General features: G+C 42.5%; 2 protein-coding genes and 2 long non-coding RNA genes across 11 annotated transcripts; 3 read left to right on the forward strand and 1 right to left on the reverse strand.

Annotated features, from left to right (window-relative positions):
- Positions 1 to 15342: 15342 nt before the first annotated feature.
- Positions 15343 to 21611, forward strand: dohh (deoxyhypusine hydroxylase/monooxygenase). 2 transcript variants are annotated; one of them, XM_014169580.3, is made up of 6 exons: positions 15355 to 15455; positions 18797 to 18956; positions 19736 to 20037; positions 20156 to 20232; positions 20379 to 20631; positions 20866 to 21611. In XM_014169580.3, exons 3-6 carry the CDS (start codon positions 19764 to 19766, stop codon positions 21180 to 21182), a joined length of 921 nt encoding a protein of 306 aa, XP_014025055.1. In that variant the 5' UTR covers positions 15355 to 15455; positions 18797 to 18956; positions 19736 to 19763; the 3' UTR covers positions 21183 to 21611. The 2 variants fall into 2 exon arrangements, with proteins under 2 accessions (XP_014025054.1, XP_014025055.1); XM_014169579.3 differs by lacking the exon at positions 18797 to 18956 and having other exon boundaries at positions 15343 to 15455.
- Positions 21612 to 24055: 2444 nt separating this feature from the next.
- On the forward strand, positions 24056 to 28230 carry LOC106584360 (uncharacterized). The gene is made up of 2 exons (XR_001323731.3): positions 24056 to 24269; positions 27676 to 28230. It is a non-coding gene; the product is annotated as an uncharacterized LOC106584360 (long non-coding RNA).
- A 33876-nt stretch (positions 28231 to 62106) lies between these two features.
- LOC106584361 (nuclear factor 1 C-type) lies at positions 62107 to 186695 on the reverse strand. 7 transcript variants are annotated; one of them, XM_014169587.3, is made up of 11 exons: positions 186201 to 186695; positions 143595 to 144126; positions 104373 to 104444; positions 104010 to 104084; positions 98879 to 99002; positions 91077 to 91201; positions 88001 to 88111; positions 86091 to 86335; positions 83462 to 83636; positions 80620 to 80705; positions 62107 to 72670 (listed from the first exon to the last, which is right to left on the reverse strand). In XM_014169587.3, the coding sequence occupies exons 1-11, from the start codon at positions 186201 to 186203 to the stop codon at positions 72650 to 72652; spliced, it is 1569 nt and encodes a 522-aa protein (XP_014025062.1). In that variant the 5' UTR covers positions 186204 to 186695; the 3' UTR covers positions 62107 to 72649. The 7 variants fall into 7 exon arrangements, with proteins under 7 accessions (XP_014025062.1, XP_014025060.1, XP_082824163.1 ...); XM_014169585.3 differs by lacking the exon at positions 186201 to 186695 and adding an exon at positions 183748 to 184130; XM_082968037.1 differs by lacking the exon at positions 186201 to 186695 and adding an exon at positions 183748 to 184095 and having other exon boundaries at positions 83477 to 83636.
- On the forward strand, positions 186600 to 192022 carry LOC106584363 (uncharacterized). The gene is made up of 2 exons (XR_001323732.3): positions 186600 to 186721; positions 191873 to 192022. It is a non-coding gene; the product is annotated as an uncharacterized LOC106584363 (long non-coding RNA).
- Positions 192023 to 227369: the final 35347 nt, after the last annotated feature.

The following is a 227369-nucleotide window of genomic DNA, read 5'->3' on the forward strand; positions in this document are numbered from 1 at the left end:
TTGATAGCCTGACAGACAAAAACAAAGATGAAACATCACCAACCCATTTTATTATGCCATCTTTTTATACTGCTGCTCTGATTTATGTATTTAAAAAACAATAACATGTTTAATTGATCATTCATGGCAAGAAGACAATTAGGTAAATTTTTCGAAAAACCTTGTTCAGAATGCACAACTGCTGCAGCGTTGAGTGAGCGTCTCTCATCCGTACACCCTGAAGGTCTAGCTGCTGAGCTCCGGATGAAGGATTTCCCTGGCACTTGCGCCCATGCATCGATCCGAACTCTTCGTCGGTTAGTGGTCGCAATGACCTGTGTTTTGACACCGTGGCTTTCCCTCTTAGGTCCCGTCGTTGTTGTTGCTGCAGCTCTTTGTCCAACGGGAGAGCGTGAATGTGGAATTGTGGAAGCATCCCCGCTTGGAGATGGAAGCTCTTCGGTCACTAGTATTGTTTCACGTTGTTCTGGGGCTTTGCTGAGGTCGTGGACTAACTCTCTTATCTCTTTGTAATTTGGTGTGATTAGTGTTACCTTGTTCTCAGTGCATGGATTACTGGCCGCCTGGACAGGTGCGTCTCCGACCGTCCCGTTTTCTGAACCTCCGCTTGATCGTGTATTGGCGGCCTTGTCGGGGCCTCCACCTTGTTTCACTTCAACTTCTTGGCCTCGTGCGTTCACCGACTGATGTTTTACACTGCTTGATTTAAGTCTCCAGTCAATTGTAACAGGCGAAATACCCGGTTGATTTACCACGAGGGCAGATTTGGGTCGTGCGTAATTATCTTGGCGACTGTTGATCTGTAAATTGCTTTCCGTTATATGTGTAGATAGGACTGCGTCCCCCTTCGCTGTGGACGGAATACTATTGACCCTATCTGGAATTGAACGTGATGGTGATGTCGTTTCCTCCCTGGTTAATCTCGAGAGCCCTGGCCGTATGCCTTCGAAACCAATCATTTTCAATTGTTCCTCAAAACCATCGTCGTGTAAACTCTCAGCTAAATAGAAAGAAAGAACCTATACACGTTAGAGAAGTCTACTCACAGAGATCCAATAAATCTATATGTAATTGTATGGAAGTACTTTTGTATTTGATGTTATAGGCTAGTGATTGTACTACACGTCAATTTAATCATGTGACAAAGGCATTCTTGGTATAATGAAATGTGATTCCTGCCTTGTTCCTTACCCCTATCTTTGTGGAAATCTACCACAAGCTTCTTTATCCCAAAGGACGGGTTCTCTAGATGCAAGAAAAAAATATCAATCATTGTCAATGCATAATCCATGCAATGCATAATGGTGGAGTCCATTTGTTCCTACCATTTTTGAATTTCTTCAGCTCTGTCAGATAGTAAAGGGCGAAGAGTTTAAGGTTGTCTGGTCTCTTTTTCAGTACAGCCCGGGACAAACCCTCCAGCATGGTAGTCAGACCATAAGGAAGGATGCCATCATATTCCCCCCTTGACATGCTTATGGGTCGCCAAAGCCTCAAAGATTCAGAATAAATATTGTTAGGGGTTGCTATTAGATACACACGAAGACATAGCCTATTTTCCACAGCCAAAATCACTGAACTAAAGTACCAAATTTGAGCTCACCTGAAAATAGTCCCGCCACAGATTAGTCAAGAATTACATGCAAATACCAGCTAGATGACGCATTCAATGTTATTTAGCTATGTTCTGCAGACATCAAACACACGTTACTTTTGAGACCGCCAGACTACATATCTATAGTTCGCCAGACTTCTACAGTTCGATCTGCAGTTATGTCATAATAACTTCATAATACGCTACCATTCTGAAATATAATTTTGAGGGCATGTCACAGTTCAATGTCGTCAACGCTACTACAAACAACATATGGCTGGATTGTGGTGAAATAATGATCTTTCATAGTTAAAGTTTTGAATTAAAAATAGAAAACAAGACCCGCCGCACAGGCGGACACATTTAACTTCAACACCAAGGACAGCATAATTGTGAAATCGACAGCGCTGTGGTTCTGTGGACGTAACCTAGGTACTCTTTATAGTTTATAATGGACACCAGTCAAAACTACATTATTTGTCAAGGAAAAGTTGATTAAATTCTAGAAAAAGGCGTCTTGAGGATGGGTAAAGCATTCCCTCTTCTCCTGAATGAGTGACATACTCAATTTAAACTGGTGTTAGATCTTCCATGGGTGCTACCCATTGCTACATGTTACAGATTAAAACAACAATATTCCATTCTAATAAAATATGTAAGGACTGCACCATGCTTAGTTGGGTTGAAATGTTAATGATAAGATAAACTATTTCTAAATCAATTTTACCTGGAACAAAGACATAGTTGGGTAACCTGCCCCATGAGCCTGCCCCATACCGGTCAATGGCCATTGGACATCATCTGTTGCCTGTTGGGACATGGTCTGGGGAAACATTGTGGCTCTTTGCACTGAGGCAACGGGGTAAACATCGGCCCGTGGCCATGTCTGGAGCTGGCATTTGCCTGTACTGGGTATGTGCTCTGGGGCCTGTAGAGCCTGCTATGACTCATCTAGGAGCTGTTCTGGAACACAGTCCCCTGGTAGGGTGGGTATTGCTGGGTTTACATTGCAGAGGGGTTTCCTGTGGCTTCCTGGGGTGCCCTAAGGACGCTATCCATGTTGATAGGTAGTCCTGCCAACTCTAGATTTTCAGCAGTGTTACATTTCAGAAGCAGTTTGGCCTTTTCAATGCCTTTGAAAATGGCAAGGTCACCTGTAGTCTGTATCTCAATCTTCTGGGTTTCATTGTCAGATTTTGTGTCAGTTGAGATGTCATTTTTATCCTCCTTAGTTTTTACTTTCTGTTTGGTGATTGGTGGTCGTGTGGCCTAAATCTCAGACTTCCCCTTTAGACACAGATGTTGCCCCCTTGATGAAAGACTGGGGCTACTATGGAATGAAACAGATTTAGCTTTACTGGTCCATCATTAAGCGGGTCCACCTCTTTGAAATGAAAGAAAAACTGGTGCTCTTTTTATGTAAATAAGAATACTGAGATTCATTTTGTTGAAGTATTTGTGTTAATAATTTGCTCTAACTAACATTTCCATCAGTTTAAACTAAGTTATTTTTCTCACACTGGCCCGTCAGTCACGTTTCTGTACAGCTGTCAGCTGGTTAGCTAGATAGCTAGCAATCGAAGTCAGCCAGTCAACTTCCAGTACCATGGACAGCACCAGAGATGTCAGTTCTATATCACAGTAGCTTCAGCCCCATGGACAGTGTAACTTCGCTATTTTACTAACGTTAATTAAATTGCCAGCTCTGGTAGTGAGCTAGCTAGCCATCTATGTTCTAGATGGGTTGCTGGCTAATGTTTAAGGTTAGCAAACTAACCAGGTGTGTCGTACTGTTCAGATGTTCCCATACAAGTTCCAGAGACAAACAAAATAATTATAGCTAACATAAAGCTAGAATTACTAGCAAGCTAGCTGGCTATAGGGATGAACGACTCCAGGATTTTTGGAGTCTACTCTTGCTCGACTTCCACAACACGCTGAAACAGCTGCGCACACACATACACACCACTTCATTATTGCAGAGTCAGACTAGGAAGACTAATTTTGCCTTCGAGAGAGGACTGGCATGAGCAAAGTGTTGCATATTTGTTCATCAAGTTATAAAAGGCCTATTGTTTGTATATAGAAGGTGGTGTAGGAACTAGAATATTTCAGTCATATTTCTGCTGTGCGTAGCCTTGACAGATTCCATGGGATGATGTGATGTACTCTCTAACCATATAAGCCTACACTGAGTGTACAAAACATTAAGAACACCTGCTCTTTCCATGGCATAGACTGACCAGGTGAATCCAGGTGAAAGCTATGACCCCTTATTGATGTCACTTCTTAAATCCACTTCATGTCAGTGTAGATGAAGGGGAGGAGACATGTTAATTGTGTATGTGTGCCATTCAGAGGGTGAATGGGCAAGACAAAATATTTAAGTGCCTTTGAACAGGGTGTGGTAGTAGGTATCAGGGCACTGGTTTGTGTCAAGAACTGCAACGCTGCTGGGTTTTTCATGCTCAACAGTTTCCCTTGTGTATCAAGAATGGTCCACCACCCAAAGGACATCCAGCCGACTTGACACAACTGTGGGAAGCATTGGCGTCAACATGGGCCAGCATCCCTGTGGAACGCGATCGACACCTTGTAGAGTCCATGCCCCGACTAAATGAGGCTGTTCTGATGGGGGTGGTGCAACTCAATATTAGGAAGGTGTTCTTACTGTTTTTTACACTCAGTGTATTCTTTGCCGAGTTATATTTCCCTATTCATAGATGTTTGTTATGTAATTACTATCTTAGCATGTGCCTTATTCCAGAGGATGATTCATACGGGATTCGCTTTTCCAAACTGCCCCATGTAACTCTTTATATTTTTTTCATTAAATTGACTTATGATAGAAGCCTGGTTTTTATTCTGGACGTGAAGATATTTCAAGTCAACGTCATGTCTAGTCATGTCTGCGCCTTCGTTGGGATTGCCTGTGTCTGCGACGCTGACTCCAGCAGCGGCTTTGTCATTAGTTTCGGCTCCTTTCCCTCTCTCTGGATCTGACGGGGTACTGCCTGCTGTGGGAGGTCTAGACCTATCACTGGGAGCAACGAAAGTACGCTATCCTGCTTCTTGTGGGCCCGTAAAGGGTTCAACAAATTGTGTGAGGGGTAGGAATGGGCGAATTTCTCCATTCCCTTCTCAGGCCATTGTATTGGGCAGTTCAATTGTGAGAAATGTCTCAGTCCCTGGAGCAAAAACGTTGTGCTATCAAGGAGCACGAGTACAGGACATAAATAAGCTGCTCCCAAACATTTTAAACCAGGATCAGAAAATTGAGTCTGTCATAGTTCATGTGGGATTCAATGACATTATGAAGGGCAGATCAGACCAGCTGAAGATGGATTTTAAATAACTTATTGGGTCACACCTTGACACCAACAAACGCCCCATAATATCTGGCCCTCTGCCCTCCCAAAATCGTGGCATTGAACGGTTCAGCAGACTTTTAGCCCTCCATAACTGTCTACAAGACAACTGCAGTTCTGTGGGTGTAAAGTTTTTTGACAATTTCGATACATTCTGGAAACAAAGCTCATTTTATAAGGAGGATGGGATCCATCCAATCATTTGGGTTCCTGGATCCTTTCACAGCATTATAAGGCTGCGTTGAGTCAATGACTTATCATTGACCCAAGCTCAGCTCAGTTAATCCCTACCATTGTATCTCTGAGTTGTCATAATGCTTCAGCAAATGTACATTATCCCAGGGGCGTTGGAAGACCTAATTTATGTCCCTCTTACTGCCCTGAATGCTGATCCCACAGTTATTGTATGCAGTAATCATGTGCCTATGAACCAGAGTTATATTGTTAGCACTGAGACAGTGTGCCCTAGTAGGAAGTCCAATGTGTGCAGTTCACCCTGTACTAACATAAATAACATGAGCATGTCTACCTCTGTTAAGCTTCCCAGTAAAGCAATGAAAAAACATGTAGCTTAAGAAACAAGGTTCATGAAATCAACAATTTGTTAGTAACAGATGACATTCACATTCTGACAATCTCTGAAACTCACTTAGATGATACAGTGGTAGCAATACATGGTTATAACATCTACAGAATATACAGAAATGCCAAAGTTGGAGGTGTTGCCGTTTATATTCAGAACCACATGCCTGTAAAGCTTAGAGAGGATCTCATGTTAAATACTGTTGTAGTGTTTTGTGTGGTCGGAGGTGTTTCTCCGCAATATGTATTTTCCTAGGAGAAGATTTATTGATTTTTCAAGTAAACACGTTTGTTTACATTGATCCCTGTGTCCTGCGCCTGACTCCTCTACTTCTCCTAAAGATAATCATTACAGAATCACCGACCAGCGATGGAGTCAGCAGGAGCAGCCAGCCCTCCTATTCATATAGAGGAGCGCGTTCAACAGCAAGCGAGCATGATCCAGATTCTCATGACTGCCATGGATTGCGTGCTGCAGACCATGGAGAGAGTGGAGAGAAAAGGATGTCCCGTCAACCCAGCCACACCACCACCAGTCGCACCACCACCAGTTGCACCTCCTGATAAACACATTTCTACCCATCCTCCGTCTGTATCCAGTGGGATTCGGCTCTCGCTCCCAGGAGCGTATGATGGAACAGCTGCCGGGTGCCAGGGGTTCCTACTCCAGCTGGAGCTCTACCTGGCGGCTGTCCAGCCGGCACCCTCGGGAGGCGAGAGAGTGAGCGCTCTCATCTCCTGTCTGACTGGTAAAGCCCTGGAGTGGGCCACCGCCATCTGGGAAGAGGAAGGCCCGACTCTGGAGGACTACGAGGACTTCTCCCGCCGCTTTCGGGCAGTGTTTGATCATCCACCAGAAGGGAGAGCGGCGGGAGAGCGCTTGTTACATTTAAGACAGGAGATGAGGAGCGCTCAGGAGTTTGCACTGGAATTTAGGTCTCTGGCGGCTGGTGCGAGATGGAATGAACGGGCCCTGATCGATCACTACAGGTGTAGTTTGCGAGAGGACGTTCGTAGGGAGCTAGCCTGCAGGGACACCACCATCCACCTGGACCAGCTGGTGGACTTATCGATCCAGCTGGATAATCTGCTGGCCTCCCGCGGACGTCCAGATCGGGGTCCGTTGGTTCCATCCCCCAATCCCTTAGATCCAACTCCTATGGAGTTGGGAGGGGCTGGTACTAGGGAGACCGGAGGGGAGACCATTCCAGGCACTAGAGGTGACCGCAGAGCGCACACTGCTAGTCGGTTTTCCAGGGAGTCGAGGTGGTAGGCGGAACACTGGTGGTGCATCTCAGGTGAGTAGGCACACGACTCACCCAGACCCCCCTGTTGCTCACATGTGGATATCTATAGGATTTCCGGGGTTTTCCCCACATTTCCAGCATAAGGCGCTAGTAGGCGCTAGTAGATTCAGGCGCAGCTGGGAACTTTATTGATCGGTCCTTAGCCCATAGATTAGGGATTCCTATTGTTCCTGTTGATGTTCCCTTCCCTATACATGCCCTAGATAGTCGTCCGTTGGGGTCGGGGCTTATTAGGGAGGTCACAGCTCCCATTGCTATGGTGGCGCAGGGGAGTCATGAGGAGAGAATTAGTCTCTTTCTGATTGACGCTCCTGCATTTCCCGTTGTGTTGGGTCTTCCCTGGTTGGCTTCTCATGATCCCATTATTTCGTGGCAACAGAGGGTTCTCAAGGGATGGTCCAGTCAGTGTTCGGGGAGGTGTTTAGGTGTTTCCTTAGGTGCCACTACGGTGGAAAGTCCAAACCAGGTTTCCACCATGCACATTCCTCCTGAATATGCCGATTTGGCAATCGCCTTCTGTAAAAGGAAGGCGACTCAATTACCACCCCATCGACCGGGGGATTGTGTGATAAATCTCCTGGAGGGCACTGCACTTCCCAGGAGTCACGTGTATCCTCTGTCACAGGAGGAGACGGCGGCTATGGAAACATATGTCGCTGAATCTCTGGGACAGGGTTACATTCGGCCCTCCATTTCACCTGTCTCCTCGAGTTTCATTTTTGTGAAGAAAAAGGATGGTGGTTTACGCCCGTGCATTGACTATCGAGGTTTGAACCAGATCACTGTTAAATACAGTTACCCGCTACCTCTGATCGCCAGTATGACAGAGTCATTGCTCGGGGCGCGCTTCTTCACAAAATTGGACCTCAGGAACGCGTACAACCTGGTGCGTATCAAGGGAGGGGATGAGTGGAAGACGGCATTTAGCACTACTTCTGGGCACTATGAGTACCTCGTCATGCCGTATGGGTTAATGAATGCTCCATCAGTCTTCAGAGACCTGCACGGGCGTGGTGTAGTGGTGTATATAGATGATATTCTAATATACTCCACTACCCGCGCTGAGCATGTGTCTCTTGTACGAATGGTGCTTGGTCGACTGTTGGAGCATGACCTTTACGTCAAGGCGGAGAAATGTCTGTTCTTCCGACAGTCCGTCTCCTTCATGGGGTACCGTTTGTCCGCGTCAGGGGTGGAGATGGAGACTGACCGCATTTCAGCCGTGCGTAATTGGCCGACTCCAACCACGGTAAAGGAGGTGCAGCGGTTTTTAGGGTTTGCCAACTACTACCGGAGGTTTATCCGGGGTTTTGGCCAGGTGGCGGCTCCCATTACCTCCTTACTGAAGGGGGGACCGGTGCGATTGCGGTGGTCGGCTGAGGCGGACAGAGCTTTTGGTAACCTGAAGGCTCTGTTTACCACGGCTCCAGTGCTAGCGCATCCTGATCCCTCCTTAGCGTTCATAGTTGAGGTGGACGCATCCGAAGCTGGAATAGGGGCTGTGCTATCTCAGCGCTCGGGTAAACCACCAAAACTCCGCCCCTGTGCTTTCTTTTCGAAGAAGCTCAGCCCGGCGGAGCGAAACTATGATGTGGGGGATAGGGAGTTGTTAGATGTTGTCGGGGCTCTGAAAGCGTGGAGACATTGGCTCGAGGGGGCTAGACACCCTTTCCTCATTTGGACTGACCACCGAAATCTGGAGTACATACGGGCAGCGAGGAGACTGAACCCTCGCCAGGCTAGGTGGGCCATGTTTTTCACACGCTTAATTTTCACTCTTTCTTACAAGCCAGGTTCCCAGAACGTCAAGGCAGACGCACTGTCCCGGCTCCTAAAGATAATCATTACAATATGGAGGGACATTCAATAAGCACAGCACTTACACAAATGACTGATGATTGGCTGAGATAAATTGATGATAAAAATATTGTAGGAGCTGTTTTGTTAGACTTCAGTGAGGCTTTTGACATTATCGTCATAGTCTGCTGCTGGAAAAACGTATGTGTTATGGTTTTACATCCCCGCTACATTGTGGATTAAGAGTTGCCTGTCTAACATAACACAGAGGGTGTTTTTTAATGGTAGCCTCTCAAACATAATCCAGGTAGAATCAGAAATTCCCCAGGGCAGCTGTCTAGGCCCCTTACTTTTTCAATCTTTACTAATGACATGCCACAGGCTTTAAGTACAGCCAGTGTGTCTATGTACGAGGATCACTCAACACTATACACGTCAGCTACTACAGCAACTGAAATGACTGCAACACTTAACAGAGCTGCAGGTGGTTTCAGAATGGGTGACAGGAATAAGTTCATCCTAAATATTTCAAAAACTAAAAGCATTGTATTTTGGACAAATCACTCACTAAACCCTAAACCTCAATTAAATCTTGTAATAAATAATGTGGAAATTGAGCAAGGTGAGCAAGGTGACTAAACTGCGTGGAGGAACCCTGGATTGTAAGCTGTCATGGTCAAAACATATTGATACAACAGTTGATATTGATACAACATGGGGAGAAGTCTATCCATAATAAAGCGCTGCTCTACCTTCTTAACAGCACTATCAACATGGCAGATCATACAGGCTCCAGTTTTTTGTCACACCTGGACTACTGTTCAGTCGTGTGGTCAGGTGCAACAAAGAGGGACTTTGGAAAATTGCAATTGGCTCAGAACAAGTCAGCACGGCTGGCACTTGGATGTACACAGGGAGCAAACATTAATAATATGCATGTCAATCTCTTCAAAGTGGAGATGAGATTGACTTCATCACTACTTGTATTCGTGAGAGGTATTGACATGTTGAAAGCACAGAGCTGTCTGTTTCAAGACTAGCACACAGCTCAGACACCCATGCATACCCGACAAGACATGCCACCAGAGGTCTCTTCACAGTCCCCAAGTCCAGAACAGACTATGGGAGGCGCACAGTACTACATAGAGCAATGACTACATGGAACTTTACTCCACATCAGTTAACTGATGCAAGCAGTAGAATCAGATTTAAAACACATATAAAAATACACCTTATGGAACAGCGGGGACTGTGAAGCAACACAAACATAGGCACAGACACATGCATACATACAAATGATAACATACACACTATATACACGTACACACGGATTTTGTGTGGTAGATATGTGGTAGTGGAGTAGGGGCCTGAGGGCACACACTTAGTGTGTTGTGTAATCTGTAATGAATGTATTTTATTGTATAACTGCCTTAATTTTGCCGGACCCCAGGAAGAGTAGCTGTAGCCTTGGCAGTAGCTAATGGGGATCCATAATAAATACAAACACAAATACCCAGATACACACACCTACACATGGATTTTTTGTTGTAGATATGTGGTAGTAGAGTAGTGGCCTGAGGGCACACACTTAATTTGTTGTAAAATCTGTTGTGAATGTTTTGTAATGTTTTTAAAATTGTATAATTGCCTTAATTTTTCTGGACCCCAGGAAGAGTAGCTGCTGCCTTAGCTAATGAGGATCCATCATAAATACAAAAATACAAATAGACTACAGATAACTTGTGGTTGGCTGCCAAATGTATAGGTGTCCCCATAATATTTAAATTGAGGAAGTGTGATCATAATTATGGTAGACCCCTCCTATTAACAAAAATGCCTGTTGATTTGAACTGCTGGACAGTACTTGCACTTGAGAAGCGTTCATGGAGGAGAAAGGGAATTTGCCATTTCCAAAACGTTTAGCTCAGTGGGGAATCGTGGGTGCCCTGCTTTGCGATCTATTGCCTAGGTAGGACATCAATTAAATAAGCTATATTTGGCGCAATTAAGCCTAATTAAAAGGACAGATTTGACGATGTTCAACTTCAATTCACTGGCACAATGTAAAATAGCTTTGTCATTGGCTTACTCATTAATAGCCTAATTGAAAAAACTGTTGGTCACTATATCCAGCAAAAACTAGGACCATGAAAAAAGGACTAGCTGGAGCTCACCTTAGAGGTCAGTTGTGAATGCCCTCATCCGCTAGTAAACTTCATCTGATTCACTAAGATCTGCCCACTACAGTGCTATCTGGTTAGAATTTGATGTTGAGGTCCATAGCTATACTCTTGATAGTCACCACCACACACACATGTGGACACAGCTGCTTCCATTTAAAGATGTTTATATGCACTTGTGTGTGGTTCTGAAACAATACAATCATTATCCATTTGAAGATACTAAGATAAATATACACGTGCAATATAAAAATAAGTAGATGAGCAAACTGTGGCATAATATTAACACATGTATGAATGCAACAGTACAGCATCTAGACATAATTAAAGAATACACATGGCTAGAGAGAGAGAAATAGAAGGCCTAAGGCCATGGATGTTTTATGGCTATCTCCCTGGCCTGGCTGATATCTTAATTTAGGGCTACCGCACATGTGCTGGAACATTCTCGAAACTTTTAGAATCTGTAGAAGGGCACCAGCTACTACACAAGTAACACAACAGGCTATACATATTGCAGATATAAACATATTGCAGCAGTAGCATGCATATAATATAAACATTGCTAGATTAGTCACACGCAATAAACACATGTGAATAATGAATAATAATGAATAGTGATACTCAATAAACATACTTGAATAATGAAGAATAATGAATAATGATACTAGACAAAGTAGCACGCATGGGGTACAAACAAACAGTAGAGATAGCATTACCCGAGAGCTAGCAAACATTGCAACTTCTTAATTGCAAACTTATCTACACAGTTACACTGCACAATAATGTAACCATAACTCACTACTATTGCACCCCCTATTGGCAGAATAACATTCCCAACACAAACTTAGTGGCTACTAGTGCAGGAGACTGTGGACCGAGAACGGCAGAGGACTGGGGGCCAAGCACAAAGGCTGAAGTCCGGGAACCTACAGTTAAAGTCGGAAGTTTACATACACTTAGGTTGGAGTCATTAAAACTCATTTTTCAACCACTCCACAAATTTCATGTTAACAAAGTATAGTTTTGGCAAGTCGGTTAGGACATCTACTGTGTGCATGACACAAGTAATTTTTCCAACAATTGTTTACAGACAGATTATTTCACTTATAATTCACTGTATCAAAATTCCAGTGGGTCAGAAGTTTACATACACTAAGTTGACTGTGCCTTTAAACAGCTTGGAAAATTCCAGAAAATTATGTCATGGCTTTAGAAGCTTCTGATAGGCTAATTGACATAATTGGAGTCAATTGGAGGTGTAGCTATGGATGTATTTCAAGGCCTACCTTCAAACTGAGTGCCTCTTTGCTTGACATCATGGAAAAATCTAAAGAAATCAGCCAAGACCTCAGAAAAAAGTCTGGTTCATGCTTGGGAGCAATTTCCAAACGCCTGAAGGTACCACGTTCATCTGTACAAACAATTGTACACAAGTATAAACACCATGGGACCACGCAGCCGTCATACCGCTCAGGAAGGAGACGCGTTCTGTCTCCTAGAGATGAACGCACTTTGGTGCGAAAAGTGCAAATCAATCCCAGAACAACAGCAAAGGACCTTGTGAAGATGCTGGAGGAAACAGGTACAAAAGTATCTATATCCACAGTAAAACGAGTGCCATATCGACATAACCTGAAAGGCCACTCAGCAAGGAAGAAGCCACTGCTCCAAAACCGCCATAAAAAAGATTGTACTTTTTGGAGAAATGTCCTCTGGTCTGATGAAACAAAAATAGAACTGTTTGGCCATAATGACCATCGTTATGCTTGGAGGAAAAAAGGGGGAGACTTGCAAGCCGAAGAACACCATCCCAACCGTGAAGCATGGGGGTGGCAGCATCATGTTGTGGGGGTGCTTTGCTGCAGGAGGGACTGGTGCACTTCACAAAATAGATGGCATCATAAAGCAGGAAAATGATGTGGATATATTGAAGCAACGTCTCAAGACATCAGTCAGGAATTTAAAGCTTGGTCGCAAATGGGTCTTCCAAATGGACAATGACCCCAAGCATACTTCCAAAATTGTGGCAAAATGGCTTAAGGACAACAAAGTCAAGGTATTGGAGTGGCCATCACAATGCCCTGACCTCAATCCTATAGAAAATGTGTGGGCAGAACTGAAAAAGCGTGTGCGAGCAAGGAGGCCTACAAACCTGACTCAGTTACACCAGCTCTGTCAGGAGGAATGGGCCAAAATTCACCCAACTTGTTGTGGGAAGCTTGTGGAAGGCTACCCAAAACTTTTGACCCAAGTTAAACAATTTAAAGGCAATGCTACCAAATACTAATTGAGTGTATGTAAACTTCTGACCCACTGGGAATGTGATGAAAGAAATACAAGCTGAAATAAATCATTCTCTCTACTATTATTGTGACATTTCACATTCTTAAAATAAAGTGGTGATCCTAACTGAACTAAGACAGGGAATTTTTACTAGGATTAAATGTCAGGAATTGTGAAAAACTGAGTTTAAATGTATTTGGCTAAGGTGTATGTAAACATCCGACTTCAACTGTAAGTCAGAAAAGTTTTAACTTGCAACTATTGCCAGAGACTGAGGGTTGGGTATGAATGGAAACTGTGAGCCTACCGGGTGGCCATGGTAGACTGGACCTACCAAGAAGACGGGGAACTCTAGACCTACCATTGGGCAGGATACACTGGACCAACTTGAGGGACAGGACACTTTACACATGCCAGGTACACAGGAAACTGAAACTCTGACCCTACCAGGGGGAAAGGGAACTCTGACCCTACCAGGAGGGAAAGGAACTCTGACCTTACTGGGAAGGAAGGGAACTCTGACTCTGACCCTACCGTGGGGGAAGGAAACTCTGACTCTGCCCATATCCGGGAGGAAGGGGACACTTACCCTATGGTGGGGGCAGGGAACTGACCCTACTGTGGTGGCAGGGAAATTGACATCTAGGTCACAGGGGGCATCAGGGGTGCCTTCTGGTGGGTCACCCGGGGTGATGTCTGGTGGGTCCCCTGAGTAGAGGTCTGAAAGGTCTGAAGGTAGAAGGACCTTCTGGGCTGGAACTAGTACGGTGCTGGCAGGCGTGGCTGGAGAGGCCCCAAAGTCCTGGCTGCACTTGGCATCTGTAGTAGCTGCAGGCTGTGGCTCCATCCTAGGAGCAGATGAAGAATCCACCGCTGGATTGGGCTCCGGACCTGGAGTGGGAGAGACAGATGTAGACTTTGTGGTTAAAGGCTCCAGACAGTCGAACCTCGAGCAGCCGTGCTTAGTCCCTTCCTGTACTCCATGTTCACCCATGACTGCGTGTCCGCTCACAACTCTAATACCATCATTAAGTTTTCAGACAACACAACGGCTGTGTAAAGGTTTTCCTGAGATAGATCTGATTAGCAGTGGTGTAAAGTACTTAAGTTGTTTTTTGGGGGTATCTGCACTTTACTATTTATATTTTTGACAACTCTAACTCTTACTCCACTACATTACTCCTTACATTTTCCCTGACACCCAAAAGTACTCGTTACATTTTGAATGGTTAGCAGGACAGGAAAATTGTCTAATTCACACACTTATCAAGAGAACATCCCTGGACATCCATACTGCCTCTGATCTGGCAGACTCACTATACACAAATGCTTTGTTTGTGAATTTTGTCTGTGTTGAACTGTGCCCCTGGCTATCCATAAATAAAAAAAACAAGAAAATCGTGTTGTCTGGTTTGCTTAATATAATACATTTTAAATGATTTATACTTTTACTTTTGATACTTAAGTACATTTTAAACCAAATACTTTTAGACTTTTTCTCAAGTGGGATTTTACTGGATGACTTTCACTTTTACTGGAGTCATTTTCTTTTAAGGTATCTTTACTTTCACTCAAGCATGAAAATGAGATACCTTTTCTTCCACTGCTGATTAGTGGCCTATGATACGTCAGTGTGTCAGGGTTCAATGGAATGGTTGTGCTCCAGCAATTTGATAAAATAACCTTTTATTCAGTTATTTCCTTAAATGTTTTCTCCTCTGCTCAATAATACATAAAAAACAAAGTACTGCATAGATTCCTAAGCTCTCCCAGTGTTGTGTCACACCGTCTTGAACTGACCAATAAAAACGTGTTAAGAAATGGAAAAACAACTCGCTTCAATCAAAAATGTCTAACCAATTACAGTGCTGGTGTAACGCATTTCGCGGTTGATCCTCCCACTTCTGTTGACACGTACACTTTCAGACACACACTTTACTTACATTTTTTAATAAACAACAAATCAATACAAAAAGTACCTGGGGGAACACAAATGTATATATAAAGAATATACCAAGGACTTTCAGACACACACACCTATGCAGTTACCCATACTTGATACAATGCATTATTCTTCTGAGATAGACCTAGTAGATAATTAACTCTTCAATATTTTCTAATAAAATGAAAATAAAAACAATTGATTACCGATGTGAGTGATTATTATACTTTTTTACTTTACATTATATAAATTCTTCCAGTATCCAGATGGTAAACTAAACTGTACCCCGGAAGTATAACGTTGTAGTGTTTCTCGGTCACGCACAGCGACTGAGGAACTTGTCCATGTGGAAAAGATGAAGTGATGATCGTAGCGAACTGTTACAGAAAAGTAGGCGAAGTGAGTATGATTTACTGTAATTGTCAGTCCATCTTTGAGCTGTTTATGAATTCTAAGTATTTTACTAAGCAAGGTTCAGCTTGGATATGATAGGTATTATATTAGCAAGCTAGCTAGCCAGCTATGTTATCACACATCTTTACTAGTTAACGAACGTTAGGTTGCTAGTTCAAGTATGGGTAGCAGCCAGGGTTGCCATGTCTAGGCCAAAAACTGGTTAGCGGACCAAACACTTAAAAGACACACCCTATCCCCTCAGCTCTCAAATTAAGTGGACACTTCTGATGACGTCTGACGAGTATACACTTGCAGGGCGAGGAAGGAATGATTTTTAAATAGACCACCCTTGGCCGGAAATTCGTCACGCGTTCATCCCGCGATGATTGTGTTTTAGCCACAGGTTGCTTGTGGGTGCTTTATATGCGCTACAGTCAAATAGGAGTGCATGTCTACTTATTTTAAATATATAATTATTAATATACGCTTACTGTATGATAGCTAGCAAATTAATTAGCTAACTAACGTTAGCCTGCCTAGCTGGAACTTCTGAAGAAGGAACAATGTTTAATTTCTAACATTTCCAAAACATATTTACTTTTTACGAGACGTTTGTGCTGTCATGTGCATTAGTAGCACAATTTCTAACTTATTTGCATTTGTTTTTACTTACACTTGTATGTTGACTTCTCTATTGATGTTGTTTTTAAGTTTTTTTCATAGCGGATGTACAATCATGCAAATTGAAATATGGGGAGTTTCAGACCCCTGAGTGAACATAATTGTACACTTGCAAAGCCGACTAAAAACGAGGGCTAAGGGACTGGGCGAGGTTGTCTTAAAACTTCCCTGGGCTAGGTGGGACGCTTACCTAGTCAACATCCAGTGGAATGCTATAACTTCAATTTCTCAAACATATGACTATTTTACACCATTTTAAAGACAAGACTCTCGTTAATCTAACCACATTGTCTGATTTCAAAAAGGCTTTACAGCGAAAGCAAAACATTCGATTATGTCAGGAGAGTACCCTGCCAAAAATAATCACACAGCCATTTTCACAGCAAGCATATATGTCACTAAAGCCAAAACCACAGCTAAATGCAGCACTAACCTTTGATGATCTTCATCAGATGACACTCCTAGGACATTATGTTATACAATACATGCATGTTTTGTTCAATCAAGTTCATATTTATATGAAAAACCAGCTTTTTACATTAGCATGTGATGTTCAGAACTAGCATACTTCCGGTGAATTTACTAAATTACTCATGATTAACGTTCACAAAATACATAACAATTATTTGAAGAATTATAGATACAGAACTCCTTTATGCAATCGCGGTGTCAGATTTTAAAATAGCTTTTCGGCGAAAGCACATTTTGCAATATTCTGAGTACATAGCCCGGCCATCACGGCTAGCTAATTTGACACCCACCAAGTTTGGCCCTCACCAAACTCAGATTTACTATAAGAAAAATTGGATTTCCTTTGCTGTTCTTCGTCAGAATGCAGTCCCAGGACTTCTACTTCAACAACAAATGTTGTTTTGGTTCCAAATAATCCATAGTTATATCCAAATAGCTCCGTTTTGTTCGTGCGTTCAAGTCACTATCCGAAGGGTGACACGCGAGCGCATTTCGTGACAAAATGTTTTCAAAATATTCCATTACCGTACTTCGAAGCATGTCAAACGCTGTTTAAAATCAATTTTTATGCTATTTTTCTCGTAAAATAGCGATAATATTCCAACCGGGCGACGTTGTATTCAGTCAAAGGCTGAAAGAAAAAAATGGAGAATTCTCATGAATGCGCATCTCCAGTGTCACTGTTCCCAGCCTGACCACTAACAAATTATCCTGCTGTTCTTCACCCAGGTACAGGAGACACGTCATTGCACTTTCTGGCGCCTCCTGAGAGCCAATGGAAGCCTTAGAAAATGTCACGTTACAGCAGAGATGCTGTATTTTCGATAGAGATGCAACAGAAGGATAACAAATTGTCAGACAGTGCACTTCCTGTATGGAATCTTCTCAGGTTTTGGCCTGCCATATGAGTTCTCTTATACTCACAGACACCATTCAAACAGTTTTAGAAACTTTAGAGTGTTTTCTATCCAAATCGATTAATTATATGCATATTCTCGTTTCTGGGCAAGAGTAGTAACCAGTTTAAATCGGGTACGTTTTTTTATCCGGCCGTGCAAATACTGCCCCCTAGCCCCAACAGGTTAAGTGTTTGGACCGAAGCCTAAGGGTGTACCGATATGGCCATAGTCATCGTATCCGTAAATTGACAGGTGATACTCGTGATTGGAAAAAACGGAAGTGTTTTAATATGCCTAAGTACATGTTGACAAAATACCACCCAGCACATTCTCTCTGCAAAAAAATTGGTTCTTTCATGAACGTCCCCCCTCGAGCACCCCATTGGTTACTGTATGAACGCTGCAATTTGGCGTGTTCCTGCATGTGGTCATTCCTGCATCTTTAGATACAATTGAACATAGAAAAATAAAATAGAAAGGATATTTTCTCCAAAACGATTTCTGAGGGAGTGCGCACATGCGTCTATTCTGTGTTAGTGCGGTTAAAGAAACAGGTCCTCCCATATGCTTAATTTAGAGTTATTTATGCAACTTTAGTTGTGATACAAACGTTGGGTTATATGTTTTGATTTTTAATACATTCTAAGGCTGCATAATGCAACTCTAATGATGATTTAAAAAAAGTACCATTGAAAGGCATGAGCTCTGCTTTGTTTTTTTGTGTGCAGGCTACACACTTCATCAGTCTCTCGTTCACAATTTGACAAGCACTTGATAATGCATCAAATTTCCCGGTGGCATCCCCCTTTTGTAGCTGTAATGCCCCCTAAGAAAATCCATGCCTTTTGCGGCCAGTGGCCATTGTGCCCTTGGGTTGAATATTATAATAATAATAATGTACTGAAAAAAAATATGAATGCCAAAATGTTGAAGATTTTAGAGTTACAGTTCATAGAAGGGAATCAGTCAATTTAAATAAATCCATTAGGCCCTAATCTATGGATTTCACATGACTGGTCAGGGGTGCAGACATGGGTTGGCCTGGGAGGACATTTCTGTCTGTAATAAAAAACCTTTTGTGGGTAAAAACTCATTCTGATTGGCTGTGCCTGGCTCCCCAGTGGGTAGACCTGGCTCCCAAGTGGGTGTGCCTATGCCCCCCCCAGGCCTACCCATGGCTGTGCCCCTGCCCAGTTTTGTGAAATCCATAGAAAGAAAAAAGTCAATTGAAATCTCTGAACTCAGTAAAGTCTTTGAAATTGTTGCATGTGGCATTTTTGTATTTTTATTCAGTATAGATGTCACCTTGATACATACAGTCTACTACTCAATGGCGAGGGCATGATAGGCAACAACACTGGGACACAGTGCCCTTCGCTCCCACTTGACAAGACTGTCCGGCAACGCCGTGGGAAATAGCTACCGAGTAGCCAATATCAGGGTGACAGTCACAGTAAGCACATGCATACATTTTTTTTACATTTTACATTTTAGTCATTTAGCAGACGCTCTTATCCAGAGCGACTTACAGTAGTGAATGCATACATTTCATACATTTTTTTTTTTTTGCTGGCCCCCCGTGGGAATCGAACCCACAACCCTGGCGTTGCAAACACCATGCTCTACCAACTGAGCTACAGGGAAGGCATCACATCACATGAAGCAACAGTATACCCATCATCAATACTTTGAATCAAAAACCAACAATCATCAGTTTTTTTCTAACTGAATATGTACAGTTATTTGTGTAAAACTAACAGTGAAAAATTACTCAGACTCATCCTCTAGCTGAAAAACAGAAGTCCAAACTCTTGTGGTATTGTAGCTCAATGTACGGCAGTGCCTGGTAAGAAACGGAAGAAAAACGCTCAACCTTTCCACATGCCCACTACTTTCCCTTCGACACACCCACTCCTTTCCACACGCCCACACTCCAGTCGCCATATTGGATTGCAGCTACCCCTTTCTCTGCTAGTTTTGTAACTGTGATGCTAACAAGGCTGCTAGCCTGAGACTAGCTCTCGAGAACCCAATGGTATGGAATTGGAGTCATGATAATGGTAAGCCTGAGACTCCTAGCTGATGTGAACCAACAACGCAGCTGTCTAGCCTTGTAAGGAAAATATTTTATGAATTGGATTCAGTGTTTATTACCAAATATGTCCATTAGCTAGCTAGCTACATATTCAGTTCATTCACATCCTCACTATCTGTTCTTCTCTCCCTTTTCAGATCTAGTAGCTACACCATTATACTCAGCATGGCAAGTGAGCAGGAGGTAGCAGCAGTCGGCAGGATTCTGGTCAACCCAAAGCAGGACCTGACAACACGGTTCAGAGCTCTCTTCACCCTGCGTAACCTGGGCGGACCAGAGGCCATCGAATGGATCAGTCAGGCTTTTGTTGATGACTCTGCTCTGTTGAAACATGAGCTGGCATACTGCCTGGGCCAAATGCAGGATGAGAGGGCCATACCCACGCTAGAGACTGTTCTAAAAGACACAACACAGGAGCCTATGGTCAGGCATGAAGCAGGTCAGTATGCCAGCTCATTAGAGTCCACTCTCGTTCATGCATACCTTATTGATAAACATGTTCACAGATAATGATGATAATGGTGCTTATCTAAACAGTTAACTATTTTTTTATTTAGGGGAAGCATTAGGAGCTATTGGGAACCTCAAGGTCCTTGACTTACTGAAAGAGTACTCAGAGGACCCAGTCATTGAGGTATGGTAAAACGAGACATATTGGAGGGAAATAGAAGTAGCGTAGAGAATATGTGGAAATGAAACATTACACAGCAGTTACAGTCATATTCACTATGACCAGTACAGTGCCTGTATAGTGGTTATGACATGACTGTCCTCCACCAGGTGGCAGAGACGTGCCAGTTGGCTGTTAGGCGGCTGGAGTGGCTGATATCTGGTGGGGACCAGAAAGGAGAGGAGGTCACCGATGGAAACCCCTACTGTTCTGTGGACCCTGCTCCCCCAGCCCAGAGGAAGACTGTCCCTGAGCTGAGGACACAGCTCCTGGATGAGAGCCTGCCGCTGTTTGAGCGCTACAGGGCCATGTTCGCCCTCCGCAACCTGGGCACCGAGGAGGCTGTCCTGGCTCTAGGAGATGGTGAGAGACTGGCAGTCATTCTTAAACTATGCGGTATATGGCAGTTGGCAATAAAGGATCAAATTAGTAACATGCAGAGGGGCTTATTTTCAGCCAAACGTGCAACCAGCCATGTAATTGTTATTTGCATAAGCAAATTTTCTTGTCCTGAATCATCGTCATTGCATAACCCTCCACTATCAGCGTCCTCCGAACACCAACACTCACTCAACCCTTCGTTGTCCTGCCACCCAGGTCTTCAGTGTAGCAGTGCCTTGTTCCGCCATGAGATTGGCTACGTCCTGGGTCAGATCCAGCACCCAGCCAGCATCCCCCAGCTGCAGGCAGCCCTGGAGCTGGACGGGGAGAACGCCATGGTGAGACACGAGTGTGCCGAGGCCCTCGGATCCATCGGCAAGGAGGAGTGTATGAAGATCCTGGAGCGCTACAGGAAAGACACAGAGCGCGTGGTGAAGGAGAGCTGTGAGGTAGCCCTGGACATGCTGGAGTATGAGAACGGCACACAGTTCCAGTACGCTGACGGACTACTACGACTGCAGGGGGAGCAGTAAGCATGGACACCAGGAGAACTGCTATACAGCACTAGAAGAGCTTTCTACAGAGGTCATAAATCATGATCACTGATACCCATTTTCACTTATTAAAACTATCTGACTCTCACCTGTCATTATTAGCCTTTATGAGACAAGGCAGTGTAATAATTGTATTACAGTACATCTGAAGCCATGTTGTGGTTCATTTATTTGTTTTCATGTAATCTATATGATTAAATGGTCAAGGGTTCAATACTCCCCCCCCCCCCCCCCCCCCCCCCCCAAGCTCAGTGAACCATTCACATGTATTTTGTATTCCGAGTGATCTGATCATAAGCGTCTGAAAACAGGAATCCTGATTGTCAAAGATTGTTAATCCACTTTTCTGCTGTGTCATATTCGCATAGATTTTTATCTTGTCGAAAATAAAGGTTTAAATAACAATGATTCTGTATTGTCTCAATGCTCACTTAGCGTTATCATGGTAGTAGTACGTAGGCTTTCTGTAAGCTTGCCTGTATTCTATTCCACTCAGATGTGGGCTCATGATGGCTCAGGGAGGTGTTTGATCAAGATGGCTAATCCACGCAGTCTCCGCCATCAGAGAAATGAGTAATAGGGTTATATCAAATTCTAAATACTCTACAAGGTCTTTTTAGCTTTCTCATCCCCACTGAAACACATTGCTAACCTCTGTCTTAACAAATTACAAAATCATTTTCACATATGCCATTTAGCAGATGCTTTTATCCAAGACAACTTAGTCATGCGTGAATACATTTTTATGTATGGGTGGCCCCAGCGGGAATTGAACTCACGGCCCTAGGCGTTGCAAGCACCATACTCTACCGCAGAGGTAGGCAACACTTTTCCTCGAGTTCCACAGATACTGCAGGAGTTTGATCCAACTAGGCACCATACCTGACCAACTGAGCTAATTGAGCAGTTCCGTGATAAATTCAACACACCTGGTCTTCTAGTTTTGTTAAATCAAAAACATGAAGTCTAGGGCAGGGTTGCCTAGCCATGCTCTACCCGCTAATGTATGGCGCTTGCAACGCCAAGGGTCCTGGGATACATTCCTGCTAGAGTCTACCGACTGAGCTAAAATAGGACCACATAACAGTACAAACAGACCCCTTTTTGTAACCCTGATCAGGGGAACACTTTGTAAGTGTGGTGTGATGTGTTTACATCTTCAGTTGTGAGCTCTGCAGAGAGTGGGGACAGAAAGGCACCTGTCAGCTCTGTGGAGGGATAGAGAATTAGCAGCATGCTGAGAGGGAGGGCGACAGCTATAGTAAATGGGGTTGAAGGACCCACTAAACTTATCTTAACACAGAGCCGTGGAGACAGTACCTAGCCTTCCCTCAACCTGCCAACAACTCCGTCACAATGATGCACCCCATCATGATCGGCATCGTTGTCGTCAACACCTCCATCACCGTCATCTACTGGATCTTCATCCTCACAGAGGCCTTCCATAGGAAGATAGATGAAGAGGACAAACCTAAGGATAACCCTGCCTAAATGACTAACCTTACAGAGTTGTCCTACTCAGAGTAGATAGCTTTTAGTGCTTCTGTGTGTCCTGTTTTGTCTGGTGGAACTGCTCAGTCCACAGCTTCAGCACAGTGCTCCTGCCATTGGAGCACAGTTTTACACACGGGTAGTGCATCTCTTTGAAACTGATCAATAAATATATTTCTGTATATGATTAGCTGTATTTATAACATAAGTTATTTTACAAAGGGTTTTCTGACTCACGTTCATACAGGAAATGCTATGACCTTGTCTTGACTCTGTGGCATTACAGTATTGAAGCTTATCTCCAGATTGGGAAGAGATTAAATCATACACACATTGCTGAGTTAAAAAAAATCAGATATCTTGTGTGCAGATTCCAGGTTTTAGCAGATTGAACTCTCTCCTGAACCCTCCCTTTGTTCTGCTTGATGTGTCATCTTATGGACACCAGCCGATTCCTTACTACTGCTCACATAAGGAGAGGAAAATACATCAAATGCAGCCTTAGATCAGGGAAATGAATGGACTGAAGGGCAAACTCAACCAAAGGATTCTTTGTTTGCAGCTCAACCCAGCAAGGTATTTTGCTATCTCTTTTCCTCATTCTAGTGTCAACATTTGTGATTTGTTTACTGGTTGCTACATTTGTGTACTCAACATAGCCTGTTGATTATATGTATGATGCAGGAAAGTACTTTTGTGTTCATTACACATCATTCAATATGTTTTAAATGATTTCTAATTGTACCCTTTATACTCTGGCAATTATATGATCTGGTAATCAGTAACTGAATGTGTGGCCTATATATATGGAGGAGGTCCTACCAAATTGATATCTATCTTTTTTGACACATCTAAAAGACTTTCCAATTTAATCATGATTTGGCAGAAACCAGGATTATTATCTATCATACTTCTATGGACAAAGAAGAGTTGTCACCATAAATGATCTGTCAGAGAGAAAGGATGTCATCGACTACTCATGCACAGGAGGCTGCTGAGGGGAGGACAACTCATAATAATGGCCGGTTCAGAGTGAATGGAATGGCATCAAACATATGGAAACCATGTGTTAGATGAATTCGATACCATTCCACCTATCCCGCTCCAGCCAATACCACAAGCCTGTCTTCCTCAATTAAGGTGCCAACAACCTCCTGTGTACTCATGGTCATACTCATTCACTCGTGCTGTCCTGCGTCATCCACAACCATCATCCTAGTCTGACAGGGAACACCCTTGAGGATTAATTAGATCTAGGTGTTGAAGGTTATGATGGACACAGAGACTTATATAGAGTTAGACACAGAGGAGGGACTCTTGAACCTTCAGTCCAGTTTCACTCAAAGCTCAGGAGCAGTAGAGCTACTTACCTGCTGCTGACTAGAGGGGCTCCAGTCCTCCCTGTCAGGCCAGCCTCATACTGCAGAGACAGACAGCATGGTTCACCCCATCATGGTTGGCATTGTCACTGCCAACACCTCCCTAGCTATCATCCTCTGGAACTTCCTATTGTCTCAAGTTTTCTGCAGGAAGATCAAGGATGCACCCAACCCTGAGGAGGTCGTCCCAGTCTGAGTGAGCAATCTCTTCCATGACTAGACTAGAGAAATAAGGCTTTGGGTTAATTTCTACGCTTTGCTTGTGCTTCTGTTGTGAGTGTTCTGCTTTTCCACTGGGAGAGTGGCTCATGTAGTACTCTAGGCAGTGCTGATACAGCTGCTCCATCTCATCTGTTTGAGATCATTCTTTCTGCACTTTGGTTGCATGAGCAAACTTCAAAGGGGTTTTTACATGTACTTAGACACCTCCACATTTCATCTTACAGTAACTGTCTCATTCCTGTGTCTGTTTCTTCATTCCTTCATTCCATCTCTCCCACCTCATTGAGACACATCTGGAGGGGAGTTGGTCTCTGGAAAGACAGGACAGTGTCACACAATGATATTTCTGGACAAAGGAGGAATGCACAACTGAATGGTGGGATGGGCTGGAGCAGGAATGAAAAAGTTGAGCTGATTAATAGCACTTTAAGCCTCTTTGTCCGTAACTGAAGTCAGAACAAATCCTTTCCTTCAAACTGAAAATCCAGTCTGATTGAAGTTCAACATCACAAATAGCAACATATTCTCTGAAAATCAGACAATTGTCAGATCACCCCCATGTCTGTTCCTTACCCCTTAAATCACAACAGACTTCAGGGAAGTTTATTAGGGGAATGAAGTTGTCCTTCACAACAGATGTACTGTATTTTGGGAGTTTTTGCCTTCAAAAGGATACTGCTAACTCCCTTATTCTATCTTGTCTTATCAGCCATAAGGCTCGCTTAATATGAAGAATATACCGGGCATGAGCCGCACAGACGGTTTGGTTCACTGTTCTTTTCTTTGTAAAAGAGTCTTTCCTCCAGAATCATTCCATCATGGTGTTTTTAACCAACAAGGTCAATTCGTTCTCATATACCCTTAATCAACTTTCCCTTTCTACTAATTCAATTTGTGGATGGATTCCCCACAGACCGGAACGCTATGGCTAACTGTACCATGGAGCCTCCAGGGGCCCAGATCCAGCCTACTGCTGAGTGGGGAGAGGTGTGGAACCGCCCCAGGACATATAACCCAAGGCAGCTTCTACAGGCCATGGAGAAGGAGGATGATCTCTACTTTGTTGACTATGTCCCCTCCTCCCGTGATGCCTTCCACATGCCTCCTCATGTGCTCTATGTCATAATGGGAGTGATAGTGGTAGTAGTGGCCTGCTACGGCATCCTAGGACACCTGATCAATGATCTGTACCATGACCTGGCAGGTAAAGTGGGGTGATCACATGTCAAAAGACGCATCCCTGGTCATCGAGAATGTCACCATAGATCTTAGGGTGGCAGGTAGCCTAGCGGTTAGAGCGTTGGGCCCGTAACGCAAAGGTCACTGTTTTAATTGCCTGAGCCGGTAAGGTGAAAAATCTGTCGATGTGCTCTTGAGCAAGGCACTTAACACTAATTTGCTCCAGGGGTGATGTACTACTATGGCTGACCCTGTGAATCAGCACATTTCACTGCACCTATCTGGTGTACGTGACAATAAAACATATTTATTTTTATTGTGGTGATTTCCATCATTTTGTGTGTTCTTGCTAATCATGTTCAAATGATCTTGACGGATGTCAGACCTCTGTGGTATTCTGCATGCTGTTAATCATGAGAGTACGTGAGGGTTGCCATCTATGAGTATGAGCCTTAGGTTGTAGAGCTTGATAGTCATTGTTAGAACCAAATGTTTTTAGAATCCCCTTTATTACATGACACTGCCACGTGCCCCCAAATCACAAACATCTGTTCGCTGACCCAGATAGTAGACAGACAGACATCTTTGGTAAGACTAATCAGATTAGTGTCCTTTCACTGTGGCACCCATTGATACTGATCAGCTTTGACCTTCACACCTCGTAGCCTCAATTAGAAGCCATGGAACATGCATGTCAGCTGGATCTGTGGATTAAGAGGGCTAGTTAAGGCTACTTCACAGTCAAAACAAACACATACAGTACATTTGGAAAGTATTCAGACCCATTGACGTTTCCACATTTTGTTACATTACTGCCTTATTCTAAAATGGATTAAATTGTTTTTTCCCCTCATCAATCTACACACAATACCACATTTACATAAGTATTCAGTCCTTTTACCCAGTACTTTGTTGAAGCGCCTTTGGCAGCGATTACAGCCTTGAGTCTTCTTTGGTATGACGCTGCAAGCTTGGCACACCTGTTTTTGGGGAGTTTCTCCCATTCTTCTCTGCAGATCCTCTCAAGCTCTGTCAGGTTGGATGGGGAGCATCGCTACACAGCTATTTTCAGGTCTCTCCAGAGATGTTCGATTGGGTTCAAGTCCGGGCTCTGGCTGGGCCACTCAAGGACATTCAGAGATTTGTCCAGAAGCCACTCCTGCATTGTCTTGGCTGTGTGCTTAGGGTCATTGTCCTGTTGGAAGGTGAACCTTCACCCCAGTCTGAGGTCCTGAGCGCTATGTACTTTGCTTCGTTCATCTTTCCCTCGATCCCGACTAGTCTCCCAGTCCCTGCCGCTGAAAAACATCCCCACAGGTTGATACTGCCTCCACCAAGCTACACTGTAGGGATGGTGCCAGGTTTCCTCCAGATGGGATGCTTGGCGTTCAGGCCAAAGAGTTCAATCTTGTTTCTCATGGTCTGAGAGTACTTTAGGTGCCTTTTGGCAGACTCCAAGCGGGCTGTCATGTACCTTTTACTGAGGAGTGGCTTTCGTCTGGCCATAAAGGCCTGATTGGTGGAGTGCTGCAGAGATGGTTGTCCTTCTGGAAGGTCCTCCCATCTTCACAGAGGTCCTCTGGAGCTCTGTCAAAGTGACCATTGGTTCTTCTCCCCAGAATGCTCAGTTTGACCAGGCGGTCAGCTATTAGGAAGAATCTTGGTGTTTCCAATCTTCTTCTATTGGGGACCTTCAATGCTGCAGAAATGTTTCGGTACTCTTCCCCAGATCTGTGCCTCGACACAATCCTGTCTCAGAGCTCTACGGATAATTACTTCGACCTCATGTCTTGGTTTTTGCTCTGAAATGCGCTGTCAACTGTGGGACCTTATATAGATAAGTGTGTGCCTTTCCAAATCATGTCCAGTCAATTGAATTTACCACAGGTGGACTTCAATCAAGGATGATCAATGGAAACAGGGTGCACCTGAGCTAAATTTCAAGTCTCATAGCAAAAGGTCTGAATACTTATGTAAATAAGGTATTTCAGTTTTTGCTTTGTCATTATAGGAAGATTGATGAGGGAAAACATTTATTGAATCCATTTTAGAATAAGGCTGTAATGTAACAAAATGTGGAAAAAGTCAAGGGGTCTGAATACTTTTCGTAGAGGTGTCGAAATGAGCTTGACCTTATATTTCTATACAGTATGAGGAATGTGTACATGCCAAACACTAAAGCTGTCATTTTGTGCACATAGACTGGATCCTAGGCCCAGACCCAGATGAAGAGGAAGGTGCGTGTGAGCCTACAGGAGTGGAGAAGGAGGAGAGGTGGAAGACTGCCGTCGAGGCGAAGAGGTGGATGACCATGAAAATAGAAGAGGAGAGGAAGGGGGTCCTTCCATTAGTCAAGTCTCCCAGCATGTAAAAAAACAAAGACTCAACTTTCCTCTCCAGAAAACAGACTCACATCTCTATTAGGCTAAATGTTATTCTGACCCCAATTGACTAAGTTCCCTTGATAGCAATACACCGTCCAGTCTATTCTGCTCTCCGCTCTGTCCTCAATTCCTCCCAGGTTGGCTCCCAAGCAACCAAATCCCATTTCTGTTACTTCTAAACCAATCCTGTTTTGATACAAATTAAGTGAAACTGCAACCCAATCTATTTACACAATGTAATTTTAGCATCAGAGGCATAGTATAAACTAAGTTACTGTATATACAAACAATGTTACTGTTTTATCATTTTCTGTACTGTATAAGATAACAAATGTAGACAATTTGAACAATTAAATGGTGCAGAAACATTCATTTGTGGCAGTGCTCCCTGAAAGGTTCCCTTTCCTTTTGACCCTGTAGAAATAACAGTTGGATCTTTACTATAAGATGTCAGCTCACATTAATATCATGGGACTGAGCAGTACCTGGACAACACACACACAACACTCATCACTTTTGCTAGTGTTGAGCTATATGTGCTGCTGTAACGCTGTAGACGTAAATACATCTGTTTGCTTGTGGCTAAGGTGGCCAAAGAGGATGACCCTTGTTCCAATAAAGGAAAGACTGGACCTGTCTGTCTGTCTGTCTGTCTGTCTGTCTGTCTGTCTGTCTGTCTGTCTGTCTGTCTGTCTGTCTGTCTGTCTGTCTGTCTGTCTGTCTGTCTGTCTGTCTGTCTGTCTGTCTGTCTGTCTGTCTGTCTGTCTGTCTGTCTGTCTGTCTGAATGTGTATATCTGTTTCTTTATCGCCTTATCCCGATCCTTCATTATCATGTGGGGTTAAGCTAAACCAGTCTTACTAAGAGACAGGGCAGGGGGGACTAAGGCCTCAGCAGTGGCGGCTCAGGGATTTAGCAATGACACACAAGGTCACACAAGACCTGAGCATATGGTAAGGTCACTCGCTATAAGGTCTCTAATCTCTACAGGCATCTGATACAAAGCGATATGGTTTGGCTTTAGGAAAGTTTTTTTAATTGTAATTCTTCCATTGCCCAATGAAAGACATGCCGATTAAAGCTCCCAGATTTAACAGTGGGTTGACAGAGGGGACTTGGTAAAGAGATTATTGTCGAACATGCTTAACCCTTAACACTCAAACATGAATATTTACTGACAAAACATACACAAATGGAACAAATAAAGGTACCGTAAAGCAAGATGCTACCCCTATCTCTCTTTTGGAGATATGGATAAAAAAGCATATCCAGTGACACTATCCCCTATCTCTCTTTTGGAGATATAGATAAAAAATATATCCAGTGACACTATTTCCTATCTCTCTTTTGGAGATATGGATTTAAAAAAACATATCCAGTGACACTATCCCCTATCTCTCTTTTGGAGATATGGATAAAAAAAACATATAGGGGATAGTGTCACTGGATCTCTCTTTTGGAGATATGGATAGAAAAACATATCCAGTGACACTATCCCCTATCTCTCTTTTGGAGATATAGATAAAAAAAACATATCCAGTGACACTATCCCCGATCTCTCTTTTGGAGATATAGATAAAAAAAATATATCCAGTGACACTATCTCCTATCTCTCTTTTGGAGATATGGATATTAAAAAACATATCCAGTGACACTATCGCTATCTCTCTTTTGGAGATATGGATAAAAAAAACGTATCCAGTGACACTATCCCCTATCTCTCTTTTGGAGATATGAATAAAAAACATATCCAGTGACACTATCCCCTATCTCTCTTTTGGAGATATGAATAAAAAACATATCCAGTGACTCTATCCCCTATCTCTCTTTTGGAGATATGAATAAAAAACATATCCAGTGACACTATCCCCTATCTCTCTTTTGGAGATATGAATACAAAACATATCCAGTGACACTATCCCCTATCTCTCTTTTGGAGATATGAATAAAAAACATATCCAGTGACTCTATCCCCTATCTCTCTTTTGGAGATATGAATAAAAAACATATCCAGTGACTCTATCCCCTATCTCTCTTTTGGAGATGTGGGTGGAATCTTCAAGCATAATGTACTTCTCTTTGTTTTCCAATACAATCCTAAATACAATCCAGGCACAGAGAACTGATCTTGACCTGGCCCTTATGTCACTAAGTACATTAGCTTGCGTGAGTCTCTTTTTCTCTTTGCAGTCAATGCAATCTAGGACTAGAGCACTCCTGCAGCCATGGCAACCTCACACTGCTGTGGGGTGGGACACAGCACAAGGGCTGCAGTGGCTTGTCATGTAATACATCTAAAACAACAGATTCTCAGTGGTGGAGAGAAGGTTGATGAACGCGATTGATTGATGCATAGTTGTTCCCGAAATTCCTCAAGATTGGAGATTACTGTTGGTAATTACTACAGCCTGTCAAATTAGGAAGCGGAGAAAGAAAACACTGGTACTGGTAGGTACACAAGTTATTCTTATTTGAAAAACACTTTGAAGCACGCTATGCTGCGCTGACCAAAAATATACGTTTTGTCACACAACACAATGCCACAGATGTCTCAAGTTTTAAAGGAGCATGCAATTGGCATGCTGACTGGAGGAATGTCCACCATAAGCTGTTGCCAGGTAATCGAATGTTAATTTTGCTACCATCAGCCGCCTCCAACGTTGTTTTAGAGAATTTAACAGTACGTCTAACCGGCCTCACAACTGCAGACCACCTGGAACCACGCCAGCCCAGGAACTCCACATCTGGCTATTCACCTTCAGGATCGTATGAGACCAGCCACCCGGACAGCTGATGAAACGGAGGAGTATTTCTGTCTGTAATAAAGCCCCTTTGTGGGGAAAAACTAATTCCTGATTGGCTGGGCCTGGCTCCCCAGTGGCTTATGCCCTCCTAGGCCCACCCATGGCTGCGCCTAATGAATTTATTTCAATTGACTGATTTCCTTATACGTTTGCCCACTGACAAAGAAATGATCAGTCTATAATTTTAATGGTAGGTTTATTTGAACAGTGAGAGAGAATAACAACAAAAAAATCCAGAAAAACGCATGTCAAAAATTTTATAAATTGATTTGCATTTTAATGAGGGAAATAAGTATTTGACCCCCACTCATTCAGAAAGATTTCTGGCTCCCAGGTGTCTTTTATACAGGTAACGAGCTGAGATTAGGAGTACACTCTTAAAGGGAGTGCTCCTAATCTCAGTTTGTTACCTGTATAAAAGACACCTGTCCACAGAAGCAATCAATCAGATTCCAAACTCTCCACCATGGCCAAGACCAAAGAGCTCTCCAAGGATGTCAGGTACAACATTGTAAACCTACACAAGGCTGGAATGGGCTACAAGACCATCGCCAAGCAGCTTGGTGAGAAGGTGACAACAGTTGGTGCGATTATTCGCAAAAGGAAGAAACACAAAAGAACTGTCAATCTCCCTCGGCCTGGGGCTCCATGCAAGATCTCACCTCGTGGAGTTGCAATGATCATTAGAACGGTGAGGAATCAGCCCAGAACTACACGGGAGGATCTTGTCAATGATCTCAAGGCAGCTGGGACCATAGTCACCAAGAAAACAATTGGTAACACACTACGCCGTGAAGGACTGAAATCCTGCAGCGCCCGCAAGGTCCCCCTGCTCAAGAAAACACATATACATGCCCATCTGAAGTTTGCCAATGAACATCTGAATGATTCAGAGGACAACTGGGTGAAAGTGTTGTGGTCAGATGAGACCAAAATGGAGCTCTTTGGCATCAACTCAACTCGCCGTGTTTGGAGGAGGAGGAATGCTGCCTATGACCCCAAGAACACCATCCCCACCGTCAAACATGGAGGAGGAAACATTATGCTTTGGGGGTGTTTTTCTGCTAAGGGGACAGGACAACTTCACCGCATCAAAGGGATGATGGACGGGGCCATGTACCGTCAAATCTTGGGTGAGAACCTCCTTCCCTCAGCCAGGGCATTGAAAATGGGTCGTGGATGGGTATTCCAGCCTGACAATGACCCAAAACACACGGCCAAGGCAACAAAGGAGTGGCTCAAGAAGAAGAACATTAAGGTCCTGGAGTGGCCTAGCCAGTCTCCAGACCTTAATCCCATAAAAAATCTGTGGAGTGAGCTGAGGGTTCGAGTTGCCAAACGTCAGCCTCGAAACCTTAATGACTTGGAGAAGATCTGCAAAGAGGAGTGGGACAAAATCCCTCCTGAGATGTGTGCAAACCTGGTGGCCAACTACAAGAAACGTCTGACCTCTGTGATTGCCAACAAGAGTTTTGCCACCAAGTACTAAGTCATGTTTTGCAGAGGGGTCAAATACTTATTTCCCTCATTAAAATGCAAATCATTTTATAACATTTTTGACATGCATTTTTCTGGATTTTTTTGTTGTTATTCTGTCTCTCACTGTTCAAATAAACCTACCATTACAATTATAGACTGATCATTTCTTTGTCAGTGGGCAAAAGTACAAAATCAGCAAGGGATCAAATACTTTTTTTCCTCACTGTACTGTGTTGTATTCATGTACTCATTACTGCATTTCACAATAATCTCCACATGATGTCAGAATGACAAAAGCTTCATAAGTGACCAGTCCTTGTTGTATTGTTACTATTTAGACTAGGCCTTTTGACCTTTTCTTGACCATATGAAGAGGAAATACTTTCAAAACGTTCAACTGTGAGCTATGTAGTTGAACACATGTATACATAACATAAAATATAATGGTTTCAGATTTTTTAACTGTGTTTTATTTATTGCACATTAATTTAACATTTATTACAGATTTTTTAACTGTGTTCTATTTATTGTACATTTATTTTACATTTATTACAGATTTTTTAACTGTGTTCTATTTATTGTACATTTCTTTTACATTTATTACAGATTTTTTAACTGTGTTCTATTTATTACACATTATTTTACATTTATTCAATCTTGGTTTCATCAGACCAGAGAATCTTGTTTCTCATGGTCTGAGAGTCCTTTAGAAGCCTTTTGGCATACTCCAAGTGGGCAGTCATGAGGCTTTTACTGGGAGTGGCTTCCATCTGGCCACTCTACCATAAAGGCCTGATTGGTGGAGTGCTGCAGAGATGGTTGTCCTTCTGGAAGTTTCTCCCATCTCCACAGAGGAACTCTGGAGCTCTGTCAGAGTGACCATCAGGTTCTTGGTCATCTCCCTGACCAAGGCCCTTCTCCCCCGATTGCTCAGTTTGGCCAGGCGGCCAGCCAGCTCTAGGAAGAGTCTTGGTGGTTCCAAACTTCTTCCGTTTAAGAATGATGGCCACTGTGTTCTTGGGGACCTTTTTTTTGTTGTTTTACCTTTATTTAACTAGGCAAGTCTGTTAAGAACAAATTCTTATTTACAACGATGGCCGGCTCCAACCAAACCGGACGACGCTGGGCCAATTGTGCGCCGCCCTATAGGACTTCTAATCATGGCCAGATGTGATACAGCATGGATTTGAACCAGGGACTGTAGTGACGCCTCTTGCACGCAGTGCCTTAGACCGCTGCGCCACTCGGGAGTTAAAACCTTCAATGTCTAAAAACCTGTTTTCGTTTTGTCATTATGTGTAGATTGCTGAGGAAAATGTTTTATTTATTCCCTTTTACAATAGCGTAACAAAATGTGGAAAAAGTCAAGGGATCTGAATACTTTCCGAAGGCACTTTATATACAGTGAGCTCCAAAAGTATTGGGACATTGACAAATGTTTTATTGTTTTGGCTTTGTGCTCCACCCCTTTGGATTTGAAATGATACAATGACTATGAGGTTAAAGAGCAGACTGTCATCTTTAATTTGAGGGTATTTCCATCCATATCGGGTAAACCCCTTAGACATGATAGCAGTTTTTGTATATAGTCCCCCCATTTTAGGGGACCAAACGTATTTGGACAGATTCACTAATATGTATTAAAGTAGAAAAAAGTTTTGTATTTCTTCCCATATTCATAGCACACAATGACTAGCACACAATGACATAGCACACAATGACAAATGCACAAGTTTAGCTTGTGCATTTGCTGTTTGCTTTGGTTGTGTTTCAGATTATTTAGTGCCCAATAGAAATTCATGGTAAATAATGTATTGTGTAATTTTGGAGTAACTTTTATTGTAAAGTAGAATATAATATGTTTCTAAACACTTGTACACTAATGTGGATGCTACCATGATTACGGATAGTCCTGAATGAATCGTGAATAATGATGAGTGAGAACGTTACATAGGCATAAATATCATACCTCGCCCCCCAAAAAAATACTAACCTCCCCTGTTATTGCAATGATGAGAGTTTAGCATGTCTTGGGGGTATGATATTTGAGCTTCTGTTACTTTTTCACTCATCATTACTTACAATTCATTCAGGACTATTCGTAATCATGGTAGCATCCACATGAATGTAGAAGTGTTTAAAAAATATATTAATTTAATAAAAAAAATGTGTCACTGTCCAAACCTTTCTTGCCAATAACAGCTAGTTTTCGATTTTCCCCTCCCCACCCATTCCCTCACCTCCCCTTCCCTCTTCACTTAGGCTCAGACTACTAGCAAAATACTTGCTTGAGAAATTACTCTTTGTTAAGAAGCTGTTTTTGTTTATTTTGACTATTTGAATTGAAAACAATCACAGCAAGGTACTTAATTGTTACCCAGAAATTATTTGATATTGAGATAAAAATGGCTGCATTGGACATTTAACAACAATTGTGTAATAATAACCACACCTTGCACCTTCCTTCTGAGGTGGCATTATGCTATAGTTGTAAACACTGTTAGTCAGAACTAATCAGTGATGTGTAACTCTTTATTCTCTTTATTTATATCATGATAATAAAGAGTCCACATAAAACAAAGCTGTTAATGTTGTGGTACTAATGATCAAATCAGAGTTTTCTGGTTAACCTGTCTGGGAACCTGGGACGTTTGCGTCCCACCCTAGTCAACAGCCAGTGGAATCGCGCCGCGCGAAATACAGATACCTCATAAATGCTAGAACTTCAATTTCTCAAACATATGACTATTTTACACCATTTTATAGATACACCTCTCCTGAATCGAACCACGTTGTCCGATTTCAAAAAGGCTTTACAGCGAAAGCAAAACATTAGATTATGTTAGGAGAGTACCCTGCCAAAAATAATCACACTGCCATTTTCAAAGCAACTAGCATGCATCACAAATACCCAAAACACAGCTAAATGCAGCACTAACCTTTGACAATCTTCATCAGATGACATCATGTTACACAATACATGCATTTTTTGTTCGATAAAGTTCATATTTATATATAAAAACAGCATTTTACATCGGTGCATGACGTTCAGAAAATATTTTCCCTCAAATGCTTCCGGTGAATCAACGCTACAATTTACAAAATTACTATTCGAAAACATTGTTAAAATGTAATATTGTCATTCAAAGAATTATAAATTAACATCTCGTGAATGCAACCGCATTGCCAGATTTAAAAATAACTTTACTGGGAAATCACACTTTGCAATAAACGAGGTGCTATGCTCAGAAAAATAGGCTAGGCGATACAGGTTAGCGCCATCTTGGAACCATCTAAAATCAAATATACTATTGTAAATATTCCCTTACCTTTGATTATCTTCATCAGAAGGCACTTCCAGGAATCCCAGGTCCACAACAAATGTAGTTTTGTTCGAAAAAGTTAATAATGTATTTCCCAATAGCTCCTTCTTGTTAGCGCGTTCCGAAGGCTACTCATAATGTACGAGGCGCGCGGGACTTGTCGTCATGAATGTGCAAAAAATACATATTTACGTTCGTTCAAACATGTCAAATGTTGTATAACATAAATCTTTAGGGCCTTTTTCAATCAGAGCTTCAATAATATTCAAGGCGGACGATTGCATTGTATTACTAAACGTTTCGGAACGAGAGGGTACCCACGGGCGCCCGCGTCATAGTAGTAATGGCCCTCCCCCTATGACCAACTTTCCAGGCCTCTCATTCAGTCAGTTTTTACCGGAGAAGACTCAAACCACTTTGTAAAGACTGCTGACATCTAGTGGAAGCCAAATGAATCCTAACTCACGGTGTGTTTCATAGGCAAAGTGTTGAAGGTGATTCCACAAATCAGATTTCCACTTCCTGCATGGAATCTTCTCAGGTTTTGGCCTGCCATATGAGTTCTGTTATACTCACAGACACCATTCAAACAGTTTTGGAAACTTTTGAGTGTTTTCTATCCAAATCTACTAATTATATGCATATTCTAGTTACTGGGCAGGAGTAGTAACCAGATTAAATCAGGTACGTTTGTTATCCGGCCGTGCAAATACTGTCCCCTAGCCCCAACAGGTTTTAATACCTCAATCTGTATTCCCTGTATAGGAGGCTTACGGATCACTACTGCACAGGGTGGGACTCTGCAGCCTTGGCTTGTTGGTCTAACTGCTGTAGTGGGATTTCTCTTCATCATCTTTGTTGCCCTCATTATACGAAGGCTTTTCTTCAAGAAGGAAAGTTAAGTACCCAAAATATGGTAACCCAAATGCACTGCACCTGCATATATTCTGTAACTACTATGTACTCACATGGTATTGGTTACACTTGTTGTAAAGTGAGACAAAAAGGGTAAATATCCAAGCAAAAATGATACATTCAATACATAAACCGCAAAATGGCCAAAACATGAGTCATTATCTAGCTAATTGTTGATGTGCATCATACATTTTATGGTTGTAGAGATATATTGTCTTATCAGTGCAGGCTGCTAGGCTGCTAATCTGCCAATGTAATGTTCAGTCATTGAGTACAGTGACAAGTCTACAGAGAGGACCACAAGTGTATTGTGTAACAGACAGCAGCAACGTGACTCTTCACTGACATAATATTTGTATACAGGGTCTTCAGAAAGTATTCATACTCTTTGACTTATTCCACATTTTGTTGTGTTACAGCCTGAATTCCCAATGGATGAACTATATTTTTTTTCTCGCCCATCTACACACAAAACCCCATAATGACAAAGTGAAAACATGTTTTAAAATCTTTGAATGTATTGAAAATTAAATACCGAAATCTCACACCCCTGAGTCAATACTTCGTAGAAGTACCATTGGCAGCGATTACAGCTGTGTGTCTTTCTAGGTAAGTCTCTAAGAGCTTTCCACACCTAGATTGTGCAACAGTTGCGCATTATTCTTTTCAAAATTCTTCAAGCTCTGTCAACTTGGTTGTTGATCATTGCTGGATAACCATTTTCTGGTCTTGCCATAGATTTTCAAGCAGATTTAAGTCAAAACTCATTGTCTTCTTGGTAAGCAACTCCAGTGTAGATTTGGCCTTGTGTTTTAGGCTATTGTCCTGCTGAAAGGTGAATTCATCTCCCAGTGTATGGTGGAAAGCAGACTGAACCAGGTTTTCTTCTAGGATTTTGCAGTTTCTTTATTTATCCTGAAAAACTCCCCAGTCCTTAGTGATTACAAACATACCCATAACATGATGCAAGCAATATTATGCTTGAAGATATGGAGAGTGGTACTCAGTAATGTGATGTATTGGGTTTGCCACGAACATAACACTTTGTATTGAGGACAAAAAGTGAATTGCTTTGTCACATTTTTTGCAGTATTACTTTAGTGCCTTGTTGCAAACAGGATGCATGTTTTTTACTATTTTTATTTTGTACAGGCTTCCTTCTTTTTTGTTACTCTTTCAATTATGTTAGTATTGTGGAGTAACTACAATGTTGTTGATCCATCCTCAGTTTTCTCCTATCACAGCCGTTAAACTTGGTAACTGTTTTAAAATCACCATTGGCCTCATGGTGAAATCCCTGAGTGATTTCCTTCCTCTCTTGCAACTGAGTTAGGAAGGACGCCTTTATCTTTGTAGTGACTGGGTGTATTGATACACCATTCAAAGTGTAATTAATAACTTCACTATGCTCAAAGGGATATTCAATGTCTGGTTTTACATTTTTTTACCCATTTACCAATAGGTGCCATTCTTTGCAAGGCATTCTAAAAATCTCCCTGGTCTTTGTGGCTGAATCTGTGTTGAAATGCACTGTTTGACTGAGGGAATAAATTGTATGTGTGGGGTACAGAGATGAGGTAGTAATTCAAAAATAATGTTCAACACTATTATTGCACACAGAGTGAGTCTATGCAACTTATTATATGACTTGTTATGCACATTTTTACTCCTGAACTTATTTAGACTTGCCATAACAAAGTGGCTGAATACTTATTGACTCAAGACATTTTAGGTTTTAATTTGTATTTAATTTGTCAAAATGTCCAAAAACATAATTTTACTTTGACATTGAGATATTGTGTGTAGGCCATTGACCAAAAAATATCTAATGTAATCAATTTAAAATTCAGGCTGTAACAAAAAAAATTGCGGAAAAGACAAGGGGTGTGAATACTTTCTGAAAACACTGTACTTTTAATATTGTGAGTTCCTCTTGTCCTCAACTGACTTACCAGGATATCACCAACTAGTGTTGTTTCCTATTAAAAAGTTAAACTGCTGCAGTCCGAGTCCTCGACCGTAGGCTATTCAACTACACACGCTCATTATACAGCCCATGTCCTTGTCTTGCAGAGAGGAAGATGGGGGTTGGTGTGGGAATAAAGCTGTAGAAATGGAAGACGGAAAGACTGGAGAGATTATACAGACCAACCTATAGAGAGACCACCAACCACAACATCCGAGGAGGGGACACACTCAGACATCCCTCTGACATCCCAACTGTAATGAATTACATGTTGATAATGGTAACAATAGTGATTTTGTTTAATTTAGTAACCAATGTTTTTAGTGTTTTTAGTGTTTTTAGTGTTACTGTAAAAGAAATGAGTGCTTTTCTTACTCTGCCACTAGATGGAACTGGATTCTTTTTTTCTATTTAGAGCTCACTACAAACACTTGTGCGGTGTTTGTAATCGACAATACAGAAAGTGTAAATCGTGGAGCTAAACCTGAATGGATGAATATAAATAAATGTATTACAACTAACGTTATGTTATTGATGGGTAATTTGCATGTATACTTTCTCTGTCAGTTGTTACAATTAAATTCCAAAACGCCTTGAAGAATAGGTAGTGTACATTCAACCGTCAGATTTTGAATGGTGGCGAAGAGTGGTCCGCTAACCCTAACCCTAACCCTAGATTGGTTGTACATTACACTTACAGCAGACACGCTAGCCATAACCCTAACCATAACACTAACCCTAACCCTGATTTGGTATAACCTTAACCCTAATCTTGACATAACCCTACCCCGAATATGGCATAATCCTAATGTTAATATTCGCATAACCCTGACCTCAATGAGGGAAAGAATACCCATCTTTCCCTCACTGCTAAGGCAGTACCCGAGTATAGGATGGCAATATTGGTGTCTTTGAAGGCAAATCATTGGAGGAAATGAAATGAGGTCAACTCAGCCATCCCCTCAAATTGCTGAACAGGGGAAAAAAGAGTTTCTTGCCTGGTAGCTTAAATGGTATTCAGCATATTTAGGCTTTCTGTTCCAGAGTGTCTCTTTTTGTCCCAAAGAACCTCCACAGTGCAGAGGGTATTTATAGTGGGTCACTGGCAGTCTTTCCCCTGGATCCTGTGTATTGTAGGAAATGGCTTGTTTAAATTAGTTGGTACATTTGCTGGGCTTGCGTCCAAGTCTGAACCATGCCAGAATGGATTGATTAACTGGGCTTTGCATTATATTACAACTTTGAAATCTGCATGTATATGTATAAATGCAAAACTGCCCTACAGTAAGAGGTAGATTACTCATTTTGAATGGCAGCACTGACAGCTTAAATGGTTCCAGCACAGTGATGTAATACATTATTTTTGAGTGATTTTTCTCATTTTATATTCGTTATCAGGTTTCCAACCATCCAAATACCCGGGCTGGGAATGCACAGATCTTTGGCACAATAAAACTGATTCACTTGATATCGACATAAATCTGCAACTTGGTAATTTTGTAAGATCAAAAAGACCTTTGAAAGTAGATGTTTGTCCTGGAAACCAATCCATAGGCTGTTTCTCTGTTTATTGAGCCTGTTGACTTTGAGGCACACAATCAATTCCCAGTCTCTGATTACTCATCCTGGGGTTAACTGCATGTGAAAACCCCCTAGATGCATGTATATGGTATGAGTATAGTTTGATGATGCCTTTCCCTTCAAATATAAGACATTTTAGGCAACATTAAGGGTTAAATCCATTTTATAATTGCATGATAATCATCGTAACAAGACCATCTACACCCTACAGTGAAAATGCGCGCCACAAACTCATTTCATGATGGCTTGTATATTGTTGGTGATTGCAGATAGCTTGATTGCAGAGTTACACATACTTTTTCATGTATATTTGTGCAAATAGTATTTATGTAACCTTCTGACCAAAAGTAACTTTAAAACTTGATTGCATGGTGAGATAACGACGTTATAGTGGTTACAATTTCTCATCATTAGGTGTGAGTCAATCACACTGCTCCAAATATTGTTTTGGCAGCAGTCTGTAAAGATCAACTTAAAAGTTAGACGATAGATACAAAATTATACTTCATTCACAAGGCCACTACAGTAGACACAACAGCTATAGGATGCTCAGCACAACATTTAAAGTAAAGAATTAAAAACATTTCTCAGAACACACCTTTTTTTTTAAGCATGTGATTGGCGGTAAGACTTGATACTCTCTTAAAGTTCATACTAAAGTCATCTAAGTCTTATTTTAGTCTTAGCCAAACCTTGGAATTTTCCAGTTTCTTTCATTCTTGTTTTTAATTCCTGGTTGACTTCAGTATTGAATTGATCCCACTGAGGAGGAAAAAGAGAAATCCTAGCTTTTCCAGACAGCTAGCAGCACTCCAGTGGCCAGAGAGAAGACAGGAGACAGCTTGAAATAGAAGCGTTCACGAATAGACCCATTTAGAGCAAAATCTGAGCCAGGAGTCCATGTCAAACTTTGACTTGTCACGCGTTGGGCTAGCCCTCAACCACAGAGCATGAGGATACAGTAAGGGAAGGCCTTGAGATCCAGAACTTGTGGCTGGGATGGGATGCATTATCAACATCAGTGAAGCAGAGGGGTTACTCGTCTGCTCTCATTTAGACCAGTACGTCCAACGGAAAGAAACAGGGCCTAAATCAAACGATTACAAAAATGGTCCAAGAGGATCAACTTTTAGTTGAATATTTCTTCTGCCTTTGACTTTAGTGCTGCTTTTTATGGCTCAGGCTAACAGAATCCTTGCTAAATGTTTTCCAGCCTTGACTGGTTTGAGTTGTGAATCTTGGCTGGGCCTCCTCGGGACATTAAACAGAGTGGCAGCATGACAGGTTTCTGCATTTGGCCATGGCAAAGTTTCCCTTTTATTCAGGCTCAACAGTGCCAATGTACGTATGTCAGGCTCAACAGTGCCAATGTACGTATGGGTGAATTTCAACATAGTAAACACTCTGCTTTCACCTCTGAAGCAATGAGATAATTACAACCATGAAGCATTTTAAAGTCCTGAAAAGCTCAATCTATTGCTTTACACTAGACATACATATTTTACAGTTTAGTAATTTAGCAGACACTCTTATCCAGAGCAATTTACAGGAGAAATTAGGGTTAAGTGCCTTGCTCAAGGACAGATGAACAGTTTTTGCACCTAGTCAGCTCAGGGAATTGAACCAGCAACCTTTTGGTTACAGCCCCAAAGCTCTTAACCGCTACGTTACTTGCCACCCTGTATACACTGACTATCAACCTTCTAATAACCTCTGGTACTTTTATAGCTCTCATTACAATACTGTCAGGCACCAGAAAGGACTCTGGTCAAGGGGACAAACCTCAAAGGAGTCCCCACCACCCTTTTGCACGTTCTACCAGAGGCTTGTTAACAAGCGAGGTTCGCTTTTTAATGCAACAACATGCTATTCCTCCAGAAGCCTCCATATAATTGAGTGACCTAATTGCTATCATATTGCAGAGAGTAGAGTCCCAGGGGAATACTGGCCTTTGTTTGGACATCTGGAAGCAGTTGGTGCAGTGTTTGTACAAGGCGTTCACATCACATACTGTAAATGGACTTATTAAATACATAAGCATAGACAAGCAAATTAGAGCAAGGGAAAATAAAATTACCTTTTACATTTTAGTTGACAGCCACACAAAACGCAAACCACCATAATTAAAGGAGCCACTGAATAACCTGGTCCAGCTCCTATAGACATTCTCAAATGTGTTTTTTCTGTACAGTATGCATATATCTTGGTGTCGCTTTAAATTACGTTCAGCTTATAAAGGCTTCATAAAGCCTTCATAATACTTTCATAAGGACTACATAAATGTGTTAGAAAGCATCTATAACCATATGTCATGCTTTATAAAGGGTTCATAAATGTGGCATAAGTGTGTGACATAATAACCTATGTCAAATGTGACATAACCCACCATGTTGAATATGATATAAACATGTGCTTTATAAAGGGTGAACTGTTATGCTGAAGGACGGCATACGCTCTAAAGTGAAGTCATGTTAGTCACATTACACCTAATCTCGTTCCCAGACACTTCTGCCCAACTTGGCCTTCATTAGTTAAGGTTAGGTTTAAAATACAATTTTAAGAAGATAAATTGTGGAAATGGGCAGGGTTTAACCATAATTATGACTTTTTGACTGTCTTAGCTAGTGATGATGACAAATACTTTAGTAAGGTCACTCATATAGAATTATATGGTCACTCCCACTAAGGCAAACTTTGAATGGTTGATATCCCAGGCTTATATGTGCAATAGCCTGGAGACGACATTACACCAAGAAACACTTACCTTCATGAAAGCCCACAACCTAAAGACATTGAAAGTGGCTTTCTTCTGGAACCAAGTTACATGTTCCTCAGTACACAAACAAGCACACAACAAAAAACAGCCATACCGTGCGGTGCTGGGCCCAGTCAGGTCTTTGACACATTCACCCACTCCCCCGCTGAAAGATCAGCCACAACATGTTGGCACCACTGTAACAGGTTGTAATCAAGCCCTGGTCTCCAGCATGAGAACGAAAGAGGAATACTTGGTGCGTTAGTCTCAGGCTGGACTACTCCAAATCATCTTGGTTCTGACACATACACACAAACGCAAGCTTTGCAGGTCCATCAACCTATTTAAATACCTCTCACACCCTACAGTAATTGTGGATCATGAGAGAACCTTCATAAATCAGCAGAACGTTAACCTATTTATTGACACTTTATGTAGTATCCTGTAATACTTAGTTTGAAGTGAGACACCTTCGGTCATTCATAACACATCAATAAAGACTCTATATCGCATACCACTGTACTTAATTTAAAGTCAGATCCCTTTGGTCATTTCTGACACATACATAACTGCATTGTATCGTATGACGCTGTTCTTACTGTAAAGTAAGACACCTTTGGTCATTCATAACGCATACAGTACATCAAATCAAATTGTATTAGTCACATGCGCCGAATACAACAGGTGTAGACCTTACAGTGAAATGCTTACTTACGAGCCCCTAACCAACAGTGCAGTTTCAAAAGATACGGATAAGAATAAGAGATAAATATAACAAGTAATTAAAGAGCAGCAGTAAAAAATAACAATATATACAGGGGGGTGCCGGTACAGTGTCAATGTTCGTGGGCACCGGTTAGTTGAGGTAGTATGTACATGTAGGTAGAGTTAATTAAAGTGACTATGCATAGATGACAACAGAGGGTGGCAGTGGTGTGGAGGGGGGGGGGATTGCAAATAGTCTAGGTAGCCATTTGACTAGACGTTCAGGAGTCTTATGGCTTGGGGGTAGAAGCTGTTTAGAAGCCTATCGGACCTAGATTTGGTGCTCTGGTACCGCTTGCGTGTGGTAGCAGAGAGAACAGTCTATGACTAGGGTGGCTAGAGTCTGACAAGTTTTAGGGCCATCCTCTGACACCGCCTGGTATAGAGGTCCTGGATGGCAGGAAGCTTGGCCCCAGTGATGTACTGGGCCGTTCGCACTACCCTCTGTAGTGCCTTGCGGTCAGAGGCCGAGCAGCTGTCATACCAGGCAGTGATGCAACCAGTCAGGATGCTCTCGATGGTTCAGCTGTAGAACCTTTTGAAGATGTGAGGACCTATGCCAAATCTTTTCAGTCTCCTGAGGGGGAATAGGTTTTGTCGTGCCTGCTTCATGACTGTCATGGTGGGCTTTGACCATGTTAGTTTGTTGGTGATGTGGACACCAAGGAACTTGAAGTTCTCAACCTGCTCCAATGCAGCCCCGTTGATGAGAATGGGGGCGTGCTCGGTCCTCTTTTTCCTGTAGTCCACAATCATCTCCTTTGTCTTGATCACGTTGAGGGAGAGGTTGTTGTCCTGGCACCACACGGCCAGATCTCTGACCTCCTCCCTATAGGCTGTCTTGTTGTTGTCGGTGATCAGGCCTACCACTGTTGTGTCATCGGCAAATTTAAGGATGGTGTTGGAGTCGTGCCTGGCCGTGCAGTCATGAGTGAACAGGGAGTACAGGAGGGGACTGAGCACGCACCCCTGAGGGGCCCATGTGTTGAGGATCAGCATGGCGGATGTGTTGTTACCTACCCTTACCACGTGGGGCGGCCCGTCAGGAAGTCCAGGATCCAGTTGCAGAGGGAGGTGTTTAGTCCCAGGATCCTTAGCTTATTGATGAGCTTTGAGGGCACTATGGTGTTGAACGCTGAGCTGTAGTCAATGAATAGCATTCTCACAAGGGTGTTCCTTTTGTCCAGGTGGGAAACGGCAGTGTGGAGTGCAATAGATACTGCATCATCTGTGGATCTGTTGGAGCGGTATGCAAATTGGAGTGGGACTAGAGTTTCTGGGATGATGGTGTTGATGTGAGCCATGACCAGTCTTTCAAAGCACTTCATGGCTACAGACGTGAGTGCTACGGGTAGGTAGTCATTTAGGCAGGTTACCTTAGTGTTCTTGGGCACAGGCACTATGGTGGTCTGCTTAAAACATGTTGGTATTACAGACACGGACAGGGAGAGGTTGAAAATGTCAGTGAAGACATTTGCTAGTTGGTCAGCCCATGCTCGCAGTACACGTCCTGGTAACCCGTCTGGCCCTGCAGCCTTGTGAATATTGACCTGTGTCGTGTCTTTGGGGCACCATTAAACTGAAGACATGTTTATCAAATAACTCCCTGTAATTATTATTACGCGATTAAACTGATTAATCGTTTAACTGTAATTAACTAGGAGATTGGGGCACCAAGGAAAATACTCAGATTACAAAGTTATAATTTTCCTAATATAACTTTCCTATATTATAACATTATATATTATATTATATTATAGTATCTGACCGATTATCTTCTGGTTTAAATGGTGTATTCTTTACCTCGTCCAATCTCATTCCAAACGTTGTAAATTGTTGTTATCTGCACGAACCCAGTCTTCACTAAGTCATCCATACATCAATTGTCTTAAAATCATTTATTTACTAAACTAAGTAATTCACAGAAAACATACAAACAGTAGTTATCGTCACAAAGAAATGGTAGAGTAATGTTCCCTAGTGGGCTAAACCGGCATGGCGGCTTGTTAAACAAACAAGGGGTTGGGGCAGCGGAGAAGGCACCACAGAGTTGATAAATATTAACAATTGATATGCTAAACCTTTGCACATGAACGCTCACTAATTCGGGAACAATTGCAATCAATATATATTTACGCTCAGTGTGTCGTCGGGATCCTTGTTGGAGAGTTTTTGTCCGCGTTCTCTCTCTCTCGGTTAGAATGGATCTTTCAAAGCGACATTCATTAAAGTCGTTATAGAATGGATGTTTTGTGAGTCTTCGCGTTCAATGATACCGAATTTCTAGCTGCAGACTAGCAATTAATATCAAAGACTTGTTATTATTCTGTCGGTATCGATAGTCTAAAAGTTTAACCACGTGGTATGGTCAAAGTTCAGTAGAGGAATGCATGGTCAAACCTTGGCTCTCTCTTCTGAGGTAAGCTGGTCTGGTGAAAGAAATTCTGGGTGGGGGTTTTATACTGAACATAGAAAAGCCTGTCACATGACGCCTTGTCCTGTCTGTGTCCCTGGGGGCGTGCCGATGACTTAGTTAACTTCTCTAGGGCCAGTGGGATGATTTCGTCCCACCTACGTAACAGCCAGTGGAATCCCGTGGCGCGTTATTCAAATACCTTAGAAATGCTATTACTTCAATTTCTCAAACATATGACTATTTTACACCATTTTAAAGACAAGACTCTCGTTAATCTAACCACACTGTCCGATTTCAAAAAGGCTTTACAACGAAAGCAACACATTAGATTATGTCAGCAGAGTACCCAGCCAGAAATAATCAGACACCCATTTTTCAAGCTAGCATAGAATGTCACATAAACCCAAATCACAGCTAAATTCAGCACTAACCTTTGATGATCTTCATCAGATGACAATCTTAGGACATTATGTTATACAATACATGCATGTTTTGTTCAATCAAGTTCATATTTATATCAAAAAACAGCTTTTTACATTAGCATGTGACATTCAGAACTAGCATACCCCCCGCAAACTTCCGCTGAATTTACTAAATTACTCACGATAAACGTTCACAAAAAACATAACAATTATTTTAAGAATTATAGATACAGAACTCCTCTATGCACTCGCTATGTCCGATTTTAAAATAGCTTTTCGGTGAAAGCACATTTTGCAATATTCTAAGTAGATAGCCCGGCATCACAGGGCTAGCTATTTAGACACCCAGCAAGTTTAGCCCTCACCAAAGTCAGATTTACTATAAGAAAAATGTTATTACCTTTGCTGTTCTTCTTCAGAATGCACTCCCAAGACTTCTACTTCAATAACAAATGTTGGTTTGGTTCAAAATAATCCATAGTTATGTTCAAATATCCTCTGTTTTGTTCGTGCGTTCAAGACACTATCCGAAGTGTAAAGAAGGGTGACGCGCACGACGCGTTTCGTGACAAAAAAATTCTAAATATTCCATTACCGTACTTCGAAGCATGTCAACCGCTGTTTAAAATCAATTTTTATGCCATTTTTCTCGTAAAAAAGCGATAATATTCCGACCGGGAAAGCGTGTTTATGTTCAAAGAGAGAGAAAATAAAAACATGGGATCCCCTCGTGCACGAGCCTCAGTCTGATGGTCCTCTGACAGACCACTTACCCAAGGCGCTAAAGTTTTTCAGCCAGCGGCTGGAATTACATCATTCAGCTTTTTCCCGGGTTCTGAGAGCCTATGGGAGCCGTAGGAAGTGTCACGTTACAGCAAAGATCCTACATTTTCAATAAACAGAGCCAAGAAGCCCAAGGAATGGTCAGAGAGGGTACTTCCTGTACAGAATCTTCTCAGGTTTTGGCCTGCCATATGAGTTCTGTTATACTCACAGACACCATTCAAACAGTTTTAGAAACTTTAGGGTGTTTTCTATCCAAAGCCAATAATTATATGCATATTCTAGTTTCTGGGCAGTAGTAATAACCAGATTAAATCGGGTACGTTTTTTATCCGGCCGTGTAAATACTGCCCCCTAGCCCTAACAGGTTAAGCTTTTGAACAGAAATACAATTCTCTCACATTAACATCAGTACATAGCATCTCAACATATTCCAAATAGCTTTATCCTTATTAATACATTTGATACAACCATTTAGATGTAAGTCCCATAGCTGAGGCTATTATATAAACATTATTATGGTAATATGGCAATATTGTCTCTCATGGGTTTCATAAAATTGTACCAAGCGGACCAGTTCGTAGCTGGATTCTTCACCGATCTTTTATACCTTCTCCAGAACATAAATGTCGTTCGGTTCTCCAATTCTGTGAGGTGGAAGAATCCTTTGTTCTCTCCATGAAAACACTCTGTCTCTTTACAGTGGCCTGTTAGGCAGGACATTCCGTTTGGAATTTACGACCGCCTTCACACAGCCTTGTGTCAGAAGTATAGAGGTCGGGGGATGGTGCATAGAAAACCCAGAGGGCAACGTCATGACACCTGTCTAAAGGCCTTACTCACATCGGCTGCGGAGAGCGTGATCACACAGTCCTCCGGTACAGCTGGTGCTCTCATGCATGTTTCAGTGTTATTAGAGCATAGATGTAGTTTAGCTCGTCCGGTAGGCTTGTTTCACTGGGCAGCTCTCGGCTGTGCTTCCCTTTGTAGTCTGTAACGGTTTTCAGGCCCTGCCACATCCGACGAGCATCAGAGCCGGTGTAGTATGACTCGATCTTAGTCCTGTATTGACTCTTTGCCTGTTTGACGGTTCATCGGAGGGCATAGCGGGATTTCTTATGCTGCCTATAATCCATGGCTTCTGGTTGGGGTATGTACGTACGGTTACTGTGGGGACGACGTCATCGATGCATTTATTGATGAAGCCAATGACAGATGTGGTGTACTCCTCAATGCCATTGGAGGAATCCAAGAACATATTCCAGTCTGTTCTAGCAAAACAGTCCTGTAGCTTAGTATCTGCTTCATCTGACCACTTCTTTATTGATCTAGTCACTGGTGCTTCCTGCTTTCATTTTTGCTTGTAAGCAGGAATCAGGAGGATGGAATTCTGGTCAGATTTGCCAAATGGAGGGCGAGGGAGAGCTTTGTATGCATCTCTGTGTGTGGAGTATAGGTGGTCCAGAGTTATTTTCCCTCTGGTTGCATCATTTAACATGCTGATAGAAATTTGGTAAAACTGATTTAAGTTTCCCCTGCATTAAAGCCCCCGGCTACTAGGAGCACCACCTCTGGGTGAGCATTTTCTTGTTTGCTTATGGTGGAATACAGCTCATTCAATGCTATCTTAGTGCCAGCCTGTGCCTGCTCCTCACACTTACCCTGAAGTGTGTGTCACCAGTCCGGTACCACCTGTGCCGGCTCCATGCATCAGGCCTCCAGTGTGCCTCCCCAGTCCGGTACGTCCTGTGCCTGCTCCTCGCACTCGCCCTGAAGTGCGTGTCACCAGTCCGGTGCCACCTGTACCGGCTCCACGCACTCGGCCTCCAGTGCGCATTCACAGTCCAGAGCTTCCGGCGACGGCCCCCAGTCCAGAGCTTCCGGCGACGGTCCCCAGTCCAGAGATTCCGGCGACGGTCCCCAGTCCAGAGCTTCCGGCGACGGTCCCCAGCCCAGAACCTCCTGCGACGGTCCACAGTCCGGAACCTCTTGCGACGGTCCACCGTCCGGAACCTCCTGCGACGGTCCACAGTCCGGGACCTCCTGCGACGGTCCACAGTCCGGAACCTCCTGCGACGGTCCACAGTCCAGGACCTCCTGCGACAGTCCATAGTCCGGGACCTCCTACGACGGTCCACAGTCCGGAACCCCCTGCAACGGTCCTCAGTGCGGAACCTCCTGCGACGGTCTACGGTCTGGAACCTCCAGCGACGGTCAACGGTCTGGAACCTCCAGCTCCATGGCCGGAGCCTTCCCCTGTGGGAAGGACTGTGGACCGTCGCAGGAGGTTCCGGACTGTGGACCGTCGCAGGAGGTTTCCAGACTGTGGAACTCTACACACGCTGCGCATTGGTCCCGTTCTTACGACAACCGTGACACAATTAACCCACTGTTCCCCAGTAGGCCGTCATTGTAAATAAGAATTTGTTCTTAACTGACTTGCCTAGTTAAATAAAGGTAAAAATAATAATACCTTTAATGGCCTGCCTCCAATTTCTAAATTGGAGTATCAGAGTATCCTGCCTTGGCAAATTGGGCTGTTAAGACACTGATGCCCTTTGCAACCATGTACCTATGTGAGAGTGGATTCTCAGCCCTCACTAGCATACAGGCACAGACTGTGTGTGGAAAATGAATACAAACCAACATTGCAAAGTTATGTGCATCCTTTTAAGCACACCCTTCTCATTCACCTGTGGTGAGTTATTCACAATTTTCGAAACAAATAAGGTTTTATATGTAAGACGGTAAAATAAAGAGCAACATTATTGATTATTATTATAATCTCAGCAAAAAAGAAACGCCCTCTCACTGTCAACTGCGTTTATTTTCAGCAAACTTAACGTGTAAATATTTGTATGAACATAAGATTCAACAACTGAAACATAAACTGAACAAGTTACACAGGCATGTGACTAACAGAAATGGAATAATGTGTCCCTGAACAAACGAGGGGTCGAAATCAAAAGTAACAGTCAGTATCTGGTGTGGTCACCAGCTGCATTAAGTACTGCAGTGCATCTCCTCCTCATGGACTGTATCAGATTTTCCAGTTCTTGCTGTGAGATGTTACCCCACTCTTCCACCAAGGCACCTGCAAGTTCCCGGACATTTCTGGGGGGAATGGCCCTAGCCCTCACCCTCCGATCCAACAGGTCCCAGACGTGCTCAATGGGATTGAGATCCGGGCTCTTCGCTGGCCATGGCAGAACACTGACATTCCTGTCTTGCAGGAAATCACGCACAGAACGAGCAGTATCGCTGGTGGCATTGTCATGCTGGAGGGTCATGTTAGGATGAGCCTGCAGGAAGGGTACCACATGAGGGAGGAGGATGTCTTCCCTGTAACGCACAGCGTTGAGATTGCCTGCAATGACAACAAGCTCAGTCCGATGATGCTGTGACACACCGCCCCAGACCTTGACGGACCCTCCACCTCCAAATCGATCCCTCTCCAGAGTACAGGCCTCGGTGTAACGCTCATTCCTTCGACGATAAACGTGAATCCGACCGTCACCCCTGGTGAGACAAAACCGCGACTCGTCAGTGAAGAGCACTTTTTGCCAGTCCTGTCTGGTCCAGCGACGGTGGGTTTGTGTCCATAGGCGACGTTGTTGCCGGTGATGTCTGGTGAGGACCTGCCTTACAACAGGCCTACAAGCCCTCAGTCCAGCCTCTCTCAGCCTATTGCGGACAGTCTGAGCACTGATGGAGGGATTGTGCGTTCCTGGTGTAACTCGGGCATTTGTTGTTGCCATCCTGTACCTGTTCCGTAGGTGTGATGTGCAGGTGTTGTTACACGTGGTCTGCCACAGCGAGGACAATCAGCTGTCCATCCTGTCTCCTTGTAGCGCTGTCTTAGGCGTTTCACAGTACTGACATTGCAATTTATTGCCCTGGCCACATCTGCAGTCATCATGCCTCCTTGTAGCATGCCTAAGGCACTTTAACGCAGATGAGCAGGGACCCTGGGCATCTTTCTTTTGGTGTTTTTCAGAGTCAGTAGAAAGGCCTCTTTAGTGTCCTAAGTTTTCATAACTGTGACCTTAATTGCCAACAGTCTGTAAACTGTTAGTGTCTTAACAACCGTTCCACAGATGCATGTTCATTAATTGTTTATGGTTCATTGAACAAGCATGGGAAACAGTGTTAAACCCTTTACAATGAAGATCTGTGAAGTTATTTGGATTTTTATGAATTATCTTTGAAAGTCAGGGTCCTGAAAGAGGGACGTTTCTTTTTTGCTGAGTTTATTATTATGTGTGCCCTGGTCCCATAAGAGCTCTTTGTCACTTCCCACGTGCCGGGTTGTGACAAAAACTCACACTCATACTTACATTTATTAAACATATCGTATAGTGTGTGTGTGGCAGGCTTACAATGATGGCAAAAAAACAACATTTGAGAGTGCGCTGATCCTGATGCTAGAGGGGGTTCGCAGCTGGAGGTTGAATATTTGAAGGGGTACCGGACTATGAAAAGTTTGGGAACCATTGGCTTAGAGTAATAATTATTCTGGGTGCCTCAGTAAAAGTATTGTAGGGAATACTCAGTAGGGTCAGTAGAATGTATATACTGTATGGTGCCATTTCATGGGGCTCTGAATAATACTTTATATGGAATACATAATCATCATATGTGCACTTACTGCAAACCTGCTAACCAAACAACAGTTCAGGGCATTCTCACTGAATTAAAGGGTAACTACACTCAAAAAAACTAAAGTTAAACCGAGAAAATTGAATTTTGGGGAAAAAAACAACATAAGTAGGCAAAAAATGTAAACGGATTTTAAAAGTCCCTACCAATGTTTTTTATTGTGTATGACTGCACTTTAGAGTGTGTGTCATCCTGCTGCACAGCATTTTGGGGAAGGTTGTGGTCAGGTCCAATATTGATTATGCACCCAAGAGAAAAAGAGGTTTGGCCATCCTAGAAATGTTTTGGAGTAATATAATATAATACATAACATTTGAAGACGCTTTTATCCAAAGTGACTTACAGTCATGCGTGAATAAATGTTTACGTATGGGTGGTCCTGGGAATCGAACCCACTATCCTGGAGTTGCAATGGGCTCCCAAGTGGCGCAACGGTCTAAGGTACTGCATCTCAATGCTAGAGGCATCACTACAGACCCTGGTTTGATTCCAAGCTGTATCACACCCGGCCGTGATTGGGAGTCCCATAGGATGGCGCACAATTGGCCCAGCGTTGTCTGGGGTAGGCAGTCATTGTAAAAAATATATATTCTACCATTATTTAACTAGGCAAGTCAGTTAACTTCTATGGGCCACGTGGGACGCTAGCGTCCCACCTGCGGGACACAGCCAGTGAAGTATCAGGGCGGCAAATTCAAAACAACAAAATCTCATAATTCAAATTTTTCAAACATACAACTATTTTACACCATTTTAAAGATACACTTGTCCTTAATCCAACCACATTGTCCAATTTCAAAAAGGCTTTATGGCGAAAGCATAACGTTAGATCATGTTAGGACAGTGCCAACACAAGAAAAACCACACAGCCATTTTCTAAGCAGGAGAGGGGTCACAAAAAACAGAAATACAGCTCAAATTAAGCACTAACCTTTGACGATCTTCATCAGATGGCACTCCTAGGACTCAATGTTGCACAATACATGTATGTTTTGTTCGATAAAGTTCATATTTATATCCAAAAACCCCATTTTACATTGGCGCGTGATGTTCAGAAAATATTTTGCCTCCAAAACTGCCGGTGAATCAGCACAACAATTTACAAAAATACTCATCATAAACGTTGATAAAATATTAAACTGTTATTCAAAGAATTATAGATAAACATCTTTTTAATGCAACCGCTGTGACAGATTTCAAAAAAGCTTCACGGGGAAAGCTCACTTTGAAATAATCTGAGTATGTGTCACGTCCTGGCCAGTATATAAGGTTAATTGTTTTGTAGTTTGGTCAGGGCGTGGCAGGGGGTATTTGTTTTATGTGGTTCGGGGTGTTGTGTTTGTGTAAAGGGTGTTTGATTTAGTATTTCCGGGTTTTGGTTTATGTTTAGTTAATTCTAGGGTTAGTCTAGTGTGTGTGTTTCTATGTTTGGTTGATTGGGGTTGGGACTCTCAGTTGAAGGCAGGTGTTGTCTATCTGCCTTTGATTGAGAGTCCCATATATTAGGGTGTGTTTGTATGTGTTATTTGTGGGTGATTGTTCTGTGTTTCGCCTTGTGCCTTACCAGACTGTTTTTGTTGATCGTTCGTGTTTTGTTATTTTGTACGTTCGTTTTGAAGATAATTAAAAATCAAGATGAGCATTCACGTACCTGCTGCGTTTTGGTCCACATTTTCTGATGACGATTTCGCATTATCGTCAGAAGACGAAGACAACTGTGACAGAATCACCCACCACCAAAGGACCAAGCAGCAGAGGAAGGAGCAGACGGAGTTCGAGTTGGACTGGCGGGAGAAGTGGACTTGGGAGGAAGTTCTGGACGGGGCCGGACCTTGGCACCAGGCTGGGGATTATCGACGCCCGCAGTGGGAAATTGAGGCAGCCAAGGCAGAGAGGCGGTGGTACGAGGCCAAGTACGCGCTGAAGGAGAAGCACGAGAGGCACCCCCAAGAACATTTTTTGGGGGGGCACACGGGTAGTTTGGCTAGGCGTAAGAAGAGCCGGAAGCCAGCTACTCGTGGTTATATGGAGGAGCGTATGGGGTGGAGAGCGCTATGTTTCGCTGAGGAGCGCACTATCTCACCCATACGCACGCACAGTCCGGTGCGCGTTATTCCAGCCCCTCGCAGGTGCCGTGCTAGAGCGGGCATCCAGCCTGGTAGGCGGATGCCTGCGCAGCGCATCTGGTCGCCGGTACGCCTCCGAGGACCAGGCTACCCAACTCCCGCTCTACGCACGGCTACCATCAGGCCCCTGCACAGCCCAGTCTGCCCTGTACGAGCACCCCGCTCGTACAGGGCTACTAGTTCCATCCAGCCAAGGCGGGTTGTGCAGGAGGTAAGATCTAGACCGGCTGTGCGCCTCCATAGCCCTGGGTTTCCAGCTCCTGTCTCTCGTGCGGACCCGGAAGTGCGTCAACCCAGTCCGACTCGTCCTGTTCCCGCTCCCCGCACTAGCCTGGAGGTGCGTGTACATAATCTGGTAAGCCCAGTACCAGCACCACGCACCAGGCTACAAGTGCGTCAACCCAGCCTCGCCAGTCAACAGTCTTCATCAGAGCTGCCCGCCAGTCAACAGTCATCATCAGAGCTGCCCGCCAGTCAACAGTCATCATCAGAGCTGCCCGCCAGTCAACAGTCATCATCAGAGCTGCCCGCCAGTCAACAGTCATCGTCAGAGCTGCCCGCCAGTCAACAGTCATCGTCAGAGCTGCCCGCAAGTCAACAGTCATCGTCAGAGCTGCCCGCCAGTCAACAGTCGTCAGAGCTGCCCGCCAGTCAACAGTCGTCAGAGCTGCCCGCCAGTCAACAGTCGTCAGAGAGGTCAGACTGCGCTGAACTGCCGGAGTGGTCAGACTGCGCTGAACTGCCGGAGTGGTCAGACTGCGCTGAACTGCCGGAGTGGCCAGACTGCGCTGAACTGCCGGAGTGGCCAGACTGCGCTGAACTGCCGGAGTGGCCAGACTGCGCTGAACTGCCGGAGTGGCCAGACTGCGCTGAACTGCCGGAGTGGCCAGACTGCGCTGAACTGCCGGAGTGGCCAGACTGCCCTGAACTGCCGGAGTGGCCAGACTGCCCTGAACTGCCGGAGTGGCCAGACTGCCCTGAACTGCCGGAGTGGCCAGACTGCCCAGACTGTCCCGAATTGCCAGACTGCCCAGACTGTCCCGAATTGCCAGACTGCCCAGACTGCCCCGAATTGCCAGACTGCCCAGACTGTCCCGAATTGCCAGACTGTCCCGAATTGCCAGACTGCCCAGACTGTCCCGAATTGCCAGACTGCCCAGACTCTCCCGAATTGCCAGACTGCCCCGACTGCCCCCCGGCGATGCCAGACTGGCCCGACTGCCCCTCGGCGATGCCAGAGTGGCCCGACAGCCTGGAACGGCCGGAACCAGAGCCACCTCCAGAAATAGGTGGGTTGGGGAGGGGGGGGTGTCGCACAGTGCCGTCGTTGACGGCAGCCACCCTCCCTTCCCTCCCTTTAGAAAAGGGGACTTTTTGTTGGTGTTGCTTGGGGTTATTTTTTGTTAAGGTGCTTCTGGGGTAGCACCTTTAAGGGGGGGGGTACTGTCACGTCCTGGCCAGTATATAAGGTTAATTGTTTTGTAGTTTGGTCAGGGCGTGGCAGGGGGTATTTGTTTTATGTGGTTCGGGGTGTTGTGTTTGTGTAAAGGGTGTTTGATTTAGTATTTCCGGGTTTTGGTTTATGTTTAGTTAATTCTAGGGTTAGTCTAGTGTGTGTGTTTCTATGTTTGGTTGATTGGGGTTGGGACTCTCAGTTGAAGGCAGGTGTTGTCTATCTGCCTTTGATTGAGAGTCCCATATATTAGGGTGTGTTTGTATGTGTTATTTGTGGGTGATTGTTCTGTGTTTCGCCTTGTGCCTTACCAGACTGTTTTTGTTGATCGTTCGTGTTTTGTTATTTTGTACGTTCGTTTTGAAGATAATTAAAAATCAAGATGAGCATTCACGTACCTGCTGCGTTTTGGTCCACATTTTCTGATGACGATTTCGCATTATCGTCAGAAGACGAAGACAACTGTGACAGTATGGCGCTCAGAAAAATACATCAGGCAATACAGATACCCGCCATTTTGGAGTCATCTAAAATCATAAATAGCATTATAAATATTCACTTACCTTTGATGATCTTCCTCAGAAGGCACTTCCAGGAATCCCAGGTCCACAATAAATGTTGTTTTGTTCGATAAAGTCCATAATTTATGTCCAAATACCTCCTTGTTGTTTGCACGTTCAGTAAGCTACTCCAAATGTAGGAAGCGCACCGAAAATTTCACGACGAAAAGTCAAAAAAAGTAATATTTACATTCGTAGAAACATGTCAAACATTGTATAGCATCAATCTTTAGGGCCTTTTTAACATAAAACTTCAATAATATTCCAACCGGATGATTCCAATGTCTTGAAAAACGTTATGGAACACAGCTACCTCATCACGTGAATGCGCGCCAATGAACTCATGTCATTTTCTGAGTCACCAACTTCCCGGCCTTCTTGTTCGCTCTCTGTTCACTGCAAAAGCCTGAAACAAGGTTCTAAAGACTGTTGACATCCAGTGGAAGCCTTAGGAAGTGCAAAATGAACCCTAAGTCACTGTGTGTTAGATAGGCAATGACTTGAAAAGACTACAAGCATCAGATTTCCAACTTCCTGGTTGGATTTTTCTCAGGTTTTTGCCTGCCATATGAGTTGTGTTATACTCACAGACATCATTCAAACAGTTTTAGAAACTTCAGAGTGTTTTCTATCCAAATCTACTAATAATATGCAAATATTTGACTCTGGGTCCGAGTATTAGGCAGTTTACTCTGGGCACGCTTTTCATCCGAAATCGAAAATACTGCCCCCTATACCTTAAAAAGTTAAGAACAAATTCTTATTTTCAATGACAGCCTAGGAACAGTGGGTTAACTGCCTTGTTCAGGGGCAGAATTACAGATTTGTACCTTGTCAGCTCAGCGATTTGAACTTGCAACCTTATGGTTCCTAGCCCAAACCTCATACCACTAGGCTACCCTGCCACCCCGATAATAAGAATTTGTTTTTAACTGACTTGCCTAGTTAAATAAAGGTTAAATATCAAGATACATGACAGGGTTATAAATGCTTTTTGAAGCCTCAATTTAATATGATGCATAAGCAAGCGGTGCTTATTCCACCCTTTGTAAAGCACAGGTTTGTGTTATATTTTAACTAGTGGGTTATGTCACATTTGACATTGGTGGTTATGTCACACTGTTATGCCACATTTATGAACCCTTTATAAAGCATATCTCCCTCACTAGTTTTAAGCACCAGCTGTCAGAGCAGCTCACAGATCACTGCACCTGTACTTAGCCTATCTGTAAATAGCCCATCTAACTACATCATCCCCATACTGTTATCTATTTTATTTATTTTTGCTCCTTTGCACCCCAGTATCTCTACTTGTACACTCATCTTCTTCACATCTATCACTCCAGTGTTTAATTGCTATATTGTAATTATTTCACCACTATGGCCTATTTATTGCCATACCTCCGGTATCCTACCTCATTTTCACACACTGTATATAGACTTTTTTTCTACTGTATTATTGACTGTGTTGTGTCTTTGGCTATGCCGGATTAAGTGATATGACATGCTAACTTATAAAATGATTTCTCTGTAATTAATATTACCTGATTAAGCTAATCATGTAAATGTAATTAACTAGAATGTCGGGGCACCACGGAAGAACGTTTATAGAGCTGTTATCTTCCGAATAAACTCTTAAAATACTTAGTAATATTTTACCTCGATAGCAGTCAATATTAACCCTTGTCTTATTTTCAGTCTCATAATGAAAGTTGTAAGTTCTTGGCTATCTTCACGAACCCTGGCTAACAAGTTGAATCAGCAATACAAAATTGGGTTTAATTATTTATTTACTAAATACCTAACTAATCACACAGAATTACAAATACACAGAATACAATGTCGTCATACAGAAAACGTCCCGGTAGACGGAACAGATATGACGGCTGGTTACACAAAGGAAAGGGGGTTGGGCTTGAATGAAAGAGCGGGAAGATTTAGGAACAGAGAAACAGCAGCTACGCTATCGTAAATACATTATCTTATGCATTCTAAATTACCGCCCATTTGGAAAAGGAAAATGCAATAAATATTTACTCTGAGCTGCGCTTCGGTAGATTGGTCGTAGATGCTGGCCGGGTTGGCCAACAGATCTTCCTGTTACTCGGAAGAATGTCTCTGGTGGTCAATTGGATACGTGGTGGTATCTTCGTCCGTCTGTTAGACTGGATCCGTCGTCCGTCCTTTCCTAGCCCACGTTACAGAGGCCGCTGCTAACTCAACGGCTAGGAAGTAGCACTTCTGTAGTGAATAAGCTCAAAGTTCCTACCAGTTCATACCATAGCTCACGCCGAGGTTGGCTTAGTTGTACTTGACATGTGTGTCCTTCTAACGTAGAGGCTGCAGACCTCCAGTACTGGAACTACCTGGTTATCTTTTCGTCAAAGGATTATATAGTGGAGAGGGGGAGGGAGGTGTTTCATCGTTTATAACCCATGTCTCTTCACAGGGTTGGGCCACTGATCGAGCAGGGCACTTTCCTTAAAAAATTACATTTCATCTCCTAACAAACATTTTCAATATCAAACATTTCAATTGCATAACAATTCCATGTGACTCTGATAACTAGAGGGTGTATACTTTCTCAGATACAGTTTATGTCGTCCTGTCATCAGTCATAATGTCTCAGATGACAACCGAACTGACATACATACTCATTACGTTCCCAAGCATATTTCCAACTGGTTTTATTAACAAAATATGTGGTACCTTTCCACATTTGTTTGATGTTCCCAGACTCTCTATATTTAACAGGACAGCAGTCCTTCAGTAGGGTCAGTAAGAGAGGGGAAGGGGGAAAGGTATTTATGGGGGGGGGGTCATAAACCTTACCCACAGGCCAACGTCATGACAACTGTATGTTTGTTTATTCCATGTGTAACCCTGTGTTGTTATTTGTGCTGTACTGCTTTGCTTTATCTTGGCCAGGTCGCCATTGTAAATGAGAACTTGTTCTCAACTGGCCTACCTGGTTAAATAAAGGTGAAATAAAAAAATTATGATAAAAAAACAACATACGGTTATAGATGATTTGTAACACATGTAGTGTTTATGAAGGCTTTATGAAGCATATAAGCTGCACTTCATTTAAAGCGGGACCATCTTCTATACCTTCTGTACATGATGCATATTGGATGTAGGAAGTATCTACCCCCTTTGCAGAGTCCCATTTTGTTGCCTGTTTTTAGGCATATTTAGCTTAAGTCAGAACTGTGACTCGGCTACACACTACCATCATCCACTTACTCCAACCAGTTACTATCAAAATGGGACTTCTATGTTGCCAACTTTTGGCTAGTTTAGTTTTTCTGATGTATGTTTGATTGATTTGGTTGTTGGCTCGTACACATTTTCCTTAAAGTGCATAAAAGACCCCTTTTTGAAATTCAACGTGGCTGTTTTTACAACGTGTGGAAATTTCACATTTTATGCTGCATCTGAAGTTAAATCGCTCAACTGCGGCGTCATCTTCATATTTCCTGGCAGTAGTTGGTGCTTTTGTTGGCTTTGTTTATTCTGGAGCCAGAAGAGCCACACACTCATCCCCTCACATTCAGAATCAGAGGAGCAGTTTTGCCATTTTAATATGGGGTCATCTCTGTTAGATCGATTCAATCCGAGAAACAGACTATAAGATTATATCTCTTTTTTAATAAAAGCAGAAAGAAATCCTTTGACAAAAGGAAAAATGTAGAATGGAAAAATCTCTATATGTACTCCAATCTAAACCTCTGTAGTTTTCATTTTGGACCCTTTCTGTACGTATCTCTGCTCTAAAGCACACATTCCCCCATCACATTGATGCAAGTACAGTAACAGACACCAAGAAATTATATTTCACCCTAACAAGAAAAATAATTTGTATCATTGCTAGAAATCATTGGATCAACAGCAAAGAAGCAGTGAGTTCACCCAGGGATTTCTCTGTCAAATCTGCAGTATATTGATAATTGAAGTCATAACAGTTAAGAGGCCAAGAATAATTGCAGGACTGAAGCACCAGGCTGATGTGTAAATTCTTGGTGAACAGGCTGGGGCAACTGTCTTAGTAGCAGCACAGTGTGTAATTAAAACGTTCCTTTGTACGTTTTTATAGTTTTCATGAATCAGGCTTTAATTATTTCTCTCCTCATTTATATGCAGTTGGGCCTTTGCAAAAACAACTGACTTGGTCTTTGAGGCATTTGTTTTCTTTGGATCTGTGGATGGTGCCATTTCAGTATGAAACAGCTACAGCTCGTGGCTCAGTTGCTATGGGAGTCACCCCATTAGTCATTCATTCAATGGCTTAGTTTCAAAACACTACTCACACTTGGCACACTTCTTTTCTGTCTCTCCTCTGGTTCTCTTTTATTTTATTGTCTCCAGCTCTTGATAGCTAGAGCAGAGGAAGGATTGCTCGAGCCATTACTCACTATGTTTCCATAGGGAAGTTGTACGTATATTTCTTAAGGGCCCTGTTCTAAATTGCACTCTACATTCAAAAAGTATCTTTCAAGTAATCGGACTCAGTGTACGTTAAAGTGAGTTAGTGCTGTACAAACATTCCCTTATGTTTATTTGATTGTGGTGTGTATGCAACGTATGCGATACCCCTTTTAATGAAAGAATTTCTGCACTCACTCACCCTTAGACAAAAGTGTTGCTGGTCTTTTTTTATTGTGAATCATTAAAATGAAATAAAACTTCACTTCCTTTCCAAAGCTGAGATTGTATTTTTCCAAGCTCGGTTCCAACAAACCTATATTGAGGGTAATGGCTTGAGGAATGATTAGAGTCAGGTATGTCAAATCCTGCAGCCAAGCCTAACAGAAGACATACCCTTAACCGCAACTGTTCAGCTTTTCTTTTTATTCTCCTGCAATTAAAGTACTTTGTCTGCTCTGCTGGACTCCTGAGATAAGTGCTATATAAGTTTCCAGTGATTTACATGCTATTGTTAGTACCTTTTTCTAAGGACAGGGGTGATGGCATGGATAGAGATGGGGCAATGCTTTGTACTCTTCAGTTTATGTAGATAAAACAACAACACAACGAGACTGCAGGACTGCTAATGTGTCTATTATACAGCAATGGTCTGGGTTTCACCTAGCCACCCTCACTAAACTGTGCGCCTGCTAACAACTTTACATGGAACCATTTCAAAGCAGCCAGTGTACAATTTTATGGCCAAGGTAATACCATCAAACTGCCAAACAGCCACAACTTTGAGATAGATCAAACATTTAGTAGTGGTGATAAATGGTCACACATTTCTCATGCAATTGGTCATAATAACCAGGGGAAATTGCAAGGTAAATAAAGGTAACTGACTAATAGAAGTAATTGATTATAAGTAGAAGTCAGATTTTAACTATTTCGGACAAATTAACAGAGGGTCTGTGGTTGACTGAGAAAAACACTGAAAGGTCAGCTAATAAACTTTTCCCTCAAATGCAAAAGTATATTGTCCCTTGGACTGGTTGTGTGTACAGACTGTGTATGCTTACGCATATGTGCATTTGGCAGTAACCATTTTATGCATCATTACATTTTCAAATGCAACATGATTTACCATCCAAGAAATGGCAATATTTTCTCTCTATGTCCCGTGTTCAGGTGTTCCAGGAGGCATGGGTGAGGCAGACCAGGGGGGTGGAGGGTTATGAGGAGCCAGAGGTGCTATAATTAGCTCCTCTTTAGGTCTTGGTTGTGTCTGCTCTGTCAGCCAACCGGCCCTGGCCTTATCTGGGCTTCCAAACCTCAAGGCCACAGATCACAGACACATCACTGACTCCCTGGAGTTCACTGGCTTCTATTAGGACTCTTATCACAGTACCTTCCAGTTCCACACAGCCAGACGCCCCCCACAGCTCCTCTTCCACTCCCGACCTTCAGCCAGGGAAAGACTGCTTCCAAAGTGCATTCCTTCCAAGGCGAATGCTTTTGTTGGTCCAGGGACAAGTTTTACAGCAGAATAGATATTGATTTCAATTGAGAAATCTAAATGAATGAGATTTCACATTCACCAGACATCTCTGAGTTGAGAAGGAAAACACTGACTGCTGCTTCAAGTTAGTAACTTATTAGTCATTCCTCATTGTCAAAATGAGTTACATTGCAATTACCCTTAATGACGATATAATTGTCAAGATCACAATTGAATTTAAAAGAAAAACAGAATTACAAGGAATATACAGTACTGTAAATGTAATTTATATTGAATGAACAATGGAAATATAAAAATAACAAGGACACATCACTGAGTTGTAGCATAGCTTGTTTATTATTTTGTATACTTTTTTTGCATAGGGAAACACACTCACTTCCAGTAATGTATTTATGAGCATTTGCTAACAGCGATGGCTGAATACAATGTTATAATGAAATATTGGTAAAGCTGTACATTTCCCCCACACCAGTTCAAAAACACATGGCAAATTTAGTTTTCCTATATGAGAGTCATTTCAAATAATTAACAGACAAGTTATTACCGACCTTTGCTGATACTTTTGTAATAAAGTTTTCAAAAAGGAAAATAAAATCACAAGCAGTTCAAAGTGACCCGTGTGCGCTATGAATCTGTTCTCTGCTCTATTCCACAGGATGTGTCAGAACTAAATGTCCACATGCTCTTTCCTGGTGTGAAGTGTGTATGTCTGTGCAGCAAGCAAGTGATTAATGAATAACTACTATGGTAATATTTGTAAAGAATAATGAGAAGAAAAAAAAATCTTAAAATTTAACACTGCATTAGAATGCTCTCTGAGAAACATCTTGATCTCTTCCCTCCTCCAACTTCAACCACCTTCATCACACTGAGAAAAACAGCATGCTTAAAGAATGAATCAACATACAGTACAGGCCCAGAAAATATGAAAATAAACCAATTGTCAAGAAAAGGTTGGGGCACCAAGTGGACTTATGCAGCATTCACGTGCTAGTCGGAACTAGGAAACTCTGAAATTTCCGATTTGCTAACTGGTTGTAGTTATACACGTGCCGCATTCAACCAAGTTATCAAGTTAGACATTTCAGAGTTTTTCTAGTTCTGACTAGCACATGAACGCAGCATTAAGCAGTTGAAGATCAAGTGAGATATTTGATTTGTGTAAAAAGAGCCCTCATTAAAATGTCGCCTTGTTCTTTTCTCTATTGTGGGTGGGGCTTCTTGGTGTTGACATGTCAGTCTGTGATATGGATTATCAATAACATGAACAGATCTCCATAACTGCACTTGGTTTTTATGGCTTTTCACCTCCATAGCAAAAGGCCATTGCCATTGGCCAGTGGGTGCCCTTCACCTTGTAGTAGAGTACAGTAGGACCTCATTGGGACAGTTTGTGTGGAAAGCTATGAGCAGAAGCCAATGTGAGAGTGGGGCTCAGGCACTAAACACAGTCCCACACAAAGTCAGAATGACCTCCAGCAGCTTAGAGTACAAACACTATGTACATCACAACTTGAGAAGGGCAATGGCAGAAAATAAATGAAAAAGAATTAGCAGTAAAATGACAGGCACTGCTTGTTGAAATCATTTTTGGTATTCAGTATTCACATGTAAGTGTTGCTTTACCTGCTGGTTTGTTGAAAGTAAAATATAGAGACCAAACATAACAGTTTGCTTTATACACTGTGTGAACAGAAGCACATTTCACCACAAAAACTATATTGTGACACCTCTCTGAGAGTTGTGGCCTCCATTCTGTGCTTGATGTCTCTTCATACAGTAACAAGAGGATTATGGAGACTGTTTACCGCTCACCTTCTCGTTTGAGATTTTACCTCAGTTTGCATAAATAAACACCACTAACTGATCATTCAGGGGAATAGGAAAAAAAAATACAATAAAAGTAAAACCACTACCTTTATCTAACTGAACATGGCTTGGCTCACCATCTACTGATCCCCCAAAACTCTCACAAACATACAAGTCTGGTCATTATACACTTTTGACTGGTGTGCTGCTAAGTATTTCATCTCTCTGAAGAAACAATCTTGAAACTCGAACGGGACCATTTTAATCCAGTGCCAATTCTAATTTTAGGTAAATAAATCATTTTAAGAGTCTGTCTGGATAGTGATTGTTGCTAAGAGTAACTACGAACTTATGAATTCATATTAATAGGTATCAGATTCCCAGGTGTTTACCCTGACAGGGTATACCAGCCCTTAATTGCATAGGGGAAATTCAGAGTTCTGGCACGGAACACCATAAACTACATAATTCTAATCTATATACTGTACCAATTGCATAACGATAAATTACATCAGTTAAAAAACCATGAAGGAAAATCAAAGGCCAATATAGTAAATAAACTTTTTCCATATTCTAATCTTCAAGGTTGTGGTGCACCATGTGTAAAGACTTCTCTTGTCATTCTGGACCCATACCTGTTGCAGCTGCAGCATGAGCTAGCATACACACCTCCCTCAGCCTCACATCAATCAGTAGCAAGTCTCTGGGTGGAGCAGAGCAGTGCATCCTTGAGTAACATTCACAACAACGCCTCCCTGCTAGAAGAAAGGCACTCGGAGCAGTGTTGGGCCTCACACCTGCATCCCCAGAGGACTGTGCTTCATCTGCACACCGTTCCTGACCGAAAACACACACAAACACACTGACCACACCTTGTATGGACTACGGCAAAACTATTACGACTGTCAGCCCTGACGTTGATTGTCTAGGACTGAACCAATAACTTTTCAAGCCTGAATCCCACAAACCAAAAATGTAACACCTGGGTGGACTTTCAAGTGATGCACTCAGTGAGTTCTCTAACTATAAACGACAAAAGGGGCAATACACGGAGAATAATATTCTTAGCTTGTTACAAGCAGCTGTTTTCTCACTTTCTCGCTCCGTCTCTCTCACACAATCAGCATTCCTATACATCAAAGATTGAGCTTCAGAAAGATTTCCAGAAAAGTACATCTTTAAAAGTTTCCTTAAACAAAATAGTCAATACCAGTTTATCTAGTGCAATCGTCCAGATAGAAGGAAAGTGTGTGAGTTCTTTGAAGCTTGCACGACAACAGTTCAAAAAAAGAAATGCAGAACTGTTAGATGAATTGTGGAAAAAAAGCAAAAAGAAATGGCAATGGAATTTGCATATCCCCTTGAGGCTTACTGAAGGTTTTGTCTCTGTTTAAAATGACAACAAGTGATGCTGAAATTACTGTCCAGGTTTCAGGGTTGATAAAATCAAATACAGGTACCTTCTTTAAAAAGGCATGCAGCAATCGGTGGTGAGCTCACACCAACCATAGCAGAGCCTTAAGAAGTAATTATTATATTTTGTGGCTTGGCCACAACTTAAGACAACTACAATTAAACACACAACATAAACATGTACTTTCTTATACAATACAGAAAAAAAGTTTTTTATATACATTTTGTCTTTTTCATTCTCATTGATATACTGTAAGCATTTATACATAGGATAATGAGTCCAAAATGTAACAATCCTACAATAATCACAATGATAACAATAATTACTACAAAAACATTAGTAAGGGTTTTGAAATAAAATAAGATGATATTTTAAATGTGTCAGTATTGAAATCATATTAACGTCTTTCAGAGTTCAACCATCACCTGTGGCCACTTTAAAAAGTGTTGGGGGGGGGGGCACCCTGCTCTAAAAACAAAAGTCTCTGTCGGTGTCATAACAATACACTGTATAGCTGTATTTAGTTACAAAAAGCAAATGAAATAAGAAGACTGTGTGCTGAACACCTATTGTAGGACCACTGTGCTGGCTAGACTACGGTGGCATCAGATCCCTGTCCCTATGTGTCCCAGTCAGACCCAGGCTGGAGGGTAAACTGAACTGGAGAGGTGAGTGTGGAGCAGTGCAAATCATCACAGGAAATGTCATGAGGCTCCAGCGTCTGCTGCTACTGTACAGTTAGAACCAGAGGGGAACTTTACAGAGGATTATTTCTCGATTTCCACTAATTGTATTGAAAGCGTACAAATGTAGTATTTTGAAATGCCTAATAAGTCGACATACAGTAAGCTTCAGAATTCTTCAGCGCTACCAAACATTAGCACTTTGGAGCCCTTAGATACTACAGCAGTAACTGGACTCTGTGCTGAAAACTAGAAGGAGAATATTGTGACTTGATTATGGGCCTTGTGCTCCATATAGACCACTGACTGTACGGTGTTGTGTATGGTTAACACATCAGTTGGTCTTTTCCTTTTTGGATGAATGAAAGACCCCAGGGACACACACAACCCATAACGTGGGCGTTCTTTGATCAGGAGCAGACTCTTGCCTCAACACATGACCTGTTTAACAAATATCAAATTGCTTGCTGAATGATCGCAGCATTTTGTTTAGCTTGAGGATCTTATGGATTTGATGGAATGCCTTTGCTACAGCACTCCACTTCAACCTGGGACTGTGAACCGGGACACATAAACCGTCATCACCAAGATCTTAAGACGGGCATGTAAACAATACCTCTTGTTCTGAATTTTTCTTAAATTCTCAATTGCTTGCAGCAAAATTTTAATAGCTACCAGCATTGCAATATCCATTACAGAAACAATACTGTACACTGCATAACAAACTTTTACATGGCCTTTTCTGACCCTGCTGAAAAAATACACAATATTCTATCTTGTTCAATACACTCCCATTACACTATGTAGTAAGAAATGATACATTATCATCTACCCTCTAATTAAAAAAAGAAACAAACTAATGAAGCATCTTGGCATCTTTCAGTAAAACATATATATTTTTAAAATCAGCAAGTCAGCTATGAAGAGATTGTGTGTTGTTTTCATTCTCTATACCGTGATTCTGACTCGGTCAGTCGATACTTCTGAAGTACAGGGCTAATATTCAAAACAACATAAAGTGGATTTGTAGATTCCACACAATGGACCTAAATGTGGAGGACCTCAAAATTAAACTACGCACTTACTCACCATCTAAATAATAATCTACACGTGGTACATAAAGCTTAACATTCGATTGTAGCCAGTGTTATGAAACTTTATTTTACTGATTTTGATTATTTAATTTCAAACCAATCCAGGTAGTGTGCATATTCGCAGTGAAATAATTTGACCCCCTAACCCCATGGAAATGCAGTGAGATGCAAAATCATTCATCAGATTACTGATCAAGGTATACAATTGGGGAGGGGAATTTTTCATGTCATTATCGCATCTCACAGCACTAGTTTATTGTCACACATTTCTACTCCCCTCAGACAATTCTATCTAGAGGTGCTAAAATAACCCATATTTTTTTTGCTCTCCTTTGATTTTCAGTCTTCCTAAATTAGCGTTTTTGAACACACCAAATAATCTCTCTCTCTCTTTGCTATTGGGTGATTTATGTATGTGCAATCTGAGAACCGACAAAGTACTATGGTAGGTGAGGCTACCTAGACACACATAAACATTTACACACACACACACACACACACACACACACACACACACACACACACACACACACACACACACACACACACACACACACACACACACACACACACAAACACAAACTCTTTCTCTCATACATAAAACACAAACACAAAAAGAGAGATGTGAAGCACTGTGCACTGCTCACCACTGACACATTATGTTAGCATTCCATGTAAGCACACAGTTAGCATTCCATGTAAAGAATTTGTCTCTGAAACTTCAGCTTTATCCTTAAACAATTCCAAATGAGTAATTTCCCTTGTCTTAATATAGAGATTAATTATTTTGTGATGTTCCCGTTTGAACAGTTATTAAAGTGCTTGGATTTGCCTTTCTGCGTATAGGGGATTCGTAGGATGTAATGTAAGAAAATAGGGGGACCAAATGTACCCCATATTCAGCTCTGGTCATTTGGTGGCAAAAATAATGTCTGCAGGGGCAGAAGTAGCCATGGTGCTGGAGGAAATGTGAGCCCAGCTCAGTGCTTTAAATCTCTGTTCCATGCTAGGAGCCTGATCACTGGTCACCTACAACACAACCTTCACAGCTCTCTACCCTCTCTAGCCCTGACCTCCAGCTGCAGAGTCAATCAACGAAATCAAATAGGCAAAAATCAACATGTTGAATTGGAGCTGGGATGAGCAACTCCAGTCCTCTGACTCCAATAATCAATTAATCATGATCTTCAGATTAAAATGCAATTTGTTTAATCAGCTGTGTTTGCTAGCATGGAGAAAAGTTGCCCATCCTTGAATTGGAGTAATTGCACATTTTCACTCATTCTTGCCACACATTCTTTATCATTGAAGAAGAGATTTAAAAAGGGGGCAAGATACAACTTCAGCAAATGCTGAGCAGAGGAAACGAGAATTGCATATTTCGCATAATGTATTACACCAAGCTGGAAGACATAATGAGAGGGGAAAGCCACGAGAGTCAATAAAACAAAGAAATGAACAAGATTCAAATGCAGCAAGGGTTCCATGTGATGGAAAGACAAATACTAGTCTATAATACTAGTCTATAATACTAGTCTATAATACTAGTCTATAATACTAGTCTATAATACCCACAAAAGGGAAAAGGGTGAAAAGACAATCCAATCTGTCACTACTTTAATCTACTACTGTATTCATCTAAACTGGATAATGACAAGCAATCAAACATGCAGCAATGTTTTTTGTCTTTTTTGCAGCGTTACCGGTTATACTAAAAAGAGAAATGAATTTAGATCATTTTTATCATGTATTATTGTTCTTAACTAAAGGCAAGGCACATAATGTGTTATATAAAATATCGTGCAAAATAGAAGTTAACAATAGGGAATAAAAAATCCAAACGAATAGGTAAAAAGGTAAGAACCCATCAGTATTATTTACTCTCTGTTCCATAGATTAGAGGGAGGAGGGGCTAGGGAGGAGGGCCTAGGGAGGAGGGGCTAGGGGGGAGGGTAAGCTTCAGAAGGGTAGTAAGAGTTTCTGCCATGCACCCATGTCAGCATTATGGTGGTCAATAGAGCTAGAATCTCATGATTTTCTTTTGAAAGCACCATGCATGAATATATATCAGCATCATTTCATATCAGCACCTTTAAAACAAGTCATTGTAGGTATTCTGTATATAGATAACAGATGTGAATTGGAACACCATTGCAAAGCCGTATTTAAAGGTTAGCTTTTTGTAACCAGCATGTATGACATTATTCCCTAGAAGTGTTTCTGTTTTAATGAGCCATATCTGAACTATACATACAGTTTCTCTCTCTCTCTCTCTCTATATATATATAGCGCTTTGATATGTTGGTTTCATGATGTCATTGCTGATTGCAGGGTTTTATGTTGTGTATTTTCTTGGCTTGTCCCCAGCTAACCACCAATGAGAAGCCTGTGCTCAGAAAAACACGTGGAAGGTGCATTTGGCTGGAGACGGGTTAGGGCTGTGAGCTCTCCATACCTTCTCCCCCTCGGTGCATCACACCTATCTCTCCCACCACTTCTGTTGCCTGCCTAGAAGTCATTGAGGCTTGCAGTACTTCAAACAAGCAAAACCTAAAATACAAAGAAAGGAGAAAAGAACTCGTGCTATGTCTTAGGCACTTTTCATGGCTGTATATACGGTTTGGGTTTGATTGAGGAGTCTCAAACCCTGATGTTGTTTTCTATTTATAAAGATGAATTCTGCATTCATCCCAAAACATGCTGCAACAAAGTCTGTTGTCACAAACTTTGCATTGCATCAGCAAATGAGACCCAGGGACAAAACCTCTAAAGATAGGTCTTACTAAATAGACTGGTAATGGACACTGAGCCAGAATTCTGCCATGTGCACACATGGAAACATGCAGTGCCGTTGGCATAGAAACATTAGGTCTGGGGCCAATGGTGGCACTATCAATGGTTACCTTTACAGCCACGCTTCTAATGATCTCATCGACTCATCTAAAGTCTGTGATCTGCTGTACAAAAGACAATCATAAATTCATTTTGTTTTTCGATTATATAAAAACAGCATGAGTAAAAGAATAAAGATGTGACGTAGATACACAGAATGTAAAGAGAGACCCAGAACAGTGTGATGACATAAACCTGTCAGGATTCCCTGTACCTCAACATACACCAGGAAACTTCCACTAGAGCACAGAATACCTGAAACACAGTAGGGTTGGATTGTTCTAATCGATAGCGCAAGACAGAAAACACTCATAGCTCATGTACCCTGCTACCTAAACAACACAACATAGTAGTTTCTACAACATAATCCTAAAACTACCTTTGACTTGCAGCGTTTTAATATGAATAGGCCAAAAGATAGCTGCTAAAAATGAAAAATGAATTAATTATAGTAGTGCAATGCCTGTAATGTCCAATGCAATTTAAACGGAATACACAAAAAACACCCAATACTTTCTTAATAGTGACAAAACAATTTTTGTTCTCCTTTGTCACTATGCAGAATAAACCCCCGTTATCTACATTAATTAAAACTTGATGCAATATTATCTCAAGAGTGGGGCAAGGATAGGGAGAGGGGGTTTCATTATGTTTGAATTGTATGCACACACAAACAAATGTCAACACAAATACACAACAGTTGACAGGCACAAAAGGGCGTCTCAGTTATTGTGAAGACTTACAAACACCTGTTACAGTACCTGTCCTTTCGCAATGCTCAGTACTGCTCTAAAACCTGATCCTTCTGATCCGTGCCTCAGAAAAGACACTTACAGTGCCTTGCAAAAGTATTCATCCCCCTTGTCGTTTTTCCTATTTTGTTGCATTACAACCTGTAATTTAAATGGATTTTTATTTCATGTAATGGACATACACAAAATAGTCCAAATTGGTGAAGTGAAATGAAAAAAAGAACTTGTTTAGAAAAATTCTAAAAAATAAAAAACAGAAAAGAGGTGCGTGCATGTGTATTCACCCCTTTGCTATGAAGCAAGGGGCACCACCAAGCAAGCGGCACCATGAAGACCAAGTAGCTCTCCAAACAGGTCAGGGACAAAGTTGTGGAGAAGTACAGATCAGGGTTGGGTTATAAAAACATATCATAAACTTTGATCATCCCACGGAGCACCATTAAATCCATTATTAAAAAATTGAAAGAATATGGCACCACAACAAACCTGCCAAGAGAGGGCCGCCCACCAAAATTTACAGACCAGGCAAGGAGGTCATTAGTCAGAGAGGCAACAAAGAGACCAAAGATGACCCTGAAGGAGCTGCAAAGTTCCACAGCGGAGATTAGAGTATCTGTCCATAGGACCACTTTAAGCCATACACTCCACAGAGCTGGGCTTTACGGAAGAGTGGCCAGGAAAAAAGCCATTGCTTAAAGAAAAAAATAAGCAAACACGTTTGGTGTTCGCCAAAAGGCATGTGGGAGACTCCCCAAACATATGGAAGAAGGTACTCTGGCCAGATGAGACTAAAATTGAGCTTTTTGGCCATCAACAAAAACACTATGTCTGGTGCAAACCCAACACCTCTCATCACCCCGAGAATACCATCCCCACAGTGAAGCATGGTGGTGGCATCATCATGTGGTGGGGATGTTTTTCATCAGCAGGGACTGGGAAACTGGTCAGAATGGAAGGAATGATGGATGACGCTAAATACAGGGATATTCTTGAGAGAAACCTGTTTCAGTCTTCCAGAGATTATGGACTGGGACGGAGGTTCACCTTCCAGCAGGACAATGACCCTAATCATACTGCTAAAGCAACACTTGAGTGGTTTAAGGGGAAACATTTAAATGTCTTGGAATGGCCTAGACAAAGCCCAGACCTCAATCCAGTTGAAAATCTGTGGTATGACTTAAAGATTGCTGTATACCAGTGGAACCCATCCAACTTGAAGGAGTTGGAGCAGTTTTGCCTTGAAGAGTGGGCAAAAATCCCAGAGGCTAGATGTGCCAAACGTATAGAGACATACCTCAAGAGACTTGCAGCTGTAATTGCTGCAAACGGTGGCTCTACAAAGTATTGACTTTGGGGGGGGGTAAATAGTTATGCGCACTTAAGTTAAATTTTTTTTTCTTATTTCTTGTTTGTTTCACAATAAAAAATATTTACCATCTTCAAAGTGGTAGGCATGTTGTGTAAATCAGATGATACAACCCCCCCCAAAATCCATTTTAGGCAACAAAATAGGAAAAATGCCAAGGGGGTGAATACTTTCGCAAGCCACTGTAGCTCAGTGTTTATTAAAAAAAAAAGACCAAAAATGGACTGTGTTAAAGGAAATCTTGAAAATCCTCCCCCCCCCTTTAAACAAAGTAACTACATGATTGTCTATCAAATTTGATGAAAAGTAGACTTTTGTTTCTGCAGGTAAAGGGAGGTTATTGACCATGCGCAACCAGCCTCCCCTCCCTACTTTCAAAAAGAATATGTTTTTACCGTCCCAGAAGTATGATCACTGGAACTGAATTCTTCTCTTTCTTGTTGATTAAGAAAATAAAGGATACTTATTTTGCATATATGAAGAAGCAGCACCTGTAGCGGGGGGGGGGGGGGGGGGTACTGGGTTCATGGGGTCATGTCTCTGCCCCACAGTTAATTTTGGCTGCCCAAACATCCTCTTCTCTTTCTATCTTCTTTCTCTCCTTGGCCTCGCTCTCTCCCCCTCTGTCTTTTATTCCAAAAAGGTGTGTTGAAGCATATTTTATGTTGATATACATATATAAATATATATGCACACATATATTTATATATATACATACTGTATATATACTGCATATATATACATTTTCCCTCTTGCATCTCTTTTTTTTTTTATTTTTAAATTCCACAAAAAGTGTTGAATCTCAAATCCACGTGTCCATGCCCTTTTCGCTTATCCTTGTGTTGTTTAGTTCCCCAGGTACCAGGACTGAAAAAAAGAGCAAACATTTTCAGATTACACATGAATGGCGGACATTTTTCATTGATATTCAAAGAAGACAATAAGAAAACATTGTTTCTCTCGATTTTCACATTTGAGTACACTGCAGATTATCACAGTCAATGTACAGGTAACTGCCCAAATAATGGAAACACTTGATTAAATGAGGGATATAAAGTATATTGAAAGCAGGTGTTGGCACACAGGTGTGGTTCCTGAGTTATTTAAGAAATGAACGTCCCATCATGCTTAGGGCCATAAAAATGCTGGGCAGGCCATTATTTTGACTACCATGGCAAGGCCCCAATCCACAGGGCAAGAGCAGGGCCGGTTTAATGCAGGGGCTTATCAGGGCTGAAGCCCCTGGGCCCAGGCCTGTGGGGGGCCCAAGAGGCAGCCCCAAAAAATCCTCAGATGGGGCGAGGAGAGGAGGTAGGGGCCCACGTGGGTAGCTGCCTTGATTGGGTAACTGATTAATACAAATTTAAAAAATGAACTGCATAATAAATAAATGTGACTGGTCAATTGTGTGAGTGTGTGCGCAAGCCCATAGTTTATAAAAGAACAACTGTGCCTTCAGTTTTACCACAAGCACATAAGGTATCTGCCAACATTAAGGAAACACCAACATAGGAACTTTATATCAGGTGGTGAGAAAGGAAGGCCCGGAAAATAATTAAATACTCTAGCTACCCAATACTGTTCACTCTACTTCTGCACGGCAAGCGGTATCGGTGCATCAAGTCTGACACCAACAGGCTTCTGAACAGCATCCACATGCCATAAGACTGCTAAATAGCGAACTAAATAGCTAACAAAATGGCTGCACAGACTATCTGAGTTGACCCTTGTATTTTATTCTTATTTTTACACTGTCTCTATGCACACTCACAGGGCCCTACACACTACACACACTGATACTCCAACACATATAAAAACACTCACTCTATCATTTTCTCACACATACATAATATGCACATACAGTTATCCTGCCTCTACACACACCCACTAACATACAATCATCATATAACGAACGATGCTGATACTCTGTTTAACATATATCCTGATGCCTAGTCACCTTACCCCTGTGCATATCTACCTCTGTCACGCCAGTATCCCTGCACATGGTAAATATGGTACTGGAACTGACCCTGTATCTAGAATGCTTACTTACTTTATCAGGTTCTTCTTATTTCTTGTTTTTATATATTGTGTGTTTTTGTTCTACATTGATATTTTTAGTATTACATTGTTATTGATTACTGCATTGTTGGGGTTAGAGCTAGCAATAAAGGCATTTCACTGCATGTGACATTAAAACTTGAAACTAAAGTGTCTTAAAAGGATGTTGCGCCACCACAAGCTGCCAGAACAGCTTCAATGCCCCTTGGCATAGATTCTACAAGTTGACCTAAACCATGCCAGAAGAATGCACTACACACCATAACATCCCTTGTTTACTCAAGTGTTTCCTTTATTTTGGCAGTTACCGGTGTGTCTACAGTCGGGAACGCTGCAGTTTGGGCAGGATGCGAGACAAATATAGGCTACAGCTTGTTGCGTTGTGGCCATAGACATACAGTGCCTTCGGAAAGTATTCCGACCATTTCCACATTTTGTTACATTACAGCCTTATTCTAAAATGGATTGAAATGCATTCCAGGTGACTACCTCATGAAGCTTGTTGAGAGAATGCCAAGAGTTGCATCAAGAATGCCAAGCTGTCATCAAGGCAAAGGGTGACTACTTTTAATAATTTGTTAAATACTTTTTTGGTTACTACATGATTCCATGTGTTATTTCATAGTTTTGATGTCTTCACTATTATTCTACAATGTAGAAATAGTACAAATAAAGAAAAACCCTTGAATGAGTAGGTGTGTCTGACCTTTTGACTGACACTGTATATATAGTATATATATATATTGGCTCCTAATATTGTACAATCTGTGTGTCGCTTCATTGGCCTGGGCTATTGTTTGTTTGAATTCAATACCAGGTTGATCTCATTTTGTGGTGTCAGAGTAGCCAATCATTTCGGTAATTTGTGTGGTATTAAAAAAAATTCTGCTAATGTCTTCTGTCATGTAAATTATGTAGAATTGCATGAAATTTGTTTTTAAGGGGCTGATTTTTTTCATACCCTGCAAAAATGTTTCCCATGTGTAGAAATCCTAAAAAACGCTTCTGCTCAACTGTAGCCTATGCCACATGGCAAACGTTATTGGCTTTATTATAAAGGGTATTTTTCTTCAACAGTAAATTTACCACGCATCAAATTGCATCTTGGTGGATGAGGGGGGGACGAGGGGAGGTGGCAAGACAAAAAAACAAAGCCCCGAGGGCCTATGATTTCTTAATCCGGCCCTGGCCACGAGTGGTCACTGAATGGTTTGATGAGCATGAAAACTATGTAAACCATTAGTCATGGCCGTCTCAGTCACCAGATCCCTACCTAATTGAACACTTATGGGAGATTCTGAAGCGGAGCCTGAGACAGCGTTTTCCACCATCATCAACAAAACACCAAATTATATCATTTCTTGTGGAAGAATGGTGTCGCATCCCTCCAATAGAATTCCAGACACTTGTAGAATCTTTGCCAAGGTGCATTGAAGCTGTTCTGGTTCGTGGTGGCCCAACGCTCCCTATTAAGACACTTTATGTTGGCGTTTCCTTTATTTTGGCAGTTATATATGTCGTATGATAAACAGTTGAACTTTTATGTCTACATCAAGTGCATAAATTCAACATAATGATGTTTTGCTTCAACAACTAATATTAAGAGGGCTAAGAATTCCTGTCAGTGTGTTGAATATTATTATGTAATTGTAAACCCTGTGTGTGAGTGTGTGCGTTCACAGCGCATGTCAGTGTTGTTTTGGGCCTACTGTACAGTATGAGATGCCATGTGAATAGTAGTGATTGTGAATAATGCATGACCAAGGTAGTTTTGTGGCCAACTCCAGACACAGTGCTTTATTTTCACAGTGTTCTGCAATCAGTGTCTTCTCCACTAATGGGGCCCAAACACTTCAGTCAGGATGACCAACCAAATGGAGCAATTAAAAATAATATGGAGTAAAAGAGCTGCTACAGCAAGAAAGATCCCAGCAGGATTCCACCCAAACCTTTAAAAAAAAAACATACTAGGACTTTGGCATTTGCCTGCAGACCACGGAAATCTTACAAAAACAATTGACAGGACTGAATAAAATAAAATTAAACACGTACCCTCAGCCCCCATCTTAACATTTTCCACCAAGGTTTATGTCATTTTAACAGCCCTCAAATAGACCTCTTTAACTGCACCCAATTGTACTGATTTAATCAAGTTTAAAAAGGAAACCTCTTGCCTATTCCTTGTTAATGCTCAGAGTAAAATACCTTGTGGTCCATGGCTCCAGTCTCTTAACTCCTGCCTGCCCACTGTTCACCAGGTACACACACACACACGCACACGCACACACGCAAGCACACTGCGAACAAATACACACACAGCGAATGATAACACACACACACACCGCAGTGAGCCTGCTAGTATGCTTATAACCTCGATGTAGTGGCGCTTCATCATTCACAGATGTACAAATTTGTACCTACTTATCACTGTATTCTGGGGGAATGAGGAGTGAGCTATGGAGCTATGGACAGGCTCCTGGAAAAACTTTGAAATGGGGTTTGGAAACAAACTGCTGAGCAGGGTTGGGAGAAACCAAGCCAAAGCCACATTAAAGAGGCAGTATTGTAATTCAGTGGAGTTGCCTGGCTCATAGGAAAGGCCACAATGGAGGTTGCCAGTCAAAGCAGGGGGCGATGAAGGTCTGTGCCAGGGGAGTGAACTCTGGAGGGCCCCTTGCTTGTTGAGTCTATGGGGATAGAGTCTACTGTAATGACTGGAGCTGCTGTCTTCCCTGTGTCCATACAGCAGAGTTCTTAAAGAGTGCAGAGGGTAAATGCCATATCTTAGCAATTGACCCAAAAATTACTGCAGCATTCAACACAGTGTCCAGAGCCTTCTACTACTGGCATAATTGAATCAACAAATGTGTTAAGTTTTGGATCTCATCGATGCAATGAATTAAAATGGCCGCATGCCATTCGGGGGGGGGGACTGGGGTAAATATACAATCTACCTCCGCTCTCAAGAAGCCAGTCATGATTCAATATATTTTGAGTTTACGTTATAGAAACACAATACTTGCCTCAGTGGAGCCTGGCAATTTACATTGTGAATTCCCCCCTCTCATTTAGGCATTTCTGTGGCAACCTCCTGGGGCTCTCTCTTTACAAATAAGCATAAGCTTTGCCAGACCTCTCTGCATTGGGCTCAGACTCCTTCCTCAAAACAGAACACGTCTCTCTCTTTACAATATATTGTAACAGTGATGAACTTGCTTTGCAAAGGCCCAGATTTAGGTCAATAGCAGGAGCCCTAGGCCTAGAGCCACAGAGAGCCCTGAGGTTGTGCTGACATTACGGTCAGTGGAGCTGGAGCAAACAACCAGCTGTGTCCAACTCCTCTTCATACATGGGAAAGGAAAGACACATGTTTAATGGGAGCGATATGACATGTAGTAGTGAGACTGGAGACAGTTTGAAGATGCAGTAGTACTGGCCCTATAGTCCAACACAGTAATGTACAGGCCAAACCAGAGCACAACACACTATCAGCAACATATTCAAGTGTGAGGCTACAGTACATAAATAAAGTCAATCCCTCAATTATTCAAGGGCTCCCATTGTAACAATTCATGTAACTATGAATTAACTTTGGACAACAGTGAAGGGAGGAGAAATCAGTGAAGCAGTAGTTCACTCTATGACCTCTTGGTGAGAGCCTCTCTCCCGTACTACTCGTTTCTTCACAACCAATTCATGGTAAATACATTCATCCTATTGCCTGTGATATGAATGATGCATCTCAACAGTGTACCATGGCAATGCGTATGCTTACTAAAATAAAAACAAAATGTTGAAGTCATCTTAAAGTTTCAAGTAAAAGTCCTTTAGGTCCCTTCAAATGTTATGATTTAATGGTGAACTATTAGGAAACAGGAATTACATTTAGAGAACGGAGCAGGTTCCAAATATGCTGCAAAGAAAAAGAGGTAGTCTTCTAATTTCTCTCTGTTGCTTAGGAAAGGCGTTCATCTTTTCTTTCAGCACTCTTGTTGCATAACTTATTTAATTAACTTAATTATTTGCATATTAGACACGCTTCCGAGGAACCAAAAGAACATTTTAGTGATTGGAAAGACAAGCAACTGCAGCTAATCAAGGTTAACTGTGGTGAGTGTCTCACTCCAAAAACAATATTTTGTTTCTTGCAAAATGTTTCCCCCGGTGGGGAAAGCATAGCTATGAAAATACAGAGCTGGGACAGAGCTCCACAGTTAGAGGGTAGCAGGAGAGCTACCCAGCTGTCCCCTCAACGCAGCACACTATTGTACTGAACTCACTGGCCTTACACTGTGTGTACAAAACATTAGGAACACGTGCTCTTTCCATGACATAGACTAACCAGGTGAATCCAGGTGAAAGCTATGATCCCTTATTGATGTCACTTGTTAAATCCACTTCAATCAGTGTAGATGAAGGGGAGGAGAAGGATTTTTAAGCCTTGAGACAAATGAGACACGATTGTGTATGTGTGCCATTCAGAGGTTGAATGGTCAAGACACAATATTTAATGTAAGTGCCTTTGAATGGGGTATGGTAGTCGGTGCCATGGCCATCGGACTGAGTGTGTAAAGAAATGCAACGCAGCTGGGTTTTTCATGCTCAGCAGTTTCCCGTGTGTATCGATAATGGTCCACCACCCAAAGGACATCCAGCCAACTTGACACAACTGTGGGAAGCATTGGAGTCAACATGGGCCAGGATCCCTGTGGAACGCTTTCAACACCTTGTAGAGTCCATTCCCTGACAAATTGAGGCTGTTCTGAGGGCAAAAGGGGAGGTGCAAACTCAATATTAGGAAGGTGTTCTTAATGTTGTACACTCTGTGTATATTATTATATTACTATGCTGCCTTTGAGTCATTATGATGTTGTATTTTTCAGAAGAAAAAAAAAACCTTACTACTATCCAAAAGAAAATGACGAGATAATTAAAATGTAACCAATAGTGACAAACACACACACACACACACACACACACACACACACACACACACACACACACACACACACACACACACACACACACACACACACACACACACACACACACACACACACACACACACACACACACACACACACACACACACACACACTGCATGCACTGGAGCAGGTTTTCAATCAATCCCAGCTTTTTTGCGCAGTGGACGGATCGCTAGAAGAATGACTAGAGCTGGATAGGCTTGACTTTGTTTCTTTCCCACTCCCTGAAGTCCAAGTGCATCCTGCAATTACATCATGTCTGGTTTCCCTTAGCAACCAGACAGTCCTGGACGTGACCATCCTGAATAGGCTCCTCCATCCCCTCCCCCTCCCCTCCTCTCAGTTAACTGCAATTTTTCCAACTATCGACCTTTTTCACAACTGCCACCAGTTTGACGCCAAAAACATCGACAACAAATACATATTAAAATAGTGAAATAAATAAGTGTGTATAAAATATAAAATGATATTTCATGCTGAAACCCTCATGTTAAACACCAATTGTATTCACTAAGTTGATGGTTTATATTTAGGATAATGTTTTACAGCTTTGTCATTCTATTGTTTATTTTACAATCATATTATTTTATATATTTTACATGTGATATGGTCACACATAGGGCCAAAGATAATTACAGACATCTGTGATAATTTGAATTACCCAAAAGGGCCACTAGATGTCTTGTGATAAATTACATAAAATCCTTGAAAGTGACCAGAATTATGGTAGTTTACTGGTAAACGTCGAACGTTTCCAGTAGTATACCTTCCCTTTGCAACGTTAGTTGGGTTACAACAAAATAAAATGTAGCCTGGGGTGTAGCATTGTCCCTGTCTTATTGCATTACACTGTGTTGGTTACTATTGCATGTGCAGGATCCCTGTGTTCTTTCATGTTTCTCCTGGCCAGATCTGCTGACTCTGCCATTGTGCTTTAGATCTAATTCACCTCTCAAGTTACATTCCTAAACACACACGCAGGCAGGCAGGTTGGCAGGCAGGCTGGCAGGCAGGCAGGCAGGCTGGCTGGCAGGCTGGCAGGCACAAACACACCTCTCCTAGCTCAGCAGTCTCTTTCTCACTCATTCTCTCCCTCTCTCACTTTACATCATCACACGCCTCGCTGAGGTGCACTTGCACTTTTTATGGAGCAGGGAGCACTGCAATGCAGCAGAAAGCCCCAAATGCCTCAGCTCTGCAGCCACATTGGCACATATAGAGGTATTGTGTTTAGTTGGTCTTTTAGTCTTGCAAAACAGCAAAACAGTGAGACCAACTTTAACGTTTAAAGTTTTCCAAATTCAAGACTCATCTATCTCTAAATGGAAGTGAAAGCCACGAGTGTTAACCGTGAATAACCAAGACCTCACTCTGAGGTAAATGTAAGCTTGAAGAAGAGAGAAATGCTTTTAGCCATGTGAATCTCTCTCACACAGGGAAAAGCCCTGTTACCTCAAAAGGGTCCTGGGCTGGCTGTGAACATTCAGACCCTGAGGCAGATCCTAGCTAATGCCCTCAGATCTATAATTGAACATAGACATATGGTTTTGATATCAGAGCGAGGAACAAAGCCAGGGGGGTGAGAGAGTTTACAGCTCTGAACTGCCATGAGCAACAGGAGAAGAGGCCTTTGGTATGCATGACATCAGCAACTTTCTTAAATCATAGTGATAAGGAATATTCAAATGAGTATATAGATGAACAAGTGTGTAACAGAAAACGGAGAAATCGAAGTTGCTTTTCTCCAGTATAGTTATCTGTGCTCTGTACCTGTGCCTGGTAGAGTCCGCCAGGGTCTCGGGGTCCAATCCCTACAAAGGGGCGGTTGGAAGGGGGCGTCCCTGGAGCTGAGTATGCTGAGAGAGAGAGAGAGAGAGAGAGAGAGAGAGAGAGAGAGAGAGAGAGAGAGAGAGAGAGAGATGACACTTAGAACTTCATGGCTTGTTATGTAAATCACGGTAGGCATTAAGAATGGCAGATGTGTTATTTGACCGTTATTTGAAGGGAATTGGCCTGCCTCAGTGTGTTTCCAGACAGGCAGAGTTTGCATATAGACACTAAGTCAAATTGTCATCTTAATTTGGAATATGCATGACTTGGAAATACTTGGCCGCAATACAAGACCTCAGAGCATATATCAGAACTGATTTTTATCATAACTTATCTTGGTCAGATAGTAGGTCACTGATCACATCATAGCAGGTCACTGATCACATCATAGTAGGTCACTGATCACATCATAGTAGGTCACTGATCACATCATTGTAGGTCACTGATCACATCACAGCAGGTCACATCACAGCAGGTCACTGATCACATCATAGCAGGTCACTGATCACATCATAGCAGGTCACTGATCACATCATAGTAGGTCACTGATCACATCATAGTAGGTCACTGATCACATCATAGTAGGTCACTGATCACATCATAGCAGGTCACTGATCACATCATAGTAGGTCACTGATCACATCATAGTAGGTCACTGATCACATCATAGTAGGTCACTGATCACATTACAGTAGGTCACTGATCACATCACAGCAGGTCACATCACAGCAGGTCACTGATCACATCATAGCAGGTCACTGATCACATCATAGTAGGTCACTGATCACATCATAGTAGGTCACTGATCACATCATAGTAGGTCACTGATCACATTACAGTAGGTCACTGATCACATCACAGTAGGTCACTGATCACATCATAGTAGGTCACTGATCACATCATAATAGGTCACATCACAGTAGGTCACTGATCACATCATAGTAGGTCACTGATCACATCATATTAGGTCACTGATCACATCACAGCAGGTCACTGATCACATCATAGTAGGTCACTGATCACATCACAGCAGGTCACATCACAGCAGGTCACTGATCACATCATAGCAGGTCACTGATCACATCATAGCAGGTCACTGATCACATCATAGTAGGTCACTGATCACATCATAGTAGGTCACTGATCACATCATAGTAGGTCACTGATCACATCACAGCAGGTCACTGATCACATCATAGTAGGTCACTGATCACATCACAGCAGGTCACTGATCACATCATAGTAGGTCACTGATCACATCATTGTAGGTCACTGATCACATCACAGCAGGTCACATCACAGCAGGTCACTGATCACATCATTGTAGGTCACTGATCACATCACAGCAGGTCACATCACAGCAGGTCACTGATCACATCATAGCAGGTCACTGATCACATCATAGCAGGTCACTGATCACATCATAGTAGGTCACTGATCACATCATAGCAGGTCACTGATCACATCATAGCAGGTCACTGATCACATCATAGTAGGTCACTGATCACATCATAGTAGGTCACTGATCACATCATAGTAGGTCACTGATCACATCACAGCAGGTCACTGATCACATCATAGTAGGTCACTGATCACATCACAGCAGGTCACTGATCACATCATAGCAGGTCACTGATCACATCATAGTAGGTCACTGATCACATCATTGTAGGTCACTGATCACATCACAGCAGGTCACATCACAGCAGGTCACTGATCACATCATTGTAGGTCACTGATCACATCACAGCAGGTCACATCACAGCAGGTCACTGATCACATCATAGCAGGTCACTGATCACATCATAGCAGGTCACTGATCACATCATAGCAGGTCACTGATCACATCACAGCAGGTCACATCACAGCAGGTCACTGATCACATCATTGTAGGTCACTGATCACATCACAGCAGGTCACATCACAGCAGGTCACTGATCACATCATAGTAGGTCACTGATCACATCACAGCAGGTCACTGATCACATCATAGCAGGTCACTGATCACATCATAGCAGGTCACTGATCACATCATAGCAGGTCACTGATCACATCATAGCAGGTCACTGATCACATCATAGCAGGTCACTGATCACATCATAGTAGGTCACTGATCACATCATAGTAGGTCACTGATCACATCATAATAGGTCACATCTTGGTCACTGATCTATGGACAGTTAATCACTGTTCATTTATGTCAGCATCCAACAAACTTTGTACTGTAACTTTCCAATACAGATTGACTGAATGGAAGCTGACATAGTGGAGGAACTTGCAGAGATTTCAATCAAAATCCCACATGAGGATGTATTGGTATTGTTACAGCGTCCTCACGGTAGTAGGTACGCATATTGATCTGTCCTGCGTGTCTCTTAATTAGATGATGGTGATTAATGACGGTGGGAGTAGGAGTTGTATTACAAGTCTGCAACGCCTGAATGCTCTCTCTCTCTCTCTCTCTCTCTCTCTCATAAAGGACTGAGAGACAATAGCCTCACCCTTCAGGTGCTGAATCATTTATGCTTTGTTTTTTATAATCACATCCAGCACATAAGTGTGATGGGTTGAGGGCACAGGTTTTAGAAAATGACATGAATCATCCAATCAAATTAGTCATTCTCTGTATAACAACCCTATACACACACACACACACACACACACACACACACACACACACACACACACACACACACACACACACACACACACACACACACACACACACACACACACAAACTATAGTCACTGAAGACCTAGAGGCTGGGAGTAGCAGGCTCACCAACGGCCCACTTACTGGGTGACGTGGGGGAGTTGGCTCCCCCGTCCGAGGTGGTGGTGCTGGACTTGGAGTCGGAGGGCAGCGTCAGACGGGGCATGCCGGGGGGCGGAGGTGGCGCCAGCATCTGGGAGGAGATGTAGTGACTGGGCAACTTCACTTGACCACTGCCATTCAGCTGTGAAGGGAGAGAGGATGGAACACGTCAGCTGTGAGGAGAGAGAGGAGGGAACACGTCAGCTGTGAAGGGAGAGAGGAGGGAACACGTCAGCTGTGAAGGGAGAGAGGAGGGAACACGTCAACTGTGAAGGGAGAGAGGATGGAACACGTCAGTTGTGAAGTGAGAGAGGAGGGAACACGTCAGCTGTGAAGGGAGAGAGGAGGGAACACGTCATTCGTGAAGGGAGAGAGGATGGAGCACGTCAGCTGTGAAGGTAGAGAGGATGGAACACGTCAGCTGTGAAGGGAGAGAGGAGGGAACACATCAGCTGTGAAGGGAGAGAGGATGGAACACGTCAGCTGTGAAGGGAGAGAGGAGGGAACACGTCAGCTGTGAAGGGAGAGAGGAGGGAACACGTCAGCTGTGAAGGGAGAGCGGATGGAACACGTCAGCTGTGAAGGGAGAGAGGATGGAACACGTCAGCTGTGAAGGGAGAGAGGAGGGAACACGTCAGCTCTGGGGGAGTGGGGAGGAGTAGGGGAGCTTCACTGCTGTAGCACAGATGGTAGAATACTACATGCCACAGCACTGGCTCTGTCTCTCTTCAACTATTTCTCTCTCTCTCTCTCTCTGTCTCTCTCTCTCTCTCTCTCTCTCTCTCTCTCTCTGTCTCTCTCTCTCACATACACATGCTTTCTCTTTCCATCAGCACTGTGTGTGTGTGAGTGTGTGAGTGTCACAGTAGGTTGGTGGCACCTTAATTTGGGGAGAACGGGCTCGTGGTAATGACTGGACTGGAATCAGAGGAATGGTCTCAAATACATAAAATACATGGTTTCCAGGTGTTTAATGCCATTCCATTTGCTCCGTTCCAACCATTATTATGAGCCGTCCTCTCCTCAGCAGCCTCCACTGGTGTGTGTGTGTGTGTGTGTGTGTGTGTGTGTGTGTGTGTGTGTGTGTGTGTGTGTGTGTGTGTGTGTGTGTGTGTGTGTGTGTGTGTGTGTGTGTGTGTGTGTGTGTGTGTGAGAGTTAGAGAGGGAGAGAGGAGGTAGAGCGAGTAATGTCCAGGGCACTGCACTGCTCAGCTAGTCATCCATCCACCCCTCCATCCATGGCTGCTCTTACCCTGGCTGGCCTTGCTTTCAGATACTCTCCTCTCTCCAGAGGAGTGACTGCTCACTCACTGTCCTCCACAACAATGGATGAGCAAATGAGTCAGCTACATTGTGGTGCCATGCGCTCGTCCTTTGTGACTGCCTGGCTGCAGTCGCACTGCAGCAGGGGGAATTTCAATGACTCTGCAGAAACTTGGCCGAGCAGAGCCCAGCGTGGCTGCTGCTGGGGGCACTTCTGATACAAGTAAATGTCTATCCTCTCCTCTCTCCCTGTGCCAGACTTGTGCACTCTGCCAACATCAGCATCACTGCCAGAGACCTACTGGAATCTCCTTCAGGTTCATTCCTCTAGTGCGCCTACCCCCACCCCTTCCCTCCATCCCTTCACCCCTTTCAAGTCGATACAGAAACAGTATGACAGCTTCATTGAGCAACCTGGCTTGTAATGCCGGCCTATTTAAAGCAGGGAGGAGGGGTCATTTGCATGTGGTGCAGTGGCAGGTCCTCTCAGGTCTGTGTCACATATTGGTAATGAGTGTAACCATGTCTGAGGAGCTGGTCTGGTCCCAGGATCAGCAGGGCTAGCAGGCTGAGTCTAAACAGAGCAGGAAGACTGAAGGCTTATTTTCCTCTATGTGACGGGGGATTCACCACTACTGTACTACCAGACAGCCAACACATTGAATAACGGTAAAAATCTAAGAAGTTGGCTAAAACACATATAGTTACTACAATGATTTTATGGCTACAGATCTATTGAATTATTGCCACCTTCAGGGAGTGTTAATCAATCTGAGAGTCACGCAGGGCTGTGGTGACTCCATTCTGCAGTCTGGAGCAGAGGGGAGGGGGAGTAGCAGCTACGTGAGGGAAACCTGCCGCTCTCTCAGGTTATGTCACCTACAGTAGAGTATCCCCAGTCCACTAGTAAAGACCACGGTGGGGGACAATATGGGAATGAAATGGCATTTCATACAGTCTACAGGCCATTTGAGACAGGGTGACGACATAGGAAACAGGAAGCATGAAGGAATTAAATATCAAACAAACGATTAGGTGAATCTATAATAGCTGCTGCCTCGGTAAAAGCTAATGGTGATCCACATAAATAAATAAACAAATGAATTTAAACAACAGATGGAAATAACACAGTTCTCTTAATAAACCACACCCTCTGAGTGAGTGAACTTTAATTAACATTACCTCAAACTTAAGGTCTTGCCATGAAATCATGGTCCAAAGACGACAGGTTCTGCTAGATGAACACATAAAACATGGTGAATAGGAAGCCAACTTTCTCTACTGGGTTCCTATCTAGTATCAGTAATGAGTAGGGGGCAGAAGTTTTACTGACCAAATGACCTGACCAGGACAAACTCGGGGCCCTAGTTAGAGTTGTTAGATGGGCTGGACTCACTGGGCTGGGCTGCTGGTTGGACGGGTCACAGGCCAGGGAGACCAGGTCCTTCAGCGGGTCTTGGGAGCTGAGGTGTGGCGGGTAGCGGATGGCGGTGTGGGGGAAGTAGGAGGTGGACTGGGGCAGGATGGAGGTGGTGGGGAAGTGCAAAGACGAGGAAGGGTGCGGACTCCGAGAGATCCCTGCACAGAGAGAGAAAGAGAGAGAGGGAGAAAAGAGAGGAAGAAAGACAGAGAGAAAGAAAGAAAGACAGAGAGAGAAAGAGAGAGAATGTGTACATAAATGTACTTTTTCATGGTCCACAATGATGATACGCTTGAGATAAGATAAGTGACATTGAAGATGTGTGCTTTTGCAAAAACAATGAAATTACTCAATCTTTCCGACTCTCCTTTGGTACAGTATCTGTTGCGTGAGCTTATGACATTTTGTATGGCAACTATTATTTATCAGGACCACGCATTAACATAGCCAATTCGTTTTAACAGCAGCTTTAATTGTTCATGCATCATCCAGCAGACGTTTGGCTGGAGAACTCTACCTGCTCATAGATTACTCTTCATTGTCTCCACAAACAATTACCTGTCAGAAAGTGTTAACGGGCAGTTCAATAAAAAAAACAAAATAATGCATTGTCTAAAAGGAAGCGTGTCTTGTTTAAAGCATAATGCCTGCAGTCAGTACCTACACCAGGATGACCTCAACAGGTACAGACATAAAAAAAATGGCAAACTTTTAGATAATATCTTAACTATGAAGAAGGGTCGATTTTCTGACGTATGAAACATGTCTTTTCTGACGTATGAAACAAGTCTTTTCTGACGTATGAAACATGTCTTTTCTGACATACGAAACAAGTCTTTTCTGACGTACGAAACATGTCTTTTCTGACGTATGAAACGTCTTTTCTGACATATGAAACAAGTCTTTTCTGACGTATGAAACATGTATTTTCTGACATATGAAACATGTCTTTTCTGACGTATGAAACAAGTCTTTTCTGACGTATGAAACATGTCTTTTCTGACGTACGAAACATGTCTTTCTGACGTATGAAACAAGTCTTTTCTGACGTATGAAACATGTCTTTTCTGACGTACGAAACATGTCTTTTCTGACGTATGAAACATGTCTTTTCTGACGTATGAAACATGTCTTTTCTGACATACGAAACGTCTTTTCTGACGTACGAAACATGTCTTTTCTGACGTACGAAACATGTCTTTTCTGACGTATGAAACATGTCTTTTCTGACATACGAAACGTCTTTTCTGACGTACGAAACATGTCTTTTCTGACGTATGAAACGTCTTTTCTGACGTACGAAACATGTCTTTCTGACGTATGAAACAAGTCTTTTCTGACGTACGAAACATGTCTTTTCTGACGTATGAAACATGTCTTTTCTGACGTATGAAACATGTCTTTTCTGACGTACGAAACATGTCTTTCTGACGTATGAAACAAGTCTTTTCTGACGTACGAAACATGTCTTTTCTGACGTATGAAACATGTCTTTTCTGACGTATGAAACATGTCTTTTCTGACATATGAAACAAGTCTTTTCTGACGTACGAAACATGTATTTTCTGACGTATGAAACATGTCTTTTCTGACGTACGAAACATGTCTTTTCTGACGTACGAAACATGTCTTTTCTGACGTATGAAACATGTCTTTTCTGACGTACGAAACATGCATTCTCTCTTTTCCGACTGCATTCTTCACACAACTCACATCCTAGGAGAAGTACGCGCCTCAGGCTTGGTAGATTGTGGCAACAGTGACAAGATGTCTCCTGTAAATGTGTGTGGGTGGGTGACATGCGTAAGACTGTGTGTACTGACCACTGTGCACTGCGATGACGGGCCGGTGGTGCTGTGTGAAGCCGAGACGTGGGGAGCTCTCCTGAGGAGACGGGCTGTCCATCTCTGTCTTCTTTACTCCAGGGGACATGCCTGGACACAGAGACAGAGATACACAGAGGGTGTTACTGATGCCACTAGGACTCCCATAATGATAATGACTGTCTGGTGGAGGATGTTGAAAAGACCCTACATTTCATTGTCAAGTTCAATCTGCTACTACACGGCTGTTGTAATGGCAGGAGCTCACCACAGGGTGGCAGGGTGCATTGAGATGACCCAGTCGGTCACTATCAGCTCTGCAGTACGATGCAGTAAAGCACATACGCTCCAAACGAACTTCCTCATTGAGACGAAACAATAGGATCAGAAACAAGATTATGTTTTGGTCAGATCTACCTCAAATCGGGTTCGCCTAGGTAGATCACTCACATTCCCAAGAGGCCTGCAGTGCCTGATACCAGAGTTGCTTACATGTGCTAAACGAATGTGTGTCTCTGTTGCAGTGATATTACTGTCCTCCGTGTTTCGTTTGCTATCGCACACTTGTTGATAACAGAATGTGTGCTAGGAACACTTTCTCCACCCAGCTTCGGGCCTGTTTTAGATCAGAGTCTTAAGATTGCACAGCCCTTTCTTTGTTTCCTTCTTTGGAGTTGCAGAGCAGACAGTGTACATGTTGTTGCTGTGATACTGTGCAGTGGAAGAAACAGTCTGTCAGCCATGGAGTGATGACTTTGAGGTTTCTCTCTCACACATTATACAGTTATGCCCTTCTAACTCTCTAATCATTTTCTAAGAAAGAGATGGAGAGAGAGAGCAAGGAGAGAGTGTGAGAGAGAGAAAGAGAGGGTGAGGGAGAAAAACAAAAAGAGAGAGAGGCTTATCTGACTGCTTCCTCTTCCCCTGTTCTGCCCCAGCCATCCGCCCCTAGCCCTCTGTCTCAGAGCAGAGTGAGCAAATCACATCTTTTCGGGAATGTCAGAGGGCAGGGGTGCAGATGAGGTTCAACAAGAGACTTGCTCAGAGGATAAACACGCACGTCCGGCTTAGTGCTGGGGGCAAGGCAGGGGCAGCCATTACAGCACTGATGTTAATTACCTGATCACACTAATCTGACTGATCTCTCAGCTCAGTCTCCAACCCACACATCTACCTACTGTATTTGACACATTACATTTACATTACAATATCTTGAAAATGTATATATTTTTTAAGAAAGTCTACAGAGTGATGGTTGGTAGTGCTGCTGTCCAGAGCCACAGCTCTACAGGAGGCCAGGCTTTACCTTCCCAATCCAATCCCCACAGTACAGACTGACGCAAGCTTCCCCTGGCCTCCTCTACCTGGGAGAAGGTGCACAAACATTCCCCTCTTAACCAGTATCCCCCCCACCATCTCAGAGAAATCAGATGGGGTTGTTAAATAAGAATTTGGGGGGTGTTCAGTTTGTCCTGTTACACACAAGTGTGCAATGGAAATGTTTTTTTTTCTTCGTATCCCAATTCCCCCGAGACACCTGCAGGGAGTGGGGTCACAGCCAGGGTCACCATTGTGCAGTGCCCCTGAAGCAATTAGGGTTAAATGCCTTGTTCAAGGGCACAGCAACAGATGTTTTTCACCTCCGGTATTTGAACCAGCAACCTTTCGGCTACTGGCCCAATGCTCTAACCTCGAGGCTACCAGCCACCCATAAAGAGAAGCTTGTTAGGGCTGTCTAGACAGGAAGAGAGAGAGCAGGACATGAGCAGGGCTGGACCAGACTCCTACAGGGCCTGTGATGGGGTCGGGGCTGGGAGGGAGGGGCCGGTTCTGCTCTTCTGACCTCCACAGCTCTGGTTACAGCATCAGCAGCCTGGAGTGCTCCTGGGGCCAGGGGCCCAGCCGGGGCCACTCTGGCTAACAGCACCACAAAGCCCCGGACACACCACTAGGCCCCTTAACAGGCCACTGGACACTATTAGTGTAGTGTGGAGAGTCCACCACAATTAAACAGCATCACCTCGCAGCATTATTATATGGGAGGCCTATAAACTCCCCTAATAGCACAAACACACAGTGTGTTAAAATGTTTCATGTGTGTGTGTTAAATATTCAGGTAAAGATGGGGATCCTCTTCCCCCTTTCTGCTGCTAACCCATGGAGAACCACCTCATGGCTCATACCAACGATGCTCCCGCACGTGTAGTGCACTTACCAGGCAGGCCCCACTCCCTCAGCACACCTACCTGACTACTTGCACTGCTCTTACCCACACTCACACACTCAACCACTGGAGCACACTGTGCATGCTGTAACCTACTCCTCCTCTTTTAACCAGAACCAGGTCAGTGCTGGTGGGGGAGGACGGCCATACTGTACCATACACATATTGAAAGGCATATTGCCATTTCCATATTTAAAATACTGCTTTAAACAATCATCTTGAAACAATTGCTTGTATCTAGATGAGAGATACACAGTAGCTTTACTGTTTGCTAGATATCTTTGTTGGGAAAATCATTCCATACTAGCAAACTGGTACGTGAGCCTAGTTGAGAGGAAAGAAAGAAGATAGCTACTGCGGCGTTGCATCTGTGGATACTGCTCCAAGGTACCCTGGTCCACTTGGCTTTTTGTCGACTTTCACAAAAAGTGTTGGTTCATGAATTAATTACGACTTCAGGCTCAATTTGGGAAATTTGAAGCCGTGTATTTCGCAGCCAAGGCTTTCTGTGCGGCAGTTCATAACATGATCTATTTGTCATTTGCTCTTTTGCACTGTGTCAGTAGCTTTCAAGGTACCTGAAGTGAAAGTATGACCTGATATTTCAGCTGTTTCCCCACGGTGATTATGAAAGGTATGAATGTTGATGTTTCTTGATACCCGTCACAAAGAACATTTAAGATGGACACCAGAACTCAGTCACCCTTAGTTATCACTGAAGAGTTGGAGGATAGCCAGTGTCCTCAACATGACAGAATAAGCTAGTACTAACTGATGAGCAATAAGCACTGTCCTTGGACATAACAAAACTATATCTAAGAGATTGTGTGGATGACCAGAGGGGATGCTCACCTCCTTCCAGGTCTTCCTGCCAGTTGCGGGAGCTGCTAGCCGGGGAGTTGGGAGAGGTGTAGTACTCCCCTCCTGGACTGGTGTCCACATCATCCTCCATGGAGCCCGACTTGTGCCTCTTACTCCTGGATGTCAAACAGAGGGAGAGAGGGAAGAGGAAATAAGAGGAAGGCAATGTGAAACATGGAGAGCTCCTGGGGGAAACTGTGTGCAGTGTCTAAAGTATGTACACTTAAACGCTGTGGCGTCAAACTAAACCCTCTAAAGTCCATTGCACGCAAAATGGAGCTGTGAAGATGAAACATCATTGAGCAAGCAAACACTGAGTCGAGAGCGCAGAGGTCCCACGGGCACATCATTGCCGCACGCAAAAATATTCATTCAAGAGCAGAGATTTTTGTTCTGTTTTGTCAAGTCTCAGAAGTTACTGAGCTCTCACAAATAAACCACATGCTCACATGGATTTCTCCTCTCACACCCAAAAATCATGCTCTCACAACTGCAATCTTTTGCTATAATTTTATTACAGGTGAAAATTCGAGCCAATGAACATGGTCGTCACTAGTTAACACTAGGGCTGTTGCGGTGACTGTATTACCGCCACACTGGCAGTCATGAGTCATGACCGCAGTAAAATTCCATGTCACCACTGACTCACGGTAATCTCCTCATATGCACTCTGGACATGCGCTGGTAGGACCCAACTTGCTTATGACCATCAGGTCACTAACTTTCTGGTACTCAGGGCTCTATTGTCCCTCCATCAGGTCACTAACTTTCTGGTACTCAGGGCTCTATTGTCCCTCCATCAGGTCACTAACTTTCTGGTACTCAGGGCTCTATTGTCCCTCCATCAGGTCACTAACTGCCTGGTACTCAGGGCTCTATTGTCCCTCTATCAGGTCCGAATGGCCTGGTACTCAGGGCTCTATTGACCCTGCATCAAGTCACTAACTTCCTGGTACTCTGGGCTCTATTGTCCCTCCATCAGGTCACTAACTTTCTGGTACTCAGGGCTCTATTGTCCCTCCATCAGGTCACTAACTTTCTGGTACTCAGGGCTCTATTGTCCCTCCATCAGGTCACTAACTGCCTGGTACTCAGGGCTCTATTGTCCCTCTATCAGGTCCTAATGACCTGGTACTCAGGGCTCTATTGTCCCTGCATCAGGTCACTAACTTCCTGGTACTCAGGGCTCTATTGTCCCTCCATCAGGTCACTAACTGCCTGGTACTCAGGGCTCTATTGTCCCTCCATCAGGTCACTAACTGCCTGGTACTCAGGGCTCTATTGTCACTCTATCAGGTCCTAATGGCCTGGTACTCAGGGCTCTATTGTCCCTGCATCAGGTCCTAATGGCCTGGTACTCAGGGCTCTGTTGTCCCTCCATCAGGTCCTAATGGCCTGGTACTCAGGGCCCTGTTGTCCCTCTAACCACTCTGATATCAATGTAAATACAATCCAAAATCACATCAAACACTTATCATCAAAACAGTATTGTGCTTTTAAACTCACCTCACTGTGATCAATTTGAAGAAAGAAGTTTAACAGCAGGTTGAAACTGAGTGTAAAACATAATTGTGGGTGTTGTTTCAAAGCCTAACACAATGAAATGGCCAGTGCTTTGTAAGGTGATGATTCATTCAAAACACAATACACACATTAGAGATTATACATATGCAAAGGTCTATATGAGCCCAAGCCTCCCAACTTAAAAATGTAAAAAATATATGATTGTGCTGTTATACAATACATAGCCTACCACATAATACGCATGACAGAAAAACATAAAACAAAACTGATTAAAGATGTCTTTGGTATATAATTGATCTAGCCTATACTCCAAAATTAAACAAATTTGAGTAATCAACTTTGAGGGTGGACTGTATTATTATGCATACTGGATGGACTGGTTACCTTACGTATGCAACGCTCTATAATTTCTATCCACGAGTCTGGGAGAGAACGTATAGACCTAGGCGATGCTGTTGGTTCATTGATTGTGCAGTTGGCCTACAATTATAGTGAATTTGTATTTGATGTTGAATAGCCTAGTAATAGGGAATTTTTTATATTTTCTTCATTAATTGGGTGGCACACCTTCAGATATACAGAATATCTCAACACCGTGCGTTTCCATCTCCTCCTCTCTCCTTTATTCCTTTCTCGAGCACTCAGAGGGGCTGTCAACAGTTTAGTGAAATATGTTTTGTTGAGAAAACATGTCACTATCAATGTTCCCAAACATATTTCACTTGGTTTCCCAAATTAAGCACTGGGTAGCTGCAGGAACAGGGTCGGAGAGCCCATGGCATACAGAGTTTGAGCAGAATATCGGGCCTCCCGAGTGGCGCAGCGGTCTAAGGCACTGCATCGCAGTGCTGAGGTGCCTCTACAGCCTGGGGTGTGTCACAGCCGGCCGTGACCATAATCCCCATAGGGCGGTGCACAATCGGCACAATGCCATCCGGGTTAGGGGAGGGTTTGGGCGAGGGGCTTTCCTTGGCTAATCGCGCTCTAGCGACTCCTTGTGGCGGGCCGGGCACCTGCAAGCTGACTAGGTCGCACCTGCAAGCTGACTAGGTCGCTTGGTGGATCATGTTTTGGAGGATGCATGTCTTGACCGAGCCCGTTGGGGAGTTGCAGCGATGAGACAAGATCGGAACTACCAACTGGATACCACGAAATTTGTGAGAAAAATGTCATAAAAATAAATACATTGGAAAATAATTTTTGAAATTGTTTTAGCGGAATATCACTGGTTGATGCGTGGAGTGAAATAAGTGTTGTTATATTTATTTCTCAGCTACCGTGAGACCGGCAGTCTTTTGCATGGCAATAACCAGCTGACAAAATTTCATGACCGCCACAGCCCTAGTTAACACAGCCACAAAGCCATAATTAGCAGAATACGTTGAGATACAGTCTATTTGAAATACAGATTTTATTACTTTTAATCTGGCAGTTTTTCTGCAGTTACAATGAGAGAATGACCTCTAACCATCTTTTCTCTCTCCATCCCTTTCTCCATCCAGGCCCACTTTCACTATGCGGTGGATAAGTTATTCTCTGCTTAGCTGACAGAGATAGGAGATACTCTGTTTCAAGTACCTTGGCTCTCCACTATGCACAGCACTCTGGGGATTTCCTAACCATAACTTCTACCCGTAACTTTAGTGGTACTGAGAGTTCCTCTAATTGCTTTGACGTTGAATGGAGTCATTGTTGTTAGGACATTTGTCAAGTAGAGAGGATGACATGTTATTGACTTTGACCATCTGCTGTCTATTTGGTTAGAACAATGGTTCTATACAGAGGATGGTTCTATACTGAATGTGTACAAGCAGTGTAGGTAAGGGATGAAGTGAAAACCTATAGGAGGATAGCTCTCCAAGACGAGGGTTGGGCATGAAATGACAGCAGCTGTTTAATACTGAGCCATACTGACTGACGAGTGGCGTGGACTGGTACAGCTCACCTCAGTCCCACATAGTATGTTATCATTTATTTGGCTAAATTATTATCCATAGTTGCCTCTTTTAAAACAGCAACTCATATTGTGCCTTACACAAATTGGCACATATGTATCCCTCCACAACTCAGCACATACAGTTTGTATCCCTCCACAACTCAGCACATACAGTTTGTATCCCTCCACAACTCAGCACATACAGTTTGTATCCCTCCACAACTCAGCACATACAGTTTGTATCCCTCCACAACTCAGAACATATGTATCCCTCCACCTTCCTCAGTGGAGTCCTGACCAGGGGCATCAAACTCCAATGTCTATGTACCCGTTGTGCTGGCATAGTTACTGGACCAGTGGGAGGAGGTGATGCGTCCCATCTCAACAAACATTTCTTCCACCTTGGATCATGGTAAACACACACCTAGTCTTGCTCTCTGTGTATGGTTGTTGTGCGTGAGAGTGTGAGTAATGGGTCTGTGTATGCAAGTGTAGTGTGTAGTGTAGGATATACGTGTTGTGTATATGAGTCTACAGTACTATGAGTCTGTATACACCTTGCATTACAGGCCTGTGTTTTGTTTGCATGCACTTTTCTTGCGTGTGATTTAGTGCAGTGTTTTGTGATCTCCCTCCCTCTCTCTCTCTCTCTCGTCTCCTCAGATATGTGGTGCTCCCCAGACCAGTGTTTCGAGGCAGGGATGGACTACACTGTTCGTCTTAGCTTGCCCCTCTACTCTGCACTCAGCGATGTCCAGTCCTCATGCACACTCATTGACTCGGTTAGTTCCCACACACACACTGTTAAACACCTAGACACAACTGAGACGTTTGCGTAAATCATGCATTGATGTCACCTGAATTAAAATTCAAGCTACAAGGATTTTAAGTTGGGATTCAGCCCTTTGACTCCATACTAAATCTACTTCAATCCTCTGTATCTTTCTGTCTTCTCTACAGATTGTGCTGATGCCCCACTGTAAGAACCTGGAGATCTTCACTGGTTCTGAGGGAGGGGACATGGCCACCAACAGTGCCTGGGACACGTTCCAGCGTTACCGCTGTCTGGAGAACAGCCAGAGCGTGGTCAAGACCTTCTTCAACTCCATCTAGCCTATCAGCTGCACCAAGGAGCTAAAGGTATGGCACCTTAAACATACCTGTATGCTCATCTATCTGTTTCTTAACTAAAGTTCTAAAGGTTTCTTATTGCTCACTAACACTGACGAAGGGCCTGAATTGTACGCCTCTGCTCAAATCAAATCAAATTCTATTGGTCACATACACATATTTAGCGGATGTTATTGCGGGTGTAGCGAAATGCTTGTTCCTAGCTCCAACAGTGCAGTAATATCTAACAATTCACAACAATAGACACACATTTAAAAGTAAAATAATGGAATTAAGAAATATATAAATATTAGGACGAGCAATGTCGGAGTGGCATTGACCAAAATACAGTAGAATACAGAATATCCATATGAAATGAGTAAAACAGTATGTAAACATTATTAAAGTGATTAGGCGCAACTAAAAGGTTGCTGGATCGAATCCCTGAGCTGATAAGGTAAAAATCTGTCGTTCTGCCCCTGAGCAAGGCAGTTAACCCACTGTTCCCCGGGCGCCGTGGATGTTGAGTAAGGCATCCCCCGCACCTCTCTGATTCTGAGGGGTTGGATTAAATGTGGAAGACACATTTCAGTTGAGGGCATTCAGTTGTACAACTGACTAGGTATCCCCCTTTCCCTAGTGTTCCATTTAAAGTGACCAGTGATTCCATGTCTATGTACATAGGGCAGCAGCCTCTAAGGTGCAGGTTTGAGTTACTGGGTGGTAGCTGGCTAGTGATGACTATTTAACAGTCTGATGGCCTTGAGATTGAAGCTGTTTTTCAGTCTCTCAGTCCCAGCTTTGATGCACCTGTATTGACCTCGCCTTCTGGATGATAGCGGGGTGAACAGGCTGTGGCTCGGGTGGTTGATGTCTTTGATGATCTTCCTGTGACATCGGGCGCTGTAGGTGTCCTGGAGGGCAGGTAGTTTGCCGCCGGTGATGCTCTGGGCAGACTGCACCACCCTCCAGTGGTTTTGGGCGGTGCAGTTGCCGTACCAGGCGGTTATACAGCCCAATTGTGCATCTGTAACAGTTTGTGAGGGTCTTAGGGGCCAAGCCAAATTTCTTCAGCCTCCTGAGGTTGAAGAGGCGCTGTTGTGCCTTCTTCACCACACTGTCTGTGTGGGTGGACCATTTCAGATCGTCAGTGATGTGTACGCCGAGGAACTTGAAGCTCTTCACCTTTCAACTGTGGTCCCGTCAATGTGGACAGGGGCGTGCTCCCACATAGTGACGTCTGCCATTCCATATTGAGGCAAACATGCCACTGATCTGTGCTATTTTATCTTTCCTCGATTCCTTGCATCCTTTTTACGCGCCTCCTTCTAAAACACCATCAGAGGAGAGGACCCTAGGTTCCTCGCCTCAGACCTCCAATCGGTTTTGAGAAGCATTCGAGTAGAGAGGAAGTGAGGAGTTAAGCTGAGATTAATTGGGACAGAGCTCATGTCATTGTTTTAGGTGAAATCTGACCTTGAATGATACATTTTATCGTTTTGCAGCACATATATCTTTGTTCTACTTGTGTCTTTCCCCAGATGGCTCTGAATTGCTGATAACATCTGATCTGATGAGACTCCCTATGCGATTTGACTCCTGTATTACTGCCTGTACTCAATACAACTTCCAATATCAAATTGAAATAATTTGATAGACAATGGTAGTTCCCAATCAGACAATTACTATAAAACTAATTTGTTTTCCTCAGTTAAATGTTTGGTGAATGCATGCCGTTGCTTTGTCCTGAGTCCTCCTTTGAATGCTGTGTGTACCATGATGACATGTTAACCTGGGTTTAGCTGGTTAATGAAATTAGTTTACTATTATTTGGCACTAGTTATGTACTGTTAATGTAGCAGGTTCTGCCCCCTGAAATCCAATCGAGAAAAAAATCTGAATTGAAACCCAAAGGTTCCAAGACCTGAGCAAATTGAGAATGAGAACTTGACAAAGACCGATGACTATTGTTAGAGGACAACTTGATGCTTTCACGTTTATTTTGTACACGTTTGAACCATGTTTCTTTGCTTACAGTTCTATATTTTTTGATTCTGACATTTTTCTTTTAGATCTGCGGCAGTGATGTTCTGCTCGCTCAAAGTAACACTTGCAAGCTCTCCACTGGCCTGTCTGCTCGCGGGCACATCCTCTGCTCTCTCCACTGGCCTGTCTGCTCGCGGGCACATCCTCTGCTCTCTCCACTGGCCTGTCTGCTCGCGGGCACATCCTCTGCTCTCTCTACGCTGGCCTGTCCGCTCGAGGGCACATCTTCTGCTCTCTCCACTGGCCTGTCTGCTCGCGGGCACATCCTCTGCTCTCTCTACGCTGGCCTGTCCGCTCGAGGGCACATCTTCTGCTCTCTCCACTGGCCTGTCCGCTCGTGGGCACATCTTCTGCTCTCTCCACTGGCCTGTCCGCTCGAGGGCACATCTTCTGCTCTCTCCACTGGCCTGTCCGCTCGTGGGCACATCTTCTGCTCTCTCCACTGGCCTGTCTGCTCGAGGGCACATCTTCTGCTCTCTCCACTGGCCTGTCTGCTCGAGGGCACATCCTCTGCGCTGTTGATTAAGCGTTTGCTAGCTCAATGATGTTTAATATTACTCAACAGCGTCATCTCGTGCACAATGGACTTTAGAGGCTGATTTGACGCGATACCACACGCATTCACGCGCACACACACACACACACGCACGCACGCACGCACGCACGCACAAGTGGGTCAAAAACAGCAACCTGAAGATGACCGGTAGAAAACTGAGTAGCTCCAAGACCCTCAGGTAAACCAGTTCATTTACAGTCTCGTTTTCTCCCAGCTTTACTTGCCTTTTACAGTGACAAATTACACAATAAATCACAGCTGGTGTTTTGGCAGTGGTGTACATGTCCAGATAAATCACATAGTCTGCAGTCACCTGAGGAACAGCCATTGTTCTCAAGTTTTGTGCTTTCGGCAAAAGGACACTGCTCTCTGTGCACCCATGAAAAAACACAGTCTTCCTCTCAAGTGGTTGCGCATCCAGCCGTTCATTTATGCAAGGCTCACGTTAACCTGGAATGTATTTGAACATTCTGAATGTGAGTGTATTCACAGGGTAGAGTAATATCAACATTAATAAAAGAAGTGTACGGTGCCGCGAGTTTGTGCCTTTGTAGTGTATGCAGTTTGGAAATGAACAGTCTAGATTGTATGTATGTGTGTGTTTTGGGGGCTGGTACTGACCCGCTGGAGGAGGTGCTGGGCAGGGTTCTCCTCATGCCCACCCCTGAGGGATTGAGGTCGTAGGCCAGGTGCCCCTGCAGCTCCCCCAGGGAGAAGTTAGGGCCTGCCCCGGTCACCACCGGAGCTGCATGCAACAAACACACAGAGGGGACAGGTCAGTCAGGGGAGGAACATGTAGCACACTGTACATTACTGTCAATTAAACATGCAATTATCTATGGAATCATACTCAAACATCTGCATAAAGGACATGTAGCACCATCCTCAAGCTCACTCATACATCGCTGCTGAAGAATTGTGTCGCTGTGTGAGCTAAGATATTGTGTTGTATCTGTGTGCCCTTCTCTGTAACAGCTCCAAAAAGTGGACAATCCCAACTGCAGTCTGCTACCATACTTCAACGCTCAGGACAAGAGCAGGAGAATGTGGAATTATGGGTCTGGGGCTGTGTAGCCATCTATCAGCCTTTACCCCATTTCCCGTCTCAGGTTTCCACTAATGTACTTTATATAACCATGTGCATTAATGGCTGCCTGCTGATGTGCTGTGGTCTGGCTGGAGTGGACAGAGATGTTGTTGCACTATACTACACTAGTATGAACTGTATTGTACCGAGCAGTGGGGCGACACAGTGAGCTCGGAGAACAATGGCCCATTTGTTAGGGCAGGTATGCTTATTAACAGTGGGATTGCGTCACTACAGATCCCCCGGCGATCAATCTCTCCCTGACTACACAGTGTACTGAGACGCTGGAGAACACAATACAAAAGGAGGATTCATGGATCTCCAGTGTAGCAATTCCCTCACGTGCACCTTACAGGAACCTCTGGCCAAAGAAGAGTAACCAGGGAGGGAACTGAACACGGGCAGGGGTAGTTGAAAGCATAGAAATTGAATTATTAGAACAGGAATCCCCATTCATGTGAAGGATTCTATTTGTATAGTTGAGCTGGATAGCCGTGGTGATGTAAACAAGCTCAGTAATTACAACACATTCTGCTCTGTTTAATTACACTGGTGAAGTAGGTCAGTGGAGAACTCATCATTTCTAAAAGGCGACTAATGTCTCCTAGGATATGCATCCCACATGAGGCCTGGGTAAATAAAGTGGAGTGCACTTAAAAGTAACCGATTAGTTAAATAAGCTAATTATGTAAGTCTAAAATCTAAATCAACGCCTTTTGGGGGGAAAACGCGAGCATCGATATTAGCGTAAATACATCATACAAGTGTTGTGGAGTTTGTGACACGAAAACCAAATCTGCATGTGTCACATAAACAAAGGTGCAGGTGAGAGTTCTTATAGCATAGCGCCATGGGCAGCTGAGGATTTGGGGAGTCGAGGGGGTGAATCTGGACTAGCAGTCTTTTCCCCAGGAGATGCCAGCTGGCAGGTGGTTAATTGAAGTCTTTAACTTCTACATTTATTCCAATTAGTCAGTCAAAATGCCACACGGAAAACAGAGAGCCAGTTTGACAGGTGTAATGTGAAAACAGAGAGCCAGTTTGACAGGTGTAATGTGAAAACAGAGAGCCAGTTTGACAGGTGTAATGTGAAAACAGAGAGCCAGTTTGACAGGTGTAATGTGAAAACAGAGAGCCAGTTTGACAGGTGTAATGTGAAAACAGAGAGACAGTTTGACAGGTGTAATGTGAAAACAGAGAGCCAGTTTGACAGGTGTAATGTGAAAACAGAGAGCCAGTTTGACAGGTGTAATGTGAAAACAGAGAGCCAGTTTGACAGGTGTAATGTGAAAACAGAGAGCCAGTTTGACAGGTGTAATGTGAAAACAGAGAGCCAGTTTGACAGGTGTAATGTGAAAACAGAGAGCCAGTTTGACAGGTGTAATGTGAAAACAGAGAGCCAGTTTGACAGGTGTAATGTGAAAACAGAGAGCCAGTTTGACAGGTGTAATGTGAAAACAGAGAGCCAGTTTGACAGGTGTAATGTGAAAACAGAGAGCCAGTTTGACAGGTGTAATGTGAAAACAGAGAGCCAGTTTGACAGGTGTAATGTGAAAACAGAGAGCCAGTTTGACAGGTGTAATGTGAAAACAGAGAGCCAGTTTGACAGGTGTAATGTGAAATGTGTTCCCTATGCATCATAATAACTCACCCACTCATTTAGTTTTGATAACTATAGCTACAGTATTCTACATCAGCGTGTGTGTGTGTGTGTGTGTGTGTGTGTGTGTGTGTGTGTGTGTGTGTGTGTGTGTGTGTGTGTGTGTGTGTGTGTGTGTGTGTGTGTGTGAGGTGTTATCAGCTTTCTGTTCCCTCAAGAACAACAAGTATACTGAGATAAGAACAAGTGTGACAAGTCCATCTGCGGCAGCAGCCGGGGGATATCCCTTCTGGCAGTGACCAGCAAGGTCCTGGCCAAGGTGATGCTACACAAGAACAGGAGCAGGGAACTACTATGGGGCATTCTACTCAAATGTGGCTGTCCAGACAAATGTGTCAACATCCTTTTCCAGTTCCATGATGGGATGATGGCTCAGGTGGCTATAGGAGGGCAGGAGTCAGTGCCCTTTGGAGTAAGCATCAGTGTGAGACAGGGCTGTGTGCTGGAACCTGTCCTCATTAACATCTTCCTCCTATGTGTCACCCAGCTTCTCCACAAGGAGCTTGAGGACAGCAGCGGGGTTGTGGTGGACTTCAGGCTGGATGGAAACCTATTCAACATCAGGAGGCTCCAAGCAACCACCAAGGCTTCAGCTGATGACTGTGCTCTTGTGACCCACACTCTGGAAGACCTTCAGTCCGTCCTTGTAACGGCTGTGAGGGTCTGTAGCAGGATGGGACTGTCTATCTACACCACCAAGACAGAGGTGGTCTGTCAATGGAGATCCGGCCCTCCACCCACCATGCCTGTCTTCACCATTGAACACAAATCACTGGCAATAGTGACATAGGACAACACTCCTTGGTATCATACGGATGCAGCTACTGCAACACTGGACTGGCCTGAGGCTGCAGGGGAAACTCACTGCTCTGGACTGTGCTGACCACTCTGTCTCCCAGCTACTGACCACACTGGACTGGCCTGAGGCTGCAGGGGAAACTCACTGCTCTGGACTGTGCTGACCACTCTGTCTCCCAGCTACTGACCACACTGGACTGGCCTGAGGCTGCAGGGGAAACTCACTGCTCTGGACTGTGCTGATCACTCTGTCTCCCAGCTACTGCAACGCTGGACTGGCCTGAGGCTGCAGGGGAAACTCACTGCTCTGGACTGTGCTGACCACTCTGTCTACCATTCCATGTACCAGAATGCTGCCGTTGGCGAGAACATTCTCACCTTTACTGTTAAGGCAAGGCTGCAAGTTATACCAACACAATATAATCTAGCACTCTGGTACCCATTTTGTATTCTACATAAGTCAAATGTAATGCCCATGTTGTGAATGGCTTCTGTTCATACAAGGATTTGTACATTGCTAGACATGACCGCCTTATTGACCTGATCGCCAGTGAGGTGAGACAAGTAGTCTCACCAACAGCACACATGCAGAAACATTCTTGTGCAAGGGGAAGCTGGTTTGATGTTGATGTGTTTTCCTGTGTGTCAAATACGGCAGATATTGTTGTTGTGGGGGGAGGTAAGGGAGAGGTGCTCATTTTGGAAGTGGTCTGCTCATTTTAAGGCTACATGGAGCAGGCCTTTGCCGAGAAGCTGCGTAAGTATCCGCCTCTCGCGGCACTCTTGGACAGCCTCGGGTGGAGGTACAAGAAGGTGGTGCTGATATTTGGCAGTCTTGGCCACGTACACAGGCCTGCAGTGCGTGGCCTCCGGATTGTGGGCCTGACAAAAACTAGGGCAAAGCAATTGGCTATGTACTACTCAGTTTCAGCTGTCGTGGGCAGCTTAGCTGTTTGGAGAAGGATGTGCTTTCTGTACCTTTGAGTGCCATGCATACAGGGAGCTTTGAAATGTTTGGATCCTTTTGTTGCAGTGGATTCAAATAAAGTATTTCAAATCGGTGTGTGAGTGAATGTACGCTCATCAGAGCTTGTCGTTCATACTGAAGAGCATTTATTTTGAATGACAAATGAAGACCCTTCGGAGAAAGGCATTATCACTGTGGAAACTGAAAACGTGATCAATTACATACGACAGATGGGTGAGCTTCTCTCCCTTCAGCTCCCTTCACTTGCGCTGCCTTTCAAATCTGATTAAACTCCATTTCTAAACATAATGAAATAATGTATGTAAATGATGACTCAGATTGGGGGGTAAGTGAATAGAGGTCACAGGTGGTGACTAGTGAAGTCTGTGTGTGGCTGGGAGACGATGGTTATTCATACGGAGGGATTAGGGGCTGGCCATGTGGGAGCTGTGTTAATGTGGCCCTAATTCACTAATGCCAGGCCTGGTGAGCACAGCATCCCCAGCCAATCCCAAAGCTCAAAGCACACAGCACAGAACACGCAGTCTTGGCATTGTGAGTAGAACATATTAAATGGATATAACATCTGCACGATCCACAATCCACCACGAGACAGATAAAACAACATGAATGATGAGGAAGTCATCCTAAAGCCCTATGATCTGATTCCCGGTCAGAAATCATTTTGAGTGTCTGATGGGGTGTAGACAGTAAGGAGGGGTTTACTCATGTTGACTGTGATTAATGCTGTAAGTGGATTACGTTAGTATCTCCCGTAATCCTGGACCTGGATATTCCCTACCATCTTTGTCACCTAGGCTGTTATACCATCCATGTGTTTCCTACCTCTGTGTATCCATCTTATGGGGTATGGTTGAATAGCAGTAGTGGAACAGACAGCAATAGACTAGGAGCTCAGCTACTGATGGGAGCAGAGTGACTGCTGCCAGAGAGGCTGGGAGTTTCCACCCGCTGCCTGAGGGCCAGAGTTTGTGAGCTAGCTCATTTTTCACGGAAGAGGGCTGTCAGAACTTGAATCACCATAGTTTATGTGACACATGTCCAGCTCCTAAGCATGTTGCTGTGTAAGTTATGGGAGTTATAAGGAAAGCAGCCACACATGCCGTTTTAACAAAGAACGGTAACAAAAAAGATGTTATTGCACCAACACACTCCGTCCATCCATTCAACCACAAATATATAAAAACACACGTAGCTAAATAAAAGGTGAAAATCTTACTTCTGGACACTTGCACCAGCTCTGTTACATTAAAAACTCCTGACGTCACAAAGCTTTCCTGAAACTCAGGAGCATCTGGAAAACACAGAGATGAGTCACCATGGAGAGTTCTGTGACATAACACAACAAGCATTACAGTAACTTCTCACTTTTAAGAGACATCACAAGACACAATACATGGCAGAGTATCAGCAAGCCAGTAAAGCACATGCCCATAATGTTTTACCCTAACAGCAACCTGGAATATATTGGATTCCAAATATTACAGTGCTTATGTCACTGTCTGGCAGTGTGTAAATGTGGATGAATATGTCATTGTGTGTTGGTATTTGGATGTGTGTGCGAGTCGATGGGGCCCCTTACCCATGGTGGCAGCTCGGCTATCCTCCTGATCTGACCCAATACCTGTGCGTGGGCTACTGCTCTGCTCTGACTCTGAAGAGAGGGAAGGAAAGGAAGAGAGAGGGGGGAGAAAGAGAGAAACAGGGGGGGAGAGGATGGGGGGGTGAGATACATAAGTCTAAACCCAGCATAATTGGTTTCAGTTTCTACCATGTAAAAGGCTCATTTGAGGGTGATTAAGTAGTTAGAAACAGTCTCCAAAAATGAACATATTTAGTGAGGAATAATGGGACAAATATCAAATAAGTACTATATTGAAGTAAAAGTTTATAGATAGTGCTAAAGCTATTATAACAAGTATGGTTTCAGAAAAATAAAATTGGCCTGCCACAAAAATGTGAAACATGATCCAAATACCTCATTATAAAACTGCCTTGTTTGGCAAGTCTAACTAGATTAACAATTTACTTATTTATTTAACTAGGCAAGTCAGTTAAGAACAAATTCGTATTTACAATGACAGCCTAGGGACAGTGGGTTGACTTCCTTGTTCAGGGGCAGAACGACAGATGTTTACCTTGTCAGCTCGGGGATTTGATCTTGCAACCTTTCGGTTACTAGTCCAACGCTCTAACCACTAGGCAACCTGCAGCCCCAACAACTATGCACCGCCCTATGGGACTCCCAATCACGGCCGGTTGTGATACAGCCTGGAATCAAACTAGGGTGTCTGTAGTGACGCCTCAAGCACTGAGATGCTGTGCCTTAGACCGCTGCGCCACTCGGCAGGCTAATCTTTTTGTTCTGCCAAAATGTACACTCAGTAAAGCATCACAACAATGGCAAGGCCACACAATCCAATACAATCTACTTTTGTATCTGCTTAACCTGGCAAATGCAGTAAATACAAGCTAAATAAATAGAGTGCAGTCCAAACCAGAATGGGGATTCTTAGTACGAAATCAGAGCATACTAGATTTACCACAAAGAGTCAAAGGGAACAGCAGTAAAAATCTAAAAGTAAATAAATAGGGCCCTCCTCTATCAGATAGGCATGATTCCACTAGCGGATTAAAGCCACACACATTCCACACTGCTCCACAAGTTGGAGTTTAGAGCCTGTGGAGGGAGCGCCTCATTGTAATCTTCACACGGACTCCCCATCAGTAGAACGAGCACACCGCTTCCTCTGGACTTCCCTCTACACTGGACGAGTGAGCCAGACACCCTACTGTGATGTGTGACAACCACAGCAGACTGCACCACCACACAGGTAGCAATGACTGTCTTCCTCATGAAGATCTGTAGTGAATGGCATTATTTCTACCTTATCCCCCTTATATGTTCTTCCACAGCCACTTCGATGGTGCTCAAGCTTATAATCACTATCATGGGGCGATGTGCTAAAGAATTGGCAGGCAGCATTCAAACTGATTGAGGAGTATGGTCGACCTCTGGGCTGTGGTTTGTTCTGTGGCTAATCTACTGTAGTAGAAAGACAACGAAAGAAACATAAACAAACAGCCATCTTGATTTTACTCTGGCCAAGTCAGACATACCCTGCCAATAAAACGTCTGCAATTGTTTCTCTCCTCTGCTATCTTTAATACTCAATACATTCCTGCCAAAAGCTGCAGCGGATTCTAGGCAGGCCACCCTCAGACAAAATCCCTGGCACCAAGAGAAAAATAAATAGGGAACTATAGCAAGAGAAGGCGAGAGAGACTGGCACACACACACACACACACAAAGACACGTAATGCCCCAAAGACATTGCTGGGGAAAACAAATACATAGTTAATGCATTTTCTTTATCATATTTTCCAAAAAATATGGGTTTGTAAGGGTGTTTGTGGGGGGGGTGATGCCATGCTGATGCAATAAAACGTGGCCGAAACAAGAGACCGTCCATTTTCCCTCCGAAAGTAGTTGACTGCCATTTTGTTAACTGTTAACATTGTGTCTTAATGTTTTCAAGTCATATTGTTTTGATGGTTTTATCATTGTAAGAGTTAATGAACAAATCTCCAACACCTCTGAGATACCATTCAAAAGTGAGAAATTCCTAAATGTCAGAAAGGATAATAAATGGGCATTGCAGCTGTCCCCTCGTGAACTTGACCAGGGTTCAATGAGGGCAAAATGTATCTACTTGTCCCTAAACTTTTTTTTTTTTTTAAGTTTTATTTCACATTCCATCAAGATAAACACTTTGAAAATGTGTTATTACGCACTTTCAGAATTTGACTATATCTCTCCCTCTCTTTCTCTCTCTCTCTATCCTCACCCTCATATTCCCGACCTCATCGTTACACATTTATTATATATATATATATATATATATATATATGTTGTGGCACTTGTTGTTGCTATTTTCTTTCCAAGTAAGTTATTTCTCTGGCCAGGGATTGCTAAACTAAACATACATTTTGGCAGACATTTCATGTGCAGAGGACTTTAGTGTTGGCAGCCATTTTAGATTGCTCTTTCTCCCGTCTCTCTTTCACTCACTCTTTCCCTCCCTCCCCCTCTCTTTCTCTCTCTCGCCCAGAGAAAGAACACACAAAGTACAACTAACCCTGTTGAAGAGTGCCAGCATGATCCTGTGCCAAATCACCCCTTCAGACGAAAGACGAAAAGAGAGAGAGACAGAGCAGTGCCACTTAATTGCTGTTGGCAGACAGAGAGAAAGAGAGAAAGAGAGGAAGAAAGAGAGAAATAGAGAGGGGGAGAGAGATGCACAGAGAGAGGGTTTTGAGAGAGAAATATATTTTTGCTATGGAAGTGACTTAACCAGAAACTCCTTTTAGCTGAGTTACTCTGGAATCAGTGTGTCACAGTTAAATTACAACACAGAACAGACAGCATTACAAGCACAGGGAAGCAAAGTAGCTTCCCTCATCAGTCCAACCAGGGGACACATGCTTGTCTGAAGTAAACTACCAGAGATATGGTCCAAGCTGCAAGTATACTCGTAACTGAGAGATTCTTGTAACACAACCCTTTGTACAGTATATATTTTCCCATAACAGGAAAACCACAAGGCTGGTGAATTTGAATTTCTACAATGCACCCAGTATTTGGTTTCATTTTGATCTCATGACATTATTGTAAATACAGTGGCTGGCTGGCTAAAGCCAACACTGCCGGCTGAAGTGGACAGAGGAAGCTAAGCGAGGGATTTTGAGGCAAGGCTGTCTATTCACATTTACCCTGGTGCCTGGGCAAATTTGGAGAGACCATCTTTGGCTTCTCCCAAACCCATTACCCATCAGTCACTAGGTGAGAGGAGCTATTTCTCCAGCAGGTCAGTTTCTAGCAGGAACGAGAACCGAAGCTATGATGATGTGACAGTGGAACAACATAGGTCAAAACACGGAAACAATTATGACCTGTCTGTTCCCTTATAACTTCATATGAATCACAGGCATTTCACATGAATCACAGGCATTTCATATGAATCACAGGCATTTCATATGAATCACAGGCATTTCATATGAATCATAGGCATTTCATATGAATCACAGGCATTTCATATGAATCACAGGCATTTCATATGAATCACAGGCATTTCATATGAATCACAGGCATTTCATATGAATCACAGGCATTGCTGTGCTCTCAATACTACACCCCTTACTGGAGCAGTTAGGAAAAACAACTTCATGAACACGACCCACCTACTATGAGGCTTTAATATGTAGCGATAACACACTAATTCATTACAATAATCAAGCTTCTGGTATAGAGAAGGCTACCTTGTAACGATCAAACCGATTGTCTACTTTAAAATCTCAAATGGAACTGAACAGTCAATTCAAATCCAATGTGTAACTGATAGCCTCTCGAGTGTGTAACAAGCTAATCATCAGTAATGTTCTATTTAGCACAATTGAGCAAAGCTCATCTAGGCTCTACAGTAAGACCACTGTGGGAAGGCACCCCCTTCAGTATAGGATAGAACTTATATCACTCATATTCTCAACCACAGTACCGAACACATTCCCCAAAACATGAATATCTACCGTTTACTTATTGTTGTAGTATGTTCAAGTATATCGTATGATTTACTAGTTTGGAGTAATATGGGAAAATGCAGATAAATAAAATGATATCTAGTGCTTGTGCCATGATATAACACCAGGGGCTCCCTCTTGTAATCTTTCTCAGCAGTCTGTCACCGTGTTTCTCTGTGGTGAGACTGTTCAGCTCGCTGCAGCTGAGCTCAGAGAACAAACCAATCAATGGAGTTCTGCCCCAGCAACAGAGCTACCGAGCTCACCCCTCTCTCTTCATTTTACCTCTCCATCTCTCTCCGTCTCTCCCTTCTCCCCTCAGCAACCCCAATCAATTTCACATCTTCAATTACATTTACATTTTTTGGAATGACAAGAACAAAGCCAACGCAGAGATATTACAGCAAACAAAAACTTTGATAGCCTCTTTCCCTATGTGTTCGATTTCTTTCCCCCTCTTGCTTGCACTTCTTCTCCCTCTCTTCTTACCCCCTCCGTTTCAGCCCATGCAGACAGTCTGAATCTGCATGGGCAGGCCCAGCAGCCCTCCCCACCCACAAACTCCCCACGCTGGTTAACATTTAGAATGGGAGACAGCAAATAGAAGAAGACTGGCCTGCTGGACCAGAATCCACATAGAAACCAATCCTACGGCCAAATGATCTAACCGTCTAATGAGTTCCATGGTGTTGTTAAACTAATCCTAATTTATTCAGAATAAGGTGCAGAGACCGCTAATTTATATTTAAAATAGCTAACCTCTCTTGCACACAAAGCAAGTGCTGACTGCACTGGCTTGGCTGGTAGATGGCTGCTTTAATCTTGCTTATACTATATATTTCAAGGTAGATTTTCTTACAGCTTTAGCCTAAAGCTGGGTTGTTGCTGAAACATACACAGTGAGGGTCACTCGCTCTGATTACACAAGTGAAAGTCTTTGCAGAATTACAGAACCCTCAGTCAGCTTGGAGAGCATTCTCCTTTTAATTCATTCAGAAAAAAATGCTGAGCATGAGAGAATCAGGTGCTGCAGGACTGGCTTTAATTTGACGCAGCCATCCTTTTATGTGCTGGAGCACTGAAGTGTTCTATATGGAGTCTGAGAGAGAGAGAGAGAGAGAGAGAGAGGCTACGCTGAGGAGAACTGAGCAGAGGAGAGCCCTAAGTCACGTCTGTCAAACACACCGCACAGCTCTCAAACTGATAAACAGCATCAGCCCACCGTAAAACACAGACAGAAAAACATACAGGGATCTGGAGAAGAAAAAGTGAGACGCAAGCACAGAGAAGGATGAAGGGAGAGAAAATGAGATGACAGCTAAAAAGTAAAGTAGGGTAGAGGTCAGGTTGTCGTCAAATAATGTCACGATACCAAAAAAGACAACTAAAATGAATGGACAAAGTCAGGCAGCTGAAAAATATGTCAATGGTAAAAGAAGTACACTACGTAGCTGCAAAAAGCCAAACTTGCAGCCCCGCTGCTGGCAGACTGAGATTCCAGGAAAGGAGTTGGTTACAGTGGATATCAGGAAGTCAGGCATTGGTGTGAAAATGGTGGGTTCTGATAATTGGACCAGCTGACCTTTCCTTGCAGTAGAGTGCAGCTTCCTGTGGTAGTGGGTCTTTAAGGAGTGGGGGCGGCATGACAGTAATAACACATCAGGCATTTTGCTCAATCAGGAGAGGAATAGCTACCAGCTGGGGCAAGGATACTCACTCAGATACAGAGGACACAGTGTCTGCATGTGGGTATGCACCCACGGACGCACACAGTCCTCATGTAGGGTGAAACAAAACACACAGACACTACACATGGTGCAGCACACAGTATGACCAAAGACAGTAAGGCACACAAACGCTGACTCTGCCATGATTTGCAGTCAAATGAACGACCCCTCTCTGAGTTCCATCTTGGTACTTGTTACCACATAGGAAGTCAAACGAGAAACACTGAAAGAGGTATTTTGTAAGAGGCAGAAAGAAGCCATGGAGTCTCCCGACTACAATTAGTGCTGCCAGCGTGAGTCGTGCCACGGGAGGTCAGGGGATTTTATTCCAACAGTGAGAGCTATTAAACAACTATAGTGACTAGTCCTGGGCATTAATAGCTCCAGAGAAGGCCTCGCTTGTGTTGTGCTTTTCCACAAACCACAATATAAAAAACCAGATGCGAACGCTGTGTTCTTTTCAAGTTATTTTTGGACGGATTTCATAGACATATTAAAATATATATTTATATGTAAGGTTTTAAACCACCCACCATCCCTTTTGGATCGGCTATAAAGATCTCTCCCTGCAATTTGAGCGCAACATGTCATTTGCGTGGACACGTGGAGCGGTGTGCACACAAAACCTTGCATATGAAATAATGAATGATAAAACACACGCACATCTTTACAATTAACCGCAATCTGAATGTCTTACATCATTTTCTTTCCATCCTCGGGGAGTCGTTGGTATGTGGCTAAAATTGGAGAACAGCATGATGGGGGTTTTCAGCCAAGCTTTTTTTTTATAGTTCATGTATTTAACCCTTTATTTGACCAATCTGATTTGGTCACCTTATAACATACAGATGCAGGATTTTAATTTGATCACTCTTTTGTTGCTGAGAATATTCATGCACAGCAGAAAATGCAAATTTGTAGTGTATTTGTAGTGCCTGTTTGTGTTGGAGACAGCTCCAGGAGTCTACCCACCACCAGGACTCTAAATAGAAAGGAATTACCACCATGCAGGCAGGCTGTCCTTCACACTTCCTCTGTCTTCCATTCACAGCCGATTCCATTTCAAATAGGCTTTTCTGGCTTGGCAACAATAGAGTATATCCATAGCATAATTTCACTGTGGTGAGAAGCCCCGGCTAGCTCGCTGACCCCTTTCTCTACACCCTCTGTCTCCAGTTTAAGTGGACTTTACTGGAATGACAATAACGTGAGCCAGACAGCTGAATTGAATGCAAACAATAACATATATCAGACCACAATGGTACGCTGTAGGAACAACTTCATGGACAGACCCCCCAAGGATGTTAATATCTCACTTTACTACTACTCTCTGTTTGCCCCAGCTAATTTTTTACACAGAGGGCCAATGCCTTGTTATTCTGTGTGGTCAATAATCACTTCTCACATACTGTTCACCAAGCCAGTTAGTTATACTAGTATGATATATCATTACTATTTCAAAAAACTTTCCCAAGTAGCCCTGGCCTGGGTGTGTGTCCATCTGTAACCACATGGGGCAGTGTAGAGGTCAGTAGTTTCATGAGAGGCTCTGATGCACAATTCCCTACTGATACAGCATGCTTTGGCTTAGATGACCCAGCCACAACCACTACTATAGTACGGTACACTGCTCTGCTGGTGAGTGTAGAAATGTACAGCTGTCACATAGACACAGGATGAGTCTGATGAGTGTTTCTGCAAACCAGCAATGGATGTTAGGCTACACTGCATCTACTGTAATACATTCAATTGAAGCACTAGCGTAATCAGCAATGACTGTATATATGAATGGACAAAGCCATTGATCATATGACACCATTCACTTCCTGGTTACTACAGGAAGTGTAGGCTAGCTCAGTGCTGCCCCCTTTCATTGAGTAACTCAAGTTAAAGGCCGACCGGGATACTGTTGGCTGCCATTAGCAACTAAATTATCCTTATAACGTCTTCTGTGTACGATTTAAAACATAATCAGTTCAAGGACATACATCTGGTCTATTAAAAGCAATTATTGGTACCATGATTGTCTTCGAAACATATTTCTATTCACATGAAGAATGACCACGAAAACTGCTATTTTCCCATTCATTTTAATGGGGATCCTGTTTTCTGCTAACAAGCCTGTCAGAATTGAACTTCCATGGCTTCAATGGGAAGGGGCAGTTTTTCACCCCTGGTAATCAGTCACTACAGGACATTTAATTGGCAGATGCAGATGCAGATGCTGTCATCCATCCTATTGGTGCAGCATTGAAGTGAGCCAATGAAGTCAGGGAGGCTAATGAGAGTCAGACATAGGTGGTCTGACACTCTGGCATCTTTACGCCACATGTTAGGGGTGAGCCAGCAGCGACCAGAAAGAAAAAGGGAGGTCGTTAAACGACCAGAGTGGTTTTCGTAAGATTGTTTGTGTTCTTTTGACGAGCACCAATCTGTGAGCTGTCAAAGTGCAGTCTGGGAACAGAGAGGAGAGGGACAGAGAAAGAGAGATTTCTGTAGGTCTCATGTTTTGTTTAGATACAGTCTAATATGCTGTTGAAGATACTTATTCAAACTGGAAAATTTGCTGAAAGTATTGCCTTGAAAGTGAGGCTTCACTTAACATTCTCTCTGTTCACACCACTTATCTCAGTACTCCTATCAAACTTGCAGCGCGTGCCACAAGTGTCGAGAGAGAGAGCAGAGGATCAACACAGGAGGTCATCTGAGGCAACCCTCCTCCCACAGAATAGCTGGGTGCCTGCCTGGTGCCTGCCTGGTGCCTGCCTGGGTGATATGATGTGTTGTATGGATGGATGGCAGCTCCAGTTGATGGACTGTGGCTTGGCACTGGTGCCTAAAGGATTAACCTCAACTACAAGGCAAAATGAATCCCTCTGGAGGGAAAATTGTCTTGTCAAAAGGGGATCTGGGAGGGCTGGGGACTGGGACTGACTCATATCTTGGGTATGGTGGATATAGAATTTGAGAGGTAGACCTAATGACCACACTATAGCTAAATAATTCAGCAAAAAGCACATAAGTCTGGATTGAATCAATTCAATAAAGCGGTGGGGGAATGGGGTGACCGAGTACATTTCATGACGCACTCTCAAAGCTGTGGCTTTGCGATTCTTAGATACCACCCCAAGACATGAGAAGACGAATTACAGGACGACAGTTATCTAGCTACCTTTCCCCCTGAAGTTGTGTTCTCACCCCTGACGTAGGCTACGTGGTGGCGCGCTTCACATCCAGGGTGAAAGTAGATTTCTTCCCAGGACAGGACCTCCTTTATAAACAATTTCATGGGCCTAATCATAGCATTACATGTAGAATCCCTATTCATCCAATAGGATCTCTGTGGGCCTAGTCGTAAAGATGTGTCATTTAACTTTTAAAATGTATGACCTTTTATTGTAGAATCAACCAGTCATGATGTTTTCATCTGGTTTTCTAAAACAATCACTTCAAAGGGCTCCTTTACTAGGCTACCCGTGCACGTTCATCCACTCACAACATATCTTCTAAACAGTGGTGAACGGAAACAGACATCTGTTACACAAAACACCAGGAAGTGTAATGACATTCAGCGATTGTCATTAGGCCAGAATTGAAGTGTCCATTACTGTCCGCACGCGTCTCTGTGTCGCCCACACTTCTCTGCCTTGGCAGAATGTCAGTGTTCTCGTCAAACCACATCCCATTTTGGAGCTATACCACCTGTTTGTCATGCCTCTGACATGCGGTAATGATAAACAGTTGCGTAATAGCCCACCGTTTTCTTGACATTTAGTTTTAATTATTGTGATAGGTTCATGTTTTACGGGTACGGCATACCCCCACTATTTATTTTGCCGGGACACTGTACCGTACTGCTTTACTTTCACCCCACAGCTCCCCAGTTTACAGGGAGGGAGGGTTGATTATCTGCAGTACCAGAAGCCTGTCCTGGGACTCTGCTCTGCCTGATTACACTGAGGAGACGTTGGGCCTGTTTACCATATCAGATTTAGTGGAATTAGGGGAAGCATCACTGCCATGAACATTGTCATTATCACCAATCTACACCCTACAGTTAAAAACTACCCTAACCAAGCTAGAGTCACCAAGACAATACAGTGGGTTGTTGTTGCTGAAACCCTACTCTGATTAAGACTGTAGAAATGGAATGAAATAACAGATGGTTGTCATCCTTTTGCATGGAAATTATAAAACAACAGATCAATCAAGACTGAGGCTCTTTCCATCTGTGTGGGATGAGAAAAACATGCGATAGACTGTTATGGTTCTAATCAAAATGAGGGTGGAATCAATCACAAATGCAATCCATGAGGTTGAAGGAGATAGAAAGTAACTTTAAAAAGAGTTGAAAGACTTGCTCCGTTGACATGCTGTTCTCTCCATATTTCACTAACTGGTGTGTTATTTTAACTTTAATATCATACTCTGAACTAAGATTGACCCTCTCTGGCATAACGTTTGTTTCAAAAATATTATATTGTACTGCGCCGTAATGGCTACTGACAGAGAGAGAGAGGGAGGGAGGGAGGGAGGGAGGGAGGGAAAAGGGGACGGAGGAGAGATTGAGGGTGTGACGTAGCACTTGTCCTGAAATGCCCTTTCTTCATTACGTGACTGTTATTCCCCTCCCCCAACTCTCTCTCTCCCCACCCCGCTCTTATTTTTCTCTCTCACTATCCCTCTCTGTACAGTTTTATTGTGCAACAATGCAGCAAACATTTGCATTAACGTCAAGCCATCTGGACTCGTCATTAGAAAGGGAGCTATATCTCTCTCTCTCTCTCTCTCTCTCTCTCTCTCTCTCTCTCTCTCACTCTCTCTCTCCTCTGTAATCGAGTTTGTTGGTTTTCTGGGCTTCATCCAAGTAACAAAGTAACAATTAGTAGTATAAATCCAACAAACAAAAGAATGACATAATAAACGAAACACAAATAGGCTACTGTCAAACTAAGTCTGATAAAAGTTAAATCGCACAAAAGTGAAATATTATTATACAGTACAGTTCCTGTTAAGCAAAAACAAAGTATAATTCAATGTACAGAGTCCAGTGTGTTCAACTTGTCCCTATCTTGACACTAACAAAGTGTTACTATAATTTAACACGTGGTAATACACTATACTGGTTTGGATGCCTGTCTTGATACATATATAACATATTAATACAACTCAAAAGTAAAACATAATAGTAATATCAGTGCTTTTTTTTTTACTTCAGTGACAATTTTCTTTAATGTGTTTTGAAAAGCATTAAGACTACAGTTGAAAATCATCTCGACTAGTGATGGGGGACAAAATCGATAGAGTTACATATCAGCCTAGAATGTACATTTTTTACCATATATCGTATCCTTTTGACAATAACGCAATATATTTATGCACTAGTTGACTGCTCCAAAACTCCAGTGTTTTTCCTTCACAACTTGTTCTCTATATTCTTTTTAAATAGGGAGTCAATTTGTTTTCAGCACTTTTATTTCCTTTCTTGTCCCTCTGCAGCAGACATATGGTGAGCAATATCTTTGGAACATCCAATTGCAATAAAATCCCAGTATCGAATCACAATTCATATCGTATCAGCACCTAAGTATCATGATAATATTGCATTGTGAGGTCCCTGGCAATTCCCAGCCCTAATCTTGACTGCTCTACAATAGCAGACAACCCCCACAGCATGAGAGTGCATGAAACTAGGCTAGGCATGAGAGTGCATGAAACTAGGCCTATGTTCCCATGGAATGGAGCAGCAGCACTGTGCTGTGCAGTTCTGAGTGCTTGGGGACCGTGCGGCCCAGTGGGGCTAAGAATAGCATGGAAACCCTGATCAATATGAGAGAGGCCGACAGAGAGAGACACAGCCAGGAAACCCAATCTGCTAGCAGGATCATTCAGTTGCAGTGCGTGTGTCTGGGGCTGCAAGGACGGCCAGATCGCAGGTATTCTGCTGGGCCGATCCAGATGGGAGCTGAGCTGCTGCCTGTGACTGACACACACACAACTCACCGCATCACAGATCCACAATCCAGACCTCTAAATAAAAATACCGGAATGGCTGTGGTTGTGTGAGCGCGTGTGTGTGTTAAAATAACATTTAAAAAAGATCTCCTTTATAGATAAAACTATACTAAACATATTCACGTCATCAAATAACTGATTTAAAACAGGTCTACAGTAGCCTCAACAGCACTCTGTAGTGTAGCACCATGGTGTAGCCTGAGGACAGATATTTTCTGTCCTCCTCTGTGTACATTGACTTCAATAAAAAACCTAGGAGGCTCATGGTTCATTTCCCCTTCCATAGACAGTAATTATGACGACTTCCAGAGGACGTCCTCCAACCTTTCAGAGCTTGCAGTATGAACTATCTTGTCCATCCAATCAAAGTATCAGAGAACGAACCTATTCCTGAAAGCATAAGCTACAGCTAGCTAGATAGCAGTGCATAAAGTGTGGTGAGTAGTTGACTGAAAGAGAGAAAAAGACAACAGTTGAACAGTTTTGAACAAATTGTTTTCTTCAAAAATTAAGGAGAAGAGGCAAAGAGAGAGAGAGAGATCTAGTTTAACTTTCAGGAATGTTATTTATGTTAGCTAACTGGCTAAGGCTATCCAACACTACAACTCTTCCAAGTCAAGGTAAGCTTTCCGCTTAATTCATTTCACTGGTTCTATTTTGTTGATTATAACGTTAATAAGTTAACAAAGATGTAGGCTGTGTAGCGGTTAGTGGTTATGGTATGAAGGTTTGGCCTGGAGAGGTTTTTGGCGCCTGGTCACCGACAGCTGTTGTGTTGTACACTGAAGTCCACAAGCGAATGGAAAAGGTGAGAGGAGAGCGCGTAGATGCGAGAAGAAATTATACAACGAGCAAAGTGATGATGCTGTACGCGGCTGCTATGAAAGTTAACTGTGTGTGAGGGTGATCAGGGGTTTATTTATTCTGCCGACTCTGCTGCAAAACGTTTCTTAAACGGAAGGAAATGGAACGAAATGGGGAGGGACTTACCTTAATTTGTCTAATGAAAAACGTTTGTATTAGTTGCAAAACATTTGGCAACTGTTTGCACTAATGATTTCACCCCAGATCAGCTAGATGCAGGTAACAAGTGTGCAAGGCGGTATTGAATGTGTCACTGTCTGTCACCTTGATTACTCTAATTTGTCTCTGGACCTGTGCACCTACATAATAAACATTCATTTGTAGACTAGGTTGTAGCAACCTCATGATGGGATATAGGGCAAATTCAAGTATCATCTAGTATCCTAAACCTATCGATGTTACATTAAGCTGGGTGAATGGAATATGAATGACAGTCATCCAACATGCTGTAATAGAAATAAGGCCATGTTAATTAAAATAAATACATCCTCCCTAATCTTGAAAGGCACGAACCGCCACTGATTCTCATTTACTCCCATAGAGAGGTATATGACCTGCACATTTTTCTTTTTTAGAATGCCTTTGAATTATTGTTCAAATTTTGTCTCAAACCAAGCTGTAGTCTGTGTCTAAAATAATGGCTACATGCACTGTGCAATAATCAAAGCTGTCTCTCTGCCAACCTAGGCATACACTGTAGGCCTATAGGACGAAAGACTTGAACATGAGCCAAAAGCATACTGCAAGGCCTTCCGAATAACTGACTCAGTCATTCACAGCATAATTATGGTAACGCTACAGAATGTACATGTTAACAATACGTACCTGCCCAAGACATCCAATTACTGTCCAAACAGCGTACTGTACAAAGCCAGTCATTCAAACGGTCGATGCTGTCACTCACTTGGAGAATAGGAAACGTCCAATTGAGCCAATGGATTGCAGTTCACGACCCCAACAAATGAGGCCTGTCTTTTTAATCAAAACAGACTTAATTAGCCATCGATGCACACACCATTGATCATGTGGTTGAATGTTTTCAGCGGACACTTGCAGCTGTAAATCTGTTCATCTGCTGGAGTGACTATCATAGTGAGGAAGCTCAATTACATGTCATCAGTGAACTTTGTGACCTGTAGTGGTCTCGTTTTAGGCAAAAGGTAGTAACACTAGTAACACTTGAGTCTTTCTATTACAGTCAACTTGAATGTTCAGTTTCCTATCTCTCTCTCTCCTCTCTCTCTCTCTCTCTCTCTCTCTCTCTCTCTCTCTCTCTCTCTCTCTCTCTCTCTCTATCTATCTATCTATCTATCTATCATGTCATTGCAGGGTAATATATTGGGTAGAAATCCCTGCAAGGGGCTTGGGGCTGGTGGGGTGGGTGTTTGGGGAGGGGGGTGAGGGTCATGGGTGAATGCAGCTGTGTAACTCAAACCCTGAAAACAGCTGGTGCCAGCACTTTCTCTCTCTCTCTGAGTAATCTCTCACATGCTTTTTATTCCAAATAAACATGCATATAAAATATTCCATATTTTTCGGGTGGGCTTAAGTATACAAGTATAGGTTTTCCTGTTCTCAATCAATGTAATAGTAATAGGGGATAGGATTGAGGGAGAAGGCAGAGAGGGAAAACATTTGTGCAGTCAAAAATGTTTATTTTGAGTTTTAAATGTAACCCGCAACCTTTAAGCAGGCCAGCATTTAAACTTGTGAGCAGTCTACCCTCTCCCACTTGGACCCAGTGTCCATAAAATGTGATCTGGACAAAATAAGGGATAGTCAATTCACTTTTTCTCCAATCTCTGGACTAAGCAGCCGTTCCATACTTAGAACATTATCCAGAGCTAAAAAGGGAGTATCGTTTCAGGCCCCTACAGAAACGCAACAAAAAAGATGAGTAACTTTCACCATTCATCATTCTTGTATATCACTGCCTTTTCCAACGTAAGCATTATCTCCTGCTCCATATCCACATCCGTCTCTGCTCCTACTCTCTTCTCTCTCTCTCTCTCTCTCTCTCACTCTCTCTCTCTCTCTCCTCTCTCTCTCTTCTCTCTCTCTCTTTTCTCTCTCTCTCTCTCTCTCCTCTCTTCTCTCTCTCTCTCTCTCTCTCTCCTCTCTCTCTCTTCTCTCTCTCTCTCTTTTATCTCTCTCTCTCTCTCTCTCTTCTCTCTCTCTCTCCTCTCTCTCTTCTCTCTCTCTCTCTCTCTCTCTCTCTCTCTCTCCTCTCTCTCTCGCTCTCTCTTCTCTCTCTCTCTCTTCCCTCTCTCTCTCTCTCTCTCTCCCTCCCTCCCTCCCCATCTGTTTGCGTCCAGCTGCTGTCTGTGCTGCCCCTGTCCTGCTCTTGCCACTGCTCTGTTTGCAGTCTACAGATACACAGTGTCAGCTGGCACATGAAGGTTTGCCCAGGCCTGTCCCAAGTCCAGAAGCCATGAGTCGCCTTCTAGTCATGTGCAAAATAAATGGCTCTACTACCACACCTCAGCTCTGAGAAAGGAAAACAGAGACAGCATAACCAGACTGTAACTGTCCTGTATGACAAAGAGTAGTAAAATCCCGAAAAGAGCTGTCTGGGCAGATACAGTGCGGCAGGACATCAGCAGACTTCCTGTCTGTCTGCAGGCCCTCCAGTCTGGGGAGATATTTCAGACTTTCCCAACCTAGCCTCATAGGAGTGGAAAGGACATCTCTCTGGTGAAAAGAACCAGAGTTAACATTCTTCTATTTAGAATGGAGACCATTTTCAACATGAACAAGCAAGTGAACCTTCACTAATCATGAACAATAGAAGAACTTACAGATGATTCATTCTTCCACAACAGGTCCTGAGGTAACCATAACATACTGCAACTCCTGAGGCATAAACATGACTGGGCCTTGGTGAAATGAGCAGTTCCTCTTCTGGCCCCTGAGGAGTGGACGAGCCACTGAGTTCAGAGGCTGAAAGAATCAGGGGAGGTGAGACAGATTCATTATGTTTTAATAATGTAGCCTCATATTGCCCCTGTTCAGTCCTCCTCTCCCCATCTCTGTCCCCGTGGCTGACATATCAATCTGTCCTGACTGCAGGTAGTCACTCAGTCAGGCCACAGAGGCCACTCACTCTGTGCCACTGGGCTGTGATTAAGCTAGAAAATAGCTTTTTTTGGTTGACTAACAACACAACAAAAGCCTGTGAAAGAGACTAATAACTGATTCTCCAGATGTTTGATCTGTTAAATTAATGCTAATTCTTATTTCCCCATTGATGTGAAAATTCACGAGAAAGGTCCTGTCTGTTGTTATGAATCACACATCTAATACATCTTTCAGAAGGGATGGAGAAAACAGAGCTTGCGGTTGCCATAAGGCTGTTGTCATTTCAAATACAGTAGGAGTTGTTGCAGCCATAATGTTTATACCATAATGTTTCTAACTCAGCCCTGTCTTGGCACTATGTGGTTTGATGCAGCCTGGCGACACCAACAAAGCCTTGTGACTTACTGGCATAGACCATAGACTTCCTCAATCATAAAGGCAATAAAGGCTTCCTTAGAAAAGCAGACAATATTATCAATAAGCAGTAAACACCCTGTGTAACATAAGGGTTGCAAATGGACCATTCTAGCACGTTTTAATTATTGGGTGACACCAGGCAGCTGCCCCATTCTGTCAGATGTAGAGTGTGGAGTGGAGCGTTTTTTAATCAAGCTGTAATGAATCAGTAGGGGGAGGGGAGAGAGGGGGAGCTGAGTAAACCTAAACAACCATGTAATTACCCATTCACTCTCTTTATTCCCTGTGTAGATCCACTCCTGCTGCTTTTCCATCCATCCCTCCATCCCTCCCCTCCCTCCACCTCTTCATCTTCCTCTTGTTGCGGATGGGCAGCATGCCAAGCATGCCATCAGTGGCAGCGTCAGTGTCTCCATGCCACCAGTGATACCAGCTGCCAGGGCTCCATGCGGCCTACAGACAGCTGGCACTGTGCTGGGGATACTGAGGAGAGGGAGGTTCTGGGGGTCCCGGGGATGGGATGGACGTGGGTTGTGGGCAAAATGGGGGTTGGGGGGGGGAAATGTAATTTGAAAGCCTGTGTTGAGTTAAAGACGTGTATCTGCTCTCTTTCTTTACTACGGAGACTCTCCTGAGACTACAAAACAGTTTAAGACCTGACCTTTGTCCTCTGTTGAATGAGGTAGGCCTACGTCATCTGTTTAGACAGTGTCTAATGATACCATAAACAACAACACAAACGCCTTCCAACCTGACAACGTCCACCATCTCTGCCCTGCTTGCCTACCCCTCCCCTCTCAGAGGCACCAGGTGTGTATTGATTCACAGTGAACAGCTGCCACCTAACCAGATGGACAGCTGCCTGCCTTGTCGACTGGCTGTTCTGTCTCTTCTATCTCTCTGTCGCTTATTTGCTTGTCTCGTCAATAGCAGGAGGCCCGGCAGCTGCTCACCATCAGCGTGTCTTCATCTTTGCTGAATTCGTTTCTTTTGTGTGTGTAATAAGGAGAAAAACAAAAAATGTCTTAAATTACAGACAAGCATGCATATTACACACCCATGCACGCACGCACACACAACTAGGACTGTTACGGTCACCCTATTACCGCCAAACCGGCAGTCACGAGTCATGACCGCCGTCAAATTCCACGTGACCGCTGAGTCACGGTAACTAGGCTTCTCCAAACCTGCACTCTGATGCTACTGATGGTTAGTAGCCTACCAGACTTTCTAATGGCCAGTCACTAACTGCCTGGTACTCAGGGCTCTGTTCTCCCTCCATCAGGTCCTAACTGCCTGGTACTCAGGGCTCTGTTGTCCCTCCATCAGGTCCTAATGGCCTGGTACTCAGGGCTCTGTTCTCCCTCCATCAGGTCCTAACTGCCTGGTACTCAGGGCTCTGTTCTCCCTCCATCAGGTCCTAACTGCCTGGTACTCAGGGCTCTATTCTCCCTCTAACCACTCTGACATCAATGCAAATGCAATCTAAAATCACATCACACACTTCATGAGAGCCCTGGCATTCAGAGTTTGAGCGGACTGTTGCGCAGCGAGAGCCAGTTCCTCATAGCTGGTTGATGCATTGAATGAACAGATGCCCAGCGTTTGCAGTCTAAGGCAAGAAACAGAGCATGCATTGTTTGGCAACTTTTTCAAATCATAGTCGCATGCATCATGATTTAGCCTAGCCCATAGGCCTATATGTTTTGATAAGGTTTGTATCACAACTAAAGTCACCAAATAACTCTAAGCGTAGCATATAGGCCAAGGACCTCTGTGACAGGGTTGGAGAGCCCATATCCTACAGAGTCTAGTGAAACAAGACCCCTGGAACAGGGTTGGAGAGCCCATAGCCTACAGAGTCTAGTGAAACAAGACCCCTGGAACAGGGTTGGAGAGCCCATAGCCTACAGAGTCTAGTGAAACAAGACCCCTGGAACAGGGTTGGAGAGCCCATAGCCTACAGAGTCTAGTGAAACAAGACCCCTGGAACAGGGTTGGAGAGCCCATAGCCTACAGAGTCTAGTGAAACAAGACCCCTGGAACAGGGTTGGAGAGCCCATAGCCTACAGAGTCTAGTGAAACAAGACCCCTGGAACAGGCTTGGAGAGCCCATAGCCTACAGAGTCTAGTGAAACAAGACCCCTGGAACAGGGTTGGAGAGCCCATAGCCTACAGAGTCTAGTGAAACAAGACCCCTGGAACAGGGTTGGAGAGCCCATATCCTACAGAGTCTAGTGAAACAAGACCCCTGGAACAGGGTTGGAGAGCCCATATCCTACAGAGTCTAGTGAAACAAGACCCCTGGAACAGGGTTGGAGAGCCCATAGCCTACAGAGTCTAGTGAAACAAGACCCTTGGAACAGGGTTGGAGAGCCCATAGCCTACAGAGTCTAGTGAAACAAGACCCTTGGAACAGGGTTGGAGAGCCCATAGCCTACAGAGTCTAGTGAAACAAGACCCTTGGAACAGGGTTGGAGAGCCCATAGCCTACAGAGTCTAGTGAAACAAGACCCCTGGAACAGGGTTGGAGAGCCCATATCCTACAGAGTCTAGTGAAACAAGACCCCTGGAACAGGGTTGGAGAGCCCATATCCTACAGAGTCTAGTGAAACAAGACCCCTGGAACAGGGTTGGAGAGCCCATAGCCTACAGAGCCTAGTGAAACGTGTTCTTATAAGCCCAGTCATTACGAGTTTTGACTGGCCACTTTTTAAAAGAGGATCCCAGCTTTCTCGTGCAGCTATATTTATTGCTCAGTTCTTAAAATCCACTTTACAACCGCTGTGGCCTTCCTGGCATATTAAAAACGTAACCACAGGTAACTTCCATTCGCTATTCGATTGCAGTGTGCGGATTCTATGTTTAATTTGGTGGGCCATTCTAAATAAAGAAGAATTCCACACATATATTAATAGACCATGTAAAGACCAAATTAAATTCAGAATAGTCTGATGGGTGAGAACATTATCAAGTGCTTGTCAAATTGTGAATGAGAGACTGATGAAGTGTGTGGAGCCTGCACAAGAAACAGTGCAGAGCGCATGCCTTTCATGTAGCGTTTCCCACACTCGGTGCTGGGGACTCCAAGCGGTGCACATTTAGTTTTTTTGCCCTAGCATTACACAGCTGATTCAAGTAATCAAAGCTTGATGATTCGTTTATTATTTGAATCAGCTGTGTAGTGCTAGGGCAAAAAAACTAAATGTGCACCGCTTGGAGTCCCCAGGACCGAGTTTGGGAAATGCTTCTTTAATGCCCGTTTTTTTCAAATCATCATTAGATTTGCATCATGCAGCCTTAGAATGTTTTAGAAATCAAAACATATAGCCTAAGGTTTTTATCACAACTAAAGTGGAATAAATAACTCTAAATTAAGCATCAAGGAGAACCTGTTTCAATTGATCACATTGTTAACTGTGCTCAACACGTGCACACTCCCTTAGAAATCGTTTGCAAAAAATATCCTTTCTATTTTATTAGGCTATGTTCAATTGTATTCTTCTTACTATAAAATAATAAAAGAAGCAAATTATATTATAGGCAAATCTTGTCTGCTAAATGATCTAGTGTAGCCCACAGCCATATGGCATATCAGGGCCTAACATAAGGACGACTCACAATATGCTATTCTGTTATTCTGAAATAGGCTCCAATTTCTTCATATCATAATGTTTCTTTAGACCTGCCTAAAATAAATAATACATTTATTGTGATGGTGTAGGGTCTTTTAAATGTATTTATTAGTCTTTTTAACATGTTAATGTTCCAAATGTCTGCATCAGTGGCTTGTAGGCTATGTGTGAAAGCCCAGAGATGCTAAATGTGTTTATATTAATTAACGGTCAACTACCATTAGACCGGCAGTTACTTGCATGACAGTCACCCCGCTGACAAAATGTAATGACCGCCACAGCCCTACACACAACACACACCTGTCCGCCCCATGCACACACGCGCGCACTCGCATACACACAAACACACACACACCGTCGCTTACAAATTGGGTCTGTGACAAAAAGCATGCCCAAAAGCTGTGCTATTCTGGTCTCGAGAACCCTGAACTGTAATACTCCCTGGCGTTTAATCTCCGTCCCGCTTAAGCAAATCTAAAACAATACCGAGCCATTAATATAACAGAACATTGCAGGGAGACATACGCTTACACACAGAAGGGTGAATAATAATGGAATCTGTTAAACAGGAAACACAACTTGAACATAGTGGTCCTTTGGGAGTAGAATAGAAATGCAGACAGCCTCCCTCTATTCAGTGTGTTCAGTCTATTTAGTGTGTTCAGTCTATTCAGTGTGTTCAGTCTATTCAGTCTGTTCAGTCTATTTAGTGTGTTCAGTCTATTCAGTGTGTTCAGTCTGTTCAGTCTATTCAGTGTGTTCAGTGTGTTTCGTGTGTTCAGTCTATTCAGTGTGCTCAGTGTGTTTAGTGTGTTCAGTCTATTCAGTGTGTTCAGTGTGTTTCGTGTGTTCAGTCTATTCAGTGTGTTCAGTGTGTTCAGTCTATTCAGTGTGTTCAGTCTATTCAGTGTGTTCAGTCTATTCAGTGTGTTCAGTGTCTTCATTGTGTTCAGCGAGTTACGTGTGTTTAGTGTGTTCAGTCTATTCAGTGTGTTCAGTGTGTTCAGTCTATTCAGTATGTTCAGTGTTTAGTGTGTTCAGTCTATTCAGTGTGTTCAGTGTGTTTAGTGTGTTCAGTCTATTCAGTGTGTTTAGTGTGTTTAGTGTGTTCAGTCTATTCAGTGTGCTCAGTGTGTTCAGTCTATTCAGTGTGTTCAGTGTGTTTCGTGTGTTCAGTCTATTCAGTGTGTTCAGTGTGTTTAGTGTGTTCAGTCTATTCAGTGTGTTCAGTGTGTTTCGTGTGTTCAGTCTATTCAGTGTGTTCAGTGTGTTTAGTGTGTTCAGTCTATTCAGTGTGTTCAGTGTGTTTAGTGTGTTCAGTCTATTCAGTGTGTTCAGTGTGTTTCGTGTGTTCAGTCTATTCAGTGTGCTCAGTGTGTTTAGTGTGTTCAGTCTATTCAGTGTGTTCAGTGTGTTTCGTGTGTTCAGTCTATTCAGTGTGTTCAGTGTGTTTAGTGTGTTCAGTGTGTTTAGTGTGTTCAGTCTATTCAGTGTGTTCAGTCTATTCAGTGTGTTCAGTGTGTTTAGTGTGTTCAGTCTATTCAGTGTGTTCAGTCTATTCAGTGTGTTCAGTCTATTCAGTGTGTTCAGTGTCTTCATTGTGTTCAGCGAGTTACGTGTGTTTAGTGTGTTCAGTCTATTCAGTGTGTTCAGTGTGTTCAGTCTATTCAGTATGTTCAGTGTTTAGTGTGTTCAGTCTATTCAGTGTGTTCAGTGTGTTTCGTGTGTTCAGTCTATTCAGTGTGTTCAGTGTGTTTAGTGTGTTCAGTCTATTCAGTGTGTTCAGTCTATTCAGTGTGTTCAGTCTATTCAGTGTGTTCAGTGTCTTCATTGTGTTCAGTGAGTTACGTGTGTTTAGTGTGTTCAGTCTATTCAGTGTGTTACGTGTGTTCAGTGTGTTTAGTGTGTTCAGTCTATTCAGTGTGTTCAGTGTGTTCAGTCTATTCAGTGTGTTACGTGTGTTCAGTGTGTTTAGTGTGTTCAGTCTATTCAGTGTGTTCAGTGTGTTCAGTCTATTCAGTGTGTTACGTGTGTTTAGTGTGTTTAGTGTGTTTAGTCTGTTCAGTGTGTTTCGTGTGTTCAGTCTATTCAGTGTGTTTAGTGTGTTCAGTCTATTCAGTGTGTTTAGTGTGTTTAGTGTGTTCAGTCTATTCAGTGTGTTCAGTCTATTCAGTGTGTTCAGTCTATTCAGTGTGTTCAGTGTCTTCATTGTGTTCAGCGAGTTACGTGTGTTTAGTGTGTTCAGTCTATTCAGTGTGTTACGTGTGTTCAGTGTGTTTAGTGTGTTCAGTCTATTCAGTGTGTTCAGTGTGTTTAGTGTGTTCAGTCTATTCAGTGTGTTCAGTCTATTCAGTGTGTTCAGTGTCTTCATTGTGTTCAGCGAGTTACGTGTGTTTAGTGTGTTCAGTCTATTCAGTGTGTTCAGTCTATTCAGTATGTTCAGTGTTTAGTGTGTTCAGTCTATTCAGTGTGTTCAGTGTGTTTCGTGTGTTCAGTCTATTCAGTGTGTTCAGTGTGTTTAGTGTGTTCAGTCTATTCAGTGTGTTCAGTCTATTCAGTGTGTTCAGTCTATTCAGTGTGTTCAGTGTCTTCATTGTGTTCAGCGAGTTACGTGTGTTTAGTGTGTTCAGTCTATTCAGTGTGTTACGTGTGTTCAGTGTGTTTAGTGTGTTCAGTCTATTCAGTGTGTTACGTGTGTTCAGTGTGTTTAGTGTGTTCAGTCTGTTCAGTGTGTTTCGTGTGTTCAGTCTATTCAGTGTGTTTAGTGTGTTCAGTCTATTCAGTGTGTTTAGTGTGTTTAGTGTGTTCAGTCTATTCAGTGTGTTTAGTGTGTTTAGTGTGTTCAGTCTATTCAGTGTGTTTAGTGTGTTCAGTCTATTCAGTGTGTTCAGTGTGTTTAGTGTGTTCAGTCTATTCAGTGTGCTCAGTGTGTTCAGTCTATTCAGTGTGCTCAGTGTGTTTCGTGTGTTCAGTCTATTCAGTGTGTTCAGTGTGTTTAGTGTGTTCAGTCTATTCAGTGTGTTCAGTGTGTTTAGTGTGTTCAGTCTATTCAGTGTGTTCAGTGTCTTCATTATGTTTAGTGTGTTTAGTGGGTTCAGTCTATTCAGTGTGTTTCGTGTGTTCAGTCTATTCAGTGTGTTTAGTGTGTTCAGTCTATTCAGTGTGTTCAGTCTATTCAGTGTGTTTAGTGTGTTCAGTCTATTCAGTGTGTTCAGTGTCCTAATTATGTTCAGTGTGTTACGTGTGTTCAGTCTATTCAGTGTGTTCAGTGTGTTTAGTGTGTTCAGTCTATTCAGTGTGTTCAGTCTATTCAGTGTGTTCAGTGTGTTCAGTGTGTTCAGTCTATTCAGTGTGTTCAGTGTGTTTAGTGTGTTCAGTCTATTCAGTGTGTTCAGTCTATTCAGTGTGTTCAGTCTATTCAGTGTGTTCAGTGTGTTCAGTGTGTTCAGTCTATTCAGTGTGTTCAGTGTGTTTAGTGTGTTCAGTGTATTCAGTGTGTTCAGCGTCTTCATTATGTTCAGTGTGTTACGTGTGTTCAGTGTGTTCAGTCTATTCAGTGTGTTCAGTGTGTTTAGTGTGTTCAGTGTATTCAGTGTGTTCAGCGTCTTCATTATGTTCAGTGTGTTACGTGTGTTCAGTGTGTTCAGTGTGTTCAGTCTATTCAGTGTGTTCAGTGTGTTTAGTGTGTTTAGTGTGTTCAGTCTGTTCCGTGTGTTCAGTGTTTAGTGTGTTCAGTGTGTTACCTGTGTTCAGTCTGTTCCGTGTGTTCAGTCTGTTCCATGTGAGAGATAATAGAGGTTGCCATGACAGGAGGAATAACTGAGATGACCCTTATGTTCCACTTGTTAATGCCAGGAGGTGACATCCCTTCCCTCTCCTCCTCCTCCCCTCTTCCCCCACCAAGGACACTTCATCCGACAGCTTAAGCCTAATAGATGTTAACTTATACCGACTGCTAAAGTGAAAATATGTGGCATTTACTGTAGATGTGTTACTCATTCCAATCAAGTTTGTTCATGTGGGTACTGTAGATCAAAGCACACAGCAGCATCTATATGTGTTGCTACAGTAATACAAATACAATTCTGTATGACTGATTCAGTAAATACTGCATATCAGTGGAGGCTGCTGAGCGGAGCACGGCTCATAATAATGGCTGAAACGAAGCGAATGGAATGGCATCAAACCATGTGTTTGATGTATTTGGTACCATTCCACTGATTCCGCTCCAGTCATTACCACGAGCCCGTCCTCCCCAATTAAGGTGCCACCAACCTACTGTGCTGCATATTGATGTGACCAGTATGCCATTATTTTTGTTTAACTTGTGTTCTCTACTTGTATCCCTTCTTTTAAAATCAATATTGACAATGTATCGCATACTGGAAGTGAAAAATAAGAGCTGGACCAATGATAAAGCACAAACGTGCTCAGCCAAACAGTCCGACCACACTCCTCCTGGGTACAGACAGACATGGGGGTAAAGCGGCATACAGAGCTGCTTTACAAACATAAGTCACCTATATGTGTACTGCGTATTAGAAGAGAATTACAAGGACAAGTTTCACATTTTCTGTCAAATTTGAGTGGTCTGAGTAGGGAGGGGAAAACTGAAAACTAGCCGTTATTGGCAGAAAGGTTTGGAACTCTCTTTCTTATTGGTCTATTGGCCAAAACTCCATCCCACCAAAACAGGCTGAAATTTCAAACAGCTCTTACACTAAAAGGGCATTATGATCATTTTCAAAATTGTCACATTATTATTCCAACCTCATAGTGTGAAAATAAATCTAAAATACAGAAAAATCTCATTTTGGACTTACAGAAAATCAAAGTCGACAGATCCTTGCACAGAGGAAAAAAATTAACTCTGATCTAAGCAATAGCTTTATGTTGTGTATGGCTGGAAAACACTTTGAGCTATACCAGGGGTGGGAAAACTTTTGGCTCGAGGGCCACATCGGGATTTTGAAAATCAACGGAGGGACGCATTTTTTGGGGGGACCAATTGTTTGTTAAAATCAATTTGCGGGGGCCTCCCGAGTGGCGCAGCGGTCTAAGGCACTGCATCGCAGTGCTCGAGGCGTCACTACAGACCTGGGTTCTATCCCAGGCTGTGTCACAGCTGGCTGTGACTGGAAGACCCATGAGGCGGTGCACAATTGGCCCAGCGTCGTCTGGGTTAAGAGATTGCACTCTAGTGATTCCTGTGGCGGGCCGGGCGCATGCACGCTGACACGGTCGACAGTTATATGGTGTTTCCTCTGACACATTGGTGCGGCTGACTTCCGTTTTAAGGAGGTATTGTGTCAAGAAGCAGTGCGGCTTGGCTGGGTCGTGTTTCAGAGGTCTCACGGCTCTCGACCTTCACCTCTCCCGAGTCTGTATGGGAGTTGCAGCGATGGGACAAGACTGTAACTACCAGTTGGATACCACAAAATTGGGGGGGAGTCTTTTTTGGAGGGGGGGGGGGTGGGGCACCGGATTGAAGTACTTTGCCCCCCCCCTTGAGCTATACCATGATATCAACTGAGGTTAACTTACTGCGGCCCAAGGCTGCTGTGGCTCATATGAGAGCTCTTATGCACAAAACAACATTCTCCAGATGTAGACAGTGAATTAAGCCGACAGAAAAAGGCAACCCATAGATATGGACCAGATAAACCAGGCTGAAGCTGAAGAATTTGACTTTCTGTCCCTCTCCCTTTTCTCAGTTTATGGAAGAAAACCAGATCAGATCACACTAGAGTAAAGGAAGGATGTGCATGACAATTGAAGATACATGTAGTTAAATACAAGATGAATGGGTAACTAACTTCTACTTCTAGTATGGGTGTGCAATGCTGGGTTTGTAAATTGTGTAAAACGCAACACGGTATTGTGCAACTGTTTCACATTGTTTAGGGGTGAGCTGACAAGTTTAATATTTTTTATTTTACAGTCAGATAATAGATCACAACCAAATGTCAGTTCAGAAATGCGTGAGATTAACAGCCATGTTTCTCTTTGTTGGTTTTAGTGAACAACTTCCATAAAGGGGACTGAACCCATCAGTCTGACTGTACCACATGTTGTCTGTTTGGTCATATGGCTCATGTGTAACATCAGCGGGTTTGGCTCACCCCTACATATGAAGTCACACACACATTGTAGGCTAGAGGGAGAGATTGACGACTGGAAACACAGATGGAGAGAGGGCGAAAAGCGAGATAGAAAGAGGAGGAGGAGGGATTATTGCTGCCAGCTGTGAGCCTAGCTATTACAATCCCACATGAAATTGTCAGTGCCTATTTAGTCCATAGGGAACATATATTCAAAGGTCATAATGGTTGGAGAGAAATAAAAAACTGACTGTAAATTACAACTCATACTGTACATTTGGACTGAAGAGAAACTGTAATTGTTATTGTCGAACTGTAAACAACTTGCCCCCAAGACACACTTGACTGTCCAGATGACCATATTAAGCCTAATGGGGGCATATTTGACTTGAACTTTCAGAGCTCTAAAACATAATCATAAACTAAAACATTCAGTACACTGAAGAGTCGCAGACGCATTCTCAGAGCAACGTTACTAAAAGATTAAGTTTGTGTTCAGTTTCAGTTCAAATACTGATCTAAATACTAACTCCTCACTTTACAGTAGTTCAGCCTTTTAACCTCCACTAAATTCCACTCCTGCTATATCCAACAGCAGTCCCTCTGCAAAACAACCACTTATGGTTCATTTGGCCGTCAAAGTACTCCGCAATCTCCCTGTTTAACTGCAGGGATTAAAGGAAGGGTCTTAATTGCTTCCTTTGAGAGCAGAAAGGATTAGATCAAGGGAGATGATGAGGCGATGATGAGGCCAACGAGAAACTAGGCCGAGACACAGGGTCTCGTAGGATTCTCCCACCAGATGAAGAAACACGGGCATTTACAGACTCTAAGCACATTCATTGGTTCTATGTAGGACTTTTCCAGGAATTTAGAGTGAACTCATTAGACATGTTGGAGAGTAAATAGCTTTCCTTAATAAACGTATCATATCCGTCCAAATCTAGACCATTAGGTGATGTACTGAAGACTTCCCCACACTCCCAGAAAGTCAAACTATCACATATCTAGGAGAAGGAAAGTTTCTTACATTCTTCAGAACATTATTCATCATCCTCGGCTGACAAGCGCACTGCATTTCCCCACCAACAAAAACAACAGAGAAAGCACTGAAGCTTTATTTTGAACTCACTGAACTATACAGCAATCAATACATTGTACTTGGTTTTTATAACGCACCCCTGTCAAACAACAGCTCTGTATTCAAAGGGAATGCAAATGCACTATGGGTGGAGTGGTGTGGTGTGTAGAGAGGGGGTGGGTGGGTGTTGTGGTACAAACTGTTTATGCTTTCAATCTGTCAGGGAAGCCTGATTCACTTGCAAAAAAAAAACTGTATTGGAGCTAACTGTTCCGGAACTAACTGTACTTTCTGCCATTCAACTACTATGCTTTCAATTGATGTTATTGAGGGGCTATCTAATAGATGTGTTTCCTGTTCTTCTCCTTGGATAGATATGGGGTCAGTCCTGGTGAAGTGTGGGTATCCGGAACATGTGCACTCATCTGTGATTCCCCTGAGTGTGAGTGTGTGTGTGTGTGTGTGTGTGTGTGTTTGTGAGCACCTTCTCCCCGAACACTGAAAGGAGGCCAGAATGTAGGCTAGGTCTCAGTGAGTGGGAGAACCTGCCAAGTCTTTCTCTGGAAACTCTCTCCGTCTGGGAGGAGCAGCAGCACTCCTTCATGTCTGCCTTTCATCTGTCACTTCTATCCTTCAGCGCTTTGATCAGCTCCAACGCTACCGACACTCCAGCCTGGAGGCTGGAGGCCTGCTTCTAGCCATCACCTACAACAGGCTTCAAAGAGGCTACGAGGGAGGAGAGGACCAAGATGAGTATATGTTAGCCTCCAACATGAGCTTCTTCTAATCTGTCGGGAACACAGTCAAGCAAAGCTGAAACAAAGAGCCTGGACCATTCACAGCCAATGGCTTCATGAAATGACTTCTTTTTTGTTGCTTTTATATACTGTATTGTTGTAGATGTAGACTGTTACAAACTAATTGTGGCTGAGATTGCATTATTTCTCTAGTGACATCGCTGCGTGATTGGGTGGCAGGTAGCCTAGTGGTTAGAGCGTTGGGCCAAAGGTTGCTAGATCGAATCCCCGAGCTGACAAGGTAAAAATCTGTCGTTCTGCCCCTGAACAAGGCCGTTAACCCAGTGTTCCTAGGCTGTAATTGTAAATAAGTGTTTGTTCTTAACTGACTTGCCTAGTTAAATAAAGGTACAAAAATAAATGGCTTGGAATAAGTTATGAGACAATTGGGACAAAAATGTTTGCATTCTGACCAAAGAAAGACAAGATAAAGGTGTGTCTCATCATCTACAACAACGTATGGATGCAGATAGGTCATCAACCTCTGAGAAGTGACTTCTCATGTCTCATTTCCCCAACCACATGAAAGCGACTCAAAGTTATGCTCTGTAAAACAGAAACCTCACTGGGTTAGGGAGTCCTGCGTCATAAACCCATAAGTGCGTCTGTGGGAAGTTTCACTCTGAGTGTTTTGTTTACTGTACACATACAGTGTAATACCATAAATGACAGAGGGCTGCTGAAAACCGGATGCTTCAGAAGGTTATAGTCCCTCTACTGAATGAATGTACTGTGCAAAGTTGGAAACAATGTGACTGTTGTGTGTCAAATTGTCACTAATATGATAATGATCAAACTGTATTTACTCAAGATGGGGAAAAGTTGTAAGTGTACGTTCCCATTAGACAGGACTATGATGTACATATACTGTAAATAACACTGGCTGAGAATGAGAAGTGCTTTATATTAATGTAAACCTTTAGGACCCAGGACTAATGAAAATAAACATCTCCCGTGCTCCAGTGCTGGGGCATGGCACTCGGGTTTGGGGAGGCTGTTGGATTGGCCAGCTGCTCTGCGGCTACACTAAGGTCCTGGAGGTTTTCAAGAGATTTCATTAGAAACAACATTGGGAGAAGCAGGGCGGCCAGCTGAATTAGCTTGTTTCAAACCATGATTAATGGAATCAGGTGGTTTACTGAGTGACTGGAATGAGAGTATAAACAACAGCTCCAGGACTTGAGGCTTATTTTCCTCTCAGTGGTTCTCTTTTGTCTCTGATACACAGGCGTAACGTAACACGGCTCTGTGGAGAGGATTCTGACGCCTGACGCCCTCCCCCAAATAACAGTCTGGCAGTGTCGGGACAAGGGGACTCAGTGAAGCTGTCTTTCTGTATGACAACAGCTGCACATAGATTCTGATAAAAGAAAAGATATATTGAGACTGTGAGACCTCCTCACTCTTCCTCTATATGTCTGCCAAACTCCCCTGTCCTCCCTCTCCTTCCCTCTATCCAAAACTTTCTCTCTTTCTCTTTTGTGAATAGCTGGGAGTTGGGAAAGAGATTCACAGTCGTTGTTTGGCCTGAATAGAGGGACCTGGAGGAGAGGTAACCTCCGATTCCCAAAGAGACTGATGACCTCATCGCCTCCACACAGGATCACTACTCAAATCCACTTCTCCTCAGCTCCAAGTAGCTGTGGTGGGGAGCCCTGCACTGCTCTGTCTGACCAGACCACAGCGCCTGGGATAGACCAGGAAGGGAGGGAGGGAGCCTAATGTTAGGTCACTTATGTCCCACCCTTCCCAGAAATTAGGGAGCATGTGAGTCTGCAGCTGGTCTGGAGCTGAAAGACAGCAATGGGAGGGTGTTAGCACCAGCAGTCTATATCAGGGTTCCCCAAACTCTGTCTTTGTCCTAGCACTACACAGCTGATTCAAATATCCAACTCATCATCAAGCTGTGTAGTGCTAGGACAAAACCCAAAATGTTCACCCAGGTGGGACCCAGGACCGAGTTTGGGAAACCCTGGTCTGTACCACCTAGACTAGAGAACACTTTGCTGCCTGCCTGACTGCCAGGCATCAGGGATGGTGAGCTCTTTGTTAGCTGTAATGTTATGAGTAACGTTATGACTGGGGTTTCAGCAGCACAGAGAGGATTTGGTCTCATAATGGTTTGGTGGGGGTGTTAAATAGCACAGAGACAGGGAATCAGAAAGCACTGTTATAACACAGAGACAGGGAATCAGAAAGCACTGTTATAACACAGAGACAGGGAATCAGAAAGCACTGTTATAACACAGAGACAGGGAATCAGAAAGCACTGTTATAACACAGAGACAGGGAATCAGAAAGCACTGTTATAACACAGAGACAGGGAATCAGAAAGCACTGTTATAACACAGAGACAAGGAATCAGAAAGCACTGTTATAACACAGAGACAGGGAATCAGAAAGCACTGTTATAACACAGAGACAGGGAATCAGAAAGCACTGTTATAACACAGAGACAGGGAATCAGAAAGCACTGTTATAACACAGAGACAGGGAATCAGAAAGCACTGTTATAACACAGAGACAGGGAATCAGAAAGCACTGTTATAACACAGAGACAGGGAATCAGAAAGCACTGTTATAACACAGAGACAGGGAATCAGAAAGCACTGTTATAACACAGAGACAGGGAATCAGAAAGCACTGTTATAACACAGAGACAGGGAATCAGAAAGCACTGTTATAACACAGAGACAAGGAATCAGAAAGCACTGTTATAACACAGAGACAGGGAATCAGAAAGCACTGTTATAACACAGAGACAGGGAATCAGAAAGCACTGTTATAACACAGAGACAGGGAATCAGAAAGCACTGTTATAACACAGAGACAGGGAATCAGAAAGCACTGTTATAACACAGAGACAGGGAATCAGAAAGCACTGTTATAACACAGAGACAGGGAATCAGAAAGCACTGTTATAACACAGAGACAGGGAATCAGAAAGCACTGTTATAACACAGAGACAGGGAATCAGAAAGCACTGTTATAACACAGAGACAGGGAATCAGAAAGCACTGTTATAACACAGAGACAGGGAATCAGAAAGCACTGTTATAACACAGAGACAGGGAATCAGAAAGCACTGTTATAACACAGAGACAAGGAATCAGAAAGCACTGTTATAACACAGAGACAGGGAATCAGAAAGCACTGTTATAACACAGAGACAGGGAATCAGAAAGCACTGTTATAACACAGAGACAGGGAATCAGAAAGCACTGTTATAACACAGAGACAGGGAATCAGAAAGCACTGTTATAACACAGAGACAGGGAATCAGAAAGCACTGTTATAACACAGAGACAGGGAATCAGAAAGCACTGTTATAACACAGAGACAGGGAATCAGAAAGCACTGTTATAACACAGAGACAGGGAATCAGAAAGCACTGTTATAACACAGAGACAGGGAATCAGAAAGCACTGTTATAACACAGAGACAAGGAATCAGAAAGCACTGTTATAACACAGAGACAGGGAATCAGAAAGCACTGTTATAACACAGAGACAGGGAATCAGAAAGCACTGTTATAACACAGAGACAGGGAATCAGAAAGCACTGTTATAACACAGAGACAGGGAATCAGAAAGCACTGTTATAACACAGAGACAGGGAATCAGAAAGCACTGTTATAACACAGAGACAGGGAATCAGAAAGCACTGTTATAACACAGAGACAGGGAATCAGAAAGCACTGTTATAACACAGAGACAGGGAATCAGAAAGCACTGTTATAACACAGAGACAGGGAATCAGAAAGCACTGTTATAACACAGAGACAGGGAATCAGAAAGCACTGTTATAACACAGAGACAGGGAATCAGAAAGCACTGTTATAACACAGAGACAAGGAATCAGAAAGCACTGTTATAACACAGAGACAGGGAATCAGAAAGCACTGTTATAGCACAGAGACAGGGAATCAGAAAGCACTGTTATAGCACAGAGACAGGGAATCAGAAAGCACTGTTATAACACAGAGACAGGGAATCAGAAAGCACTGTTATAGCACAGAGACAGGGAATCAGAAAGCACTGTTATAACACAGAGACAGGGAATCAGAAAGCACTGTTATAACACAGAGACAGGGAATCAGAAAGCACTGTTATAACACAGAGACAGGGAATCAGAAAGCACTGTTATAGCACAGAGACAGGGAATCAGAAAGCACTGTTATAACACAGAGACAGGGAATCAGAAAGCACTGTTATAACACAGAGACAGGGAATCAGAAAGCACTGTTATAACACAGAGACAGGGAATCAGAAAGCACTGTTATAGCACAGAGACAGGGAATCAGAAAGCACTGTTATAACACAGAGACAGGGAATCAGAAAGCACTGTTATAGCACAGAGACAGGGAATCAGAAAGCACTGTTATAACACAGAGACAGGGAATCAGAAAGCACTGTTATAACACAGAGACAGGGAATCAGAAAGCACTGTTATAACACAGAGACAGGGAATCAGAAAGCACTGTTATAGCACAGAGACAGGGAATCAGAAAGCACTGTTATAACACAGAGACAGGGAATCAGAAAGCACTGTTATAACACAGAGACAGGGAATCAGAAAGCACTGTTATAGCACAGAGACAGGGAATCAGAAAGCACTGTTATAACACAGAGACAGGGAATCAGAAAGCACTGTTATAGCACAGAGACAAGGAATCAGAAAGCACTGTTATAACACAGAGACAGGGAATCAGAAAGCACTGTTATAACACAGAGACAGGGAATCAGAAAGCACTGTTATAGCACAGAGACAAGGAATCAGAAAGCACTGTTTTAACACAGAGACAGGGAATCAGAAAGCACTGTTATAACACAGAGACAAGGAATCAGAAAGCACTGTTATAACACAGAGACAGGGAATCAGAAAGCACTGTTATAACACAGAGACAGGGAATCAGAAAGCACTGTTATAACACAGAGACAGGGAATCAGAAAGCACTGTTATAACACAGAGACAGGGAATCAGAAAGCACTGTTATAACACAGAGACAGGGAATCAGAAAGCACTGTTATAACACAGAGACAGGGAATCAGAAAGCACTGTTATAACACAGAGACAGGGAATCAGAAAGCACTGTTATAACACAGAGACAGGGAATCAGAAAGCACTGTTATAACACAGAGACAGGGAATCAGAAAGCACTGTTATAACACAGAGACAGGGAATCAGAAAGCACTGTTATAACACAGAGACAGGGAATCAGAAAGCATCAAAGCACTCTGCTTTAAAATGTCAAATATAATCCTCCTATCTCATTAGACTCTCCAAATATTATTGAGCTTGTTGAGAGGAATTTGTTATTGATAACTACAAATAAAACCAATTGTGATAGATAGATATACACTCTATGGTCTATATATACACCTGTTTGGGCCTAAGTTCAAATGAATTTGATCACCAGTCATCGCTAGGCCTAATATAAATGGCTCAATAATCATTGACCCAAACTTCTGAAGTATAAAGTTGAGAACCTGAAAAGCATTATCTGAAAACAGCATCTGCATTCAATTTTTTATGGACGTGTTACTAAATCCAAGTCCTCATTTAAAGATCATGATTTGAGTCCAAATGAACAGATATTGATGTATACCTAAGACCCCTTGCTGTGCTAAAATTATACTTTTATGCAAACACAAACATCTCTTTAGAAAGCCAATGAGTAACAAAAACAGCATATCTCTAATTGAGTCAGTGTTGCGTAGTGCTACTAGTAATCAGACACATTAGTATCCTTACGCCTCTGACAGTTTGCCTATCTGAGTTCTCTCACATGTCCACTGACACCTCTCCAATGCAGAGAGCCGCTCCAATACAGAGAGCCTCTCCAATACAGAGAGCCTTTCCAATACAGAGCCCAGACTCAGCACAATGCCTGCATTCTGCCAGCACACTCCCAGCCCATCGATCCACTAGATTGATTACCATAGAGCTGCAGTCTCTTTGACTTTCACCCGTGACCTCCCTCTCCTTCTCTCTCTGTGTCTGTGTGCGCGTGTGGGTGTCTGTCGTGTGGCTCAGCTGGTAGAGCATGGCGCTGGCAACGCCAGGGCTGTATGCACTCGATACTGTTAGTCGCTCTGGATAAGAGAGTCTGCTAAATGACTCAAATGCAAAAATATTAGTGTGTGTGTGTGTGTGTGTGTGTGTGTGTGTGTGTGTGTGTGTGTGTGTGTGTGTGTGTGTGTGTGTGTGTGTGTGTGTGTGTGGTGTGTGTGTGTGTGTGTGTGTGTGTGTGTGTAAGAGCCACAGTGGTAATAGTGAAGGATAGGGTTGTGAAGGTGACCACAGTGGAATCACAGCCACAAACTCCCCGCTCTACGTCATTCCATATTGACATATGCAGCCAAGCGTGGAGGGAGGGGGGGTCAGTCCCATTTTCCAGCAGAATGAAAGTGAGAGACTCCTGCCAGGATCATGCTCACCCAGGTGTTATTTCTGTCTACTGGGAATGGGAGCCCTAAGGACCACAGGTGGTAGAGAGTATATATTACTACATTTACAGTAAACAAAAGGCAAACTCATATTTGACCATGTAGACTAATGGCTTATTTAACTTTAAACATATGTGTTTGAATATTGGTAATTAACACCACTTCCCAATTGATTCATTCCTATGTTGAACCACGTAGCCTACCAATGAACGTAGCCTGGTTCAAGCCAACATCGATGTTGCTTCAATTAAATGTAAAGGCTATTTATACTTATTTTCTTTCCATATCAGTCGTACTATTGCACCTTCAAACTACTGGCAGTGATCTTTGATAATAACCAGAGGGGAAAGGCATGCAAAACATGGAGGCAGCTCACAGTACCATTTTTAGCCGTCCAAGGTGATATAATTAGCTCAAGTGTCTATGACAATCTGTTTCATTGGCTGTTAAATAACTCCAGGTGCGAGAGCAGAACACCTCCCCCTGTCGGAGGAAAACAACACTGCTAAACTTGACCCTTCGGAGGCCCGCTCCTCCTCCCATCCCCTCTAAATTTCCGTTGCCAGAGCCGCGGAGCACATTCCTCTGTGGCTGTGTTGACTGAACATGCGTGTCTGTGACTGAGCCTGAGAGAGCAGGATCTCTCTGAGTCTGAGCCTCTGCAGCAGCAGGAAGCGGCCGCCACAGTGCAGGGTGCAGATTTACAGTATGCTGCTCAACGGTCACAGAGACGACTGTACAGCGTGGTAGTTTAGTGTGTGTGACATAACAGCATAATGTTACAGTGCACACACACAATGTGTTTTTTGTGCAGTGTCGTGGCCGCAGATGGAGGAGTCTGGAGATGGGAAGGGTTCACGGGCAGCTCGAGGCAGAGAGGCTGAGCTCGGCTTCTCAGTAAGTGCTCACTTAGAACTTTGGCACTGTCTCCTCACAAGAGTGTTTTGTGAAATTGGTCAAACCACCGTACCATCTATTGTGACAATTTTTATGCTATATTGAGTTTAATAAAAAGTCTTCAAACACAAGAAAAATTCTGAATGACAGAAGACAAGTAGAACCTGTTAAAAGAGTTGGCACAGTTACATTGGGCCATCATTTTTTATTCTGCAATAAAAACTATTAACACAAATATGAGTAATAAGCCAAACAGGGGAGATTGTGTAAACACATTATTGCTGCAAATGAAACCCTGATTAACATAGAGGCAGAAAACAACAAGCTTTAACCCAGCATCATCCTTGGGGATCCAATGCATGCGGGAGTACTGCACTCTGCTCAATTAGTTAAGATACCAAAACACAGGCCAGCAAATGAGCAGGGACCAACACAGCCCAGCTGGTGTTGCTGTTTGATGGCTTAACACTGCTAACACTGCTCTCCCTGTCCAACCCAGAGATGAGATCAGGGAGGGAGGGAGGGAGGAGGTGGAGAGAGAGCTCTGATGAAGGAAGCAGAGCACAACATATCATTGGAACTGAAAGAGGGGTCTGTGCCTTTAAGAACAAATGCTGACTGGTTGCCTCTCTGGCCTCCCTCTCTCCCCCCTCCTTCCTTTCCTTTCCCTCTCTCAGCACTAGCCTCCTCCCTCCCTCCCACCCTCCCTCTTTCTTTGGTCTGAGTGAAAGTGAAAAGCTGCAGCTCCTTATCAGAGTGTTTACAGCCAGGGGTTTGTAGGCTATTAGGCAGGTCAGGTGACAGGGAGGCTGTGCTGCACCATGACCCAGACATCTCAGGGTGAAGGTTGCCTCGGGGGGGGGGGGGGGGGGGGGGGGGGGGGGGGGGGGGGTGACAGAGTTTACTGGTGGGAGGGGCCAGAGCCAGCCAGGCCAGAGGTAGATCAGTGGCAGACACACAGCCCAGCTAGTTTATTTGGTTCCATGGAAGTTGGAAGTTGTGGGAACGTATGTTTTTTGGTTCCATATAGGTTGAACGAAGCCATATGTTTCCTGAATTGTAAAACTGAAGTGAACATTTCGCCTGTTCTGGGGGAAAAAAGTTTTAGGTTGCAGGGAGGTTCTGAGAACATTTTACTCTGGTTTCTTTAAAGTTTCTTGGGAGGTTTTATTAACGCTCTGAGAACGGAAATTATAGGTCTTGGAATAACTTCCTTAAAACTTTCACTGAATGTTTCATTAAGACTTTTAATAACACCGCCAGCTCAGTTTTTATTTTAGTTTTTATTTAGTTTTTTACTCTAAACACAGATAGGACACATGGAAATTCATTTCCTCAGGCATTAATCATGCAAAAATATTTATTTTTGATTGTGGCATGGCATCAGTGAGATTTGAACATATAATATTTTGCTCTCTATCGATGGAATTAGTCCAATGCATCACCAGGATGGAGCTAGCATGACATGTTTTTTGCGCATACAAAGCTGTTCATTTTAGTCTATTCAAACAGACCCCATTTCAAAGGAAACAAGCACTCATTAAGATCAGGTGTGGCCAATTGCTGGGTGTGGCCAACACACGTGAACAAATGCAACAAGATAAAGGATAGAGCGAGTTTTGTTGATGCTGAGAACGGAATGAATATGTTTTTAAATAACATTCTTAGAACGTTCTCTTAACGTTACTAAAGTTTTTCTGGAAAGTTTTCTTAACATTCTCAGAACAATTTGAGAACATTACTCTAAATAGAACCATGAGGAAACCTGTAGGAAACTGGTTTCCTAACCAGTTGACGAACGTTCCTAGTACATTACGAAAATTGAAATTAAATGTAACCACGTTTTCACTTTTAGGCAACGTTCTGTTAAGGTAATGAAATAAAGTTTCATTGAAATAAAGTTTTTTTGTCAACTTCCGTAAATGTGCTGAGAATGTTCCAAAGCCAAGCAACTATCCTGCACCATTCTCAGAAAGTTGTGTTTGCAAACTAACCATAGGTTAACCACGCTCTCACCAAGCTCTAAGAAGCTCTGGTCTCATAACATTATGTGCTAGCTGGGAGCTCACAGCTGAGGACAGAAATAATTTCCAGCACTAGCTCAGCTATCAGGCTTCCATCTCTTCTCCCTCTCTCTGCCATCTTCCTTTTTCCGTTCACCTCAGGAACAGACATATTTATTCGATCTAAACAAATACAGCAGATTTTTTACCTTTATTTAACTAGGCAAGTCAGTTAAGAACAAATGTTTATTTACAATGATAGCCTACCGGGAAACAGTGAGTTAACTGCTTTGTTCTGGGGCAGATTGACCAGCACAGAAAGGGGCAGAGGCAGATTGACCTGAGACTGACTAGCACAGAAAGGATTTCAGCTTTAGGCCTATCATATTAAGAGTCAAACGTGGACAAAATCCTAAATAAAATATGTTAATAATTAAGAAGAAAATAAACTAAGCTAACAAGCTTGAAAAGTCTTGTAAAAAAATTATTCAGCTAAGAATATATAGCAAAATTAAAGCAATTACTGATAATGTAACACAACACACACATAGACAAAACAATCACACCAGGACAGCGTGCATAGCAGGGAACCCCCACAGGGTGGGCTCGGCTGTATGGGGGAGTTCTGTACTGTACAGTACTGTATGTATATTGCAGGATGATATTGCTGGTGACATGATAGAAGGTGATGAATGAGAGCGTCCGTAGCTGCAGAGGGATGGTAGAGAAGCCGGTGTGTGAATCTGAGCTGTGTGATCGCCGTCTGACAGGCTGTGTGGAGACACACACACACACACACACACACCCATCACCCCCTCAGGCTCACTCTCGATCATCTTGACACACTGACCGCTCAGATGCCCACATAAACACACACTCCACTGCTCCCACACCACACACCACACACACACACACACACACACACACACACACACACACACACACACACACACACACACACACACACACACACACACACACACACACACACACACACACACACACACACACACACACAACCAGGCCATAGAGAAGACCCTGTCTGTCTGCTCTGCTCACACACAGAGGGGCTGAGGAGGGTCTTCTGCAGTGCTGATTCCCTGCATTCAGTATATCGTACAGCAAAATGATTATTTTACCTGCATATGGAGCCAATTGCTTCCCATAACATTTCAAAACTGTTTGCATTGTAACATAGGCTGACAGTAGCAGATTATTTCTTTTTTATGATCATAATTTTATTTGATGACAGGCGTTGCTCCTGCCTGCCACTAAAGAGGTCTAATAGAACAGCCTATTTGCTTAATAGTGGGCGCACAGGCTCATTGTGTGTCTATCCTACTGGTTACCTGGCAGGCTGGTTGAGACCTATGGCAGGGGCCAGGGAAGGGCTGTCTCCTCTGATGGGACAGCTCCTCCTTGGCCTCTGCCATGGGTCCCAACCAGCCTGCCAGGTCACCCCACTCTGAGCCAAGTAGCAGAGAGGATGCAGAGAGTGGCCCTGGCTGCTGGCTCTAGCCCTGAGAGGCACCCTGCTTGCCTGTCTGTGCATCAACTGGTGCCCAGCTTTCCCCTCTAACTACCAGGCTACACCCTTTTATTAAACACTGTACATTTTAACACATCTCTGAGGCTGGCGTTCGAAATCCATGCTCATTTAAAATGATTTACACTGTCAGGACTTGGCTCCAGTTCATTTCTCTCTTTCTACTTTCTTCTCTCTCTCTCTCTCTCGCTAACTATCTGTCTCTCTCGCTCTCTCGGGGCAGCAGGTAGCTTAGTGGTTAAGATCGCTGGGCCAGTAATTGAAATGTTTCTGGTTCAAATCCCTGAGCTGGCAAGGTGCTAAAATGTGCTGTTCTGCCCTTGAGCAAGGCAGTTAACCCCCATTCAGACAATCCCCCGCACCTCTCTGATTCAGAGGGGGTGGGTTAAATGCACAAGACACTATTCAGTTGAATGCATTCAGTTGTACAACCGACTAGGTATCCCCTCGCTCTCTCAAGACCAACCTCTACAGCGCTGTGTGACTCAGTAAAGTGGTTGTTCAAAAGATCCTCCTCTGAGCCACAGCATCTATGTAGACTTCCTCCACTGACATGACACTGATGCACAAGGAACCTTTGATAAAACACTAGCGAGAATGTGAGTGCAGTGCAGTACCTCTCTCCTGTACGAAGTAGGCCAGGTAGAGGTCCAGCTCCTTGACCGAGACGCTGATGTGGTGTGGCTGGACACAGAGGATGGGGTTGTTGCACGGCCCTGCCTTGACCAGGCGCTCTCCGTCCGTGCTCTCCAGCGGGATGCCCTTGAACAGGATGACCATGACCAGGTCCAGCCTCCATACCTTGTCGGCCTGACGCAGGCAGTCGATCCTCCTCATCTTGCCCTTCTGGTCTGGGTTAGAGAGGACGCAGCAGGGGGGCTTCTTCCCCGTGATGGACAGCACAAAGTCCTCGCGGCACTCAGGCCGGATGTCCTTGCGCAGTTTGGCCAGCAGACGCGACGCCCACTTCTGCTTGACCTCGGGCTTCTCTCCCAGCAGCTCGTCCTTCACTGCCCGCTCTTCGTCCTTAGTCATCCTCTTCTCGTGCTTCTTGAAGTACTTGCGTTTGCGCGCCTGCAGGTTGAACCAGGTGTAGGCGAAGGCACGCACATGCGGCAGAAGGGCCTCGATGAACGGATGAAACTCATCCTGGATAAGTGGACAAGAAGAAAGGGGTAAGTACTACTTTCTACATAAATGTACCAGAAGCGACCATGCTGTATGAACCGCAACCTATAACAGTGTATACAGTACATGTGTATGGAACCAATTACTGTAAATAAAGAAAAGTTCAGCCATAGTGGTTCTTTGTCTCCATGCTCAGTGGAACACCACCACCAACAGTAATCATTTATTCAATTATGTTTTGTTGATTATTTGCCTTCTTTTGGTCAGATTTTCAACAACCAAAATATACATCTGTATGCCTTTGGGGCACCTCACAAGCCACAGTTGCTTTGCTGTTTAGCCCACAACGATTGAGCAATGTTCGCTTGGTATCTCTAATTACTTCCATATTTTCATTGAGCAAAAATCCCATATACACCATCCTGCCCTATAAAAGGAATTCAGAGATAATTTGCACATATAACACACAAAAGATATAGTCTAAAATATAGGCACGGTGCCTACGTGCATGTGTTTGCGTGTCTGCAGGTTTAGCCAAACAATGGATAGACTAAGGTTTGTTTATGGGCACATCATAGGCTATAAATGCATGCATATGTATGTATGTGTTTGTTGTTGCTCATGAAGGCCCATTCATTGAGTGATTGTGTGCAAAGTGGTCATCCATCCAAATGTAATAAAATGTCATTTGCACATACAAGCAGAGTTAAAGATTTATTGCGAGTACAGTGCTCAAATCTGTACAACCCACTTCTCATGCTGCCCTTTAGGTTTTGTGTATTTGCCCTGGTGTCCATGAGGTTTAACCCTTTGTGGAATACTGGTGTCACAATATCAACTCTCCAGTGATCATCATCTCTTTCAATTAACTGTAACATTCCAAAATAGAACATTGTAGGATCTCCTTCCCGAAAGGCTTAACGTGTTGGTTAATGGCGTCTCTATGGGCTTCTTGGTGTCCACGCAGAGAGGTTGGAGTGGAGTGGAGTGTGAAGGTGCTTCAGAGAGCCCATACAGGCCCTAGGAGCCGGCCCAGGGAGCGTAATTGGACATGACTGTGTTACACTGCAGATCTCATGCAGTAAACAGTCTGCAGTACTGCTCTCAGCAGCACAACATTTTAAATGCTACCAGCTTTCTCAACCATGGCATCCTGCTCTGAGCAGACAACATCGGTTTCAGATATATCTTTTTTTTTTAAAGCATTCCTCCCATACCAACATTACATCTGATCCAGGGATGGCTAGTGTATTATTTTACTACTGTTTGCATTAAATATAAGATGCATCATGTCCTTGAGGGCATTCTGTATAATAAGGTTAATGCTTTTTGAAGTTTAATCGTAATAAAGCGTCTGTGGTGGCAGAGACAGCATCCTTTATTTCACGTTTATTTAGTCTGGCTTCACTGTGTTCCTATTCAGCACAGTTATAAAATAAATATATTCAAAGCAGAGACTCCACTGAGAAGAGGAAACCAGTTTTATACATCCTATTTTAAACAGTAACAGCAGGACAAATTGTGTTTTCCTGTCCGCTTCACTTATGTCAACTTTATATCTGAACAGGGTTCAAAGAAAACAGTCAGCTGTAATTTCGGGGTTCAGAGTCCTTTGTGTTGGCCTGCTGAATGCACAGCGCACATACACAAGTATGTACAATCAGGGCCGGAAGAGGGATCATGGAGAAGAGATAGAGTTACTGTGTAAATGTTCCAAAGCTAACAAGTAGAGCAGAGAGAAACTCTCGTGATAGAAACCAGAGGCCTGGAAACCAGACAGACAATCTGGGGCTTTATGAATTTCCAAAAAGAGAAGGCAATTCAACACTGCCACGGGTACAACAATCTCACAGTGTGTCTATTTAACGGTTACATAACGTTTGGTTTTTGTAGAGAACGTTTACAGCAGAGCTGCAGCTCTCCAGTCAAGATGAAGAGAGGTTAGCTTCCATTTCAGGCATTCATAATCATATGTGTTTTAGCCAAATGATAACACCACAAAACGTTTAGGGGGGGAAAGACTCAAGATATTGTAACAATTTGAGTACAAGGCCAAGTCCATTTTCAATGTGTGGTATACTTCTCAATTGGGTGCCTATTTTGCCTATTTGTGTCTAGCCCACACAGACAAGACTCCTGACCATGGATGTTCCCCTGCCTGGCTCATGGATAGAGTTCCTCTCATTAAACACATTGAGCTGGAATATGAACACTAACCACCCCTGCAGCAAAAGTAAACACTAATATACTTTCATTGAGGTTAGTTCCTATTTTTGAAATATTTCCATGACATTTAGAGTGAACTCCAAACGTGCATTTCTGGACTTTAGGGCATGTCCCTCTTTTCCACTTATCCCTGCCTCCCTTTTATGAGGTCCTTATGTTTTCATAGCTCCCTCCATCCACATACCCCCTAGCTACAGGATCCGTCTGTGCAAACTACACTTTTACAGGCCCCTAATGGTAGCCTCTAGCCACACAAACCTGTCCTTCTTTCACCTGTACCCTACCGTCTCTCTGTCCCAACCCCACAGCAATACAGGACAGTTTCTTAACTGTACAGGTGAATAGAGGTCTGAGACCATCATTTAAAAGTACCCATTAACCTAGCGGTGAAACTAGTGTTGCCTTATCGAACGTTAAGGTTGTGAACGTTATTTATGATAAGGGTTACTTACATGGAGAAAATCGGACCTCCCTGAAATTTAAATGGATGGCCCTCCCCCTAAACCATCCCTGAACACGTGAAAAAAATGAAGAGTGACCCTCACCTATGCCCAAAATAACAACTAAAAGAAAGTGGATAGCAGAGAACATGTCTATACCGTTTACCATCACTTCTTGGACAGACCAGAGCCTTAGATATGCCGTTTTAAAAACAGTTTTTCGTCCTGTACGCATTACATGGCAACACAGGAATTTTGATAGTGTACAGGGCTGCGGGCCAGAAGGTTGTGGGTTCGCAGACCACTGTGGACAAGAGTAAGGGTGGAAAGATATCCTTTATAGTAAAAGCATTGCATTAGTCTATCATCGTATTTCATGCAATTCTGTGTCATTTGACATATTAGCAGAATCTTTTTTAATACCACACAAATGACAGAAATGACATGCTAAGAATGGACAGAGAGATAGGTCCATGTGTTCATCTCATCATATTTCTCCAATGCCAAATCAGTGTGACATGTTTGCATCGATACTCTCCTTGTTTGCAAATAATTACATCTGAGATGTCATAAGGAATCTGAGCATGTTACTTTCAAAGGTTAGGCCTACCTTTCCACCCCAGACAGATTAAGCCTACTGATGCAGAAGAGTTTAAGCTTTAACTGCTGGCTACTCTTCTTCCGTGGCTTAACCCAGCTAGTGTGGGTAACAAGTGTTTCCCTAAATGCTGTCTGGGTTTAAACATCTTCTACACAGAAAGTGAATAGCTCAATTCCTAGTGACAGAATTAGATTACTTCCAAAGCAAAGTCAATTTTTGTCTCCTCGGCTATAGAAGGTTGTAGCTCAGCCGCTGAATGTCAAAGAAACGAAAACAATGATATCCCCTTATGCACCAGAGTCACATCTTTCCCGGGTATTTTACAGCTTGTTTCTAGCATACAGCATCGCAGACCTAAGCGCTATTATAGATAACTTTATATAACCAATCCTTATATTCTTCTAAATCTTAAACTAACAATGAGTAGGCCTGTGCTTTTTGCCATTTTCTGTAATTAAATGTAAGCCTATGGCATGCAAACCTTCTCATACGCTCTCAATTCCAGTTTTGGTTTTAACTTAACAGCCTTCACTGACACAGAGGTAGGTTATTTAAAGAGTGCATGGTGGGTGGAGGAATTGACAGACAAATCAATGGGTATAGCAGCCTATAGCCTAATTTTGTCTGTAAAACAGGTAGGCCTACCTCTTATTTCTTAAATAGGAAGACATATGCTCTAATACAAAGCCCTCCTGTTGTTAGTAAAGTCTAATTAAAAATGAGTACGGTGAAAATCAATTATGCCTACTGGAATGTGCCTACTTTCAGCACCATGAGCTGTCCATTTCCCATTGATTGTGCCGCGGCTGCTGCTTCAAGTTTCAGCACCACAATGTAAGTTATTCGAAACTGGCTTATTGTGAGGTCAATAACTCTGATAAATACATAATGGGCAAGAAATATATTGTTTTTAATAAAATCTATTATAGTAGTAGCAAACTATCAAAGTTTACCTCCGGTCCTCCTCATCTTTGCGCTATCCTTCTCAAACTGAACTGAACATAGGCTATAACAGGGATCATCAACTAGATTCAGTCGTGGGCCGATTTAATCTTGAGCGGATGGTCGGGGGCCAAATTCGGACTTGGGCCGCCAGTTGGGGAACCCTGGGGCTATAGGCTAGTCCGCGCGCAAGATAATGCATTTTTGGACTAGGCCTATCCCCTAAAAATAGGCACACTTAATATTGCATGCCCAGCGTTGAATCAGAGATCAGGGGCGGCATCGGACACACATCGATATATAGCCTAATAAGCATCTAATTCTACCACACTGAGAAATATAGACATTTCATCAATTACAAATTACATGACCCTCCCCTGGACTAGATTTAAAAAATACTAAACCCTCCCCTTCACTGAAAAAGCATGACCCTCCCCCATTTTCCTCCAGTTAACCATTCTATAAATGTTGATCCATCCATAACTACAGAATTAAAGACGAGAATGAAAAAGCTGTGCAGGGTAAAGGAGTTAAGGGAAGGAGTTGAGAAGCGGACCCTCTCTCTCCTTTCCATATTAGGCACCGACCCGCTCCAATGGAATGCTCTGGTTTTTCTACAATCAAAATCAAAAGGTTGCCTTGACTTCAGATTTGTTTACACTCTGACGATGAGAATGTTATTGATAAACAGAGGTGATGAATGAGTTCCCATATGGCAGACCGACTGCAGATCTTTGATCAGAGCCTGGGTCTGAAGGCAGCTCAGCTTAGAACAGAGGCCTGTTGAGATATCTGTCCTGTGCACCTATCAGTTTGGCCATTCAATAGTATATACTGGTGGCTACTGACTGGAGTCAGAGTAGCCAGAAATAACCTGAGTCCAGAGCCCTGCTCACAGAGGAAAGACATGACCATCACAGCTGTGTTTGTGCAGTAATTGAATCATTTTGTTTTTGCAGAGCCCAGGGAGATGTGTTTTTATTCCTGCTCGTTGCTCGGATACCATTTTTATTATGTCTTAAACAGAGAATGTAATTTCTTTGCAAATCCTTTTCCGAGGAGACAGGAATCGGAGCGGGGGTTGGTCTTTCTAGCGAATGAGAGAATGGTGGAGTTGTGGTCAGATGCACAATGTTGCCATGGTCACACTTTGTGCCAAGCACGTGTCACAACTCAAGCAAAGAAGGAGGGGGGAAAGTATTCTTACAGTTGATGAAATAACACATCTAAGCTGTGGAACTTTCAAATTACTTCTACAGAATCTACCACCTTTGTCATCAGGAAAGTTGGTATAGCCTTACCCTATTTTGTATTGTGAATATTGTAGGTACGGTATTATTTATTATTTTATTTGATATATTTCACCTTTATTTAATCAGGTAGGCTAGTTGAGAACAAGTTCTCATTTAAAATTGGGACCTGGCCAAGATAAAGCAAAGCCGTTCGACACATACAACAACACAGAGTTACACATGGAGTAAAACAAACATACAGTCAATAATACAGTAGAACAAAAGAAAACAAAAAGTCTATATACAGTGAGTGCAAATGAGGTAAGTTAAGGCAATAAATAGGCCATGGTGGCGAAGTAATTACAATATAGCAATTAAAACACTGGAATGGTAGATGTGCAGAAGATGAATGTGCAAGTAGTGATACTGGGGTGCAAAGGAGCAAGATAAATACATAAATACAGTATGGGGATGTGGTAGGTAGTTGGATGGGCTATTTACAGATTGGCGATGTACAGGTGCAGTGATCTGTGAGCTGCTCTGACAGCTGGTGCTTACAGCTAGTGAGGGAGATATGAGTCTCCAGCTTCAGTGATTTTTGCAGTTCGTTCCAGTCATTGGCAGCAGAGAACTGGAAGGAAAGACGACCAAAGGAGGAATTGGCTTTGGGGGTGACCAGTGAGATATACCTGCTGGAGCGCGCGCTACGAGTGGGTGCTGCTATGGTGACCAGTGAGCTGAGATAAGGCGGGGCTTTACCTAGCAGAGACTTGTAGATAAGCTGTAGCCAGTGGGTTTGTCGATGAGTATGAAGCGAGGGCCTACCAACGAGAGCGTACAGGCCGCAATGGTGGGTAGTGTATGGGGCTTTGGTGACAAAACGGATGGCACTGTGATAGACTGCATCCAGTTTGTTGAGTAGAGTGTTGGAGGCTATTTTATAGATGACATCACCGAAGTCGAGGATCGGTAGGATGGTCAGTTTTACGAGGGTGTGTTTGGCAGCATGAGTGAAGGATGCTTTGTTGCGATATAGGAAGCCGATTTTAGATTTAATTTTGGATTGGAGATGCTTAATGTGAGTCGAAGGAGAGTTTACAGTCTAACCAGACACCTAGGTATTTGTAGTTGTCCACGTATTCTAAGTCAGAGCCGTCCAGAGTAGTGATGCTGGACAGGCGAGCAGGTGCGGGCAGTGATCAATTGAATAGCATGCATTTAGTTTTACCTGCGTTTAAGAGCAGTTGGAGGCCACGGAAGGAGAGTTGTATGGCATTGAAGCTCGTCTGGAGGTTAGTTAACACAGTGTCCAAAGAGGGGCCAGAAGTATACAGAATGGTGTCGTCTACGTAGAGGTGGATCAGAGAATCACCAGCAGCAAGAGCAACATCATTGATGTATACAGAGAAGAGAGTCGGCCCGAGAATTGAGCCCTGTGGCACACCCATAGAGACTGCCAGAGGTCCGGACAACAGGCCCTCCGATTTGACACACTGAACTCTATCAGAGAAGTAGTTGGTAAACCAGGCGAGGCAATCATTTGAGAAACCAAGGCTGTCGAGTCTGCCAATAAGAATGTGGTGATTGACAGAGTCAAAAGCCTTGGCCAGGTCGATGAATACGGCTGCACAGTAATGGCTCTTATCGATGGCGGTTATGATGTCATTTAGGACCTTGAGCGTGGCTGAGGTGCACCCATGACCAGCTCTGAAACCAGATTGCATAGCGGAGAAGGTACGGTGGGATTTCGAAATGGTCGGTAATCTGTTTGTTAACTTGGCTTAGATATAGGTCTGTAGCAGTTTGGGTCTAGAGTGTCACTCCCTTTGAAGAGGGGGATGACCGCAGCAGCTTTCCAATCTTTGGGAATCTCAGACGATACGAAAGAGAGGTTGAACAGGCTAGTAATAGGGGTTGCAACAATTTCAGCAGATAATTTTAGAAAGAGAGGGTCCAGATTGTCTAGCCCGGCTGATTTGTATGGGTCCAGATTTTGCAGCTCTTTCAGAACATCAGCTATCTGGATTTGGGTGAAGGAGAAATGGTGAGGGCTTTGGCAGGTTGCTGTGAAGGGTCCCGGGCAGTTGACCGGGGTAGGGGTAGCCAGGTGGAAAGCATGGCTAGCTGTAGAGAAATGCTTATTGAAATTCTCAATTATAGTGGATTTATCGGTGGTAACAGTGTTTCCTCGCCTCAAAGCAGTGGGCAGCTGGGAGGAGGTGCTCTTATTCTCCATGGACTTTACAGTGTCCCAGAACTTTTTTGAGTTAGTACTACAGGATGCAAATTTCTGCTTGAAAACGCTAGCCTTGGCTTTTCTAACTGCCTGTGTATATTTGTTCCTAACTTCTCTGAAAAGTTGCATATCACGGGGGCTATTCGATGCTAATGCAGAACGCCACAGGATGTTTTTGTGCTGATCAAGGGCAGACAGGTCTGGAGTGAACCAAGGACTATATCTATTCCTAGTTCTCATTTTTTTGAGTGGGGCATGCTTATTTAAGATGGTGAGGAAGGCGCTTTTAAAGAATAGCCAGGCATCATCTACTGATGGGATGAGGTCAATGTCCTTCCAGGATACCCCGGCCAGGTCGATTAGAAAGGCCTGCTCGCAGAAGTGTTAGGGAGCGTTTGACAGTGATGAGGGGTGGTCGTTTGGTCGCAGACCCATTACAGATGCAGGCAATGAGGCAGTGATCGCTGAGATCTTGATTGAAAACAGCAGAGGTGTATTTGGAGGGCGAGTTAGTTAGGATGATATCTATGAGGGTGCCCGTGTTTACGGATTTGGGGTTGTACCTGGTAGGATCATTGATAATTTGTGTGAGATTGAGGGCATCAAGCTTAGATTGTAGGATGACCGGGGTGTTAAGCATGTCCCAGTTTAGGTCACCTAGCAGCACGAGCTCTGAAGATAGATGGGGGGGCAATCAATTCACATATGGTATCGAGGGCACAGCTGGGGGCAGAGGCAGGTCTATAGCAAGCGGCAACAGTGAGAGACTTGTTTCTGGAAAGGTGAATTTTTAGAAGTAGAAGCTCGAATTGTTTGGGTACAGACAACATTATAACATCAACTTAAACTGAAGAGCTGTGTTTTTTCCCCCATATTCTCTTTATCGAGGCAAGTGTGATGTTGAATTCATTATGCTCAGAATTTATGCCTTTCTAAGCTTTCATGACAAGAATTCCTCCCTCCACACCCCATCCTGCACTGTAACTGCAGCAATCGCCAGAGGCTCTGGATCAAAATGGCAAAATCTCCTTCCCTCTCTCATTTCAATGCTAATGGTAGTAGAATACTAAAACAGCTGATTGCCAAGAAATCCGAAAAATGCTCTCTGCTAGTACCAAAGGCCTTCTAACCACACTGCCAGCCAACTACACCTACAAAAGGCATAGCACTGGAGAGGAGGGCACCATATTTAGAAGGAAAGTGACTAGGGTGTGACTGGCTAGACACTGAGCGTCCATGAAAGTGTCTGCAGTATCCAGCTCCTCCAGACCATCAGCACAATTCCCCTCTTTTCAGAGGCAACCCTTCCTTGGTCAGTTATGATGTGAAAAGCATCGTTCCCCTCAAGAACAAACGATCAATAATAACCCCAAGACTGCACCAATTTCACCACTTATCTCTAGTACAGGAATGTCCCCGCGTGATACTGAATGTAGATATCCAAATAACTGTTAGCGCCATTACTGAGTAATAAATAGTTAGGGAAAGTGTGTCGGCCTGTTTCCAGCAGGGCCGTGGTATGGCTGTGCATGTTAAGTGGGTCAAAGGGGATGTTGTGTTGACTTCCAGCAGTGAGTCATCCTGCCTAGTAGCTGCACAATCGCTGAGTCAGCCCTCAGCCACGCACAATGACAATAGAGGGCAGGGAGGAGGGATGGGCACTGGAACAGAGGCAGCAAGCTACAGAGGAGGGAAGACTCACTGCAGTATTTGGGTTAGCTCACTCTGTCGATCTCCTTCGCTCCATATGGAGGCTACGGCTTTGTGGCGGTCTCACAACTATGGAGGTGCTCCGTCAACTGAAAGTGAACATTCTGACCTTTGAAATGTTGATCTAACAAACTGTATTTTGTGTTGCGTCGGTATAAGTTCAGAGTCAAACGCACCATACTCACTATGCGGCAGTATGAGTTCAGAGTCAGACACGCCATGCTCACTATGCGGCAGTATGAGTTCAGAGTCAGACACGCCATGCTCACTGTGCGGCAGTATGAGTTCAGAGTCAGACACGCCATACTCACTATGCGGCAGTATGAGTTCAGAGTCAGACACGCCATACTCACTATGCGGCAGTATGAGTTCAGAGTCAGACACGCCATACTCACTATGCGGCAGTATGAGTTCAGAGTCAGACACGCCATGCTCACTATGCGGCAGTATGAGTTCAGAGTCAGACACGCCATGCTCACTATGACTCAATTAAATACTGGGAAAAACCCATCTGCAATTTCCACGTCAAAGTTCTTTATTAGTGTTGATGAACAGATCACTCATTCTCTCCCACAGTGGGTTAATATGGCCAGTAGTGTAAAGTACTTAAGTAAAAATACTTTAAAGTACTACTTAAGTAGTTTTTTGGGGTATCTGTACTTTACTTTAATATTTCTATTTTTCACTACTTTTACTTTTACTGAACTAAATTCTTTAAGAAAATATTGTACTTTTTACTCCACACATTTACCTTGACACCCAAAAGTACTCGTTACATTTTGAATGCTTAGCAGGACAGGAAAATTGTCCAATTCACACACTTATCAAGAGAACATCCCTGGTCATCTCTACTGTCTGTGATCTGGTGGACTCACTAAACACACAGGCTTCGTTTGTAAATAATGTGTGAATGTTGGAGCGTGCCCCTGGCTATCCGTGAATTTAAAAAACAATAAAATGCTGCCATCTGGTTTGCTTAATATAAGGAATTGGAAATTATTTATACTTTTACTTTTGATACTTAAGTACATTTTAAACCAAAGACTTTTAGACTTTTACTCAAGTAGTATTTTACTGGGGGATTTTACTTTCACTTGAGTCATTTTCTATTACGGTATCTTTAATTTTACTCAAGTATGAAAATTGGGTACTTTTTACACCACTGATTATGGCCATTGTCCATGGCTCTTCTTCTTCTTCTTAGAAAAGACTGAACATTGCATCTGTTTCCCACAGTCTCACTGGAAGTAGTGAGGGTGCATCATTCCTTGCTATTATTTGAGTGGCAAATAAACCTCATTAACTCCACTGCATGCCATTAACAATACATGCTTTATGTTGACGGATCCACACTATAAATACAAAAGTATGTGGATGCCCCTATAAATTAGTGGATTCGGCTATTTCAGCCACACCCGTTGCTGACAGGTGCATAAAATTTAGCACACTGCCATGCAATCTCCATAGACAAACATTAGCAGTAGAATGGACTTACTGAAGAGCTCAGTGACTTTCAACGTGGCACCATCATAGGATGACACCTCTCCAACAAGTCAGTTCACCAAATTTCTGCCCTACTAGAGCTGCCCCGGTCAACTGTAAGTGCTCGTATTGTGAAGTGAAAATGTCTAAGAGCAACAACGGGTCAGCTGCGAAGTGGTAGGCCACACAAGCTCAAAGAACAGGACCACCGAGTACTGAAGAGAAAAATCATCTGTCCTCGGTTGCAACACTCACTACCAAGTCCCAAACTGCCTCTGGAAGCAATGTCAGCACAAGAACTGTTCGTCAGGAGCTTCATGAAATGGGTTTTCATGGCCGAGCAGCCACACACAAGCCTAAGATCACCATGCACAATGCCAAGCGTCAGCTGGAGTGGTGTAAAGCTCGCCGCCATTGGACTCTGGAACAGTGTAAACGCGATCTCTGGAGTGATGAATCACGCTTCACCATCTGGCAGTCCGACGGATGAATCTGGGTTTGGCGGACGCCAGGAGAACACTACTTGCCTCAATAAATAGTTCCAACTGTATTGTGCCAACTAATGTTTGGTGGAGGAGGAATAATGGTATGGGGCTGTTTTTCATGGTTCGGGCTAGGCCCCTTAGCTCCAGTGGAGGGAAATCTTAACGCTACAGATTCTAGACGATTCCGTGCTTCCAACTTTGGGGCAACAGTTTGAGGAAGGCCCTTTCCCGTTTCAGCATAACAATGCACCCGTGCTCAAAGCGAGGTCCATACAGAAGTGGTTTGATGAGATTTGTGTGGAAGAACTTGACTGGCCTGCACAGAGCCCTGACCTCAACTCCATTGAACATCTTTGGGATGAATTGGAACGCCGACTGCGAGCCAGGCCTAATCACCCAACATCAGTGCCCAACCTCACTAATGCTTTTGTGGCTGAATGGAAAAAAAGTCCCCGCAGCAATGTTCCAACATCTAGAGGAAAGCCTTCCCAGAAGAGTGGAGGCTGTTATACCAGCAAAGGGGGGACCAACTCCATATTAATGGCCATGATTTTGGAATGAGATGTTCGAAGAACAGGTGTCCACATACTTTTGGTCATGTAGTGTAATCCCTGCGTCTGCCTTGGGTTTAAGTAGCACAAGCAGCCGTGTGTCTGGGCTGCTTTGAGACGGGCCTCTGTGGGCCTTCAACACATACCATGAGAGCCCCTAACGTGGGAAAGGAGACTGTGAGATAATGACCATGCATGTCTGTGTGTACATAGGACGGTTGAACATGTGAGAGTCTGGCTGTCTAGGCTTGGCAAAGGGCTGTTATAGTAAAAGACATCCTGAGAGAGTAACTGATAATGTCGTCTTGCCTCGTCTTCAAAACATCAAACATAAGTCCTTTCAACGTGAGAAAACATAATTTAGTATCATGGGAATAATGGGGCTGGGTTTTCTAATTGCAAATCTCAAGATTTGAGAACCGTTCAAGAAATCACAGCATCTTAACCGTTCCAGTAGTCAAAATAAACTGTGACATTGGGATCAAAATACAAATCTACAGATTTACTCTCTTAATTCGATCACTCTGTTATTTCAGAGAATTTGCAAATTGCAGTCTATTGAAGGCTTCTAAAGTTTGTAATTTCCACTTTCACATGTCAGACTTGATTTGCCCTAAAGAAAATTGTATCAACCACTACAAAAATGTCCATTAATTATAATCCACATAATAATTCACATTTTCTGTTGCTGCATGATTATTTTCCAGCTGTGAGAAACTGGTCAAATTAAGATAGCAAATTTGTGTAGGCTATTTCAATTTATATTTCAGTCATGGCTGAATCTGTGAGCTTTTGGTTTGTTTGTGGGAGGGAGAGAGTTTGGTGTTTCCTATGAGAAGTCATCAACCATATGTTTCAGATCCCCGGATGACTAGAGAAACCCAGTAATGTCATGACGAAATATTCAAGAAGTGCAAATTAGGGCTGGGCGATATATCAAATTAATTTGATTAATTCTAATGTATGTTTTTGCATGATATTCAAAATACCTGTATCACAAGAATCAAGTATTTCATATTTTTTTTCATTTTTATGAGCATTTATGTCCACTTGCTCTCATGTTGTCGTTACGGTCTCATCTCCTTAGTGCCTTTTGTGCCGTGTGCAGGGCCAGATTAATGAAGCCCCTGGGCCCTGGCCCATGGGGGGCCCAAGAGGCAGCAAAAAATATAAAAATATGAAATTAAAATAAAAACATTATTATATATGTAGTATATTTTTTATATTTTTTCACTGCAAGCGCCAACCACAGGAAGACACAGGAGCCTGCTCTCAATGAGTGTAGACAGCCTGCTGCTACTGCTGCCACTCTGCTAATCTTCAGGAGGGAGGAGAGGAGGTAGGGGCCCACGTGGGTAACTGGGGGGGCCCTGCCTTGATTGGGTAACTGATTAATAAAACATCAAATAAAAACTGCATAATAAATACATGTGACTGGTCAATTGTGTGAGTCAGGGGCTGGGCCCAAGAGGCAAAAACATTTTATTATTATATTTTATTTTCCAACCACAGGAGCCCGCTCTCAATGTTCAAAATACACCAGAGAGCATCATTTAGCCACAGAGAATCAATAGGCTACAGCTTGTTGCGTTGTGGCCATAGACATATAATCCATAGAAGGGTTTTGTAACCTCTTACCCTGGTAATTTGACTGGGTACACTAGCAATGGATGCCAGTCTTGACTTGAATGGGAACTGCCATCTATGGATTGTATTTCTATGGTCGGTTGCAGCTGTTGGGGGCCTGCCACTTGCAACAACAAAGATGAGATATCACTTTTTCCTCTCAGACAAGGGGTTTCAACTCGCTATTTGCATTAGAGGTTTGGTCCAACAGAATCGATCATTTGGACACCAAAACACAATGCGACAATATTTCTCTAGTCTGTTTTATAAATGTGCAATAAGCATAAAACACAATTATGTATGGAATTGCCAACTTGTTCTCTGAGAAATAAGCTAGGACACTTGAGTTCAACATGTGAACAAAGTGGACAGGCTAGCATGCTGTTCAAACAGTTGGAGACGGACAGAAGGGTGTGTTCATAACAATTTACCTGTTCTACCTTGTTAGCTATAAAATATACTGAACAAAAACATAAACGCAACATGCAACAATTTGAAAGATTTTACTGAGTTACAGTTCAAATGAGGAAATCAGTCAAGTGAAATAAATGTATTAGGCCATCATTTATGGATTTCACATGACTAGGAATACAGATATGTATCTGTTGGTCACAGACACCTTTAAAAAAAATGGGCCTCAGGATCTCGTCATGGTATTTTTCTGCATTCAAATTGCCATTGATAAAATGCAATTGTGTTCGTTGTCAGTAGCTTATGCCTGCCCATACCATAACTCCACCGCCACCATGCTGCACTCTGTTCACAATGTTGACATCAGCAAACTGCTTGCTCACACGACGCCATACACGTGGTCTGAGTTTGTGAGGCCGGTTGGACGTACTGCCAAATTCTCTAAAACGACGTTGGAGGCGGCTTACAGTAGAGAAATTAACATGCAATTATCGGGCAACAGCTCTGGTGGATATTCCTGCAGTCAGCATGCCAATTGCACACTCCCTGAAAACTTGAAACATCTGTGGCATTGGGTTGTGTGACAAAACTGCACATTTTAGTGTCTTTTATTGTCCCCAGCACAAGCTGCACCTGTGTAATGATCATGCTGTTTAATCAGCTTCTTGATATGCCACACCTGTCAGGTGGATGGATTATCTTGGCAAAGGATAACTTCTTACAAACAGGGATGTAAACTAATTTGTGCACATAATTTGAGAGAAATAAGCTTTTTGAGCATATGGAACATTTCTGGGATCTTTTATTTCAGTTTATGAAAAATGGGACCAATACTTTAGAGTGAGGGAAAAAAGTGTTTGATCCCCTGCTGATTTTGTACATTTGCCCACTGACAAAGAAATGATCAGTCTATAATTTTAATTATAGGTTTATTTGAACAGTGAGAGACAGAATAACAAAAAAAAATCCAGAAAAACACATGTCAAAAATGTTATAAAATGATTAGCATTTTAATGAGGGAAATAAGTATTTGACCCCTCTGCAAAACATGACTTAGTACTTGGTGGCAAAACCCTTGTTGGCAATCACAGAGGTCAGACGTTTCTTGTAGTTGGCCACCAGGTTTGCACACATCTCAGGAGGGATTTTGTCCCACTCCTCTTTGCAGATCTTCTCCAAGTCATTAAGGTTTCGAGGCTGACGTTTGGCAACTCGAACCTTCAGCTCCCTCCACAGATTTTCTATGGGATTAAGGTCTGGAGACTGGCTAGGCCACTCCAGGACCTTAATGTGCTTCTTCTTGAGCCACTCCTTTGTTGCCTTTGCCGTGTGTTTTGGGTCATTGTCATGCTGGAATACCCATCCATGACCCATTTTCAATGCCCTGGCTGAAGGAAGGAGGTTCTCACCCATGATTTGATGGTACATGGCCCTGTCCATCGTCCCTTTGATGCGGTGAAGTTGTCCTGTCCCCTTAGCAGAAAAACACCCCCAAAGCATAATGTTTCCACCTCCATGTTTGACAGTGGGGATGGTGTTCTTGGGGTCATAGGCAGCATTCCTCCTCCTCCAAACACGGCGAGTTGAGTTGATGCCAAAGAGCTCCATTTTGGTCTCATCTGACCACAACATTTTCACCCAGTTGTCCTCTGAATCATTCAGATGTTCATTGGCAAACTTCAGACGGGCATGTATATGTGCTTTCTTGAGCAGGGGGACCTTGCGGGCGCTGCAGGATTTCAGTCCTTCACGGCGTAGTGTGTTACCAATTGTTTTCTTGGTGACTATGGTCCCAGCTGCCTTGAGATCATTGACAAGATCCTCCTGTGTAGTTCTGGGCTGATTCCTCACCGTTCTCATGATCATTGCAACTCCACGAGGTGAGATCTTGCATAGAGCCCCAGGCAGAGGGAGATTGACAGTTCTTTTGTGTTTCTTCCATTTGCGAATAATTGCACCAACTGTTGTCACCTTCTCACCAAGCTGCTTGGCGATGGTCTTGAAGCCCATTCCAGCCTTCTGTAGGTCTGCAATCTTGTCCCTGACATCCTTGGAGAGCTCTTTGGTCTTGGCCATGGTGGAGAGTTTGGAATCTGATTGATTGATTGCTTCTGTGGACAGGTATCTTTTATACAGGTAACAAACTGAGATTAGGAGCACTCCCTTTAAGAGTGTGCTCCTAATCTCAGCTCGTTACCTGTATAAAAGACACCTGGGAGCCAGAAATCTTTCTGATTGAGAGGGGGTCAAATACTTTCTGACATGCGTTTTTCAGGATTTTTTGGTTGTTATTCTGTCTCTCACTGTTCAAATAAACCTACCATTAAAATTATAGACTGATCATTTCTTTGTCAGTGGGGAAACGTACAAAATCAGCAGGGGATCAAATACTTTTTTCCCTCTGTACATGTTGCGTTGATATTTTTGTTCAGTGTAGATCCAAGTAGGCTAAACTTGAAATATAAAGATTCCTATAAAGATTAGCTGGTTACTCACTAGCACGTGGGCTTGTGCTTGAGAGACCTGTGTTCATTTTATATTATGCATGCTACAAGAAGTGAATGTGCTTTATGCATAGTTCTGGTTACAATTGTAACAAAAAGGGCATTTTCATAGACTCAAAGGCCAGATCTGTGATTATTGCAAAAAAGCAGGTTAATCTATTTGATCAAATAATTACATTATTAGTGGGTCTTATGATTGTGGACACATAATTTCACAAGCCCCGAATTCATTACATTATTGCTTACTGTTTTAAATACACTGTATTTGACCTTATTGCATCACAAAGCTTATTTAGAGAAAACATTCTAAAAATGTAGATATATAATTTTGAAAATAATAAAGATATGATTTTTAGGCCATGTCGCCCAGCCCTAGTGCGAATACAGATTCACAATTACACAGTTTAAAGCAAAAATTCAAACGTATCTCTCCACCTCCGTCAGTGCCAGAATGATGAACCCAAGCTGAAAATACTCTGCTGATTCAAGGTGAAACCCCTGATAAGCCCACTTTCCTGGAAATGCAATATGATTAATTCTTTGGGTCCTGACTTCAAATAACTTACTTTGCATCTGTCCTCTCCCACCCTCCCCTGGCTTTTTCATACTGAGAGAGAGAGAGAGAGGCAAGCTGTCAAGAAATGATCTGGTTTGTACCCATGCTGACTGAGTGAGGACTGAAAGTCAAGTTCTGAGAGCAGGATGAGACTGCAGCTGAGACCACCATCACAGTTAGGTTGTTAGGCCCTCAGTGTGGGAACAAGAACACTGCTGCAGCCTGCTATTGAAACTGAAAGCACTGCCAGGCTGGCTCTGATCACAGGTGTGCTAGTAGGGCAGAAACAGACAGGCAGTCAGACATTAGCTCCATTGATTAGTGCAGCGTAACAAAAAATGGCACAGTGGAGTCATGTCTCAAAATCGGTTGCTTTTCAACACCTTTTGCTCTCCCTCTTTCCCAGCTCTCTCTCAATTCAATTCAATTCAATTCAATTCAATTCAATTCAATTCAATTCAAGGGCTTTTCTGTGTGTTTGTGTTATGTAGGCTACAGAGTAGACATATGTATACTCTATCTGATCAATGATCCATTTGTTGTTCTTCATTCAATTGGACCAAACACTTTTTTAATTTATTTAACCTTTATTTAACTAGGCAAGTCAATTAAGAACAAATTCTTATTTACAATGATGGCCTAGCAAGAAGAAAAGGCTTCCTGTAGGGACGGGTCTGGGATTAAAAAAAGAAAGATACACCACAACTAGGCTGGGTGATATACCATTTATACTGCATAGCGGGGTATTTCCACATATCGACACTATGATTTTCAATACCGTTAGGGGGGGGGGGGGCTGCGGGGGTGCGTGCTACAAATCAAATCAAACTTTATTTGTCACCTGCGCCGAAATGCTTACTTACAAGCCCTTAACTATCAGCGCAGTTCAGCAAAGAGTATATTTACCAAATAAACAAAAGTAAAAAATTATAAAAAAATAACACATTAAAATAACAATAACGAGGCTATATACAGGGGGTACCGGTACCGAGTCAGTGTGCGGGGGTACAGGTTAGTTGAGGTCATTTGTACATGTAGGTAGGGGTGAAGTGACTATGCATAGATAATAAACAGCGAGTAGCAGCAGTGTACAAAACAACTGGAGGCGGGGGGTGTCAATGTAAATAATCCGGTGTGGCCATTCGATTAATTGTTCAGCGGTCTTATGGCTTGAGGGTAGAAGCTGTTAAGGAGCCTTTTGGTCCTAGACTTGGCGCTCCGGTACCGCTTGCCGTGCGGTAGCAGAGAGAACAGTCTATGACTCCCTATAGGGTGTCTCATCGTTGTCGGTGAGAAGGCATACACCACTGTTGTGTCGTCAGCAAACTTAATGATGGTGTTGGAGTCGTGTTTGGCCATGCAGTTGTGGGTGAACAGGGAGTACAGGAGGGGTCTAAGCACAGGGGCCCCAGTGTTGAGGATCAGCGTAGCAGATGTGTTGTTTCCTACCCTTACACCACTGCTTACTGCTTAACTACTTCAATCTAAGGAGAGTCAAATAAATAACATCCAGCTCAGGCTCCAGCTATGCATTTGGTTTGCTAACTTGCTAGCTACGTGGCTAGATGTCAAAATCAAGTTTCTTGGTTACAGCAGAGACATTCAAGATCCTTGTTGCCTAAATAGTTTTGTGAGTAAAAAGAAAAAACATTGGTTTTCCTTTTTATTAATAGTGCCCCTTGTGTGCACTTCTGGTAATACTGTGTACCTCGGTATGGTACAGAAACGCTATGACGGTATAAAAATCTGAATACCACCCAACCCTAACCACAACACTACATAAAGAGAGACCTAAGACAACAACACAACATGGCAGCAACACAAAATGACAAAAACACAACATAGCAGCAACACAACATGACAACAACACAACATGGCAGCAACACAGCATGACAACAACACAACAGGGTAGCAACACAACAGAGAGATAAAACTATCCAGTTTGAGTGTTTTTTGCAGCTCGTTCCAGTCGCTAGCTGCAACGAACTGAAAAGAGGAGCGACCCAGGGATGTGTGTGCTTTGGGCAGGATAAGGGTTGTAGTAGGTATCTCAGATAGGGAGGAGTGAGGCCAATGAGGATTTTATAAATAAGCATCAACCAATGGGTCTTGCACCGGGAATACAGAGATGGCCATTCTTCCTACTGAACCACATTACCTTTGTTTTGGAGTTGTTCAGAACAAGGTTAAGGGCAGAGAAAGCTTGCTGGAAACTAAGAAAGGTTTGTTGTAGAGCGTTCACAAAATCTGGGGAGAGGCCAGCTGAGTATAAGACTGTATCATCTGCATATAAGTAGAGGAGAGAGCTTCCTACTGCCTGAGCTATGTTGTTGATATAAATTGAGAAGAGCGGGGGGCCTAGGATCGAGCCTTGGGGTACTCCCTTGGTAACAGGAAGGGGCTGAGACAGCAGATGTTCTGACTTTATACAATGAACTCTTTGAGGGAGGTAGTTAGTAAATCAAGCAGGAGAACCCTCAGGAGACACCAATACTCCTTAGCCGACCCAAAAGAATGGAATGACCTACCATATCGAAAGCTTGGGCAGTCAATAAAGATAGCAGCACAACATTGCTTAGAGTCAAGGGAAGTGGTGAAATTATTTAGGACCTTTAAGGTTGCAGTGACATATCCATAACCAGAGCGGAAACCAAATTGCGTACCAGAGAGAATTCAATACACATCAAGAAAGCCAGTCACTTGATTATAAACAAGTTTCTCCAAAACGTTTAATAAACAGGGCAAGATAGAAATTGGCCTATAACTGTTAGGATCAGCTTGATCTCCCCTTTAAATAAAGGAAGCACCGTGGCAGCCTTCCAAGCACTGGGACAGTAATGATTTTGTATCACCACCACATGGCTCAGAACAGCATGATTGGTCAAGTGTCCTCAGTCATGCATTGCTGAATCTCACAGCAGAGCAAAATGTTTTTAGCAATGCTACACAACCACTTGAGCTCTGACCTTGTTAAGTGCAAAACAATTGGCCTCTGATTTAGAGGATCAAAGTGCCCAACTCCCCCTTGAGCCTGAAAATATGGGCTGTTTTATTGACTCCCATAGCTTCCTATAGACTCTACAGTCCCAGGCCTGGGAGACACGGACCAGCACGCTGAGCCCTACTTAAGCCCAGCTCATGCCTTCGCCCCAACTCAATGACAAAGTCAGACAGGGCATGACCCCGGGACTAAAATTATTTCTGAGGCCATGCACACTGACAACGAGTCTGAATCGCCGGGGCCCACTCCACATTATGACATGGCTGACATTAACAAGATGCCACCGTCTGCAATCTGCATCGCATGACATCCATCAAAACACGCATTGGACTAAGTGACATCTTTCTGGGTTCAACTACAGTCTAAAGGCCCAGTCACAGACGCTGTTATTCGCTCAGTAAGCAATGAGTAACAATACAAAAACATATTCATGACATCATGACAGAACTTTGTAGTAGTGCTGTTGTATAATTTCCATTCATGCAATTGATAGTTCCAGTTTGTTACACTTAAAATTGGTTTTATTGGCCATTGATTCAGAGTTGATATCAGAGATATTATCCTGGACTTTCCCTTGCAGTAAATATCATAAACCACAAAACTAGGTAACCCATAGGCAAACACAGATGGCCTAGCGAACAAATAGATTTGTGTAACAGACTTCATATAACAACAGCCGGTGGCAAGACTGAAAATTCCTATGCGCTACGGCCCATCGATAACTGTCAGAGGGGGCCAATGTAGAGGCATGCAGGCATGTGAACACATTATGACTCCCCATGTGGACATGATAGCAGCAGACCCCATTGCCTACTGTCATCCAGAGATAGGGTTGATAGGGTTCTCCAAAACATACTGTACTCACACAGACACACGTACGTCATACCCAGGAAAAACACACCTCTGTTAGGCCTACTGCTTGTTTGACTTCATTTGAACCTTAACTGCTCGGCTATTTCACCAACTACTGCCTCACCTGGTTTACCAACTACTTCTTTGATAGAGTTCAGTGTGTCAAATCGGAGGGCCTGTTGTCCGGACCTCTGGCAGTCTCTATGGGGGTGCCACAGGGTTCAATTCTCGGGCCGACACTCTTCTCTGTATACATCAATGATGTCAATCTTGCTGCTGGTGATTCTCTGATCCACCTATACGCAGATGACACCATTCTGTACACTTCTGGCCTTTCGTTGGACACTGTTAACTACCCTCCAGACGAGCTTCAATGCCATACAACTCTCCTTCCGTGGCCTCCAACTGCTCTTAAATACAAGTAAAACTAAATGCATGCTGTTCAACCGATCGCTGCCCGCACCTGCCCGCCCGTCTAGCATCACTACTCTGGACGGTTCTGACTTAGAATATGTGGACAACTACAAATACCTAGGTGTCTGGCTAGACTGTAAACTCTCCTTCCAGACTCACATTAAGCATCTCCAATCCAAAATTACATCTAGAATCGGCTTCCTATTTCGCATCCTTCACTCATGCTGCCAAACATACCCTCGTAAAACTGACCATCCTACCGATCCTCGACTTCGGTGATGTCATCTACAAAATAGCCTCCAACACTCTACTCAACAAATTGGATGCAGTCTATCACAGTGCCATCCGTTTTGTCACCAAAGCCCCATATACTACCCACCACTGCGACCTGTACGCTCTCGTTGGCTGGCCCTCGCTTCATACTCGTCGCCAAACCCACTGGCTCCAGGTCATCTACAAGTCTTTGCTAGGTAAAGCCCCATCTTATCTCAGCTCACTGGTCACCATAGCAGCACCCACTCGTAGCACAAGCTCCAGCAGGTATATCTCACTGGTCACCCCCAAAGCCAATTCCTCTTTGGCCGCCTTTCCTTCCAGTTCTCTGCTGCAAATGACTGGAACGAACTGCAAAAATCACTGAAGCTGGAGACTCATATCTCCCTCACTAGCTTTAAGCACCAGCTGTCAGAGCAGCTCACAGATCACTGCAGCGGTACATAGCCCATCTGTAAATAGCCCATCCAACTACCTCATCCCCATACTGTATTTATTTATTTATCTTGCTCCTTTGCACCCCAGTATCTCTACTTGCACATTCATCTTCTGCACATCTATCACTCCAGTGTTAAATTGCTATATTGTAATTACTTCTCCACCATGGTCTATTTATTGCCTTACCTCCCTTATCTTACCTCATTTGCACACACTGTATATAGACTTTTTCTACTGTATTATTGACTGTATGTTTGTTTATTCCATGTGTAACTCTGTGTTGTTGTGTGTGTCGAACTGCTTTGCTTTATCTTGGCCAGGTCGCAGTTGTAAATGAGAACTTGTTCTCAACTAGCCTACCTGGTTAAAGAAAGGTGAAAATAAAAATAAAATAAAAAAAATAATCTGATGTATCTTCAGAAAACTATTCTGATTCACCAGAGTAACAACAGTTAATCACAGACTACTGGAGTGACCTGTTGTATTAAGTATATGGCTTATAGTTTTTAATCATCTTGATAGCGTGGACCTGATAAGCAACAGATACAATATAAGGGTGAGATCATCTGAATGTCATCTCATCCTAATCTCATCCCTGTCCAAATACATGAAAGGACAGTCTCTGAATACTATTTCCGTTCCAGCTGTTTCTACATTACAATATTCTTCATTAAAGTGGAGACATATTTGAAAAATGGACGTATTTCTACAAGTATTCAGACCCCTTGACTTTCAGCATTATTCTAAAATGGATTACATTTTTTTTTAAATCCTCAGCAATCTACACACAATACCCCATAATGACAAAGTAAAAACAGTTTTTTAGAAATTTCAGCAAATGTGGCCACAGTGCATGTCAGAGAAAAAACCAAGCCATGAGGTAGACGGAATTGTCCGTAGAGCTCCAAAACAGGATTGTGTCGAGGCACAGATCTGGGGAAGGGTACCAAAAAATGTATGCATTATTGAAGGTCCCCAAGAACACAGTGGCCTCCATCATTCTTAAATGGAAGAAGTGTGGAACCACCAAGACTCTTCCTAGAGCTGGCCGCCCGGCCAAACTGAGCAATCGGGGGAGAAGGGCCTTGGTCAGGGAGGTCACCAAGAAACCGATGGTCACTCTGACAGAGCTCCAGAGTTCCTCTGTGGAGATGGGAGAACCTTCCAGAAGGACAACCATCTCTGCAGCACTCCACCAATCAGGCCTTTATGGTAGTGGCCAGACAGAAGTAACTCCTCAGTAAAAGGCACATGACAGCCCACTTGGAGTTTGCCAAAAGGCACCTTAAGGACTCTCAGACCATGAGAAACAAGATTCTCTGGTCTGATGAAACCAAGATTTAACTCTTTGTCCTGAATGCCAAGTGTCATGTCTGGAGGAAACCTGGCACCATCCCTACGGTGAAGCATAGTGGTTGCAGCATCACGCTGTGGGGATGTTTTTCAGCGGCAGATTGAACATCTCTGGAGAGACCTGAAAATAGCTGTGCAGCGACGCTCCTCATCCAACCTGACAGAGCTTGAGAGGATCTGCAGAGAAAAATGGGAGAAACTCCCCAAATGCAGGTGTGCCAAGCTTGTAACAGCATACCCAAGAAGACTCGACGCTGTAATCGCTGCCAAAGGTGCTTCAACAAAGTACTGAATACTTATGTCAAATTGATATTTTAGTTTTTTATTTGTAATAAATTTGCAAAGATTTGTAAAAACCTGTTTTTGCTTTATCATTGTTTTTTTATCATTATGTTTAGAACATATCAATTTCAAAGCATTTCCACCTCTGAGAGAGAGAGAGAAAAAAACTGTAATTTTGTAAACTAGACAATTATGTCAAATATTCATATTTTGGGATGGTTTGTTATTTTTGTAAGCGACACGCAAAGCCGGAGTCATAGTTTTTAGATTTTTACATCTGAAGGTGCACCATGTAGCATAGTCAATCATAATCCCATTGTACAGTGCAAGTACAGGATATGCAGTGGACCGAACACAGTCCCTTTCCCTTCCTGAAAATACAAAGGAACATATCTATACAATACTGATGCCACTATTACAGTACACTGTGTATAAAAAGTCAACATGGAGTCTTGGAGAGGCGTCTGTGTCACGTCCTGGCCAGTATAAGGGTTAATTGTTATTGTAGTTTGGTCCGGACATGGCAGAGGGTATTTGGTTTATGTGGTTCGGGGTGGTGTTTTTTCTAAAAGGGCATTTGATTTAAGTATTCCGGGGTTTTTAGGCACTGTTCCTTGTTTACGTATTTCTATGTTGATCTAGCTGGTTGTATGTCTATGTTTGGTTAATTGGGGTGGACTTCCAATTGAAGGCAGCTGTGTGGTGTTGCCTTTGATTGGAAGTCCTATATTAGTTGGGTGTGTTTGTCTGTGTATTTGTGGGAGATTGTTTCTTGTTTAGCATGTGTTAGCATAACAGGACTGTCTAGTAACCGTGAGTTCGTTTTGTTATTTTGTATGTTCATTTTTGAGTTTATTAAATGTTCAAAATGAACTATCACAACCCTGCTGCATATTGGTCCTCTTTTTCCGACGATGATTTCGCTATATCGTCTGACGACGACGAAATCCCTGACAGTCTGCGAGGGTGATAGAGCGCACCAATGGGAACCCTGTGCAGAACTACTCATGGCTGGATTAATAATGGATGTTAATCATGCTGCTAAAAAAAACACAACATTTGGGAGACCAGTCAACAGCCATTTAAAACCCGCCTGTGTAATGAGCCAATGAACACTGAGCCCAGAACAGTCCTCAACCAGGTCAACGGAGAATAACCCAAACAAGACAGAGAAATAAACTGACCGTGGTGAAGAGCAGACCACAGACGAACAGATGAAGCATTTCAAAGTACTGTGTACAATGTGTAACCTGTGCATATGACAAATAAACTTGACATGACAGATCGTTCTGTTTCTACAGAAGATGTTTATGTATTGTGGGGTCATACAGAGTATCAAATATGATTTGGAAGATGATTCATGATTAGAATGATGGAAAAACCAGGAGATCTGACTGGACCCAAAGATCGTCAGATTATGCCAGTGAGTACCGAGGGTCCTCAGTAGCCTCCTGGTCTGGGGTTGACTGGTCCTGGGACAGGCGCGGGAGCCCCTGTCTCTTCTACACCCCTGTCCTCTCATCTCCACTGCTTTAATCACATTAGGGGGTAATTGAATTGAGTTCCGCTCTCTACTGTGGAAAATCCAGGAGAAATTAACTAGGTTCTCTCTCTCTCCCTCTCTCTCTCTTATATATATAAAATCTCCCCTCCTGTATGTCAGGGGAACATTTATAAGAGAGAGAGAAAGAGAGAGAAAGAGAGAGGAGGGAATGATGAATAATCTGTCATAAAGAGGAGGATATGGAGCCTTTCAATTCATTAAAGTCAGACGTGAATTTCAGGAATGATTGACTGTTATCCATCCCAGTTTGAAGCTTTTCTTATCAAGATCGGATAAGGCACGGGTTTTTATAAATAAGCATGAGAGTTTTATTCCAGCTCTAACAAACCAAGTTGCTGTCAAAGAATGTGAGTTCCCTTCCATGAGTGCTAGCAACACCTGCAGCCTCTAGCTTGGTACTGTACATTTGGCTGAGGAGCAGGTATACTGTGTTTACTAAAATAATGAGAAACGTTTCTTGAACAGGTCAGCTGTTGGTGCCAGAAGCACAGCCATTCAATATATGTTTTGCATCTTTAAAAGTAGGTCTGTAGCAAATCTGTTCAGGTGCTGTGCTAATAAACAGAAAACATATAATAACATGAATACGTGGATTTAACATGAACAACCAGTTAGATTGTCTATCATCATAAATACAGCTATCCTCAGGTTGCCTGACCTCTTTTACCCTCTTAACAACCAGGATGTTGTGTCCAGCAGTCTCAGGGAATAAAATAAATAGAGGATTTATGTACTTTTTTATTGAGTTAAAACACATAAAAGTATATTGTTGATCAAACACACTATCACAGCTTAATAATAAGCATTACTTATTTAAAATTGGTGACGGGCACATTAAAAAGTCTTATTATATGATTTTTTTACACATTTTGTGTGCATTACACAAATTCCAATTTGTTGTGGTTAACGTTAGCTAGGTGGCTAGCATTAGCTAGACTAGGGGTTAGGGGTTAAGGTTAGGTAACATCCTAGCTAAGTAGTTAAAAAAGTTGTAAGTAAGTTGTTGCAGAGTAGCTAATTAAATCAAATAATATTTGATTTGTCACATGCGCCAAATACAACCGGTGTTCACCTTACAGTGAAATGCTTTCTTACAAGCCCTTAACCAACAACGCCGTTTTCATTTTTAAAAAGTGTTAAGAAAGTATATACTAAAATAAAATAAAAAACAAATAAATACAATTAAAATAAAAAATATATAGAGGGGGTAACGGTACAGAGTCAATGTGCCGGGAGTAGAGGTGTTCGGGGTATTTGAGGTAATTTGTACATGTAGGTTGAGGTAAAGTGACTATGCATGGATAATAAACAAAGAGTAGCAGCAGTGTAAAAATGGGGGTGGGGGACAATGCAAATAGTTCAGGAGTCTTACGGCTTGGGAGTAGAAGCTGTTAAGAAGCCTTTTGGACCTAGACTTGGCTCTCCGGTACCGCTTGCCATGCGGTAGCAGAGAGAACAGTCTATGACTAGGGTGGCTGGAGTCCTTGGCAATTTTTTGGGCCTTAGCTAAAATTGTCCATGACGTGATTCGAACACGCAACGTTTGGGTTTGGTAGACGGTAGCACACCCATCCTCCCCTCCTATCTTTTCTGTCTTAAGTAACCTACAGTCCTCATCTGTGATTGAAAAGCACTGTATTCAAAATCGTGGGCTTGACACAAAAAAAAAGTTTTATTTTCGTGTGCCAGTCACAAATTTCCAATAAGCAATTAGTGTCTATTTCACAATAATCTGTCCCTGTTGATGAAAGTGCCAGTTCAGTATTCCATACTGGTCATTGCACAATGCAAATAGAGAAAACTTGGAGGCTTATGTGGCTGATTTTCAAAAATGACAATGAGGTGATGTCATATAAACTCACTCTGTTAGGGTATCTGAAAAGAATCAATGAACTACAGATGCCAAAAAGCATATTAAACTTAGGCCTACTATCAATGTCTGTCTATTCATAGAAATGTATTGAATAGAATAAACATGGTTCTTTATCTTAGAGGGCATACCAGAGGGATCAGCTTCAAAACAAAATATCATTAGGACCAGCTTTGCAATGGATAAATCTCTGTTGACTTTCCACCCAATGTTTTCCAGATTTAACTAACTCTGAACCAGATTGGGAAAGCTTTTCATCCACCACGCCATTCTAGGTAAGAGAACCGAGTGACCTGATAATGGCGGGCCAACAGCCCTCCCTCTGTCGCTCCCTCTTTCTCTCTCTCTCTTTGTCTCTGTATCTCTTGCACTCTCTCTCTCCCTCCCTCTCTCGCTCTGTGTCTCTCCCTCTCTGTGTCTGTGGCTCTGTGATTTCTCAAGCAGCAGTGAGTCCTGACAATGTCCCTCGCGGCTTTATCCCTAACAGTTACATTCAATTACATAACATACTAGCGGGCTAATCTCCCTAATCCCTGTCGTGCCACAACAGGGCACTGCTCTTAGCCTTGAACAAAGCCTGTTCTTTAAGCTCCCTTCCTCCTCCATAAGTGTTTTGAGGAAGAAAAACCTGCACTGAGAGCTGTGCTGGAGCCATCAGGCCTTGTGCACCCACTCATTGAGACGTGGGCTGACTGCTCCTTGAAGATCAAACCACTGAGCCTCACTGTGGCTGAATCTAACTCCCAATTGGCCTGCTTGTTACCTGGTCTCGAGTATCATTTTCTAACTGGAATCTATCAACGTTTTTAGAAAAACCAGGGTCGGGGGTGGACAAATGTTGTTTCAGTAACAAGTGTTCATAATCATAATATTCAAACTTAAAAAATAACTGAAGAAATGTGCACCATTTCCGTGAGGAATTGAGGGAGCTAAAAGTTTTGTTTCAATATTTTCCCACTAAAAGTTGTATATGTAGTCTGTTTCCTGCAGACTGAATCAAAGAGTTCTCAGAACAGCTAATATGAAACAGCTTACTGTGCTTTACCAACGTTTCATTGATGAAACCTTCAAAGGAGGTTATAACATTCAATCTTTACTAAGCCAGGTTACAGTATTGAGAACAAATTATATTTGTCCATAAGTGTTCCATTGACAGCCTCCTTTACAGCTTCCAACAACCTTGACAATATTTATCAATAAACATTACACCGCCTCTGAGTTCAGTTATCTGGCAACCATCAGGGCTGAAGTAAAAGGAATTTCTCTTGAGCAATATTGCCTGTTGAGTTAAGACTGGGTGAGAGCGATTTCCTTGCCCTACTTCTGCAGCCGAGCGGTGCTGGAGTCATATTAGGTCACAGCCAAATGGCCAAAAATGTCCTCATAACAAGGTTAAAATCTGCCGATGTGCCCTTGAGCAAGGCACTTAATTCAAATGTATTCCGGTGGCGATGTACTACTACACTAGATATGCAAATGTATGTGGACTCCCCTTCAAATTAGTGGATTTGCCTATGTCAGCCACACCTGTTGCTGACAGGTGTATAAAATCGAGCACACCGCCATGCAATCTCCATAGACAAACATTGGCAGTAGAATGGACTTACTGAAGAGCTCAGTGACTTTCAACGTGGCACTGTCATAGGATGACACCTCTCCAACAAGTCAGTTTGTCAAATTCCTGCCCTGCTAGAGCTGCCCCGGTTTACTGTAAGTGCTGTTATTGTGAAGTGGAAACGTCTAGGAGCAACAACGGCTCAGCCGCAAAGTGGTAGGCCCCACAAGCTCACAGAACGGGACCGCCGAGAGCTAAAGCGCGTAGCACTTAAAAAACATCTGTTCTCGGTTACAACACTCACGATTAGACGATTCTGTGCTTCCAACTTTAGTGGCAACAGTTTGGGGAAGGCCCTTTCCTGTTTCAGCATGACAATGCCCCACGTGCACAAAGCGAGGTCCATACAGAAATGGTTTGTCGAGATCGGCGTGGAAGAACTTGACTAGCCTGCGCAAAGCCCAGACCTCAACCCCAACGAACACCTTTGGGATGAATTGGAACGCCGACTGCGAGCCAGGCCTAATCGCCCAACATCATTGCCCGACTTCACTAATGCTCTTGCGGCTGAATGGAAAAAAGTCCCCGCAGAAATGTTCCAAAATCTAGTGGAAAGCATTCCCAGAAGAGTCGAGGTTGTTATTGCAGCAAAGGGGGGGGACCAACTCCATATTAATGCCCATGATTTTGGAATGAGATGTTTGACAAGCAGGGGGTTGTAAGTGAACTGAGCAGAACCAAAAAATTAAGTCAACAAATAAAAGAGGGAGAACAGAAAGCTTGCTGAACATGGTTTATCCCCACCAGCTTTCCTGTCAGCCCAGGCCCAAGCACTCCACCCACAGGTGTCCTAGGACACTGCCCCTGAGAGTACACTTCCCATCCCACCCTCCTGTTCCTGTCACTATTAGCATGGCACACCGGCTGAAAGGGTGAACTTATTTTCCACACTAAGAAATGTCTCTCTAAACACAGAGTTGTCTAAAGAACGACAATGACAAGCATGACTGTGTCATAGATGGCCTCATTAACGTTAAAGGGATAGTTTACCCAAATGACACATTGTTTTCCTTACCCTGTGAGCAGACTATGGACAAGGTATGACAGCAATTCATGCTTTGGTTTAGTTTCCCTGGAACTGTTTCCACATGCTAACATTTTAGCATTTGTGGCACAAATCCCATTCAAGTCATGGGACCGATATTCGCATTTTTTTTGCATTAAATCCAAATCATCCAAAAGTATCTCTTTGATTTGTCCTAATTTTGGAGATACATTTCCTAAATGAATTTAACTGATGTCTGGGACTGGAACTAGTGCCATGTGACGATTCTGAGCCAAGGAGAGTTGAGGTCCAGCAGCCCAGCAGCAGCCAGCCAGTGGGAGTCTCACGGGACTGTCTCCACTTCCGTACTTCCTGTAAATCTCTACACTTAGAGCAGCCTCTGCTTTGACAGTGATATATGATGTGATTCATCATAGCCTAAATACTCGCAAATCGTCTGCATTCACTGCCACGAAGAAGTTATTGCAACTGAATAACTTTTTGCTATTCTTATTCTTATGCATGGTGTATTGCTTGCTGACAATCGCAAGTGCCCAAAGCTGAATTTTCAGATTATAACACATCTATAATAAACAAACATGTCTTTTAAATAGTGTACATTACGCAATAAGTCAACCCTGTGTAAATAGAAAACGCTGTTTTGTAGGACTGGGAATTGCCAGGGACCTCACGATAAGCTATTATCACGATTCTTTTGTGCTGATACGATATTTATCGCGATTTTCATGATTCTATATGTATTGCGATTCGATAGTGTGATTTTATTCCAATTCGTTGTTCCAAACATATTGCTAACCATATGTCTGCTGAAGTACAAGAGAGAGCCATTTGATGTTTTTTCACATATTGCTCACCATATGTCTGCTGCAGATGGACAGGAAAGAGCCATGAGAAAACAAGTTTTGATCAGCCATGGAAATAAAAGTGCTGAAAACAAATTGTCTCCCTATTTAAAAAGAAGATGGAGGACAAGCTATGAAGGAGAAACAGTTTTGGTGCAGGTATAGCGAACTAGCCCAAAAAATGATATTGCAATATAGTCAAAACGATACAATATGTGGTCATAAATAATATACCGATATGTAACTGTATCTATTTTGTCTCCCATCACTACTGTTTTGACTGAGTGAAACTAATTAAGGGAGAAAAACCAATCACAGGCATGGAGCAGATTCTAAGTCGTTAAGGTTCCTGCTAAACCAAGAGAAGTGTCACACCTTTCTAAATGGCATCTATATATCAATGTTACAATCAACAATACGTATGATTTCGAACCTGCCACACCTGCAGAACAGTTTCCTATACTGTAAATGTTTTATGCTTGTGTTCTGCTAAAGAAACATAGGAATTGATGTTGTTCTGAGAGGGAGCATGCTGCAGAGGGCACGACCATACAGTACAACACAATACCCATCCCATCCATACTGTACTGCAGGTCTGCTGGTGGACTGGGACAAGTCCCTTAGGCCAAGCCAGAGACTACTGGGCTTCTGCTGCAGCAGTACAGTAGCTTCTGTGCCCCCTGACCTGGATGAGATGAGATGGTGGGCTATGGATTAGGCTCTAGGAAGGGCTATTGTACTGTATGAACCCAGATAGGAGAGATGAAGGGACAGATAATAAGCCTGTTTTCCACCGTGAGAAGCATCACTGGTGCTTCAATTGAGTATGTTCTCAGAAGCATGCATTCTGAAATATACCAATAAACTATGTTGCATTCATTAGTGCCTCGCACGCCATTAGATGGTGTTTCTAAGCTACTTAGTTCTAATTTCAGCTGGTAAGGAAGTACCCATATTAATATCAAGGACTGAAATAAAGTGGTGGACAAGCTACTCAAAACGTCATTAATTTAAAAATGTATTCAAAAACTGTGAAGAGACTGGAAGTCACACATGGCTGTCTCACACTGTTCAAAACTGAGCAAAGACATTCGAATTTCAGCTCTAGAATAAAAGCTCAAGCCATACAAAATGTGTATGATTCACCTCCTGAAAGCACCCGCAGTGGCCGATGTGCATGACTGGATCCCAATCCCAAAATACAGCTCTAGCTCCTCGCTTACCATTCCTCTCATACGGTCACAAACAACAGCCCCTTCTCCACACACCGCTAAAGCAATTGCTGTCTATACCGTTCTTTTGTATTACAGTACACAGACGAAGAGATGTCAAAGGGATCTGCCCTCTCCACTGCCACCCCTCACCTCTACCACCCACACACACACACACACACACACACACACACACACACACACACACACACACACACACACACACACACACACACACACACACACACACACACACACACACACACACACACACACACACACACACACACACACACACACAGAGAGCCAAGACCCTGAATTCCCTTTCTATCCCTCTGTGTTGAGACTTGTCAAGTGCCAGAGTATTCCTGATAAACAATCAATATCACTGTCGGCTCAATATAAACTACGTGGCGTACAGCCTCGCACAAAGACAACATGAAGCTCTGATGAGTTGAGCAAAATCCTTAAGAAACTATTCCCATTTTACTCACTCCATGGTACATTTAAGAATAAAGTTTGGTGGACATTAGAAAGAAAGAATAAGTGAACGGTTAAAACCCAGGAATTCAGTTCAGTGCATAACGAGGCTACATTGGCAACAGCAGTGGACCAAAGATATTTTAACTAAACACAGCGCTGTGCCACGGCAACAGTATATTTTTGATAGCCCTCCAGTTGGACCATTTCAAAAAGACTCTCCAGCAGCACTCTGTTTGTGTTGCCAAGAACTGAGGTTCTTCTCACGTCGACCTACTACTGATCCTCAAACCCCCTAACTCTGAGCCTCAAACCTCCTAACGCTGAGCCTCAAACACCCTAACTCTGAGCCTCAAACCTCCTAACGCTGAGTCTCAAACACCCTAACTCCGAGCCTCAAATCTCCTAACGCTAAGACTCAAACCCCCTAACTCTGAGCCTCAAACCGCCTAACTCTGAGTCTTAAACACCCTAACTCTGTGCCTCAAACCTCCTAACGCTGAGCCTCAAACCCCCTAACTCTGAGCCTCAAACCGCCTAACTCTGAGCCTCAAACCCTCTAACTCTGAGCCTCAAACCCCCTAACTCTGAGCCTCAAACCGCCTAACTCTGAGCCTCAAACCCTCTAACTCTGAGCCTCAAACCCTCTAACTCTGAGCCTGAAACCCCCTAACTCTGAGCCTCAAACCCTCTAACTCTGAGCCTCAAACCCTCTAACTCTGAGCCTGAAACCCCCTAACTCTGAGTCTCAAACCCCCTAACTCTGAGCCTCAAACCCTCTAACTCTGAGCCTCAAACCCCCTAACTCTGAGCCTCAAACCCTCTAACTCTGAGCCTCAAACCCCCTAACTCTGAGCCTCAAACCCTCTAACTCTGAGCCTGAAACCCCCTAACTCTGAGTCTCAAACCCTCTAACTCTGAGCCTCAAACCCTCTTAACTATGAAACAAACTGCTTGCCTTGACAAGCTTTCATCCATTTCCAAGACATATACACTGATAGTAAACATAGCAAAGACCATGTCTTACCATATCCAAAACTCTGTCCATGTGTGTATATAATAATAGATTTGATACATATTTGTACCAAACACAAATAACAACCGAATAGGAATTGGGAACACAACCACAGAGCTGTGAGCTGAAGTGTAGCCTAATTGTTTGTGTTTTTAATTCCTTCTATCTCAGAATCCTAATAGCACTTCAGAGACCCAAGTCAGTTGTTATAACTGGCTCCTGTATACTAGTTCTGGGCCAGGGCTTTGCAGGCCAAGGAATCCATTATAAGCATCATTCCACAAGAGAGACATTGCCAACCTGGCTGTGCCTGTCATCAGACAGCTAGCTACACCCTGGTCTGGCCTGGCCAAAAGTGAAAAGCCCAGAAAGCTTCCTCAGTTCTAACCTCCCCTGGCTGCCGATGAGAGGAGGCTGCATATTCAGGTGGAATTTAAACAAGGCATCATACTGTAAATATTTAAAAATTCTGCTCACCATGCTCCCTGCCGAGGAACCTGGGTGTGATATAAAATGCAGCCAACCTTCGACAGACATCTGCAACGACGGCCACATGGAGTCCCAGTCTCTATGACAAGAGCTCTAGGTTTTATAACTGCGGGCACTTTTCAGGGCCCCCGCCCTCCCACTTTCCCCACTTTCCCCTAGTGACAATCAGACAGTCAACAGGATCAACACATGAAGGCAGCTGCTCTACTTAAGACCCGTCCCATTTTTCCACTTCCTGACATGAATAAATAAAGACTTTTAAAAAGTAGAAGACCCTCCCCCAACACTCTGGAGAGGCCAATAATCAAAATAAACTTCATTAGTATGTTGATTGGCACACACAGTCAGGGAGCGACCATCACTAGATGCAGTGCATCTGATGAGCGGTGCAGAGGGACAGCACGTCCAGGACCGTTGTGCCACTCAGGACACTGAGAGGAAAAGTGGGGCAAGCATTTCTGTTCCGAATGAACTCTCCCCACCCCCATTCCGGCAATGATGCCTTCAGAGATACCAGTCTCTACCCAGCAGGGGTTCTTTTGGAAACTGTTGGGTTTGAGAGAGCAGCGAGCGGCACTTCAAACACAATGTGTCCAACCATGGAGAGGGGTGCAGAACATTTCAGCATAAATGAAAGAAGGGCCTGCTCTGTCTGCTAGCCCCAGAACAACTGTTACACACAGAAATTGTTCTTGTTGAGGCTGGGTGGGGGGAAACCTACATTTTATAATGTGCTTATGCAACGCAGGCACTGATTGCACAAAAGCAAAAATATAATGTGGGTGGCTCAATGGAAACAACCGTGCAAACTATATGTACAGCATGGACAAAAACACAGGCCTGTGTGGAATGAGAGAGAAATGTCAATAGAGGTTTAGATTTCACATCCATTACAACAAAACTCAGAGCAAAAAAGTAGAACTTGACAAATGACAGAAATGAATGAAAGTTGGGTGTGTTTTAATATGGTGAAATGGTTGGGCTGTGTAGCGACCGGCTCAGGCCTGGCTCGGCCTGACGCTTGGTTCTCCCTTGGGGCACTAATTGCAGCTCTAACAGACTGAATGGATGAGAAAATGGGGGCATGACAGTGCACTTCCAGCACAGTGAGATTTGAGACTCACAGATCTCCAACAGACACACAACACATCAGTGGCTTGGTCTTACTAACTAATCAAAATAATCCAATATTGACAGATAATATAAACTGACATGCTTCAAAGTACTCTACCATGTAAATGTATGCCTTTACAAAACAAAGTACCAAAGTACTGTACCATGTAAATGTATGCCTTTACAAAACAAAGTACCAAAGTACTCTACCATGTAAATGTATGCCTTTACAACACAAAGTACCAAAGTACTCTACCATGTAAATGTAGCCTTTACAAAACAAAGTACCAAAGTACTCTACCATGTAAATGTATGCCTTTACAAAACAAAGTACCAAAGTACTCTACCATGTAAATGTATGCCTTTACAAAACAAAGTACCAAAGTACTCTACCATGTAAATGTATGCCTTTACAAAACAAAGTACCAAAGTACTCTACCATGTAAATGTATGCCTTTACAAAACAAAGTACCAAAGTACTCTACCATGTAAATGTATGGCTTTACAAAACAAAGTACAAAAAGTACTCTACCATGTAAATGTATGCCTTTACAAAACAAAGTACCAATGTACTCTACCATGTAAATGTAGCCTTTACAAAACAAAGTACCAAAGTACTCTACCATGTAAATGTAGCCTTTACAAAACAAAGTACCAAAGTACTCTACCATGTAAATGTAGCCTTTACAAAACAAAGTACCAATGTACTCTACCATGTAAATGTAGCCTTTACAAAACAAAGTACCAAAGTACTCTACCATGTAAATGTGAGCCTTTACAAAACAAAGTACCAAAGTACTCTACCATGTAAATGTGAGCCTTTACAAAACAAAGTACCAAAGTACTCTACCATGTAAATGTGAGCCTTTACAAAACAAAGTACCAAAGTACTCTACCATGTAAATGTATGCCTTTACAAAACAAAGTACCACAGTACTCTACCATGTAAATGTGAGCCTTTACAAAACAAAGTACCAAAGTACTCTACCATGTAAATGTGAGCCTTTACAAAACAAAGTACCACAGTACTCTACCATGTAAATGTATGCCTTTACAAAACAAAGTACCAAAGTACTCTACCATGTAAATGTAGCCTTTACAAAACAAAGTACCAAAGTACTCTACCATGTAAATGTAGCCTTTACAAAACAAAGTACCAAAGTACTCTACCATGTAAATGTAGCCTTTACAAAACAAAGTACCAAAGTACTCTACCATGTAAATGTAGCCTTTACAAAACAAAGTACCAAAGTACTCTACCATGTAAATGTAGCCTTTACAAAACAAAGTACCAAAGTACTCTACCATGTAAATGTAGCCTTTACAAAACAAAGTACCAAAGTACTCTACCATGTAAATGTAGCCTTTACAAAACAAAGTACCAAAGTACTCTACCATGTAAATGTAGCCTTTACAAAACAAAGTACCAAAGTACTCTACCATGTAAATGTGATGCCTTTACAAAACAAAGTACCAAAGTACTCTACCATGTAAATGTGAGCCTTTACAAAACAAAGTACCAAAGTACTCTACCATGTAAATGTGAGCCTTTACAAAACAAAGTACCAAAGTACTCTACCATGTAAATGTAGCCTTTACAAAACAAAGTACCAAAGTACTCTACCATGTAAATGTGATGCCTTTACAAAACAAAAGGTGGGTCATCATTTTATGTTATTCATGATCATGTGATTCACCATGATAAATTCAGTAAATATCTCCCATGAATTTCACATGTATGTTTACAAGTATTAAACCCCTGCATACTCATTGTCTTGCCCTAATCCCTCTTAAAATGGATATTAGCCTACATCTCTTTTTAAATGCTGCTGTAGGAATACCCTGGTTTGGCTGTCACTTTGTAGCACAGGGCATGCACTTAGTCATGGCAAGGTTTATTGACCCCACTGATAGTAGCGTCGGGTTATGCCCCTTTAGCCCACTACCACAACAGAGTCCCCATCCCTCAAGCAGGGAAACCTGCTGAAAATTATTTGCTAAGCACAGAGGTTTAGGGGTTAGCAAAAACTCAGTCAGTCCGTAAAGGAGAATCGCTTATGATTTCATGTCAATTAAACTCGGAAGTGAAGAATCAAATCAGCTTCTTGGAAGAGGTAACAAAACGAACAAAACGTTTGCATCTATCTGCATTTGTCAGCAACAGAGAGGAAAAGAAGCAGCAAAGGAATAATGTGTAATAACTTGTGTTTAGCGTTAGCAGTGCCACAGCCCTTCAGGTTGCCAGCAGAACCAGAGCGGCAGCAGTGTTGTCTGGCACGCTCTGCCTCCCTCTCTCTCCCTGCCTCCCTCTCTATCCTTGCCTCAGACAGCCAGCAGACGAGAGGCCTCACACAAGCCTGGTACGGCCCTGCACTTCCCGCCTGCCTGCCTAGCTGGCTTGCTACAGCTACAGTACAGAGGAGCAGCACACTGTGGAGCTCAGCCTGGCTCACTCCCGCTATCAGACCCTCTCAAAATCCACACCAGGAAAAGATGCATCTTGAGCTAGACACGAGAGCAGCTCTCCTCTCCTAAGGTGGAGGCAAGCGGGTAGTTCATGGCTCACAAATTAGTACGGCAAAGTACCTCAACCATAACTCCAACTTTAGAAAACTGCTCTCGTGCTTTTTTGTAAACAAAAATGTCTTCCCCTCATTTAGTTATTATAGGCCTATTACTCTTCAGAATTCAGATGTATTTGTTAAGTCACAAGTGTTTAAAAGTTAAAATACATAGGAATGTATTCATTTGTTGTGAACTCAACTCAAGGAAAAGAGCCCATCTCTGCTGTTTTAAAATGAACTATTTTGCTTTATTAACATTTATCTAAATATTACAAACAACACTGATATTCTACTACCATTAAACAAGTCTGAATTCACTAATGTTCGAAACTTTTAAAGATAGGCATAAGAGCAATGCAACAAACCAGTTGGCTGCATACACTAGGAGTGTATTGCCTTCCAGACTTCATTTCAAGACCAAAAATAGAACTTCTTTTCACATCACACTTGGTTTACCATCTTCATTATTTCATTTGGATAATCTCAATGAATAAACAATACATTCATCGGCTAATGTTAACCAATCATAATTACATACTGGACATTTCAGTGAAAATATAATGCCACTACCTGAGACATCAATAAACTTTTGTAAATAAAATAGGCCAAGGCCTTAATGCATTATTATGTTTGAACTGCTACTATTACTATAAGGTTACTCCATAAGCACACTAATATTACAACTGTCACCAGTATTATTACAATGTTAAGTTACAATACTATTGAAATATACATTCAGTAAAACATATGGAACCTGTTGCATACAGCAACATGAGGAATTTAGCCTAATATTCTGTCCTATACTGAATTAAAAACAGTCCTTCACAATAACAGTTTAGAACCATGCAAGAAAACCCAAACCCTTCTTCCCTGGATTCCTCTTGCAGTGCATTTATTCACGGAAACTACAGTACTATTTATGTCTTCAGCTATTAAAACAAGGTATTTTATTGATTTACAATCCCTTTATTACTATGTACTTTGTGAATTAAGTTAAGTGTAATTCCATTTGAAAATGACCAACAAATTATAATTTTACTGGTGACCTACAGTAGGCCTATACCAAGACTTTGTGGCTATACCTTACTGCATGTAAATGTCAGCTAAAGGCTATCAATAAATTGAAGAGAGATTTTTTTTCTATTTGGATAGTTTTACCCAAGTGAAATACATCTACCTATATATTGAAATAGGCTCCTCAAAATCAGCCATAGCCTGTAATAGGCCTACCTTGCAATACAAAGGTCATAGGCTACTTGATTTATCATATAGGCCAGGCAGTGCCTTTCTTTACATATCACTTCTCTCTAAGTTTTACATTAAAATTGTATGCAATATTATCTACTTAATTACAACTTCATTAAATGTTAATTGGATGCATAATTCTTTTTATTTAACTAGATGTCCAAAACCGTGCGTCAACCTGACTCAAAATAAGCCTAATTATCATGCATACGACAAAAATACAATTAGAAAGAATAAACATCAGGTAAGAAATGTGGCTCTGACTTGTTCACTATTACATATTCTAAATAAACATCCTGATATCACAGTCTGCTGAGTAGTGTTCTCAATAAACGGATAGACTATTTGGATACACAAAATGCCGCAAAACACAAGTGCACACTACTCCATGAGAGAGACAACAGACACTAATCCTTATCCAACGACAAGCTATCGGTTTCTATTGCCTTTTTTATTACCAACGATTATAAGCATTTCAATAATTAATCAGGACATCAATACTAAACCGAAGTGCTCCCTTGCCTGACCACAGTTCTCGGGGGTGGTTTGTTGTCCCACCTAAACTCAAAAATGAGGAGAATACTTCGGGGAAAACTATCCTATACACAGGGTTGATAGCCTAATTTCTGATGATACTTTATGATTAACAATTCCGATGATACTTCCGGCATGCACAGCTTGCCATCATGCGCCTGCATCGGTCACAGCTAATGAATGAAAATGCGGATACTTTAGCCTTCTAATTCTCCAAGGTAAACAAACTTGATGAAAAGCTGAGAGTAAAAATATACGTTAAATATGAGTCGGCATAATGCTATTGAGTAAAATAGTGATAACAAAAAGTTAATAGAGGCTGAGAGACTCGGGTTTCCGCGTCTCGTTAAGGACCGTGCCAACAACACTCATCCCGCCCTTTTCTAAACTGAAATATCATCTGCATTTCACAGCCACGTTCAGTCAAGACAGACGCACATGCATAATAACTCCCCCCAAAAAAGTAAGGAATAATTTACCTGAGTAAGACAGAGAGGAGAGTACATCATGATGAAAGGGAACTTATAACAACTTGTCAGGTAGAAAAAGACAAACAAGTTAGTGAATCATTATTTTAAAGTTCATCATCATCATCATTGCACCTCCACCATCGCCTCAATTGACTTGCAGTTTACGTCCACTGAGATGTAAGCCATCAAACACAGAAGAAAAGTTCAACTTAAAAATACTGTCAAATAAAAAGAGTAGGCTAACTTTTAATACAACAAATTGGGAAAGCTGGGAAATGAAAATGCTCGGGCAATCTGTTCCATTTAGGAAATGGGGGGAGAAAAAATAATCAAAGAACGAGAAAATGAAAAAGAGGGAGGAATTAAATGACGTTATGAAAATAGCCCATCCCCAAAAAATCACTTAAAGAAGCAGTAACCCTGATTTCATGTGGCAATACACCTTAAATCCACGAATTAAACAAAGTAATGCGTTTAGATCAGGTGCAACACTGGTACGGATGGTTAGAAAGACAAATTGCAGAGGACTTTCTCTCGCCCATGCAAGGGCGCACATTCCCTCCCTCGCATAGCCTATCCCAGCATCTAGGACTGCGACGTTGCATGTGCGCTTGTAGCATTAGTTCAAAATCGTGTCTGTGGCAACTTGCTGCGTAATTGGCCTATGAACCATTTGAGTGCGTTGGTTCACAGATACAGTAGCCTGCACTACCAAGTGGCCTCATGACTAAACTACAAAATGAACTACACTTAATTGAGCTGTTATTACTACACTTCATTAAGCTGCGGTCCCGTGTGGCTCAGTTGGTAGAGCATGGTAAGAAAATGTAGGCTCTCACAAATGTAAGTCGCTCTGGATAAGATCCGTCTGCTAAATGACTAAAATGTAATGTAATCTAAGTTCAACAGCTTTAGGAAATGATCAGAATTGCTAAACTCAGATAACGTAGATATCCTAATCATGCAATTATAGCCTACCATTCAGAAAACCAAGCTTCTAAATGCATCATCCGTTATAAAGGTAAGTGTTTCTATAATATATGCATGCACATAGGGAGGCCATGTCACACTGACATCTATACAAAACTAATAATAAGCTATACACGTCCGTGCGTAAAAGCGCAGAGACGTCAGTGGTGAGCATACTGTTACTTTTCATTGAATTCAGATGTAACCTACTTTTATCCATTTCTACAGTATTGTATTTATTATTGTCAGATGTAACTTGCACACAAAACAAGTGGTCGGAGTAATGACAATAATATTTGGAGAACTATCCAAGAAAGATGATGTCTTTCGACTTTATGGACACATTCTGCTTTTGTAACTATGCACACAACAACAAGTTTTAAACTAAGGGATAGTAAGTAGCCAATAAAGTGTACGTATAAAGTCATTGTAGCATTAAAGTTTGAAAAGACTCCAAATGTTATGGGGATATCATATCCCCATGTCATCACGAACACAAGAGTATCAACGACTCTCCATGAAGCTAGAAGAGAAAAATTAAATATAAACTTTCTTGGTCTACTTTAAGTGAGTTCCAGACCAGTTTATATCTGACAAAGTTGAGAAAACTATTCTGAGATCAGTCTGAAGGGACAATGCTGTCTGCATCAATATTAGTTAACACCCTGAGTTGGCAATAACATTATATAAACCAAGTATAAAGTAATAACCGAATCCAATCCATGTAGCACAAGTTGAATGTCTGTAGCGGTTCGTTGGTGGTGGTGGGTAAATCAGCCTTCGTGAAGTGAACTGCAGTTCAGACATAACTGGAAGAATTGGCCATTTTGTTATCTATGACATCTCAAAATATAACGCCCTGAATATATTTATTTGATATTTCCAAAACAGTAGGCCACAGACTCTAAATATCGCCATGCCAATTGAGTGCACTTTCAAAACACTGCGATTGCAACTCTGCAAGTAGGCTATGTGGGTTATAACAGCACTACATCCAGGGACGGAGCGCCTCTGTCGGTCTATGGTTCAAATTCAAGCCGGCGCCCCTGCGGCTCTGGCTCTGGCTGCGGCCATTTTCTGCTGAACAAACTCTAACCGGGCACAGAGTATATTGGCTTTGAACTTCAACATCCCGTGGTGAAAATACATCTGCGCTGCCCTACTCAAACTGGCAACAAAAAAAAATAATAACTTTCACTGCGGAGAAGTGCCAAAACGCTTTGTAGGCTATATCAATCATTACGCGCAGGTGTAACATAAATATACCATATGTCTGCATTTCTAGCCTTTCCCACAAATACTCCGCTTGGCTGAAAACCAACAATAAAAGGAGTAGCCTGCCGAGAAAGACGGAAAGGAGCAGAACACCAAAATGCAGCTCTACGCAATCTCAATTTGACTTTACAGAGTGCACACAACTGACGCGTGATCGTTCTCGCCTTGCGTCTGTTGTAACATGGACAAATAAAGATGAAATTGATTTGTAAACGTACCATTTCGAAGCGAAACTGTCAACCCCCCCCAGACAAGTTATAGTTTATGCAGCACCGCGGTTCAAAGCATGGTCATCTCGTCGACGTGTTTTTATTATTATTCCATATCCATTTATCCGCGAACAGAAGTAATCCGTGGTCTTCGGAGGGGAGAATAACCCGCAGAGATCAAATAGAAACGTCCCACGCGAAGTCTGCAGCGTCAATCCCCGTAGAATCTTCGCTACAAGGTAAAATAGGACAAAATAAAGATTTCCCTATAATATAGCTACGGGCTGAACGATTTCGGGCAGATTCTGCAAACTGTACACCGCTTGATGGTGTCGTAATGTATAGTGCTGTTATTGTTTTTATATATTTAAATTACAGAACTGATCCTTCGGTCTCATTGATTTGCAGCATTGTAGGCTACACATAGCCTAGATGTCCTTAATATGTGAACGTCCTTAAAGACGTCCCGAACGATGGGCTCATAGGAGATCTTACAGTCGTCTCGGAGAAGGAATAGATGAAACACGAAGGTAGTGTGTGTGTCTGTGTGCGCGGGTGTGTGTGTGTGTGTGTGTGCGAGAGAGGGAGAGGTAGTGTGTGTGGCTTAACGCGTTCTATTAGTGTTGCACTTGATGGCGTAGTTTATAAAAGCAAAAAGACAACTATTGCCCACTGTGAGCCGCTATTACAAAGCATGTTGTAATCTCAGAGATATACATTCTATAATAGAGATATAACAGCCTAGAACAATATTGGTCTTGTTTTTAGGGTGTGTGTGTGTGTGTGTGTGTGTGTGTGTGTGTGTGTGTGTGTGTGTGTGTGTATTACGTCCTCCGTATTTATTACACTTCCACAATGGTTTGAAGAGCTGTCAACGTGTCAGGTGTTGTCAAATCTGTCATTGCTTTTAACCCCACTTTGCTCAAACCTTTCAGAAGGGAGAAGGGAACTTGACCACAGACGGTTATGCGTCCATCCTCAAGGAAAATACATCTGAAGTTGACTATAATAGCCTAACATTCCAAACACAAGATCATTTGTAATTTATTCATAATTATTCATAATTCGTAGCCTAATCGTTTTGCTATTGATATTCCCTTTTCATGAATGTAGCATAAGTATTCTTATAAATTGACTTTTCCAAGAAATTAACCCTGCTCGTTCAGCTGGTTTCTGCAGGTTAATAATGGATTTGTATTTATTTTATTTTACCAATATTCTTCAAAACTCACCAAAGTATGTGGCCTATGACATGTTATACTGAAAATATTTAGGGAAGTCCTGCATGAGTTTATAAGCGTGACATTCCCAAAAAATTAACCCAGTGTGTTCAACTGCTTTCTGCGTTTCAGTTCATTAGGACTAAAGTGTTTGAAAACTGGGTAAGATTTTATTTTAAGGGTCTGTAATAAAACATTTTTATAAGGCATTTATAAATTGTATGTTCACCATTTTGTAATCATTACCCCCACATTAGCAAACCATTTACCAATCATTAGTAACGTATTTTTGCAGTCTCAAATCTAAAGTGAGTGCTATTCATACTTTATAAATACTTTATAAATGTTTTGAGTGACCAGTGTAACTTCTCACAAAAAGATGGTGATGCCATTGGTAGACATTCCTGCAGTACCTGGTAAAGAATAAGCACACAACACAGGATGTTTAAGGAAATATATATATTTCCTTAAACATGTATTTCGTTAAACATCACGTGTGAATAACTAGCTTACTAACATTTACAAATGTGGGAGTAACGATCAATAAATGTTGATCAGACTGTTTATAAATGCCTTATAAATGGTTTATTATAGACCCTTAAAATAAAGTGTTACTGAAAACTGTAGGCCATGAGCACATTCTTCCAAAATGATAAAGCAGTATAATATTACCACATAATTGTAGAATTGTAACAGTGAAAATTGACCTAAATGAATATGCATTCTTTGATTGAAGGATTTTGTCTTTAGTGCAATTATAGAATCTGGTTTGAAGAGATTGTCTCTCGCATGCAAGCCTTTTTGTCGCTATCTAACCTGAACTAATGATTTTCAGTAGCAATGAAATCCCCAATGTATTGGCTGTTACTGGATTATTCTCCTCTTTCGATTTCCCTTCACTGTTTGAAGTCAAAGGTCAAATGGCCCTGTTAATTAGAATCTTAATAGCATAATTTGATGAAGAATATTAAGATCTTATCTAGAGTAGGCTTACGAACTTGGTTATGCAATGGGATAATACACCTGTTTGAATTTAAATCTCAGATTTGCATTTTAACAGTCAACTGATCATACAAAATCCATACTGGAGTATTTGTTAATATATGACACAGAAATGAGACAATCCATTCAAGAGTTGGAGAGGCAGATTGTGTGCGTGTGTGTGAGTGTTTTCTTCCTTTTACTTTTAATGCACTTTTTATTTGATAATGGTGCGATAATGTTTGATACAGTTAGATCTAGGCTCGACCCAGGCAAACATCACATTATGTTCTGTTTTTAGAAAATACAGGTTTATACAATTGAAAGCATGATTTCCATAACATCTGCTCATGGAAAACGCAAATAATTTGCCAGAGTATTTAACCCTTCATATGCTAAAATGAAATTTTAACTTGTTGCTCAACTCTTGGATAATATTAATTTTAAAAAAATCGATTGGGGTGAAATTCATGTTGTTGTTTTTTACCATGCTTTGATTATCAATAACCGTAAATGTATAATTTGAAGACTAACTTCAAACCTTTTTGCCCAAACTGGTGATATGAGGTAAAACAAAATAGTATTTATTTGAAACAAGCAGTAATATTTTTCAAATGTCACATTACTTTGACAGTTAAGCTTAATGTCCTTTAGCTACATTTTTGAAGAAGAATAATAATTGTATTTTTTCCTGACATGGGATTTAAAATACTAAATCATTTCCAGGTTACCACTAATGTACCCATTGGACTTGGGGCTCTGCTGGGAGTTTACCTCATATTTAGATTTGTTTATTCTGCTTTGCCACTAAAATCCTAATAAACACTGACATCTAAAATATGGTGTTATTGTTGTTATTGTTATGTGTAATATTAATAATAATATTCGGGGGGGGGTAGTTCAAAAATGTACCCCAAAATGTTCTTCAAAGGGTTCTTCGAGGATCCATTTGTAGGAGTTCTTTGAAGAACTTATAGGAGTTCCCTCCCAGTTTCAATTTGAAGAACCCCTAAAGGATACTCCCTCAGGAGCCTTTTATTTTTAGTGTATGAGATATTTTACATTACACTGTGGGATCAATTTGATGGTTTCTTCTTTATTTGTGGTTGGTTTGTTTATACGTTTTAGGTCTGACATCCAATCATTGTTTATTCTATAAAACCCCTAAGCAGGAGTAAATGCTATAACAATGTTTTTGATAGTTTTGTAAAGGACGACAAGAACAACATAAATTAATCAGAAAACAAACAGAAAACTCAATTATCTTTTGTTGAATAGAAAGCCTCTGGCCAAACGAATTGACTTGCTTGGACGAGTGTTTGTTAAACTCAGCCTATAACGGAATGAAATCAGAACAACTAATGCAACAGGTTTTGGCTATCTGCTGAAATGTCTAATTAACTGTCGGGAAACCTTCACTGGTCCATGGTTGCACGAATCAAAAGGAGACAGAAAATACAATTGTGAAATCACAACCACCTCTAATTGGAAAGTTATTTTAACCTCGGCATACTTGGGATTGGTCACTCGTTTTTTTCTTTTACCTGTACTTCTTAAAAAACGGATGTTGGGTTGTTATTTTTCTATAATATCTTATCTGTAGGTTTATTTCAAATGAAATGAACAGAAAATCAAACTGAAGATAACTTGCAGAACGGACAAAAACGTTGCTTTTGTATTTTAGCCTGAATGAGTTTTCAATGTGAAACCATGAGGCGCAAACTTCATAGAATCTCCACCATGAAGGCAGTTTTAACATGTAAACGATTTCATAAATGAGTCCTCATCAGGATACCTTTACCTCGTTACATTTTCTCATGGATAGGCCTTACAGGATAAATCAATTGTATTAATATAGCCTAAACCGAAGTTATGTTTACATCAGAAATAGGCCTACTTGATTCGAACATTTCAGAGTATATTGCCTTTATTATTAAAATATGTAGTAGCCTATAGTTTCCATACAGTTTCTTGACAATTACATTTTTGTTGGGTCCATGGAGGCAGATCCAGCACCTGTCCAGCGTCCAGTACATGGTCAGCCTGTGCTGCACGTTAAAGAGACTTGCCGTTTTTTAGACTGCCACATCAATGCGACCGAAATCTCAAACTAGGATTTGGCCCATCAGGAGACACTATACAGCTTTTTATTTATTTAAAACAATTGTTGAATCATGAAGGAAGAAAAGTGAAGCAGAAATACATAATCTTATAATGCAGTGTGGGATCACTGACAGTAAACTAAATAAGGGGTTGGACCAACACATTTAGGCCATGTGCAGTAAAATATTGGTGCTGTTAAACGTTAAGATCTAGGCTACACATGTAATGCTCTGCAAAAATGATCGATATTGGAGAAGAATAACATCCTCCACGGACTTGACAATGTCAATCATACATGTGGTAAAAAACTGCTTTTGCAAGATAGAGGAAATGAAAACATATTTTAATGGGAGCAAAACACCAGCTTGATTAAATACCATACATTAGGCCAGGGGTTCCCAAACCTTTCCACTCGGGGTCCTCCTTCCAGCATCGGGGAACATCCCACCTGTATTCCTATGGGCACAAGCACTGTTCATGACACAAACTGTTCACACCCCTCTTGTTGGTGGAGAGAATTTGGCAGCTTTAAATGTTATTTCCTGCAATTCTACACTCTACAAATAAAAGGTTCCTGGAGTATCCTTTAGGGGATTTCAAATTGAAACTGTGGGGGAACCCCTATAAATTCTTCAAAGAACCCCTCTTAATGGATCATCGAATAACCTTTTGGGGTTAATTTCTAAACTACCCCTTCCCCTATTATTATTATTATTATTATTAAAAATAGGCATAACAAAAACAACAATAATACAATATTTTAGATGTCAGTGTTTATTATGATTTTAGTGGCAAAGCAGAATAAACACATCCAAGTAATGGTAAACTCCCAACAGAGCCCCAAGTCCAATGGACATATCCTCTGGTGTGTTGATGTTAATGTGTTGATGTTCTCCGTATCCATAGCCAGAATGATTTTTCAGTGCATGGTGATCGAACAGGTTTCCTGTTATATTCATCAGATGTGTAGTGAGGGTGAATCTGTCAATCCAAACATTTTTAATTATACAGATGTTTAACAAAACATGCACACAACAGTATTCATACCTTGGTTTATGTGGGGGGGAAAATCATGTTTTGGTGATGGTTTTCATACATATACCCTGTCCATAATGTAGAGGCCTATGGGATTTTCATTGAAGAGGTAATGGATGAGGGTGGTACATGTGATCTGCATAACAATTGTCACACCCTGATCTGTTTCACCCGTCTTGTCCTTGTCTCCACCCCCTCCAGGTGTTGCCCATTTTACCCATTATTCCCTGTGTATTTATACCTGTGTTTTCTGTTTGACAGTAGCTAGTTTGTCTTGCCTCGTCAAGCCTACCAGCGTGTTTTTTTATCGTACTCCTCTTCTCTGTATTCCATGTTTTCTAGTTTTTCCGGTTTTGACCATTCTGCCCTGACCCTGCCTGCCGTTCTTTACCTTTCTGACTCTGCCCTGGATTACTGACCTCTGCCTGCCCCTTGACCTGTCATCTGCCTGCCCCATGTTTTTGTCTATAAACATCTGTGATTCGAACTGTCTACATTTGGGTCTTGTCCTGAGTCGTGATAGCAGTAGACATACCTTTGTATGCCTCCTCATCTGTATACCTGCAGACACAGACACAAAAGGGAGCAGTTCAGTCATCTGCACCCAATACAGCTAGCCTTCAACATACTCTTATAGCCTACAGGACATATTCTTACCTCTTTGTTGATTGATATCCATTGAATTGTGTCCATGTTCTGTTTTAGAAAGATTTACACAAATGTTAAAATATATGGTATCATCACAAAACAATATCAAATTTAGATCACACAAGGGACAAACCTTACCTTCAATTTAGGAGATCTTTACATTTTTCAGTTAAGTGACTGCACCTGCTGTCCTGTCAAATCCAAATGTTTCAGTTGGGCAGTTAGGTTCCTGCAAGAACCCTTACAGTTTGGGACCACTGCATTAGGCTACTCAGTCAAGAACCACTTGTGTAATCACATGGTTACACAATGCAATTCATGAGATTCATTCACCTATTGCCAAATACATTTGCAGAATGATAATGCATGTGTGCCCTTAGGCCAACCTGAGGAGTTTGGTGGAGTAATCTGTCTTGTCATCTGAGCTTACCACAGGAAGGCTGTGCTGGAGTGAGCGGGAGAGGCATGATCCACAGTTTAAATGTGAATTGAAAGGTTCCTGTAAAATTCTCTCCACGCAGAAGTCCATTTAAATCAGACCAAATATATTCAGAGATAATACAGAGATAGAGAAAAAAAACACATTCAACTTTCTTTTTCTTTGTGAAATATACCAATTTCAATATACTTGTTAGCTATACTATGTTGATATGGGTGCTATGTTGACATGACACAATAACTATGAATATTGCTAAATGTACATACCAAAACTACTTAAGAGGGATCAGTATAAATCAGTTTTCAACTTATTGCTAGAGTAACCTAGCTACAAGTCCCGGAATAGTTGTGAAATGTTTTATGTGAGCACATCTAAAAGGTATGTTGCCTAAAGACAGAGGAGTGACAGCCAGGACTCGTGATATGAACTGACACAACTATGACAATGGCCTTGCATGTCATCTTTACGCAAGTGAAAACGACACATGCAAAGAATACATATATGCTGCACTCAATCGTAGTGAGTGAAGTGTAAAGTTTGACATGAATAAGGTTTCCTGAAGAGGGCAGTATCAGAGTGTGTTTGGTGGTGTTGCCTGGTAGTCAGCATTCTCTCTCACTACATTATGAACATTAAAGTGATGTTCACTTTGCAAAGGTGAAATTCGAAATGCTATACATCAAATTGATTAGGAACTATCTTGAAAAAGATTTTGATTTGAAGCAAAAAGGTATATGGGTTAATGTCAACAGTGTTAGAGATACTTTATTGTATTTGTAAGTATCTGTGAGTGATATATTTAAGTATTTCTGTGCATACATAAAAGTAGAACTGTTGCCGAACCTTTACTGTACTTCATGGTGAACTATTCCAAATGCTGGCAAGCAGAGGTACCATAACACACAGCTTTTGTTTTGTTTGGAGAACAGATACAAATCTAATTGGCAGCAAACAAACAGAAAGCCTACTTATACACAGCTTTCTGTGTGGTGTAATTAATGAAGTGATTTGATAACTGTATAATGCTGTGCTTTTCTCTGCACAAACAGCCGGAGGATGCTATAGACAATTATACAACCGGGGGTCTAATCTTGAATGCTAATTGGTTAAAAGCTCATTCTGCCGGTGTCTATTCCACAAGTCACCACCGGCTAAATCTATGACCTTAAAATGCCTATTTACTCTGTTCCATCTGACTGCGCAATCCACTGTCATCAGCCCAGCCAGGCAATTTATAAACTTGATCTCCACTATAAAACACATCAAGACATTATCTAATTTCTTTTAGACTAACATTTAGTTTCCAAAAGAGGAGATTTGTATAAACCTTGATGTCTGTCTCTCCGACATTTGCAACATTGTTTCAATATTCAAATTTGATCTCCAGCTGTCCTATAGTATTGAACGCGTCGGGAGTCGGGACGAGACAGAAAGGCAGGCAGCGTTTCTCAGCCAGTCAAAATCATGAATCAGCTGGTGTAATTTTTATGGATACAGTTGAAGTCGGAAGTTTACATACACTTAGGTTGGAGTCATTAAAACTCGTTTTTCAACCACTCCACCAATTTCTTGTTAACAAACTATAGTTTTGGCAAGTCGGTTAGGACATCTACTTTGTGCATGACACAAATCATTTTTCACTTGTTTACAGACAGATTATTTCACTTATAATTCACTGTATCACAATTCCAGTGGGTCAGAAGTTTACATACACTAAGTTGACTGTGCCTTTAAACAGCTTGGAGAATTCCATAAAATTATGTCATGGTTTATAAGCTTCTGATGGGCTAATTGACATCATTTGAGTCAATTGGAGGTGTACCTGTGGATCTATTTCAAGGCCTACCTTCAAACTCAGTGCCTCTTTGCTTGACATCATGGGAAGATCAAAAGAAGTCAGCCAAGACCTCAGAAAAAAATTGTAGACCTCCACAAGTCTGGTTCCTCCTTGGGAGCAATTTCCAAACGCCTGAAGGTACCACATTCATCTGTACAAACAATAGTACGCAAGTATAAACACCATGGGACCACGCAGCCGTCATACCGCTCAGGAAGGAGACGCGTTCTGTCTCCAAGAGATTAACGTACTTTGGTGCGAAAAGTGCAAATCTATCCCAGAATAACAGCAAAGGACTTTGTGAAGATGCTGGAGAAAACCGGTACAAAAGTATCTATATCCACAGTAAAACGAGTCCCATATCGACATAACCTGAAAGGCCGCTCAGCAAGGAAGAAGCCACTGCTCCAAAACCGCCATAAAAAAGCCAGACTACAGTTTGCAACTGCACATGGGAACAAAGATTGTAATTTTTTGAGAAATGTCCTCTGGTCTGATGAAACAAAAATAGAACTGTTTGGCCATAATGACCATTGTTATGTTTGGAGGAAAAAGGGGGACGCTTGCAAGCTGAAGAACACCATCCCAACCGTGAAGCATGGAAGTTAAAGCTTGGTCGCAAATGGGTCTTCCAAATTGACAATGACCCCAAGCATACTTCCAAAGTTGTGGCAAAATGACTTAAGGACAACAAAGTCAAGGTATTGGAGTGGCCATCACAAAGCCCTGACCTCAATCCTATAGAAAATGTGTGGGCAGAACTGAAAAAGCATGGGCCTACAAACCTGACTCAGTTACACCAGCTCTGTCAGGAGGAATGGGCCAAAATTCACCCAACTTATTGTGGGAAGCATGTGGAAGGTTACCCGAAACATTTGACCCAAGTTAAACAATTTAAAGTCAACGCTACCAAATACTAATTGAGTGTATGCAAACTTCTGACCCACTGGGAATGTGATGAAAGAAATTAAAGCTGAAATAAATAATTCTCTACTATTATTCTGACATTTCACATTCTTAAAATAAAGTGGTGATCCTAACTGACCTAAGACAGGGAATCTTTACTAGGATTAAATGTCAGGAATTGTGAAAAACTGAGTTTAAATGTATTTGGCTAAGGTGTATGTAAACATCCGACTTCAACTGTATATACAAAGAAATGTCAATAAAAAAAAGGTCAAACAAAATGAAGTGCAGGTAGTTTGCAGTCTTTCCAGCTTCAGTTTGAAGTGATGTGCTAGCTGTGTTGTTGGCTAGCTCCTCTGAACAACAGTGCCCTGACGAGAGAGCACATTTTCTATGCCATGCAAAATCGTGCCTCATTAGCTCATTGTTATGAATGTATCCAAATAAATGCCACTACAAAACAGCTTAAACAAATTAAATGCTGCTACTTTGCTGTTATTCTAGCTGCACTTTTTGACATGACTGTAAGTTAGCTAGCTAGCAAGCAAGGGATAAGAACGTTGCCAGCCAGTATGGCAATGGAACATTTAGATTGAAAGACTGGGTCACGCCCATAGATACAGAACAAAAAGACTGAACGACTGAGTCACGTCTCTGGCAACCGCACCAATAGAACAAACTACCAGCCAGCTTGGGTAGCAACCCTAGATTTGTGTCGGGACTATATCTTGTGGAAGGAAGAAATAGTATGAATAAATTAATCAAAATAACATTTTTAATGAAAATATGTCAATCATTATTTGAATATGTTGGTAACCCGTTGTATAAAAAGGCTAATGCCCTCGAAGCCGGATTGACACCCATGCCAATATATCCTCCGACCTACAATTACATCTACACGCTCTAAAAGAAATGACATTGCATGTTTTCCCAGAGATGGATGGAAAAAAGCATCAATAGACCTGTTATTACCTCAGGGAGTCAAACTACAGTTCACGGTATGCAGCTTGCTGCATATGCCACTTGACATGTGGTTTAATATAGGGTACTCAGGTGGGTACTCAGGTGGCTCATGAGTGACAACACATGTCAGTGTCTCTAAGTGTTATGCAACTGTAAAGCAATACACACACACAGTAGAAGGATTGCTGTTACTGTCCTGTTACTGTATCGAATGAGATTCGCCTCACTTTCCAAAACATAAGCAAGATGAGAGTGGAAAGAGGGAAACTCTCTCCAAATTGGACCGAATCTTGCCAAGATGCAGAGTGCCAAGACCTCTCTCCTTATTTTCAGTGAAAGCAACCTATTTACTACATTTGGCCTCTGAATGCTTACTAAGAGCAAATTGAGCTTAATTTTCCCATTTTGCACCATTTGTGGCACATTGCAATCGTCTTCAGAGTGAGCCAAACCATTCCATTAAAAACAAATGGTTCAAGTTAAGCAGCTTTGCTTTTATTCAGTTTCATTTATATATGAATTTATCTGATTCCGCAACCCCACAGTAACTTTTTTTTAGACGATGTGTGTGCAGAGGGTCAGTCAGGGTCACACGTAGTCTCGTTGCACTAATAACAGTATTCCTTCATGCTTGGGAAGCACGACACACAGAAAGGTTAAGTTGTTCTAAAGCAGCCATACTCCACAGTCGGTCCGGATCCAGAACGGGTCACTATGCACGGGCCTCACTCACTGGTGTCATATGAACACACATTAGACATGACAAAATATGTAGAATTGCAGGAAATTAGCTTTAAAACTGCAACATTTTCTCTCCGCACCATGGCGAAATGTGAAGAATTGCAGGAAATGAGCTTTAAAACTGCAACATTTTCTCTCCGCCCCATGGCAAAATGTGTAGAATTGCAGGAAATTAGCTTTAAAACTGCCGAAAGTTCTCTCTGCCAACAAGAGGGGTGTGAACAGTTTGGGGTCGCATGGGTTGCAAGGTGGGGGGGTTGTTACTATGCTGATAAATTACAATATCCATCCGGACCTTTCCCACCTAGGAAATTTGTGCGACCGGACTTTCTCAAAAAGTATGTTTTTTTCTTATAGTACTAGCAGTATTTGAATCAAGTTATGTCTGACTGAATTGCAATGTTATTCTAAATTGACATTTAGACTATACACAATAAGAATATATACCTGCAGCTCACTCACAAGTATTCACCAAAACATCTCAGTATGAAGAGTTGGAACTTACACATGCAAATTGTGGAAGATGGGAGAAGATTTTGTCCGATTTAGACTGAAGGACTAAAGCATCTGACGTGGTATTGAAAGTTCCTGGATATACAGTGTTTAGCTGGTGTTGGGCCAGTAGGGAATATAGTGGACAGTCTAACCAGACAGATGTGGATGGGAGGCCATCAATGGAGGGGAACTTCAGACCTGCTGCCGGCAGGGAGACACACGTTACATCATCCGCTGGTGAGGTCCCGGTCCCGGTCCCGGTCCCGACAGAAACCAACGTAAACAACGAGAACTTCAGAGAAATATGAGCTTGTTCAACTAGGAAAATGTGCTGAAAAAGTAATCATTGTCAGTAGAGTGAAAGTGTTCAGGATTAGACTGATAGACCGGTATAGCTCTGGAGAGGGAGGGAGCTATCTACACTGAACAAAAATATAAACGCAACATGTAAAGTGTTCCCATGTTTCCATACGCACAAAAAGCTTATTTCTCTCAAATTTTGTACACAAATCTGTTTACATCCCTATTGAGCATTTCTCCTTTACCAAGTTAATCCATCCACCTGGCAGGTGTGGCATATCAAGAAGCTGAATTAAACAGCATGATCATTACACAGGTGCACCTTGTGCTCAATAAAAGGCCACTCTGAAATGTGCAGTTTTGTCATACGACACAATACCACAGATGTTCAAGTTTTGAGGGAGCGTGCAATTGGCATGCTGACTGCAGGAATGTCCACCAGAGAATTGAATGTTAATTTCTCTACCATAAGCCACCTCCATTTTAGAGCATTTAGCAATACGTCCAACAGGCCTCACAACCGCAGACCATGTGTATGGTGTCGTATATGTGAGCGGTTTGCAACTTTGTGAATAGAGTGCCCCATGGTGGCGATGGGGTTAGGGTATGGGCATGCAAAAGCTACGGACAACGAACACAATTGTATTTTATCGTTGGCAATTTGAATGCACAAAAATACCATGATGAGTTCCTGAGGCCCATTGTGAGGTATCTGTGACCAACAGATGCATATCTATATTCCCAGTCAAGTGAAATCCATAGATTAGGGCCTATTGAAAATATTTCAATTGACTGAAAGAATAAAAGCTTGACAATATGCAATAATATTGAATTGTCCCATGAGGTCCTGTAACCCTGACCAAGGAAACTACTGTGCCAGATAAAACTCTGCAAGAGAGTTGGAAGCAGCTGCAACTGACCTGATAAGGTAGAGTTTCTACAGTACAAGGTTAAGATGAGTGTGTATCATAAGCCTGAATCACGTTAAAATACCTTGAGTATGAACACATGTAGTGTTCAAAACGAACCTCTTTAGAGGCTAAATGAATCTTTCAAACGATATCAGCAAAAGTGTAAATGACAATGAAAAGAGCAAAGTCAACCTTCCCTCCGATAACAATAGAGAGGGCTTGCTGCAAAATGAAAATCTGAATGCTTTTACAAAGTAGGCTTAGTCAGCTTCCTTTCCCAGAATCACACCATGTCAATTTGCATAATGTAGAGGTTTAATTTATGATGATCCAAATCCCCTTGGAGACAAAACTAATTGCTATTAGAAAATGATTGCTTTGCCATAATTTGGCAAGATTATGCTGTAATAAGATAATGTACGTATTAGATAGAACCAATCGGTGGGTTCTACTGCTGAGTATTATATATCTGGAAGACTTGGAAAAAGTTAGTTTCTAGAATTCTATTTTTCGAGAGAACAATGGGAGATAAAGGTATCTGTGTCAAGTAGGCTGTGAGTGATTTCACGAGGCAGTTTTTGACGCATCCTGTCATCATTCTCCTGCCAAGGACATGTATGGTTATGTAGAGCCAAACCATACAGTACACATGTCTGGCTCTATGAGTTGGAGCAAGTGCTGACTAGCCTGGAAGACTCACACAGCAGTATCACAACACACAAGGCTGGTCTTGTTTCTGGACTTATGCTGTCATTCTTCTTCCCATTTCACTTGAACTGGGCAAAAAATACATTCAATATAAATTCAGATTTCATGAATGTCTCCATGCCAACAAACTAAATGCAATAAATCCGACCAATGTGCATTTGACGTAATGTGTGAATGTTTTTGCTGTAATTGTCTTTTGTCAAACTAAAATGTAAAATGTATTGTCGAGAGGCTACATTTCCAACTATCTGCTGTCCTCTTCTCTGATCTCTGCGCTCTGTTCAAACGTCAAAGTGTGAAAGTTCAAGTGCAGGACGTCCTTATGTAAAATCTGCAATGGGACCAACCAGTTACTGCCTAAAAACCATCTGACTGAGCAGAACTGAAAAGTTCATACTACTCTATCAGTAGATAATTAAAAAGTGCACAATAATAAACCAAAAGACAATTCAGTATTTTGGAAGCCGCAGTCATGAAACTAGTCTACCAAGAAGTCAACATAAACTGTCATTCAAAAATATGTACATTTTGTCTTTAAGGAGATTCAGTGACTATTGAGTGATGCCTGCCTATTGTCTCAACTCCAGACTCAGACATCAGAAACCAAGAAGAGGTTCATTACCACCCTCTACTGGTGATGAAAAGATCATTATCTAATTGCAACGTCCTCGTCCACACATTATCGCAATTAGTGGGATTAAACAGGTTAGTTTCCCTCCCCTCAGTTGTCAACAAATGCAGTGACCTTTCAAAAAAAGACTGAAGGTATCCTCTCTCTACACACATTCAAATAAACTCAAGCCCTGTCAATGCTCAATTTAAGGGTGATGTTTGTAATTCAAGGTTTAAACCCTATGGCCAGGTAATATGTAAGCCTCTTCTGATAGGTGAACTATATCTGGAGCCAATATACCCAGGCTCTAACTCTTACTCATCGAGGATAACCTGCACTGAACCCTTGGACTCCCTGTCTACATGTTTACATTTTTCTCAAGTGCAAAGAAAGTTCCTCACAAATCCTGCAAGTAATCCAAAAACGTAATCAAGCTTAATGCACAATTTCCAAAAAGGAGAATTACACTAACACCCAATTCAATCTAATGAAAGCTGGGATGGAATAGAAAACTGCTGAGGAAGGCCAAAATTGAACAGGCAAGTGTCCTAAAACTTTAAACCTCTCTTATTCAATCTGCTATTGGATAATCTCAATGTAAAGTAGCAAATACCACTCCCTTATTTAAGAAATCACCCAGTTCTGAATCGTAACCCTACCGTTGCTCACTTCAACACATGTAACTTGTTTAACGGTACAGAGATCAGCAGTGAGTACTAAGGAGACCTATTCTACCCATACGGACTGTTCAGCTCTGTATGATAAAAATCACTTATCTAATATGTCATAAACATCCTTGGAATCATGACATGGTTTATTTGTTTAGGCAGACATGACAACATACACTGAGTATACCAAACATTAGGAACCCCCCCCCCCCCCCTTTTTTTGGCCTTCAGAACAGCCTCAATTCGTCAGGGCGTGGACTCTACAAGGTGTCAAAAGAGTTCCATAGGGATGCTGGCCCATGCTGACTCCAATGCTTCCCACAATTGTGTCAAGTTGGCTGGATGTCCTTTGGGGGGGTGGACCATTCTTGATACATATGGGAAACTGTTGAGCATGAAAATCCCAGCAGCGTTGCAGTTCTTGACACCTACTACTATACCTTGTTCAAAAGGTACTTAAACATTTTGTCTTGCCCATTCAGCCTCTGAATGGCACAGATGCACAATCCATGTCTCAATTGTCTAAAGGCTTAAAAACCCTTCTTTAACCTGTCTCCTCCCCATCATCTACACTGTTTGAAGTGGATTCGACAATTGACATCAATAAGGGAGCATAGATTTCACCTGGTCAGTCTATGTCACAGCTAGTTTTCTTCATGTTTTGTACACTCAGTGCATATGATCAAATGCAACTGACTGATCATCTGGGCGAACCAGCTGAATAGAATACCCTTTTTCATTATTTTCATAATAATACTACTGATAAGCAAATAACCAGTAACATCTTGCAGAACAAAGATGCCAATGTACTTTCATCATGTCACTTTTAATGAATACACTAGATGTAGATCATATAGAATGTTAGATATTGTGTCTGTGTCATGATCAAAAGCAATTGAATACAACAGTGTATTTTTTTTTACAGTATGTCCTGAAAGTATGTACTTCTGACTTACAGACACCATGTTACTTAGCACAGAGTGCTGTACTTAATGAATAATGTCCTTGGCCCTAGTGAAGCCAAGACAGACCAGAGAAAGAAGGATAACATGGGATATAGTGTACAGTAACTAGGAAGGATTGCCACAACATGGCGTGCATCCTTAAGATGTGATAGCACAGATGGTGTGAGGATTATACTGGCCGATTTGCAGAGAAACTGAAATAGAAGGATCATTTGTAGTTTAAAGATGGCCCTTTCTGTGCTTCTCCAGGGCTGTTAACTATGAGTTAATCAAGAAAACAGTGCATCCTCGTCCAGCATCTTCTAGTCCTTCGAAGGCGATGTCAGGAAGGGTGTTTTTTTTGGAAGTGTCTGATGTGTTTGGTTTAAAGTTATTATTTTTTTATCAATAAAGAGAAGCTAGTAACAATATCTTATTTTGTCATGCCAGCTCCCCCTATCAGTCGGAATAGCATGTCAAGGCAGAAAAATGACCTTTTCCATTTTGTCGAATGACTATTCTTTTCCCCTAATTTTAGCCTTGTTGCAGAAGCCTCTGGTTCTCAGAATAATTCAGGTTCGTTTCCAGGCGTCGGAAGTCATGGCTAGGAACCACAATCCCAGGGCTGACTATCTGCTCCCCCAGAGGGTAAGAGAAGTGCTGAGGAAGGAGATTCACCAGCGTAGGGATATTTTACTGCCCTCTGTGGTGAACGGCAGCACCCAGAGGAATCTTTAATGAGGTCGGGATGTAAAAAGACAGACACGTACAGTATGCTAGCATAACGCACATTGTTCTAAATTCACACTGCACCGCTGGACAATGATGCAAGCAAAACAATTTGTGAGCTGTGTCATGCTGGTGAGTTGGTTGCAGAGCAACACAGTGTACAGACACTTGTCTGCTAAGGCAGTCAACAGTGAAAGTCTCTCTCTCTAGCTCTCTCTCTCTAGCTCTCTCAACATTCTGATAATAGCCAGTGAAGACAATGTGGTACCTCTTAGGATCTCCTTCATGATATATCACCCAGACAGCTGCACTTTACATTATTGGGTACATTTTTAAAAAATTGGCTCATACCAACATCCGGCATTTGAAGGCAGTGACTGGACAATATACACAAAGACTTCAGGAGTACGATCAAAGGCCTCTCATGCACCGTTCAAAATATTATTTAACCAAATTACACTTACAGCTGAGTTACAGTACAAGACCTCTTTCATGTTGCCATTCATTATTCAATCATCACCGAGTAATTCTTCAACACAAACCCTTGTACTAAACGACATACAGTACAGGCCCTGAGAATAGACTGTCGTTAACACTTCTTTAAGTTAGATGCAAAGGCCTTAAAGAAGCCTGTCTTTAATATGTTTCTAAGTTGACTGCCAGAGTGATAAGGAACTTGGAGGGATTCCTCCAGAGTGGCACAGTAGGGGTCTTAAATCCCAGGCCAAATTCTGATTTTCACTGAGCTGCAACTATAGCGTAATGCTGTGTGAGCCTGAAGTCCACCAAACTTTTGGTCATGTGAATGTTGGTATTTCATTTCCCAAACCCATTAGACATTGCAGCCAAGACTAATCCCCTCCCACCATTTGGCCCCTACTTTTGGAAATCCTACATTCTGAAGAGATGTTTCTTTGATTAAGGATTTTTATTTTGTTTCCCTTAAGCATGGTGTAGATCAGATTTGACTGAATCAAAAATGTAAACATTGGTAGTTGGGACATGTTTACATAACACAGAGGCAAGAGACTTTGGCAATAGGACTATCAAGTATCTGTCAACTGAAAGACGTTATTCAAAGTTATTTCAAAGTAAATCAAGGCCAATTTGGAATATCACAGTAGTCCTCCCACTTCATTTTCCATGACAAGCTTTGCACTCAGCATATCCCCAATGGTAAACTTCTATGTAAAAATGCATGTGCAGTAAACAGTGACATAAGGTTTGTGCTGAATGAAAACATGAAGGATGGAACATCCTTACATCCCTAATTTAGAAATTGATCCAAATGACTTTTTGTTGTGTCTCCCCTTTTGGAAGCGGAACTCCTTTTTTCCGGCTTTATTGCCTTTTACAAAACCACAAGCCAGTCCAACATGTGTCGCCCACTCTCCTCCACTCCTAATGATCCTGGCCAGAGGTTTGCATGGGGGAACAGGAAGCTCCAGTAGTACACAGACATGCATACAACTTGGCATAATGGCTGTTTGGGCATGAGTTTGTTATTCAAAGGTAAAGAAACAGACCATTAGGGCAGGACAGTGGTTTGTGCTCAGCCTCAGTTAGAGATGGCTGTGGACTGACACCATTCAACAACCCTAAACCCCTTGTCATTCTTCAGCAATAACAATGCCGGTTTATTGTAACTGTCACATAGACCTATGCTGGGTACCTCAGGAGCCTTTATTATTGAATGAAGAGAATGAATCAGATAGGCCAGATTCACATTAAGAGAGGAGGACTAAACTACTCAGAAGCTCTAAAGGCTTTTCATATGTGCAGTTGGAAAAAAAAATGTCTGATGAATTGAGAAACAAGGCGGTGTGCACGCAATTTAGATTTTATGCTTTCCAAAAGGGTACTTCCAGGATGATGGCAACAAACTGCTCTGCACACAAACAGGCAGGATCGAAAAGGTAACTCAAGCAGCTATTGTTGATTAAAAACAATAACATGTGTGAAACACCAGTTAGTGAGACAGCTACTTTCTCATAGTGAACAGCATTTTGATTCGTTATTAGTTAGGCCTCGTAGCAAGTCTTAATTGCCAAGCTAATTTAAACAAAAGTGCGGGTGGCTAATGAGGAAAGCGAGAGCGAGCGGGAGAATAGCAATCACCTTTGTTACATGGGAGAAAAAGGAGAAAAAAACTCAATTCATTATAGATGAATAAATAAGCAAAAGTGGGAACTTGGACATTAAGTAACTACAGACCATTCTGAAGGAAACTGTCAGAGAGGAAAGGAGTGGGACAGATATTACTATACAGTAAATTAAGTGATTTACTGTAGAATGTATGAATATTGAAGTGCATACGCATAGCACAGTAAGAATGATATGGTATAGACTCAGCATAATGATAACAACTTAACAAAAACTAGAAAACTAGATTATTTACATAACTATTTGATATTGTATATCATTACCAAATTGTGACAAGGTTCACATCGCTACAGTGAGGATGTAGTCTGCTCTTACTGAAACTGAACACGAGACGTTTTTGTTTATAGATTTACAGTATATTTCGTCTTCTTCTCCTTTCGCCAAAATGTTGGGATAGAAAAGAAAGTGTCTGTGGCTGACTGCATTTGACAGTGTATGTAATACAATATAGACAGACGCTCAACACAGATTGGTCACAATTGAGCTAACACAACAACGTAACATGAGGAAATGTGTGAATGTGTGCATCGGGGTGGTTTTGGGAATCAGCTTGCTAGTACTTATGATCTACATGATAATGTAGGCAAACAGATCTTTTTCAGCTGATCAGTTGCAAGAGCATTTCTCACGAAGAGAGATGTCATGCATTTATGTCAACAGAAACACCTTGGCCTAGTATATTCTGCATCTGTAAATGAAAGTGATGAAACAAACGGTGTTAATTGTTTTCCCCTGAAACAAATACTGAAATGGGAGATTTTAGTTGATATTTTGTACACGTGTTGTGTGATCATGATGCACCAGTAATCAATCGCTCAACTACAGTGCAACTACCATCTCTATTAGTTGACTGTGTACTGTTTGTGTGTAGTGATGCATGTAACATCTTTGAAGACATGGGGACACCTGCTGCCCACATGTTTGTGAAGATTCATCAACACACTGACTTTCATAATATAGAATATAAACTATTATGAAATGTACTCAGCACGAGCTATAAACTAAGGTGATAGGTGGCCCCAGAAACGTAGATTAAAACTAAATATTTGCAAAGCACAAAGTTCTGTATGTTTGCACAGGACAACACAGTGAAGTTCATGATGTTAGTAAAGACATTCTCACTCACTGTTGCTTTGTCCACTTGTATGACATTAGCATCCCAAAATTAAGTTGGAGTATAAACAATTAGCCAAGGCCTAAGAATTTGTTAATCCAGTTCCAACAGTTTTTGGGAATACGATACACACCAAACAAGGATATTATGAATAATAGGGATGTGTAATGTCATTGTTGTTTAAATGTTAATAAATGTGTAACCTACAGAACAACTGAAACACATCTGGACGCACCAAAATATTCAATGAGCTATCAGATATCATAACACCCAACTTTTTATTTTCATTTTTAACCATAGTTTTAACAAAAGCGGCAGAACATGGCAAAACACATTATGATTTCAGGAATAGTTCAGACGAGTACCATAGAAGAAAAATCTAAAATCATTTCCATTTGTACTCACCATCCACCAGGTCTTGGCCGTCATGTCATAGCACAGCTGCCATTTGACAGAGTTGTCTGCTGCCTTGCCACCCATATGTGTGATGCTGGGGAGCTCCATGGAGAGATCCAGATGTAACGATACAGTGAAGCACGGACACTCAGCACAACTCCACGGTCTCACAGTCAGGCAGAAGTCACTGACACACAACTTCCAACCCTCCTCGGCATCTCCCCGTCTCTCATCCTTCCTTTACTCCCTGTGAGGCTCTCAGAGAGATTGGGTAGCCTGAAGAGAGTGGGTAAGACCAGGAGGATTAGTACACCAGCAGGCAACTGCAGCCACACACACACACCCACACACACACACACACACACACACACACACACACACACACACACACACACTCATTCCAGACCATACAGACACCACCCCCACCACAGGCTGCTAGACTGCCTCTCCAATGCCAGCTGTACTAACCCACACACAGACACATGGACACACACATTCACATGCTTGAATAGTATATCAAGTACACATTTGGGGAAATCATCCTAAAGAGACATATAGGCTGACCTTTGGGCAATTCCACTTTTAACAGACTCAGATGTCACTTAAAATGTATGCAAAACAAAAACATTGATTTCAAATTTAACAAACTATACAACTCTATGCACAAGGACTACTTTTAAGAATTTACACTGACCATTCTACAAAAACATATTTACTGGAAGAACTGTGTGGAGATTCAAAGTTTGGTAACAGAATTTCAGTAAAATCTCCCTCAGTTTACAGTATGTGACCAAGTTTTTCCAAAACCCTGTTAAATATCTGCTCTGAAATAAGATTCAAAGATGTCTGCAGAAAGGGGGTCAGCTATGACATGACAACTTGAGTTTGAAAAAAATCTCTTGGTTATTGAACTACAGTAAGTGAAGTGGATTTACACCCGGTAACTGAATTGCGGTAACATAATTTCATCACAGGTCCATTATCTGTACTACACAGAAATGCATAATTATGGATATGAATGTCATTCTCTTCATGGTGATGTATCCTAAATAGGTACCCAAAGGTAGAAATATTCAATACCCTTCTCTGCATATGTGGCTATTCTACACGCATTTTGGTTGGTCTGGACTGGATTAAATCTGAACCATAGAAATCTACAGTATGTTTCACAAGTTTGGACATCAAAGTACAGCACAGTAGAGCTCATTAGAGTACAGTACAGTAAAGCACAGCACAAAACAAACAGTACAGTAGAGTTCAGTACAGCACAGTATAGTATAGTTCAGTACAGTAGAGTACAGTACAGTATAGACAAGTAGAGTATAGTTCAGAACAGTATGTTACAGTGTACTCAACTCTAGTGTGCTCTACTGTGTACTGTATTTTATTCTACTCTACAGTACTGTCCTGTACAGTCCTGTACTCTTCTTTACTGGACTGAATTATATGTAACCGGTGTGAAATGGCTAGCTAGTTAGTGGTGCGTGCTAGTAGCGTTTCAATCGGTGACACTCGCTCTGAGACCTTGAAATAGTTGGGGGTCAGCGCTTTTGTGGAGCGATAGGTAATGATGCTTAGTGGAAAGGCAGTTGTCGATGTGGGCAGAGTATCCCTGGTTCGAGGAGGGGGACAGAAACAATACTGTTACACATACTCTGCTTTTCTGTAGTGTACTCTACTGTACTGTACTAAACTTTATTGTACTGTACTGAACTATACTTTTATTTACTGTACTATGCTCTACTCTACTGTACTGTGCTGTCCAAACTTGTGAAACATACACTACCGTTCAAAAGTTTGAGGTCACTTAGAAATGTCCTTGTTTTTTAAAGAAAATCACATTTTTGTCCATTAAAATAACATAAAATTGATCATAAATACAGTGTAGACATTGTTAATGTTGTAAATGACTATTATAGCTGGAAACGGCAGATTTTTTAAGGAATATCTACATAGGTGTACAGAGGCCCATTATCAGCAACCATCACTCCTGTGTTCCAATGGCACGTTGTGTTAGCTAATCCAAGTTTATCATTTTAAAAGGCTAAATGATCATTAGAAAAACCTTTTGCAATTATGTTAGCACAGCTGACAACTGTTGTGCTGATTAAAGAAGCAATAAAATGATTAGTTGAGTATCTGGAGCATCAGCATTTGTGGGTTCGATTACAGGCTCAAAATGGCCAGAAACAAAGAACTTTCTTCTGAAACTCGTCAGTCTATTCTTGTTTTGAGAAATTAAGGTTATTCCATGCGAGAAATTGCCAAGAAACTTAAGATCTGGAAAACCTGGTAAGCATTGGAGTCAACATGGGTCAGCATCCCTGTGGAACGCTTTCGACACCTTGTAGAGTCCATGACGCAACGAATTGAGGTTGTTCTGATGGCAAAATTGGCACCCAATTTGACATGCTCCTATGAATTTCAAATGTTGGCGCTCATGGGTCCTTTTACATGGAAATTACCCTTTATTGAACAGAAACACAAAACGACCCGTGTTCAAACGACCCATCCCCCCCAAAAATTATGTCCAAGTTATAAGCAAGAGTCTGTGCTTTAAACGTTGCAAGCCCCTTGCTCTATGGCTTTGAGGGGCATCTGTTCTGAGTGGTTTTTCTCCTAAGACACGTGCACACGCTCGCACGCACGCACGCACACGCACACACACACACACCCCTGCCCTGACCAGATAACACAGGTAGAGCTGTCTGCCAAGGGAAGCCATCAGGGAGAGCAACATCTCACCAATAATAACCACACAGCTGGAGTTAGATAACAAAGCTGTTTTCCAATACTTTCTTTCTTTTTGGACTTTAAATGGAGGAGAGAGACTCGTTACATGCTTTCATCGGAGTGTAGTCAGCAGGCATTCTGCAATGGCTTTGTATTTTTCTTTCAAAGAGTGTGGTAATTAAATGTCTGTTGCACAAATCCTCCACATCCCCCGGTCTTGGGGTAACCAGCCTTTGACCCATTGACATATGGTTTGACCACATAAATGCTGAATGTGCATAGAACAGATGTAGAATACTCTTTTTGTCTTGTTTTTGTCTTGTTATTGTTTCTCTCCCAACTGTTTCTGTGGTCAAAAATATCAAAGGCCAAAGAATATGTTGTTGTATGTTTTTAAAATTGTGGTAAAAAAAATGTTTTTATCAAGAACACATAGGCCTAACATATGCATTATGAAATAGATACAGTGCATTCTGAAAGCATTCAGACCCCTTCCCTTTTTCCACATTTTGTTACATTACAGCCTTATTCTAAAATGGATTAAATAGTTTTCCCCTCATCAATCTATACACAATACCCCATAATGACAAAGCAAAAACATTTTTCATACTTCTTGCACATTTATTACAAGAAAAAACTGAAATACCTTATTCAGTATTCAGACCCTTTCCTATGAGACTCAAAATTGAGCTGAGGTGCATCCTGTGTCCAATGATCATCCCTGAGATGTTTCTACAATTTTATTGGAGTCCACCTGTGGTAAATTCAATTGATTGGACATGATTTGGAAAGGCATACACCTGTCCCACAGTTGACAGTGCATGTCAGAGCAAAAACCAAGCCACGAGGTTGAAGAAATTGTCTGTAGAATTGAGACAGGATTGTGTCAAGGCACAGATCTGGGGAAGGGTACAAAAACATTTTCTGCAGCATTGAAAGTCCCCAAAAACACAGTGGCCTCCATCATTCTAAATGGGAGAAGTTTGGAACCACCAATAGTCTTCCTAGAGCTGGCCGCCTGGCCAAACTGAGCAATCGGGGGAGGAAGGCCTTGGTCATGGATGGTCCCAATAATGACTCTTACAGAGCTTCAGAGTTCTTCTGTGGAGATGGAAGAACCTTGCAGAAGGACAACCATCTCTGCAGCACTCCAACAATCAGACCTTTATGCTAGATTGGCCAGAAGGAAGCCACTCCTCAGTAAAAGTCACATGACAGCCCACTTGGAGTTTGCCAAAAGGCACATAAAGGACTCTCAGACCATGAGAAACAAGATTCTCTGGTCTGATGAAACCAAGATTGAACTCTTTGGCCTGAATGCCAAGTGTCACGTCTGGAGGAAACCTGGCACCATCCCTACATTGAAGCATGGTGGTAGCAGCGTCATGCTGTGGGGATGCTTTCAGCGGCAGGAACTGGGAGACTAGTCAGGATCAAGGTAAAGATGAACGGAGCAAAGTGCAGAGATGAAAACCTGCTCCAGAGTGCTCAGGACCTCAGACTGGGGCGAAGGTTCACCTTCCAACAGGACAATGACCCTAAGCACACAGCCAAGACAATGCAGGAGGGGCTTCGGGACAAGTCTCTGAATGTCCTTGAGTGGCCTAGCCAGAGCCCGGACTTGAACCCGATCAAACATCTCTGGAGAGACCTGAAAATAGCTGTGCAGCAACTCTCCCCATTCAACCTGACAGAGCTTGAGATGATCTGCAGAGAAGAATGGTAGAAACTCCCCAAATACAGGTGTGCGTGCCAAGCTTGTAGCATCATACCCAAGAAGACTCAAGGCTGTAATCGCTGCCAAAGGTGCTTCAACAAAGTAAAGGGTCTGAATATTAATGTGATATTTCATTTTTTATTTTTATACATTTGCAAAAATGTCTAAAAACCTGTTTGTCCTTTGTCATTATGGGGTATTGTGTGTAGATTGATGAGGGGAAAATAAACATTCAACACATTTTAGAATAAGGCTGTAATGTAACAAAATGTGGTCTTAATACTTTCTGAATGCACTGTAGATCTAAAAGATCATTGGAATGTAGACAGAAGACTGTAACGACTACTTTCACAGTGCTGGAAAATGTAGACTTCCTTCTCATAATCTAAAACTGAAATTCTTCAACTATCACTGTGTTTTTGACAACCCTAATTGTTGTGATGAAAAATACAAGTGATCATAAACGAGGCAATGGCATCAGTCCAACCACAGTGTCTCAGAGCATGACATTGGGTCCAACACTTCAGTTAGCATCTACCCAGTAGAAAACAGAAGGTCTACATAAACCACTGTCTAAACTAACCACATGCTTACTCTCCGACTTTAGGAGCAAGGATGACCATAGAAAAAGCGCAAACCTCAGACGAGGATGACATTTCACCAACCTTCTTGGGGACAATTGGCTGAAACAGACTCATATTGTTTTCAAATTATATTTCAGGCTTGAAAAGTAGCAAAAGCTGTAATTATTCAAACATATTCAAAACCACAACAACTAAACTATAGTGGCACTGCAATTAAACCAGTCATTCAGAATATTGTCATAATGTAATATCTAACTTCTAATGGGGAAAGGCTGGTGAAAGCTCTTTCAGGGTAAAAAATGAAAACAACTCATGTACATGATGTTTTAAGTGTCTATGCTGGAGTAATGATACTGTAGTAAATGTTCCATGACTTTTTGAATTCTAGCTTCAGCAGGTCTGATCTGGACTTTGGCTGGCTGAGTTGGCATCAGAACTTGTGCGCATTCTTTGGCCATCCACAATGAATCATGACCTATCCTTACTCTGACAATAATGACATGCTCTGCAACAGTAACCTTTTCCCTCCTCTAATTCCCTGTTTTCTCCCAACTTCTCAGAGTTTCATCAGGACAGTGTGGTGGTATTGTGGCAACCCTCTCCCCATACCATGAAGAGATTTTTACCCAACCAGAAAAACATTAATAGTTTTAAAGGGGAGGATAAAAATTGAGAAGTTGTTGTGCCAACAAAAAAGGCATCAGGTCATTCCCAAGACTCACAATTGTAACCCCACTCAACCAGGCACTCAACAAACAACATCCATAACTCACCAGAAAAGAAGACACCTCCCACAGTGCTTAGACATCAATAGACCCGTCAGTCTTCAACTGTAAATAAAAGACAAAACAAGTATCTAAACATAGGCCTACTGTAGGCTTAGTAGTAGGCTAACCAATTACTAGTGCTAACTACCTTTAGCGCCTATTGATGAAGGTACACTACATGGCTGAAAGTATGTGGACACCCGCTCGTCAAACATCTCAATGCAAAATCCTGGGCATTAATATGGAGTTGGTCCCCCCTTTGCTGCTATAACAGCCTCCACTCTTCTGGGAAGGCTTTCCACTAGATGTTGGAACATTGCTGTGGGGACTTGCTTCCATTCAGCCACAAGCGTTTTAGTGAGGTCGGGCACCGATGTTGGGTGATTAGGCCTGGCTCACAGTCGGCGTTCCAATTCATCCCAACGGTGTTCGATGGCGTTGAGGTCAGGGCTCTGTGTAGACCAGTCAAGTTCTTCCCACCGATTTTGACAAATCATTTCTGTATGGACCTTGCTTGGTGCACGGGGGCATTGTCATGCTGAAACAGGAAAGGGCCTTCCCCAAACTGTTGCCACAAAGTTGGAAGCACAGAATTGTCGTGAATGTAATTATATGTTGTAGTGTTAAGATTTCCCTTCACTGGAACTAAGGGGCCTGGCCCGTACCATGAAAAACAGCCCCATACCATTATTCCTTCTCCACCAAACTTTACAGTTGGCACTATGCATTGGGGCAGGTAGCGTTCTCCTGGCATCCGCCAAACCCAGATTCGTCCGTTGGACTGCCAGATGGTGAAGCGTGATTCATTACTCCAGAGATCGCGTTTCCACTGCTCCAGAGTCCAATGGCGACGAGCTTTACCCCACTCCAGCCGACGCTTGGCATTGCGCATGGTGATCTTAGGCTTGTGTGCGGCTGCTCTGCTACGGAAACCCATTTCATGAAGCTTTGTGCTGACGTTGCTTCCAGAGGCAGTTTGGAACTCGGTAGTAAGTGTTGCAACCGAGGACAGATGATTTTTACACACTACACGCTTCAGCACTCGGAGGTCCAGTTCTGTGAGCTTGTGTGGCCTACCACTTTGCGGCTGAGTCGTTGCTGCTCCTAGACGTTTCCACTTCACAATAACAGCACTTACAGTTGACTGGGGCATCTCTAGCAGGGCAGAAATTTGACAAACTGACTTGTTGGAAAGGTGGCATCCTATGACAGTGCCACGTTGAAAGTCACTGAGCTCTTCAGTAAGGCCATTCTACTGCCAATGTTTGTCAATGGAGATTGCATGGCTGAGTGCTCGATTTTATACACCTGTCAGCAATGAGTGTGGCTGATATTGCCAAATCCACTTATTTGAAGGGATGTCCACATACTTTTGTATATACAGTGATGTCGGAAAGTATTCAGACCCCTTAACATTTTCCACATTATGTTAGATTAAAGCCTTATTCTAAAATTGATTAAATCGTTTTTTTCCCTCATCAATCTACACACAATACCCTATAATGACAAAGCAAAAACTGTTTTTTAGAACTGTTGGAAAATGTATATAAAAAAAACAAACACTAACTAGCTGTAGTGCAATGACTTGAAGCATTGGCTTGAGAAACTACCCCTAACTTCTTTCATATGGATGCAGAGACATAAAAATGGTACCCACGAGTTAATCTGACTCTGTGGAAGTATATAAAGGACTCCATTGCCATTGTATCTCTTATGGTATTGTTTCATTTAAAGGTGTAAAATGCAGAAATCACTCCGCCATTTCTTGGTTGCAAAAATTCTAATAGTACCCTTAATTTCAGTTTGTGACAAAACAAGCAATGTATAGTGTAGAGAATCATTGTACCATCTAAACCGCTGTGAAATATATTTTCCATAACCAAAAATACTGTATGTGTTCAAAACCGCAAAATCTAAACTAAAGAAGGGGAAGCATAGAAATAACTCACATAGAAAAGATCTACCACTTCTTAGACTTGCTTTCTATAAGAATGAGATGTATAACTCAAATTTCTATATGAATTTGGTAAGATCACTCAAAAAGTTACATATTACAGCTTTAATTTATATTCAAAATGCTAGCCATGTTCGAGTGGAAGGCTGCCAAATAGCCTACTTTATCTTCATGGCAAACTCACCTGTGTATGCCGACCATCAACTTTCAAGTTGGCGAGAATTTTGCGATGCTAGAGATTCCATCGAATGAGCATGTGCGAGCACTCAGTCTGCCCGTTTGGGCCATGCAATGCATTTTTACTGCAGCACCTGACCTGAGCGCCTTGTTGCACCCACCACTAATGAGTTATCACCTAAAAATTGAACCAACTTCACCACCGTCTTCCTGTTTCTATGTGCAATATAAAAAATATATTATCTAAAAATAAAAATTTTTAATTCTTCCACAGTAGTCTGTGGTTTAACTTTAAGCTATATGTCCATTGTCCAATGCTTTGTTTTTCATTGGAAAACAAATGAAACTCAAGTTAGTCAACTCAAAGCAGCAGGGCAACCACACAGGAATAGGTCAGTATGTCACAGATCCAAGAGCAGAAGCAGCTGTCATGACTTGCCACAGTTATGTTGGGACACAAGAAATTATGTAAATGTCAAGTTACTGTTTTTAAATCATGAAATATCTTCAGGCACAGAGATGTTGGCTATAATTACATATGTTTGAGAGAATTTGATAGCCACGAGGAGCCACAGAGCACAAAAGGGACATAGTATTGACATTGGAACACTGGACACCAGTAGTTCTTATGATCAAGAATAGATAGGTCGGCCTAATTAATTTTCAAACATGCAACTATCCTAAAATCAAGCCTCCTTATATAATAGTTGTCTGAGCACTTAGTAACAGTGTGACACATTGGGGGAATGTATGCTGTTTACATACATCAGTTAACACTGAACAAAATCCCCCCCAAAATGATGGACTCCCTCTAACTCCATTGGAGGTATGTATCTGTGTGTTTGGCACGCTAATTAGATGGTTTGTAGGAGGTGGTTTATGGTCCACCTGACACATTAATGAGAAAGAGCTCATATTTAATGGGATTTATCCACTGATTAAATATTCATCCTGAAGGAAGCATGATAGCTGTAGTTGACAAGTAAATGACTGTGTGATATGTGTCTTCTTGGTAGGAGGTGGTTTATTTTCCAAGAAACAACTGAAAAAAAACACTAACTGAGGAAGCAACTGGGGGTGTAGAATGGTGAGTAGATTATCATAATATACAGCGATAACATTGAAATGGGACAATGAAAACGTTACCTGGAAAAGTATTTTGTCGAATGGACTGATGAAAATAGAAAAGGAAGGGTGTCAGTCCTGGACAAGCATTCTGATAATGGTATGCTTCCTGTACAACACTGTTCCAAATCTAGAGCCCCTTAGAGGGCCACAGCGTACCACTGCTCCCGCCCCCCACCCTCCCACCTCCCACCAATTGCCAGCACAGACTCCAATTACTGGTTCAACTAACAAGCAGTGATGACGCCCACTCTCCAGATTACCAAGACCGCATTTCTAAACAGTGCTTTGGGGAATCAGTGAGACGACTGTAGGCTGAGCAACAAGCCCATCTCACAGAGGAATAATTAAAGGACCTTTTCTCTATTTGTTTCTCTTGATTATATTTCATAACAACCTTTCATATTGGACTGAACTGACTGTACTCCCCAAATGGTTACAATGTGTGACTCACAACATTGAATTCAACCTTACAACAACATAAATCCAACTTGCAATGTGGTTCATTGCGATTTCTACCCAGGGAACCCACCTGTGGAAAATAGTATGTACAGTTGAAGTCAGAAGTTTACATACACCTTAGCCAAATACATTTAAACTCAGTTTTTCACAATTCCTGACATTTAATCCAAGTAAAAATTCCCTGTCTTAGGTCAGTTAGGATCACCACTTTATTTTAAGAATGTGAAATGTCAGAATAATAGTAGAGAGAATGATTTCAGCTTTTTTTTCTTTCATCACATTCCCAGTGGGTCAGAAGTTTACATACGCTCAATTAGTATTTGGTAGCATTGCCTTTAAATTGTTTAACTTGGGTCAAACGTTTTGGGTAGCCTTCCGCAACCTTCCCACACTAAGTTGGGTGAATTTTGGCTCATTCCTCCTGACAGAGCTGGTGTAACTGGGTCAGGTTTGTAGGTCTCCTTGCTCACACACGCTCTCTCAGTTCTGCACACAAATTTTCTATCGGATTGAGGTCAGGGCTTTGTGATGGCCACTCCAATACCTTGACTTTGTTGTCCTTAAGCCATTTTGCCACAACTTTGGAAGTATGCTTGGGGTCATTGTCCATTTGGAAGACCCATTTGCGACCAAGCTTTAACTTCCTGACTGATGTCTTGAGATGTTGCTTCAATATATCCACATCATTTTCCATCCTCATGATGCCATCTATTTTGTGAAGTGCACCAGTCCCTCCTGCAGCAAAGCACCCCCACAACATGATGCTGCCACCTCCATGCTTCACGGTTGGGATGTTGTTCTTTGGCTTGCAAGCCTCCCCCTTTTTCCTCCAAACATAACGATGGTCATTATAGCCAGTTCTATTTTTGTAACAGTTCTATTTTTGTTTCATCAGACCAGAGGACATTTCTCAAAAAAGTACGATCTTTGTCCCCATGTGCAGTTGCAAACCATAGTCTGGCTTTTTTATGGCGGTTTTGGAGCAGTGGTTTCTTCCTTGCTGAGCGGAAGTTCAGGTTATCTTGATATAGGACTCGTTTTACTGTGGATATAGATACTTTTGTACCGGTTTCCTCCAGCATCTTCACAAGGTCCTTTGCTGTTGTTCTGGGATTGATTTGCACTTTTCGCACCAAAGTACGTTCATCCCTAGGAGACAGAACACGTCTCCTTCCTGAGCGGTATGAGGGCTGCGTGGTCCCATGGTGTTTTTACTTGCGTACTATTGTTTGTACAGATGAACGTGGTACCTTCAGGCGTTTGGAAATTGCTCACAAGGATGAACCAGACTTGTGGAGGTCTACAAAAATGTTTCTTAACTCTTGGCTGATTTATTTTGATTTTCCCATTATGTCAAGCAGAGGCATTGAGTTTGAAGTTAGGCCTTGAAATACATCCACTAGGTACACCTCCAATTGACTCAAATTATGTCAATTAGCCTATCAGAAGCTTCTAAAGCCATGATATCATTTTCTGGAATTTTCCAAGCTGTTTAAAGGCACAGTCAACTTAGTGTATGTGAACTTCTGACCCACTGGAAATGTGATACAGTCAATTATAAGTGAAATAATCTGTCTGTAAACAATTGTTTGAAAAATTATTTGTGTCATGCACAAAGTAGATTACCTAACCCACTTGCCAAAACTAGTTAACAAGAAATTTGTGGAGTGGTTGAAAAACAAGTTTTAATGACTCCAACCTAAGTTTCTGTAAACTTCCGACTTCAACTGTAACTGTACTGACGATGAATTGTCTCATATCCCTCAGTGAAGATGTGAGTGAGATGTAAATGTTGACTCCTCTGAGATAACTCCTCTCCATTTTAATCAGAAACTAGTCATTGACAAAATTACTACGTTGTGTTCACTATGCATTAGGCAAACTTGGCCAAAGACATTCAATCTTAAAAACAACAAGACAACATTTTAAAATGTTCAATCTGAAAATAATCAACCAAAACCAGTTTACATCTCTGCATATAATTTCTAAATATGTACAATGAAAATCTGAAGGAAATAATGGATACTATAGACAATACACACATTGCACACCCTGTTATGTAATAAGTTCATAAACTTCTATGGAAGAAAAAATAGCTGCTTTCTCATAAAAAAAAAGGTGATTCCCTTTTAAGTGTAAAACATTGACATGTCTTTCTAAGTACAGGAAAGTATGCAGTATTAGTATAAAGTAGAATATTGGATTCATGTATAGATTTTTCCCTATAAATTAAATAAATTACCCCATTCAATCAAAATCTCTTATGAAAAGGTTTAGATACAGTACATTGGGAAAGTATTTACACCCCTTGACTTTCCCACATTTTCTTACATTACAGCCTTATATAAAACTGAAATACCTTATTTACAGAAGTATTCAGGCCCTTTGCTATGAGACTTGAAATTGAGCTCAGGTACATCCTGTTTCCATTGATCATCCTTGAGATGTTTCTACAACTTGACTGGAGTCCACCTGTGGTAAATTCAGTTGATTGGACATGATTTGGAAAGGCACACACACCTGTCTATAGAAGGTCCCACAGTTGACACTGCATGTCAGAGCAAAAACCAAGCCATGAGGTCGAAGGAATTGTCCGTAGAGATCCGAGACAGGATTCTGTCGAGGCACAGATCTGGAGAAGGGTACAAAAACATTTCTGCAGCATTGAAGATCCCCAAGAACACAGTGGCCTACATTATTCTTAAATGGAGAAGTTTGGAACCACCGAGACTCTTCCTAGAGCTGGCCGCCCGGCCAACTGAGCAATCGGGGGATTCTAATTTTAAAAAATTATTTAACTAGGCAAGTCAGTTAATAAGAACAAATTCTTCAGAAATCTACATCTGAAGGCCTGGTACAAGCAAAACATCTCTCCAACTACAGACACCAGTGTCTCTGGTCAGGCAGTTTCTGTGCCCTTAAAAACACATTTTATGCCCAAGTCCACCTTTTGTCCCATCGTCCAGAATGCCACACTGAATACATTTGTCAAGAAGGTACATTTTGATGTGGAGAATCTGTAAAAGGGTCAAATTTACTCTAACCAAACACAACGTAGTCTTTCTAAGACAGAGAGGGATGCAATTCAATCATTGTCCAAAAATGGACGCTTGTGGTTAAAAAAAAGGAGACAAAGGTGGTGATACAGTAGTGTGGAGTAAAGACAAATATGTGACAGAAGCCTACCATCAATTAGATAATGATGAATTCCCCCAATCTCTTACCTTCAACCCTACAGAGGACCTAAAAACTGAATTGAAAAGGATCCTCACAGAAGCTAAGGAGAATGGCTACATTTCAGAAAATGAGTTAAAATTTATTTTCAATGGCAGTCCGCGTATGGCTCCTTTTTATCTTCTTCCAAAAGAATTTGGATCAGGAAACCGTCTACAGTGTCAAATCTGCTAAATTGCAGAATCGCTTCTTGAATCGGGGCTACAGCGCTTAGGTCCTGAAAGATGCAGGTATAAGGGCCGGACAACTTGACAAAGAGAACTTGTTGCGAAGGGGAGTGCCTCATGATACATCAGAGAGAGTGTACTTTGTTACAAAATACAGCACTGAAGCAGAGAACATTAAAAGAATCTTAAAAAATAATTGGGGAATCATCCAAAGCAATATGCTACTACGCCAAGTCTTCCCAGAGCCACCAGTCATAAGCTTTAAGAGATGTCCTACCCTAAATGACAAATTAGTCCACAGCCATCTTCCTGGTGACTCTCAAAAAACTTGGCTGGATGACAAACCCAAGGGTTCTTCTAAATGCAACCATTGCAGAAATATTGCACAGATAATGTATTTTGTTGACACAGCTTCTAAAATGGAGTATCACGCCAAGCATTTCATTAACTGCAAAACCACTTATGTCATCTACAGATTGGAACGTCCACAGTGCAATGTGTTCTACATTGGATGGACAAAGAGACGCCTTCAAGACCACTTAGCGGAACACAAGTACGCCATACGGGTAGGCAATGAAGACTATCGCATGGCAAGGCACTACAAGTCCTTACACCATGGCAACCCTTCCTCCCTACAAGCTATGGGTATTGATCATGTTCCAGCCTCAATTAGAAAAGGGGACCATCTTAAACAGCTGAACCGAAGGGAAAGTCTTTGGATTTACAAACTACAGGCCACTAAGTACCCTGGTTTAAATGAAGATATGAATTTCTCACCTTTCCTGTAGGGTCGCGACAGGTCCATTTGCTGTCATCTAGTGGACATTTTGCTCTATTGCCCTTAGCTATGTTATTGTCCATGTTTGCTGTGTTCTAGTGTACTATGGAATAGATTGCTTTCCTATTCTTGGCACTTTGCCCAGTCATATTTAAGGTTAGAACTACCTTTCTAGGCATTCTGATGCTTCTAGCTTGGAGTTGAATTTTTTGATAACATATCTACAGTATTTCACTTTTTAATGTGTATAGTATTGCTTGCTAGGTGTTGTCCAATCAGTTTTGTAACCACACTTTTTTTACTTTGTTTCCACTGAACATGCCATACAAATAAAGGCATTTTAATTAATTATATGAAGAGTCCCTTGGTCCTCCTTTCTTTTTGATAACCAATTTACCCCTTTTACCAAAGAGCACCTTCTGTCTACCAGAGGTGTGGACTCGAGTCACATGACTTGGACTCGAGTCAGACTCGAGTCAAAAATATGATGACTTGCAACTCGACATTGACTTTAACACCAGTGACTCGTGACTTGACTTGGACTTGAGCCTTTTGACTCGAACTGACTTGATACCCTCCCCAAACCCAAATATTAAAAATGATACTATTAAAAAAGTGTGCAGCTCATCAACTCTTCATTTTATGGTTTACAGTTTGAATTGGACAGCAGCCAATCAAATTGTGCCAGCTGAGAAAAAGTTGTGCATGGCAGTGCAGAGGAACGTTGGCGGGTGAATTCAGATGGAGCCCTTGGAAAGATGATACCCCAAATTATTATTTTCGGATATAAAGACTACGCTGTATCAACAAAAAATGGATTGCAACTTGCAAAACATGCGGGAAGAAAATTGCAGATGGAGGCGCAACAATTTCCAACTTTATTCGACATTTGAAGCTGCACAAAGAAAGGTAAGTCGTAGCTAATATAGCCGACAGCTATATATTTTATTACTTTACTAGTGTATCATGTAGGCAAACAAAACGTTAAATCAATGAGCCTCCCCACAGTCAGTCAGTGCGGGAACGTGATCATTGCACCCAAGAATGAGCTACAACTGGCTAGGCAGTTAGTAGCCTAAATCCTGTCTGATGTTACTGCTGTTCCTAAAACCATTGACATACGTTAGCCTACTGTAACCACAGACATAGTGTGTTAAGGTTAGGCGATTGTGTACAAGCCTACATCACCCGAATGCGCCCCCATAGCGATCCTTGATCACTATTGGGGTGTGTGTCTTTCTCATGGTTACCCATGTATTTCCATGGAAATGTAACGTTTATTTGGAAAGTAATAAATATCTAGATATTTTTAAAAGCATTCATGATTTGTGTAAATGTAATATACTATTACTCTTGTTAAAAATATGAAATGGTATTACATTTGGTGAAGAGCACATTATGACTCGTTTAGGACTCGAAACTCAAAGTTTAGGACTTGAGACTTGACTCGGACTTTCCTGTCTTGACTTGGGACATGAGTGCTAAGGCTTGAGACTTACTTGTGACTTGTAAAACAATGACTTGGTCCTACCTCTGCTGTCTACCAAAATCTACTATTGTGTACCTTAGCAGGGCTTCCCTTCCTCCTCTTTATTTCCTTGAAGAACAAATACTTACTTACAATGACGGCCTACCCCGGCCAAATCCGGACGACACTGAGCCAATTGTGAGCCGCCCTATGGGACTCCCAATCACGGCTGGATGTGATACAGCCTGGAATCGAACCAGGGACTGAGATGCAGTGCCTTAGACCGCTGCGCCACTCCGGAGCCCAAGAGGGTTTTATAAATAAGCATCAACTAGTGGGTCTTGCGATGGGTATACAGAGATGACCAGTCTACAGAGGAGTATAGAGTGCAGGGATGTGTCCTATAAGGAGCATTGGTGGAAAATCTGATGGTCGAATGGTAAAGAACATCTAGCAGCTCAAGAGCACCCTTACTTGACGATCTATAAATTACGTCTCTGTAATCTAGCATGGGTAGGATGTCAAGGCTCAGGAGAAGACCCAGATTTGTATTTATTTATTTCAACTTTATTTAACCATTAGGCAAGTTGAGAACAAGTTCTCATTTACAATTGCGACCTGGCCAAGATAAAGCAAAGCAGTTCGACAACATACAACAACACATGGAGTAAAAACAAACATACAGTAGAAAAATAAGTCTATATACAATGTGAGCAAATGAGGTGAGATAAGGGAGGTAAAGGCAAAACGGCCATGGTGGCAAAGTAAATACAATATAGCAAGAATCTGGGTTAGTTTGAAAGCTGGGGAGAAAGAGAAGCGATTACGATAGAGGAAACCAAGTCTAGATTTAACCTTAGCGCCTTCAGCTTTAGTATGTGCTGAGAGAAGGACAGTGCACCGTCTAGCCATACTCCCAAGTACTTGTATGAGGTGACTACCACAAGCTCTAAACCCTCAGACCAGTGGGGAGAGGGGCATTCTTCTTACCAAACCACATAACCTTTGTTTTGGAGGTGTTCAGAACAAGGTTAAGGGCAGAAAAAGCTTGTTGGACACTAAGAAAGCTTTGTTGTAGAGCGTTTAGCACAAAATCTGGGGAGCGGCCAGCTGAGTATAAGACCGCATCATCTGCATATAAATGAATGAGAGAGCTTTCTACTGCCTGAGCTATGTTGTTGATGTAAATTGAGAAGAGCGTGGGGCCTAGGATCGAGCCTTGGGGTACTCCCTTGGTGACAGGCAGTGGCTGAGACAGCAGATGTTCTGACTTTATACACTGCACTCTTTGAGAGAGGTAGTTAGCAAACCAGGCCAAAGACCCCATCAGAGACACCAATACTCCTTAGACGGCCCAAAATAAGGGAGAAGGGCCTTGGTCAAGGAGGTGATCAAGAACCCAATGATCATTCTGACAGAGCTACAGAGTTCCTCTGTGGAGATGGGAGAACCTTCCAGAAGGACAACCATTTATGCAGCACTCCAACAATCAGGCCTTTATGGTAGAGTGGCCAGAAGGAAGCCACTCCTCAGTAAAAAGCACACAACAGCCAGCTTGGAGTTTGCCAAAAGGCACCTAAAGGGCTCTCAGACCATGAGAAACAAGATTCTCTGTTCTGATGAAGCCAAGATTGAACTCTTTGGCCTGAATGCCAAGCGTCACGTCTGGAGAAAACCCGGCACTATCCCTGCGGTGAAGCATGGTGGTGGCAGCATCATGCTGTGGGGATCTTTTTCAGCGGCATGGACTGGGAGACTAGTCAGGATCGAGGGAAAGATGAACGGAGCAAAGTACAGAGAGATCCTTGATGAAAACCTGCTCCAGACCTCAGACTGGGGTGAAGGTTCACCTTCCCAACAGGACAACGACCCTAAGCACACAGCTAAGACAACACAGGAGTGGCTTCGGGACAAGTCTCTGAATGTCCTTGAGTGGCCCAGCCAGAGACTGGACTTGAACCCGATCAAACATCTCTGGAGAGACCTGAAAATTGCTGTGCAGCGACGCTCTCCATCCACCCTGACAGACCTTGAGAGGATCTACAGAGAAGAATGGGAGAAACTCCCCAAATACATGTGTGCCAAGCTTGTACCCACGAAGACTTGAGGCTGTAATCGCTGCCAAAGGTGCTTCAACAAAGTACTGAGTCAAGGGCCTGAATACTTATGTAAATGTGATATTTCCTGGGTGGTTTTATTATACATTTGCTAACAATTCTAAAAACAGGTTTTGTATTTGTCATTACGTGGTATTGTGTGTAGATTGATGAGGGGAAAAAAAACATTTAATCAATTTTAGAATAAGGCTGTAACGTAACAAAATTTGGAAAAAGTCAAGGGGTCTGAATACTTTTCCGAATGCACTGTAGATATGGGGGTGATAAAGTGCTGATTTGTTCCCTTTGCATCTCGAATGGGTATACCGTAGGTTTCCTGGTCTTTGTCGGAGGTGTTGCTAACATTTACGATAGCAAATTTCAATTTACAAAAAAAAAACAACAATGACGTTTTCGTCTTTTCAGCTTCTAGTCATGAAATCTATGCAGCCTACTCACTCACTTTTTATAGCTACTGTTTATAGGCCTCCTGGGCCATATGCAGTGTTCCTCACTGAGTTCCCTGAATTCCTATCGGATCTTGTAGTCATAGCAGATAATATTCTAATTTTTGGTGACTTTAACATTCACATGGAAAAGTCCACAGACCCACTCCAAAAGGCTTTCGGATCCATCATCGACTCAGTGGGTTTTGTCCAACATGTCACTGGACCTACTCACTGCCACAGTCATACTCTGGACCTAGTTTTGTCCCATGGAATAAATGTTGTGGATCTAAATGTTTTTCCTCATAATCCTGGACTATCGGACCACCATTTTATTACGTTTGCAATTGCAACAAATAATCTGCTCAGACCCCAACCAAGGAGCATTAAAAGTCGTGCTATAAATTCTCAGACAACCCAAAGATTCCTTGATGCACTTCCAGACTGCCTCTGCCTACCCAAGGACGTCAGAGGACAAAAATCAGTTAACCACCTAACCGAGGAACTCAATTTAACCTTGCGCAATACCCTAGATGCAGTTGCACCCCTAAAAACTAAAAACATCTGTCATAAGAAACTAGCTCCCTGGTATACAGAAAATACACGAGCTCTGAAGCAAGCTTCCAGAAAATTGGAATGGAAATGGCGCCACACCAAACTGGAAGTCTTCCGACTAGCTTGGAAAGACAGTACCGTGCAGTATCGAAGAGCCCTTACTGCTGCTCGATCATCCTATTTTTCCAACTTAATTGAGGAAAATAAGAACAATCCGAAATTTCTTTTTGATACTGTCGCAAAGCTAACTAAAAAGCAGCCTTCGCAACTGGAGGATGGCTTTCACTTCAGCAGTAATAAATTTATGAACTTCTTTGAGGAAAAGATCATGATCATTAGAAAGCAAATTACAGACTCCTCTTTAAATCTGGGTATTCCTCCAAAGCTCCATTGTCCTGAGTCTGCACAACTCTGCCAGGACCTAGGATCAAGGGAGATACTAAAGTGTTTTAGTACTATATCTCTTGACGCAATGATGAAAATAATCATGGCCTCCAAACCCTCAAGCTGCATACTGGACCCTATTCCAACTAAACTATTGAAAGAGCTGCTTCCTGTGCTTGGCCCTCCTATGTTGAACATAATAAACGGCTCTCTATCCACCGGATGTGTACCAAGCTCACTAAAAGTGGCAGTAATAAAGCCTCTCTTGAAAAAGCCGAATCTTGATCCAGAAATTATAAAAAACTATCGGCCTATATCGAATCTTCCATTCCTCTCAAAAATTTTAGAAAAAGCTGTTGCACAGCAACTCACTGCCTTCCTGAAGACAAACAATGTATACGAAACGCTTCAGTCTGGTTTTAGACCCCATCATAGCACTGAGACTGCACTTGTGAAGGTGGTAAATGACCTTTTAATGACGTCAGACCGAGGCTCTGCATCTGTCCTCGTGCTCCTAGATCTTAGTGCCGCTTTTGATACCATCGATCACCACATTCTTTTGGAGAGATTGGAAACCCAAATTGGTCTACATGGACAAGTTCTGGCCTGGTTTAGATCTTATCTGTCGGAAAGATATCAGTTTGTCTCTGTGAATGGTTTGTCCTCTGACAAATAATTGTAAATTTCGGTGTTCCTCAAGGTTCCGTTTTAGGACCACTATTGTTTTCACTATATATTTTACCTCTTGGGGATGTCATTCGAAAACATAATGTTAAATTTCACTGCTATGCGGACGACACACAGCTGTACATTTCAATGAAACATGGTGAAGCCCCAAAATTGCCCTCGCTAGAAGCCTGTGTTTCAGACATAAAGAAGTGGATGGCTGGAAACTTTCTACTTTTAAACTCGGACAAAACAGAGATGCTTGTTCTAGGTCCCAAGAAACAAAGAGATCTTCTGTTGAATCTGACAATTAATCTGGATGGTTGTACAGTCGTCTTAAATAAAACTGTGAAGGACCTCGGCGTTACTCTGGACCCTGATCTCTCTTTTGAAGAACATATCAAGACTGTTTCAAGGACAGCTTTTTTCCATCTACGTAACATTGCAAAAATCAGAAATTTTCTGTCCAAAAATGACGCAGAAAAATTAATCCATGCTTTTGTTACTTCTAGGCTGGACTACTGCAATGCTCCACTTTCCGGCTACCCGGATAAAGCACTAAATAAACTTCAGTTAGTGCTAAATACGGCTGCTAGAATCCTGACTAGGAACAAAAAATTTGATCATATTACTCCAGTGCTAGCCTCCCTACACTGGCTTCCTGTTAAGGCAAGGGCTGATTTCAAGGTTTTACTGCTAACCTACAAAGCATTACATGGGCTTGCTCCTACCTATCTTTCCAATTTGGTCCTGCCGTACATACCTACACGTACGCTACGGTCACAAGACGCAGGCCTCCTAATTGTCCCTAGAATTTCTAAGCAAACGGCTGGAGGTAGGGCTTTCTCCTATAGAGCTCCATTTTTATGGAATGGTCTGCCTACCAATGTGAGAGACGCAGACTCAGTCTCAACCTTTAAGTCTTTACTGAAGACTTATCTCTTCAGTAGGTCCTATGATTAAGTATAGTCTGGCCCAGGAGTGTGAAGGTGAACGGAAAGGCTGGAGCAACGAACCGCCCTTGCTGTCTCTGCCTTGCCAAATCCCCTCTTTCCACTGGGATTCTCTGCCTCTAACCCTTTTACAGGGGCTGAGTCACTGGCCTACTGGTGTTCTTCCATGCCGTCCATGGGAGGGGTGCGTCACTTGAGTGGGTTGAGTCACTGACGTGGTCTTCCTGTCTGGGTTGGCGCCCCCCCCTTGGGTTGTGCCATGGCGGAGATCGTTGTGGGCTATACTCGGCCTTGTCTTAGGACGGTAAGTTGGTGGTTGGAGACATCCCTCTAGTGGTGTGGGGGCTGTGCTTTGGCAAAGTGGGTGGGGTTATATCCTGCCTGTTTGGCCCTGTCCGGGGGTATCATCGGATGGGGCCACAGTGTCTTCTGATCCCTCCTGTCTCAGCCTCCAGTATTTATGCTGCAGTAGTTTATGTGTCGGGGGGCTAGGGTCAGTCTGTTACATCTGGAGTATTTCTCTTGTCTTATCCGGTGTCCTGTGTGTATTTAAATATGCTCTCTCTAATTCTCTCTTTCTGTCTTTCTCTCGGAGGACCTGAGCCCTAGGACCATGCCTCAGGACTACCTGGTATGATGACTCCTTGCTGTCCCCAGTCCACCTGGCCGTGCTGCTGCTCCAGTTTCAACTGTTCTGCCTGCGGCTATGGAACCCTGACCTGTTCACCGGACGTGCTTGTTGCACCCTCGACAACTACTATGATTATTATTATTTGCCCATGCTGGTCATTTATGAACATTTTAACATTTTGACCATGTTCTGTTATAATATCCACCCTGCACAGCCAGAAGAGGACTGGCCACCCCTCATAGCCTGGTTCCTCTCTAGGTTTCTTCCTAGGTTTTTGGCCTTTCTAGGGAGTTTTTCCTAGGGAGTTTTTCCTAGCCACCGTGCTTCTTTCACATGCTTTGCTTGCTGTTTGGGGTTTTAGGCTGGG

The sequence above is a fragment of the Salmo salar genome, chromosome 23, assembly GCF_965601325.2.
Source record: "Salmo salar chromosome 23, fSalSal1, whole genome shotgun sequence".
Classification (NCBI taxonomy): Eukaryota; Metazoa; Chordata; class Actinopteri; order Salmoniformes; family Salmonidae; genus Salmo; species Salmo salar.

Coding starts and splice junctions, on each gene's coding strand:
- dohh (XM_014169579.3), top strand. CDS start 19,764: ATGGCAAGTGAGCAGGAGGTAGCAGCAGTCGGCAGGATTCTGGTCAAC. Junction 20,038..20,155: donor TATGGTCAGGCATGAAGCAG/GTCAGTATGCCA, acceptor TTTTTTATTTAG/GGGAAGCATTAGGAGCTATT. Junction 20,632..20,865: donor TGTCCTGGCTCTAGGAGATG/GTGAGAGACTGG, acceptor CCTGCCACCCAG/GTCTTCAGTGTAGCAGTGCC.
- LOC106584361 (XM_014169585.3), bottom strand. CDS start 183,777: ATGATGTACTCTCCTCTCTGTCTTACTCAG. Junction 99,003..104,009: donor GCTGGTGCAAGTGTCCAGAA/GTAAGATTTTCA, acceptor TGTTGCATGCAG/CTCCGGTGGTGACCGGGGCA. Junction 88,112..91,076: donor GCAGGAAGACCTGGAAGGAG/GTGAGCATCCCC, acceptor CTCTGTGTCCAG/GCATGTCCCCTGGAGTAAAG.